Genomic DNA, 219,919 nt, shown 5'->3' with positions numbered 1-219,919 from the left:
AAGAAGACTTTCACCTCAAACACAGACAAGCTACGTCTTTGTCTAGCTCTGATAGCACGTTGGGACTTCAACGAAGAGCTATTTGTATGAGGAAGGTTAGTATTAGAATAGTATTATCATATTGGGGTGAACCAGGGCACCAGGAAATTGAACTCAGACCGCTTATATTTTTGTCTGCCCTACTTCCTACACAACAAAACTCTCACACTAACAATACTTGAAACTATGTAGAATAGAAAAAACATTGGCAGGAAGTGAATACATTGAGACTAAAAGAAACAAAACAAACATAAATAAATGAAATACAAAAAACGTGACATCAACAGAATCCCATGAGCCTTTGCGGGAGTGACACCAATCAGGGGCGACTACACCGCGGCTACGCGCTCCGGTGTTTAGCTACCGCATTGGTAAGCTTTTATGTTGAAGGCAGTGAATTGACTTCCGGTGGATGTTTTCGCCACTCAGCAGTGCTGTTGAATTTCTTTAACCTTCAGTTGAGCAACATACCAGCTACTCTGCTCGCGTTTAACACCATGTTTCCAACCCCGTCAGCTGCCCTGTTACTCCGCCGAGCGTGAACGACAACAGGCTTCACCTCGAGGCCGTAATGCCTCGAAGAAAGAAAAATAGTCAGAGCCCGGCAAGACTCCCCGCCGGACCGTCAGAGGGGGGAAACCTCGGAAGCCACAGCGAGACTTGCCGACTATCTCAGGGTTTTGCCGGCGCAATGGCGACCAACCGTCTGCCTAGCCAAACAATATCAACAACCGACAGAGAGAAAATCGTCCAAAACATGAAGGAGATGTTCTCACACCTGGAACCCGAAGTTATTGAGACCGTGCTGTCAGAGTGTGATTTTAAAGGTAGCGCTTTACCCGGAAGATCAGCTGTCCAACCTGCTGGTCCGCTGGGGAATTATATGAAGTTTCCCTTTGCTAACTAGTTAGCATGTCTGATAGTGTCGAAACATTATTACTTACGGGATTTCTGAATTACCAAGATAGTTGCACCCCAGCGACACTATTTACACCCAGTAACATTGATGAGCTGTCCATACACTTCCTTCATGTGCCGATTTAAGACATGACATATAAAATGTCAAGTGTCCCTATGTCATATTAATGTACCTGTATTTGTAAACACTAACACATATCCATGCTTTCCCCGCCATGGAAGCGTAACAGGAGACAGAAACAGCAACAAAGTTTAGTTTGCTAATTGAAACCGACGTTAATGTTGACTCTAATTCATTGACTTTTGCAGACAGCTCCTCAGGCTATAACCGTTACAAAACAAATTCCAGATCTAACTGAACTAGGGATTTTATACACTATCATTTACTTATCTTATTCTTTGTAGTTATAAATAATCATGTACTCTCTAGATAAATACATTTAATCATTGGCGTCTTGGAATAAGGTCACTCTGGAAGGAATGTTGTGCGAAACTTACCTTAAGTTTATATCTGAGGGGATAGAAGAAACTTAAATGTTTTAAGTTTTGAAAACTTTTTTTCTCCTGCTTTCTCCCTGCCATAGAGACAGGAATACACATTTAATAATGTCATTTATTCAAATTAGTTAATATATTTAATTTATGTAAAAATGAGCATTGTGGTGCTAAGATTAGGTGACAATGTGTTCTCTTAATTCAAATTACCATTTTGAATATATATATCTTTTTTTCTTTCAATAGTCACCCTTAGGACTATTAGAGTAACATATCCAGTTTTACATGTAAGAAATGGCATAGACAAAAGTCCATTCATTAACTGTCATACTGTTTTACTCCGTATTCGCATGTGGTTCAAATAATTACTATTAATATCATTGAAGGATGTAAAATGACAGCATTTTTTTCAATGTATTCTTCCTTTCAGGCTAAACCTGTGCTGTTTGCAATGCTATCCTAATTATGTTATTAGGTTTAAAATTGCATGTTGCAACGAAAACATAAGAATGCTCTGCCATAAATTAATTTCCAATATATGTGGAAACTATTTTAAACCAAGATGGTCCAAGACCACTGCTATCACTTAACTTGGTGAACCAAGTCATTCTTTTATCAAGCTGTTGACTGTTGCTTGGTTTGTGTAATGCTTCTGTTCAACAAGTTCCCTTGAATCTGATTTGAGGCCCTAGGTGGCCCACATTCTATCTCGTAAATTATATGTCACAATAGCACGATTACTTTTATTTATGTTTTAACAAAGACTTAATTTGGTTTGTATGTTTTGTTTGTGTACAATAAGTGCCTATACGGCATGAGTTCCCAACAAGATACAAATCAGTTCTCTAAATGTTAAAACAAAGTAATTACGGGTCCTTTAAAAAAACCTTTACTCACTGATTGTTTTGTATTCTTTTCCTCTGTGTGTGTGTGTGTGTGTGTGCGTGTGTGTGTGTGTGTATTTTACAGTTGAAAATGCAATGGATCCCCTTTTGGAACTATCTGAGGCTGCAGCAATTGCAGTGCCAATTTCATCTTCGGTGTCTGGCTTTGAGCACACAGCTGCTGCCTTGCTCAGTCCTCATCACTTTGGTGAATGCAGACCCCCTGTCTATTCTCAACCATTGCAGAGACTCCCCTCTCCTCCCACTATAATGTCAGAAGAGCTCGACTTGTTAATCGATCAGGAGCTAGAGACCCTAACTGCACTACAAGACATGGAAGAAGACCAGACCAATAGCCAGTTGATTTTTCCTGAGAATATCCTTTCATCTCTTCCACCCCCTCAGTTTCCACATCAGGCCTTCCCCGAGCTGCTTCAGGCCAGCGTCAGGCCTGAATTGAGTGGTCCTTCTGCTGTGCAGTCTTGTCATGAGAGAGCCTTGGTTCAGTATAAGTCTGGACCTCCTTCTCCTCTTGAACAGAGAAGCACATTGGCTGATGGGACCAGTGGTGATCAGCAATCAGTCATGGAAGTCAAACATTCGATAAACATAACGTCTGAAGACAACAGTAACCTCCCTTTGGACCTCGCAGCTTCAGGTCGCCCCTCCGCATTCCAGGTTTACAAAAGGAAAGAGACCCCAAACCCTGTTTCAGATCTTGCTAAAGTTTTGCCCTCTGAAGATGTAGTGGGGGGAGGAGTAAGGTCAAAGGTGAACACAACATCCTGGAACCTGGATTCACCTGTGTTTTGTCCTCGTAATCAAGGAAACCAGGGAGGATATTTTATTACTCCCGTAGCACCATCCCCTTGGTGTAACCAACCCAGACATACCTCCCACTGGCTAAGTAATAGACCTGCCAGTCAGGCACCTCTCAAACCGTATGCTACTATTCCCAAGTCTTGGGCTGTGCCTGCTGCTCCACATCAGTCCACCCGTTCCAGTGGGCTATATTTGGAAGGAAAGGTACTTGTGCTTCTCCGTGGTGCACCTGGATCAGGAAAATCAACTCTGGCAAGGTAAACTACAGTATATATACAGTTCAATAGTAATATATAATAGTAATATTCCTTTCTCTGATTAGATGCACTTGACAGTGGTACAGTTTTACAGTTGCTTAATGCATAAAGAAAAAAGTATTTGATTTAGAATATTAATTTAGCTAACAGGTATATTTCTGTATGTTTATTCTGAGTTATTGGCACATCCTATTTTCCTTTAAACTCAAGTCTCCACTTGTTTGTTGGGAATTTTTAGTCCTGAAATTATACAGTTCACATCTAGTGCCCATACTTCGTTATGTCACATCATTATTCAACATCATCTACTGAAAGATGTCAGTTCAGCCAGTCCCACTAAAGTCGAATTTGCTGTTTTCATTCCATGTCTTTATCCTCGCAGACAATGCTCACCTTAAATATGCTGCCAACCTATGATACAATAAAATATAACAGCTCTCCCCAATAGATTCGGATTATTGAAAAATTCATATCAGGGGGCAGAGCTGTTGTCTTTGAACTGAAGGTTCCTGGTTCGATTCCTGTGCTCCTCCTAGCCTGTAAAAGTCATCTTGAGCAAGACACTGAACCCCTAACTGCTCCCTGGCTGCTGCTCAGTAGCTGCCTACTGCACTTGGTTCATTCATGGTAGATTAAATGCAGAGGATTAACAATTTCCCTCAAAGGATTAATAATGTTTAAAAAATACTGAATTTAAAGAATCTAATCAATCCATGTTATTAATGTAGGAAACCATTAAAGACATTTTCCTTCAACGTATGGCAGTCCAAAGCGGTGTTAATACCTGTATGTGTATGGCTGTTAACATTTTGATTGTGTGTCTACAGAGCTTTGCAGGAGCATAACCCAGGGGGTGTTGTACTTAGCTCCGATGACTATTTCATTCACAATGGTCAATATCACTTTGACCCTTCAGCTCGGGGGGAGGCTCATGAGTGGAATCATAAACGAGGTAAACAACACAGATGCTCCATAGAATGGATAAGACATTCAGCTGTAGAAAATCAATGCAATATTCAACTGACAACCTCTGTTTCTCTTTAAGTGCTGTGATTTTATTATCTTAGGTGCCTTACATCTACTAATGCTTTCCCGTCTGATTTAATCTGGTCCCTAGCAAAGGAGGCATTTGAGAGGGGTGATAAGCCTATCATAATTGACAATACCAACATGCAAGGTTGGGAGATGAAACCATATGTGGCTCAGGTCAGTCAAATTAGCAGCAATATATGCATAATGTAATATTTCTTTCAACATTAAATTAGTTTCCTGTAATTTTATGAATCTAAATAATGACATTCCATTTCGTCAGACTAATTTTTTCCCTGATGGCTACTGCATATCATACCACTAAAGCAAAAGACCTTTAGTTTCCGGTTTGATCACTTTAACACTTCTTATGTAGAAAGTAAGATATTTTAGATATTGTAGTTAATTAGAAAAAGTCAGGTCACATTACTTTGCAATTCAAGTGAAATATGCTTAAGCTTCTTAAAAGAATGGTTATGTTTTGTTGTGAACTGCTACAGATAGTTGATTCTTATGTCCATTTTAGGCCTTGAAACATAAATATCAGGTACAATTTCGAGAGCCAGACACTTGGTGGAAGAACAAGCCTCGAGAACTGGAGAGGTGAGAGAGAAATAGATCTCTATTATTTGTCATCCACATTATTTTTTTTCCAAAGTGGAGGAAAAATATTTCCTAATATTAATAAATGCTTTGCATGTCCTTGCTTTTGTTTGTTTGTCAATCATCTTCAGACGCACCACTCATAATGTGCCGATGGAAAAGATAAGACGAATGCTCGCCGGGTACGATCGCTTTGTTACTGTCAGGTCCATTATGGGTTCATCTATGCCGGAATCCAAACTGCGAGAACATGAGAAAAAGAGCCAGAGGTAAATTATAGTTAGGTTGGAAATAACTGAAAAGGGTCTGTAATATCCTGTCAATGGTGCAACATATTGTTGTTGTACTTGATTGAAAAATATTTTACGTTGTTCAAGTCAAGTAAAGCCTTGTGAGCGAGAGCAGGTAATGGAAGGTTAACAAAATCAATGTGTGGAGCATTATGATTTTACCCATTTTAAGCATTGACAAACGTAAAAAATTGATTTGGGCATTATGTATCAATGCTGTGGTGGGTCCCCTGAAAATGGCAAGTTACTGCTTACTTTGTTCATGTTTTTAAAAAAAAAAAAGCTTATTTTCTTTTGTAATTCCTTTCTTCCTATGCTATCTCACACCCACAGAAGTTTTATCATTTCTAGTCCCAGTGATGTGACAAATAGTCTCACAGGAGTCCTACTAACTAAATTCTTATGTCTGCCGTCTTTAATTTTCCTTGTGCTAAATTTGATTAATTTAAAACACACTCAGTTACAACATTTCAGATATCTTCCTTCTCAAATATATTCCACGAAAACCTGGATGACGTATTGCCTGAAGGAAAAAAAGAACTTGTAAATTTAAGTATCTGTCTTAATCTATAGACATAATGATGACAGAAAACATCATATCATATTCATAAACTAAGGAAAATTGCATTGTCATGCCCATCACATGATGGTCAATAAAATGTGGAACTGTGGATGCTTAAAAGAAATTATATGTGAGAAATTGGTGTCCGGTATGGAGAAATACCTTGTGCTGCTATCATGTGATTGATGAATTGTTCTGCTGATACTGCTCCTCCTTTCCTCAGACCAGATACTTTCGATGCACCATGCCCTGATCTTATCAAGGAGCCCGGATTGACTGAGAGAGACGTGAAAAATCGCCCCCATTTATTTTCCTCCCTTCCTGATGTGTCTTCTATTGTTCAGTCCAGTGACAGACTATTGGAAGACTGCGGCCACAAATCCACAGATACTCTCAGTTGTCAAGTAACTGGCAAACTTACAAAACCCACGGAAATTCCCACAGATGAGATGGACTTGCGGTCACAAGATGCTGAGTTAGGTATCCACTTAGAGCAAAATAACCAAAGAGAAGATCAGAGAATCCCAGACTGTATTGTAGAATCAGTGGTAAATGAATATCCCCACCAGGATGAAATTCCTGAAGCTTTCTTTGAGTCTATCAGACAAAGAGTGCAGAGAGAAAGGAGAAGCAGGAGGACAGACTTTGACAACAAGGGTCCTGCAGACCTTGTGAAAGACACTAATATACTGGACAAAGAGGAAATGGAGGACGCAGAGATAACGGAAGATGCCGAGGTCTATAAGCAGGAAGGAGAAAAGGAAATTCCAAACATGCTAGATTTTGAAGGAGACTGGCCCCCAGAAAGGTCCCTTGAACAGCGACAGATGAGAACAACAGAAGGGCATAAAAATAGAAAAGCAAAAGACGATACCCTGTTGATGGAAGTTAATGAAAATGCAGGGAAATTTCAGTCTGGGAGTGATGTGACAGAGTTCCAGAAACTACTCGATCTTGTACAGGCTGGATTTCCTGGCCTCAATACTGGCTCCATATGTTCATCCCCCTCTTCTTCACCCACTTGTGTGGCATCGGTCAGTGGTGGAGAGCTTGTGGATTCTAGCACATCTGAAGAATCTGATGACCCTAGATCTGAAAATGAAGAGACTAGCACGAATACAGTTTGCATCAGCAGGGCTGATTTACTTGATTGTCTGCTAGACAGGAAGCCAGCTGACTCTTCGGCGAATGAGCTGGTGGGACTTGAAATTGAAAGTGGAAACATTGAAATTACAGGGGATCTTGTTTTTGGCAACGGTAGTGACATCGATACCAGGGGTTACAAGTCAGCCAGTACAAAGTTCTTTTCAGCTGCTAATACAGTCATTCCATGTGCAGCTACAGAATGCGAAGGAGGAGGAAGCTGTAGTAATGACAATGAGGATGGCACTGAGCTTGGTGCTGTTCCTCATGCTGAGAGGAAAACAAATAATTGCACAGACCAGGCAGACAGGGAGATGACATTACATCTTGATGTCCCTGTACATGACAGCTCAGTGGATGCAGGAAGCGGTCAGGAGAGGAAGCAACGGCGCAGATCTGGAAAGCAGTGCAAACTAGCACTCACTTTCACTCAAAACTCTCCTGCCTCATCACCCAAACCTCTGCAGTGTCCCAAAGCCCCAGCTCAAATTGAAAGTAGTTGTCAAAATAGCAACACAAATTGTGAACGAATCCTCGATCATAAATGTAATGTAAGCATTAATGTAAACCCTAATGCTGATCTGCAGATCATGTCAATATCTGAAGGCCACATGCAGCCCTCTTCTCCTTTTTCATTGTTAGATGTAGGTTGCTCCGTGCAGACAGAACCTCAAGACTTTGCCCTCCTTTGGCGTGTCAATTGTCAAGATGGCAGCGCAGATACAGTCATTATGAGCAGGCACTCCAATGACATCAAAATCTTGTCTGGCAATTCAACCCGATTCTTGCCAGAGAAATCCTCTGCTGTTTCTGCAGCAGTTGCTGTTCACCCGTTTCACCACAAAGAGGTCCCATATCGCGTGGTACATGAGAAAAGTACACAGGTGGATGAGAAAGAGTTTGGACCATCTCAAGACTGGCTTGAGTGCATGCGCATCTTAAGCCGTCACTTTAGGCTGGTCGGTTTCGATACATTAGAAGACTTGTTCAACAAATGCCAACATGATCTGGATTGGACAATCAACTTGCTGCTGGATTCTGGTGAGAGATTCTTTAAAGATGAGGATAGTGAAGTGGAAGACACTGAGGAAACTGACGACCAGACCACTGATCCAGCTTTAGCAGAACACACAAGGTCAGGCTATGATATATTAGAGGAAATTCCCCTCACGGGATTGAAAAATTCAGAGCCAACTGGAAGCGTAGAGGTAACCAAACAGCCTGCCAGCGATGTAGTGGGTAGCTCAGAAGAAAGCGCCAATAACACTGGCTTGCAAAATGTTGCAGATACAGCTTCTCCAGTCAGAAGCAAAAATCATTCAGATCAAGTTACCTCATCCCAAGCTGATAGCTGTCTGACAGCACCAGAAAAAATAGAGATTTGTGACAAAGTAGATGACGGAGTGACATTGGTAGACATAGGCAGTGGTGCTTGGGGTGTGAGTGCAATTGATTCAGTAATAACTGAAGATCCAGGAGTTGGAATTGAAAAAGAGATGGCCAGTCGTGCAGAGGTCCAACGGTTGGTGCTTGCTGAGCCAAAAAAAGTGGAGAGTCAGGGTCGAAAGAGGAGAGAGGAGAGAATTGATAGATCCATGGAACAGAGACGGAGTGAACACCTGGACATTCAAAGTTTGGAACTGATATTATCCACAGAACTGGCACTACAGTTAACTGAGCTATTTGGACCCGTGGGAGTTGATCCAGGTAGGACTTAAGTGCCAAACTGCAAAGACATTTCCTACATTTCAATGTTAGAAAAACAGCTTTAATTCAAGAATAACCGAAATAAAAAAAAATGGATAGCGTTTCCTACAAATCCACACAGATCTAAATAATGACAGCTTGATTTTTTTTTGGAATGCAATATGCAGGTACATGCACTGCTGATGACTGTGCAGTACAAATGGACATGAACCTGGCCAAATTGCTCCACGGGAAGTGGAAACAAACCATCCATGTGAGTTGTTTAATATTTTACAGTGCTGACTGTACAACATCTGCATTAGTAAGTGTAAATGGATCTTGAGACTCAAATTAACGTCTGTATTTTTTTGAGATTATGTGACTCTTGTTGTTTTACAGGAAAAAAAGAGCCAAGCAACCCTGCCCTATCATTTGCTGCAGGAAAGTAAGTTAAGTGCACACACAAACAAATCTGAAAGCTATGGAGGACCATGAAGTGAATGCAGCATATCTATTTAATTTTTGTTTGTCAACACTGTCTTACATATGTAGATAAACAGAAACTCAAGATTAATTGAATGCATTCATATGTATCCTTTGGCTTATTCTTATTGGGAATAACTTCCAATAGTGACTCATTCACCCGCTTACACACATGCAATGTGCATTCTTGATCAGGTTTATGGTATTTTCCATTTATAATTCCTGAAACCTTTGGACTGCCTGCCAAGCTAGCCACCTTAGCCACTGCTTCCATTATTTAATCATTCACACAATACATGTATTTGTGGAGAGAATTATCAATGAAACAGGTGAATAACTGTTCCTTTACAGTCACCCCATCACAACCTGATGGAACACCTATGTAAGAACTGGTCTTTCCAACATGTCATCACAACCTCTTAAGAGAATATTTTTTTTGGAAGAACGGTGTACATTCTTACTGCAAAGTCCCAGGATCTACATCTTGTCTGTTACTGATAGCCGACTATTGGATTTCTTGCCACCTATAGTGCCAATGTTCAGTGGACAAAAAAAACAACCAAAAACTAGTTAGAATTAACAAACATGCCTCTTGAGTTGTGGGCAAAGAATCCAAGTGGAACCATGCTTTCCAGCAGAAGCAGATTGGTGATATAGTGAATCACTGTGTAACATGGAAATAGCTTGTTTTAAATGCCTAACAATGTGTATCATTCAGAAGTTTGGTGAAATAAAGGATTTATAGTGACTTCATTGAATTTTTTTGTGTGGATATGTAGGAACATTCCAAGGATTCTGGTGTGAACTGCAATGGAGTTTTCAAAAACATACATTTAAAGTTTTCAGGGAAAAGGCTGGAGGAATTTCTTTATTGTATTCTGGCATGCCTTCTGGAATGAGCAACAAAACGCTTATTTGCCAAATCCAGCTTGACCCCGAATTCTATATGGCCCTACCAGAGCTAGAATTACATATGATCAGCACATAACATTTCAGTTCTGTGCCAAGGAATTGCCCATAAGCCACATGTCCATGAATGCTTTCCATTCTGTTATTTTCTGGAACATAATTAGTGTTATAGTTTTACATTGGATTGCTTATTTGCCATTATTGTTGCCATTAATTTATCACAATGGTATTGTGACTGGGATTTTGCCACCCCTGTTCTCGAGGCTGACTTGTGAGTCTATGTCAAGACACACAGAAGCTTTTTTTTTTAGCTATCAAGAAACTTGTGTTTATTATTTTCAATTATTCATCAGATGCAGTTGATGTCCCCCGACTAAAATATAAACAAACAACTCCTCTTTAGTTGAGGTTACATTTGATACATGCAAGTTCAAAACATTAGGCTATATAATTCAGCTTTTTTGAGCTAATAACGTGGATCAGGACTCACAGGTACAGGACTCATGGGTGCCTTTTTATTATTTACCTCAATGCCCACATTATGTTTTGAAACAGGTTGAAAATTATTTTAGTTTAGACAGGCCACATTTTAAATTAATACGCAATAAAATTCAAGTTACAAACAGGTGATGAGCACAAGATTGCTTTTCTTCAGCTTCTTTAAATTAAGATTTAGGTCTCTGAACTTTTCACTGACCACAACAATGTTCTGTATGGCCATCAACCTATTTGTATATCAACAAGCCATTTTTGATACTGGCCTCGGGTACCAAAGAACTGTATAGATCTTGAATGTGACTCCTAGCAGCACGGTAATTTTTTTTTTCTTACATGTCTCAATCTACAGGTAATATATATGAGATTCAGGACCATATAGAGAAGTGGCCCAAATCACAAATGAAATGCTCAGATTCCATATCGTTTGTGCAGTTTACTTTTGGAAAAACAAAAATTGGACAGGAGTGAGTGCGGTGTGAACAAATCCTTTCTTTGGGAAATTTTGTTTTTTCAAAGAGAATCTTAATTTTGTTTCACATATCTCAATGAAACATTCGCTGCTTAGGTTCATTACACAGGGGAATTTCAAATATGAGATGGTATGCAACGGTCACATTTGTTGATCAGCCCAGATCTTTTCACAGCATTGGAAAATCAGCCAGAGCCACTTGTTGAGATGCCATACATGGACCACTGGAATTTTTCAAACCCATATGTGTCTCTACGGGCAATTATCAAAGAGGAACAAGCATTACAGGAAAACATGGCAAAGGTAACATGGCTCACATACTGTGAAGCAACCCTCTATTTTTCTCTTTTTTTTTTTTAGCATTTTAATCACTTTGAACTTTGATTTTATTCCAACTACCAAATGTATTTGTTTTAGATCAGAAGACATGCAAATTTTGATAGACACAATGGAGCCACCCTGGTAAAGGAAGAAACTCTCTACTCCCTTTTCCCTACCATTGATAGGCATTTTCTCCAGGATATCTTCAGAGATCACAAGTGAGCTTCAACTGCGCTTTACACATAACTTTAAGCTTGCATTGTATACCTTAGGTTGTCAAAGTTGGCACATTTGTCAGGGTGCATTCATAAATCAATGAAGAATTAATGAATTAAAGAAACTCCAGTCATTCATTAATTGCAAAATGTTGTAGAGTAAGTATCTTTTTAATTACCCTGATGAAATATTTATGATTATACTTTTGTAGTTATTCCCTGACCCAGACCGAATTGTTTCTTCGCTCTTTGCTGGAAGAGGGGCCTGTGAAGACAGTTGTTGCTCCAGAAGTGCCCACCTATGACCGCCACAGAGCAGCGAGCAAAGAAAGGGATAAGGTGGTTATAAAGGGAGTGAAGAAAGAATGCAAAAAACACGCACATCATGCACTTCACAAATACAAAACCAGTCTCTGTTAAGAGCCAACTTGGATTTCTCAACTGATTGGTCTGCTGGCATGATTTTTATTTTGATTGTTCTTCACTGTGAGTGAATAAGGCAGACTGAACAAATAGAAAGCTTTGCACTTGTAAAATAAGCATCAGAGGATCAGCCGTGATAACTGTTCGAGAGACACCTAGCGTCACGCACCTGCAAATGACGAAGCCAGTGAGAGCAGCAACATGAAGCGCATGTCATCATCTCAGACACCACTCTGTGACACCAGTGCAAGTTATTGATTTATTTTCTTATTAGTTGTCTGAGTCATTCTGTTCCTTTATTTGTCAGAAGGTGAAGTCTTTAGACTTATCCGTGCTCCCCTACCAAGATATGGAGGACCCTGAGTATGAGGACTTCAGGGCTGAGGCCAATCTGCAAAGGAAACGAAAGCTGGAAAGTTTTTCCAAAGCGGCTGAGGCATACAAAGCAGGACACAAAGAAGTTGCTTCATTTTATGCCCAGCAGGTGTGGAGCAAAAATCTTTAAAAAATGTTTTAAAGAAATTCTTTTCCAACTGTGTGGCAAGTTAAAAATTTTTTTTCACTAACCGTGATCAGTAGCTCTGCATTCCCATTATCTTTCCTTAGGGACATATTCATGGCCTGCAGATGCGTGAGGCCAACCATCGTGCAGCAGTCCAAATCTTTCAGAGGGTCAACTCTTCTCTGCTGCCTGAAAATATCCTTGACCTCCATGGACTGCATGTTGATGAGGCCCTGAAGCATCTGGCCCAGGTCTTAAAGGACAAAACCACAGGTAATAGACAATTATTTCTGTCACAGAATATGAATTAGAGATATAATTTAGGTGCTAAGATAGCTTTTTATATGTTTCAAGTATTTTTTTAGTGCATGCCATTTAATATATATAGACACATTTATACATATATGTAAAGGTAAGATTTAATTTTAATTCAAAGATGAAAATTTAAGATAAACAAGAAGCAAGAAAACAGTAATTCATTTTAAGATCCAAAAACAACCTCTCCTTGACCAAAAAAGGTGTAGACTGAGGCTTTAGCTTATTTTGCCTACCTCTCTCATATCAAACCATTTTAGAAATAAAAAAAAATTGAAAGTGTATATTATAGCTACAGTTGGCAGTTTACAAGCACTCCCACTGGTGTTTATAGTTCAATTTTAATACAGAATATATAATGTATGCATTTGTGCGTGTGCGTGTCTACTTGACGTCATCAAACATGTTTTACTTAAGCGCTGTATGTTGCTTCCCCCTCTCCCTTCTTCACTGAGCAGGATGCTCCTGTTATCTGAATTTCGTTTTACTTCTGCTTCCTCCTGTGTAGAATGCAGGCAGGGGCTGTGTCAACCTCAGCTCCGTGTCATCACAGGAAGAGGGAACCACAGCCAAGGTGGTGTGGCCCGCATCCGCCCAGCCGTTATCAACTACCTCACCAACAAGCACCACAGGTATACACTTATATATGCATATATGGATATATTGATGTACTGTTTGTGTACACTGTGTGCACAATTATTTGGCAAGTTATTTTTGAGGATTAATGTCGTTATTGTGCAACTACAGTGCTATTGGTCAATCCAAAATGTTAACTAACCCTCAAACCTTAACATTTAAGTTGTAAAAGTGGAGTTTTGGCTTTCTTAAGAGAAAATCTATAAGTATACTGTACATTATAAGCCAACTATTAGTGTGCAGAATGATTAAGCAATTAAATGAAAACGAATTTCCCATTTTGCGTGTTTATTTTCACCTGTTAAAGTAAGAATAATAAACAAACTCAATTAAAAAAAAACCTCAGTGACCAATATAGCCACCCTTCTTTTCGATCACAGTCCCAAGCCTTCCATTCACGTAGTCAGTCAGTCTTTTGATCCGGTCAGAATCCGCTTTTTGTGCAGCCACAACCAAAGCCTCTCAGAGAGGTGTACAGTTTACCGTCACTGTAAATTTCCTGCATAAGAAGGGCTCTATAGGGTTTAAGTCAGGTGAAGAAGGGGGCCATGTCATTAGTTTTTCATCTTTAAGGCCTTTACTGTCCAGCCACGCAGTGGAGTACTTTGATGCATGTGATGGAATGTTGTCCTGCATAAAAATCAAAGTCTTCTTGAAAGATGCAGACTATTTACTGCTTGAAGAAAGTGTCTGCTAAAAATTGGCAGTAGGTCTTAGAGTTGATTTTGACTCAACTGTCAATCCAAAAAGGTCCAACTAGTTCATCTTTAATAATACCTGCCCATAGCAGTGTCCCACCTCCACCTTCCTGGCATCTGAATCAAAGTGGAGCTCTTTGTCCGTTACTATTCCAACCACAGGGCCATCCATCTAGTCCATAAAGAGTCATTCTCATCTAATCAGTCCACAAAACCTTTGAAAATTCTGCCTTCAGATATTTCTTGGCCCATACTTGACGTTTCAACTTGTGTGTCTTGTTCACAGACGGTTGGGTTTCAGCCTTTCTTACCTTGGTCATATCTCTGAGAACTGAACACCTTGTACTTCTTGACACTCCATGTAGGTTGCAGTTATGGAGTATGGCAACAGTGGAAGATAATGGGTTGCTGGTGGCTTCATGTTTGATTCTTCTCAAACTTTGGCGGTTAATTTGCGTCTTTTCTTATTGTCAAGTTTCTTATGACCCTGCTGACTATTTGCAACAAAACGTTTCATGATTCTGTGATCACACCTCAATATCTTAGATATTTCTAAGTGGAGCGCTGCATCCACTGAAAGACTTTTTACAATTTTTGAATTTTCAGAGTCAGTTAAATCTCTTTTTTGAACCATTTTTCCTGAGAAGAATCTGCATAATAATAATGCACACCTTGCTATAGGGTGTTGATCTCCTTAGGCCACACTCATTACACAAATCACCTCATATGCATTAAATCCAAAAAGCATTCAAATTCATACAGCCTGGAGTTGGAGATTCTGGATAAAATTATGATGTGTGTATGTATATATATCTATGTATGTATATATATATATATGATATAAATACACATATGTATTATATATTTATACATGTTTATATATATATATATATTTGTATGTGTATCTATGTTTGTATGTATGTATATATGTATGTATGTATGTGTATATACAGGACTGTCTCAAAAAATTAGAATATTGTGATAAAGTTCTTTAATTGTAATTAAAAAAACAAAAACTACTTTTTCATGATATTCTAATATTTTGAGATAAGATAATAAAAGGCTTGCAAAATTTCAGTTGATTTGTAATGACCGTCATACCCAGAACGTAAGACATTTTTGTTTTTGTAATTGCATCACAGAAGATAAAGCACTTCATCACAATACTCTAATTTTCTGTGACAGTCCTGTATGTATGTATGTACGTATGTGTTTATATGTACGTATATGTATGTATATCTATGTATATATATATGTGTGTGTGTGTGTGTGTGTGTGTATATTTATACACACACACACACACATATATATATATATATATATATATGTGCGTGCGTGTGTGTGTGTTAATATCCAATCTGTTTTTTATTTTCCACCTCTTCTCCCATTCTTAGGTTCAAGGAGCCAAAGCCAGGTATTATCTGGGTCTCTTTGACATGAAAAGAAGCTGCTACCCTCGTCTTACATATGTCTATGACCTCAGTCATGAAGAAACATTTTTACTTACCCCTGACAGTTCAGTTCTTTATGCTGTCCTTGGATGTCAAAATAATGAAATATCAGTCTTGTCAAAGTATCTGCATCACCAGTTTTTTTATTCAGGTTTCGATAACAGTCATTTGTCATTTCACTTAAAAATAAAACAAATGACATTTAATGCGACTCCAAAACCTGAATGTATATTTTATGCAAATGCTCTATTGTGCTTTACACTATATATGCCTCTGTGTGTTTTAAAACTATTGGAATAATATTCCAGTGTTGGAGGTGCCTTTTTGGAATATATGTAGTCTCTATTTTTCTATTACCAGTCATTTTAATAAATGCATTGTAAAAATGTAAATTATTTTTCTTTCTCTATTTCATGCTATCTCCCAATAGACCCAATTATGATTTCAATCAGTTGCTCATCAGGTTTTTTTCTTGTTCAGGTATGACTTCAAAGTTATGACTTAAAATATGAAAATAAAATGTAAGATAGGGTTAGCTGCTGAAAAACATGCCAACATTGTTTGCTGGCTGTTGAAATGGTATTTTTCAGCTCTGTCTCCATATTACTCTGTAGATTCAAAAATGTTTTTTTAACAGTTTTTAACTTGTGTTTTTTTTAAAAATGTCCTTTTCCAAAGCCAAATATTGATACAATTTTGTCATTGTACATTATGTGAAAATATGAATTTCCTGTATTAGGAGAAAATTGTATTTTTTTAATTCTTTTTTTTTTCATTAGATTGCCGAATAAAAATAATTTTCTAAGAGTTTACTAAGAATTTACTAAGTTTTTATTTTGTTCCTCTCTTGACACAATTAACAATTACAGACATATAATCTTCTAGTAATACACACATAGGCAAAAACCCTGTTTTTATAAATCGGTGAACCACCAAATGATTTTGAGACAAAAAATGTTTAACAGTCTTATTATGTTCCCTTACTGCTGTTTCGGGTGCAATCCATGTTATATTTTCAGCGTTAGTTTGCACTGTTGACTGAAGAGAGCGTAAAATCATACTGTATATCGACCATATTGATCGGAGGGCAGCTCACAATGAACATCATATAAAATTGTAAGTGGTATCAACTTACAAAGAACTTTCACGCTGAGCACTTTCAAAGCGCTTTACTCTAGATTGCGTTTACTCATTCACACACACATCACACACTGATGGTGGCAGAGCTACCATGCAAGGGGCTAAAAAGACCATTGGGAGTATCTAGGGATTCAGTGTCTTGCCCAAGGACACTTCAATGTGCTTCAACAGGAGGAGCTGGCAATGGACAGGTTTATGCCTTTTCAACATTAATTTCTTTCAACATCTTTTCTATTGTTTTTAATTGTAATGTATGGTGTTTTTTTTTTTCCCCTCTAGAAACGATGAATATGAAATGAATATTCATTAATTCCATCCATTGTCTACCACTTATCCTACAAAGGGTTGCGGGGGATGCTGGGGCCTATCCCAGGGGCGATTGGGCAAGAGACGGTCAATTGCAGCGCCACATACAATGACATTATAACCATTCATGCATCTGGGTTATTCAGAGCCTCCCATGGACCTACGGCGTGTTTTGGGACCGTGGGAGGAATTCGGAGAACCTGAAAGAAACCCATGCAGACAGGGAGAACATGCAAACTCCACACAGAAAAGCCACATGTTTGAGTCAAACCAGATACCTTCTTGCTGTGAGGCCGAAGCGCCAACCACTACTCTATCATGCCACCCCTCATGACAAATAGTGATAATAGTTTTTCCTGTATGTGTAGATGGAAAAATGGAATTTATGAAAATGTTCCAAGATACTACCTGAAAGTTGCAGGTTGGCAAATTTCTGGAAAATTTTAAATCTCCCCTTGAAAAATTATTTTTATTGTATATGCGCCAGCTGTTCTCTTTGGGGCTGAGCTGAAATTGCTTCAAATCCAAAAGAGCACGTCTGAAACAGCAGCTGTGGGGGAGTGAGACACTTGCTCTTCTGAGCCACACCTCCTCTGTTTGGCAAGCGGATATGTTTTACTTTTTTTTTTTCGCCCTCCTCTGTCTTCCCTGCCCGGCCAACCTGCCTCACCCTCGTACCGCAGTTAACATCAAAACTTCAGAAATGTCGCAGTTATGGATTTTGTTACCCGCTACAATCTAGAATGCTGTCTAAATGGTAATTTATCTACTTTGCTTTTGAGATATCTACATAGGCTGAGAACTTCAATGGTTTTAATAAGTATTGCTATAAGTAATTTTCTAGAAAGTGGGAAAATATTTCTTTTAGCATTGAAACTACATTAACAACGCTAAATTGTTACGATGTACTTATGTTAAAATAGAATTATTTAAATCTAAAAAGTTATACACTGATAACATAATATTGTGGGGTAAGATAGTGACTGTTGGTTTGGGCATCAAAAGTTCAACTACAATGTTTTCTTCAGGTGATGTAAGACATTTTGCTCTGCTAATCAGTTATATTCTATTTTGATAGGATACTTTGCTTAACAATATATTTGTCAGGCTTCATAGAAAAATGGTTACTCAGAACCAGGATGGGTTTTGTCGAAATTACAAAGGGCATCTCAAATATAGATACACATATATTTGATAACGTGCTACATATGCATAATGAGTCTTCACAATGTAAGATATCATCATTATAGATGTGTTATAAACAATTCATTTCTGTTAGTTCCATCAATATTAATTACGAATTGTGCTGTGTTTGTAGGACTAGTATAGTCACGTACAACGTTTCTTTGTTGATGCCACTTTTGCATTATATCTACTGAAAATGCTGGAACAATACGTTAATCAATGCACTGCATGCGCCAGGATTTGTTTTATAATGTTGCTTTGTGATATGTGAAAAAATATAAGGAAAATGTTAAAGCTCGCACTCCTCATCTCTCTCTGTAGATCTCCCATCGCGGCTCCGAGTCACAGGGTGATTATTCTACTGATCGGAACATGGTCACCTGCTGTGCGAGCCGGCGAAATGAAGTAAAAAGAGAGGCAAAAAAAAAACTACCCACGGGGAGTTCACTGCTTGTATGATGGTAAATCATGCCAGTTGGTTTATTACCATTATGTTTCAAAGGAATGGAATTTAAAGAAAGAGCCGAAAATGGACGTCCGTGACTCGTAGCTGGATACTCCGACCCTCCAAGCAAAGAATTCAGGAGACAAAGCAGAACATCCCATGGGCACCGTGCCCCTCCGGTCCAGGACCTTTTCAAAGAACCACGCAAATCCTGTCAAAAACAACCATGAATGGCCACGAAGAAATGTCGGTGAAGTGCGTTCTGGTCGGGGACTGTGCGGTTGGAAAGACATCCCTGCTGGTCCGCTTCACCTCAGAAACATTCCCAGAATCCTACAAGCCCACAGTGTTTGAGAATATGGGTGTAGAAGTTTACATGGATGGAGTCCAGATAAATCTGGGTCTGTGGGACACGGCGGGGCACAACAACTTCAGACAGATCCGACCCAGATCTTACCATCAGGCCGATGTAGTTCTCATCTGCTATTCGGTCGCCAATCCCAACTCTTTTGTTAACGTGCACAGGTGGATCGCCGAAGTTCGTCAAAACTTGCCCAAAGTGCCGGTCCTGGTTGTAGCCACTCAGACGGACCTGCGGGAGTCGGGGACACATCGGGGCACCTGCATCTCAGCGGTGGAGGGAAGGCATGTGGCACAAGAAGTGCAAGCGAAAGGCTATCTCGAGTGCTCAGCTCTTAGCAACCGTGGCGTGCAGCAAGTATTTGAGTATGCGGTGCGGACGGCGGTGAACCAGGCTAGAAAGCAGGCCAGGCGACGTATGTTCGGCATTAACCAGTGCAAAGTCTTTTGACCGTTGAACTTTATATGGTGGGAATTTAAGCTGTTGTGAGAGCATATGAGCTTTGCACCATTAATATATGTAATGATAACCTTGTAAAATAACGCGGCCTTGGAGAGGCTTTTTGCCTGTCGCTCAAACGTATTTCAAAATTAGGAATAATCACAATAAATCAACATATCCATGGAGGGTTACCACAACAATATGAGCCACAATGCATTTTTTTTTTCGTGGAATATGGAGTTTATGTATTGTCAGTTAACAACACTTGTCATCGATATTGTCAGCGATGTCAAGCTTTATGTTTCTTTCCTCAAAACCGAATCTTCCTTTTACAGATTGGAATAATTTTGAAGGTCTTGTGCTGTTATTTATATTATTTGATATAATTTGTCATTTGAATAAGAACCTATGAGAGGGTTGTACTATATGTTCATTCGCTATGTATTACTTTCAGTCAAATCTATTAAAAGCCTTTCTTACTTATCGTCACCAGCGAAAAACATGAAACTTTAATACACAAAGAATTGAATTAGATACCTTAAAATCAACATCAGATCTTTAATCTATGTCATAATAATTTTATTGACTACAAAGCTACAGCAGGAGAAACTTAGAATTAAAATCTGTGAAAATGTATTCCCCCCCACTCGATAAATTATATACACCTATTCTTGAATAATAAATTCAAAAAAGACACAGGTGCTCTGCTTCTCGACTTGTCAGCTACACGGTCCAAATTCTTAGATGTAGTTACATGAAAATTGAGTGCATTCACATTCATCCTGAAACAAAAAGCTGATGCGCATGGTTCAATTCTCCTAAGTTGTTGCCCTTATAAAATATCCATCCTCGTATCCACCTATTATATCCTTCAGAGACAAATCACTCGCTCGATCTCTTAATTGCGCTCATGATTGTATACAGGTTTGTAAATTTGAATGGTATGATTTAGAAATATGAATTTCTGGGTAAACAATCCCCAATGTGTCCCAATCTTCTAATCTGCAAGATGATTTCCTTTCTGTCCCCATGTTAAAGATACCTTACTGTACTAGTAAGTTGCGCGGCTTAAACTGTAAAAGTCCTCCTAGATTTGTTTAAAGAAAGCATATTTAAAATGTCTTCAAAAGGAACTTTAATGGTTGGACACCACTAGAGATCCTCTGCTGTTTTATTTTCCCCTTCTATGGTTGGTTGTCTCACTATAATTGCGACAACAGTGGAAATGAGAGGAACCTCAGCGATGCATTAAGAATGATGAAAAAGTCCCATTAAATAATTAATTCAAAGGTGCCTCACAACATTTGAGATGCTTTTAAATTACCCAACAATTAGCTTTAAACAGATTGTGTCTTTGTTTGAGCGTTGGAACGCAAAATCTTTCAAACGGTTCTGCAATTTAGGATGAAAAACCCGAGCATAAAGACAATCAGGAATGGTTTCTCTCTCTTTCTGTTTCTACGGTTCCTTTTTGTTCAGGTGTTCAGAACTCTCGGGGGAGAAAGACATCACTGTAACCACATCCGAGCACACACACACACACACACACACACACGCACACACACACACACGCGTGCACACACACACACACACACACACACAAGCTCTACCCTCAGACTTTTAGATATGACAAATTTTCTTTGTAATGTAATGTATGTATTCTTTGTAGCGCTGTGGTCAGATCTTTCATATGCCTTTATGCTCTTTAGTGCACAACTGTGCGTCGCTCTATATTTATTTCTCCCACACAAAGAGTTCGTCATTAAGCCTTACAGGGTGTAAGTCGTCTGCAGATGGTAGATGCAGTAACTCAGCCTGTGATTAAGAGCCTGGCACCATAGTGTGCAAGTGTGACTAAAATCCAATTTAGCAAGGTTTTATGTGGATCTTGTTTACTTGACCTCATTGACATAGTTTGTGTTGCGCCGGTTTGGCGGCTCTCGGTTGATTCGGCTGTCACACTTTTATTTTCTCTGGCGCCAACATATATGAGAGTAAGAGGAGGAGGAGGAGCAGATGGAGGAGCTGGTATTGCATTTCCAATAAAATCCCATTCTCCTTTTGGATTTTTTGTGTAAAGCTAACTTTTGAGCTTTGACCAACTTTTTAAAATTGCCGGAACTGTTAATTGTGATTAGTAATTTATCATTTTTCTTAACTTATGGTTGAAAATCCATGCGTCTTACAAAAATGAGGGGGACGTAAATAGTAGCGTGTTTATGAACAGAGCTACATTTGTAGTTTATAAAGATGTATTCCTTTTGAGCTTTGACCAACTTTTCAAAATTGCCGAAACTGTGAAATATGATTTGTAATTTATAATTTTTCTCTTAACTTATGGTTGAAAATCCATATGTCTTGCAAAAATGACGCTGAAGTAAATTGTAGCGTGTTTACAAACAGAGCTACATTTGTAGTTTATAAAGATGGATGCCTTAATAGTCCTTATGCAACAATCTGAACTCTGCATTGTCTTGTTGCAAGTTTGACACTTATTTTTTGCTGTTTGAATTATTCACTTTTTAAAGAAGCCCTTCGTGATGCGTGTTTGTGTGTGTGTGGTATTAGTTACCTAATTAATTGAATTGGTGTCCTGGAGTAAATAAAAAAAAGTATACATTATCAAAAATCATTGACTTCTATTAAGGAATGTCTGTATATATATATTTTTTGTTGTTGTTCACAAAACCTACAAACTTTAAATCTTCTCTTTATTTGACACACAGACACAGAACAGTCATGACATGATCCGTGGCGTTGTCACCAGTCACAACTGAGACTCACCATCCCACACACACACTGCTTCTTTTGTGTGCATTTGATTATTGAAAACCTCATCATTGCCTCACTTCTGAGCACACTTTATACACTCAGCCCATTTCTCTCTTGCTTTGTCTCTAGTTTTGCATCTCTCTGACACACACAGGAAGCACCTGTCATATATCAGTAAGCTCGGCACCACAGAAACTGAGTGACACATCAACATACAGCGCGGTGACTGAACTCTGCAGAGTGCAACAATGTCACTGGAGTTGATTTGAATTATGCTGACCTTTTCTGTTTTCTTTCATACGAGAAAGTCAAAGATGCGTTTTTTTTTTTGTTTTTTTTTTTACTTGAAGATATGTGATATAACTGATATGGTATGATTTCTGTACATGTATTTTAGTTTCTCATCACATTGTAGAAATAAAGACATTTATTTCCAAGCATTCATCTGCTTTTAAAGATCCTTGCTGGTTTTTTGCTCCTTTTCTCTAAGTAATTTGTCACATGTTTGGGATCAATTAATGTTATAGTTTTGGTGAAAGTAGTGTTGATATGATAATATGCCTTGTAAGTTTAATATTCCCTTTCTCCAGTAGTATGTGTAGTAGCAATAACAAAACACACAAGAAGTTATTCTTATTCAGATTCAGAATATGTTTACCCAAACATAGTGATTGGTTTAATCACAATTTTACAAATTGTTGTAACTTTTTTTTCGTGTTAATGTGAATCACAATGGCCTTTGAGATACAGAAAATCACACCAGATGTACAATACAAATTAACAGCAGAATGTGTATCCGGCAATGGTGAGAAATACTTTAGTTAAAAAAAAAAAATTGAGGAAAAAGGTTTTTGTTCCACAAATTAAAAATTTTCTGGGGGGAAGGGGGTAAATTCTGGGCAGGATTAAGGCGGGTAATTTGAATTGAATTCATTTAAAGAAAGAATTGGTCCGCATATTACCAAACCATTTTGTTAAAATCAAGACATAAGGAAGAATAACTCGTCTGGTGGCAGGATGTAAACATTAATTAGTAATAAAAAAAATACACAATACAGTGTCATAGTTTGATGATACTCTAAATAAATCAATGCATTACCCCATCCTTTGAAATAAATAGAATTTATAAAGTAATTATATAAAATATTAATCATATTGTTTTTTATTGTATTTTTAGATATTATAGTATTATTTTATAGCATATAAAATAAGAATATGTTAGATAATTGAGACATTTAAATAGGACAAACTAATTGTCCCATGTGATACAATCAAAGTATTAAACAAGAAACTGACATGATAAAAATGGACATTAAATATAGCTGTAATTCTTTTAATTTGATTTAAGTCTTTTGATCATAGTCATTTATTCCTTTCTACCTCAAAGTTGCTCAGTATACCTGGTGTGGACCGACTGGTCTCCGGTCGAGGTCACGTGTCTCCCAACGTGCAAGGAGGGTGAATCTCTTTTCATCCATCCACCTGCAGTTTAAGTTTTGTTGAGATTCCTGTTGACCAACTGGAATCTGACCCGGGTACGTCGCGAATCACACGCTGACGGATACGTGTGTGTTCATCTTGAGTGACTTGGCTGAAGCAGGAGAGTATTATATGTGTGACTGACACACGTCATTGTATGTGTAAGGCAGTATGGTTTGGAGCATATGTACAGCAGCTTGTGGTCATGTACACAAGTGGTCAGGACTGCAGGTCTCCTGTTTCACCCACTATCTTTGTGTTATGTGATACTCTAGTGCATTGTGTGTGTGTGTGTGTGTGTGTGTGCGTGCGTGCGTGCACATGTGCGATAGCCCCGGTCTTGTTCCAGAGCATCGATCACACACAGGGAGACACAATGACAAAGGCGAACTGCAACTAACAGCTAGTGAAGCATTTGGATCTTCAGACAGGATGTAAGGCTTCAAGAACCTTCTGTGGTCTCAACGCGCTCAGCCTCGGAACAAGAGAATGGAGATCGGAATGGGCTGAAGATATCGGTTCGGACCCTTGTTACCTTAACACCTATTTTACTGAATAATTGATCCGTCAGCTCGCTTCTTGTAGAAAATGAAGACGGCAGCCTTGATCGTCTGGATTTGCATTTTAATGCGAGGTGAATTCTGCGTAAAGGGTCTTTTGATGTTTACTGTGGTATGTGCGTCAGTTTTGAATTAAACTCCGACTTGGTCTCCTCACTTGGGTTTCGTCTCTTCCGGCCTTCAGTGTCTCATGGTGCTCGGGGTCACTTTGCTCGCAAGCTTCTAAATGACTTGATGCAGGATTACTCCAATGCACTGAGACCAGTGGAGGACACGGACGAAGCCCTGAACATCTCCCTTCAGATCACCTTGTCCCAAATCAAAGACATGGTAAGTAGACCCTTGGTGACCCCCTTTTTGCATCAGTTGAAACCGTACTGATGGCTGATTCACAAGAAAGGATGAAATGTTTGCAGGAAGAAGGAAAAAAAAGCGAGAATATAATTTTTACTGCACTTAAAATGCATGGCTGAGAATAAATATCAACCAGTTTTGGACAGGAACAGCATGGATTTTACGATATTCCAACTCACATAAGTACATTTTAGTTTTGAAATGACTGTTTTGACAAAGCAGAAGCGGCGCCGAACAGTATTTTGTCACACGTATCCTATTCTACTTCTGCGTTCACTACGAACCCACCATGACCACAGTATTGTGAGGAAGACAAACATGTATAACTGGATGTAATATAGTATTTTAGCAAATAGAAGCACACACACAAATATACACATACATGTATACATATATTAACCCTCATATTATGTTAAAGGTCAATTTGACCCATTTCACCCATTGACCCAATGGGTCAAATTGAACCTTAACATAATATGAGGGTTAAAGCATTTCAATTTGCATTACAGATTTTAATATTGCTTTTATGTAATGTTATAAACATTAATGGTAGAATCTAGCGACATTCAATGCTCAGTATCATAGTTCATCATTTCATCATTTACAGAAAGCTGGTGAATATTCTGTGGAAAATGTTAACTGAGGAAAAAAGAGAAAAATAATGGGATGAATAATAAGAAGCAGACCATTTTATTTTTATAGATTCTGTCTCATCAGCAACACATCAAAATTCAGGTTTTTTTTTTGGTGCTGCCTTAAATCCACTGTTTCCTTACAACACCACTAGAGGTCATAAATGAAAAGCCTTGCGTGAGATTGGACCAAACTACTTTTATAACATTAATTGAAAGAGCTCAGAGACCTTGTCGTTCCCCCGTTCCTTTAGGATGAGCGAAACCAGGTGCTTACCACGTACCTGTGGATCAGGCAGGTGTGGCACGATGCCTACCTGAAATGGAACAAGGAGGATTATGACGACCTGGAAATGATCAACATCCCCAGCGACTTGGTTTGGAAGCCTGATATTGTCCTCTACAACAAGTGGGTAACAAGGCAGAAAAGCTAAGAGAGAAAGCCAAAAAAAAAAGCTGAAATATAACTAAATCTTTCCTTTGCCATGGGATATTTTAAAAACAGCTTTACTAAGGTTTCCCTGCTCCGAATGAGCAACATTAATATTTGCACCCGACCGTTACCATGCATTTTACATGTTGACCCTCTCATACTTATTCAGAGCGGACGAGGAGTCCTCAGGCCCGTCCAGCACCAATGTGAAGTTGCGTTACAACGGGGAAATTGTCTGGGATTCTCCGGCCATCACAAAGAGCACATGTGTGGTGGATGTTTCTTACTTCCCCTTTGACTGGCAGCAATGTAATCTCACCTTTGGCTCCTGGACTTACAACGGAAACCAGGTTTGCGTTTGAGGTTGTCTTTATCTGCAATAGAGCCCTATATGTTTTTTTTTTCCCATATTTGAATTAATTATCACTGTGCACTGCCATTTAGTTCATTGGATTTTATAACATATTTTCAGGTTCAAGTTGCCAAAGTCGCCCATATACACTGCTCAAAAAAATAAAGGGAACACTTAAAAAAACACATCCTAGATCTAAATGAATGAAATATTCTTATGAAATACTTTGCTCTTTACGCAGTTGAATGTGCTGACAACAAAATCACACAAAAATGATCAATGGAAATCAATTGTATCAACCCATGGAGGTCTGGATAAGAATCACACTCAAAATTAAAGTTTATAAACAAACTCCAGGCTGATCCAACTTTGATGTAATGTCCTTAAAACAAGTCAAAATGAATCTGTGTTGCTTCCTGAGTGGACACTATGATTTCACAGAAGTGTGATTGACTTGGAGTTACATTGTGCTGTTCAAGTGTTCCCTTTATTTTTTTGAGCAGTATATTTTATCTACATTATACGGGCATTCAATATATTCTGTTTCCACAACTAGGTGGACATCAGCTTGGGGATGGACAGCGGCGATTTGTCTGACTTTGTGGAGAACGTGGAGTGGGAGTGTCATGGCATGCCGGCAGTGAGAAACGTTATGATGTACGGTTGCTGCCCTGACCCGTACACAGAAATCACCTACACCCTGCTGCTGAAGCGCCGCTCCTCTTTTTACATTTTCAACTTGCTCCTGCCTTGCTTCCTCATCTCGTTCCTGGCGCCGCTGGGCTTCTATTTGCCGGCTGACTCCGGGGAGAAAGTTTCCTTGGGTGTCACGGTGCTGCTGGCGCTCACCGTTTTCCAGTTGCTGGTGGCTGAGAGCATGCCTCCTGCAGAGAGCATGCCCTATATAGGTTAGGATTTTATTCTTAAAAAGTAACTTTGTGTTTAGATGGCTATAAAACTGTTGTCGCCAATCAGCAAAACTTTTCATTTGCTAGTTAATCTGATATATGTGCTTAATTTAGACAATACATGAGATTGTATTACTCTAGTTCAGGGCTGGGAAATTATTTTGGCCGGCGGGCCACATTTCTTATTTAACTTTTACGGGCGGGCCAACTAGGTATCATGTAAATGAAAACTGTAATTTAATATTGAAATTTTTTGGCATTTTATTTCAACTTTAAAATCATGAATAATCATATAACTGTACTAACATTACTCTGTATGTAATCATCCTTGCAAAATTAAACAAAAGGAAAAAAAAAAGGAGTTTCTAAATTCAATATTGATTGAATATACTAGTTAATATTCAAAGAAAATAGTTTGTACGGCCGGATAAAAGAGCGGATAAAAAAAAAAACCTCAGGTTTGCTTTAGTTTTGTGGCTTGTAGACCATGAAAAAGACCATCATATCCATCATGGCTTATAGCTTATAGCGTATAGTTTATAGCTTATAGCTTATAGTAAAATAACGATGAAGTATATGTATATATATCTCAACTGTCATTTGGCAACATACAGAGGCAGAAAACCATTCACTCACTCAAGTTTTTTCTGTACTGCATGGGTTTTCTCTGAGCGCTCCAGCGTCTCCTAAGAAACTAAAAATATAAAGTAATTTAACTCAAGTTGATATCTCATTATTTGCATGCAGTAAAAATGGGAAGATTAATGTATCCAGTGCTTTAATAGAGCACATATCCAAAATGCTGATGATAAACAGAAAAAGCTGATTGTATGTGCCACATTGTTATTTATCTTTGCTTTACAACTGTCTGAAGTGTGAGCTTTAATTCTTTATAACACCAGTCTTTCGTATTTCTCGTCCAGGGAAATACTACATTGCCACCATGACGATGATCACAGCCTCCACTTCTCTCACAATCTTCATCATGAATATTCATTTCTGCGGCGCTGAGGCAAAGCCGGTCCCTTACTGGGCGAAGGTGCTCATCATTGACTACATGTCAAAAATCTTTTTTGTGTATGAAGTTGGGGAGAACTGCACCAGCCCGGAGAAAGAAAAGCCACTTTTCTACCCAGAGGAATTGATGAGTGAAAGCAGCGGTTACTCTGATGACCCTTACCAGGATGGTATCTATCACCAGGACAGTGGCTTATACAAATACAACAATGGTCATGGCGCGCACCATCAGAAGAAACAAACCACTTCCAACAACAAGCATCACCACTATAACAACCATAACAACCACATGTGTCGGCTGGAGAAGGTTGGGGAGAAGCAGGAGCCCGTAAAGCGCTTCCAGCACATCAATCATGATGAACTTAACTACCAGGCTCCTCTTCCTCCCCAGAACCTTCAGCACTTGAATGGAGGGTTGAAGGAGCAAATCCTTTTTCCTTCAGATCAACATCATGTCACTGCCTGTCCCTGCAGCTGCCCCTGCCTCCAACATAGTCAGGTGAATTACCATTGTTTTTAATAACTTTATCTCATTATCTGAGCATGATTCACATTAATCCTCTTATTATGTTGAGGGTCAATTTGACCCATTTCACCCATTGACCCAATGGGTCAAATTGACCCATAACATAATATGAGGGTTAAATAAACAATATTCACTGATAGAATATCTTGAAATGATATGTATTGGTGTTAAAAGATGATTGTCTGTTACTCCTTTAGGTTGTGAAAAACATCCAGTACATTTCAAACTGCTTCCGGGAACAGCGAGCTACTTGCGTCAAGGCAGCCGAGTGGAAGAAGGTTGCCAAGGTGATGGATAGGTTTTTCATGTGGATCTTCTTCATCATGGTCTTCCTTATGAGCATCCTCATTATCGCCAAGGCGTCCTGACACCAGCTTCCCCTTTGTACCAAAATAACTGGACCTCCGTGCAATTTGTTATTAACCGAAACACAGCTGAGCACAAATAAGGAAGGTTACCTAACGACATTGCTGTACATGTCGGTATTGTGCTGCGTATGTGTGTGTGTGAGTGTGTGAGTGTGTATCTGAGTTTTACTCGGATAATTAGGTCATTTTGCAACAACATTAAGAAAGGGCCGTTGCGCACAAATTGTCCACTTTAGCACACAGTGTCATCAGGTGTGGTTGCACGTGTGACAGAGCAGTGGAGCAGTAAGACAATCTAGGCCGCCCATTGAACATGCATAGAACATCCATTATTTATATCCAGCCAGCTTTAGGCATTGCGTTACTTTACATTACATCTTGACCAACCAGATGGAGCTCTTTTCTACAGTCTCTGACAATTAGAGCACGGCCAGAAAAGACTCGAGTAACTGTGAAGAAACCAGAAAGAGGCCAAAGGTCACTGACACAGAGCTCAGACTGTCCAAGGTGATTTACACACCTTATTTATCGATAGTTCATGTGAAAGGAGTGTAAAGGAATGTGTAGAAATATTTTATTCCTGAACTCTGAGTACCAGTGAATCTCTAATGCTGCTTCACATGAGCTATGAGTGCTTGATTATTTGAAAGGGTGAACAATGAATCTAAAATAGACTAAACTATAATTCCTCATATATTTATGTACCGTTGTATTTAAGAAAATGTAAAATCTACTTCCTTAACGCTGTTAGTGGAAGTTCTGTACCATGTGACGAACCAATTATTTTTCATTTGTCATACAGAAATGAGCGTCTGACATCCTGTGATCAGATTTGCTTTGAAATGTCTGAATATATTTATTTTCTATCTTCCTGCTTCCTCTATTCTCTCCAGTAAACATTGGTTTTGTGACTCAAATCTGACAATGAACTTGGTTTTTCTCAGCATGCATTTACTGACCACAACAGGGAATTTGTGTAGGTGTATGTGTATATGTGTTTGTGTTTTTGCAAGACGTGCGCTCTTATTTTGTCGAACGACTGTCAGCATGTCTTCTAGCAGGCAGTTGTCCTCTATCAATGCAGGTGAGTCTGAATTAATATTTATTCAGTTCATTGAAACATTACTCTTGGGGTCAACAGTCCAGAGCCATAGAGAGTGTGGAAAAGAGGTGAAGAGACGCGTCCAAGCAAGTTGGAATGGGTGGAGAAAAGTGTCAGGGGTACAATGGGGTACAGGAGTACAATGACGAAGAGACAGCAGGCAGAGCTAGAGGTTGCAGAGATGAAGATGTTGAGGTTCTCTTTGGGAGTGACTGGGATGGTAGGATCAGGAATGAGTCTATCAGAGGAACATGTTCCATGTTTTGGAGAGAAGGTCAGAGAAGCCAGACTGAGATGGTTCGGTCATGTACAGAGAAGGGATAGAGAATATATTGGTAGAAGGATGCTTGAATTGGAACTGCCAGGCAGGAGGTCTCGAGGAAAACCAAAGAGAAGATTTATGGACGTAGTGAGAGAGGATATGAGGGTAGTTGGTGTGAGAGAGGAGGATACAGAAAATAGGGTTAGATGGAGAAAGTTGATTTGCTGTGGCGACCCCTTACGGGAAAAGCTGAAAGAAGAAGAAGAAGATTGAAACATTACTCTGTTTATATCCTTTTTTTTTTGTAATTCCAGGCAAGAAGGTGTCAGCATTCACCTCTGAGATTAGACTGGCTTTTGCTTGGGAAAACACAACAGTCCCGCGGGGCTCCCGGAGAATATTGTGGACGACACTTGATGGTCCTGGACACCCCTGGGCTGTTGGACACCAACCAGACACTGCAGGAGGTGCAAAGAGAGTTAAGGAAGATGGTCATCCTCCTGCATCCTGGGCCACACACCTTCCTCCTTGTTGTTCGGATAACAAGATTCTCCCAGATCACACAAGTGAGAGGCTCTGACGGCTTTTCTGCGGTGGTCTTCACCCGTGGCGAATGCCTGGAGGACACATCGTCTGTAAAGCACTGCATCATCAATGACTGTGGGGACCTTGACAATCTTGTGGCTGAAAGTTGGGGAAGGTATTCATTGCTCCAAGAGCAATGAGCAGATGCCCGAACTCTTGAAAGTGCGATGTGGGGTAACTAACGGCGGAGGCTTCTACAACAGCCGGATGATTCAGAAAGCAGAGGAGGATCTGATTCTTGAGCTCCAGGAGGAGAGGAGGCTTCTGAATGAGAAGGAGGAGCACTTTCTAAAAAGGCAAGGGCGTTAATTTAAGAGCGGTATGACAGAGAGCTGGATGTGGTGCAGAAAACGAACCGAAAGGAAGTGGTGGAAGAGAAAACTTGACTGAGAGAAGGAGAGGGAGGAAAGAGCAGCAAGACTTTTGACTGAGGATGGAGGAGAGTGACAAAATAGAGAAGGAAAAGAAGATTCAAGAGATAATCATGTTGATTCGCAAGGAGGAAGAGGAGAAGAGGTAAGCTCACAGAGCAATTGAGAAGAGCAATCGAGATAATGGTAGAGAAGGAGAGAGTGGAAAACTCGGAGAAATTGTCTTTGGAACCGAACATTCTTGGTTTGATTCCCGGCTCCTCCTGGCGTGTACAAGTTTTGTTGAACAAGACACTGAACGCCTAACTGCTCCCCTGGCGCTGATGGACGGCAGCCTACTGCTCATGGTTCATTCACGATGCGTTGATTTCAGAGAACGAATTTCCCCATGAGGGATTAATCAATTATTACATTATTTTATAAAAAAAACAATAAAAAGGAAAGACAGGGGGAACTTCAGCAAGTGTAGAAGAAGCAGGCCATCAGGCAGCAGGATGTATTTTGCAAGTGTTATTGCAGTGCTTGTGTCCTCTATTGTAAGTCGCTTTGGATAAAAGCGTCTACCAAATGTAATGTAATTTAATGGGAGGAGATGCAAAAAGAGCCCCACAAACTCAGTCCCGAAACTAGAGGAGCAGATCAGATTGGAGGAAGAGAGAGAAAAGAAAATAGCAGATCTCCTCAGACGTGAGTGGGAAGAGAATCAGATGGAGGGAGACATACAGGCAGAGAAACAAAGAACAGAGAAAGGAAACAAAGCACCGAGGCCGGAGCTGATGTTTGTAAGGTATCTGTGGAGGCTCTCAGTCATCCAGGTCACGGGGAATTCTTGTTGAAATCTTCTTGTCTTGGCAACTGGACTTGAATTTTTTCAGTTGAAGACGTGTCACCCCTCATCCGAGAGGCTTCTTCAATTCTTATGACTTCTGGGGAGTTTCCGAATATAACTGCCAAGTTTTTGGTTGGGTCTAGATCGGGGTCCCCAAACTTTTTCCTGCGAGCCGGGCCAGTTTGTAACAAAAAGTGTGACGATCGCAGAGATGTCTAAACCTTTATTGTTTTCCAGAAAGCCACACATAACCAAAAATTAACCCTTTCTGGGATCTTGACAGGAAAAAAAAAATCAGAAAATAAATAATAACATTATTCATGAAATAAATAACACTATTTATGAAATAAATAATCACCAAATAACCCTTTTCAAGTTTTTCACAGAAAAAAAGAACAAGGAACATGAACTTTATTGGAGACGAAACTATTTGCATCTCTCTCATAATTCATCGTGAAAACCAGAAAGCAAGCAGGCTATGAAACCGAACTGATACCAACACTTACCAAGACAATACATTTCACTACCGGTATGGTTGTAGAACAGATTTTATCCCAGTAGATTTCATTATGATTATACTTGTATTATTATTTGCGTTATGCTTATAAAATCATGATGCATCTCTGGTATTGTTTGGCGGCCGGGCAAAATGTGGAGGCGGGCCGTATCTGGCCCCTAGGCCGTAGTTTGGGGACCACTGTTCTAGATTATGGTGGCTTTTTATGTAAGTGGAAGAGTTGATCTGCAGAAACTAATGGGGGCGTCGTTTGTTGGAGCAAAAGAAAAATATAGTGGGAATATCTGGATTGGAATGTGACAAGGTAAAGGAATGAATCCTGTTGGATCACATGAACCGAGGCCCCGTCGTTGAGGGGGGCTGGTTCTGGTGGTGGGTCTTTCCTAGTTGTTTGGGGGTGCAGATGGGCCTGGTCCGTGTATTGATCTTGGTATCTTGGTATTGATCAATAGCAAGATGGATGAGCCACAGTTCATGTGATAGTTTATTGTGGTTGTGTCAGTCCCTCTAAGTCAGGGGTGCCCACACTTTTTCGTGAAAATGATCTACCTCCGTTAAAACGTTTTTATGAACAGTCTGAAAATGCCGCTCCACATTTCACTTTTTCGGTATAGCAGACTGGCATATGAGCCAAACGCATTTTGAAAATTGGCAGTTAAAAAAAGTCCACTTCCCATTCCATATGGAAGTGATACGTTTTAGTCTTTTCACTTGGTCCAGCTCCCCCACTCATTTTCATACCCATAAATTTAGAAGACATAAATTGGAGGCTAACCTCGCTAGTTTGCTACCTTTGCGATCGACCGGTAGATCGCGAGCGACGTATTGGGCACACCTGTTCTAAATTTTATTTAAGATTATACCCAAATGTGTGTGATTCAAAGAGACAGTGATAATCCAGTGAGTCCCAAATCAGTGAATGGAAAAATGGTGAAAACTCTCAAAAGGGATGATATAATCTGATTATCTACTCTAGAACTATTTGTGTCTCAGTCCATCATTTAAATCTGTATTTAAAACGGTTGCTGTTGCCATTAATAAAGGTCAAATACCGTTTCAGTGCGATTCTATTGTGCCCCACTGATATAGAAATGTCAGCTGTGCCATCTGCTGCCACCCTGAGCCAGAGTCTGCTTTTATCCAAAGTGGCAGGTGTGTGTGTGTGTGTATGTGTGTGTGTGTGTGTATGTGTGTGTGTGTGTGTGTGTGTGTGTGTGTGTGTGTGTGTGTGTGTGTGTGTGTGTGTGTGTGTGTGTGTGTGTGTGTGAGAGAGAGAGAGAGAGGGAGAGAGAGAGAGAGAGAGAGAGAGGTGACTGTTATCTGCATGTCTAATATCTAATAAAATAATCTGTCCAGTATCCTGGACTGGTTAAACCAAAATTGAATAAGAAAATAAATAATATAGGAAATATAAATATCTATTATTATCTGTTGGTACCCTACAGCTGGATAGCTTGGGAGAGGCCTACTTACATATATTTGTTTTGCCAAGCCAATATTCAAGTAAAGAAAATTAGTGACCAGACAAGAGATGCCTCATTACTGTGCTGATGTGTTGAAGGTAACAATATCATTCAGTTCTCACCATTTATACCACCATTATTACGCTAGAATAAAGTTTGGAATTAAACTGGAAAAATAAGAAAAAAAAAAAAAGTTTAAAATCGCTGGCTTACATGCAAATGTTTTTAAAGGGAGAAAAACAAAAACTGTATTTACAATTTCTTTAAACATGAAGCTGTGACATATGCCTGAAGTGATCACATGACATCTTTTTCTTTTCCTTTCGGCTTTTCCCTTCAGGGGTCGCCACAGTGAATCAACCTCTTCCATCAAACCTTATTCTCTCTATCCCAGCGGTGGGCAAACTACGGCCCGTGGGCCACATCTGGCTCGTTGGCCTTTTTAATCCGGCCCACCAAAGATTGGATCCATTGAACGATTGGATCAATGAATGTGGAAGCTCAAACAGGAGATTATTTCATTTTTGGAGCTGCTTGAGAACACTTGAGAATTTTCCTGAGCTGAATGACACAGATTGGCACACATGTATGAGCTGGATGTGAAGCTACAAGGGAATAACTGGTTTGTTCATGAAACGCAAGCAAACGTCAAGAGCATACAAAACCAAGCTTGTTTTATTTTCAAAACAAATGTTAAACAATGATCAGACAAATGTCAGACGAGTTTGATATGTACTGTTAACAAATACGTTTTTTTTTAATATGTATTGTATCTTGTGCTGAACTATAATTATAAAAATTATGAATTATTATAAAAATGCTCAATGAAATAAACCCAATTAGTTTCCAGTATTTCTGCAACATATTCCATGCAGATGTTGCAGAATGGTCAAAAGCATTTTTACCCTAATCAGTACACAGGTAGACAGTTATCTGAATATTGCCTTTTAAATGAAAGAATACTAATGGCTGGTCCTGAGATGCCGAAAAAGGCCGCTCCACTCCGGAGTATAGTTGTAATGGTGCGTCGATACTTTACAAACAAAGAAAACTTTACCAAACTTAAAATTAATACCATTTAATTTCAATTCTTCATGACAACAATACGAAGTGTTTTCTAATTTTTGTATAATGACTATGTTGTGCCCGGGATGCGTGAGCTGAGATAACATTTCGGAGGCCATTAATCCAGAATTGCTTTTGATGTTCTTCCAGGTTTGACTCACAAACACACTGATGGCATATAATTTAATCTTAAATACAATGTATAACTGTGAGGTATTTGTAGCGTATACCCGAATGGTGCAAAGATATTGTTTGGGCATAGTGCTTGCTAATATTATTGATATCCTGGATATTTAGATTTTAATTGCTCTTTTGGCCAGAGCAGCACCACAATTGAATGTTATAGAGATATTGAGTAACAGGATCACTGTGACGGACTCTAAATGGCATCTGGTGACACATAACTTGCATCTATTGGCACATACAGTTGAGGCGTTTAACCCTAGAACACTAACGTTGGGTGATTTTCACCCACACAATTCTTGTCATGTGACTTACATTGTGTTGCCATTGTATTAATTAATGCAATTAATAGAATAATTGTATGTTTGTTTCCCTCCTCCCATCAGCCCATCGAAAACTGTATTTTATCCAGGATATTGTATTGGGTAAAATATACCTAACATTAGTGATGGTGTTACTTATTTCAACGTTAGTGTTCTAGGGTTAAGTTACATGTGAGTAAACACTGCTTAAAGTAAATATGACATAACTTCCGGATGTTGATTTTGTAATACCTAACAGCACACCTAATTTTAGAATCAATCGTATAATTTCATTGCATTTTATTTGTATAACCTTATTATGCACACTTTCTTTATTTGCATTAAAATGACTTCTGAGAAAGAAATTCATACAAACATCAGACATATGGCATTTGACACGTCCCGCCAATATACACCAGATGTCACTATCTGCAAATGGGATGCTACTAAAATGCACCAGAGACAAGGAGCCACCAGGAGTGTTCAGTCTGCCACTGAACATCTGGTATGATACCAGTAAACATTTAGTTTAGATAGATGGATTAGTTTAGATAGCATTCACGGATGGTGGAGTGTAGTTTTTGTCATCCGAAGTCTACTGTGACGATGTACAGGTGAGTGTATTGACCATGTAAAGATGGATTTACGTGGGTCATCTCAACATCTAACTGCAAAAGAAACTACAACTCTTTAATGATGGATAAGCAGGTGGATTGAAACTTCCAATTCAAAGTCTGGCCTCCAACCAATCCTCCATTTTAATAACATTCCTAGTCGCCAACTGGCCTGGCTTCTTGCACCAATGACAGATGGGAGAAATAGCTTTATCTGGCCCACGAGTGCCTGAATGTGGCCAAAGATGTCACAATTTTCCAATCTTTTTGTCCGTTTTAGCCCCTCCAAGGTGCTGTTCTGCGCTTCAACGGCTGAGCTTCTGCCACTAAGGCACCTTATTTGTTTCATAAAAATTGTATTTTGGATTTTCCAAAATAATGGCTCTGCACTGGTTCATCTGTAGATCTCTTGCTGAAACCTGCAGGTTATAGTGTCTGGTAATTACTGCTGAAAAACATGTTTCTTCTCAAGCAAAAACTGCTTGCGCTGACAAAGAAAGAGAAGTATGATAATTATGATCAGTTCCATGGCTGGATGGAATGTCAGGTTGTTTCGCACTTATTTTCAGTGACCTTTGCTCAGGTTTTCTTAGATCGTTTAAATTGTTTGGCACTTTTTCAAGGAAGTTGACATTTTTTAATGATATCAGCAAATTAATATCTTTGCCTGTCGCTCCTCCTCCAGTGCCCACCATTCATCAATGTTTCACTCCTTTATTCCTGGAAAATCTCCTGATGGGGCGGCAGCGACAGGGACGCTTTGTTGGGGTTGGCTGTTATATACAGAAAATAATGCACTATCCAAGTTTCTTTAAAATAAAAGTTGATGTCATTCAAAGTTAATCCAAATTTGAAGGATTTTTTTTTCCAAGTCAGCTAGAAATCATCTCTTATGTAAATCCCATCTCATTGTTAACAACAGGGCGTCAACAACAACTCTGTTGTCAATGCAAATATAAATTATGTAAGTGAGTGCCCAGAAGGGGGGGTGGTAATTATGAATAATTTGAATGACTGTATCTCTTGTTTGCTTTGGAAAGTAAAATAAGTGTGAAAAAAAATCCACGTTATCCAAGCAAATGCAGTTTGAACTAAACATATCTCCTCAGGTGGGATCATTTAAGCAGTTGTTTAACCGGTCAGAAACTAAGTACCATAAATAGATGATTGAGATAACAGAGAACCTGTTATCTCATTATGCAGCATTTTAAATGTTGTTTCTTTGGAAATGACGTGCCAAAGTAAATATCTACGCCTACTAGAGTGAGCAGGCACAGGAAAAGTAACTCGTGGAGAAAGTTACCATGTCCGTTTCATCTGAAAGCATGGTTTTCAATAGGGAGGTCAGGAAACATTATATGTCTCTCGACCAGGATGGAGCATGTCAGGTGATGTATGTTTGGCTTGATAAAACTGGAAAAACTCTGCTTTGTAAATCCAGGACGCTCAGCAAAGACCCGGACAGAATCGAAGGTAACGTACTGTAAAAGACCTACCGCTTTAAAATCTACAATGAGGAAATCCCTGCAGCATTTCAGAAAGTAACATTTTACAAGCTGTTTTTTTCTGTTTCACATGACAACGCATTTGCACTGACAAAAAAATAATTTTACCCCTCCCCAACAGATATTCCAGTTTGGAATTCTGCCTGGACACTGGATAAAGTTGTTTATGAAACCTTCTTGATGCCGGTCAGAATGTTTCGTGATCCTTTCAATTTTGACCCCAATAAACTGGTGCTGTGTGAAGTGCTTGACTGCGATTACAAGCCTGCAGGTAGAAATTTAAACTGTGGACTGGGATGAAACATTTGAACACCAAAAAGGCCTCAAGGACTTAACTGAGTTGATATTTTCTGCTTTCCAAATAGTAAATAATCGTCGTTCCAAGTGTGATGAAGTCTTGAAAGAAATGATTGAATTTCAGCCCTGGTTTGGAATGGAACAGAGGTACGCACTCTTTGACCTGGACGGAAATACTTTAGCGTGGTCTCCTCAAACTTCAAAAGGTGCGCTAAATAGTCACTATAATACATTTTGAGTTAGCAGGTAGGATCAATTTGATATGTTATTTTTTTTTGCAGTTACAGTACAAGGATGTGAGCTGTTTGTGTCGCACTTTTGTTCACAGCGTCCTCTGCTCTTGAGACCGAGATGGTCTATGGAAGAGATATAAGCAAATACCATGTCAAAGCTTGTCAGTACGCAGGAGTCAAGATCTGTGTCATGGCTTCAGAATCATTGCTCTCACAGGTAATACATGAGCCAAACTGGTTGGGCCATTTGCCTCAAAACTATCCTGACATACCGGTATTTCAGTCTTAGGGTCTTGTGTCATGTATGTGGATGACATGCTAATATACTGCTCAAAAAAATAAAGGGAACACTTGAACAACACAATGTAACTCCAAGTCAATCACACTTCTGTGATATCATAGTGTCCACTCAGGAAGCAACACAGATTCATTTTTGTGTGATTTTGTTGTCAGCACATTCAACTGTGTAAAGAGCAAAGTATTTCATAAGAATATTTCATTCATTTAGATCTATGATGTGTTTTTTAAGTGTTCCCTTTATTTTTTTGAGCAGTGTAGTATGTCAAGCACACTGCATGTTTCTGGTCTGTCTTGAAATCAATATATAAATACATTATTGCTTGATAATCCTAATCCAGCATATTTTCTCATCAATAGGCTTGTTTCACAGTCCATTCTCAATTTTGTTGTTTTCCACATTAGTCACGGTTTCGCATTCACCCGGGTGAGAGGACAGAAATGGCGGATCATCTGTGGATGGCTCGGTTCATTTTGCACCGTGTTTGCGAGGAGTTTGGCGTTGTTGCCTCCTTCGGCGCCGGTCAATCTGACAAAAATAACAGTACAACTGGATGCACTGTGACCTTCAGCACTGAGAAGATGAGGAGTGAGGGAGGACTTCGGTAAGTATATGAAGCGTCATGTGTTTGCTAACGGTACGATATGTCATTCATGGAGTAATCGCAATCTTTGAAAATACAGGCATATTGAGGAGGGCGTCAGAAAGTTGGGAAATGCAAATAGTGTCGATGACAACGTGAACAACCTCATCGGACAGTTCAAGGCTTCTGGTCTCCATGACTCTTCACCTTTGACGGTCGGTTGTCACATTCCCGAACACGTTAGACAGCGAGGATGTGGGTACTTGCAGGACTGGTGTCCCGTTGCCAACTGTGACCCTTACGTTGTTATACGTCACCTGCTGGAGCGCTGTTTGTCTGAAACCAATGATTAAACAATTTAGTAAAGGGTATTAGAACACGGTGAGAGGGTGACAAAGCAAAATCAGTCGGAGACTTTGTAATTTGCTGGTGTAAACTATCAAATCCCCAATTCCTGTTCAACCCTGAGCACAAACGACAATTGGAAAGAAATCGATATTCGGGTTGATATCAGTCTTTAAAATTCCCAGACGGACAAAAAGCGCTTTGTCAGTTTCAATGTAGAATTCTATACATTTGTGTTTTGGCACAATTAAACATGTTCATGCTTGATTGAGTTGTTACTTTGTCTCAGAGTCCTTGTGTACAGGCTGCTAATTTTTATACAGTGTATTTAAAATTAAAGATTGAATGGTTGTTTGTCTGAATATATCAGGGGTTGTCAAACTCAAATACACAGAAGGGCCAAAATTCAAAACTGGGACAAAGTCGCGGGCCAACATTGATATTTATTGAAATAAATCTTCCTCCAGATATAACAATGAACCCTTTCATATGGACCCAATCAAGTTTTGCTCAAAAACTAAATATGGACCAGGTATAGCTTAATACTATACAATCTATAACTTAATATTGCACACATGCAAAATCCTGTTTTCTGCCTAAGTAGCAGGATGCCAGTATTAGCATAAGGTCGCTCTGGCTGCTATACACAGAGGAAAGGGCCTTTATGGGTCTTGTTATGACTTTCATGCCAAAACACCCGCAGAAAATCTGGGATTTGTAGAATTAGCGGTACATGCACTGTAGACGATACCAGCGGGCCAGCTCTTATAGTCATTTGGTATGGCTTTGCGGGCCAAATATAATTACAGTGCGCGCCAAATTTTTAACACATATGGTATATGTGGCCCTGCGATCGACGGGCGACCGGTCCGAGGCTGTACTCCGCTTCTCACCATAGATTCAAGATTTTTAATCGTCATTGTGCAGGCACAGTGAAATTTTACAGTTACCTCAGAACCAACAACAGCTGGCACAGCCTCCAGTATCCCCGCAACACTGATAGACTTTATTGATCCCACGACAAGCAAATGCAAGTGTCACAGCAGGACACAACAATAAAAACAATAAAACCAAAATATAAAATATAAGAGAAATAAGAGATGCCTTGTGATTGGAGGTAGTGCAAAATAGAACTGGAGGTAGTTGGGTTGTGCAAAGAAAACAGCATTTTGGGATGATAAGTGAAAGATAAAGGATGGATGGTTAGGCGGGCGCTAATAAATACTCAATAGACGCAATGACATTTGTGCGGTATTTCAGGAAGAGACGTTGTTTATTCCAACAGTTAAACTTTAATATGACACACACACACACACAAACACGCACGCGCACACACGCACACGCACCTGCCACTTTGGATAAAAGCTTTCATATGGAATCTTAGATTATTCCTGTGCAGGGCCGGGAGCTGTTTACTCGGCATTTTAGTGGCAGCTGGTGGGGCATGTGGTTCCCCCACTAAATATGCTGTGCGCTCAGAGCATCATCGCCGCTCGGCGCGACTGGAGCAAGAAACGCGCACTTCACTTCCAGTGCGCATTTTGCGCGCGCACTTCTATACAGATGGAGAACGTTCGCGGCGATTCGGAAAATGACATGGTCGCGCGTAAAACCAAGCGATGAGCAACATCACCGACTTGGCACCGGTTGGAGCTGGAGGTCGGGGGCATTTATCGGCGCACCGGGCCGTCACCGGGTGCGTCCTGGCTCTGCTCATCATCTGGACGCTTCTTGGCAACTTCACGGTGTGCGCAGCGGTTTACCGCTTTCGGCACCTGCGCACCAAAGTGACCAATATCTTCATCGTGTCGCTGGCTCTGTCGGATCTGTTAGTCGCCGTGCTGGTGATGCCTTGGAAAGCCGTGGCCGAGGTGGCCGGTTTCTGGCCGTTCGGAAGATTCTGCAAGACCTGGCTGGCCTGTGACATCATGTGCTCCACGGCCTCCATCCTCAACCTGTGCGTGATCAGCGTGGACCGGTACTGGGCCATCTCCAACCCGTTTCGCTACGAGAGGAGCATGACCAAGAAGGTGGCGTCGGTCATGATCGGGTTTACGTGGACGGTTTCCGTGATCATCTCCTTCCTCCCCGTGCAGCTGGACTGGCACCGCGCGGACATCGGCGAACCGGCCGTGGAGGATGTTGGATTTTCCAACGCCAGCGCGCACGGCAACTGCGACTCCAGCCTGAGCCGCACGTACGCCATCTCCTCCTCCCTCATCAGCTTCTACATCCCTGTGGCGATCATGTTCGTGACCTACACGCGTATTTACCGCATCGCGCAGATGCAGATCCGGATTATCTCCTCCCTGGAGCGGGCGGCCGAGCGCGCACGGAGCTGCCGCTCGGACGCGTTGATGCCCCGCTTGTGTTCCGAGATCCACACCGACTCGTACCCGAGGTCCCACGACGCATCCCAGCTCAACGTCTCCATCAGGAAAGAAACCAAAGTCCTGAAAACGCTCAGCATCATCATGGGGGTTTTCGTTTGCTGCTGGTTGCCGTTTTTCGTGCTCAACTGTGCATTGCCCTTTTGCCCCGGACGCGGCGCCCCGGGCGCACAGCGCGGCACTTACTGCGTCAGTGAGAAAACCTTCGACGTGTTCGTGTGGATCGGCTGGAGCAATTCGTCCATCAACCCGGTCATTTACGCCTTCAACGCGGACTTCCGGGACGCCTTCGTGCGCCTGATGCGCTGCGGGGGACGGGGCTGCTGCGCCGCGGCGCTGGAGGTGATGATAGCGAGCAACGAGACCGGACCGGTGAGGCGGGAGAGCAAGCCGGGAACGTCCTGCGCCACGAATCCCAGAGGGAGCGCGGATTGCGGGAACACCACCGTGACCGTGGTTTTCCACAGGGGGACCGCGTCAGAGCAGGCGGTGGACACGGAGGAGAGGCGTGACAGAGACAGATTGACGCATCTACCCTCATAGATGATATACTTGACCCCTGTGGCGCCATCAAGTCAGCTCAACATGGATAAACTCCAGATAATTTAATTAAAATTGATCTCTTAACAGAGAACATCATCAGCAAAGTGCACGCAAACACACCGCCTCATTTGTTTTACGGTTCATTGTTTATTCAAATATGAAATAAACCTCCAATAAATGAGGTGAGATGAGATGAGAGATGAGAACAACTTTATTAATCCCGAAGGAAATTGTTGTGCCAGAGTTTCAAGTAAAAAACATAACAGTAATAGATAATAGTAGAAAGGAGGAAGAATAAGAAATATAATGAAATATGAATTGTCTTAACTGTTAGCAGTAACTACAAAGATTGAAAAATGATATTTTGGACATTTTTTTTTTTTTGATTCAAGAGGTGAGGGTAATAAATGAAACAATTTCCGTCCCCCCCCCCCCCCCCCCCCGCAAAGTCACCGGGGTATAGATTTGCTTTCTGCAGAGTGGCCCTGCTCCATCCCTTCCTCGTGTCACGGATGGAGAGAGTTAACAAAGGTTAGACTTTTTTTTTTTCTGAATCTCTCCAAATGGTATTATGTAACTTGCTCACATTAGCACCAGTCAGCTGTGCAGCTTGTTGGACGGGCTGTGCCGTCTGTTTCACCTTCTCCTTGAACATGAAATGGGCCACAGGGTTTGGGCCATTGCCTTCAGTAAGTGTGTGTGCATGTATGCCACTATTAAATTCAGTGGTCAGTTTATACAATTTTACATCCATTCCAGTACAACAATGTTTGCAGGTTTGGAGACAGTGGGATTGAGGAAAAGACAGGAGACAGAGCTGTAGGTACCAGAGATGAAGATGTTGAGGTTCTGTGAGGAGGATGGATAGGGTCAAGAATGAGTCCATCAGAGGGTGTTACATGTTTTGGAGAAAATCAGAGAGGCCACACTATGATGGATTGGACATGTACAGAAGATTCCGGTAGAAGGAAGCCATAGGTCTTGAGGAAGAGTCAAGGGGAGATTTATGGATGGAGTGAAAGAGGACAAGAAGTTAGTTGGTTTGAGAGAAGAGGGTACAGAGAATAGGGTTAGGTGGAGGAAAATGATTCGGTGTGTTGACCCCCTAGAGGGACCAGTCCAGAGGAGAACAAGAAGAGACCCATGTTCGCCTGTAGCCGCAAGGCACACAGTGCAGTACTCTTGGTACTTGTTCACTTATCTCCTCTGCTAAATATTACTCTCAATGAAACACAACAATAACATTATAAAGATGTTGTATAAGCCACCACGCTTCACTAGCCTTTTCTCATTGGAAGGTGACAGTATGTAGCCCAGAGCACCTCTGGTGGTGTGTACTCAGTTTGAAAAACTGGCATAATCGAACCCTATTTTATTGAACGACAGATGAAACTGTAAAATGTTATTTGGTTTATTATGATATATATTATGGCTCACAGATAAATCGGTGCTTTGTATCATCTTTTGAAGTGATAACATATATCGCTAATAGCAAAAGTCCCGTTGGAAAGCAAGAAATTGATATTTTATTGCAATGCTGAGCTTGACTGATTCACAGTAACTTTTGCCTGATGTATGCTTTAGCAAAGGTTTGCAGAGTAAAGCACCAGCGATTCAAATGAGGGGAAAAGGGTGCGGAGGCCCATGGCTACCAGCTTTGTAGAAAAAGAAGGGAAGAGTTGCATAAGGGAAGAGGGGCAAGTCAATCTACAGGGTAACTGGGCAAAACTAAGGAGTATTTATCAAATTTTAAAAAAATTATATTACTGTCTGATTGACATATGTACATATGCACAGCTGTAAATCTTATTCATTTAATCATACCTTTCCAACATATACCTCAAAACTTATAATCTATGAAGTCATTATCTATGTTTTTATCTTTTATCTGAGACTTTTTGGAAAAATGACCCTGGAGGGAAAAGATGACAAATGGGTCTCTGGAGAGGCAGAATGAAGTTTCCCCAGTACCTGTTAATTTTCAAGATATCAAAATAAAGTGTTACCAATACTTCTAATATTATTCATTATATTTTGTACAATTTTTTCAATAATAAGTTACTAGCTAATAACAAAGTCACTGGCTCTTCCTCCACGCCTGCTCGGACCTCTTCCTGGATAAGGTGGTGCCTTTCCCTGCCGCGGATCTTCTGTGAGGGTCTTTGGGAAGTAACTCAAGCCTGCTCTGCCTGTTCTGCCTGCATCATGGAAAGAAAAAAAAACGTAGAATGAAAAAATAAATTGAATGGTTCTATTTATTCGGTGATTTGTACCATAAAGTTATTTTCCACCTGACAACACAATTTTTACTCGTTTTTTTTTCAAAATCACTGAAAAAAAATCACATTTGGCATTTAAATATGAAGAAGAGACGTGCGATGACAGGGCAGCAATGATTCTGCTAACTGCGCTGCCATGCTATGCGGCTAAGACCGTATAGCTGTCTCTGTGGATGTTACTATTAAAATTTTCAAACACCTTAATCACTAATATATGAACTAAATTTCCATACTGTAGCTGATCTGTATACTTTTTTTCGTCAACAACTGTAACGTATTTCCCGTGCCTAGCGATCGTAAAGCGACAGCGAAGACACACTAAGTGAGGCATGTAGTGATGGTGCCTCATGGTAGAGGGCACTGGTGATCCCAGGGAGCCACTTTACTACTCGACTAAAGAATAATAGAACTAGCAATAGCAAGCTACTGTAAACAGTTAGCGTGTCAAGTGCAGCCATCCAGTCATTTTTTCTCTTGCTCGGCTTTATTTCCAAAATGGAGGATTACATAGCTAAACTGAAAGAATTTTCTAAACTGGACTTTCAGTCGAAGCAGGAGATAATAAGTAAGGGAAGACCGACGCTGGTGCTAACGGATTTGCCTCAGACTGGAAGACGGAAGACTCGGTGTTTTCAAACGGAGCGGTACACACGAAAAGGCTGGCTGTGTGGATGTCCAGTAAGAAAGCGCCTTTTCTGCTTTTCCTGCATTCTTTTGTCAACTTCTGACAATGTCTGGAGTCAAATGGGATATAGAAAAATACGCAAAGAAGCCTAATCAAACATGAGCGGTCGGCCACTCACATTCAAAGTCAAATCGCGCTAAAAACATTCAGGATGTCCAGGATAGATTTGGCTTGGAATGAACAGCAAAGACTCAACATCAGCATCCACAATGCTAAGCTAAAGGAAAACTATGCATGGACGTCATTCATAAGTAAAGGTAAGAGATAATAACTTTTTTTTAATGTGCTTTTTCTATGCTTCAGTTTGTATATGTAAAGAATGCTGAGATGATATTTTAAACAAAACGCACTAACCGCTACCAATAAAATGGCGAATAAGCTACTCCGTAGGGTTCATATGTTTGTAAATCTGACTGATGACGTCAGTGCCTCGCCAGCCATGAACCTCACTGCACGTCACTGCTGGAGGGGAACAGTTTATTAGAAATAAGAGGGGAGAGCAAAGTGCTGCAAAATAGTAAAAGTAAATGCAAATTTGCATTCATCTAACATGAGTGGCTCAGTGAGGTGTTAAAAGTCTGCCTTTGTCAACAATGAACATCTTTGTGTCAGACAAATCCATATTTATGGTGCCTAAGACCTGGTAATCCAAGGTCTTTCCTTTAATATGGGTCTTTCCCATTATTTTCTGCATTATTTAAACTGAGAAAATGATTGGTTATATCCATTCAGAATGAGATGGATATAAAAAGAAAACCTAGCTCCATATGAGATGATTGATATAAACTATGTACAGAATGAGATGGAAATAAATAGAAAACATAGTTCAATTTGAGATGATTGATGTAAAAATATGTACAGAATGAGATGGAAATAAAAAGAATATATGGATATATTCAGAATGGGATGGATGAAAAAAAAAACATACTATATGAGATGAAAATAAAAAGAAAAATTTATATACACAATGGGATCGATGTAAGATATATATACAGAATGAAATAGATAATCAACTTACGGGCAGGGATTAAGTTTATATTCAGAATAAAATGGATAGGTTAGGTTGAGAGTATACTGACCAAGTATATGTATGAAGTATCCCTGTGACACTGATATTTGAAAATGTCGGCATTGAGTGCAGGGAGATGTCTTAGAGCACTTCTCTGCCGGCAGATTTGATGGGATGACATGTAAATAGGTGAGGTAGTGAATGGGGTGAGGGAGTGAGGTTGTGGTAGCAGCGCAGATGCATCTCAGGCCTGTCAGAGTTGTGTGCTGTCCAGACTGCTGTTATACAGTCTGATGGCCAAAATGTGCACCCAAAGCGCTCAGTTCTGCACCGGGGTGGGATGAATCATTGGCTGAAAGAGCTGCCAATCAGCCAAAGCTCGTGGCGCAGGGGGTGGGAAGGATTGTTCAGGATAGCTCCCAGTTTGTCCTTCTGGCTTTCCTCACTATCTTGTTGAGCCTATTGACATCACCAGTCTACTATAGTGAAGAAGAGTGTGCCGGCTACCATAGACTGGCAGAAGCATCGACATAAAATGGGTCTTGAGTTGCCCACCACAGACGCCAAACAACCTCAGACGCTCTGTAGAAGTCAAAGAAGGTGACTCTCACAGTGCTTCCTGTATCCTCCAGATGGGATAGGTCTCTATGAGTGAGGAAGATGATTGCATCCTCCGCACCCATGTGCTGCCTGTACGCAAACTGCAGAGGGTCCAGGTAAGCAGATAGCCGGTCTTTCAGCTGCTTGAACGACTTTATGACATGTGATGTTAGTGCCTGTAGTCATTGAGAGCGCTTGGATGTTCTTTCTTGGGTACTGGGACAATACAGGAGGTCTTCCAGAGGTCAGGCACCTTCAACAACCTCAGAGAGAGGTTGAAGAGATGCTGGCAGATCCCAGCAAGCTGCCCTGCACACTTGGCTGATGTTGTCCGGCCCACTGGGTTTGCTCTGCCTCAACATGGTGAACTCCCGCTTCACCTGGCTGGAGGTGAGGATGAGGCCGTGGGTGGGGAAGACGGTGGAGGGGATTGTCTGTGTCAGTATTTGGGGTGATGCGGGAGGGGAATATTGTCCGATCTTCCCTCTAACTACTGCACGAGACGCTTCACAGCAACCTGTGTTCAGAGACACAGACACACACCTTGATGTACAACTACCTCAGATACACAACTACTTCTTAAACGGAGCTACTTGTTCTGTCATTTTTTTTAAATAAAAACTGGAGAAAACATTAACAGGATAAAATCTACTTTTTATTTGTTCACTCAAGGAAACATGTCATGGAGTTTCATTGTCTGATTTAAATAGCTCAGCTTTTATTGATTCATTTCCCACATAAAGGAGGTGGTGGTTTTTCCAGCCTCTGTGATTGGATGTCTGGGCAAAAGTGACTGAGATGAGTATGTTTTTTTTCCAAGAACATTTACATCTCTCATCTAAGGGAAGAAGGGAAGAAAGTTCTCAGCACAGATTATTCCGATCACAAAGGAATGAAAAATTGTAAACTTGTTTTCAAAGATCATTGAGGTTTAATCGCATTCACTTTGTACTGATGCCTATAACCATCCACAGTATAACCCAAGCATCTGTGTGTAAGAAACATCACAATACCAGAGCATTATCAAAGAAAATATCAAATAATTTTTTTAAAACTGCACAAATATGACATTAGATAATTACTGCTCATGGCAAATACAGTCTGTTTGAAGATGCCATGCCAGATGGATATGTTTATTTTTTTAGTTGACATTATAACACACATCATTAATCTGGAATTTGTATTCACGGCCAATTTTGTTTTATTATTTACTATCTATTTTCTATCTGTACTTATATCTAAAATGTAATTTACATATATCAATTGTCATATTTTATATATTTCTACCATAGTTTTTTCTGTTTTTCTTGTGTGCCAGCAGTCTTAGATTATTTTTCATTCCTATTCCTGCTAGTTTGCATGTTCCTTCCTTGCACAGCATTACAGCTTTGTCCTGGAGACAAAAAATTTACCATTTGGTCAAATTCTGAATTGCACGTGTCTGTCCATCTGTCCTGTAAATCTGTGATTGGTTAGCTGCTGGTCCAGAACAACCGGACTTTCGTCCAATGTCAGCCAGGGTCGCCTTCAGCTCCCTGTGACACTGTGTACTGAAGAAGTCGAATAAGAAAAAGGATGGACAGACAATTTTACACACATGCAATAAAAGGAGGAAAAAGCAAAACATTTTAAACAAATAAAGAAATTGATGAAATAATACAGGAGAATTAGTCGATAGAATAAAGCTTTTGAAAGTAGCAGTCAAAAATCGTCTGTCTTCCCTAATTCCCTCCTCTCTCCATCTCCTCCCCAAGCCATTGAAAAAAAAGGCTGCAGTGCATTAGTGATGTGTTCTCCCTGGGAATCTTAAATGGGCCTCCCTGTCAGCATTGAGTTTACAGAAATAAAAGGGCTATTCGAGGTTGCCTTTATGAAGGGCAGAGTGAAAGTTCATGTGTGTTGAGAGTAAAAGAACAGGACCTCGCTGAAAGTAGTGGGATGTCACAAGGACTTGTGCAATGGAGAGTATTAGTACTGTGATATCATTACATCAGTGTAGTATAATAAATATTACTGCTAAAAAAAAAAAAGAATTAACAAACAGACAAAACGCAGGGCCTTAATTGACCAACACTTTGATTATTCATGTCTATTATCGTTGTGTGAATACTATCAAGATGACCCTCAAATAGTAAGATTACATAATAATGCTTCAGTTTATAATATTCATGTGCTTGTGCGTGTGTATTATCCTCACTGGATCTTCACATTCAATTAATTGATGTGTTTTTAGTTAGGAAGATGAGTAAACTTAATCTACTGTCAAATGATAGGAGAGGCAGAGTGAGTTATGACTATCAAAGAGTCATAATGTGAGGTTGTACTATTAGAGGAAGTAATCAATGATAAACGAAATAAAAATCTTTTTAAAGGCGGGAAGCCATCTGCCGGTTGTTTCTCCCGCTGCAGTGTGAATCACTTGAATTATTAGTGAGAAGCATCAGAAGGCTGGCCAGCCGGCTCCCACTGTGTCCCTCTAACCTCTAAAAACAGATTGCAGGGAGAAACGGAGAACGAAGGAGAAGTGGTTGGTGTGCTGGAGGTCAGAAAATTTACCAGATAAAATCAAGAAATAATGAAATCTAGAGGGAGGAATTGGATACTGCATGATATGGTCACATTGATTCTGCATCAGAAATATACTTACCATTGTTATAAAATATTCCTTTATTCTTGATCGTCTTATCCTGCACAAAGGAACTGGGGTTTCTGTTGGGGGGCTAGACACTATACCAGACCTGGGCATTTTACAGCCATTTTGCTTTTTTATCAAGCCCGCTAAACAATTTTCTTTGAATATTTTAATTAGTATTTTCAATCAATATTGAATTCAGAACCTCCTCATTTTTTCCCTTTTGTTTAATTTGTATGGATGATTACATACAAAGTAATGGTGGCACATTTCTATGATTATTATTATTTTTTTAAAAGTTGAAATAAAATGGGAAAACATTTCAATATTTAAATTACAATTTTTCATTTACACGATACCTAGTTGGCCTGCGTATAAAAATTAAATAAGAAATGTGGCCTGCCAGCCAAAATAATTGCCCAGCCCTGGACTATACCAGCTGTCATTAGGTGAGAGGCAAGGTTCACTCTGGGGCGGTTGCCAAAAATCACAAGGCCACATATTGAGACATAAATCCATTCACTTTCAACAATTTGGAATCTCAAATTGACCTGCTGCATGCTTTTGGATTGTGGGAGACAATTGGAGGAAAAACACACAGAAAACATTTGAACTTCACACAGAAAGGTCTGTTTGGAACTGAGCCGGGGAACTTCCCGCTGTGAGGTGGAAGGATTGACCACTGAAATGCCCATGCTACAAAACATCAAAAAAACAAAAAAAAAAAACAAAAACAAAAATATATACTTTAAGTGAATTATTTACAACAAATTTTTTGATGATAATGCTTGTTAGTAGAGAAGTTGATCTTTAGTACGCAATGATTATTGTTACCTGGCATGGCAGCTGTTTCGGGTAAAACGTCTTTGCAGTGTCAAACTTGAATTTAAAGTATATTTCTGGGTCCTGCTCACTTGGACTGAGCATCATAACTATTTTATTAAATAGCTGTGCGTAATGCTTAAAACAGGACTTTGACTTCAAATGCAATCTGAAATCAAAATCATTGCCTAGTTGACCTATACAAAAAAAAACACGGTCGTTTGTTTTTGTTTATGAAACGAGTAATGAAATTATACTAATGAGTATCAATTCCAAAATACAGTTAGGTCAAATTGTGAGGTCAAAGGAATAAGACATGACGTTTCAATGGGATCTGTCTCCCTTGTTTGGAATTTGGAAGTATATTGTTAATGATAAATCTATATGATAATGAGTATTTAAAAAACAACAACATAGAAATAACAGGGTAGGCTTTCACTGAACCCTGTGTGGTATCTAAAATACACAATTGTATGGCATAGGAAATCTTAAAAGATCTTACAGAAATTCCAAATCAAATCTCCCTATTGAAACATGTGCCTGTATGCAATTATACGTAACTTGTTTCCTGCATGTCATGTGAAGATTACTTTTCAGTGATGGCAACCTTTTTTGGAAATAGCTTACAATCGCCATTGTCTGTTGAGAAAGTCATTTGTTCCTCAGAACAACAACTAATAATCCTTTACATCTTACAATATTCACGTCCTGGCTCTGATACAAAAAGAACTATAGCATTGTAGAAGAAATTTAAATCACAATCAAGAACAATGAAATAGATTTATTGCCATTTGAGGCAAGTGAAAGTGACCCAACAGTCCAGTCGGTAGTGTGGGGCTACATCATCTGTCAGTCGTTGTGTATCGATAAAAGATAGCATGTTAAAAAACAAACGAAACAAGAAGAAACAAAGCAAAACAAACAATTTAAGCAATAATTAACTTTGCTTTTCCTATTAGATATTGCAAACTTACAATAACCGTAAAACATTGACTTGCCAGTAGGCCCCACATTGTGACGAGCGTATGTTGTTAATGTGTAAAATTCTCAAACTAAATATATTTTGTCTACTGACATTTCGTCAGTTACAAGAGGTTAAATGCCACTTTAAAGTATTGCGGTTCACCATTTGTAAAACCATGCGGAACCAAACTCCGAACACAACATTGCTATTTGTTTGTGCCCAAGACCATGTAAAAGATAGGGGTAGTGGTTGGTCTTCAAAAACATTTTTCTTGGTGAGAGAAAAAAAAAAAGGATCCCACTGTCCATGTCAGTCTGTTTCAGTGAGTCAGAATAACATAACAGCTGCTTTTACTCATAATGGTAAGATTTGTAAAGATTTGTAAAGAAGATTTGACTTAAGGAGGGAAGTATCTGCAATATATACTATACAAGTTCAATATCAGCCTTACTGACTTGAGCTATTGGCTGAATGGTTCGGGAATACTAATGTACTAAAGTGGTGCATATGTTGATGATACAGATGTGCATCAATTTGGGGTCTTGAAAAATATGATCAGGGACCTATAGTATTTTATGAGCTGAGAAAACGAATAGAAAAAAGATATACTGAGTCATACTAAAGATGATGAAACCTTACACATGGTCATATCTGCATTTTACCTCTGTGAACAGAAAAGGAAGACGAATATCTGTTATTCTGCCTGAAACAAACGTCTTTCACTTTATTATGGTTTGGGGAATGTTTTAGACGTGGATCCCCTAGTGTGAGAAGAAAGGCAAAGATGAGAAGTGTGAGGTAAATATGGTGTTTAATTAACAAACATCAGTCAGGGAACTGACATTAGCTGGGGATGGAGAAGGGGGACTATAAAGCACAATGCACATGTGTAGAGGTGGGGGAAAAGGGGGAGGGACATTTATATGTTACACAAGATGCCCCTGTACATTTGAGGGCAAGAAGTTCTATATAACATACAGATCAGGATCCAAGTCTATGGTACAAAAACTTAGCAGCAACATGTTAACATCGGAGACCAAGGGGCTAACAAAGTAGTTTTGTTTAGAAAAAGTCACAGTATTTTTAAGCATAAATTTGTTAAAAAGGTAAAAACAGTTCTAAGCATTCTCTAGGGTCAATGCTACTCACAAGATCTTGTGTGTTTTATACTCTAATATAAAGACCTCCTGGTAATGGCACAGTACAAACTCTCAGGAAACGCGACAAAAATATACACTGTCTTCACGTCACATTTGCAGATTAAAATGTACCTAAGGTCTCTGGCAAGCACAACAGTTTCAGTGATCAAAAAAAAAAAAAGACAACTTCTCTTCAACCAAAATAAAAGACACCATTTTGTTAGTTCTGCTATCTTGACAGATTATGTCTTTTTAATACAAAAATAAGGACAAATATAAATTAATATATATTAAATGAATCAGATTGATACATGGGAATCTACTGAATAAGTACAGGTATTTATGATACAATAAATACTTGTCATCCATGACAGGGGTAGATAAACAGAGTAGTGGATTTAACCCGGCAGGTAACATAAAACCTTTCTATAGGTGAGGGAGCACTGTACGTGTGTGAACGTGTGTTATTCAGTAGCTGTATAAAATACCACAAGTGATCACAGTTGTGTGCAGGATGGCGTGCAGTCTTGGAAGGTTCAGGAGGTCTGATGAGGGATAATGCAGACTACAGTGATGCTGTAGGAAAGGGGTTACAATGGGAGAGGGGGGGGTCACAGAAGGGGCTGGGGGTATCACTACCTGCTTCTCCCTTGTCAGCTCCTCTTAGTAGTGAGACTGTGGCACTATCAGTTAAGGTTATTCCTAAAACACACAACTCACAGACAGGAAGGCTATAGGAAGTGGTTGGCCGTCATTGACGGGTCAGTCCTCCGGGGAAAAGACAGTGGCACACCATGAAGTCATTGAGATCAACAAAAAGAAGTAGATGCGAGGAAAAAGTCAACTCTTGTGTTTTTTTTTTTTTTTTTGTCTTTTTTTTTTTTTTTTCTCCACTTCGTAATAAAAAATAAGTCTGTTTTTGTACTTTACAGTACAATTCCACATCCCCACGAGGAAGCATCAATTATCAGTCCAGCACTGGCAAGAAGAAGAAGAAACTTCATAGTAGTTTCTATTTTTGTTTGTTTGTTTGTTTTTATTACTTTTATCTGGGTTTAAAAAAAATACGGTTGAATAAACTATGGAGGGTTTTGTCAGGGAGAAAATGGGGGTCAGGGATCAAGTAAGCTGGGCGGGTACACAAAATTTAAGAGGAAACCAACTGTCAAGGGTGCTGTCTCTTATATGTTTTTTTTTTTTTCTTTTTTATGAGGAACACTTTATACAGCCACACTTGACAACTTTCTCCACTTCTTGGACAAAGGAGGAGCCATCAGTGCACTGGAAGGTGTATTTCCTGCGTTTACTGCGTAGGGGTGTGCAGCAGGTCCCTTGTCCCTCTGCCGCCCCTGGGCAGTTACCCCGACACTCTAGACGGGAGACCTTCTCCTGGGTTTGGCACGCCGTGTAGCCTTGCTGTCTCTGGTAGACATCTCTGACTCGTTCCCCTCGACAGGCCACCTCTTTGGGGATGAAAAGAAAACGCATTTGAGAGTTAAATCAATTATTTAAACCGTGTTCTGAAGCAACCAGAACGTGAGCTCAAACTTGAGTTTAATGATTCGAGCAGACCCAGAAACTCAACAGATCAGTGAAGAGGACAAGAGCAGAAATATGCCGTTTTACACTCAACATGCTGAACCAGTGAAAAAAATTAAAATTCTTAAACAGTCACTCCCACTGTGGTGTTTGACCAAGGGTCTCCGTTTAGATTCAACTTCATTCATTTCAACTGATTCGTTTTTGATGACAGATAGTTTGCAGATCTAACAGAGGAATAGACAATTGAAATGGAGGCTTGGTATCAAGTAATGTGGACTGGGGATTGAAGGAAAGAAAAAATGCAAAAAGCTCAACTCAACCTGTCAGTCTCACCTGAGTGAACCCCCTGGTGGGATTAAGTGGGAGCTCAGGAGATGCTGATTTGGAAAAGCAAGAGGATAGAAGCTTAGATCAAGAACTGAGGAAATGTTACTTACATACATGCAAGTGAACACACACACACACACACACACACACACACACACACACACACACACACACACACACACACACACACACACACACATACACACACAGACAAAACTGCAAGATTTTGATGAGCAACAGGTAGCTAAGCAGTAGTTAGAAAGAGAAATATACTGTAAGAGCTTCAAATGCATTCAGATGTTAGTTGTAGAAGATGCTGGAAAAAACGAAGTCTGCTCAAATGAAATTAATTTATTTATTACACTTTGTACACACACGTACCTCTGTCACATGCCTCTCCTGTATATCCGTTGTTACACTCGCAGTATGCTTTTCCAAGGCCTGACACTCGACATTTGCCGTGCTTGCAGTGAAACATACTGCAGGGGTTCACTGCCTCCTGGTCCTCCTCCTCACATAACACGCCAGCAAATCCGGGCTGGCAACGACAGGAGTAAGAGTACGAGTTGATCGGCACACAGGTGCCATGGATACACCTAAGAAGGGGAAGACATGAAAAACACAGAAATAATTAAAATAATATGCTGATCACTTCAGGGTTGGAATGAAAATTATTTAGAAAAATCCAAATGTTTCTATGATAGATAAAAAAGCAGCAATAGCACTAAAAGTGGTATTGGAAAACTCAATGGGGTGGCCGATTTGCGCCACAATAACTTTGGAGGTTCCTGAGGATAACAAACCATTGGAACCATTATTTTGGGACCAGGAGATTTGAGATCTCTGTGCACAAGAAGGCTGGGATGAAGATTTTGAAAATGCTGGTGGGGCTACAGATTTCTAACTTTTACTTCAGTCTCAGCAATATTTGATGTAAATTATATAGAAACTATAATTTTCTATTGTGTTTTTTTAATTTGACAAAACTGTGCAGTCACCTGACACGCAAGTGAATGTTGATTAAACATATACTCACTGCAGTAAACAGCCAGAAGCTATGATATTTTTTTCTCGTCTTGTCTTGGTTTTCATTTTAAACTGTAAAAATGCCAAAATAGTTGTTCCGCCCTGCAGGTTAATTGTTGATGCCAATTAATTCCTTAAAAAGTTAAATTCATTGGCTGTTTATGTGGTTAAAAAACTCATTGAAATGCCATTAGTTGCGGTGTGCTTTATTCTGAAAGGATTCTATGACAGTACCATGGGAAAAAAATCCCCACATTTCAGTTGGTTATAGGTTAATAGCACAGAGATAACCGCAATTCTCTCTATTAACTGTCTCCTAAGCCTTCACACTTTTCATAAAGCACTGAGTGTAAGTAAATACCTTGTTTAAAAGCTAAAGTAGAGGATCTGTTAATGTACTGATGTACTAGCATAGCAATGGTGCCCTCTAGTGCTGTATATGTGACTTGCTAATTGCTAGTCCTGCTAGCTCATTACATGACACTGCATTTGTTGAATGGATGTAGTGCCAGAGTTAAAACCCAAGATTTGAACTGTGACAAAATAGTGATTCAGCACGCTTAAGTTTCTTTGTTTATTTCACTTTCACTTGTGATTTTCTGGGTAATCATTGCCATAGGTCTTGAGTTTCATCTGTCAGGTATATGCGGTTGCATCTGACACTATTAAAAAAATGCCAATCCTAGCTAGTGAAGCTGAGCTTGGCTTGCTGTTTATCCACAACTTGTAGATCAGGGCTGTCAAACTCATTTTGGTCCGGGCGCCACATACAGCTTAATTTGATGTCAAGGGAGCCGGACTGGTAAAATCATTACCTAGGAGTAACACTAAGTCCAAATTTTTTCTTTGTTTTAGTGTAAAGGAGATAAATAGACAAATTATAAAAGTCTTTATATTTAACGAACTGTTCCTCAAACAAAAATACAATACAATGACGAATTAATATTAAAAATAAATATTAAAAAAAGAATTACACCCGAAAAATATTGTCGAGTCAAAAGAGAAAATCTTGCAATTGTGAGAAAATATGCCACTAGAATTTATTAGAAAATTGACTGGTAGCATGCCTAAGAGGAGGTATAATGTTTACAAGGCTAATGATGGCTATTCTGGTTATTAAATCAATCTTTTTGATTTTTTTTTTTTTTTGCTATAATTTTTGTGTTTTTTATAGAAATAAGAAAAGATCATTTTAACAATGTCACTGGATGTTTTTTCATCAATAAATCATTTTGTTTTCAAATTTTGAATCAAAAAATAAATAACAAAGCTACTTTTTCAATTTTTTCCTTGCTCGTTACCCACTGTATAAAACTCCCAGATGCATGTGAGAAAAAACACACGGGCAACATTAACACAAAGATTTGATTTCTATGATAGATTGTTCCGAGGGCTGCAATTGGCCCGCGGGCCGCGAGTCTGTGACCCGTGACGTAGAGGCTACTGTACAATAGTGGCACAAAAAGGGCATGACTAACTTGTTTCCATCACATGGGTTGTTGACTTGCTGGTCACACAGGGTTCCCGTCCAGCCTGGGTGGCAGGTGCAGGTGAAATCACGGTGCCCTGTTGGATGGCAATCTCCCTGTACGCATGCTCCTCTCTGGCAGGGCTGACAGCCTGCCTCCACCCCATTGCCCAGCCACTGTCTGGTGCTGCTCTGTGCCATCATCCCAGCATCTGGAGCCCCCAGCCCGGCTCCAAGGTCCTGGAGCTTCCCGTTTATATACAGGTTACGGAGGCAGCCGTGGAAACTGGTGCCGTTGTGCGCGCCTGAGTTGTGTTGCAGGGCAGAAAGACCCTCCGAGGCCGAAGCACGCTCTGGCATGCCTGGAAGACATCAAGAGCATCGATCATATCTAAGTATCGGATACCGTGTTTCCCATTGAGATGGTAAAAACGCATGCAAAAATGAATCAAAGAAATCATGGTAGAAATAGTCACCCTCAACTGATGACATACTGTAACATGTACAAATATTCCTGCCCTCTGGCAGATGATTGTTAGTTTATTCATTACTTCTATCAATCCAATGAAATCCAATTATATTCATGTGAAAGCTGTTACAGAGGGAAAAATAAATTGAACAGCTATACTGTTTCTAGCCCCTGGCTGTATATGCAGTTCAATATTTTGAAGAATATGCTTTACAAACCATTAAACCAAGATTCCTGCTAACATCAAGTAAGATTGTGAAAAAAAGTGCATTTTTGGGATATGAAATGCATCTAGACCCTATCATTTGGGGGATTATAAATGAACTGTATGCCAGTCTAGCCAAGTAAACATCCAAAGCATGTGAGAATATATTTACAGAAAATAGGATAATGCAATAAAAATACATTTACTCTGGGCCTGGCAGGTGATTAGTAGATTTTCTAGGCATAGATTAAAAATGCAGGTAACCCTTGTCTGTAACATTTTGGCCTATCTGCATTTTCTTATAGTCATTATCATTTCATTCTTTGTCCTTGGAAAATTGGTACGATTTTTCCCAGTATAATAATAACAATCTAAAAAATGTCATGTAAACAGTCAGAAACAACTGTGACATTTAAGTATGAATGAAAAAAGAAAGAAAATCAAAGATAAAGAAAATCAGTGAGAGATTATCTGGGAAAAGACAAGCAATTACCCCAAAGTGAGACAAAATCAGTTACAAGTTAGCAACAGTTAGTAAGCAGTTCCGCCTATTTTTAATCAGTTAAATCCTTCATGTTTGTCTGGAGGATATTGGAGTCTGAGGTCTCTGGAGCTTAAAGGCCCCCCTGTCACTAGTGATTAAAAAGAGCTGCAGTGGAAGACCAATATATTTGTCAATTTTAGCACAGACAGGACATGATGGATTCTTACCTCCAAGATAAAGTGGCAAGTCCATGTTAAGTATGGACGGTTTACTGATAGAGTTGATCGATTTGGGCGTTCCCCCATCAATGGACAAAGACAGAGTCTGTTCCGATGCCACCAACTCCACAGCATGGAAGTTGCCATCGTTCACTGTTTCCACACTGAGGGATAGAGCGGAGAATTCTTTTGTTTGGTTGTCCACACCAAGAAACGATAAAAAAAAAGACAACGGTAAAAAAGAAAACAATTATAAGTTTACGGGCCGCAGAAGCAAGGCCCCTCTTAAAACACACAAAATCGTGACACATCAAATGAAATCTTCTTACTTTCACATAAATAAAACATGATCCATGTGCTCTATAAACAATTCTATTGACATGTTATTCATTTTGTCCTCATTGTGACTCAGTGGTGAGTCTTAGCAATGTTCATTGTGATGCTTTCACTGAAGAAATGTTTTGAACATAACTTTCATTTATAGAAGATTTTGAATTGATATCAGTGTTTTAATTGTTCATTATATTCCTCCGTTATTAAGAGGTGATCTAAGCCGTCTCTTAATTCAAACAAACAGAAAAAGAACATAGTTTGGAGATATTGGTGAGATTCTGTGGTGTGAATAGCCCTTTGCTGTTGCTTGTGTGTTTGTACCTATATATAGCAGATGGAGGGAAGGACTCAGTGTCATAGCTGACCCGGAGGCGTCCCCTGTAAAGCTCCATAGCAATGTGGTCCTTATCCCCTTTATATAATAACAAGCCACTGTCCTCATCTGTTGCAATCTGAAATCAGAATGGAGTATCACTGAAACCATCTTTTTGGATATGGAAAACATGTTCTTTAAGTGGAAGCCACTCATTAAATGGATGTAAAATGAGTTGGAACCGAGACTTGTTTGCCGAAAGAGCACCAGAAAGAAACAAACAAGTTGCTTTTCAAAGTGGCTGATTTTATGATATTCTCCTAAAAATAACTTAACTGTATGTAGTCTTACAAACCATATAGTCCACAGTTTGTTTTTGGAAATAGACAGAAATTTCTTTAAGCTATGAAGTACTCACCTGTAGACTGATGTTGGTTTGTGGAGAAATCAGACTGGAGGGAAGTTCCAGGTATGACTCACGACTAACAAAGTTGACACTGACGAGTGTTTCGCAGCGCTCTCCCTCGTAGCCTTGGAGACACTGGCAGCGAGGGTCTGTTCCGATGATGACACACTGTGCCCCATTGAGGCAGTCATGATTGTCACAGGGGCTCGTGCGCGGCAGGACCATCGGGGGAGAAAACTCACAAAACAACCCACTTCAATACACAGACACAGACAAAGAAACACACACACACACACACTTTAATGTAAAGACATTCCTAGATATCCTTTTAAATCAAAATCATGTCTCAATAACAGTTGACTGAACTGTTTAAAGAAATATGACCACCTTTACAACTTGAAATGGCCGTTCTATTTTATTTTCAGTTAAACACCACTGGAACTTAATGAGGATTTGCTTACATTGTATATATTATTACCATTATTATCACTACTATTAAAATCATGACCACAGATGGGAATGGGAATAATCCAAAATGTGTGCAATAGAATGATCATCATTAATCATCATGAACACATTATTTTGATCACGAGAATTGTGCTGCGAGTGATGCTCACTCACCTGTAACCCCCCGGGCAGACGCAGGTGTATCCATTGACAGCATCAATGCACTGACCTCCATTCTGACACTTGTTTTCCTCACAGTCATCGTAGTCCAGCTCACAGTGCTCACCAATGTAACCTGGAGTGCATTCACATCTAAGACAGACAGACAGACAGACACACACACACACACACACACACACACACACACACACACACACACACAGACGCCTGTTATAAATGCACTTCACTGCCTTTGATGGCATTTCTGCTCTATTAATTTTATGCATTTGTAAGTGTGTGTGTGTGTATGTGTGTGTGCATTCATGTGCATTCGTTTGTGTTTTTGCATTTGTGACTTTTTCATGAGCATATATGCACTTGCTTTGTGTGTGTGTGTGTGTTTGTGTGTGTGTGTGTGTTTGTGTGTGTGTACTCGTTTATACCTGTGTGAGCTTGTTTATATGTGTGTGTATATGTGTGTGTCTCTCTCTATATATATACCCAGTTTACTCACTTATAACCTTGAAGGGTCAGAATGCACTTAGAGTCATGCTGACACTGGTTCAGTTCTGGAGCGCAGAAATCCAGTTTCTCCTCACATAACTCCCCTAGAAAGACACACACACACATATGTACACACACACACACATACACACACATACACACACACACACACACACAGAAGCACACATCTTAGCATGTTAGAGTCTCTGTGCTATATGTAGTAGCAGCGTCAGTACGTGTCTGATGATGGATCACTCTCTTGTGGCCTGGATCAACACGGTGGTCTGATAAATGATCTCATCTCTAGGAATGTTCTTATGCTGATGATATTCTCAGAGTGTCCTAATGTTTCTGAAATTCTGTACACTCAATCAATTAAAGATGAGTGAGCCAAAATTTCTGACATCACATTGTCCAACAGCTAGACGATTCTAAAATATTTCGGGGGGATCGATGCGTGTAAAACGATGTGTGACTTGTATTTGCATTTGTCTGGGTTACGCGCATGTCTGATCTAGAATAAATGAGTTCGGCAGGCGATGATATCCATCACACAAATACACCTTTGTTGTCAACATAGTATATATCATTTCATCCTGCACACACCTGGCTAGTATAGATACTAGTAATGCCTGTGTTTGTTTGTCTGCACTCTTTGAGTGATAAAAGCTATGAAATAGGCCTGAAATATCGTCAAAAAATTCATTAGAACCAAGTGCACTTCAGATTCATTGCAGGCCCTGTGATTCCAATGACATATATAGAAAGCGACAAGCAGAATCACAGTGTGAAAAGGATCAATTGAAAACTCAGTGGTCTATTCAAATAGCAAGGACATGCGCTGCTAACACGGAGCGTGAGCATACAGTATGCAGTGATGAAAATAAAACTCCTAGTTAGCGTCAGAAGTCTGCAGGGAATGAGGGGAGGAAGGAAAGGATGGAAGAAGTCAGGAGAGAGGGAGAGAGAGAAGACCAGACTAACCTCTCTCCACCTCATTGGTAGCAGCTGCAACCACAGAGAAGACCACAGATAATAGAAAGCAGAGCCAGAAAAGGAAAGGACAGTGAGACACAGAGAGACAGAGAACACCACCGCAAAGGTTAGCAGTCAGATATGATTTGCACAGTGCAAAAGCAGACAAACAAGCAGCAGATGTATGTTAGGTATGATTACTCCCCTCCGTTTGTGTTGGTGTTTCAGTCCGGCAAAATTACCTGTGTATTCTGGGGAGCACATGCATGTGTAGTTGTTGATCCCGTCGATACAAGTGGAGTTGTTTTCACAGTCATTATCCTCACAATCATCGATATTGATCTCACAGGCGTCACCCTCAAACCCCTCTGGACACACGCACCTGAAAGATGTGTGACATCACACAAACAGATATAGAAGCATTTATCAATAATTAAAAATAAATAGTATGTCTCACTCAAACTCCATACTTGCAATCAGTTAATACATTTTTGAAGATATGATGAAAGAATACTAAACACCTTCCCGAACCCTAATCAATGCTTGCTAAACAACTGGCCAGTCCAAAACACACATTTTTAGCCTTAACCTGGATTAGGCCATTACCTGGACAACCTGAATGAGTAAACACATTTATATCTTCACAACATAATAAATATCTGACACGCATGCACACATTGCACAAGGCACAAAAACATGCATACAAACAAGAACAGAGCTCAAAGCAGCAGCGTCAGCTTTATCCACTCATCCGCGGCACAGTCATTATTCTGTAAATGTGAGGGTGTCTCAATACTGTGAGTACTTCTCATAAACACACACACATGCACACATAGGCCGTGGTATATTATGGGTATAATAAAGACCTCTTATATGGTACAGGAGGACTAATATCTCATTATACAGTAGATGACAACTCTTCCCAATAAATTCTCCAGTCCCTTCACCACCAGAGAAGGAACAAACACAATAAAGAAGATGAAAATACTGATGTGAAGAGATTGAAATGAGAAGGTAGCTCGAGTGAAAGAGAGAAAGGCAGACACGTAGGCCGAAGAACCGAGGGTATCCGTGATCTGGGGTTAGTCTAATTGCATGTGTGGGTGATTCGGCAGGCGGTCATTAGCCCCATCGGTCCTACAAAACAGACTAATGAAGAGAATATGGTTTTCTCAGCAGGGCTGTACAGCTCAGAGACAGACAGAGAAGAGAAGCAGACCTATGAGACCTTTTTATTATGTAAACCAGAGGTGGAGTGTCATTGATCATAGGCTGACGGGCTTATTCATACATTTTATCCAAAATTAGTTACCGTGGCTGATGACACTGCAATCACACCACTAATTGGACATCTCCTCTGTAATCATGCAAGCTAAACTGATATTTAGTGTCAGAAAAGGCAGATGACATCCGAAGCCATTAGCATGTACATATAGTGCAGGGGACAAAAAAAAGGGAAAAAAAAAATATATATATATAAATTTATCAAAATATCAGATAAAGTCTCTTACCAAAAGTTACTCCCCTCTCCCTCCTTAAGGTGACATGTCCCTCCATTGTGACAGGGGTTGCTGATACAGGCGTGGATGGGCTCCTCGCAGTTTTGGCCCTACACAAACACATGTTTGGTGCTCTCTTGTCATAACTGCATATCACTTCACATCAGAACACACTGTCTTTAATATGAGAAATTGACTAATGTCATCCTATCGTTTTAAACTGACTTGTGCATGTGCATGTACCTTAAATCCATAAGGGCAGTTGCAGCGGTAATAGTGCACAGGGTCATTGGAGCACGTGCCATCATTTTGACAGGGGTTGGACAAACACGGGTCACATTTAGCTTGGATTCTCACGTCCACTGGTCCTGTATAGGTCAAACAAAACAACCCACACATACACACCAGACATACAACAAAAGACAGATGATTGAGTTTCTTTTTCCTTCTTTTGGTAACTAAGAGCAGTTCGAACACATGCGTTGCAGTTCAACTGGACACCTTTAGGTACTTGCATCAATTTTTTATGAAAAAAAAAAAAATAAAAGATTGACATGCACCATTTTTGTACATAAATACTAAATCGAACGAAAAGTGAAATTCGGGATTTTATTTGCAAGTGTATGACATTTTGTTAAGTAACGTTCACAACGAAACATCCTCTTTAGAGACTGGACAAACAGTTTTGGTCAGAACATGAGGGCTGAGTTGAAAAAAACAAGAGCAATGTTGCTTAGTTTGGGTTCTAAGGGCAGGGAAGGCTGGGCAGGGTTGGGTTGTCTTGTGGATTTGGGAGAGGCGAGACTGAGGAGGAATTACTGACATGTGATTTGCTACTTTACCTGGCACCAGAAAACCACAAGGCCCCGGGACTTCTACAGTGCGTCAGTCAGATTTGGTTAAAAATAGGTTTCAGTCACATGTGCACGATTAATGTGATTTAATAGGGTTAGGGTATACAGTCATTAGCATTGTGTAAAATGTAATACAGGAAAGTCATGCTCACAAGCAAAGTTGTGAATTATTGGCACAGAAACCTAAAAGCATTTTGTGAGGCGGATAAGGGAAATTCATGCAATTTCATAAAGTTCATAGGTCTGTGTTATAGGTTTTGTGGTCGTGCTGTAACTATCATGTAATTCAAAAACACCGCCTCCCGTCTGGAATAACTTGTTGCCACTAATAGCTATTATCTGTTTGTTTAACGAGAATTTTGATTTTGGTAAACTGACTTAGACAAGCATATTTAACATATTAGAGTGCATGTTTACTGCTGTGCAGAAAATTTGCGTGTACCTGTGCAGGTAAACTTCTTTGAAGGTGTGGTAAGCAGCAGCTTGTCAGTCATGTCACCAGGCCCAGCGCAGCGGGCGATGCCGGGTTCCTTGTAGCCGCTCTTTACCCATTCTGATAGCCAGTACATGTGACAGTCACAGTAAAGAGGGTTGGCACCCAGAGCTCTGCAGGCCGGCGAGACAGACAAGAAAGAGCAATGGTTAAGACACGCAGGAATATTACACTCACTATAAGACCTTATGTTCCCGGCAGAGAGCTGCGTTCCTCTAATACAAACCTACTAGCAGTACCTTTTGCTCGCTCTAAGCGATCTCAGGCGAAACTGTTCTCAGTTCTACTACCTCAGTGATGGAACAAACTTCCGGAAGCAACAAGACTAGCATCATCTCTCTCAACCTTCAAGAAACAGGTAAAAACTTTTCTCTTTCAGGACTTTTTACTGCGCTGATGCCCCAGATCAGGTTAGGCACCAAGTTAGGCTATGCAGTGTGTGTGTGTGTGTGTATGTGTACGTTTGTGTACGTCTTTGTCAAAAAAAAACAAACAAACAAAAAAAAAACATCACTAACCCAAGCTTACTGTTCTGTATATTCCCTGTGCTGCTTGTATTTGCAAGTGTTATTTGCAGTCCTTATGTCCTCTATTGTGAGTCGCTTTGGATAAAAGCGTCTGCCAAATGTAATGTAATGTAATGTAATGTAATGTAATGTAATGCAATGTAATATAACCACACACTTTTACAACACATCCCATCTATTTATCCAATTTGCCCTTACTGAAGTTCTTTAATGCTCAGAGCAGTACTAACTTTCCATCACTTATTATGGTAACACCTACTGTAGGATGCTATTTTAAAATTAGCCTTTATATCAAGAAAAAAAACAGATGTGACACTGGCATGCTTTTAAAGACTCTCCCTGGACTATATGCTTATTCAAGATGCAAAAAGTAGAAATTGCAACTGTCTCATCAGTAAAAAAAAAAAAAAAAAAAAAAAAAAAGGCTTTTTTTTTTGCTGCCATCTTGTCACTAAATGAATGAATGAATGAATGAATGTATTGACTATTATTGGTCATAACACTGATATATGATATATGAATTCTGACACTGTGATTCAAGCGTAAATGCAACGCTTAAAAAAATGAAAAGAGCACGAGCAAGGAACCTGCGAGTTGAGAATATCTTACCAAAAAAATATACATTGTGCTTTTATACCAGAGCAGGTATATTGACTTAAAATGATTCCATCACTGTATCAGAAATTCTATGACAATATTGGCATCATCGGTTGCTCATGTCATGACATGTGTGTATTCATGAAATGAGCAACTCAAGCCCTTTACGGAGACTGAGAGGAAATCTGAATGGTTGTAAGACGGCTGTATTTGTGAGTGTCTCTCACAGGTGAGAAAGCGATGAGAGGTCTTTGAAGGCTCCCTCCGGTATCAAAGATATGTCATTGCCATGGAGAGACCTGTGAGAAAGGAAGGAAAGTGGCTCAAACATTGAGACAAAATCTATCTCGATCTAAAAGCCTTCTCAAGTATCAATATGACTCATTTTAACTTTTTATTTCCTCTCTGTATACTCACAGCAAACGGAGAGACTTCAGTCCGTCAAAGGCCCTCACTGGAATGCACCGCAATCGATTGTAGCTCAGGATTCTTTATGTGCAAAGTAAAAATAGTGCAATTGAAAAAATTAAAAACAAAAGACTTTTTTTTTTTAGGTCTTTGCAGTGACCGGTAATGAGATCTGTTTACGGCCTCAATATGAGGAACAAAGCAGTTACGCACATGTTAGACAGGCAATTTATCACACTTGTCTGCACAAACATGGCATGAGTGTAAAATACGCGTGTTAACATACACAGTATGTGTATGTCTTACAAGCACAAATATGGAAGCGGTGCTTTGCTTTGTTGATCATGTTTTGAGGGAATTGTTGACATTTTGTTCTTCAATGCTTGCTAAGTTTGCAGAATGCAACAAAGAGAAACTCATGAATTCATAATTTTTTTGACAAAGACATTGGATAGATTATAAGGACTCGGTGACTGAATTGCACTTTTTGTGAGTCGCTTTGGATAAAAGCGTCTGTCAAATGACTGTAATGTAAAGATTATACACATACACAATCATACAAGCACGCGTGCACATACACACACTCACAAACACACTGTAAATAGACTAATGTGAAGCCAAAAAGCCAGACTCACAGGGTAAGCAGCTCAGACATGTTACTGAGGCTGTGGTTGGACAACGTGCTGATCTGGTTGTTACTCAAATCACTGAAAAGGAAACAGTTGCAAATATGTAATACATCCACGGGCAGTACTTTCAACACAGACACGAGCTAATGCACAAGCACGCGCAAATGCAGTGTGTAATGCTCCTTTGCCGCCACACAGTTATTCACACCTCATTACATTCAAATTTGATTCATAATAAATCAGCAGGCTTTGAGTTTTATTTCTTTTGTCTTTAAGAGTACAAAGGGTTGGAAACGCAGGCCAAGTCACTATCCTGTATTTCCATGTATCACTGTGTGTTTGTGAAAAAGCCTTTCCAAGGCCCTGATTGATGACATTAATGCATATCAGTATGTATGTGTCAAAGTAGGTCAAGTAGATGACACTTACATGAGTGTCAGGTGCTTGTAATTTGAAAGCTCCACCGGGACCTGAGTAAAGTGGTTGCCATCCAGATACCTGAAAAACAAAGCGGTCGGGGTGAGGAGGTTTAAAATCACACGCGAAGGGGAGAAAAGACAAATGTGGAAGGAGTGCTGGGAATGAGAGAAAGACAAAATGAGAAGGATGAAAATTAAGTTATTAAAGCATGTGGGATATTCCTCATCTCCAGCAGTGTGAGCAGTCATTACTGCACGAGCCATAATAAACACTGGAGTTTAATATTCCCACAGGCACCCTAATAGAGTGTAATTCTCAGTCTTACGCACACACACAGATATGCATGGCTGAAACCCTATTCCACTTGCTGTGTGACAACCTGCTATTAAAACAGTATATTAATTAAATCTCTGTTAATATTGGGAAAGAAATGATCCCCACAGGAGAAGCTGTGAAATAATAAAAAATACCACCAAGCCTGCTAGCTGGTATTTCATTAAGAGCTATAAATTTCAGATCACCAGTGACTGTGTGTGTGTGTATATGTGTATTTTCAGAATACAATAAATCCTCTGTGATCCGGTGCATGCTCTTATATAAGCCCCAGTGTGCCGATGTGTCATTTTCTTACATGTAATCTGTGGTTTTGCTCCACCAAACAAGGGAAGATTAATTAAAAAGTGCAAGGTCTCAAGCTGTTTATTTTATTAACAGCCTCTGATGATGCAGTGGCAGTAATTCAACGCAAAATAGGCTCAGACATGTTAGACAACAGAGGTCAAAGCTAAGGACTGAAGGAGAGCCAAACCCCTATGAAATCTCTTGTTTGGGGGTTAAAGAGGTTCTGACAGGACAGCAGGCGGAGTTATTGACTCCTTTATGCAGAGTAATGTCTCAAATCAGATGGCATATTGGCTTAGTGAATGTGCTAAATGAAAAAAAAGCAAAAAAAAAACGTATACACAGACCTGATTGGACTCTTTTGGTAATCATTTATTATTTAGTAATCCAACTGAACCCTTTCAGATAATGTATGTTCAAGGCAAATGGTCATTGTTGCAGGATGAGTGGGTTGATCAATGTGATATTATTTTACCGTTTTGTTTAAAGGAGAGATTAATAACCACAGAGCCAAAAAAAGAAATCAGACTACATGAGAATTTAACTTCTTCCTGGACGTGATACTTGAAAGCTCTCTCTTTCTCTCTCTTGTCTCTCTGATCCTCTCTCTCCCTCTTCAGTCGGCAATCCGTCGATTGAAAGTCATTGACTTGAATCAGAATTGCTCAATAAACAATTCACGATCACAGTGCGTATTAAAACAAGTAGTCTTCATGTGGATATAAAAGATGTCCTTGTATTGATTAAACTAGAGAAAATAATACTTAAAACGCATCTGGATATGTGACCGGCTATTGGTGCGAAATATAATAAGTCTTCATAAAACACCACTAAAATTGCTGTAAAAAATGATCAAAATATACTTGTGACAATTGTACTGGAACAGGATGAGGATGTTATTGGAAACTGTGATTAGTAAAGGGTTGTGGTGAAATATGGTGGAGGTTAATTTCAGTTGGTCCTATGTTATCATTTTACAGGTTTAGTTTATGGTAAAATTCCTTGGTGAGTATGAAGACTTTTCTTAAGACATGACCTGTAAATTAAATTCCAAATCTATTTATTCTTTACTTTTAAAAAAAAGGTAATTCATAAACTTTATAAAATAAGTGTTGGATAAAGATAAGTATATATTGATGACACATTAATGAGTAACTGCACTGAAAACAATGGTGAAAAAGTCGTCATTTATGATGCTCAGAAAGAGGTACACGTGAATAAAATAAACTAACGTGAACCCATTGTAATATACTATTACACACACACCCCCCTACATATATACACAATCACACACACACATATACTGTATATCTATCTATCTATCTATCTATCTATCTATCTATCTATCTATCTATCTATCTATCTATCTATCTATCTATCTATCTATCTATCTATCTATCTATCTATCTAAACACACAGAAGATATACTGTAAATTGATTTTGATGTAAAAAGCAACTAAATACAGAAATACTGCAAACCTAAAATGTATTACTGTTTAAAATACAGTACTAGCAATGTCATAACCTTTTTTCTTTCACATTTCTTCTCTCCAGATGCTTGAATGATGGAAAAAATATCCATAATCTTATTTTACAGTGTAAAATCTGCTCAAACTGCCATAAGATTAAATACAAAGGAAGCCAACGCAGAACATGAAGATGTCGCTCTAAATAACTCACAGTTCAGTCGTCTCTTTGGGCAGGCCTCTGGGCAGCGTAGTGAGACCCTTGTTGCTGCAACGCACCACCGTGTCCAGGCAGGAGCATTCTGCCGGGCACCTCAGGGCTGGAGAACAGCTGTTCTCATCATTACCTGACGGGAACAGATCAATACGTTGAAGGAGTCGAGGATAAAAAGACGGGGTTGGTGGAGAAGTGGTGCAATGAAAAAGCTGCAGATGTGGCACAGGAATCACGCAGAAAGCTGTTTTTACCATCTTCACAGGCAAAGTCCTGGACGGCCACATCCTGGATGGGGATCTCTTTTAGAAAATAAGGGCTCTGGCAGCGTGGGTTTCCTGTGACGATACGTTTTCGTCGAAGCCAATCCCCAAGCCAAGCCAGGTGACAGTTGCAGTTGAAGGGATTGGCTAGAAGATTGCTGGAGAAGTGGATTTGGAAAAGGGAAAGAAGACGTTCAGTATATTTCTATGTGTTTTTGAGAATATACATATATATACAATGGGGCAAAAAAGTATTTAGTCAGCCACTGATTAAGCAAGTTCTCACACTTAAAAAGATGAGAGGCCTGTAATTTTCATCATAGGTACACTTTAACTATGAGACAGAATGAGAAAAAAAAAATCCAGAAAATCACATTGTCTGATTTTTACATAATTAATTTGCAAATTATGGTTTAAAAAAAGTATTTAGTCAACAACAAAAGTGCATCTCAATACTTTAACCTCTGTCATTGCCAGCAAAGGACATGTAACAAACGTTAAGTCTTCACAAGGTTTTCACACACTGTTGAACTTGCACAATTGGTGGATGACTGAATACTTTTTCGTCCCTTTGGATATGTATACTCACAGCGTGGACAGGGAGTGCAGCGTGTCGAAGGCTCCGGGGTTCATGGAGGTGATCTGGTTGTCATACAGTGACAGGAGACGCACTGAGCTCAACCCCACGAAACTGCTGTTACTCACACAGCTGATGCGGTTACTCCTCAGCATACTGCTTACACACACACACACACACACATATATATATATATATATATACACATGAGAAAACAAAGGAAAAACTATTACCGTTTGTTTAGATCTGCCATACTGCATGCCTTCTCCAACTCAATGAAAAACATAAAAAAAGAAACACTTTGGAGACCCTTTTTGTTAAATATTTAATGCTAAGCAACATTCCTGGGCGATATATCTGTCTGAGATCTTTCATTTGTAAATAAAAATGATTCAGTCATGTTTTTTATGAATTAAGGGCCCGTTTCCCCCCACAGCCTTGCTCTAACTCATCCGTGTCTTTATTTAATCTCATTTGGATTTTTTTTCTTATAACTGCTTGTTTTCGTGAGCTGAGCCAAAAAGGAAATCTGGTGTTCAGCTCGTACATGACGGAGCTGGGAAGCGAAAATAAAGCCACCACCCAAGTTCTAACGTCTTTTCACCGATGATCTGTAAATGTTGATATGCTGAATTAGTTTTTACATTTAACTTTTTTTCCTGACCACTTTTAAAGCTCCGGTTCTTTGCTTTTCTGCCCTTAGTTCTATTGGTGAACTGTTCCTGCACTCCTCAGACACTATTCTTCATGCAAAGTAAACAAAGGTAAATTTATGATAATGTTACACCATAAATTATGCATTCTCAGTGTTTGTGTGGATAGTTAGTAGAACACGTTTATATGTGTTGGAGTGTGTGTGCACCCACAGTGTGCGGAGGCCTCCGAGCCCCTTCAGCATGCGGTAGTGTATATTTTCCAGCCTGTTGGATGTCAGAATCAGCTCATTGACTCCAGAAGCTCCTTCGAAAGTGCCCTCCTCTATGTCAGTTATACGGTTATTACTTAGGTTGCTGGTAAAGAAGAAAGGGAGTGTAACAACACAAAAGGAAATAAAAAAAAATGGAAAAAAAAAAGACAAGAGTTATTTAGAGGGTGCAAAGGGAGGACAAAAGCAGCAACTGGGAATTGAATGAACATAAAAGGAAGATAGGGTTATATAAAAATACACATGTTTCATTTTAGTAACTTCCAGTTTATTTATTTTTTTCACTTTTTGACTCTTATTACTGTTTTCTCTGTGACCCGAGCATGACTTCTTTATAATCACGTATGTTCCAGCTCAATTTACTTCATATCTGACTCACATCTTCCTCAGTTGTGGCAACTTTTTGAAGATCCCCGTCGCCTCGAGCACAGTGAATTCATTGTTGTTCAGACGCCTGAGAAGAGAGAAGAGGTGCTCTGAGACAATGGGACACACAAGGAGAGATGAAGGACAATGTGTATTTTTTTTCTCCAGCACATGCACACACACACCCACTCACTCACACACACACACACACATACACAGTGACTCACAGTTCAGCCGTGTACTGAGGGATGTGATCCGGTATTTTGGTGAGTTTCTGGTTCGAGCAGTCAACGGTCGTACCCTCACAGCGGCACTTCTCTGGGCAGGCCAAATCAGCGAAGCAGTCCCCACCGAGCTTGCTGCGGTAATCTTCCGTACCTGGCCATAACCGCAAACATAACGTCACCGAACGTCCCGATCAAGCAGGAGAGGAAGGCCAGGCATTTACCGGTATCACTTCCAACAGAAACACATCACATCGCCAAAGTAAGGGTCATGATATCATGGAAGAATTTCGAGAAAATTGCAGAGGGGCTTGCTGCTTTTGTTTTGAGTTGGAAATCATCAGAGTGAACAAAACATGTCCAAACAATATCTCTGATCATGATTGCATGTGGCAATTTTCACTGGTGTGGTTTCAAGAAGCTGCATTTGAACATCCTCGAAGAGCCAAGTTCACAGAACACACAAAGTGTCAAAGTCAGGACACACACACACACACACACACACACACACACACACAAAACCATGCATGTATATTTTGCTGAAGAACCATACGGGAGTTCTTCAGTCCTGTCAAACTAAAAAGCAGCTGTAGTGTAAAGAACGACCGTGCAAACATAACAAGGTCATATATTGGATCATAGCTGAAAAATTCTCCCGCATACCCCTGCCGTCATCTCTCACACTTCAGAGGCGTCTCGGCACTCTATCACACAATCATGTATACATGGGCGTGTGCACGCACACACACACACACACACACACACACACACACACACTCGCGTATGTGCACAGAGAGCACATTACAAACACACACACACACACACATACACATACACATACACACAGAGGTGCAGGGCGGCAGGAGATTGCGCTCTCTTGCGTCTTGGCCATGCTGCAGGAATTCGCAGGGCCGTTCCATGGTGCTTGACGGAACCATGTTCCTCTTTAGGAACCTGGCAGCCACATGGTTAGATCAAGCACAAAGGAACAACCTGCTGACTGACTGCTCCTCTGCTGGAACACAGGGATGGGAAGCGTAATGGGAGAGGACAGGGGGGGGTAGGAAGGGTAAGCAAGAGGGGAAGGAGTGGGGAGGACAGGAGGAGAGGAGAGAGGAGGACTAAGCAAGCAAGTGGGGAAGAGACTGAAGAAAAAATGTGGAATTCAAGGGAAAGTAAATTAAAAGTCAAGATTGACGGATGGGAAGATACTGGATGGAAAGCAGAAGGAAGAGTGATGATGGTGCCTTAAGGATGTATCACTTGGAATGAGGAGAGCCAGAAGGGAAATAGTATGGAGGAAGAAAAGGGAGGAATTGATCAGATGGGTGGAGCGGGGGATTAAGTCAATAAAAAACAGGGAGCGGAAAGAGAAACTTGGACAATTAAAGGCATTTGAATTCACTGACATAACAAACAGTAGCAGGATCAGAGCAGCAGCGTGGGGAGGAGAGTAACAGCAGCACTGAAACCAAGAGAAGCCCTGACTTCTAAGAATGCACACGCACACCTGCAAGCGCACACGCGCACACACCGACACACACACACCGACCCACAAACACACACACACACACACATCCACACTCAGACCTATGCATTGTATATCCTCCTCATTAAAAGACATGGGTTGCCATATATTAATTTTCAACAGGGTAACCCTGTCGCTCGACCTTTTTCCAACATGAATAAAAATAAAACACCCCTCCCACTAACACCGGTGAAACACAAACTAGAAAATTTCCCGAACACTTGACCATAAGGTGTGTGTCATCTTGTTGTTTGTAAACAGACAGAACGGAGGGACAGGGGAGGTTGAAAGACACCGTGAGGAGAGGTCAAAGGTCAGACGCCGGCTCATCGAAAAGAGCTTGGGGTTTGGAGTCGATGCGGGGATCATGTGTGCTTGTGTTTGTGTTACTTACAGCTGACATGGTGTACTCCTGAGTGTGTGAGAGAGGCAGTAGGAGAAAGAAGAAGGGATTTAATTTATTTGAAAAACTATGGGAAAAAAGCAGATGAAAATCTGAGAAGGGTGATGGCATTTCATGGCATTTGGTGAACACATTCATCTGACACACTTCAAAGTCTTGTTGGCTTATTGAACCGGCGTGAGGTGGGTTGTGATGGCGAGCGTGTCAAGTCGACTTTTTCAGGGTTATGTTATTGGGCTGTATTTCTAAAAAAAAAAAAAAAAAGAGTAAAATAAGGAAAACACGGAAATGAGTCCCAGGAGCTGTTGTTTCTGTCCAAAAAAGTGATTAATATGTAATATTATCCAGACAATAAACTCACAATATATGAGATTTGGTTTTAAAGAAACCGGAGGGCTTCAAATACATAGATCTAAGGTACAACACAAAGATTTAACCACAGAATAAAACATGTTTATTCAACTTATTCAACTTAAACTGCAAAACTGTTCTAGAATTATGCAGCATTGCCTCATATGTGGTATCTGGGCTTTGAAACCTCTGTCTCCCTGGTGAATTTCAGAGTTAATGACTGCATTGAGCGCACGCACGCACACACACACACACACACACACACACACACACACACACACACACACACCGAATCATCCAACACACACACACACCATGCCTCCTCTGTGTGCTGCTGCAGTAATGACTGCTCTTAGCCCTGCTACTGATCTCATATGCATGTCTGATTTACATATTTCCCAGCACCCCTCTGAGCATTGTAACTGTGTGACCTTTTGATGTTCTGTGGGGGGTGAAATACATACAGATGCTTGTGGGCACACACTTGTAGAGAAACTTTCACTAGACAGGCCAAGAAACAAAAATAACTAGTATTTAGATAGTTGCCATTCGCCTTACAAAGTGTTTTAATGTATACAAAGTCTTGCATGCAGTGCAACTACCAACATCCTGTGCTCATGAGTCCAGCATGAAGAACCCAGTGACAAAACAATGCGAGAGCATATTTGTGATGATCCCAAAACAGAATGGATGAAATTCAATATTTGCAAGACATCCATATCGATAGGAACTGCGTTGGCATTCGAAAGATGTCAAGGATTTCAAGGTACTCAAAGTGTCCAGAGATGTGTGCTTAATTATGCAGCATTTGCAAGGTTAGGGATCAAACAGTCTCTTAAAGTGTACACACACACACACACACATATACACACTCTCACATGCATGATTTACAATACCTGGGATGACATACTGTTCTCTAGCTAATGGAGAGATAAAATCAGAGAGATTGGAGTTGAAATTAAACAACTAAAACCATAGAAACCACAGTTTTTGTGAAAGTCTTCCTTAACTGATGTGTGCGTGCGTTATAGAGAAACCGATTAGGGTGAAAAAAACAGGGGTAAAAGCAGGTAAATCCCAACAGGATGACACAAAAGTGAGGGGGCGAGAGACTTTATGCGTGACTAACATGTTAACATGTTCCCGAATCCTTTGTGGTAATCGAGAACAACTAGGTGTGTGTTTGTACCTGAGCAGCGGAACTTCTTGCTCTTGATTTGTCCGATTCGCTTATTGGCAAGGCGCCGGGGGCTTGTGCAGCGAGCGCCGCTTGTCTCGATGGGATTGTCCTGCAGATAGTCTGCCAGCCACTTCAAGTGGCAGTCACAGATGAACGGGTTCTGCGCCAGGTGACTACATGCACGCATAGCATAGCGCACGAGGACACACAAAAAGGAAAGAAAAAAAAACAAATGCATGTAAAAATCTAAATGTGCAAATATCTTATGAGTATGAGAATCGTAGTAGTATATATTTAATCACATTAATTAAGTTGCCTGTTAACGTAAAGATTAAATAATTTTTTTTTTTTTTTTTTAAGCTTAAGAGATCAAATTTTAAGTCAGTGACTTTTAATATGTCGAATTGACATATTCAAGTAAAAAAAAAAATCCAGCATAGTGCACGAGGACACACAAGAAGGAAAGGAAAAAAATGCAAGTAAAAAAAAAAAGTGCAAATATCTTATGAGTATGAGAATCGTAGTAATATATTTAATTAAGTTGCCTGTTAACGTAAAGATTAAATTTTTTTTTTTTTTAAGTTTAAGAGATCAAATTTTAAGTCAGTGACTTTTAATATGTCAAATTGACATATTCAAGTAAAAAAAAAAATCCAGCACAATTGAAATTCTAAGATTTAATCATGAGATTCTATGAGGCTGTTTAAGTTTTTACACACTTAAATTGAGATCATCAAGTGTATTTATTCATTCATTTATTCTCTCGTGAAGTATATCGTTTATACTGCACTCTATCTGCAGTCAACCAATCACAGGGCCACATATAAAGAAAAACAACCATTCCCTCTCTATGCTAATTTTTTTGTCTCTTATGAACCCATTCCGTGTTTTTGGACCGTGGGGCTACAAAAGAACACGCAAACTCCACACAGAAATGCTATCTGTCCGAATTGAACAAATCGAACCCCGAATTGAACAGTCTGTGTCGTGCACTGTATAGTGCAAAGCTTTAATCGATAGAAAATAGTCACGTATTATTGCATCTACATTTATTGCTTTCATTCATGACTATTATGAGTGTACCAAGAGTTTTTCTTTTCTTATGGGCATAGTTTCAATCATTAAGCAATAATAATCCCCTCAATATGTCGAGGAAATGAGAAATATAAAACATCATGTTACGCTTTTGTGATCATTACATGGAGGCTTGGTGAAATCATTTAAAATTCATTAATTAATCCCAACTGGGAGCTACATAAGGCAAATATATTCCACAAAAGTACGGGATGAATACGAGATTACGATGGCTGTGCGCAATTGTACAACAAGATTAGTCTGACATTAAAAAAGCCTGTGTTTAATATGAATGAAAATTGTCTCTCAGTGGTGGGAATCAAAGCAAAATTAATTCAAGGCATAATTCATCGAGATGATTTTTTTTTTTTTTTTTTCAAATTATGGGGCAACTCCGAAATAGTAAGAGAGCTGAGTGCGCGCGTACATACAGTGTTTGAATTGCTCGCAGTGATGAGAAGGTTCCCTTGGCAATGGTTTGGAGCTTGTTGTCATATAGTGAGAGCAGATTGAGGTTATGGAGGTCCTGAAACGCATCCACACGCAGACAGGCTATCTTATTAGCATTCAGTAACCTGCAAAACATAGCAATAAAGTGAAGAACAAAAGGGAGAGAGAGAAAGAGAGAGAAAGAGAAAAGAGAGAGATAGAGTAAATGCTTATCCAGTTATCTGTCTTCAATGAGTGTTTCGAATGTTACAGGTCAGTGATGATGGTTTTCCATTATGATGTCTCCAATGTGATGAGAAGGGTTTTTAGTGAAGCTCTTCTCAGTTGAATATCAATGAGGGGTGGATGTAAAGCCCTGCTGCCACAAAATGTTGTGTATGTATGTGTCACTGTGTGTACACTCACAATAACTGCAGGGAAAAAAGTCCCTCAAACAGTCCTTTGGAAATTTCTGTGATTTTATTTCCATATAGAACCCTGTGGAAGAAAAAAAAAACATATAAAACATAGAAAATAAATAGTGATTAAAAACAGCATTCTGTAAAGTACTAAAAGGTGAAAATGAAAAAAAATGAGTTAAGCCAAAAGCATCTAGGTAGTGGCCAGATATAGTTCATATACCTGTAATCATTTAAAAATCATGATAAATCAAAAATCATGATAATAATAAGAAAAATATTTAAATAGATAGATAAATAAATAAATAAATGACAATACATCAAAATAGCATCTCTATGAATATGCAACTAATGCCATTGTTATATTAAAGATAATTTCTGACTTTACAACAATCTCCAGAAAACAGTGCTACATTTCAACTGCCATTATATTTGGGTGGTAAATATTCAAAATATTACACTATAATTCAGTCAAATCTACAGGTTTTTTTTTCTTGTTTTGTTATTTATTTATAAAATAAACATACATTCTTGGTGATGACTGGTGTTTCCCAATTCCGATTCAACTAAAAATTATTAAAATTACACAGTAAATGCAACATTTTAAATTGTTTGTATCTGCATACAGACAATGCATACATGCATTAACCTGCAAACTGCATACATGTATAAGTTCATGTTATCCTTTGAGTTTCTGCACTTGTAGTTGATGATTCTCAGCACAATCCAAAATGTGAAAGAAGTAAGCAAAACTTTGAATGATTGCGTGGGAGCAACACTTTTGTAATCAATTTAAATACCATTTGTAATACTTTCAAGTCTCACTGTTGCAGTGAGACTGTCGCAGAAACTCTTCAATTCCTACTTAAGGATTCCACTGACAGATATGATATTATCAAAGTCATGCAATTCAAACATTATGTGCAGGGCATAATAACTTAGGAAACTAACAAATCTTTGGTTAAATATGATATAAATGATGTATAACAAATGTTGGTCTCAATGGTAAACCCACTGCATGAAAAATCAAGATAAATAAATCTGGGGAAAGTACAATGTTATTAACAACTGAATGTCAATAAATAGTTCATAATGCATTCAAATACCCTTCAAGGATATGACAGCTGCCTTTAGCTAAACAAATATTTATTTACACTCAAACACACACACACACACACACACACACACACACACACACACACACACAAACACACAAGGTTATCAGTCAAGTCCATTATGAGTTGAGCTGTATATGTAAGCAGTCCAAAGACATGTGTTTTAGATTGACTTTGGCTGTCCTGAGAGATCCGAGGTTGAGAAACACGATATGGGAGAGGATGCATTTGTATCTCACATATGTGTACGTGTTGTTGTGCCACACAGGCACAGACACACGGAGACATCCACCCAAATGCCAGACAGAATTGATGGCTCATATACATCCTCTTTCCTCAAAAAAACTTGCAATGAACACAGTGTATGACTTAATGGAAGAGGAATGCTGTATTAGTGTGTGTGCATGGACGTGTGTCCCACCCCCTCGGTGGTGAACGTGCAATGAGGTGGCAGGAGGATCCATTAAGCAATTCAGCATTATAATTATCAATTATTGACTTTGGAGGGACAAGACCTTAATATAACTTTCATGAAAAAACTCAACATGGCTTTTTTTTTGCTTCCCCCTCCTTTCGCTCTATCTTCCTTCTCAACGCATCAAATGCAAAGCGGATCATCCATCCTGACATTATGGCTCAGTGGGAAGTCTGAAAAAATGCTCTTAAATACTTCTGTGCTACTTCAGCAAAAAAAAAAAAAAAGAAAAAAAAAAAGAAAACCTGAACCAAATGTTGCAAGGGAAATGTGCGATTATATTATTAATAGTGATAGTTAGATAGCTCAAATGTTTCCCACTGCCTTTAAATAGTGAGTCAGCTAGAATATGACTTGAGGAACTAATGTGATGACTTCAGATCTGACTAAGAAAAGACTTGATTCTTGATGATTCTTGATGATGTTTAAATGCAACATTTTATGTAATATCAGATATGTATGTGTATGTGTATGTGTACGTATATGTGTGTGTATATATGTGGCCCTGTGATTGATATATATATATAAATGTGTGTGTGTGTGTGTGTACACATACATACTTATATATAGATATATGTACAGGTGTGTGTGCGTGTGTGTGTGTGTGTGTGCATGTGTGCGTGTGTGTGGCCCTATGATCGACTGGTGACCAGTCCAGGATATGTCCTGCCTCTTTCCTAATGACAGGAAAGAGAGAGTGTGTATATATACCATATGTACGTGTCTGCGTGTTTGTGTGTTTTTGGTGTGTGTGTGTGTGTGTGTCTGTGTGTCTGTGTGTGTGTGTATTTAAATATAAATATACACACTTGTAGGACACAATATTGCTCACATGGGGCGAGAAAGGGATTTTTTTTAAACATATACTATAAACACACAAGCACAAAAACACACTCACATCATTTATGAATTGGTCACTATGATATAGAAAATTTACATCTTATTAAATATTGCATTGGCTCTCAAGGACTCTAAACTCAGATTTTCAGACTTGTGACTTGGCCTGAGACTTGTAAAACAATGACACAACCGTTTTATCACAGAATCAAAAAAAGAGTCCTTAAAATGAGCTTTAAGGGAATCCAGAGTTAAGAGTTTTGATATGCCTCATGAGACTCACAGGATTGGATTCTGATGTTTTCAAATAAATCTATTTCAAACACATGGCATAATGGAATATTTTGATATCTTCACACTCGCTCAGTGTTATTCCCCACATCGGGTGGTCCAAACAAACATTTGTTGCTCGCTCACCCTGCTATCATTTCAGACGTGTAACGTCTTGGCCGTTTCGCTAAATGCTGTCTGTCAAATTCTGTCCGTCTCAAGCTTTACATGTGGGTCGAATTAAGCTCGGGGGGCCATCTTTTGTCCTCGCTCCAGAGTATCACATTGGCGGTTGTTGTAATAAAAAGCAAAAAAAAAAAAAAAAAACCCTTGACATGAATGTCTAAAGTACTCACAGTGAGTTGAGGGAACGCAGGCCTTGGAAGGCATCTGAAGCCAACTCTGATATCTGGTTGTTGCTCAAATCTCTGCAAAGAGTCGGACGTCCAACCGAAAACGGCGGGAAGGGGGGAAAAAGAAAATAACAAAGAAATATGAAGGGCGAATGGAACAATGGAAAAGGCATTTCTGAATGGTTGACAGAAAGTACACTATAAATACCTCCTAATCTACTCACATTCTGCGTAGCTTCTTATAAGGTGAAAAGGCCCCAGCTGGGATGACCTTGATGGCGTTCTGCTCCAGTCGTCTGGAACCAAACACACACACAGACCATTGAGAAAGGACATTAAAATTCCCCTATCATAGAGCTATCTTTGCGGTATTGTTGATTATTTCTCATTCCCGGGGCAATCTCTCTCTCTCGGTCCCTCTTACACTTACAGACAGACAAGCAGACACACACACACTTGGACACAAAACAGAATATTAGCCTTATTCCCCCGTTAATCAACGGGCAAAGAATATGGAAAAGTGTCAAGACAAAAGAAAACCAGAACTAAGCAATTGTTCTCAAAACATTTTACATTCAGCTGCTCTGAGTAGAGAGGAGACGGAAGGCCAGTTTTCAAACCGACCGTTTCATTTTGAAAATGTATCCTTTATATGACTAAGCTTTCTATTGGTGGCACTGTTTATGGACCGGAATGAGTTTCTATTCAATTTAATTGAAATATACGGATATCTTGACTGAAGATCTTTGTCTCTTTTTGACTTCCACAATCAGGAAGTAAAAAACGAGACCTTTCGAACAAATGAATCAACAGAAGGAAGAATACTTATACTTATAACAAAGCAACAAAAGTGTATGACGGGATCTGTAGGTATTTGAGGTAAGCAAAAAAAAGGAGCATAACAAACCAGATATACTGAGCTGAATTGTAAAAATTGCTCACTGGTGTTGGTTGCAATTCACTAGAGTGGGAAAAAATACTGCACAGGACAAGAAACTGAAGTTTCTGTCATTGAGGGTAAGCGAAGATCTGTGAGGTCACGTGTGCCGTGGCTACAGTCGACGGGACCAATTTCAAGTCATGGCTTCATATTTCAACCCAATAAAACAGTTCTAAAGTAAAATCTAAAATCACTAAATATCCTAAGCTATACCTATGAAGTCTATAATTCAGATTAAAGCTTGCTACTCGGGAATCTTTCACGATTTCTCCAAGATACGATCTTGCCTTCCCTTCGGGTTAATCTCATTGTTCGGTCTCCCTCATCCCTTCATTATTGTCATAAGTAGGGAAGTGCTGCATGGCCAGGCTTTCTCATTTCACAGATGTACGATTTTTATCCCGCTCGCACGGAGAGGAAGAAAAATAGCGAAACAGAAAGGTGGAAAAAGAAGGCAGAGGAACATCCAGGGATGGAACACCACATCCCGCCCCTGGGTGCGCGAATTTGTAGCTGTAGTGAAAACCGCCGTGCATGTGTGATCCCATTCGAGTATCTCTTACATCTCGGTAATGGTTTCCGGCAGGTTGGTGGGTATTTCTGTCAGACCCTTCCCTCTGCAGTCCACGATATTATTGCTGCATGTGCAGGACTCTGGGCATTGCAACACACTGCAGGAGGAGGACGATGAATGGTGACCTACGTGGAGAGAGAGAGAGAGAGAGAAGGGGGCCAATATAATCCACGGATAACAAATCCTCACATTTAAACTGACAAGGTTCAGTGTAGAAAATTAAGGACACAGGGGGAAAAAAAAGGAATATCATATTTAATCATGTGTTTTTGATTTTAGACTGTGTCCAACTTGGACCTTATGCATGCACCGCATAAGAATATTTGCAGTGTGTGGTGTTCAAACCAAGCTGTACATGCAACATGAGTACTTGCCTTCATCCTCATCTTAAAAGGAGAGCGCAAGCAGGCAAGACAAAGCAAAAAAACAGGTTTGCCAATGTAGAACGGCCACCGGTTACATGTCATCTTAACAGTCGAGCTAGTAGACCCTGAAGTTACATCATATTTCGCCTCTTCCCCTCCACCTACCTGTGCAGACAAACTCTTTCTTCTGTACCTCGGCCACGTTGTGCCCCCGCAAATGCGGCGGCGCCATGCACTGTGTGTAAAGTCCGAGGCGTGGACGTTGCCGCAGCCACTCAGACAGCCAGGCCACGTGGCAGTCACACTGCAGGTTGTTGGAGTGGAGGCGGCTGAGGGAGAGAGGAGACGACAGGGAGGAGATTTGTCGTGAAAGTGTTTGTCGTGAAAGGCATGGGAGGCGGAGGGGGGGGGGGGGGCAGACATATAAAAAAGACAAAATGGTTGGAGGGGGAAGAGGTGCGAGCGAGGATGAATCAATCATTTTTGACAAACAGCACAGGGGACACTACAGGGAATTCAGGGGTAAACTTACAATGTCCTGAGCTTTGGCATGTGGTTGAAACTGGCCACGGACAGTCGGCTGATGTTGTTGTTATTAAGGGTGCTGAGGAGAGGGGGAAGCAGAAAACCCTTAATCAATGTTGTGTAAATTTATGTTATATCTGGTCTAAATCTCATGTTATCCTTAAAATTCTAAGCAGGACAACACATTTTCATACAAAACCCAGAAAAACATCATTGTGTTATTTAGAAAATGTGTATCATTTTTGTCAATGCGGCAGGTTGCTACCATCTCATAAATTAAAGTTATCTATGTTCCCCATTCATTGACAATCCCTCTGCATTGGAGAAGAGAGACAATGAATGAATAAATTATTTTAAATGCTGCACAGACAGCACTGAGTTTTTAAAGGTCACAATGATCCTCAGACATCGTCTTCATCGCGTTTCTGTCAGACGATTCAACAGGCACTCACAGAACCTCCAGGTCTCGTAAGGCTCGGAAGGCACCGTCTTCAATGCAGCTGATGTGGTTGTAGTCCAACTGGCTGCACACACACAGATACACACGCACATACATGCACACGCACACATAAGGAAAAGAAGACAAAGTTAGGGAGTTGGTGGTAACATGTAAATTCATCAAAAAGTCAAGAGTGGTACTGATGATGATAAATCAACTCATTCAGAATCGGCCTCATTTTCACTCATACTCACCAACTCCCTTGAATTCTCGCTAGTATATTTACTTATTAACATATCTAGCAGTGTTGCTGGTCTCCTTTAGCTGATCTTATTTGTATCCATAGCTCTTTTTTTTTTAATCCGCCCCCTCCCATCCAGTATTGCATGGTTAAACAAACGAATTAAAGGATAAAGACACTAAACCATGTTCTGTCACAAGCATGATAATTCTTAAACGCATACATAAACACAAACACGCACCCACACCCCCATGCCAGCCGCACCCACACAAAGACAAAAGGAGGAAAACAATATATCCCATCCATTAATAATTAGTGCAAAGCATTTCAAAATTTTATTTGATGTACAAAAGAACAGGATGCAGTGAAACTGTAGGGACATCTCTTCTCTATCTGTAAAATTACTGCCGGGTAATTACCTGATAATGACCAACAATTATCCTTTATCTTCAAAACTGGTACTGGGACAAAAATCGACACAAGAAGTCTGACTCACAGCTAGATGCATATGCACAAGTACACACACACACACACACACACACACACACACACACACACACACACACACACACACACACACACACACACACACACACACACACACACACACACAGGTGCTAATGAGCAAGCGAGTCAATAGAGCAAGCAGTAGGCACATGACATTTAAAACAATGAAATATTGATGCAGAGACACATGGGGTTTCTGCACATTTGCAAACATGGTGTAAACCAAGTAACAGATGTGCATGAATATACACATGCACACACACACACACATGCACTTACACGACACCCTCAAAAATAAATGCATGCATCCACTCTTGCTAACAGACGCACAAACACTCTTGATAATAGCAACTGTCAACTTACAGGTTCTTGATGTCCACTGCACCCCTGAAGGCTTTTCTTGGGACCCCCTGAATCTGGTTCTCGCTAAGATCTCTGGAAAATGACACAGAGAAATAAGTTAGCAGGGTGTTACAGAGCCTCTTGCTTTTGCAGCTCAAGCAGTGGATGTAATCAACAAATTGCAGAGAATCTTTGGAGTCAAGCAAATCGTCTGTAAAATGAACGTCCTTGTACAAAGTGCTCCAATAATTGAATAATCACTTGTCCCATGGAAGCACAGATAAAAAAAGGTTTCTGAGGCAATTGTATACAAAACCCAGGGCAAGACAAAAATCAGATTGCTTACAAAATCCTTCCAGTCAGGTTTAAAAGGTTTTTAATGCTCAAACAACCTTTAGAGGGCACTAGTGACCTCCACTTTCCTCATCCATAACTGTAATAGCTCCTACTTACCTCCCCTTATCCAATCACACCCTTTTTAGTCGATGGTATTTGTGTGTGTGTGTGTGTGTCTGCCAAAACAAGTGTTGTCTCATTTTTCTATTTTTTGTTTGTTTTGCCACTTTAAGCATTTCAGAACTCGAAATCAAAAAATAAAATCAAACAACCAGCTAATCAATCTATCAATCAATCCATCAATCAGATGCTCCAAAGAAAGACAACAAACAAACACATACATTACAGATGCAAAGACCCAATTACAAATACACCCACTCACACCAACATAATATATATATATATATATATATAAAATCATATATCATATATATATAAATCATCTGCTTGTAGCAAACCAAAATGTACAGAATCATTGGTTGGCATAGCAACTTGATTTAGGAAAGGACACATATCCTAAGCAAACGATTAGTTACATCAAATGAGAGTTACGTATGTACTCTAATGCACAGAGATGTACACCAATTATCGCCATCTTGTAAAGACGGCCTACAGATTCAGCGATTAAGAACGGATTCAGCTGCCTGAAATGTTAAGATGTCAAATATATGCATACTTTGACATAAACACGTGTTTTTTTTTTGCTTCAACAAGAACACCAACGGATGGAAATTATTCCAAAAATTTTCATTGTTCGCACTCTCATCCGCCGAGCTAATACGAGCCCTGTTCCAGACGGACTATTTGACCTTTCACCCTTGACCTTCCAGCTCGTGACCCCTACTGCTGTGCCAAAACCTCCAGCATGCTAATCTGCTAAAAGCTAATGCCCAGTGACATTCCTTGCATACTTGAGTCTGTGGTTGTAAAATTAACATGGCAGGGATCCCCCACCTGCTGTTTGATATCCACTTCTAAAGCAATCATTTTAAGAAGACCACGGGTGACCAGTGATTGTTGTCAAAGTTTAGAGGATAATCTTCAGAATTACACTGAGAATTACATCAAGGTCCACTTAACTATTTTTAATAAAAAGGAAGATGTCCCCTTATTATTCTACTCAGACCAGTTGATTGACAGCTAAGACGGCAGGGAGAAAAAAAAACTCAAGGAGAATATGAAAGGGCTTACGGTCAGTCAGAGATAGACCAGCCACTTTTATAGATAAAGGTCTACATGTTCACACTGTTAAACTTTTAAATATATATACACTTAATACTGACAATGACTGCACTTGATTTGAATCAAACCAGGTATCACTGCATTGTTGAAAAAAAAAGAAAGCTTTTAAGTTGTGGCTTAATGCAAATTCAGTTTCAAATAAAAGTGCATTTAAAAAAAACTTTTTTGGTCAAAAAACTATTTTGCATCAACAACCAAGTATCTTTAATATGAAAAGTTGTACTCAGCGGATGAACAATACTGCCTCCAGTGTGATGGTGATATATTTGAAATTTAATCACATTCATGGTTGAACATTACATTGATTGCAATACTTTAGGAATACTATTATGTTTGAAAGATAACTCACGATTCAGTTTAAGCAAGCCACAATGCATTTAAAATTTAATTAAAAAGATAATTTAAAGGTTTCAGATTGTAATTATTTTAATCTTTTGCAAATCTGGAAGCAGCATCACGGATTGTTTTCATCCATTCTCCTTAATCTGAAAATCAAAATAAAGTTATAAGCCAATGTATTCCTGTTCCACCAAGACATTTTCTACATTTCCAGCAGGTTGACTTTAAATGGTGAAACTTTTATGCAATTAGTTAAAGATCGAATGCTGCATGAACTATTCTTTACATTCACAAGGACTGGCTAAAAAAAACAACTATTTGTTTCATCCAGCTCTATTCTATAATTCTTGCAAAGTACGTTCCGTGGCCATCTGTTTACCAGGTTTATTTTATCAGGTGTCACGGTAACTCCACTTGCATCACTGATCTAGATACTTTTTTGGTTCTTGCTTAATAAAATCAGTATTAAAGTGCTGTAAATGGTAACTAAGCGAGGCTAATATTCCATGTGGATAATGCAAAGTGAAGAAATAGTTCAAATAACTCATAATTTACTCAATTGTTTGACAAAACAAAAATCCTGAAGTGTAACTGGCCGTGAATAAATTCTATGAAAATCACCTTGTGACGCCCCCATGAGATGTCTTCTGTTATGCATTCCTCTCACACATGAAAAGCGCTGAAATTTATCACACTAAATACTTACACAACATTTCGGCAATTTGACCACATCACCTGGAATGTAGGGACTGTTTTGATTGGCTGTTGCCTCCCTTTTTTTTTTTTAATACTAAGTCAAACATTTTCCACCTGCTTCGGCTCTATTTCAAAGTCGTGGGGGCTCAGACAATAAAACAAGAAGACGACCTTAGCAAATGTATTTTTGAGCTGTGCAAATTCCCACAGAGCTGTTGTTGAGATGAGATTTTTGAACATCACGGTTTTAGCTCCATGATAGTCATATTTTAATAAGTGCTGTGTGATGCAAGCGGTACCACCTCTAACACACTGCTTTCTTTGTTCACAAAAAAATTCCATTGGCTTCAAAAGTAAGATTTGAATTTCTTCAACAAAAGAAGCAAAGTTGAAATTAAGGTTAACTTCCTTTACACCTGCATGCTACCGGAATCAACTTATTTTTCTTGTCGACGGAGAAATCGATCAACTTGAATTTAGGAATGAAGCGCACAACCGCAAGTGAGTAAAAGAAAAAAAGGATCCACCTTTGCTGTTTTATACATATTTTACAAATATACAATGCATACATATTTCAGTGCAAGCACACTCACACACACAGACACACACACATGCACACACAGACACACGTACACACACACACACACACACTGCGGCTGGTATGAATCAAAGAGTGTATCCTGATACTGTTTTTACAGGACCAGGGGGGTTTGGAAAACAGCCATGCTCCTTTAACCGCTGAACTTCTAAAGTCAAATAAACACTCTGAAAGTGCTCTTTAACTGCGCCCCCCCCTACAAACTCTCACACACACGCAGATACACAAAGAGCAGAATGTCGTTTCAATTTGAAGTCTGCGTCCATGACATTCATCTCCCTGATACAGGAAACAGTCAAACATCTCGTGTTTTGTGTTCCCTTCTGAAAAACACACTAATTGTCAGTAGCCGCAAAAGGCCTCCTAACTCTGGCCGGAGGTTGTTTACAGACAAACAATTTACATATACATAACATATTTTTACAAAAGCATATTTTTGACCACGTGTAACTCCTGATATCGAATTGAAAAAAAATACAGCTGCGTTACATTAAAGAAGTAGTTTGGTTGAAGAGATAGAGATAAGGTCTTACTGAAGTATCTTTTATACACAGGTGTGTACATCAATGTATGTGTGTGTGTCTATATAGTGATCTCCTATAGTCATGAAATGGTTTGAAATTTATTTTTTCCTCGCGGCCCATCCCAATCAGCAAACAGCAGGAAAGGTCACACACACCGAGGCTCGTACTTAACGCAGACATGGCACAAGCAGACACATGTGATTGACATTTTGGGTTTGTTTGAGGCTCTTAAGGAAGTGCAGGAGGCCACTCTAAACCCTATTCAGCATTCAGACCACCAGAGTGAGCGAGAGAGAGAGAGAGAGAAAGAGAGAGGGAAGGAGAGAGAATAAAAGAATCAAACTATGTTTAACCCGAGTGAGGAAATTGACTTCTTAGAGACTTAAGGCTGGATTTTCTGCATCGGTTTGGCTCCGAGGCACCTGATACAGTTTCATCTTCGGTTTAATCATTTGCTTAATGTCCCAGCCAACAATTTCCTCTCTCTCTCCCCGGCTCTTTTTGGCTCTCATTCGTTCAACCTCACCCTTTCAAGCGTCTTTTCTCTCGCTCTTCCTCCTTCCTCCTTTATTGGTCTGATTTTTAGACTTTCCCGAGGTTTAACCCCTCACCTTTAGCCCTTGTGCCTAAACCATGAGGTGGTCTTCATTAAAAACAGCTCCCGCTGAGACCTGTGTGCGTGTGTGCGTGCACATCAATGCGCATGTGTGATATTAGATGTATGTTTTTTCTTTGATCAAGCAAGAGGTATTAAAACTACACAAGACACATAAGTTGCTGTTAAGTTAAGAACCCTTTAAAGGAGGATGTAACACAATTACACACACTCCAGCTGAAATGTGACAGCTAACAAAACACAGCTTTAACACACACACTGGCTTCGCCATTCAGTCAAACACACTTCTGATGGCACCGATTTAATGTCTCGTCTCTGACGCTCCAACATTAGTCGGCGCCTTCACAACCGGGGAAAGGTGAGGTTTTTATAAAAACAGCACATTAATTCCACCCTGGTTAGATGTTCTTGGGTGATAAAAATAAAGAACTCAATGCAAAAATAAACTACGAAAATTAAATAAAGCTCTAAACCCATTGCATGTGACCACAGAGAGAAGTATGGGTTCAGATAAGCTGTATCCCCTCAAATTAATGATGCTATTTCTATCACTATTGTAAAGTAAGACGCTCTATCCGAATAAAAGTGAACAATTAAATAATGAAAATAGCAACGTTCAAAAGTTGATGTCCAACATGACTGGCATACTTGTTTCATTTCTTTTGGATGTTCTGTTCTTCCTAAATGTAAACTTTTCGTAGCCAAAACATGTGTGTATGTGTGTGTGTGTATGTGTGTGTGTGTGTGTGCGCAGGACAGAGTCAGGTCGCGGTGTGAAGAGCTTAGTGCTGCTTTTCTGAAGAGTCTTTTTAGGGAGAGAGGGGCTTTTGACGCCTTGCGTGTCTAAGAAGACCTGACTATAAAAGAGAAGCTCTCAATTCTCACACTTGCACCCTTCATCCATCCCTCCCTGCATGCTTTTTTTTTTTTTTTTTGTCCGCACAGGACACACACACTCCCTTAACCGCTGTTACACAGTTTCTGAAAATCTTTTGTGTGCAACCTATCGCCACAAGATTCTTCCCAGGTTCAGCAAACTGGGAGTTCCACTGTGTTCCTGTGTGTGTGTGTGTGTGTGTGTGGTGGGCCTCAGGTCGGAGTTGGCAGAACCGTAAACTAATCATCTTGTTCAAATCCTTTCGGAGACCTTAATCCTATTAAGGAAAAAGAATGTGTGAATGGGCGAAGGAGCCAGAAAGAGTAAAATTGGGAAGCAGAAGGGAAAGCGAAGAGGAGGAGGAGAAATGCGGAACAAGATGGAGAAAAGGTGCGTCGGATTGAGCCGTCTGGAGGGGATACCGGGATGAGGCTCGATGGATCATTCAACTTATTCAGACGGCAACCAGATGAACCGGACCCCCAAAGATCACACTTGTGTGAGCAATTACGGGGGAGAGAGACTCCCGGATAAAAGAGAGGAGATGGAGGAGGTGAAGGAGAGCAGGCTTCCCGATAACAATGCGGAGGATTATTGAACACACTGGGGCATTGCTACTTGGGAAATGTGAAGGAAGACCGATGTGTGTGTCAATGTGTGTGATTCTCCGTGTTCGGTTTCTTAACCGTCATGACGCTCGGGGGGTGCCACCCCCCTCGAAAAGTAAGAGTCATCGTGACAATGGAAACGTAAATTCTGCCGTTTTCCCCGACCGAAAGATCGAGTTATTATGCAGAATCACACACACACTCCCACACAAAGAGCCTCCTCTCCTAAACTAATATTGACTTTATTTATCATTGACAGATCTGCTGTCTTCTTCTGCTCCTACTCTTCCCATCTCATTGTCTGTTCACCTTATGCATCGTCACGTCTCACACACACACGCTTTAAATGCCAGGTAAGAAGGTTGCTATGGCTACGGACAAAGAATGGACACATAGGGGACACTTTGACATGACAGAGAGGATGTCTCCTGTGTGTGAGCGACTGGGTTGACAGGCTGTCAGAAAACCTGTGCGTGTGTGTGTGTGTGTGTGTGTGTGTGTGTGTGTGTGTGTGTGCCTCCATTAGTTCACACCAGGAAAGTCAAGCTTCGTCTTGGTTTTCTACCTTTAAACACTTAAACCTGAAAATGCAATATTACTCCTACTACCATTCTTCACAACCTAGCTTTTTTTCAGTTGCTCTCAGAAAAGACGGCTGCGGCTTTGCAAAGTGTTTTGTTGCCGGGGTAACAAAAATCTTAAAAGACAGCTCTACTTGTGTCTATCTCAAAAGATTTAGTGGTAAAATAACAAAGAGCATGGCGTTCACACTACTCTGTATGTGTGAAATCAGACTCAATGTGTCTTTTTCCAGTCCAGGAACAGATTAGTCAGCAGTCTGAAACCATGAGATCATCAGAAATGTTTACACATGTAATTATAGTGAGGATAAAACACACACACACACCACATGCACGCACACACACACACACACACGCACACAAGGACAGTTGTTTGCAGAAATACAGTAATTGTGTAAGACAGGATGATCATCTTGACATGGAATGATGATATTTTAACTTGAGGTTACACTAAAAGGCCTGTCAGACACTGCACCTGTCCTTCTCCACACTCCTCTTTTGACACTCGTGTAACTCAATAACATATTTCCCTTTTTGCACCCCTCCAAAGACACACACACACACACACACGCGCGCGCGCACACACACACACATACGCTTGACTGCCGGAGATGACTTTACTAATTCAGACCCCCTTGGATTTAGCACACAGCCAACAGACACACACGGAAACACGGTCACTCACACATGTAAAGACAGATGTCCCGAAAAAAGTTTCAATACAATAAATACAAGTATTATGTGCGAAATACTGATAGAGCAAGCTGTTGTTTAATTTAAAAATGAATAATATAGGTGAAAGAAATCTTTAAAAAAATTAAATAACATTGACAATTTAGCACAATGGAGAAAGAACAAGAAGAATGATTGCACAAGGTCTACTTAAAATAATTTAATATTCTACACGTGCATTAACTTGGTTGTTACAGACTGGTATGATCTGTATTTCTTGTTGGGTACATAAATATGACTGCAAGAATTAACAGATTATGAACTATATGTTTATCTTTATTTTTGTATTTCTAATTCTATTGAATTTAGCATTTATTCAGTAAATCCTATATATTGTTCCTCTTTTTTTTTCACCTTAAAGCACCTTATATTCGTGTGCAATCTTGATATCGTCCTGTATTAGTTATCAAGTGGAAGTATCACTGCATAGAAGACCCTAAAAGATTTAATTCACTCAATGACTCGATGTGATCTTTGGATTCAAAGTCATTAAAACGCTGGTTCCCAGCCGGTGTGGATTGACCTAATGCAGTGGTCCTGGCTGGCATTATTTCTCTCATGAATGCAAAACTATTTTGGAATAATTTCATCAAAAACCACGTAACTGTGAGCGCTACAGTTATTATTAGTATAATTTCATTTGCGTCCGTCTCCCCAACCCCCTCTTTCTCACATCCCTCTCTTGCTTTCTCTCTCTACCCCAACCAGTTGTGTGTTTCCTTTTGGATAAAGTATAAATCATTTTAAAGAATGTAGTCCAGACCTGCTGAACTTGGAGAGTGTCATAAGACAACTTTTTTTTTTTTTTTGATTTGGTGCCATATAAGTAAAATCTGACTTGACTCGAGTTCAATAAAATTAACAATGGGCATTAAACCAATAGCTTTAGAATGGTGATTCAATTACATCTAATCAGCATTCTGACATTAAACTAAATTTTGTTAAAGGCAGTTCAAACTCTGACTTATGTAAAAATAAATATGGAAACAAAGGAACGAAGGAGGTGCTTATCTCAACAGTTTACCTGCTAATCTTGATATGACGTTAGTGAATGTAAATGCACATGCTGTTTTGCTGAAATGTAAAATGTTTGGGTTGAAAATTGCGATATAGACAGAACTCTTCCTGTGAAATAGCGTGGAGGGGATAAACTAAAACCCAGATATCCAACAGTCTGCCAAATACAATATTACACCACTATACAGATTGGAAAAATGTGAATCCGCAATTGGAAATAAAATATTCTACCTGATGAAATCAGTGCATCGCAATTTATGATTTAACTCTACCCTGAAACCTTTTGACCTTTACACTTTCAAGCCAAAAAGAGAAGAAGAAGACCCCTTTTTTTACAGTGCAGGAGGATGTTTTAAATATATGCCACTTTTTTTTAATGCAACAATAATTTATCCTTTATTAACGTCCTTGGGGATATTCGTTCTCTGCAATAAACCCATCATGGATGAACCACGAGCTGCTGTCGGCTGCTGTCCGCCAGCGCCAGGGGAGCGGTTTTGGGGTTCAGTGTCTTGCTCAACAACACTTCGACACGCTAGGAGGAGCCGGGAATCGAAACAGGAATGTTCGGATCCAAAAAAACGATTGCTCTTCCTCCCGTGCCACGCCGCCCCCAAGCATAAAGGAGCGGAATGCGGTCTTCCCTTCCCCTCGGTATATCCCCTTCCAGTTTCTTCCTCTTGTATTTCTCCTGACATCTCTCCCCGACTGCTTCTGTTTTCTATCTTTCTTTTCCTTCTTGTCTCTCCATCTCGCCTCTCTCCCTCCCTTTACCACATCCTCTCCACCCTCCGCTGCCCTCCTTTGCCCGGCTCCCTGTGTAATGAGTCTAATCCATCAGCCAGACAGTATTAATTGTATTCCGATAGCAATGTGTTCACTCGGTTCGCTCTCTGCTGTCTCTGTCTCTACGAGTCAATAACCCCGGCTCTAAAAAACCTACACGCTGTCCCTTTACCAGCTGCGAGTCAGTTCCAGTGTGTGTGTTTTTGCGTGTTTGGGGGTATGTGTGAATTTAAAAACCAGCTCAGCACTATGACCAAGTTTATTGCAGTTTTTGCCCGGACGCCTATCCAAAACACACAAAAGATTTAGAGACAGACACACATACCACAGCTAAAATGACCACTTGGTGGATGCCCTGCCAGACCACTTGGTGGCCACAAACTATCACAGAGTTACATCATATCCTTTTCCTGTTTGCCTCTGACAGCGCCGTACAATAATAAATAGAATAAATAAAACGGGTACTCGTCTGGGTCTGAGTGTTTGTGTATATCTATGTGAGAATGTGTGCGTGAGTGTGTCCACAGTGTCTACATATCTGCCAAGGCAGAAAGGGTTTTCACCCACGTCTTTGACCTGTTCTGCCACAAACTCCATGACCCAATAAGTTGCAGCAGCCTCCACCCTGCATGTCTCCTTCCTTTCCATTTTAAAACCTCAGTATCTTGAAAAAAAAAAAAAAAATCAAACTAGTGGATTATGTATCAATCTGATGCTCAACAATCCTTTGTCATATTTAGACTTGTTCTCCATGTTATATTTTCACTTCCATGATTTGCGTTATCAATCAAATACTACGCTATTGTTAATCTTCAGATTGTTCAGATTGCGCAACCCTTTAATCAATCTATCATTCTTTCTTTATTTCTGCCTGTCATCTAAATTTCATCTTGTTTAGACAGTAAGAGGTATTGGAGAAAAAGAATTGCATCAAAATGATATCAGATAAGCATAGCAAACAGCTTGGGTTCAACCCGTATCTTGATTATATTAGTGTTTTTTGTGCTGTTAAATCATATTTGTTTAGAAATTTAGAACACTTATCCGCCCTGAAATGCATAAAAATATGAAACATATGCTACAGTAAAATTTTCTGCATGATTGACAGATGAGCTTTTGAGTTTTGAAGGGACATTTAGCATGTGTACTGTATGTGTGTGTATGTGTGTGTGTGTGTGTGTGCGTGTGCGTGTGCGTGTGTGTGTGTGTGTGTATGTGTTCATAAGGCTGAGAAGATCTGATTCAGGAAAACTTATTTACAAATATACAGCCCGAGGTAGTAAGGGGAGTTTGGGTCAAAAAAGGAAATTATATCTTTTAGTTACACAAGTGCTGAAGATGTGTGTGTGTCTGGGTATGTGTGTGTTGGCGGTGGTGATGATTACATCATCACACTGCACACTGCTGTCACTATTTACAATTTATAAGCCAGGACAAGACAGACAGAAATGATTGTACACACACACACAAACATACACACACACACACACACACACACACACACATTGTGTACTACACACACTGTGTACTACTTCACAAAAAATGAGAATATTGTGATAAAGTTCTTTATCTTCTGTAATGCAATTACAAAAACAAAAATGTCATACATTCTGGATTAATTACAAATCAACTGAAATATTTCAAGCCTTTCATTATTTGAATATTGCTGATTATGGCTTACATCTTAAGAAAACTCAAAAATCCTATCTCAAAATATGAGAATATCATGAAAAAGTAATTTTTGTTTTTTTTGTAATTGCATTACAGAAGATAAAGAACTTTATCACAATATTCTAATTTTCTGAGACAGTCCTGTACATATTCATATACATATACATATACATATACATAACCATAAATCTATCTATCTATCTATCTATCTATCTATCTATCTATCTATCTATCTATCTATCTATCTATCTATCTATCTATCTATCTATCTATCTATCTATCTACCTCTTTTTGTATCTGTCAGTGCATCTGATGGTCTGAGTGCATACCATCCTCTGACTGGCCATCAGTCAAGTTAAAACTGTTTAACACACATGTATTTTGGCTCAAATTTAATCCTCCTTAGAAATCCATCCGCTACCCAATTTGTAACCATAGCGAACGCCGCTGTGAGTTGGGGGTGTGATGGGGAGTGATGGATTGCACCTACACTGAACAACATCAAGTGATCGCACATGTGTGGGAGATGTTGGGTGTGGTTTTCATTTTCCCAAAAGCAGAATAACGCCGCGCAACCGCTAGATGTGTGATTTCACTGCTACCTGTTTATTTCTGTTTACTATGCCGGCCACACAATTCCGCTTTCTGTTTACATCACAGGCTGTTTGGCGAGAATAGCTGTGACATGGTCTAACCAGGTTTTAAGACAGAACTTAAGTGGACACACACACATGCACACACACACACACACATGGTTTCTGCGGTCGGATAGTAATAACAGGTGAAAGCAGGTGAATGTTATCCAATTTTACAGAATTTAAGAATGAGCGAAAGAGCAAGGTGGGCATCATAGTTTCAATAAGGCGGGGGGGGGGGGGGGGATCATGTTTCTTCCATCAGGCATGAAATGCATGTGTTGAATGTGTGTGTGTGTCGGAGAAGGAAAGCGTTTCCTCCCTCGAGGCCTTTCACTTGAACTGTGTGAGAATGAACCTCTTGTCAATCGTCTACTTCGGGCTGTTTAGGGAAATGAAGGCTTCATCAGTCAGTGGCTCGGCACTAATCTTGAGAGTTTACTGTATCTGACCCGACACCTGCACACTGTGCTTTTAGACCGGCGGGAAATGGGGCGAGGGAGAGGACAAAACGATGGAAGAAAAACATTTGTGTGTGTAAAAAAGAACTCCAAGGGCCATTCAGATAAAAAAAAAAAAAAAGAACAAATTGGCAGAATGGCATCTAGTTTCTGCTTTTCTTTTATTGCAACTCCACCTCCTCCTCTCTCACTTGATTTAAAACTATTCAAGATGTCTCCTCACCCCCGACCCCCCTGTTTGCCAGCTCCTGGCAATTGCGGGCTCGCTGAAATATTCCTCTTCAAATAGTTTCCCTCGTCAATGTTGTCTTTCTTTCTTTCACCACCATAGAGCCTTGGGTCACACACACTTGTCACTCTGGACCAGCTGTCCTACACCATCTGTCCACTGTCCGCTATGTGCATGCGTGTGTCCGTGCGCACACACACACACACACACACACACACAGATGCACTTCCACCATGGCACTAAAATGCAGCCGTTACTGCCGAATAGACCATGCCTGTGAATAATTAGTTCATTGAACTGTGTCCGAATAAATGTAGTGTCCAGCGATAATGTTAGAAAGGCTGTGGGACAAAAGACAAGAGATCCATCGTCACCTGAGCATCAACGAACACGGAAGTCACACGCAATCTAAATGACTTTGAAACTACTTCACTACGGATCATATGTGTGTGGTTACAAGATTTCTATGAAGACATGGTGTGGAGGCAACCGCCCATGGACTCGAGCCAGACACACACACACACACACACACACACAGACATACACATCCGAAACATACATACATACAAATGAATGTACGTCAGAAAATGACTGCTCAGAAGGAAAACCTACTAAAATATTATGGCACATTCATCAATTCAGTAAAATTGCTTTTTCCACTCATATACGTTGTTCATTTCTTTAAACGCTTCCACAGGGACTTCCCCTAATATAGGACCTCTAAATTTCCCAAAAAATGAAAAACAATTCATAATAATTAATACAATTCCTGAATCCCTGCCCATCTAAAAAGTAATAATTAGTAGTAAGTTTACACTGTTTTATTCACTGTAATTTCACATCCTGAAGGAAAACATACCTCTTCACCAAGCACTACCCTACTAATTGCACTTAGCCCCCAAATAAAATAAATGATGAAATGAATGTATGTATTTATATGGTTCTGAGATGGCTATTTGGTTGAATGGTCACTTCTGACTTCCGACTACTAGTACTTCAAATCTTCGGTGACTGAATTGCACTTTTTGTAAGTCGCTTTGGATAAAAGCGTCTGCCAAATGACTGTAATCTAATGTAATATAATGTAATGTAATGTAATGAAGGACAATACTCTTTGTGCTCTGTCTGGCTTGATGTTGTGAAGTTAGAAGATTGACACGACATCCCTGCAAAATCTGAGGCCATTAGTAATCTCTATGTAATGCACACATGTGCGATGTCAAGTATTACATTAGTTGTAGATGATAATACAGATTTAACTTGAAAAAAACACAAAAATATGCCTTATTACTAGATGTAGCATATTAACAGTGGAACATAAACATGCAGCCAGGATCTAGTCTTTTTCTCCAAATCATTTCCGTTTAAACTTTGAAGAAGTCAATTTTACATTTAGTGTAGTTGGACACTAATTCAAGATTTCATTAAAAGGAAATTCCTAAACAAAATGAATAAAAATCAACCGCGTGGTTAACCTGACCATAAATCTTGTTTAAAACGCCTCTCACACACACACACACACACACAGACCAATCAGCACTAATTTATTGCTGTAGATCTCAGTTTCACTGGGTTTAACTGTGCGCTAATCTTGAGTTTAGTGATGCAACTGTTCCATTAGCAAACTGCACAATTCTCCAACTGTGTGGATTGAAGTGCGATCATTTCTTCTACGTCGTGGTTTGTGTCCTAAATCAAGAAACTCTCCTCAGGTCAGAGATCCATGAGGGACTTAAGACATGGCAGGACACGCTGGGGGCGCATTCTGGGCCACAACACCAACATAGCATGTTTCTTTTTGGAAGGTGTCACTGTTAAATTAGAAGGCTGAATGTATGCGTGTGTGTGTGTGTGTGTGTGTGTGTGTGTGTGTGTGTGTGTGTGTGTCGGGAGTGTCATATTAGTTGGTAATGCACTCAACAGCTGTGACACACATACTCGGGCAGCCACTCACCTACCCACACACGTGCACGCGAACACACACACACAAACCAATGCACGCATATGAACATGCACGCGCACAAACAGACACACACACACACACACACACACACAGACACACTCTTGCATACATTTAAACTGATAAACATTACCAGAATACCAAGCTGCAACCCTGACCTGAGGTTGACTGGCAACCTGACTGCTTTGAAATGTGTGTGTGTTTGTGTTTGTGTGTGTGTGTGTGTGTGTGTGTGTGTGTATGTGTGTGTGTGTGTGTGTGTGTGTGTGTGTGTGTGTGTGTGTGTGTGTGCATGCACACATGCACATTTGTGTGTGTAATGGCTGAAGTGGACTGATGTAATGAGGATGTAATAAGTCTAAAGCTTAATCCCGGTGAAGACAGACACAGACCTCTGACTCCTGACTATACACACACACACACACACACCCACTTTTTCCGTTTCGTTTCGAATGCCTCCCTCCCTTCTCACTTTTCCTTGTCCGTTCTTCTTCACTCACATCCAAACATACCTTGTTTCTGTCTCTCTCTTATTTCCCTTCATCTGTTCTATTATTCATTTCAATTCCTGTCCAAATCCTTTTGTTCTTCTTTCATCAGCCACCTCCTATTTTCCTTTCCTCATCGTCCCTTTCACCCATTGTAATCTCATTTTCCACCCTTTTCCCTTCTTCCTCATTTCCTGTCCTCCTTCCCAAAACCTTTCTCGTATGAGGGTCTCCCTTGAAAGAATCTCCTGTGACCAGCATTCTCTACTACCTCCTTCCAGTCTCTCTGTCCCTTCTCCTCTCACCTTTTATTTTTTCTCTCTCGATTAATATCAAGGGTGTGCATGCTTTCTTTATGTCCTCCACATTAAGCGTGGAAATGAAATACCAGCCTCACTGCCCCATAAATATAGAGTAAATGATTATATTTAGAAGGACAGGGCACCGTGCTTGCTTCTATTCCACCACAGACCCCAATCTGTCCTCAGCAGCCTTCAAGCATCTGCAGAATCATGCTGTCTACATCCTGAAGGAGCCCAACCTCTGTTGTTTTTATTTTTATATTTTATAAATTCTTATTCTTTATTAATTCTCTAAGAGAAAAGTCACTTAATCACAGCACGGTCTGTTACAGTGAACACCTCTGAAAGTCAAAAGCTTTCAAAACTACAAAATAGAAGAAAAAAAAATCTAAAATTAAATAATGCAAATGAATTCCTATAATTAAGTGCAAACATTAAACCATTAATTATGAAAGACTGTAAATGTGGCAGAGTTAGGCCCCTAATCATTTTCATTCTGCTAGATTGTTAGATTGCTAATAGCACAATATGCACAGAGAGAATATCAATGTCATGACTTTTAACCAGGAGGCTCTAAACTCAAAAGACAAATGTTAATTCTTTCCTTTCGAACAGACGGCTCCAACAGTGGATAAACAGATATCAGCCAATGCAGCAGGTGGCAACCAAAAAGAGTTCATTTCAATGCTTTTAGTCTTTCTTCATGCGTATCTTTTCTCATGATGTTTTGAAAGCAAACAATGACTCCTTTATTGCGTTTTCTTTTCTTGTTCCTGAGCATTTCAAGCCGAAAGTCACAAAAAAAAAAAAAAGAATCCCACAAAATTCTTCAAGGGTTTTGACAAGAGACGAAGCGACATCCATTTTTTTATTGTTTTTGTATTGTTGGTTAGCAACGGTGGTTAATGTGACTTTGACCACTTGAACACCAGTCATATTGCGTACCCAAATTCTCATGTCCACAAAACAACCTCATATGGGCTCTGCTCGAAAGTGACATACATTTTTCCAGGAAAAATCTGCTCCGGAGAGCAGGAAGTGACATGTTTAATGTTTCCAACAGCAGGAACGGTGGTTTTCCTTGGAAAACACAGAACAGCCATTATGGCAAACAACAGACAAAACTGTGCCACCTACAGAGGGTTGCCAGGTTCACCGTTTGTTATAACAACAATTTCTACCGTAAGTGGGACTGACGGCACAAAGAAAAAAAAGCACGGACACAGATTCACATGGCTTTTGAGGACTACAGAAAAATATACCAACGGGAGCATGACACGAAACTCCTGGGTTTTGGCTGGAGGAGCTGCTTGAATGACAGATGAAATGACAGAAATGACCACTTGTACAAAATTGTACAAGGAAACCACCTGTTATAATCGTCGCGCCGGTTGTAGTGGGACTATAAGAGAAGGAAGCTTTGTTTCTTTGTTTCTCCGGCCACAATGACATGCCGGAGAGGGTAGCCGAGCCGGGAGCAGGTTACACATCCCAAGTCGATTAAGGCAATCTAAATTTCTGATAATCTGCCCCATTTCTCACCTTTGCTTTGGTAAAAAGGCAGAAGAAAAGCTCATTTCGCAACATTTATGGCAACTGTCGCAGGAAGCATTTGGGAGTGAGTCATGAGCCCACAGCTGTGCCCGCAAACTTTTTAGCAATGCTTGCATAAATTCGATGGTGAGTTAGCGCCGGTAGTCGCCAGGTTGCGCTTTGCATCAACCATGATGTTGTATTTTATCCGCTCGGAAGATTTGATTTCCCTTGGTGTTAGCTTAGCATAAAACTGACTTACATGTATTTGTATTTCTGAAATGTAAGATGGTCATGTGTCTAATTTTGGAGAGCTGCATGCCACTCTTTTTAAGTCATTACAGCTTTAAGTTGTTTATGTTTTGAAAATAAGATTTATTTGAACCTCAGCTGGTACCATTCTGCATCTCCTGAAAAATCTTGCCAAGGAAATATACACACACCGCATTTTAATCCTGTTTTGAAACAATGCCTGATCGCTATATTTGAAGAGAAATGCAAATATTCTAAATATTCATGTTTTAAGAGTCTAAATAAGTGCATACTGAGTCAAATTCAAGTTGAATCTTTTAACCTTGTGTCGGAAAAAACAAAACTAACAAGGAAATGTATCAACCTCTGAGCAGGAAACATAATTTATCAAATAAACTACATGCTCATTTGTAAACTTTTATGCGTTTTTGTTGTTTTTCTTTCTTTTCCTCACTCTACTTTTTGTTACAACAAATAGGGGCCAGACGGCGAAGTGACAACGAAAACAAATCAGCTTGAACCGTGGGTTAGTCTGTCCCATTTAATTCTTTTCATCGCCCAATTTTATCACTCCGCTCCTCGCACATCCCTCCTACTTCCTACTTTCTTTGCATTGCTGTCTGAATTCCGCTCTGCTGTATAAAACCAGTTATATCTCTGGGTTATCATTTCAAAAGGCTTAGAGAGGAGACTGTAAAATAAAAGTCATCCTGGGGCATGTGTGTGTGTGTTCATGTGCACAAACACACACACACACACACACACAAACGTGCAAATGGACAGATTTAAAACCGACACAGGGGAACCACGCACATCAGCAAACTTAAAAGAACACACACTATCAAGCAAAGTGTTTATGGGACCAAAATACACACACACCCTGTTCTTCTTGGGAAAATATACAGATGCTAAGTGGTATCTAAGAAACACCAGTAATTGCATACGCACACACACTTACACAAGCACATACACAGAGGGAAATCCCTGCATATTATTCTCTGTTGACTCCATCGAAATAACACATTTTTTTTTTATATTCTCCCGTGTCCTTTCTTCTTCTCCCCTTTTCCATCTCTTTTTCGTCTGTCTGCTCTTCTGTTCCCTTGATTTTCCCGTCTGTCTGCGTCTGTCTGTCAGTCACGCCTGATTGCCATTCTGTCATCAGTCCCTGTTGCTCTTTCTCTAAAAGCTCTTATCTGCCCTCGGGGCTCAACTTATAATATTACAGTACACTTTAAATCTCCTTCTCTCCCGCTTCTGCTTTTTTCCCCCCTCACACACGGACACACACACACACACACACACATCCTAATATACTAATGGAAGAAAGGCGTACACAAGCAGCGCTAAGTGAGCAGCCAATGGACGAGGAAACAAGAAGCATCTTTAAGAACCTTTTGGGGCTCTCTGTCTATCACACACACACACACACACACACACACACACACACACAAACTGTCTGGAGAGCTTAACATTCTCGATCTCTAGGCAGATCAATAAGCCCCATATGTATGCATGCAGTAATGTGTCAAAATGACCTTGAATTAATCAGCATTTTTGAGCCAACAAGCAACTCCACTGGGACCCCTGACTTTTACAATCAGCATACGTGTTATGATTGTACCCAATTGGTCGTCTTTGTTGCTCATTTATTATCTTTCTGCACATGTTAAAGCTCTCAGGAGTATCTAGTTCGGTAGTAAATGTGAATCCCGGTAAAGCAGAAAGTACATACTGGTGATTAAAACAAACACACGAAAAAAACAACCCCTCATTACACAAACAAACAAAAGACAAAACAAGCAAACAAATGTTTTCTCTCAAAACCTTACAAATCAAACAATAAACTTGCAAGTGATGCTGTGAGTTATGTGTGTGTGTGTGTGTGTGTGTCTGGACCATGAAATAGTTAACTGTATCATACTTTAATCATGGGAAATACCCACTGTGCCTTCAACCTACTTATGCATCCATGTTTGTGAATCCTGTGTGTGTGTGTGTGTGTGTGTGTGTGTGTGTGCATGCATAAGCGTGGCGGGGCGTTAAAGAACTGTTCTATTGATGAGAGAATGAAGTCATTTTTCAATGTGGGGTTAAGCGTTGCATTATTGCCGCCTCATTTGGCTCCTGTGGGCCACCATAGCCCTCCCGTCTGGTTTCCATGGCACAGAGACAGAACAGAGAAGGGAATGTCCCTGCTTACCAGACTGCAAGTTCATCCATCAGCTCACACACAAACACACACACACAAAAACACGTACACACACACACACATATACACACATTGGGTCGGGCAATAAAAGCTTATCCTACTCATAGTAAGCTTTTCAGAGAAAATAGTTGAAACAAATCAAGAGCAGCAGCGCTAACCCTCCATAAGCCAGTCAGTATCACATTTTTAGGTAGTTTTGCTTGTGTGTATCGCGCGGCTCCGAACGGCGCTGTTGAAAGACTCATTCACCAGAAAGGATGGAGTTTCTGCTGCTGTAACAGTTCATACAAAGAGGCCCAATTGTAAACAAAGGAAACCATTTGGGCCGCATGAAAGTACTGGAGGAAACCAGTTAATTTCCCCAGTAGTCATATGTTGACCACTGGGTTTCTGTTTTATCACATATGTTTTCAAAGACTGGTCACTTTTTTTTTTTTTTTTTTAGAATTGAACAACAGTGTGAACAGCCTTCACACTGCGGGGATTGTCTGCCGTAATGGGATGGGACGACCAGGCTCAGCGTGCATAAACACTGCGTGTATGTTTGCTGTTTGAACAGGCTCAGAACGTGAGCCAACCGTGTCAGTAAGCATTGTCAGTTAGCATAATAACTACATTCCTCTGGTGATATCATACAGAGCAGGCGGAGGACAGCCTTGGCGATGACGGGGAGAAGGATGAACTGTCCCCATCTATTAAAGTGAACTGTAAACTTTGCCAACTTTCTTTAACTAAACAGTCTTCAGGAAAATAAAAGAAACAACAAAACTCTTTCCTGACACGCGGCCTTTCCTTTACTTCCCTTCGTTCTTTATTTCCCCCCTCTACCCTGATGATCAAGTCCCTTCTGTTTTCAGTTTACTGTAAACATCTCAATGTATCACTGTCATATTCGTACATTCATCTTCTATAGAGGACCAGCATCCCCACAGTGACCCATTCACCCCCATTCATAAATTTATACTAGGCACAGAGCGCGCTCACACTCACAAACATGCATGTATTCATACTTGTTTTCTGAGCATGTGTGCAAACACCACTACGTTACAGCGTATTGTATGCTTAGCGTTGGATTTTGTTTTATTTCTTCCTCATCCATGCAAACAAAAGAGCACACCCAGGCACCAAAACTGCTCAAAATGAAATGGTTATTCAGTAAACAGAAAATTAACATGTATTTAGGTTTATGTATATACCAAACAAATCGATTTCATTTACTATGTGTAAACACAAAATCAAAAACATGATTAAGTTGGGGACTATTTCAACATTAGTACAATTTTCTACTTTTAGTTTTTCTTGTTATCTGAGACTTTTGCTTATCATTACTGCAAGGAAATTAGTAAAACTGAATATTAAAACTATATTAATTGTCTTAAGAATTTTTTTCCCTCCTTACATTCATAAATTAGATGAGAAAGACTGACAGAGAATGTATGTGAAGAGACAAAAACATATATTATCAGGCAAGAAGGTCCACACAATAAATTATAACATCTTGAAACTGATACATTTTACTCTCCAACTTTATCCATCCTGATCTTAGATAAAATGGCTTTGAAAAAAACTAAACCGTGTTTAAGAAAGACTTTTGTTGAATTCTTTACTGTTTCAATGCGTAACATTGTCTGTGTACTTTCAATTGAGGCTATTCTGTTTAACAAGTCAAAGGGCAGTTTCTCAAAAATGTATATTTTCTTACATTTGAAAAAAAAAAAAAAAACCTTAAGCAAATTTCATAGGATGCAGCATTTCCCTTGGCAATCCAATAGTTTTCTCTTTTCTTTTCTTTGGTGGGTTGCTAGTTTTACAGTTTGTTTGACATTGTATTTCACAAGTTGTGATCAAGATGAATGATAGTGTTTATGCAGCTGGACTAACTCCGGGCTGTCAGGATATCAAATCACGTGTTTTCCCAGATATGAAAAAGAAGGCTACTGGCTTTTTGCCTCAGTTGGTACCTTTAGTGCAGTAGAAGAAACCTCACTCCTACATATGTGGTGACATTTACAAGACATGATTGCTGATTTTTTTCTTCTCTCTTCCGCAATCCACCTCCACACTTATGTCCTCTGCTGTAGTGCTTCACTGTAAAATGTAGATTATATTTGTATTGGGAAATGTGAGACACGCTTGATATAATCTGATCATTGCATATTCATTTCTGTTGGAAGAAAAATTTCCCCTGCCTCCTATTTGTAAAAGACGGATACAGGACTGTCTTAGAAAATTAGAATATTGTGATAAAGTACTTTATCTTCTGTAATGCAATTACAAAAACAAAAATGTCATACATTCTGGATTCATTACAAATCAACTGAAATATTGCAAGCCTTTTATTATTATAATATTGCTGATTATGGCTTACATCTTAAGAAAAAATATTAGAATATCATGAAAAAGTAATATTTGTTTTTTTAATTGCATTACAGAAGATTAAGAACTTTCTCACAATATTCTAATTTTCTGAGACAGTCCTGTATATGATAACAGTATTTTATTTTTCTATATTTTATTTTCTTGAAGACGTCCGTCCACAGAAAATGCTAGGCACTCATGACAACACCTGACAATTCCTTCATCCATTTTCCTCCTATCATGACAGTCACTGTAGGCGGGCAACCACATGAATCTGAGACAGGCAAGGTCCTGGAAAAGTCACTTTTGAGATCAGCTATTCAGAATTGGAATTACATTCTGGTTTTGTTTCTGGTTTGTTAGACTAGTACTAGGTGCATGTTTCAATTTTTTTTTTTTTTTTCGCATTATTTTCCATACAATGAACATGCAAGTTTTTTCTAATATTGTCAATAAATGATTGCATACAGAAAACCCACTATCATATAAATGATAAAAATCACACTCATTTTAATTTGTGTGATTTTAAGTCTTGTCCTGTATAGGGAAAGGCATTTCTTAAGTTTCTTCATCTAGATGGGACACACTGACTGAAAAAAAGGAAAGCGCAATTAAATAGACACTCATAAACTGGTTCAGGGGGGCCCAGTGAAGCAAAGTTGATCCATTGGGATTCATATCCGCTTCCCTCAAGTCTATACAAAGACTGGTGTTGCATGGAGAGTCTGATGAGGTGTTAACATTTCTCAGTTTCACCTGATACAGAAGCTGCATTCCTTGTGAAACGTCTACACTGCTGTCCGTGTGTGTGTGTGTGTGTGTGTTTGCAGAAGTGCATGTTGTCACATTCTAATTTTGAAAATGCTTTGAAATACAAAACATCACAAAGTGGGGGCCAAACTCTTTTCTCTCACTTCTCTTATTGTACACAAGGGTACTTGGTTCAAACCTGTCGCTATGACAGCCCAAATGCCTCATGTAAGATATCATCAAACAGCAGCATCCCAAACAACAGTACTACATTATTCAAAGAACACATAGCTTTATTAACTCCTGCACTGCATGACACAGCTCTAGAAAGCAGCAGGGTGCTTGTCATCCTAATAACATAACTTTATTAGCTCATCCACTGAGACGGTCACAGACAGCTGCATCACAAGCTCATAAAGGTCATTAAGGCAGTCATGTCTTGCATTCAGAACAACTCAACTTTATTGGGAGTGACAATGCCAGACAGTAATAGGCAGTAGTCATCCTAATTGAGCGCCAGGAAAAAAAAAAATGAGCAAGAAGACTGGAATCATAGCAGGAAATTAAAAAAAAAATGCAGAAAGAGACCTTGGTCCTTCCCCAAAATGTATAATATAGAAAATTTTGATTGATTTATTCTCAAAGGCCGATCATATCACCGAAGATAAATTATGTAAAGGTGCAAAGCGCATTAATTTGAGTGACCATTTTTCATTTCAACCAAATACGTGCCCATTTATACTGAAGATAATCTGACCCTGGAATTGCATCATTGATATTTTGTCATTACTGCAATTAATAATTATATTGCCCACATAAGCATCTTTATTTCTGACAGCTCTCGCCAATTTATTCATGATTTTTCTAGACAGTACATTACCTGTTTTGGAATAATGAAAATTACAGCATGTGTAAATTTTTTCCTTGGTCACTTTCAATATAGAAATAACCTTCTAAGTTCCATGAAATAACCTAAGTTACTTGATAATCTAATAATAGCAATAAGCACATTCAGAAAATCAACATAATGTCACAGGGTTTTTCTGTTGACATTTATAAAAAAATATTTTAATTATGGGCTTAATGATAAAAACATTTTTTTCTGCCACATTTAATTTATTTAAATACATTTGGAAACTTTTAAATTGTATTAATCTTAAAATAAAACTTACTAGTTACTAGTAATGTACCAACAATTCTGTTATTTTTATGCAAACATCGAGCATATTGATACAAAAAACAAAGACAAACAACGAACAAAAAAACAAACCAAACAACAAAATAAAAACATGGTCCTTAATAAAAGTGTATTTAAATTAACACATTTATTAAGGACACAGAAACATTCACACAAGCACACCCACCACACACACACACACACACACACACACACACACAAACACACACACAAACAAACGCACACACACACACACACACACACAGACAGTTGGATTCCTTGACTTAGTACCATGTGCCATTTGCTTATTGAATGCTTTCCTCCGGAACACATTCATAATTAATGGAGAGATTGGATTTGTCTTCACAACATACCCGCGGTGACTATCTCTCCCACCATTCCACTGGAATGTCTGTCAAACTCTCATTTTCTGTTATTAAACAATTCTCTTATTTTTGGAAAAATACACACGCCCACAAAAAAAAAAACAAAAACATCTATTTATATCTTTAACTGAATTCCATTAACACCGTGAAACTAAAATAAGCTCAATCATTCTTCTTACCCTCCTTTATTTCTTCAGGGATTTCATAGTAAGTGATGTTACTAATTGACCAATCAGGTTGCACTAACAAGGCTGTCAGACCAAGTTAGGATCAACTGCCAATCATGGCCCGCTGAGTGATCTCCCTGGGCAACGGTTAGCCAATGACCTGCAAGAATTTGACTCAGAGCGATTGCAATCAACCACCAGAAGCTCATACACAATGTGGAAAAACACGGATAACACAGTTTTAAAAACGTAAATGAACAGACATGTCTAGAGTTCTATGGTTAAAGGAGCATGACGGTTATTAGCATCTATGTAAGATATGTATGTACGTGTGTGTGTGTGTGAATGAGCGTGCATGAGTGTGCGTGACCCATTATTTAAAAGAAATGAAAATCTGTCTTTTCGGAACAAAGGCTTCGCCTCCCATTAGAGGCCGGAAGCTCGAGGGCACGAGTGCCGACACACACTCACACTCACACTTACACAAACATTCACTTAGCTTTGTTCACTTCTGCCTCTTTTTAGACCATCTCTGCCCCATAGCATGGAAAAAGTCAAAACAGCCTTTTCATGCCACGCACAGTATGCTTCTTTCATCTTGTCTTTTTCTTTTTACCTCTTTCTGTCTTTCTCCACCACCAGACCCCTGCTTAACCTCTTTTCCTCCTTTTTATTTGCCCACCTGACCGGCTCTCAGTTTCTTCCACATCCCTTTTATGCTTCATTTATAGTTTTTGTGCACCTTCTCTGGATATACTTCACAATGTCACATATCTCAATTACCTCTCCCTTGGATCTCATTCTATCAGTACCAAAATGGGCTTAAATATATGATTTCTTTTTTTAAAAGTAATCATGATCAGTGGAGCCGGGTTTATGATCGGCACACACACACCCAGCTGGACATGTATGTAGAATCAGCTTCTATTCCATGATAGCGATGGCTGTTCTGGATCAGGACACTCACGTACACATGCACAAGAACCTTTTATGTGTTAGCAATATTATTGAAATAAGTTATCATCCAAACACACAAACATACCTTCTCCATTGAAAAATGTGAACTTGAAAGTATGTATTTTCCCTGCATTATTACTTTTCCCCTTAAGTTTAACTCTGAATCATGGTGAAAAATACATTAATTTCTCTTTTACTAATGTTTTTATAAAGGCAAACATACACCAAGGGAGATCCCAGGCAGGAGTATGAAAACCAGAGCCCTGTGATCATTAGAAAAAAAAAAAGAAGAGAGAATGATAGTAGCTGACATTTCAGGAAATGCTGCAGTACTCATGGTGCGTGAATGCATTTGTGTACAAAAACATTTTTTTTTTTTTCTTGGAGGGAAAAAAAGGAAGGTAATTCAATTTTTCCATTTAGTTCCATTTTTAGTTTTAGTTTAGCTTACGTTTTTGAAAAGCGCAGCACTTTCTTGCAGGTATCCACTGAGCAATTTGAAGATTATGACTTATAAGGTTCAGGTAAGGGCAAAGACATGTGAAGTCCTTTACACTGCAGGGTTATATATCTGTTGCTGTCCTTATAAGGATAGTGATATAATACTAGCATATGCTCATGTGTGTCTGTTTGTGTGTGTCTGTGGTTGCACAAGTAAGTGTGTGCATGTGCAAATAAGTGAACAAATACATGTCTGCCCCAATATATCCTACATGATGAAAATGTGTGGAACCTGCTGTGGGGTCTGACCCCATAGGAAGACAACAGAGCATATATACACAACTATGTGTGTTAGGTTAGAGGGGTGCAGATGTATTTCTGATGCTTCATACCACATATGGGTCAATGCTTCTGCCTCCTGGGGGTGTAACGGGTCAGACATTAGGGTTTCGGCAAGGGAGAGGTGGTAGGCAACGTATAGTCTTAAATCAGTTTTTCAATAGACTAGACATTCACTTGTGCGGGCGGTGCAGCGGACAAGGCGAGCTCAGTCACTCGTGAGTGAATCATAGCTGTGATGAGCAAATGGAAGACTTAAATGACCTGATAAAAAAAAAAGAAAATAGGAAACAGACAGTTGCTGGGGCCTTTTCATTCCAGCTTACACTTTGAGTACAGTAACAGCGCTGGCGGTGCAGTAAGCTGTTAAGTTTATGGGCTATGTGAGAAGGGAGCAATGAGAGGTCTGACAGTTTGTTGTTATTTTTGGTCAAGGGTTCTTAGGTAACCAAAGGCCAAAAAACAGACATGGGGTGGACAGAAGCAACTGAAACACCATACCTCTCTGAGCTTATAGCAAATCATGCATGATTTTTATCACTCTCCAATGGACATGTGATTCGTGAAGAAAGGGATAAAGTTTCACAGGAATTGTGCACTAAAAGGGTTTGTCTTGATAGAATGATGACAGCTTAGTGTGAGTGTGTCATGTTGTGACATCAGATTTGGTTAACTAATTAGACAGGGTGTCAGAGGCAAGCTATTCCAGAGGGCTCCAAAATCCATCGCGTCGCTGACCTCAGGAAGAATGTATTTAATAACAAACGCTCTCCGCTTTCTCCCTTTTTACCCTTGTTTCCTCTCACACTGGCAGCCGCTTTAATAATGCCCATCATTGTCGCTCCTGAACTGTCTGACCCTTATTTACGCGATTCTGAGTAAACCTGTCTATCCGGAGAGATGAGAGATAAACATCAAACGTGGACCATGAATGGGCCGGATAGTTTGTTAATTGCTGCTTGGTTTCCCCACATGAGCAGGGAAGTAATTGCCTAAATGAGCTTTTGTGAAAAGGTGAGAAGAGTCTTATTTGAGTTAAGCTATAATGAGCCTTTCTGAACTACCTGTTTACACGCAATTAATCACTCATTTATTATTGTCTATATGACTTATCCTGTGAATAGGGTTGCCAGGGCGTGCTGGGCGCGATTCCCAACTGACATTGGTCAAGAGGTAGGAGACGACCTTGACCGGTTTCCTGCATCCATATGTGAGACACAAAACCGTACCCACTTATGGGTGAAAGACGCTACAAACTCCGGTCGGAATCGATCCGCCTCACGGAAAATCGGACGACACTCAATTTTTATGAAATAATATTTACGTGGATTGTTAAATCCAGTTTATCACAGAGGGAGCAATCCCTTATGAAATCGCTTCGGTCTTGTAAAAAGACGATCCGTCCCCAAAGTTTATAAGCGCCCTTGTAAACGCAAAGATGTGTGGTTATACTAGCAGAACAGCTGAGCTTTAGATTGCTCCGCGTTCCCTGTGGCCAAAAGCTTGGGCCAGGAGGGTGACTTACCACCTGCTACTATTAGTACTCGCTCTCCCTCTCTCTCTCTCTCTCTCTCTCTCTCTCTCTCTCTCTCTCTCTCTCTCGCCCTTTCACACACACAGACACACACACACACACTCATTTTTCTGACACTGCAAGCCCCATGTGTTTAGCCAACACCGGAAAGTTTCCAAATAATAGTCACAGCCCACGGCGGTGCACACAGTCTTCTCGCCTTTTAAAGACTGTTCACCATATATCATTAATGCATATCAATCACTGTAAATGCGCGCACATTAGGCAAATCCAGTGGGATTCGTGTCATTGATCTGTGAATGTCAAAGCTGAAAGGTTTTGGCTGAAACTCTAGAGCTATTAAAGTTACAAAGACAAAACAGAGGGGACGTAAGCAGATGGGAATGGGGTAGAAAAAAAAAATCTGTTTACTCTCGCTTTTTATCTAATGGGAGAAAAAAAAACGATATTATATTCTTTGATGTAACATTGACATTTCAATGAGCTATCCGGGGATTTGCTATTTGGAGAAAAGCACTTACTATTGTTTAATTCTGGGTATTGTCAGGTACCTCCCAACCTAAAGTGATTCCTTCATTTATTCATTGAATGGTGGGACCCAGATGCCTGTCTCCTGCTTTACGACTGCCGGGTCGAGCACCTCAAGCAGTTAAACCTGCTCGCCCTTTGCTTTCTTTTTAATCCTCTCTTTATGCAGGAAAGAATAACTTCAATGAGCCGCATAAATCCGAATAAGACACAAACCACGCCGTCCCCCGAGCATAAGAACACGTATGACAGATGACAGAACGCAAATTAACTTCTGAAACTGTATACACGCTGAAAGATTAGTCACCCTAAGTGACTCATTGTTCGGGAAATCTGAGGTTAAATGGCTCACATCAGTAAACAGTGACAAGTTGAGTAACACTGAGCTTAATAAAGATAAAAAGCTATATAAAGTGACTAATAGCAGATAAAGATTTGAAGATTTGATTGCACTTTTTTATCATTTGACAAAAAGGACCTGATGATTGTAAGTTATGGTGTTCTGCAGCTGTATGATATCTCTCTTTTCCCGACTGTGACATTAAAAAAAGAAAAGATAAGAAAGTTTCATTGACAGTTTGGATGTTTTTGCCTTGCGACCAATCTACTGATCTCAAAGTTTTTTTTTTTTTTCAGAATAATTTACCCCCGTCACATTAAGCTGGCCAGAAATTTCAGAGAAATTGAGGGTTATGAAAACCATGACATCAAATCTAGACGATTATAAAAAACAATCAACACTTAACGCTTTCGCCGGGAGGAAAGATGTTTGCCGCACTTTTGACAGGATTTGGCGTCTGGTACATTTTGCTCACTATCTGGATGCTATCAATTGTTGATGGTGTGTTAAAACCCTTCGGAAACTGAAACAAACCAAATGCAACCGCATCAATTTATTTTGGCAATTCGGTCTGGTGGTAAAGGCTCGTCAATATCTGGTGTGTAATTGAATGTTAAAATTAATACTGGATCTTTTTGCATATGGAACAATGGACGTTATCCTTTTTGAGGTCTCGTCTTGTCGTCCGCCGGCCGTAAGGATCTCGAAAACTATCCACAAAACCAATATTGCAGGTTCAATGTAAAACACCGCAATGTTATGTTTTTAAAGTTCACTTTGTTTCAGTGCAATTTAAAACCAATACATCTTGCTGATAATTGAATTATCTCTTGTATGTGGAACAACATTTGACAAGTTATATTCAGTCAAAAGGATATGCTATATTTATAAACACAGACAACTCTTTAACTCTCTGGTTAACTCGGAGGTCATGGAGTTGACAGTCCAATGCAGTTAATGCACAAGTCAATGCATGTCTGTGAATTGATATCACAACATAGAAGATACACTTGGGATGTGCTTGGAACATAACAGTGACCCTTCAGAAACTATGATATACCACTTTCATGTTTTGCAATATATTACAAATCTGCATTTCTGCACAGACACACACACACAAAAACCTACTACTGCTGAATGTTAGCCACAGAAACGGGTGAACAAATGTTCAACTAGAACCATCTATCGTGCTCAGACCAGCAACATTTATCGGCATCAATGCATTAATTATCCTACATCTGGTCAGGTCAAGAAATGAAGGGGGGGGGGTATAAAAATGCTGAAAAAAATCAGCAAAGCAGCAATAACATGCTGAAGTTTTAGGGGCAGAGGAGGCACAGAATAAATTGAGAGAACAAGAAAATGAAATGCATCGAAAATCAGCAGAGCCAAACTTATCGGCGATGCCTCTATACAGGGGAGGATTATGTGAAACGAAACAGGATACAGAGGCGCTCCTGCACATGTAGACGTGCAGTTTAAGCACTCTGTGAAACTACAGAAAAGTCACATACGCAGAAGCATGCAGATTCAGTTGGAATTAGGCTTGCTCGGTCTGCAAAACTGAATTTGTGAACGGCTGCAAGCCTGCACCCACACAAATCCAACACATTGTTACGATCTTGGTGCTTTGTTAGAACTTGCCTGTTGTCAGGCGACAATGTGTTGTGGTTAATAACCTTTTCCTTTCCCTCCTCCCTTCTTTCCTCCCATGCCAGTCAATCACCCACTCCCCCCCCCCAACTTTTCCCTTTATTATTCCCTCCCTTCAGGTACTGAAGACTAGCACAGTCTGGTTAATAATAATCACACACATCCACAACTGCAGGAGTGTAAGATGTTTACACAATATATTTAATGAATGCCATACCAAAGATCATGGCTTTTTGCAAAACAGCAAAGATGGTTGAAGTGTGGATTTTTTTTGAGCTCCCAGAGATGGAGGATGTGTGTGTGCAAGAGGGGGCAGAATGATATTCTTTCTTAAGTTAATTAATAATTGTATGGATATCAGTCTGCGTAATGATCACTGATTGATTTTGTAATTGCATTGTGAATTTTAGCTTGTAATAGATACTGTATCTATGTCAACTTAACTGCTTCATATATATTGTATTCCATTACAGTACAAATAGATAAGAACATTATCTGGAATGTAAACACTTTGATTTCAAAATCCCTTTTAATACACTAATAATCATTGCATAATGAGCTACTTTAAACAGTGCCTCTTAAATTGAGATTACACCATCTATCATCTACTGATAAACAGCTTAGTAAAAAAGGTTTAAATGTAGGTGGCCATGTGACTACAGCTGCTCATTTTGTCATTTGCTCACAATAAATACCATTTTAAGTGAAGATCAATTACCTTCCAATTCATTGCAAACAGGAAGTATCAGACGGTATCCATGGTAATTAATATTATGATCAAACGCAAACCAGCATTGTGAACGCTAATCTCTACATCATTCCTTTAGATTGGATATGTCTTTAAAACAATGAGTCAGAAGGTAAATAACATTATTACTATTACTATTACTATTACTATTACTATTACTATTACTATTACTATTACTATTACTATTACTATTACTATTACTATTACTATTACTATTACTATTATCATTATTATTATTATTATCATAAGTATTATTATTATTATTATTATCATTTTCATTATTTTGTGATTATTGTAATTATTATTATTACTATTATTATTATCATTATTATTATTATTATTATTATACCTCAAACATAATGTATCAGATGGTATTCTCAGATCTACAGATGTCTTGGAAACAACAGGTCACTAAGGCAACACTGACAAGAATCAAGACACACAGTCTGACAGTAACCCACCCGCCTTGAGTGCTGTGTTTAATTAAGAGAATCATAAAACAGGCTGACATCATTGCCTTGGGTTGTTAATTCCAATTCTACCTTTCTTGCAGTGTGTGTTATTTCACGCAGCTTCCTGGATTATGTGTGTGTGTGTGTGTGTATTCAGAGAAAATCTGTCCAGGTGTTGTGGCAGATGACTAATTTTCACTTGAGCCGTTTGTCTGTTACTACTAAGAGTATCTCACTTCCCTCTGAGGCTAGAATTTCTTGTCTAAATCATTACCTTACACAATACACACAAACACACACATATATCTAAAAATGAAAATTTGAATAGTTTATGAATCCCACATAGGAGATTATTCTCTGCATTTTTACTCATCATGGATTAAGCATGAGCAGAGGGCAGCCCCACGAGCATTGCTTGCGCAGCAGCACTGCAGAAGGCAAGGAGGAGGTCGGAAAATCGAACCAGGAACAACCACGCCTCCGTGTCCTCGCTAAAATTCTTGTGTCTGCACTCATATTTGTCCGTCAGTAAGTCGTCAGGATGTAGGCCTCGGTGACTGACCCATGCACAGGAAAGGACCAACACACACACACACTCGTCCTCTGCGTCTCCCTTTGTTTCTTCTTCACCTCTTCCTTCCTACACGTCTCCATCCTCTGTTTTATTTACAGGACTGCCAATAGTCCATAATTGAATTTCTCTGTACGGTGAGGATTTGCCCTTTATCCCTCAGAATGTCATTGGGTTTTCAAACACAGCAGAAGTTCAGACACTAAATCGAATAACGGGTGGGTTTTTTCATAAGACATGAAGCTGGGTATGGCATGTCAAATATTTATAAAGTGCTGTTAAAACTCTTCCTATAGCTTATTTTTTATCACATGAAATGACAAAGCACTAAAGCTCTTGCACAAAGCCTCATATTCAAGTAGTATAATTTAGGCTCATTTATACACAATGATACTGAAAGAAAAGAAAAGCTCAAACCTCTCCTGAACGGATTATTACTAACTAGACAAGATAAAGACGTCGAAATGAATGAGCGAAAAAGAGGATTTGTAAAAAAGAAATAACTGATTTGATATGATCAGAGCTCTTCGTTGTCTCCTCATACTTATACTGATCTTCCCTTTCAGATAGCATCTTTTTAATCCCGCAAGACTCAATCTTGCTGACATCCTTTAGGTGTGCATGTGCACGTGCGTGCGTGTGTGTCTCTCGAGACAATTGCTGAGAGGTCAGCATCCTTTATAGCTACCATCCCATTAGAAAGGGCATGGCGTTACCGTAGAGATGATAGAAACCTGTAATTAGATAATGACACATTGGCCGAAACGTATCATTAGACAGTAGTGAGCGCGCATGTGAATACACACATATATGCTTGAAAGTGTTTCTTGTCGAGTACCAGGGTGTGATTTAAAACCTGCTTATCGCCTGCCTACAGCTGTGGCACTGCAAGGTTACACTTTCTCTCTTTTCCTCTCTGTTTTTGCACCATTAACCATTGCATCCTTTATTTTCCAGCACTCAGCTGTTAAAAGATTGTTTAAGATGGAAGAAATCCACAATTAATCTTTAACTAGAAGCCAAGAATCAAGAAAGAAAGGTCATTTACGAGCCCAGTGCGCCTAGTTATTGACAAATAAAGGGAGAGAGCCAAAAAACTTTTGTCACTTCAGTCCTTGGAGTGGAGGTCTAAAATTGAAAAATAAATAAATGAATAGATTGTGTAATACAGTGATCCCTCGCTATATTTTTTGCTGCACAACGGATTTGCATCGTGCACTGTGTTCTGCATTCTGATTGGCTAAAAAGTCACTGGGCTTCTTCTCTACCTGTGCTTCAATAATGTTGCAGTTTAATATGTAAACGTACGTAAAACAGCTTGCCAAATTTACATTACGTACGTGCAAATTCTCTTGCAATTTCAAATTTCTCTAAAACCCATAATGTTGACAAAACGCTCTGGACCGACAAAAGCACCTGCGGCAGGGCCCGAAAGGCAGCGGAAGATGCTATCTAACGCAGATAAAGTTAAACTTCTGGACATGCTAAGGGAAAATGCGGCTGTAGGTCGGCATTACGGAATTAATTAATCTTCTGTTCGTTCCATAAAGAAGGAAGAAAAAAAGATATGGACGACAGCAGCAATGTATAATAGAGTATATAATTGAAAAAAAAAAAAAGGTTTCTACTTCACCGATTTTGCCTATCACGGGTTCTTTTTGGAACGTAATCCCTGCGAAAAACAAGGGTATACTGTACATATCACTTTCTTAAAATATTTATCTTAACTTTTTTTTTTTCTCGGAAAAAAATGGCCTAAATCGAGTCCTTATTCAACATATTGCTCAGTTTTTTTTGTGTTTCTGAAATACATGAAAAAAATTATATCGGTGGTTATTTTAAAAAGGCGACAAAGTGTGAAAGCAGGTAACAAGGTGGCGCAGTGGTTAACACTTCCCAGCTCACAGCAAGAAAGTCTCCAGTTCAATTCCAACATGTTTGCTCGTATTCCCCGTGTTTACGTGGGTTTTTTCCGGTTTCCTCCCACAGTCCATAAACATAGTTCATAGGTTTATTGGAAACCGTAAATGTGTGAATGAGAGCGTAAATCGTTGTTTTTCTTTATATGTAGCCCTGCGTTTGTCTTGCGACCGGTCCAGGGTGAACTCTGCCTCTCACCCAGTGACAACTAGGCTCGGCCCAATAAATGAATAGGTAAACAGCTGCTCATCCAGAAAATGTAAAAATGGTGACAAAAATAATTCAAGTTAATCCACAGCGTCCATCTCAAATCCAGTGGAGCTCAGCCACGGAAAGAACAAATAAAGGCTCATTCTATTACTTCTATTACTTCGTTTTTTTTTTTTTTTGTTTTTTTTTTCTAGAGCTCCATGGCGCTCTAAAAGTGATGGTTTAATGGCGAGAGGCCCGCAAACTTGCAAGCAACATCCCTGATCATCTTCCACTTTACTCTCCTGATATCTTCTTGTACCAAGAGTGAGGGTCTTGCGTAAGCCTCTCCAAACCAGTGTGTTAAGCTCGGGAGGTGGTGGGTGGGTGTTTGAGGGTGGAGGTGGTGGAGGTGGTGGGAGGGTATAGGCAGGATGGAGCATAAGAGAGCTGGTGGTGTGAGAAAAGGAAGACAATAGATGAGCATTGAGAAAGAGAGAGAGAGAGAGAGAGAGTGAGAGAGAGACGGAGGGAAAGAAAATGGGGACGTAAAAAAAGACCAAGTGGGCAGAAAAACAAGAGGGGGGGGGTTGTGGTGAAGTTTTCTTTTGTCGTGTTTGGAGAGTGACAGGAGTGCCAATAGTGTGGCCAGTGATGACGGTCCCACTGGAGAATGCTGGCTATGCCAGTGGAGTGGCACTAATGGAGCTAGAGAGGGGATGCAGTTGCCTGCCCTGGAGGGGGGATATTGTGCAACTGGACAAGACGGCTTGACACAGAGCCAAGATGGAGGATTAGAGAAGTGGGGGTGGAGGGGGGGGCGGCACCCCAGGCTGAGAAAGACAGCCATGTTAGGTCTGCTGACTGATTGACATAAACCGAACCCTTTTTTTTTTTGCTCTCCATTTGACTGGTGAGACTCAGGTTAGATTTCAATCTGAAAATGACATCCCAGGGGATTAGTAATTCTGACCGTAAATATAAGCGTCCTGTCTTTTTCCCCACTTAGCGTTTTTTTTTTTTCAGCCTGCCAGTGTATGATGACACTTAAAGTGTAAGTTGAATTCTTTATTGAAAATACACAATGAAAAACCTACACTCGAGACAGAATAAACAGTCGGTGTCATTAACTACACAGACATTTTGACATGTATTTGGAATCTTGGCATCAAACACACACACACTCAAACAACACACACACACACACACACACACACACACACAAATACATTGAAGCAATGTTTGGCTGAGCAACCTAAGTTTGGGGTGCTCAGCCAAACTGCAAGCTGTTTCTTGTTGGACGAAATATTTTCTGAATTATGTCTGCCGATTTCTGTTTCACATTTCACATTGGCTGTTAATGTTGGATAGTTTTTTTTAACCAAGCCAAAAATTGCATGATGTACTTTTGGTGAGTTGTACATTTAAGACAAAAGCACCTGTTGATATAATGTGATGCAATCCAATGTCCCCTCCTGTTCACTCCCTGACCCGACAAAAGCTGTGCCCTCACCAAGTGTGCACACTTCAAATCAAGCACTGGATTTTTTAAACAGAAGTATCATGGATTTGGAAAGTACTTATGAACTAAGTCTTCCTGCTGAAAACGCCAACGGATTTTTTTTTTCCTCCTAAAGATGATTACTAATGTAAGATTCAGTGCAAAAAAAGTGACTTAGCCAGTGTGAGTGCATGTGTTTTACATTCATCATATGTTAATGGTCCGAAACCTGCTGCTTATCATCAGTCTTGTCACCGCCCTACAGCAAATAAAGTCATTAATTCCGAGGTGTAATTAAAGAAGATCAGGAAAACCCCTGGCCAACATTAAAAGAGCACAAATATGCAGTTGGCAGAAAAATCTATCATTTTAATCAAATGTAAACAGGCCGAGGAATAGTAAACAGCTCACAATAGTGACTGTATTAGGGAGTAATGCTTGTAATGGGGAAATATCCCATAAATCCAGTTCATCATCCCACATCTGCATTCAGGGGGTGTTGAAACTTCATCCCAAAACAGATGGGAATTTTGCCTTGCAGTTTGCATGGATAAAACTAAATACAACTTCCCGGCTCCTCCCTAAACTCAGCTATTTCACAGGCAGTGTTCATGTCCAGGCAGGTGCACCAACATTTAGAATTTAATTAAATGCAGGGATCATCTTTGTTAATGATTGTTTGAATTCTCAGAAGAAGCTAAAGCTCTACGCTGGTCATGAGTGCATGTGTTTTAGTACTGAAGACGCTGTAATCAAGATAGAACTGCATTAGGAGTCAGCCAAAATTTAATCCATTTACAGATAAACACGCCTGGTGGGAAAAAGCGAGGCAAAGGTTGTTTTCCTAATTAGGAGATGCTGCTTGTAATTTTATTGCCAGTAGCAAAGGACCCAAAATAAAGCCTTAAGTACAGTTAAGTTCATCACTGGGGTGAATGACAAGGAAAGAAGAAGAAGACATCAAACTGAAGGATGAATGGAGCACATCTAAGATGATTTATACGCTTAAAGGGAGGAACCGTTGCTCGCGGCGACCCCTAACCCAAGACAGCGAGGTAATGATCTGATGATGTGGAATACCTCACACGTATACATATAGACCGACACACTCTGTGTAAACTCTTTTTTTTTGTTTTGGATCGGTGTGTGCTGCAACTCAACCATACAATTCGCCACCCACGCACACACACATACACACACACATGCGCACACACACACGCGCACCTGGGTATTTCATTCTGACAGACGTGCCGGCTCCAGGCTTCAGGCTACCTGCCATCTACACTAAGAACTAACATACCACACTCTTCTCTTTTCCAAACCAATCCCTGCAGCTGTGTTTTGTTTTTTTACTTTAACTGTCCCTCACTTTCTATCTTTTATTCTTTATTCTCACAGCTCGGTTTTCACCTAAATATAACAACCGATTTCCTACATTCATATTGTCTTGGTTTAGCCGTCCTTCTAATCTTATATCAGGCATGAATCCCACCAATTTACAAATCTAATCTAATCTAATCAGCAAGGAGGAGGTGTCACTGCTGGCATGTCCATTATCCTGGATATCCTGGATATCTCATTGGTCCAGACCGTTGACCTTTAACCCGTGAACCCTGACACCTCGAGCCCCAAAGTAACAGTTGATTAAATGAATCGCAGTTAGCGGTCCAATATTGCTGACTAGTAATTTTAGAGGGAGATATATAAGAAATACACACAAACACCTACATTCAGCGACAAGTTTGTTCTAGCCTCAATTAAAGTAAAGCAGGGTGTTTTCATATCTCCGCATTCTGTCTGTATAAGTTGATCTTTTGTGCGAGCGCCCTGTTAATAATGCCAGTTTTGGCGTGGGCCAGCCCTCCGCGGATCACTTGAGAATGAATTACGGCATTGTGCTGCGATCTGAATAGCCAAATCACTTCTTAGGAATGAGGGGCCTTGAGCAATTCAGATTACAGTCATGTGATGAAGGCGAGCGAGTGAGTCACTGACACTCAACACCTTGATGCTATAAAAACAGTTGGTTTTTTGAACTCAAGGTGCTTCCTACTGTGTACACAGACGGCATGGAAATGCCTGGGAAAACAAAAAACAACTAGAACGAGTAGAAAAAAATTCAAACTCCGTTCACATTTTCCCGCTTTGTCGGAATGTGATCTGCGTGATCTTGTAACCCGGCGTGGAAACAGGCCAAAAAATGTTTCGGATATGGTTAAAGATCTTTACGGGTTTATGCCAGGTTTAAGTGTGCATGAAAGATTTTGATATCTGTTTGAGTCAGAAAGGGGGTTAGAAATATGAATGAATATTAAAGTTGTAGCACAGCTTTGGTGTTTGTAGTATATATTTGTTAAAGAGCAACGAGTAAACAGAGATGGGAAGAGAGAGGAAGTCCGTTGACACCTCAGATTTCAAACTTAACTTTATTTACTCAGACTGGGATAGTGGCAGATATTTGCATAGCCTGTGTCCTCAGAGTCAACGGCTAAACATCATCTAATTGTAGATGCAAAGGCAATCCTTCCAAAGAGTTTTTAATTGTCTTCTAAGGGCAGCGTCCCAAACCTCAGAGATTTTCCCTCAACATATCCTAAAATGACCTAGAGGAACTATTTCCAAAATAAACAAACGGTCAGCCTGCCCTTGATGTCTAAACCTGCAGACTGAGATTTTGTTAAACCATATCAATTTGGAACACATGGTTTGATTTTGATTTTTTTTTTTAAATTGTTCTGCATGCAATATTTGGTTTTAAATCCCCTGGACAGTATTACACTTTCCTCAGTCTTATTGAGTCTTTTAAAGGGGTTAATTAAAAATGACATTTCCATTTTATATTGAATGTCATGAGAAAGGAAGTAATGAAGGATGGGGAAAAAAGACATGTAATCCACATTAATTACTCTTGCTGACTATTTCCATCACCAGTTTAATCAAATCTCAAGATGAAAAGTATTGATCCACTTTATAGTGAGTTGTATTTGAAATAATATTCAAAATATATATTATATTATATTATATTATATTATATTATATTATATTATATTATATTATATTATATTATATTATATTATATTATATTATATTATATTCAAATAAATATTTGAATATCTATCTGTAATCTATGTTAATATATTGACAATCAAAGCTAAATTGTAACGAATGAGTTTGCTTAAATGTTTTGAGTTAAATTCATATTTATAGCATTTCTAAAGTGTTTACAAATGTATTCCTTCATATAATTCGGTCAAAACCTGTAAACCAAGCAAATTAATACCTCTTGTAATATACATATGAGCTTCAATAGATAAAATCTTAAAGGATTCATCTGAAATTACAAATTACATTGAAATTCATCTTCAGTTTAAAACTGCCTAACCCTCTCATGCCGGGTTATTAATATGCTTGCATTTAGTTGTTGTATTTTCAAAACTTTTCCAACTGTTCTCATTGTTTTACATCAAACATAATAAATATCTCTTGAAGATAAACAGCTGTTCATTTCATTTAAGGAGGAGATTCCCCATCCATGATTCTAAAAGTCATCTCATGCTTAGATCTTCTGAGTGCAACATTCTTAACCTTTGACCTCTCCAGGAACCAGAGATGACCATCACTGTGGTAACTGACACACTTAATGCTCTCTGTTTAATTTCTTTGAAATTATTTACTCAGAGAAAATGTTTTTTCTTTCCTAAACTCTGACCTCTGTCTACCTTTTTCCTTTCTTCTCCTCACTGACCCCCTCCTTGTGACTTAACAAATCCTGCATCTTCTGAATGATATTTGCATTTATGTGACTATTGTAATGACCCTGTTGTCACGACAGAGGAGATATGCTTGCAGGTGTGTGTTTGTGAGTGTGTGTGTGTGTGTGCGTGTGTGTGTTGAGGGTACAGGGGGTTAAGCTTTCTCAGGCTTTCTGAAGACAAAGGGGCAATCTACTCAGCTGCTAAGCAACAATGCTGCCTCATCAGAGCATCATTTAGCAGAGGATTAGGCTCTATCACACACAAACACACACCCTTAATGTAGCCTCATCAACATATTCTTTCAAATCTAAACCAACTTCAGTGCATGTGTGAGCAGAGGTTTTTGTCATTTCGATGTCATTCAGAAACCAAGATCAAATAGAGATTTAAAGTCACCTACCATTCATCTACGAGAGCAAGACTGCTCCGTTTTCCTTGTTTCTTTATTTACAGAGACGCTGGCAAATATCTAAATAGAGCGATCGTCCTCGAAACCGAACATTCCTGGTTCGATTCCTGGCTCCTCTTAGTGTGTCGAGGTGTTTTTGAGCAAGACATCGAACCCCTAACTGGTACTGATAGATGGCAACCAACTGCTCATGGTTCATCCATGGCTTAAATACAGAGAAGGAATTTATAAAGTATAAATTAAATTAAAATACTAAGTTCGTCTAAATACACAATGTCTCAACATTCTGGATTCCTCTTCCACCCTGAAGTGACCAATTATCTTTTAATCCCCTATATTCAATGTGATCGTCTTCTTTCAGATTGTCTTCTTAAATTTCTACTAAATACCGAACAGGAAAATTAAACTGAATTAATAAAGATTAATTGTATACAATGACACAAAGGGAAAAAAAAAACTAAATCTAACATGATTAAATTTCTGTTTGAATAACTTGTAATTACTTGCACATATGCCTCATCCGAGAAGCATCTTCAGTTCAGCTGCCAAGGCAAAAACATTTTGATAAGAATTCACTGTGACCTGAAGACTGAGAACCTCCACACACACTACCATATAAAATACAAGTCTTCTATAATGAAGATTTTAATAACAGTCGGTAATACTCTAGTAACACATCTTTTTAACTACCAGGAAAAAACTAAAACTAACTGATAAGACACATAAACAAACCAAAGTCTTATCTGCGTTGCAATTATAAATAATCTGCTGGCTCTCTCTCTCTCTCTTGAGCAGGAGTGCCATATTGACTCTAGGTTATACTGGGTTGAATAAAATCACTGCAATTTAAAACTTCTAGAATGAAAAAGTTATTAAAACTAGTACATGATGAATCAGAAACAATATACATCGGTGATGTCCCAGAGTCCTCAGTCCATTGGCTAATCTAATACTTAATCAGCAGAAACGATTATCTTACAGTCAAAGTGAAATTATAAAAGCAGCATATTTGAATGAATATCTTCGATTTCTTATAATCACTAACAAAAAATATGAAGTGTTATCATTTTGTCACATGGATAGATGGATGGATGGATGAATACAGGGATATTTGGAGGGAAAGACATCCTCCATAATGAGTGTTTTTCTTCTTCCGCCTCATGTCTTTGTTTCAAAGAAGTGAATTCCTTGGAAAATTGCTCAGTGCCGATGCAAGTGATCACCAATAAGCAATAAGACAAAGGGAAATAGGAGACTTTAGTGTGTGTGTGTGTGTGTGTGTGTGTGTGTGTGTGTGTGTGTGTGTGTGTGTGTGTGTGTGTGTGTGTGTGTGTGTTTGTCTGTGTCTAAAAGAATTACATAGAGAGATGACTTTTAAAATACCCACCACACAATGTCTCAAAATGTGTCTATGTAACTTTTTTCTGCAACACATGCTTGCACTTAATATATAAATCATATGATCTTGGGAAAATTGAAAAGAAACTGTGTGCTATGTAACGTGTCCTCCATATAACAACGTCAACAAACCGCTTATCTTTGTACAAATGTGGCCTTGCTGGAGCGTATAAATATATGAAAACACTGTCCCTATATAAATCAGCGAGGGTAACCTGTGCAGAATGAGCAAGTGAGGAAAGGTCTTGTTTAGAAAAGCACTCAGATATAAATTTCCAACAGGGTTTGCATTCCTCGCGCTGAATGAAAACAAAAAAAAAAAAAAAAGATTTTTCTCAATTGAAAACAGTTGCAGAAAAACACTATTTCCACACGAATGTAGATTTTTTTGAAAAAAATATTCTGGCCACATAAGAGCGAGGAGATACAGTCTGTACCTTATCAGAGGTTGGTATCATTTAGCCCTTGAAACCATCAACCTCTAGCTTTGAAAAGGTTAAATTTATGCGTGTGTGTGTGTGTATGTGTGTGTGTGTGTGTGTGTGTGTACGATAGAAAGAAAAAATTTGATGCACACATATACACACACGGTTACACACAAGTATACACACACATTTTACAAACACCCCAAAACAACAACCCTTTCAGAATAGCAGGTTGAGTAACTTTTCATATATAGCAGGTATTTCACAAGAAGCGATTGGGCCCAGTTCACTCAAACCGTCTGTCGTCAGTGTTTCAGGACTGACTCGACTGAACAGTAATCCACTCACACGCAGAGATTCTCAGGGACTTGTTATGTTTTCCAAAAATAGCAATACATTGTGGGGGGGGGGGGGGATGAAGAAGTATGACTTAATATTGACCAACCATCCCTAAATATGCCTGGATTCATCTTTGTGGTTGCAATTTAGTCTCAATGACTTCCATACATCTGATAAATCAGCTCTGCGGTCACCATGGCGCCGGGTAGGGAATATCTCCTTTCACCGTCACACATTGATTCGCATACTTGGTTCACATAGAAATGAAATAAAGTCGTTCACCGAACGCATAACAACGAGTCGGGCACATCCGGCGCAATCGCCGCGCGCTAGGTGAGCGAGAACTCGTGCACGTATGCACCGTCAAGCACAGGGATACAGAGACACGCACGCTAAAGGGGACTCTTGTCCGGACAGCTGGTGAGAATTCTGTATAGCCGAGTCGTATTTTTACTTTGGCCCACACATTGAGCCATATGCCAACTCATAGCCTTGAGTAACACAGTTGCACATGGAGACACACACCCTCAGACACGACAGGTCAAGACCATCCAACCACCGACAGCCACAGAACATAAACAACTTTCACACACTGTGAATCATCTGAACATGTCAATATTGTTTTAGATAAATATACACAGCCACACGTATAAATATATGCAACCATAATTATTCCCCGAGACCACAAATGACCATGACGGGAAATAAGTTCCCACAGTTTCGGCAGCCTCGCAGCCCTTCCCCTCAGTTCTGAAATCCACAGCTCGGTTTACAGCGCTGGCTAAGAACGGAGCGGAGGGTTCTCGATGACGACAAGCAGCAGACGGCCGGTGCGAACGTAAAAACCGAAAAGTAAATTTTCTGTGAATAAGTTTGTTTTCTACCCCGTGAAACACCTGGTGAAACCCAAGATGAGATATCTTATTCTACATTTTGATGTTTGGATTTCCCGTGGTCTCCCTTCATCCTGCTCATTTTTCCCTCTTTTGTCACTCCCCCTCTCTTTCTATTTGTCTCGCACACACACACACACACACACACATACATAGTCACACACACACATAGTCACACTCCCAGTGGGCAACAGCTGTTGGAGTGCTAATCTCCATTAGCTACTGAACTGGCCTCTATGGAGAGAGCCGTGTAAAATCTCTTCTCTTATGCCTCTTACTTGTTCATCCAACCAAAATACCACCACTGTGTCACACAGAATTCCAGACATTTTTCATGCATCCGCACCAGTGACAACCAGTCACCAAATCATTATATTTTGTTTTTTGTTTCTGTTTGCCAGTCTGTCTCATGTCTCGCGACAAAAATAATCCAGTCAAGGATTCATTTTCCGGACCTCGGAGGTCGTAAGTGGAGGTCAGTGAGCTCTTGAAAAAAAAAAGCTTTCTGACCTCGAGTCAATCATCCACATGTTCGTGGATCCGTGATGAAACTTTACACAAAAGATGGGATAAAATGATAAAGTAATGGTATTTTATATCAAACAGGTCAAAGGTTATTTCATGGCGATATCGTAATGTTCTGCAACATGTCTTTGCTGACCAAATCTGCCCTTACTCAGTTCCTCTCTAGATCTCACTACAAATTACCCCAGTTTTTAAAAAATATTATATTAAGGACTTGAGACAGACAGACAGACAGAAATGAAATCTTCAACTTCCAACCACAGAAAGGTAACTCCGGTTTCTTCATTTTATCTTTTGTCAGTATCACATTTCACCATCTATGAGCACTTTCAAGGATCCGTGAGTTTTGTGATGTGATTCGTCGATGTCACTTGAAACTGGTATTGCGGCGTTGACATTGAGCGAACGACACAAACAAACCGATCCGAGTTCGGAGGCGGTGGAGGGAGAGCCGAGACGGGGAAATGAAACGGGGGACTTACAGTCTGTACAGCTTTGTCGTTCCCAGGAAAAGCAACTCGGGGAAGACGGCCAGATTATTCCGATTCAGGCGCCTGCAAAAACATAGTATGCATTAGGGAATTAAAGTGTTCCTCTTCCAGAGACTGAGGGTGAAAAGATTTGTGTATAATTAGCCCTTTTGACTCAGATGTGTGCTTCCTGATCACTGTATCAACTTATGATATATTATGTTTGAAATGCAATTCTATGTGACTACAGGAACTGGGAGATTGATGTAGACACTTTTTTACACAAACACACACGCACAAGTATTCATGGATAGAAAGGCATAAAAAAATCCCACTGTATTTTACCCCTGATTTAAGGGGTTCAGCATTGATGCCAGACAAACAGAGAACAAGAGAAGGACGAAGGGAAGGCAGGGGGGGAGAAAGGCAAGAGAAGGGGTTCGAATGAAGGGGAGGGAACAACTTTTTTTTTGCCACAAAGGCAGAGAAGAGGAGACGATGTGGGAAAAACAAACAGGCAGTCTGGCTGGACTACCAAATGTGTGAAAAGGACCCCACTGAGTAAACATGGCCCTCACAGGGGAAGAACTCACAACAACCCGTCATCAAGCACACAAACACAAACCCATGGGCGTGCGCGCACACAAACACACACATACACACACACACACACACACAAACAAAGAGAAGTGGTGAGAGAACTCGGGTAAGTTTAATAATCTGGTTGTGATCATTTAACCCTGGCTGAGTAGAGTAAAGAGGTTTTTGTGAGTGTGTATGTGTGTATGTGTGTGTGTATGTCTCTGGCAATGAGTGTATGTGAGTGTGTTTGTGTGTCAGGGTTAAACTGTTTCAGCAACCTGTCTCTCATTATGTCAATCAGTCAATTCACTCTCCCCTGACTCACATCCTGATGCATCCACACACACAAACCCACACACACACACACACACATTGACAGGCCCAATGACAGATGCTGGTACTCAAGGAGAATGAAAGATAAGGGAAAAGGGATTAAAGGTCGAGGAAAGAGTGACTTTAATGCGAAAAGTCCTAACAATGCATGAACACACACACACACACACACACACACACACGTACAGTTTTCTGCAACCTTCTGTCCGAACAGTGCGGTCTACTCAACCTGTTTCTTTCACTACCAACCGGTAAGGGCTCCCTGGATAACGTCATCCCCTTTGCGCCCATTTTCCACCCACATGTACACAAATTCATACGTGTGTATGTGTGCACGCACATGCACGCAAACACATTCACATTCCACGGTTACATCAGAGGCCACTTATAAATATTTCACTTCCAGCTGAAATTATGTTTCTAAATTATTCACTCTTCCTCTGTTAACGCCTGCACTGGCAGCTAAGAGCCCCACGTGGTCCTGCAGAGAGGCCCACTACCCCTGTAGGTCCTGCCCAGCCATGAGCACCCGTTAGTGGGCTAGACCTCCCCTGGGATGAGAATGGGCTGGTGCTGGAGGTGTGGAAGAGAAATGGGGACAGAGAGAGAGCGTGAGCTCATCTTCTTAAAATAAATGCAATGCTGCTGGGCTCGGACACTGAGATCAAAAGGGGGCCGCTTTGTACCAATATCATTCAAATGCATTCTATTCGTTCTCCTTGTTTTTTTTTTCTAAATTGCGTTAACAACTAAATAATGGTCTGCACAAAAGAGCTGAATTACAATGTTCCTTCTGGAGATGAAAACCGAATAGGTTGTCATGCGATGTGGCTCATGATAAGAAAGCCACAAGTCCAATTACTTCCCTCCTTCAGCCGGTTATCAACCCATCTCGTTTGTCGAAAATGCCTTTTTAAACAAAACAGCATATTTTAGATGAAAGTGAAGTCATCATGTTGATATCAGCATCTGAACACTTCTGCCACACCTAAGATAAACTTAGATGCTGACTGACCATTCAGAAAGGTCTATATCGTGTGCTATTCCTTGACTTGTCTGCCATTACACAGGAAAATAAAACAGATGGCTCTGATTACTGTTTGAATCTACAAACACATATTGTTTAATTTGGATTTTTTCCATAAAATTTTGCTCAATACAAATCTCACTGCTTTCATAACATGGTCCGATGGGTCAATGTTTTGTAGACAGTTACAGCGACATTGTTTTTTTTAACTGCTGTCATTGTTGTACCGCTATTATAATTATTATTATTATCATTATTATCATCATTATTATTATTATTATTATTATTATTATTATCATAGCAGCAATGGCCAATTTGGGTGACACCTAAAAAGGAGGTGTCACTTAAGAAGTGTATTTTGAATAGAATTATAATGACACTATATTATGGACAATGTTACCATATCTCTCCCACTCTGCACTCTTTGCACATTGTCGCCCCCCCACCCCCCAGAAGAAAATACTGTGTGTGTTTGTGTGTGTGTGTGTGTGTGTGTGTGTGTGTGTGTGTGTGTGTTCGGTGTGCTTGAAAAGCAACTCAGAAAATTCAAAAGGGTTGCAGATGCATTTTTACGAGTTAATTGCTTCAGCTACAGCTATCACATACTTGGAAGAAGCCAAGTATTTCTTTGAAAATAAACACCGTATAACGTCCGTTAATGGTCTTGCTCAGTTTAACTGCAACAAAACAGCCAGATAGAAATTCAGTCTATTACCCAATGCCATGAATAATCCCCCAGTTACCAATATATTATTCAATGTTTTATTGTATGGAAGTAAAATACATATCTATTACTTAAGGTGGCTACATACGTATCTACGCATAAACACTTGTGACTTGAGTCGTGCCTCAATAGTCATTGTCTGGCCAGTAGTGACTGACAGTTGAGAAACCAGTAGTGTGAGGTGTGAGAAACACTCCAAGTAGCTAATGCCACGCTGTAGCATGGTGATAATCCCTGCAGTCATAAACAGATTCTAGAGGGCCACAAGCCACACTGTAAATACATACACACGGGAAAACACACTCGTGGCCACGCACACACACACACACACACACACACACACACGCACACACAGATACACATACACGTACACACAGATTTCCACTGACACAAACTGTCTATGCATACGTACATAAACGCAAATGCAAATTACAGGAAAAATATGTGGCCACTACCGTTTAGCCTCATTTATTTAACGTCCTACAGGCTGTATTCCGTGGCTGATGAGGAAAAGGTCGACCACAAAAAATTACACCTGCATTGCCACTGCTGCTTTAAGACACCTCTCTCCCTGACCATCTGTCCTAGACAGACACACACACACACACACACACACACACGCCATAGTCTAACACACAACACTGACTGTGTGTGACAGATGACATCTTCACTCCAACAGGTTTAAACTAGGATGACTTAGCATTACAACGAAACAGAACTGTAACCATGTTTTAACTTCATATTCTTTAATTGTTCAATTAATTTATTATCAATACTGCTAATAGTCGATTGCAGGGGCGCATATAGAGACATACAACCATGCACAAAAAGGCCTCCTGTCGGGAATTTAACTAGAAACCTTCTTGCTGTAAGGCGGAACCAATGCCACCCATTCTTTACTTTAATTTATTTTTTTTTATTTTCACATATTTTTTTATGTTTTCCATGCTGTATTCTATTCTTTGCTAATTCATTATTCATCATTGTGTCTGTCGTCTGACGAGACTATTCGCTTTTAGCCGCTGTCTCTTTGTTGTGGGACTAAAACAGGATTATCTTTTCTTATCAACCTTATCTGCAGAGCCATAAGTGTCTCTTCAAAAAGCGGCAAGAAGCCTTTTGCAGATATCAATACTGACAAAGGGTCTTCATCCGCAAAGGGTCTGCACACTTGTTACTTCAGCATCACCAACAACTGGCATGTTTACATTTACATTTTTTTAAACCTAACCTTTGAGTTTCTCAGAGAACACCAAAAACCATTTGATTAATAAGTGCACTGGAGGTTTCTTTCTTTCCCCCAACTGTGAGAAAAGTGGTGTTTACCTTCACATATAGTAATGGATTTCCCACTGAACCAGTGTGGTGCAGATGGACAATGCACAGAGAAAATCTGCCAGAAATCAAAATTGTAGAGCATTGGAGGGAAAATTGATTGGTGTGTGTGTGTGTGTGGACACCACAGGTAATTTCAGGCTCTGCTGCCCAATAAAAATGAAAAAAAAAAAAGAAAAAAACAAGGTTTCGCCCTGAAAACACAGTGTCATCAGTTGTTACCACTATAAGATGCTGTAACTAATCATTTAATCACTAATCCAGGGTTTTTCTCGAAAATCTATATCCCGCTCACTGGGATTATATACTTTTATCTCTGTCTCTGCACAAATGCTGGGCATTATAGCACGGTCACTTGCCTTTAAGTTCAAATGATGTAGCCTGTAATCACCAACGAAAGACCCGTCTCGCAACCTTTAATAAATATTTTATCAAAAGCTGTTACGACTACCCTTTTCTCATCATCACTCTATTACCGGTCAATTATCCCTCGCTTATCTCACCGATGCGCTCTGAAACAGCTCTTTCAAATACTTGTAATTTGTGATTCCCTCTGTCGCCGTTATCAGCTCCCGTCTCGTGGGCTTTGAATCGGACACGGGTTGTAAACTAGTCGAACGTAAGATAGGAAAAGAGGATCGGGAACTTCCTCACCCATGAGGACAGTGTGGAATGCATGACATTCCTATATGCAGAGAACAATAGGGAAGGGAGAATGAGATGGATGGGAATGGGAGAAAAATGTTAAATGGGGATGAGAAATCAGTGAATGAAAGACAGTGGGGTTGTGTGTGTGTGTGTGTGTGTGCGTGGGGTGGGGGGTGGGGTTCAAATCAAAACCAGAAATGACAACGCAGCCTTTGCAAATAAGAGCGCTATCGCACGAGGGTACTCGTGCATTCATCTCTGCGAGTGTTTGTGTGACGAATCCATCTTCTCCACACCTCCTCTGACCAGATACCCCTCCCCCCGTTACAACACACCCCCAGCAACTGCCCCACACCTGACCCCACCCCGCTTAGCCCTGCGGGGCCTATCGCAAAAAAAAAAAAAAAAAAAAGGATGAGAAGGGGGAACCGTTTTCCACCTCCGTGGGGGGCAGTCAATGTGGATCCGTCAGCCCGGCTTAGGGCCCTCTCCTCTAGGCAGCGGTGCCCAGCAGGCTCCTTCCAGCCCCCATAGGACGGGATGCCTTTGAAATGAGCCCCCAGACTCCAGACTCCGGAGACGTGCCTTTGTCCGACATCCACGGGGGGGCATTGATGACTGACTCCATCTTTGTATTTGTGAACATGGTATGCCAGAGATGGTGAATTACAGTTGAAAACCCTCGAGAGGACGACAGCAAATAGGCATGTTGTGTCAGAAAGTTAGCCGCTGTCAAAGGGGTTTGCCGTGATCAGAAATAAGACGGAGGGGTGGGTGTGCTTTATCAGGTGGTGGAGCTAAGAAAAATGTTTTTCTAACATATATATATATATATATATATATTCACGGATTGTTTTCCGGACGGGAAGTATTTCTTTGCAGGAGGAGCAAACGGTCAGAGTTCAAGGATGCGACTGTAACCCGTTCTGTTAAATATTGCCCTCTTTGTCCGCGGTTCAAGGCAAAGAATTCCCAGACATGTTTAGCAGAACAGAACTGCACATTGGTTGTGTGACATAGTGGAGCAGATTCCCTATATCAGGGGTGTCAAACTCAAATACACAGTGGGCAAAAAAATTCAAAACTGGGACTAAGTCACGGGCCAACATTGATATTTATTGAAAAAAAATCTTCCTCCAGATATAACAATGAACCCAAACAAGTTTTGCTTAAAAACGGAACAAGCATAGCTTAATACAAGGCCCCCAGATGACCAAAGTAATAATATCACAACAATAGCACTTTCAACTTGCAAAATACATATTTGATTGCCTGTTTATATATTGTACAGTTATTTTATTGCCTATCTGTATATTTTACTTATATTGTCTATTTTGTACAGTTTTATATTTGTATTGTCCAGGACTACAGATGGAAATTAGCTATGAGCTACAATCTGGTACAAACATCTCTGCCTCTGTGCTTAATGTACACTGTCCTAATAAGCTTCTAAACAAACAAACAAACAATACTATACAATATAGAACTTGATATTGCACACGTGCAATAGCCTGTTTTCTACCTAAGTAGCAGGGTGCCAGTATTAGCATAAGGTTGCTATGACTACTGTACACAGAGGAGAGGGCGTTTATGGGTCCTGTTGTGATTTTTGTGCCAAAACACCAGCAGAAAATTCTGGGATTTGTAGAATTAGCAATACGTGCACTGTACACTATACCGGCGGGCCAGCTCTATTAGTCATTTTGGATGGCTTTGCGGGACAAATATAATTACAGTGGGCGCCAAATTTGGCCCGCGAGCCAGAGTTTGACACCTATGCCCTATTGTGATGCACAAAACTTATCTCTTTGTCAGCAAAGAGCAACTCCAGATTAGCAAACAACAGAGGGGGAAAAAAAACAGCAGCAACACAGCCTTGTTAAGAACAACCAGGAAATCTGTAAATCGTCTCATTCTTTTCACAACTGCTGATGAATTAAATCAAAACAACTAGAGATTAACAACCTTTATATACCTTAAAAACAACAGGGGATTCAAGCGTCTCACTATTCAGAGTTGCCGAACTCCGCCGCCTGACCTACAGGCAGTTTTTTTTTTCCTTTTTTTTTCTAAACCACCATCAACAACACCGTTAAGTTTGGTTGGTGCAAACAGACGTTTCAGGAGTTGAGGCTCCATACAAACACACACACACACACACACACACACACCTTCTTTCTCATACACAACCGGGTTTTAATTATGCCATAACTGCCTCGGGGGTTGGATATAGAATACCAGTGATTCCACATTCATACTGTAACAGCCTCCAGTTGCTTTTAATTTGCTGGCTAGTGACTCAGTCTCACAACTTTACACTTGAATGGAGGAATCTATACAATTTCTTCACGGTGCACTATAATAATAACAGCATATAAAGTAATGTTTGTTAATTATATTCCTTGTGGAGTCCATGAGTAAATGCTCAAGATTGCAGGGGGACCTCGATGAGGCATTTGTTTATAGGTGCATTTTGTTCACACAGGAAAAAGGGAGTGTGTGTGTTTCTGCATCACCCCCAACATCTTGGATTGTGTATTGCTTTATAGGAAATGTGTCAAGAGTGGAAAGAGCAGCTGCCTCGGCTCGACGGTGTTACTCACAGTCTCTCCAGCTCCTTCAGGTCCTGGAACGCCCCTCTCTCGATCGTCGTGATTTTGTTCTCCATTAGCTGCCTGGAAGAAAATCGCCCAAAAGAGAGTTAAGTCGTTGACGAAAAAGCGAGGAGGTAGAAAATGATTTTGATAGAGAGACGTATGAGGACTTTCGGCGGGATTTGCAATGGAAGGGGTAAAAAAAAGCAATAAAAAGGAGCACAAGAGCAGGGCGAAGAAGAAAAGAGGGTGATGCATATTGAGATAGGACGGCCAGATTGGCATCGGGGATGAAGGCGAAGGCAAAGATGGAGATAATGGGTGACAGCGGGTGTGAGAAAAAAAAAAAAAAAAAGCTAAACCGACCGCTGAAGATGGAGAGCGATAGAAAGTTAAATGATGAAAATGCAAGAGAGCAGGAGCGGGGAGGGAGAGAGAAGACAATCAGCGGCGGGTCGATGGCGTCCCCAAAAAATTGACTTTAAAAGTGGCCAATCAGCTGAACCCAAACTCATCCATCATTCAATTTACCCTCCATCTAACCATAGAGCTGTGACTACTCATTCATTTACACCAGCACAGCTCCATCAGGAGCACAGTGCTGACCAAGCCAAGTACCAACACGCACGCACAAGTGTGCGTGTGCGCCCCCCCCCCCCCCCCCCCCCCCCTACACACACACACACACACACTTTTAAGGATATAATCTCTGGAGGAATTCCAGCAATGTGTATTTCCCGCCATTCACTTTTTAGCTGTTGAATTGTGCCCCCCCCCCTCCACAACTACACACACAAACTGTTTCTCTTTCTCTGCACACTACACACACACACACACACACACAAACACACACACAATAAGAGCAGGTTACCTCGGGCCCAGCCATGTTAGTGCAGGATAGTGCAGGAGAGCTCTTAACCTGGATTCATCCCAGGTAAGAAACCTGTTCTCACTTGACTCCCTTCTTCCATTCCCCCCCCATCCCATCCCATCCCATCCCCTCCAACTCCACCCCAACCTCCCTTCTCCCCCCCCCCTCCTCCCCTCCTCTCCAGCAGCATTCCTCCTTCCATGGTTTCACGTAATGACCGCTATCTCTCCCCCCCCTTTCGCCCTCCATCACTTCCTAGCCAGTGCGTTAATCACTCCAGCACATGGGGGGAGGGGGGTGTTGGGGGGGGGGGGGGGGGGGTCCCGGGTCCCGGTGGTTAAAATAAGACCCTCCTGACACTTCCACTGGCAGATTAACAGGAAAGCATTAACAGGTGCCAGCGCTACTTTGTTTGGACGCGGACGGATTCAACGCCGAAGCCTCTTCCCACGGACAGACGCAGTGCTGCATGCGGCAGCTCCAGTGGGGGCGCTTGTTGCGCGTTTTGCGGTATATTGGAGGTTGCGGGGGTGGGCGGGGGGGGGGGGGTGAAAGTGCCACCGGAGCTGCGTGACAGATAACGGAATAAAAGGCAGGAAAAGATACTTACAGGACGCGAAGGTGTCTCAGACCTGCGAAATCGGTCTTGGTGATTTTGGTGAGGTTGTTTGCGTTCAGATCCCTGAGGAGAGAACAAGGCAGGGGGGAAGAAGGGGATCATGAAATCATGGGTGAACACATCCGACGGAAAAAAAAGAGATTATTTATCATTTTTTCAAAGTGGAAAATAAGCGTGGTGAATACAGAGATGTCACATGTGAGATAGAAATGGGCGCACATTTTGAGATTTCATCCAGGGGTTGTGGAAGAAGGTGGGTGGGTTTGGGGGGGGATTACCCAATAAAACACGACTTGTTTTAGTCAAACAGGCACTTGTCAAAAATCCGTTTTTGATTAACTTCTTGAGCTCCGCGCAAACCGATGCGGTCTCCGGAGGCAGGGCTCCGGCAGTAGCGCGAAACCGCCGGCGGAACCGCAGCGGTGCCATCGCTCGCTCCGGAGCCGCGTAAACGCGGTGAATTAAAGACGAGGATTACCGGGATTTATTTTCATTTTTATACTTCCAGAAAACTTTCCAACAGGTGGATTTGTGAACTTCTCTATAATCCATCGTCCCTGTCACGTAGTTTAAAAAAAAAGTGTGAAGTAATTACGAACTCGGGAGTGTAATAAAGCCGTTATAAACTCTTAATAGATCGCCTATGTTTATTTGATGCATCTTTAAATGAGGGGGAGAAAGTGCGACAAAGCTACTTCGGCATCAAGTTAGGTTTTTGTTGATTAAAACATCACATCTGAGGTATGTTCACAGTAGAGTGCATTCAATTTATTTAGGGAGGTGGAAACTGCGCTTCCGGCGATACTTACAGTCTCTCCACGTTGCGGGGTATGTTCCTGGGGACGCCACGGAGCCCTTGGCCGTGACAGTCCACGGTGGTCCCGGTGCACGAGCACTGCGCCGGGCAGGGTTGTCCGGTTGCGCGTCCGGACAGGATGAGGAGCAGCACAGCCGTCAGCAGCCCCGGCGCGACGGCCGACGAGCGGCCAAGGCCAAAGGGGCTCGGGGCTCCCACCATCACCGCAGCAAGTGGGGGGCCAACGCGAGACCCACACACACACACACACACACACACACACTCTCTCTCTCTCTCTCTCTCTCTCTCACACACACACACAATAAAAAATATATATATAAATAAAATGGGCTTCAAAAATTGCCCAGAGATCCCTGAAGCGGGTCACCAAACTCTGCACGCCGCGTGATGCTATCCTCCTCCTCGGTGTGTGTGTGTCCCCCACCCACCCCACACACACACACACACACACACCCTTCTCTGAGACGTGCCTTTTTCTCACAAGGTGTCCTGAAAGTTACATTTGGGTTCTGGTTAGTGGGGATGCAGGCGTTTGGTCCCCAAAAGCTTGGAGAACCCGACGAGGCGGCGGAGGACCGACACTTCGGCTGCGCTACAGCAGCCAGAACTTCCACATGTCCCCGGCATGCAGTGGCCAAATCCCCCCCCCCCGCACACACACAGCTCCCGACACACACGCGCGCGCGTGTGCGCGCACACGCACGCGTTACACCCGTGTGTGTATCTTTGCGCGTGGAAACAAGCCGATCCCTGTCCCGGTCCAAAAGAACCACACTCACTCACTCTCTCACACACACACACACACACACACACACACACGCACACACGCGCGCACACACACGCACACACACACTTCAGGTACGGCTGGTTATAAATTCACCACACGCGTCCGGCGTGGACGCAGCGGCAGCGCAAGGATCCACCTCCCCCCACGCCACGACAAAAAAAAAAAAAAAAAGAAAAAAAAAAGCCCAGCCGTGTTGTTGGAGAGGTATTGATTCCGATCGGATATCGATTGCGATCAATGAGAAGGGGTGGAGGCGGCGTGCGGGTGGAGAAGCCCCGTGGAAGAGAACCACGCAATACTATAATCCAAGTGTGCGCGGTGCGTCAAAGCGCTGCTCCCGGGAGTGTGTGTGAGAGAAAGAGAGAGAGGGAGAGAGAGAGACTGGCACGTTTGCTACTGCGTCTATCCGGACATCTCTCTCTCTCTCTCCCTCCAATCACACACACACACACTCACACACACACACACACACACACACACACACGCACACACACACTGCGTCCCCCCTCCCCTATCCACCCACGACGTAGCAGCAGGTTGTCTCTTCAACCAGACAGAAGCGACTGTTTGACCTCCGAAGGAGACTTTTTTTTATTTTTTTATTTTGTTTTATTTTATTTTTTATTTTTCACCCCTTCTCACCGCAATGTCTCGCTCAAACTGATGCCATATTCAACCGGCCTCAGGAAGGCGACAGAGATTCCTTTTTTTCCCCGAAAATGGATCCGGAAGACTGGGTTCTGACAGTTGCGTTTCCTCCTCCATTTGTAATCAAAAGTAGGGGGGAAACGCCAATGAGGTGGTGATGTATCACACACCCCCACCACACACACACACACACACACACACACACACGCACACACACACACACACTCAGTGTGTTGCAGGAGTCATTGTCACAGAGGACACACACCTCAGATCATAGAATGCGGCGTTTTACAATAAGTGGCATACTGTCAAAAAAGTTAAACATGGTCAAACAGATATACACAGTTTGGACATTGTGAGACTTTTAAGATTATTTTGAGAATATGTTACACAGAAATAAACCCATAATGAAAGTCCCTTTTGCAACCAGGTTGTGCAGTCAAGCGATGAAGGCGGTTGCCAGGTCATGATTTAACTTGTGGTTAACAACCACACTCAACCAATTGCTCGGGGGCTAATTCTTTTTGTGAGTTTTCTGCACTAAAACAACCAAGTTGCACAAATGGAACATTGTACCTCCCTAAGGTCTCATAACATCAATTGTCACGTCATCAGTTTCATTTTACAGAATGTTTTGCAACATTCCTCACATCTTGTCCCACTATTTGTTCTTTTTATTATTATTATTATTATTATTATTATTATTATTATTATTATTATTATTATTATTATTATTATTTTTATTATTTTTATTATTATCATCAGTATATCAGTATTATCAGTATTATTATTATTACTATTATCACTATTATTATTGTTGTTATTGTTACTATTATGACTATTATTATTATTATTATTATTATCATCACCATCATCATCATTTACTTAAGCTTGCAAGCTTGTTTTTTAAAATGTACCTTTTATGTGATTTTTTTTATGACGCTCAATGCAGGAATATAATAAAAATATTCAATGTTAATGGGAATGAATGCCCCTCCCCTCCCCGGAGAAAAAATATAAACAGCTGCGTGTGTGATTTAACTACTAATGTGTACTCTGTGTGTTCCCACTTACATCATTCTCACGGTTGGGCATTATTCTTGAAAAAAAAAAACTTACAACACATTTATTTTTATTTCCTTTAAGGTAAAAGGAAAGATACATTATATGAATGAAGGAGAAAAGACAAATGTACAAAAAACAAACAGATATGGGCTGGGGGGGGGAGATGCCAATCATAGATGGTGCTGATGTGTTGTGAGAGAAAAGAAGAAGAAGAAACAAAGAAGAGGGTAGTAGATGTTGCTCCCACCCCCACCCCTACCCGATATATGCTTGAGGGGATAAGGCCTGTTGAGACACAGCTTTGCCTGATCCCCCCCCCCCCCCCCCCCCCCCCCAACACACACACAAAAAGACGATCGCCTCCGATAACACCTAAAACCCAAGTCAAGCTGAATTTTTTAAAAATTATTTTTAAATCTCACTGGAGGCAGACTGGTCGGGCTGGAAGGCAGCCGCTCAGCACCGCTGCTAAGCTTTAGTTTATTTTGAACATCCTCGAATTGATCAAGTGTGTGTAGCAACCATTGATGAATCTACTGACATTGAATTTAAAAAAAAAAAAAAAAAAAAGAAAGCGAAACATTCACAGCGCCTTTGGGAAGTTTTTACTCATGTTGTGTCTTCTGAATTTCGCTGTGGTGCCGTGATGGAAGGGTTACAACGAAGGGCCAAAATCCAGGCTCTCTCGGGATGCAAACTACCTTTCATCTTGAGACTGCATCAGATCTATTCATAATCTGATTTTTTATATTCTTTTCACTTCAGAAAAGGATGCAATAATGGTCTGATTGTTTTATTAAAGCAAACAAAAAGGCAATTTTTTTCAGAATCACATAATAAGGTAGAAGAACACAGCAATGCCAGTATTGCCATATTAGTTTTATATGCTAAATTATTTATCCCAAATGTTACCAATGAATTACTTGGTTGTTAATATCCGTTATGAACTTAGTTTGTTACAAAAAAATTAGTTAATAACGATAAAACAAAATATTAAAAATATCTTTAATTGATTAGAATTTGGGACCAGCAAAAATGTTTGTAAATACAGTTGAGTCATTGTATTTGTATTTTCGTGTATTTTCACGAAAGTTGCTTTACATCTAGATTTGCACGTGTCTTCACAATCAGTGTGCAAACGATTAGACTTGTGAGTGTGCAAAAACAAAAAATATGTACTTTATTTTAATTTTCACATGTCTTTAGATGCACTTGAAAGTTAATATGTACATACTTACAGGATGAGATGAAACTAATAGCTTATTCTTCAGAGGCTAAAGCAGTGATTTGAAATACATATATAGATTTAAACAATCCCAAATCAATTTAAATACTTGAATAATGGATAAAAAAAATATTTACTCTTAGGAAAGGCAAATCCCCTGCAGTTTATATTACTGTCACTTCCTGATGGCAGTACAGGCACTGATGATGATGACATTAGTAATGACAATAATAACTATTTCCTCCCGTGTTGGTTTCCATTGGTCAAAAAAGTTATTAAAAGGGACTCTCTAAATTACAAAGACATGTTTGTTTTAAACACCCTGTTTCCATTTCACATTCAGATATTTAAAAAACTCTCACAAGGGTTGAAAGATCATTCAGAATTGTCAAAAAATTGACAGGGGAGGAATTAATCCTCCGACCAACGCGAACAACGACGTACTGTTTTTTTTCATGAACTGACATAGTCAGTTGATGTTGGCATTGTCAGTGATGGTGGGTGTGAACTGACAAACTTGGATAACAGTTGTCAGGACACACCTTGAGACGTGATATTCGCTTTATTAATTGAGTGGCATTTCAAGTGTAACGCCAGACGGTGGATTGTTAATTCAACAGTTAATGAACTGCCGTTTTGTTGTTTTAAATATCTTCAGTCATCACTGTAATGTACCGGGTTATTAAACCTCTCACTTTGCCAATATATCAAACCTATGAAATGATAATTTATGAGGATTCCTCTCAGATTCGGATGAGTTCAATGTACAGATTGTAAAAAATGGGTTTGTGAATTAAAATCTAGGTCATTTATTCATGCAATTGATTACATGCTAGAAGACAGAAATAAATAAATCGATCGCATTCCCATTGAAAAGACAAATACTTACCCTGAGATGATCCACTTTGCTGAGCATAAGAACAGTTGTGAGCCTTCCTCCTTCATTTTTTTTTTTTTTTTTGTCATTTATAAATGCATTAACTTTGTTCTTAAAATACAGTTTCAGGAAGAGTGTGAAATATACACCGACGAGGAAGTGAACGGGTTCGGAAAAGCTGCAGAACCGCTCATGAGAGAAGGTTCTGTCCGTGACTGAGATGTTAATACTCCTCAATCAAGCCTGTTGATTTAGGACCTGCTTGTGTTGCTTTGGTTTATGACCCTAAAGTAAAGTTGAAGGCGTGAGGTTCAGTATGTGTGTGTGTGTGTGTGTGTGTGTGTGTGTGTGTGTGTGTACAGAAGTCAGCTTAGCCACCTGGCCTCCTGACAGCTGCTACTGAGACACATGCTGCACATTATACTGTACAGATACACACTCACAGAACCACACACATACACACACAAACACACAAACACACTCACAGAAGAGGGAATATTGGTGCGTTCACGGAGACGAGTTTTCGAAACACACACGGGCGCGTGCAAGTAGTTGATTACATCATATTTAGCAACTGATCACATTCACCAAATCTGCAGTCGATCCATTTTCATCACGTGTGTGTGTGCGTGTGTGTGTGTTCTGTCATCCGATAATCAGATCATTAAAAACCAATGATGTTTGTGTTTGGACTGGCATGGTAAACCCAGTGGTCGGTTACACAGCTGCAAGTAGACAATTCATGCACACACACACACACACACACACGTGCACAGATCCATGCTAAAACGTTCAAACACTAATATTGAAAATATAATAATCTCCTCCCCGCGCATGAGATTTCTGCCACTTTCGGGTCGATCTTAACTTATCCGTGAAGCTCGGCGAAACCGATGCAGCCTGGAGGTGTGTGAGTTGTTAGTAACCTTTGTTGTGATGAGACTGTTGCCTGTCTAACACACCCAGTTGCCACAGCCCGGGGAGATGCTGAGAGGCTGAATAGGATCAGATGAGGGGAAGTGTCCTGTCAGTGGTATGTCGGAAAATCTCTGTCCTCGGAGGAAGGTGTGTCTGGGTTCACATGTCAGCTGTGTGCTCTCTTGCCACTGAGAGTGTTGGGAAAATAATTCCAAACGACAGTTGTAAAAGAAAACGAGCCAGGTCATTTATTTTTTTTATTTTTTTTATTTTCATTTCCCCCCCACCAAAATAAAAGGATTCATTGATAATTGTCTCAACATTCATAAATTATTACTGTTTTAGTAATGCAGTAATAATTTCCCCCGATGATTTTTTTTTTTTTTTTTTTTTTGCAGCATCGCTTTCGGATGTTCTCCAATAAATCATCACATTAGAGTTATTTAGCAGATGTTTTTTTTTCGCTAAATGGTGTCTTGCCTCGGGATACTTTACCAGAGAAAACCAAAAAAGAAAAGAAACTGATTGATTCTTGCTATCTCTTCCTCTCGGCTTCCAAATCGTCTCAGTAGTCCAAAGGATTGCTTTTAGATGTGGCACTAGAAATGTACTTGTCATGTACAACTGCTATAAAACATGAGACAAACTGGAACCCAAGCTGTTAGTCACAGTTTATGGAAGGCTCTCCCCTTAAACTCTAGTGACACCATTATGAAGCAGTGGAAAAGATTTTTTTTTCTCCAACAGCCCCATCAACCTCCTCTCAGCTTTAGTTTTTTTTTTTTTTACTTTTACCAGCCAGTCTCTCTCTTATTTTGCCTGTACTCAGTGTTATTTACACCTTTCCCCTCCTGGGTTTGCTATTTAATATAACCTATCGAAAAGCACAGAGTTAGACCCTTTTTTTTTCTTTTTTTCAAGCGCAATGAGAGGAAAATAGTTCCAACCAGCCTCGGTAGACCGCATATTTGCCCTCGTGGTGCAACAATAGAGTCTCAGCCATCCTAATCCTTTTTACACAATTATCCCTCGGCGTGTGTATTCAAGAACATCTACTCTGACTCTGGCTTTTCCATGGATGTGAATCAAAACAACTCAACTGCCATTATCTTAAAATAGCCTGTAAGTACAAGATAAACATGTATGTGTAACAAATTGTGCGTTGTGCGGAACAGGCATCTCTAAGATCATTGCTGTGACAACAGATGAAACTTATGAAATCATCACAGAACGCCAATTGAGATTATGAAAATAGAATATAACCCGTTTATCCCTTGTCTCACTTAAAATGTGGGGGAGATGTTGTCCTGGTGACAAAGAGCAAGACAAAACAGATTAAAGAATACTGAAGTCTTTATTTTTCTTTTGTGTCTGCGTGTGATTTCCATCACGTGAAAACCTGAAAAAAAAAAATCCAATAAAGAACAATGAAATGTATCCTTTGTACTTCCCTTCCTCTTCTTGCTACATTATTTTCCAGCTCCACTGAATCTGAGGAAAAGCCACATGGAGTTAATAACTAGCACCATAAAACACGAGATTCTTGCGCACTCTCATATTTACACACATGTTCACTTATCTCAATGGTGCTCATGCTGAAGATATTTAATCTATTTATCACGCTGTGCACAATCACTGACAAGTTCATGCAAACGATTATCATTTTGCTGACTGTTGAAGGACAAACAAGGCCCAGAGAGACAGAAACGATGCAGTTGAGAAATAAATCCACAGTTTTATCATTCCTTCCATATTGAATCTTCCGTCCTAACAGACCGTTGTATTTTAGAAGGTGTCAGAGAAGAAAGTATTTGGGCATGTATGCAATTAGATGTAAAGTACCTCCATCCTCCAAACTGAGCAACTACAGTCAATATTTCTGCGGAAAACCTGGTTTGAATTATGTTTTTTTTTTTTTTTCATTCACGTCACACGTTGGGTTGCTTTATGTTTTCTTTCGTTCATTGTATTGGTACTGAAAATAGTCACCGGCTGGGTTCAAATGTTTACAAAGAACCTGCCATACTACACTATCCAGGGCTACTATGGTGGCGCAACATCTCGCACTTCCCTCTCGCACGGTTCCACAACGGTTCGAAATCACAAGGTTGCGTTTCTGTGCGAGGTTTGAATGTTCTTCCAGTCTCCACATGGGTTTCCCTCGGTTCCTTCCCGCAGTCCAAAAATATAAAGTTGGTTTATTCAGGACGAAGACGTGTGAATGAGACAGTGACTGGTTGCGTGTCTGTAAATTACATTACATTACATTGCGCTTTTATCCAAAGTGACTTACAAAAAGTGCGATTCAGTCACCAAAGATCCGAAGTACCAGCAGTCGGAAGTCAAAAGTGACCACTCTACCGAATAGCCATCCTCTTTATCCTATGTGGCCCTGAGATCGACCGGTCCGGTCCCTGCATCTTGTCCAACGACAGCTAGAATATCCCCCCAACCCAATTGGTGCAGGGTAAGCGGTAATGAATAAATACTCAATCATTTTCTTTATGAACCTTTTGGAAAGACACTGAATCAAAAGGCAAAGGTAGAAGATTGTTCACAGGAAATAAAAAGACAAAAAAACATGTTACCACAGTACCATTCCTAGAAATGGGTGAAAATTGTTCTTTAATCTTTTTCTTGTTCTAATGTTAAATAAACTGCTTTCCAAAGATGGGACCCTGCTGGTGGCCAGGTGATCACAGGGGAGCAAATGGAGACACATACAATCATTCTCTCTTCTGGGTAATGTAGTCTTCTAATAATGTACTGCGCATTTTTGGAGTCATTCATTCATTATCTGTACCGCATGTCCTGCAATCGTGGTAGCGATTGGTTGGTGGGCGGAGCCTATCCCAACTGTCATTGGGTCCCAGGCATGGTACAACTTTGACCGATGGCCAGTCACTTACAGGGGCCGCATGAAGAAACAAAAGAACATTAAATCATCTGGACAATATAGAGCAGTGGTCCCCAAACTACGGCACGGGGGCCGGATGGGGCCCGCCACCAAATTTTGCCCGGCCCCCGAACAATACCAGAGATGCATTATGATTTTATAATCATAATGCAAATAACAACACAAACATAATCATAATGGAATCTACTGGGATAAAATCCATTCTATAACCATACTGGTACTGAAATGTCTTGTGTTGTTCGGTGTTGGTATCGGTTCGGTTTCATAGCCTGCTTGCTTTCTGGTTTTTATAGCGAATTTGATATGAGAGAACTGGAAACATTTGTGTCTGCAAGAAAGTTAATGTTCCTTGGTCTTTTTTTCTGACCCTTTTTCTAAACCTTTTTTTCTGAAAAGGGTTATTTGGTTATCATTTATTTCATAAATGGTGTTATTTATTTAATTAATAATGTTATTATTTATTTTCTGATTTTTTTTTCCCTGTCAAGATCCCAGAAAGGGTGCATTTTTGGTTATGTGTGGCTTTCTGGAAAACAATAAATGTTTACGTTTAGACGCCTCTGCGATTGCCACACTTTTTGTTACAAATTGCCCAGCCCCTCGTCAGAGAAGGGAAAAGTTATTTAGCACTCGCAGGAAAAAGTTTGGGGACCTCTGATATAGTCTTCAGTTAACCAACTGCACATTTTTGGAATCATTCATTCATTTATCTATATCATAGGTGTCAAACTCTGGCCCACGGGCCACATTTGGCGCACACTGTAGTTATATTTCGCCCGCAGAGCCATGACTAAAAGAGCTGGCCAGCCAGTATCGTCTACAGTGCATGTATTGCTAATTCTACAAATCCCAAAATTTTCTGATGTTTTTTTAGCACGAAAATCACAGCACCCATAAACACCCTCTCCTCTGTTTACAGTAGTCATAGCGACCTAATGCTAATACTGGCACCCTGTTACTTAGGCAGAAAACAGGATTTTGCACGTGCGAAATATTAAGTTCTATATTGTATAGTATTAAGCTGTGCTTGTTCCATATTTCGTTTTTAAGTAAAACTTGTTTGGGTCCATATGAAAAGGTTCACTGTTATATCTGGAGGAAGATTTTTTTCAATAAATATCAATGTTGGCCGGTGACTTAGTCCCAGTTTTGAATTTTGGACGACTGTGTATTTGAGTTTGACACCCCTGATCTACATCATGTAACCTGTCTATAAGAGGCGCAGTGAACCCCGGAGTCGCTAATCGTGCGACATATGGAGACATACAACCAGTCATTCACACATCTCGGCAATTTGGGGTCTCCAATTGACCTACTGCATGTTTTTGGACTTTGAAAGGAAACTGGAAAATTTACACAGAACATGGGAAAACATGTCATGAAGATATAATAAAGTCTCACAGTCTAGTAGCTTGTAGAACGTCTGCGTCTGATAACCATTGAGATATGGCCTGTTATGAAAATCCCCACAGAGAATAGTTGTAGGAATTTTTACTTCCAGATCCAGATTAGGCGCTCGATATTGAGCTCAATAAATAAGATACAATGTATTTTCATTTTGCAGATTAAGCATTTTTTCAGAGCAGATGTACAAGAATACCCGGCTGCAGAACAGCGGAGGTCAGAGCGTAAATCGGAATGAACTGTAGGACTACATGGAAAGAAACAAGTCTTAAATTCTGTCTTCCCATTTGATTCCGTCACAAAGGTATGACTCATGTTGGAGATGGGATTTTCCTATAAGAAAGCTGCAGTCTGTCTGACGTGTAGGATACGTGGACTCCCACATCCCTCGAGAGTGGAATATAAGGAATTCAAGGAGCAAACTGTCATTTAAAGCTCTGAAACAGAAAATCTCCTCACTGCGTGGAGCTTGTGTGCAACTTGGCAATGTATTTCATTGTTAGAGCTCTGCACTAAAATCAGTTTCATAGTTTCCTGAAGTGGGAAGGTCAGTCCTTTATATCTTTTTTTTTTTTTTTTTTTTGTTAAATGCCGTGGAAAATCTGCAGCAAAAAAAAAAAAAAAAACAGAAACTGCGCAAAAAAAAAAAAAAAAAGCTGGAGGCAGGATACTGTAAACGGACAGGGGGAGAAAGTAAAAAAAGGAGTTATGAAGAGGGTTTGGGGAGAACAAGACTTTTGAGAAAAAGGCAACATGAGGGGAGAGAGAGGGGAAGAAAAATATGAAGGGTCCTTTGGAGAGAATAAAGGAAATTCAGGAGGCAAGAGAGCGAGAGGGAGGTGTGCGGAAACAGGAGTGTGGGAAAAATCAATATGCTTTCTGGAGCGACAGGAAAAGACAATCAGTCCTGTCTGACCCTTATCTCCCCTTTGTGTTAATGTGTGTGTGTCGAACAGTGTGTGTTTGTATATCCGTGCATACATTCAGTCAATAAATGCCTCTGTGCGTTTGTAAATAATATGTCCATACATTGATTTGGAGTTTTAGTAAATTCACCTGCCAATATGTGTGTGTGTGTGTGTGCGGAACGACTTGCAGATGTGTTCGTCTGTGTCTGGTGTTTTGTGTTTGCTGTTTTCAGCTAACTTATTTATTGGAACAACTGCTGAATAATGAATAATGCCACACAGAAACCAATAGGAGGAAAGTTTATTACTTTTTATTAGCTTTATGAGCAAAGGCAGATTGAACAAAAGGCTCTCTGCAAACTGAAAGAGAAGAAGGCCATCAAATGGACAGTCTGGTGGAGCTCAGACTGGCACTAAGTCTCCGTAACTCGCAGTTGCTTCCCTTAATAACGTCATCTTTGCCACAGCCGCCTGGGAGGTTACATTAAAACATATGCCGAAGGATATGGGCCAGTTTTTTCTCATAATCATCTCCATCCACTTTTTCCGAAAACGCCGGCCGCTCTTCGTTATTATTATTATTGATATCAAAAAAAAAAAAGAAAGAACCCCCCCCGTCCTCTCTATTGCGCTATCTGAATGCGAGTGAATGGTTATTTTAGCGAGCCCCGAGGCTGCCGGCTTTCACAAGCCGTTCGCTGCGTGTACCGAGCTTGTAAAGCTGCTTCAACTATTGTCAGAATCCCTCTCTTCTCAATTCCTCCATCTGCCCCCCCGGGCGCCTCTCCAACTAACAAGGGGATAGATGGAAAAGATGAAAAAGAGCACGAACTCCGGAAAGAGAAGAATTTACCTATCGTGAAATTCGCTTATCAATCTCTCTGTCTCTCCTTCGCCATCCAATCCAATTGCTTCTTTTATCCTCCCCTCCTTTTGCCCTTTTCCCTTGTTTTGTGTCTCCGCTGGTGATTGCAGGGGGTTAATTAAGGTCTTAGCAGCAGGGAGTCATGATGGCATCTCTGGTAAGAGGACACCCACACACAGTGCACGATCACGGGCACGCTTCATAACGCAAGAAGCAAAATTTCAATAGCATGGCTTGCAAAGGCCTCCGCGCTCTCAGAGTCATGCCATGCAACAGCTGCATTGTTAGAGGGTGTGGTATAGAGAGCGACAAGTGTGTGTGTGTGTGTGTGTGTGTGTGTGTGTGTGTTTATGGGGGTTGTTGGGGGTGATGTCAGAATTAATGATTGTTTCCACTCTTCTACCATTGGAAAAGGCTGCTTCACTCCTAATCAGTAACCATCTGAATAAATTACACAATTAATCCAACAAGTCAGTGTGATGTATCAAAGCGCAGCACACGCATGACAGAAGGTGAGTGTGTGTGTGTGTGTGTGTGTGTGTGTGTGTGTGTGTGTGTGTGCTTTGTTTTAGCAGATGGTAATCCAGTCGGCAGTTGCCAAGTTTCCTGTATGATCATGTAAATGATCACATGCACACCCACAGTCAAAACACAAATGCCCCTGCAACCACACCAAGACATAAACAAATATCTCATTCTTAAACAGTGACACACACACACACACACACACACACACACACACACACACACACACACACACACAAACAACAAATCAGATGCAGAGGCCAATAGAAAGTAAACAGGTGACCAACATCACTCTCCCTTATTCAAGTCGTTTTTTTGTCTCTGACTTTCTTTACTCAACTACTCAACATTCTTTTCAGTCTTAATGTGAAGTCTTAAATGTGAAACTGTGTCCACGTGTGTGTGTGTGTGTGTGTGTTTGTTACCATCAAGATGATTGAAGCTGAAGTTTAACAGTGGGAAGCTTTACATCAAAGACTGACATTCACCTTTCATATCCTCTTCTTTTGAAGCGGGGGAAACACACACACACACACACACACACACACACACACACACACATACACACACATACACTGTGTCTGTGTTTATATGATAATTTCATATGTAGGCACATATCGATCAAACTCAGTGGATCCACACATATCAATTTCCTCTCACACAGTGAAAAAAAACAAAAATAAGGACGCAACTCTCTCTTGGTTTTCTTCTCGCTGCCGCTCTTTCACTTTCTTTCAGGAACACACACATACATGCACACACAAACACACACAAACACACACAAACTTGGCAGCGATGGCGTTGGGCAACAGATGCTTCTGAATGGGCTTTTTTTGCCGGGGACAAGTCATAATGTGGCTATTGAAAATCACTTTTAACACATTCATAAGCACTTATAGCTGCTTATGAATATTCACAGCCCAGGGTTTCCCTCACACATAAGCTGTTAATGGGATTCACACACGGGTACATACAAACACAAATTAGAAACGTGCGAGGCTTTTCACGGTTGATGTACGTGAAACCTTTCAAAATTTTTAATCGGGTATTGTGTAACATGATGGATCACTAGCAATTTAGGTTATCCAAGAGAAATTTCAAACCAAACGTCCCAATTAAATGAACCCCAGTCTGAGGAGGAAATTATTTTCCAGGGTGAGACTTGTCTCTGATATGATATCTAATAACTTTTGACGATATGTTTTTAAAGGCCGTGTCCTCAAAAGCTTCATTGTTCCTTTCTCTGCAAAAATTGTTCATTTCTTCACAAAGTGTCAGTTGTTGAAATATACAACATTTCATCAGCTGGATTTATGCAACTGTGAACACTTGACTGATTCTTACATCATGTAGATTTGATCCCATCTCAGGAATTTCATTTTTTTGGGGGGAAATTTGGAGGAAATTTTGCAGGTCAAGATTTAAGCCTATAGTTACCATCTCAGAAACAAAAAGAATGGTGGCCTTTATATGTGGAAGTATATATACTGCTCAAAAAAATAAAGGGAACACTTGAACAACACAATGTAACTCCAAGTCAATCACACTTCTGTGAAATCATAGTGTCCACTCAGGAAGCAACACAGATTCATTTTGACTTGTTTTAAGGACATTACATCAAAGTTGGATCAGCCTGGAGTTTGTTTTTACACTTTAATTTTGAGTGTGATTCCTAATCCAGACCTCCATGGGTTGATACAATTGATTTCCATTGATCATTTTTGTGTGATTTTGTTGTCAGCACATTCAACTGTGTAAAGAGCAAAGTATTTCAGAAGAATATTTCATTCATTTAGATCTAGGATGTGTTTTTTAAGTGTTAACTTTATTTTTTTGAGCAGTGTATATACAACCTTTGTCCTCATATTTCTAATCCCCAGATTACTTGTCGCATTATTTGTAACCCATTCATTGTCTATTCCACTTCTCCTGCACCCAGAGTGGAAATCGTGTGCGAACAAATCGCATCTGTCATTATGTTAGAGCAGGGTTAGCAGGGTTCTACCCCACATATTGAAATATACAAGCGTTCACCCTCTCATTCACATATCTGGTTGCTTTGGATTGTGAGAGGAAACTGGAGGAGACCGAGATCCCCCATGAGGAGCCGCAGAGAAAATGCAAATTCTTGTTATAATATTATTAGGAGACCAAAACCTTAATGAAAATATTAGCAATGTGTGGAACTAGAAATTTGTTAAAATGATCCAAAACATCTATCTGCACAGCGATGGAATTGGATTTCCATTTTTATGCATATCACGACTTTACTTTCTGACTCATTAATCATGTTTTCGCGATAAAATGGAGGATGCAATCGACTGTTTATGTTCAAATACTGATGTTTCAGCGACCTTAAGTGTTTCTCACCTGTAGGGAGAACAGTGGAAAGAAAAAGAAAAACTGCATTTTAACAGAAAAGAAAGCTCATGTGGATCTCTGCTCACTATGGAGCGGCTTTCTTCCTCGACCAGTTTGGGTTAAAAGAGAGAGAACGAGAGAAAAGGACAGAGAGAAAGAATCAAGAGTGTGATAAAGATGGGGGTTGAGGGCGTGGGAGAGACAAATGATATATTGCTACTAAGAACAGTTGTGCTGACAGTTACAATTGTTGGCGGCAGATGAGCGCCTCTGAATTTCTCAGTTCTGGGTGGTAGTTTATCTGCATTTTCTTTTTAGGTGAGCTGAGAAGAGAGGCTGATCTGACTGTTAGTGTCCGTCCAGAAGCACAGCCTCAGTCCACAGGGTGTAATCATGTAATATTATAGCAGAGTAAGTGAGTGTGTAACTCACTTTTTTGGTTTCATTGTCCTTTTTTTTCCTACATTTTCTAAAGAAAAATCTGAAAGTTGAGGGATCATATAGCAAGAGGAAAGAAAATAGCACCATTTTCCCATTTGACTGGTCAGTGTGCTGCCATATGATGAAGAAACTAGTCCATGGTTTGAGTTGTATTGTCTTGCTTCAGGTCAGACGATCAGTTTGTTAAAAGTTGCATTTAAGGAAATGTATTTCTAATCTTTCTTGGGATAAGGCAATTTGAATACACAGAGAATACAATGATTAAATTATAACATTATAATCATAACAGACTTGTTTAATTATAGAGATTCAGAGCAATTTATCATAGATGTGTTGTCTCACAATACAGGCCAAAGCAAAGATGTCATCCTTGCTTGGCTTCAAAAATTACAATATTACATACACTCTTCGACTGGTGGAATTATGATGCTGCGTGAATATGTAATTTAACGAGATTTGTTATTGAAATGAACTGTTGATGTTTTAGCTTTTTATTATTTTCCTGATGTTTGCGGTGTGATAGTTATTTGGTGTCACTGCGGTTTTAAAAAGTGAGCTCACATGTACAAATAAAGTAGAAATAAGCTTGAAAGGTCTTTGGGCGGAAACAATGAAAATTCATTTCACAATCTGCAGGGATTAAGGGGTTTGTTGGCAGCACTCAGAACTCTGATATCTCTTTTTATGTAATAAACATATCGTAATAACTGTTCAATGTTCCGATCATGAACTTCTGTTTTCGAGCTGGCCGGCAGCGAGTGGAAACGGAGACAGAAGCTAGAGACAGTAAAAGCAAGAGAGGAAAGGAGAAGAGACGAGACGTGGAGGCAGCGGTTGATTTCATCATTGAAACCAGATGAGGAATGAGGGGTGATGAAAGGTTTGGGTAAAGCACCATTAACCACTTCAATTTCCCAAACAACCATGTATTAACCTATCAGAGGCTTCCACCTGACTAATCTAATTTGGGGGTTTTCAGAAATATCCGGTTATGATTCTGAGGGTGTTTTTTTTGTGCTCAATTGTCACATAATATACATATCCTTAAACAAAAAAGGCCTAGTTAGCGCACATAGATGGACACGATTCAGATAAACAGTTACATATCTGCGTTCAAAAACTACTGTGTGATCTTGTCCTGCAATCGACCTAAAAAAAAAAAAAAAATTCCCGACCACATGTGTTTGAAACAATGACTTCAAGCCTAGAATTGGGAAAGCACCTTACAGTCCTTCCATTGCTCTCTATCTCCACCCCCCCTACACACTCACTCCACTTCACCACTCCAGCTCTCCACCCTGCACGCTCTTCAAACCTCTCACAATACCCGCACGTCTCAGATGGACAGCATCTCGTCATGTTCTTTTCTTATCTGTCAGATGTTATCTCGAGTCATGGAGCTTTTTATCCTGCTGCAACAGGAGCAAAGGCTCGGCTCAGCGTGAAGAGGACGATGGGAAATTGAGTTTCTGCTGTGAGAGTCTGATACGATTTGACCTATCGCCACGGTAAAACGCGATGAGAGTGAGCGAGACGGTGCACAGTTGGCGAGGAAGGGGAAATGAAAAGGGTGATCTATGAAGGTGATCTTTGGAGAAAGCGATAAAAAAAAAAAAAAACCCAACCGGAAAAAAGTCAAGAGTAGGGGTGGGACATGAAGAAAAAAAAAAAAGAAGTATAAATGCAGGGGTGGTTCTCACCTTTCCCACTTCTGTTGTGGGGACACAAAGAACAAGTGACATTGCCATGACAACACAAACACAAACACCAGGGTATGGAGCGAGTATGTGAGTGTTCATGAGGCTTCAAAAAACCCTGTCCTGAGGACATTTCTGAGAAGTGGAATACATAAAAAAATAAAATAGAACCTTAGTGCATTAACTCAATAATACACCAAAGTTCTATTTCAGGAATTATCAACAAAAAAAATCATGTCGCAAAAATATTTTGATTATGTAGACATTTATATATATATATATTTATATACACACATATATATCATATATATGATATATATATTAAGTGGTTTTATATATATATAATATATATACGTGTAATAATATATAATACATATATCATATATATATCATATATCATATATATGTATCATATAATATATATATATATATGAAGTGGTTATATATATATTTGTGTGTGTGTATATACGTATATATATATATATATATATATATTGGTTCCCACCCGCATCAAGTTAAATGTATGTACATATAAATAATAATATAAATAAGGTATATCTAAATAAATAAATAATTTATATTTAAATATAAATATTCACACACAAATGCCCTCATGCACTCACACACAAACTTGCCACACCTCACACATACTGTGCAGAGAAAATGAAGACATTTCGCAGGGGTGGAACTGAAGGATTTAGCATGGTACATATTTTGTATGTTTAAGTGTATCAATGTCTGTGTGTGCCGTTGTGTGAGCGAGTGTGTGCGTGCATGCGCTCACGTAGGGGAATGCCTTGGACATGATCCTGGCAGTGTGTGATGGAGATCTCGAGAATTTTCCAAACAAACACTCTGGAAACAATTAAGAGGGAGAAAAACTGAGAGAAAGCTAAGTAAAACAGAACAGACAAAAGGAGAAGGATGTAAAGACGAGCAAATTAAATCCCGTAGGTGTTGATCAGCAGACCGTAGAAGCAATACCGTTCGAAATAAAGAGAAAGCACGCACAAACATGCTTCGTGATGTTGACGATGAATTAACAGAGACAGGGTTTTAATGATGACGCAGGGCCTCCAAATCACTGAACTTTATTTCGCAGAGCGGGAAAAGTGAGTGGAGATGTCACCTCTTAGCTCAGACTCTTGTTCTCTGACTGACATACACCTGTTGCTGCTGACAAAACTGGCATCTATAATACAAAGGCACGGAAGAAGAGAATACTATAAAATACCAACTTCCACTTCAAATTTGAAGAAATCGCTTTTTTTTTTTTTATTTTTCAAAACAAAGGAGTGGCAATGAAAGCTAAGATGATAAGGGTAAAGATGAATAATCTCTTGACTTATGAGTACATGTGTTTTTTTTTTGCAGATGTACTGTACGTCACAAGGATAATCCACACTGCGCCAAGAAAAGCCGCTGAGAGTTATATTAGAGACTGAACGCCACCTTACCGCTGAAATATCACCTGGCCACATTTAAACCTCATCAAAAGAATATAGCTGTGTATACATGAGAGCTATGTAAAGTTCGTATTACTTCCTCTATTACCAAAGTATTCACATTTATCACAACGCTGTAATGTGTTAAGCTAATTTTTGTCAATATGTACATATTACTCATAGTGGTCACATGGCTCTCCATTGTAGTCGTCGATGCCCCAACACTTTACTTTGTGTCACGTTCACCGAGCGTGCTTGTCATCATCTGCTAACTATTCATTTTATATGCAGTGGCCTGAAGATTAAAAAGCGGTTTGTTTATTCATATGCTGAGCTCTCTGAAAAAGAAACAAACAACATGCTGGTGCGTGACATTGGGGTTACACTGAGCACAGAATGCCACAGAAGGCTTTTATAATTTTAAAAGGGTGCCCGTTTTGAGTCAGTGCTTGCTCTTAGCAACTGTTTTGATCCGCGATCCAGCTGTATCTATGATACCTGAAAGGGTCTGTCCTATCTCCAGATGTGAGATATGACTAAAAAGGATAGTGTAAGTGTCATCACTGTGAAGCAACACAAACCTCAAGTTACTTAGCAACAAGTTGGGAACAAATTCCTGCATGCATCTGCAGCCACCTTATCTCGATTTTTTTTTCTTTCTAAATGTGCACAAACATACATCTCTGCGTTGTTATTGCCGCAAGACAACAGAACATTCGTTCAACCATGTCAGCCGTCTATTCCTCCACTCTGTCAGACAATAGGCAGTTGTTGTGTTTATAGTCTCTATGGGTCTCTCTCCCAGGCCCAACATGATGTGGACTCTGGAAGCCTGTTCACTCCAATAAAATTTAACAGGCCGGATTCAGTCCCACAGCACCATGAACACGTGGGACGACAGCAGACCAATGCTGACTTTCATTATTTCAAAGTATTATGACCTAATTATATCATGTCTAATCAGCACTCTGTCCACCACTGTGTACTTTTGAACAGAAATGTGGTAAGATGACTGACGGCGATGATTTAACTGAGCCTGACTCAGACGGATTACTTGATTGCAAACTTTTTGTTTCATTCGCAGCAAACATAGGATAACATCGCAGATGGAAAGAATTTAACTTTTAAGACGGTAAATTATTCATAAAAACTAAAGGGGTGCGCAGAGAACAGATCCCCTCCGCCACAGCCAAATTTTGAGAATGTACTTTTTATAGAACTGCCATAAGATTTTATGGATTCTTCCCCGGCTCATGCCATTCTTCATTGTGTACCATCCATGAACATTTTCCTGAAAAAAATAATATGAAGAAATATCTTATCTTATCTTATCTTATCTTATCTTATCTTATCTTATCTTATCTTATCTTATCTTATCTTATCTTATCTTATCTTATCTTATCTTGTCTTGTCTTGTCTTGTCTTGTCTTGTCTTGTCTTGTCTTGTCTTATCTTATCTTATCTTATCTTATCTTATCTTATCTTATCTTATCTTATCTTATCTTATCTTATCTCAAAATTGGAGGAGTTGGTTTATTTCCCCTGAAGGATAACAAACAACTGCAAGTATATCCTTTCTGGCAATGCTAATTAGCACGTGTGCTCACAAACATGCATCGCCCTGGTAACAGATTTCTTACTGACCCCCAACATGACAGAACCTGTCCCATTTCATATAAAGCAATTAAACTTTATGGTTGCTATGGGGATATCACATCGGCAGCATACCAAGGGAGGAAAGATCAGCTGGTTCAAGTAATCAGTCCACAGCACGTAATGAAAATGCTCCATTATGAGCATACAAACACTTTCCCAGTATAGCTCTTTGACAATTTTCTTTGTCATGCGCTCCATTGGCTCATTGTCAACAATGTTTTCATTCCATCATCCGTTTTATATCTCGTTTTCCCACGATGCATTTTTAAACCTCCCATGGCTACATGAGACATGGAGCACCCAGCAGAGTTGAACTGAATTAAAAAAAAAAAGGTGTTAGTGGAAGACAAATTATTGAGTGACTAGAATTACTCTGTTGGGGAGAGGGTTTCTCTTGCATGCAACTCTCCGGGGTTTGCTCAAACTTGCTCAACTCTGACTTATAAATTCAAGCCATTTTGACAGTGATGATTTTCATCAATCATGTCACTGAATCATACAGTTTTAAAGAGGAAAACCCCCTGAAACAACAAAAGGCGGTGTCAATACAGATCTTGTATATCATAGGTGTCAAACTCTGGCCCGCGGGCCAAATTTGGCCCGCACTGTAATCATATTTGGCCCGCAAAGCGACGACACCAGATGACTATAAGAGCTGGCCTGCCGGTGTCGTCTACAGTCCATGTATCGCTAATTTTACAAATCCCATAATTGTCTGCTGGTGTTTTGGCACAAAAATCACAACAAGACCCATAAACGCCCTCTCCTCTGTCTACAGTAGTCATAGCAACCTTATGCTAGTACTGGCACCCTGCTACTTGGGCAGAAAACAGATTTTGCATGTGTGCAACATTAAGTTCTATATTGTATAGTATTAAGCTATGCTTGTTCAATATTTCGTTTTAAAGCAAAACTTGTTTGGGTTCATTGTTATATCTGGAGGAAGATTTTTTTTCAATGAATGTCAAAGTTAGTCCGTTACTTTGTCCCAGTTTTGAATTTTGGCTCACTTCGTATTTGAGTTTGACACCCCTGCTGTACATTGTTATTCTAATGCTATAATCAGAGCCAGTGTTTTTTAACATCAAAAACAACACGTCGTCATGATATTATAAACGATCAGTGTCACAAACAGCTTATCCATGGAACAGCAATAATAATAATTTACGATTTATTAATCACTCGTGGGGAAATTCCTCGTCTGCATTTAACCCATCATGGATAAACCATGAGCAGTTCGGGTGCCGTCTGTAAGTGCCAGGAATGTTCGCTTCCAAGAACTATGTTTCTACCTCCTACGCCACGCCGGCCCTGATACAAAGCATTAATGCTCCATAAAACTGAAGAAAAATGAAAGCTGACTTGAAACATATATACACAGGATATACATATAAAACAAATAAGTTAAGGGGAATATGAGTGCAAAGGGAGTTCTAAAGTGCAAATATATGTGTGCAGCATTTCATGTTTATGATGTCCAAATCAGTTGTAATGAGAGTAATGTATTGAAGTTACAAACCGCTGACATTATTTTTTTAGCATAAAGATAGTTAAGATAAGGTATCGCATTTTACGACCAGCAGCACAGTTCATTGAAACTTTTCAATGTTTTATGAAGTGTCATTATGTAGTTTTAGGTCTGGTTAGGTTTCAGCAGAAAAGACTTTACATAGTTGGTATGTAAAGAAAAAACATTAAGGCTCAAGATCATAGTTGGAAATAGTTTGTTCAATGCAGTCCATCCCCTCAATTTACTTTATAGCTATATATATGTATGCCCATATATGTAGACCCATTAGTGTTTTTTAGAAATGTTAAAACTAAATGTATTTTTGGTTCAGAAACATTGAGATTATTCATATCCGCGGTTAGCAGGAATTTACAATGCCAACTTTTTTTTTCCGGCAACTGGGCGGAGGCAGCTGGAAGGAATTATATTTTAAACATATTTGTCCAACGCCACTTACTTCACAAAAACACTCAAGGAATTCATTTTCTTTGTTGCCGTGGCAGCCGGTACGCCTCCAAGGACCAACACTACAGACAACAGTTTTAGGTATCCGTAGTATCGTGGGTATCACATTCTCTTGCAGATTCATGCAAACATTTGATCGAGATGGGGATCAAACCATGTGTTTGAAGCATTTATTAAAACATAAACCATTAGTCAGCTGACGTAGAATTTGTTTTCGCTCATAAAGGAATGGCACGCGGTATGTTGCGGTTTATCTTACGCATGTCTGATCTCGGAACAAATGGAATCGGGACCTGCAACGACGAACGGCAAGGGAGAGGGTGAGAGAATGAGAGAGAAAGTGACAAAGAGAAACGAGAAGAAATGAAAAGTGTCTTTGAAAGTAAACAAAGGCGCAGTGATCAGTACCAGATTGGCGCAGATCAAACGGTAGTGCTGAAGTAGGAGGAGAGTGGCCTCTGATGGAGACATCAAACACAACTAATGTAAACCATATATCACCCTGACATCACACACATAGCCAGTTGTGCACTTCAGATACGTGCAAAAACATGAAAGTGGACACACATGTAAAATGGTTATTGAATCATGCAGAAATAAGCCGTATCGAATACTGTAGCATTTTTGGAACAACTGACCATGAGTACGGGCATGAGAATAGATTCCCACAAGATTTCTCACATGAACCCGGTGCCATTGCATAACGGTCGCCGCAATAATCGTCAAACTTGTCAAAGAGCCCTGAACTACCTCTAAATATTCACGGTCTTCTCACATTTTGCCATACTACTCTCTATTTGCAGTTTTACTGATTAATACATTCATTCATTCATTATCTATACTGCTTATCCTTATGCTATCCCAACTATCATTGGGCAAAAGGCAGGTTTCACCCCTGGACCGGTCGGCAGTCGATCACGGGGCTGCATATAGAAACGAACAAGCATTCCAGCGTCTGGGCAATTTAGGGTTTGCATTGAACCTATTTCATGTTTTGGACTCTGGGGGGGGGGGAACTGGAGAACCTAAAGTAAAAAAAGCTACACAGAGAACATGGGGCATTGTCTTGAAGTCCACTTTTCTGTTAATAATGCATAAACCAATAGTACCTGTTATGCTACCACATACCTCTTTATATGTTAAAGAGGGTTAACTTTACTTCACTTGCATATGTATATTTACGGGCTAGATTTACATTGTTTAGCAGATGTCATTTAGCTGTATAGTTAGCCTAAAAAAAGGACGTGTTCAAGTTTATCCCATCCTTCGATCATTGCATTATAAAAGTTGACAAGGTCTCCTTTTTCCACTTGCATATAAAAATCAAAAGCAGATCACTTCTGTGCCAGAATGATTCTGAAACTTTAAGTTATTTCTTTGTTCTGGGCTAAGCTTCAAATTACTCAAGGTCTTGCTGTCCAGAGGTTGTTGAATGCCGCAGGAAGAATAGGAACAAAATCTAGATTAAACCATTTTTTCCCCCTCATATTTTAATTTCACCCTAACATCTTCCCATAACTGATGGATCAGATTTTAACCCTCCTTTCTTGACTTGTGAACTATTAATGCACTGAGCATGCCTACATATATCTTGCTCAATCAAACATTTCACCATCTTTAGATGCGTGGTTGCTATTTGGTTCACCGTGAGCTGAAAACATACCTGTTCACTAAGCACTACCCTACTAATACAACTTAACCCTCAACCCCCCGCCAAACAAAAAAAAAAAAAAAAAGGAGGAAATTAATATATGTATGGATATGGTTCTGAGATGGCTATTTGATTGAGTGGTCACTTCTGATTTCTGACTACTGGTACTTCTGATCTTCAGTGACCGAATTGCACTTCTTGTAAGTCGCTTTGGATAAAACGTCCCAGCAGTCGCCCATTCCCGCAGATTCCTTCTCTACAACATCAGGAAGATTCGCAGATTCCTCACAGAGGATACAGCGCAAATACTCATCCAGGCAACTGCCTGCATGCAGGAGCCCCAGCGGTGACCGTCAGGCTTCTGGAACTTATTCAGAAATCAGCAGCCCGCCTGGTGTTCAACCATCCCAAATTCTCCCACACAACTCCCCTTCTTATGTCCCTTCACTGGCTCCAGATGCTGCCCGCATCAAGTTCAAGTCCCTGGTGCTCGCCTACCGGGCAATGAATGGGACAGCGCCATCTTATCTCCAGGTTATGGTCAAGCCACATGTCCCCACCCGTCCCCTCCGATCTGCCACCTCTGGGCGACCGTCCACCCCATCACTCAGAGCCCCCGGCTGCCGATCGAACCGGTCTCGGCTCTTCTCGGCTCCTCAGTGGTGGAACGAACTCCCAAAAAAAGGTCAGAACAGCGGGGTCGCTGCCCATTTTTTCGCCGTGAGCTGAAAACATACCTGTTCACCAAGCACTACCCTACTAATCGCACTTAGCCCTCAACACCCCTGCCAAAAAATAAAAAAATAAAAAATATATGGTTCTGAGATGGCTATTTGAGTGAGTGGTCACTTCTGATTTCCGACTACTGGTACTTCGGATCTTCGGTGACTGAATTGCACTTCTTGTTAGTCGCTTTGGATAAAAGCTCCTGCCAAATGACTGGAATGCAATTTAATGTACTGTATTTGTTTTCATAGGTAATATGATGTCAGTAAGCTGCAACATCTTTTCCTATCATTCTTAATTCCTCTTGAATATCTGCCCTGCCAGCACAGATCAATGTTGCTCTTTAAAGGCAAACTAGAAAATTATAAATTCACACTAACATCCCATTAGTAATCTCAAATCACTGATTTGTGTATTTAGAATTTGACACGTGCAACTGCAGTATGATGGCTGGCTGGTCAGCCTTTTGATTTTTTACATTAACCCAAGGTAAATTAGGAGCTGACGACTAACATCCATGACCACATATCTTCAAGACGTTGACTAATTTCAACTCCTCCTTTCCTCTCTTGTCCGCAAAGACACCATCTATCGCACATGTGGCTGTTCCATGAAAGAGATCTCTAAGGGTTATTTTTTTTCAAGTAGTTATACATTACTCAAGTTGACAGGCTTAATGCAGAGCTTGTCATACCTTCTACAGATTGTAAATGTCTTCTAGGATTTGTCTCGACTGCATTTGATTAGACGTAGACAAAATACAGTTTTTCTTCATAGAGTGACATAAACCATACATAGATCCAAACGTTTCAATCTGGCCTGCATTTTCTCCTATATTCAGGTCAAAATAATGAATAGGGGCTTAAAATGAGAAATGGGACTATTTATCCGGGCTCTGGAAAAAAAAAAAAGTGTCATAAATAAAAAAGCCCAAAGATTAAATTCTTATCAACTTTGTAGCAAATAAAATAGATTAGATATTCAAAGACTGTTCTCACTGATATTTTCAGACATAAATTAACAGCTCATCTCACACAATGAATCACTGCTGTGCAGGGTGAATGCACGTCTGCAAGTTTTAAATTTCAGATGGAAGAAGTCTTCGGAGCTGATACATGGGATGTCTCCAGGTTCCTCAAATTCTTCCCTTGGACTAAAAACATGCAATAGATAAAGTGAGCAATCTAAACCCTCCATAGCTATGAATGACAAAGTGATTGGACGTATGTCTGTGCATGCAGTTCTCTGATCACCCTGCAACTGGGTTAGGTTACGCCGCAAATCTACAGCTGGAGTTGGCTGCAGCTCTGAGGTTTTGTAAATTGGGAATATCGTTCACTCAGAAAAACATAAAGGTTTACCAGTGGAATGAAACATGGACCTGCACAGACTCTGTCACACAAGGAACATTTTGACATTATGAACCAAAGGTTAACGTCATAAAAACCTGACTGGCGGTAGAGGGGTTGTGATCCCTGCACAATGCACGTGGATCAAGAAAAGGAGGAGTCAGACCGAGCAGATGCCTGCTGGAGGACCACAAATTTCTGCTCCAAACTGATTCTCCTTGATGGTCGGGGTACTACTCTTGCTAGAGTCTGTGTTTGGGTGTTCATGTGTGTGTGTGTGTGTGTGTGTTTGCATTCACCAGTTTATTAAAGTACTGTGTTGCTGAGGTTGTTTTTTTTTTTTTTTTCCGTTGGCATTAAGCCACATTGGAAAGGGGAGAGGAGAACCAGGAGAAGCGTTTCATGTGTTGATTTGCGATGTGCTTTTAAATCTCGTGAGACGACCCTCAACATCACTGTTTAGATTAACATCATCCTCAGGTTTTGGCATACTTTGGGCTAATGAAGTTATGACTGGAATTGAACGCAACAGTACAAAAACAGATGGGAAGATAGCGCAGACCTCTAATAATCTGTAAAAACAGAATGGAGCCTTTACTGTATATTTAAAAGGAGGTTAAACCAGATAAGGGTTGCAAGTTTGTTTTCATCGGAACATCGTGCTAATTAACCGAAAATCTTTATCAAATATTTTTTACACTCACTGAGAGATAAATGTAAGTGAATATGTTACTAAAAGCATTATAAATGTAACGTGGATTGTATAATTAGACTTGCACGACAAAAAGCACACCCCACCTAGGGAGGGTTATTTTACAAGGATTATGCTGGTAATTACACGGGGTGTTTTTATTGGTTGTTCCCACATTCCAGCCCCTGTCTAATTTCTTTATTGTCATGCTTTTTTTTTTTACAATCTCTCTCTCCCTCTCTCTCATTCTTTCTTTTTGCATACAGAGAAACGTATCTGAGTGGAGAGTGTGGGACTGCAGCTCTCCCATTAACATTTCAATCGGCCCTTTGACTCAGGGAAAGAAAATAAACTCAAGTGGGTTTGTGCCTTTTGCTCTGCTAAACTGTATGCAACTTCAGTTCCCTCTCTCTCTCTCTCTCTCTCATTCAACTGTTACAAGAGCTGGTTCAATAAGTGAATGATAATCCCTCGAAGTAGGGAACAGTCTGAAAAAGTACCTTTGTAGTTCGAGGCAGATTAGCATGGCAGCCATCGCCAGAGCGACATCCATTGTTACACTTAAATCTTGGGATTCGATATGGAGACTGACCAATGATGAAATTGGATTTCTGTGTTGGAAGTATAAGTATGTGGGCTTCGTTGAAAGGTGTCATTTGCAATGTAAATGCGATAGTGCTTAGGAAAGACAATCTGATAGTATTTGATAAAAATGTTTTAGTAGTGACGGCAGCCAATCATGGTGACTCACAGCTATTGTTTCTGTAAGACACTCGATATTTAAGTGCGGTATAGTATATCTAATGCATTATATCAGCATCACCAAGTGTATATATTGAAAGCTTTGAATAGAAATTTAATACAAACACTGGCAAAGGAAAATCATTCCAAAGATGTTGGTGGAGGTAAGTACTTTTCTGCATGTAGTTTGTTTGAATAATTTACAGACAGAGCTATGCATTTATCTAATTCCTGCCAAACCAAGGAAAACAGAGCAGTAATTTGTGTAAATACAAAACCAATTGGCAGAAGCTGGTGATTTTTCTTGTTTTCTCTTCCGTGTTTCCTTCACAATCATGGTTTACCTGTTCGGGCTCTGAAGCACCACAACAAGCCGGTTAATGTTCCAAGTCTGGTTTGATAAAAAGTTCTTGGTGCAGGATGATCAGGGGATGATTTATGTAAATTTATGGTAAGTGTATCATTAAGATAATGATGATTTTATACTAAAATGTTTTATGATGTTGGTTCAAACCACACACTGGGTTGTATCTGTTGCTGAGTGTGAAGCGAGAGGAGGGAGTCACAGACAAATCAAGGATATAAAATTTTCCTAAAAAAGTTCCAACTAATCAAAGCATTGGCATGTTCAAATAAATACAGACAGTATGTTTGGAGATGACTAGAGACTGCCCAAAATCAGTCGCATTCATCATATACACACACACACGTTTACACACATTCCATCCATTGCATCAACAAACATGGACCTTGCTTTAGAACCACAGAAAAATGGAAGCAATGAAAAAGTCTTATGAGAAAAAAACACCATTGCCAAGTACTGGACGCAGCCTTTCTGTGTTTGCATGCATTTGTGTGTATGTCCGTGTGTGTGTGTGTGTGTGTGAGTACTGTGTGCACGCACAAACACACACATAAAAACACCTCAAGTGCAAAGTCACTGTTAAGTTTCCAAACTGCGCAATAAGTCAATGGCAAATAGTATCATGTGTACATTTCCTCTTTGCTAACATTTGATGACCACTAAATAATATGAAAACACTCTTAGGAGTGACCCCTTAAAGATGTAGTGACCATGTAAGGTTCAAGTGCAAATTCATTTTAACTGCCTATTTGTCTGGTAAGTTGAGATGCAATTTTAGGTGCAGTTATACGGTGGAAAAAGTCATTATCTTTACATTTAGTTTGGTTTTGCCGTCATTGGGAAAAGTGTGCACTCTCTGCTTCCAGTCTGCTGTTATTCATATTACGATTGGATTTATGAATCTGAAATGCAATTTTCCTGTGGTTTTAAAGCTATTGGCACCTTCTACCACTTGGACAGTTGTGCACGGTGGAAAAAATATGCATGGGAGTGTGTGTGTGTGAGAAAGACGGTGTGTATGTGTGTGTGCACATCATTTGAGATACACGAGGGTATCGTTATACAAAACTATCATCTGCTGCCACTGTAAAACACATAGAACAGAACAGCTGCCTTTATAATAAAGGCAGGAAACAACTAAGGAGTTTCAAAGAAACCAAAAAAATATTATGTTCATTGAGGTAAAGACACAAGCTGTGATACAATTAGATTTTATGGTTGAGACAACTTCATCATTACTTCAGATTAAGAACGTAGGCAAAGTCGCATTCTGAATTCATATGGTACTATAATTGACAACATTTCTTCATTTTATTCTCGCTTGGCCACCGATGCTTTACTTTATCAGCATTATTCAGTTTACTTTTTCATTTCAGAAGCAAATAATTAGTTTGACGAATTGATGTACAAAAGCCACACTACAAACACTGCAAATCATATCCTGCACGAATCAAAACAATCAGACCAAGTTTCGTTTTTTTTCCACAGCATGTGTATTTGCTAATCCTGGTGGCAGAAGATCTATTGGGTCCATTTAATAATTAGTGTAACACCTGGTTTGGCCACCTAGCGGCAGTGAGGACACAAAAATGACAAGTCTAGTTGTTTACGATAATATTTTTGAATGCACGCTGAGAGCTAGAAAGAGACATCACAGTGAATTTGGCCCCAAAATAATCACAGGAACCACACTGCATATCTGTATATCCACCAGTGGATCCATTTATGTAATTATTTCAGCTCACAGTGACATATCAATGGAAATCCACAGTCATCCAGTTCACGGTTAATCCTCTTCAAAATTCTTTTATGGCAACTGGACGTTGATGTTTTACCTCTCATCTGTGAGTCTTTCTCAGTTCCAACTGAAGGACTAACCGTGACTTGTTTTTTCTTTTTTCAAAGATAAATTATAGTTCTGATTTAAATTCATTTCATTTCATTTTGTTTCATTTATCTTTTATTTTTCCATTGAGCCCATTCAGTACTTTCAGATCAGGTGATTCCACAACAGTGGAAAATAGAAACCCTTTATGTACAGTATTTCTTTGAGCCCATCAGGGTTACCTTGGGCAAGGTTAACATTAGGATATAGCTAGTGTGTCATCCCAAATAAGCGTTGGGTGTTGTGTTTTTCCCAAGCGTTTAGGTTTCTTGTCCATTGCTGGCTTGAACGTACTGGATGCTTCACACAGTAAGCAGGGCTTTGCAAGTGGAGCATTCAGAAAGAAGTTGCTATGGAGAATACCGCCAAAAGTACCCAACTAATGGGATGCATGTACCCGGAGTCTTCTTCTTCTTCTTCTTCTTCTTTCGGCTTTTCCCGTCAGGGGTGGCCACAGCGAATCAACTTTCTCCATCTAACCCTATTCTCGGTATCCTCCTCTTTCACACCAACTACCCTCATATCCTCCCTCACTACGTCCATAAATCTTCTCTTTGGTCTTCCTCGAGACCTCTTGCCTGGCAGCTCCAATTCCAGCATCCGTCTACCAATATATTCTCTATCCCTCCTCTGTACATGACCGAACCATCTCAGTCTGGCTTCTCTGACCTTCTCTCCAAAACATCCAACATGTGCTGTTCCTCTGATGGACTCATTCCTGATCCTATCCATCCTGGTCACTCCCAATGAGAACCTCAACATCTTCATCTCTGCAACCTCTAGTTCTGCCTGCTGTCTTTTGGTCATTGTAGCAGTTTCTAGTCCATACATCATCGCTGGTCTCACCACTGTCTTGTACACCTTTCCTTTCCTTCTGGCCGAGTGTATTTCTTTAATATGATAAATGTAGCCAGTGCAGCCCAGATCAGTTCCTCCATCAGCCACATGGATCCTCATGGCTCCATTAGTGGCTGCTGTACTCAGTCTGACAAAAAAAAATGTTTTTCAACAATACTATCTATTTATATTGTTGGATCTCACAAGTTATATTTTTTGAATAATCAAAAAACTTTTGAATAGTACATAATCTTTACTTTGATATTAATATATATATATATAATAAAGCGTCTTTGTGTACCGTGAAAAGCGCTATACAAATCGTATGTATTATTATTATTATTATTAATATGGTGCTATATTGCAAGTATAAGAGAATAAAACAATGCTCTAAATAAGCAAGATAAAAAAGGGGATTAAAAGACAACTTTGAAAGCAAATTTTCAAATGCTACATCAATGGCGATATGAACTTCTCCTTTGTTTGGCCTTTCCACTTAAATGATTCATTAATCTACCACATTTAGCTTAATGACGAATTATGGCTACTCGATCGAATCTATCTCCAGTTGGATCGAATCTATATGGCAAAGCAAAAACTTTCGGGAAAAGAAAACCTGATCTGCATCTAAACTGATCCATCGGAATGAGGAGTTGACCTTAGATGGGCAAAAAGGATGTGACTCCTGGTATTTTGTACAGATTTCATGGGACTGATGTCACAGAGGAATGTTACTGCTCCATAACAAAGCACCTCAGCTGTGCATGCACTGATCCTGCTGCTAAATCACCAATAATATCATTAGTCACATCTCCAAGAGCTCCCAATAAAAGATCCTTTTTCCTGGTCCAACAAAAACAAAAAACAGAAGAGAAAATATCTAGTAGAAAAAGGGGGAAAATAAACCACAATCCTTTAAAATATCATTACTGGGTCCATTGACTTTGTGTAATCCCAAAGTAAACTGATTTTACATCCAGACCATTAAGGTGTGCCTCACAGCATGGCCGTCATACAAAAGCACAGCTATTGTAAATAGATGGCCCGAAAACGTATTCATCTTAAAAAAATGTAGATTTGCTTTGTTTCTGTATTCTTGCCTCTATTAGTGTGTAGGGTGTCACCAGGTTGGTTTCCTCTCATGTGTGTTTGCCTGCAGGTACCGTCCACATTGTGGAAATCAATAATCCATGAATTTCTTTGCAATGAACACTTGTGGGCTGTGCAATTCCTGCACACGGTGCAAGCCAGAGATGTTAATCAGGGAACAAGACAGGGATCTGCATAATATCTGATCCGGACCACTCTGCTGTGTTTACACAGTTTTTTTTATTAACGGTCAGAGCTGGGGGAAGAGAAAATCTTTACCACATTAATAATATCCTCGTCAGGTTCCTACAGGAAAAGAGGAGATGGTGAAAACAGATTGAGAGAAGACAGAGAGAGACAAGCACAAAAAATACTTTTGTCAGGTAAAAACAGGCTGTTAAAACCCCCGGCTTGTACTCTTTATTTTTTTTTAAAACTACTTTCTTTCAAAATATGTTTTCTCTTGGTTTTTTTTTTTGCCAGTGACAGTTTCACAGTTAATACACTGGACTTCTGTATGAGACAAAATATTCAAGCATCCTTTATCCCCTGGGATGTTCAACCCAGTTTGGAGCACGCACTGTCATGCACTTACATGTGGATGGGCCAGTGATAAGTTATAAGTGTGGATGGAGAATTTCTGACTCAGTGCCTCATGAACAGAGAAAATTCCCCTCTTAAAACCTTGGTTTCAGTAAAAAAATATATCTTTGTGGATGTTGCCAAAGACTGGGTAAAAGGCCAGAGGAATGGAGTTCCAAGACTTCTTCGAACGTGAGCCAGTTTTATGTTCAAAATGATGATACTCGAGGGCGGGTTCAAGAACACCCCGAAAACAGCACTCAAGAACTTTATCCCCTCCAAACACCTGAGCCACACTTCCTTCTACCCTCTTTTAAAGGGGCTGGACTTCACAAAAATAACAAAAAACTGTATAGATTTCCATAATGTACAGACAGGGATGAGAATCATGGCCTTTTCAATGCATGATCCCATCTAAATTGTTTTACAATAATAGAAAGTGATGCCATTGTGAGAGATAGTGGGTCTTAAGGGTTCACATGATTAAACTTTAAATGGACTGCTGGTGTTACCAGCCAGGAAAATAATTATATCAGAGAGATCAACAGCTTATTTTTTATATGCAGAAATGGCACATTTTTATTTCATCTGCATTCCAAGCAGACTTGCCAACCACACGAACATGATCCCTGTCATAAATGCAGAACATCTTTGTCCCTCACTGAAGTGCATATCTGTTCCAAGTACAACGTTTTACATCAGGCCATCTTTCCTTCTCTACTGCTTCTGCCTACTTTTTGTAAATCTCAACCCCTTGCAAAACTTCCTCTGTTCCGACCTACGCCCCAGTTTCTGAACAGCCAACAAGCAAACAGCTGATTCCAAGATACTCGGAGCTGTGCAAGTGTGTGGGCATGAGACCTCACGGCAGGCAGCCACAACCCCCACAATCATTTCCTCCCAAAGCAAGGTGAGGCAGAACACATGCGCGCTCACACACACACACACACACACATATGTAAACAAACACATTTCAGTGATCTGTCACTCCTGACTCAGACATGTTAACACACAGTAGCCGCCCGGTGACCATTCAAAGCAGGCTGCCAATACCAGTAGACTTCAACGCACATCCTGAGGCAAAGCATTCCATCTGGTTCTACTGGAGGAACTACAACTGAACAACATAGAGAACAACAATTTGCTTTACGACAGCATATATTTTGGTCTTTGTGACATTTTTGTGGCTAGTAAATGTAGAATAACAGTTTTCCCTATATGGCCACCTGTATATTGGCAGCAGTTTTCACAATTGTGCTTTGAGATTTTATTGTTGTTGTTGTTGTTGAGTTGAGTTTGTTGCTGTTTGAAATGTCATGAAAGCCTTGAAATCCAACGGAAGGAAAAGAGCTGTGTCTTTTTTGGACAGAAGGGTCCGAAAACAAGATTCAGGAAAGCTTGAAGACATGATAGATGAAGAAAACCTGGGGACAAATGAGATCCACCTCAAAACATTGGGGTGTTTTTTGCTTGACATCATTTCATTAAATTGTATGCTGAATTGTATTGTAAGCTGTCAACATTTCATGCCCTCTTGTCTTTTAACCTCCATCTCTTATGTCACTTCAATTTTGCCTCAGACTTCAAAGTTATGAATGGTCCCAAACCTCTATTGTGGGTGATGGTCATAAAATTTAAAATAAGGATATCTCAAATGATAGGGAAAATAAACCACTGCTGGCAATTACAATTAATTAGAGCAATGTTACATGGTGCTTCACGTACACCATGACAAAACATACAAACATAAATAATGCAAAACTTGATTCAAAACTTGTTGAATATGATTTAAGTGCTACAAAATGGAAATTACTACACCATTCATTCAATATTGATGACCAGAACAGCCATCTTGAATTGCTGAATAGGGTCAGGTTTAGTTCACAAACAGTCCAAATTACAGTTCTGACTTCAGGGGTGTTACAGACAAAACTTTCAACTCCAAAGTAGGGTTTCAAGCATTTTAACACCTTAGGAAGCCACGTTAGTATGTGTTGTAAGTACATGTTGTTACAATCAGATTGTCATTTGAGTTTTGCATGGTGTGCTACAGATATTGGAGGTGGGACACACATGCAGACACGGGACTTCGAACCAAGACAGATTGGGTTCGAAACAAGTTTACTTAGACCAATGAACAGGTAAACGCAGACCAGGTAGGGGGATGCAGGGCAGGAATGGACAACTAGGAGAAAGGTGCTAGCATACACCAGTGAGGGAGAGAGGCCTGGTTGGGGACTGGTGGCCCAGCAAGGTGCTCAGGTTTACACCATCAGAGCGAATGGGGAAGACTGAGGGAAATTGGCGACCTGTGAAGCTCAAAGCTCTAGCTTTAAGTCCTCACTGATTGCCTGGAACCAGGACCAGCCATGTGCTCCCAATCACCCGGGCCTGTCATGGTGTTCTCTAAAGTAGTGTCATTAGATTACAAAAAACACAATCCATCTTGAAGCTGAAAAGCAGATTGAATAAAATTCAAAACTGAAGCGATAACAGCAAATGACAAGTCCACAAAATAAGCATTCTTCTTATGTACATTGCACTTCTTCATGATAAATGTTGTGTAAATCTTCCATTTGAGTGTTCACTCTCCTGTGGAGTGCAAAGCTTGAAAATAATCTAACTGCCCCTTTCTCTTGAGGTCCAAGTAAGTTTGTTGTTTGTGTTAGTAAGTTTTATGTTTGTTTCTTGAGGGTCACAGGTATAGAGGTGCCAAAATAAATAAGTATTCCAGGAAATATTTTCACGCTACATCAACGTAATATTACATAATTATACAACTGCCAAAAAAGTTCCTCAAGCCCACTAGCAGCAGCTTCTGAGGACAGCCCCCAAGACTCCACCTCCCTATCTCCTCAAACCCTGATGCAACAACTACCTGCCACCCTCCCCCTGCACACCGGCAGTTCTCCAGATTGAGTCAGAGCAAAGCTCTGTGGGCCGGACAACATCAGCCCCATGGTCCTTGAGCTGTTTCCTGGGCAGCTTGCTGGAGTCTTCTACCACCTCTTTAACCTCTTATCAAAGTTGCTGAAGGTGCCTGACCTCTGAAAGACCTCCTGCATTGTCCCAGTACCTAAGAAAGGATGTTCGAGTGCTCTCAAGGACGAGGCCGGTGGCACTAACGCCACATGTCATGAAGTCATTTACAGGCAGCACATGGGTGTGGAGGATGCAATCATCTTCCTCACTCATAGGGTCCTATCCCATCTGGAGGGTACAGGAAGCACTGTGAGTCGCTTTCTTTGACTACTCCAGTGCCTTCAACAGCGTCCAACCCATCCTCCTCAAGGACAAGTTGCTGAGTGCAAAACTTCACCCCGACATCCTGGACTACGTCACAGGATGGCTGCAGTATGGATGGCTGTGTTTCCAAGGCCCTGGCGTGCAGCACAAGAGTGCCCCAAGGTACTGTCCTATCTGCATTCCTTCTTACCATTCTCACCTTCAACTTCCGTTACAACTCCGGTACCTGCCGCCTCCAGAAGTTCCCTGATGACTCTTCCATCATTGGATGCATCAACGATGATCTTCTACCAGTCTATGGTTGCAAGCACACTCTTCTTCGGTATGGTGTGCTGGTTGGTCATACTTATTAATACCATAACTGTTATGCTGCTGTGACAAAAGAATTTCCCTTATGGGCATCAATAATGTGCATCTTATCTTATCTTATCTTATCTTATCTTATCTTATCTTATCTTATCTTATCTTATCTTATCTTATCTTATCTTATCTTATCTTATCTTATCTTATCTTATGTCTTACTGGTGCAGGACATGTATGCTAGCTGTGAGACAGTGATGAGGTGTGCTGTGAGGGTAACAGAGAAGTTCGAGGTGGAGGTGGGACTTCATCAGGGATCAGCTCTGAGCCCCTTCTTGTTTGCAAGAACTCCCAGGCAAGAGGCTGAAGGTAGATGGAAGAGGAGATTAATGTATGGATTGAAAGACAACATGAAGTCAGTTGCTGTGAAAAAAGGAATGCAGAAGATAGGGATTGAAGGAGACAGATGTTTCACTATGGCAACCCCTGAGGGAAACAGCCGAAAGCAAATGAAGACGATACAAACTGACATATACCCAAGCACTACCCTACCCTGGTTCTGAGATGGCTATTTGGTTGAGTGGGCACTTCTGACATCTGACTACTGGTACTTCAGCTCTTCGGTGACTGAATTGCACTTCTTGTAAGTAGCTTTGGTTAAAAGCATCTGCCAAATGACTGTAATGTGATGTAATGTAATATATTAAATTGAGAAACAACACACATCATGTATGTGCACACAGCAACCTCTTATACGTTTTCTTTAATGCATAGTTTGACTGGACATGTGACCCATTGATTTATAAGTGAATTTAAAAATATCACATTTTTGTTTTGGATAAAAGCGTCTGCCAAATGACTGTAATGTAAAATGACTGTAATGTAATGTTTTTTTGCCTTCTACTTGGGAAAAAAAGCAAATCTGCTCAGAACCAAGCTCAAAAATCAGTGTTACTTCATCATCTTTGTTTTCTTTTACATGTATGCGATATACAGACAGTGCAGCTCATTCATGATGTAACAGGAGATCGCGTGACATAGGTCACTTCTCAATTTTTGTAGTTTGAATTCAATATGATTTTGTGGCTCATATTGCCTTTATAAGCTCATTATTGTCTCTGGACTCTCACGGGTCTTTCACCAAACAGCATGGGGTTCTTTTAAAAGTGTCTGCTTGCTCAACACTTAAGGAGTGAGATGGCCGGTGTTGGTACAAACCACATTCATATTTTGTGTGCAGACAATGAAAAATAATTGATGTTTGTGAAGATTTTTACATTTAGAAAATGCTTTTAGACCAGGCCAGTGTTTTCTTCTGGTTGCCGCTGTGCTTAACAACAGTGTGTTACACAACCAGGAAATCAACGTCATCACCTCCTCTATAATGGCTCTGCATTTCTTCCTTGTCTACCTTTGCTTCTGCAGACTTTTGTTTATTTCACCAAGTAAAGCAGCCTCTGCTAGACAAATCAGTTTGGTGAAATGTGATTTTTTTGTATATTTGCACATTAAGTCACTTACCAATGCATCTCCTCACTATCCCTCTGCTACATATGCTATTTTCAAGAAATTGGAGGAATCAGAAATAACTTATTTTTACATGAAACAAGCCAAAAATTACTAAAGGAGGTGTATGAGGAAAGGAAAGTTGACTACACATAGATCAGATGTGGATAGTTAATTCTGATAACTTGATGTGAGGACACGCTGACCACATGACGTAAGCAGACAGTTTTAGTTTTACCAGGTAAATGACAATTAACTTAAACTCAGCTTGTTTATCAGGGCTGTGAATGATGCTTCAGGGCTTTTGCAGGTCATTGCATTCTATAATCTGAACAGCTATGACACAGATCAATTATAGCTCTCTCGCCCGCTCTCTCTCTCGCTTTCTCTGCAACCAAGGCAACATGTGGCTGTGGAAACCTGTTCTCTCAATCAACAAAATTGATTGGGTCACCAACTGTATCTTACTGGATCCACACACACACACTCACATAAACACCCAACCACAGATAAGCACAAACACTCGTGCATGTCTCAGCTGTGGGTTTTTGGTCCCATTTAAATCAGACCAAAATCTGACCATCAAACCACTGAATCAGATATCAATTTAAATTGACCTTGACATTTACCCAAATAAAACTCAAAGACATAGATGCATTTTTTGTCAGTTCTCCTCTCCATTTACGTTCAGATGAAATCTGCTTACATCTTTGAGTCCACCTTCCATTCTTTTACGCAACATAATACCAATCAAAGCGCACACAAACACGTGAGCATGCTGGCCTTTTCGCACATTATATCACTTTATTAAACTCAGTAGCTCCACATAGATCCTCAGATTCACACTGTTAAGAGTGATGTTTTCGAATCTTTGAAAACAAAAGGACGTTAAAGCGGTCACGGCTGATGACCTGTGGCACGAGCAGCTAAGGGTGAACAACTGTCTCAAAGTGACATGGAAAAGTAACACTGGAAGGCATCCTTCAACACATATGCTGTCAAATAAGCTCAGAGATGGACTGAAAAAATCCTGTTTGAAAGAGAGAAAGTTTGAGATTGGGTCAACTCTATGTACCCTTGTCATGTTTTATTAGTGTAACCTTTTCCATACTGTTGCCTTGTCACCGCAAACAGCTTGTGTGACACTTTGAACAATGAACAATGAACACAAATCCAGCGGGTACCGAGGCTTGTTCAACCTTGGATAGCAGGCAACACATGTCAAATGCAGAATTGTCACACTGTGAACAAATGTGTATTATGGGTAACAAAAGTGAAAAACACCTTTTCAGTGCTTATTTTCATAACAGAGTCCAATATAATAAACACAATGTATAGGAGTGATAAACAGAAGCTGGGTAATTGATGGAAATCTCCTGGAGTATCAATATAAGTACAAAATAATCTGATATTTTGAGTTATAATTGTCAGATTGTCAGACAATTCAACTTTTGGATGAGTAGGACAAAACTGAGAACTGTACTACAGTTTTAGTAGTGTGATCTTTGGGCCTCCTTTTGTCTCCCGATCATGTTAGATTCTCCTCTGAGTGAGTTAACATTTACTTGGCCAAAGCAACCTTGACACTCCTTATTTCCCCGTAATCTGTCACATAGTGACAAACAAGCCTTACTATGTCATCTGTCAGAATACATCATATTGTCTTCTGCAACACTGAGCTGAAAATACATACTTGTCATTACGTATGGCTGGTGGCATGCTTGTGCCATGTTTTATAGGATTGTTTGTGTGTGCGCACGTGTGTTTGTGAATGTCATCGTTTGGTTTGGTAATTTAAAGGCGATATGTAGTATTTTGAATCCATTCGTGGATCATTGCAAGTGACCTTTTCAGCAAGTGACTTCTTTCTGATTTTTATTTTATTTTGCTAAATATCATCATTTGATTTACAAGTATAATAGTCCCTCTTGGGCAGTCTGATAATAGAGAGTGTAAATTGTTTAAAAGACCGTACTGACTATATTCACTTAATTACACAGTTGGTTTGACACGCAGTAAATTAATTGGAAGACCCTAAATTGTCCAGACGTATGAATGAGAGTTAATGTTTTTATATTCGGCCTCTGTATGTGGCCCTGTGATCGACTGGCGTCCAGTCCAATGTACCGCACCTCTTGCCAATAACAGTCTGGCTAGGTAACAGCACCCCTGTGACCTTGGATGCAGGTTAAGCAGCATAGATAATGAATAATTACACAGTATTAATGATGATCAGAAGCAATGTCTGGAAAAGTCTCAGACTTTTTTAACTATGGAACACTAATTTGGCAGACAGGCTATTTTCTACCTGTTTAGGAATTTTGAATACTTAAAGCATAGGGTAGAGTTTCCTTCCCAATGGGTTCCCACCACGCTGAGCACTGGTCCACATTATGAGTTCCACATCTCTTGGAAAAATTGATGCTGACATTTGGGGTTAACAGCACTCGCCACAATGATTTCTGCTAACATGTCTTTACCAATAAGTGTTCAAGCAGCTGTTTGTCTCAATGAGTGTTTGCAAGTGTATGTATGATTAGCTAAGCAAACAGCCTGAACAATATATGTATGTCACACTGTTGAACACAGTCATAGAGTCCACACCTAACAAAAGCCTTTCGGAGGTTGAGAAACACACACACACACACACACGCGCACACACACACACTAATCCATGTGCAGTTATCCAGAATGTAAGAGGAAACGCCCCATACCCAGCCACTGGTTCCCACTGACCCCATCACCACACCCATCACCCTACCTCTTCAGTCCAACCCTGCAGCTCAGATCCATGGGTGTGAGTCTTGGCATACCGGAATGAGTGGGTGCAGACACTGGAGATAAAGTTAAAACAACACATGCACAAACATACTTGGACACACAAATACAAAGACACACAGGGCTTCAGCTATTGTGGACTGCATGAGAAATTATAACCTGGCGCAAACAAGCGTGGGTAAATTCAGTGTTCAGCATACTGATGGCAGACATCTGGGACTGGGGCTGGTCGCATGACGACACCAAAGGAGTTACTTCATGTAGCGTCTGCCAGCGGTGTGTTTGCGTGCATGTGTGTGTGTGTGTGTGTGAGTGAAATTATTCTTTTCCTTTATTGAACATAAGACCCACAATAATACTGTACATGCCAAACACTGCTGCCAGAATGAAAATTGCAGGAGGTGAATATTCCTGTATGTTTTAGTGCTAACTATAAACTTGAAAGGGATGAGAGCAGTTTTCTTCCTTTCTTTCTCCCTTGTTCTGAGAAATAACAGCTAGTGTAAGAGGTTATGATTGCCAAATAAGTAATTACATTGTCGATAAAGATCCAAATACTTTGTATTTCAGAGGTCCCTGAATGCAGACAAAATTTTCCACAAGACTACTTCATTATAATATGTACGAACAGAGTCAGAGTCGAACACTTGTTAAAGAGTATGCAGGAAGGATAAACATTATTTTGGGTTTTATTCATTTTTATTTTGAACTGCATTGACCCATTCATACCAGTTAGGGGCCAGGTTGTCACCACAGCGAACTGATAGCACCTGATATTTCATCCTTTTAGTGGTACGTGTTACAAGGGACCTCCTGCTAGCAATGGCCTCACTGCAAGCCCCTCTGAAAGCCTCCTCCATTTACCGGATCTCTATCTTTAAGTCCAGCCACCCTCTGGAAGAAACTCATTTCAGGTACATGCATCTTAGACTGTGTTCATTCAGTCACAGTCAAAAGCTGGTGACTGTGAGCGAGAGCTGGAACAGAAATGAACTGATAAATTGAGAGTTTCACTTTCCAGCTCAGTTCACTGCCACCAGACCAATACAGTATCAGCATTACTGCTAGCGCCACATCGTACGACATTTTCTCCTGTCATCACAGGATGACTGAACTCCTTAACTCCCTTCTCACCTAGAGGGGTCAATATACCAGTTAAAAAGCCTGAGCCATGTCCCTTCACCTGGATGTGCCAATTCTCATCCCAACCACAAACAAACACAGAGGTTACTGGAGGTCATATAACGATGAAGCCAACAGGACTCGGTAAAAAGCAGAGAAGCGATCTCATCTCTGTGCCCAGGTACTTTAACCCTCATATTATGTTAAAGGTCAATTTGACCCATTGGGTCAATGGGTGAAATGGGTCAAATTGACCCTTAACATAATATGAGGGTTAATCCACGTGATTATATCTAGAAATTCTGTGAATGACGACCAGAAACAAGATCAGTGACAAGGGTAAGTCAGGCAGAGCCCGATAGCAATTGGAAAAGTTTTTGACAACTCATATGACATTTCAACATACTGTACATCCCAATACAACCCTCCACAAAACACCCCATGGGAGTAACACTCAAATGGTATCTTCAAACTCCTCATTTTACTTTTTGCCTCCACAGTAATGAAGGTAAACCCTTTTACAGTCTTATGGTACTTGTCAGCAGTTTTGGGGGACCCCTGGGCCAATGACCGCTGAAAGGCTTCCTTTTTCTGCTTGACAGCCTCCTTACTCACCGGTGTCCATTAACGGTTTCTCGGGTTGCCGCCACAACAAGCCCCGGTAACCTTTTGACCACAGTTTCAAGAAATTGTTTCTGCAATGTGGGTCCTGAAAATCGTCCATTAAGATTCCACCTCCCTTCCCGTGGAATGCAGGTTAAATTCTTCTTGAGGAGTGAACTATAGATTTTGTGGATAGAGTCCCCTACCAAATGTTACTGTTTCATTTGCATGAATTATTTGGGTTTGCCATGTTTGTCCAGTACGCTTGCAAGCCAACTCAATACCAAGTGGTCATCAATCGACAGTTCTCTTTCACTACAAGGCTGAACATTGTTCTGAAGCAGACCTGAGCATTTTACGGCCCGCATCCGTCCCGTTTTGCTTTTTCATCCGGTCCACCAAACTATTTTCTTTGAATATTTTAATAAATATTTTCAATCAATATTGTTTAATTTTGGATGGATGATTACATACAAATTAATGTCGGTACATCTACATGAGCATGAATGATTTCAAAGTTGATATAAAATGCCAAAAAAAAATCTCAATATTTCAATTTTTATTTTGGTCAATTTACATGATACCTAGTTGGCCCGCGCGTACAAATTAAATAAGAAATGTGGCTCGTCAGTCAAAATAATTGCCCACCCCTGTTATAAAGCCCAAGGGTCCCCAGTACCACTTATATTAAAACATGGTATTTGTTCTGGCCAATCCATGCCTTGCAAATAAGCTCAATAGTAGAATGCCCCATGTGTTTAAATTGAAAAGGCTGTTCATCTTAATCACCGACCTCCCCCTAAAAATTTGCTTTGCTATGCATGTGGGTTTTGAATTCTCCCAGTACAACTATGGAGCCGCCGGGCATTGCCCTAGCAAGGACCCACCAAAGGCTCGATACTCCGACTGCTCAGTGTATAAATGCAAACACCTTGGACACACCATCACACAGGTGGAGAATTGAGCATTTTATTACTACTTCTCACTCAAGCAATAGAAGAACTCGACTATTTCAAACTTGTTAAACTTCACCTTTCACTATGAAGTAACTTCACTCCTTTCTTCTCAGACAGTTTACGCTCCAAATCCCACCAACCAGTTTGCCGTAACAGGCAACAGCTCGCTCACATCTCCATGACTGGGAACCACAAAGAATTAAATGTCTTATTTTTCCAATTATCCAATAGAACAGCACAGAAATACAAAACTCAAAAAATATTGGCACAGACAGCCACTGCAATGATCTGGTTTAATATGTTGAAATTCTTTGTGTTCTGAATAAGGTGGAGACAATTAAAAAGAAATTGATTGCCAAACTGTATGCCACTTTTTTTTCCAGAAAGAAGGGGATTAAAGAGATGCAAATCTTATATGTGAAACAGGAAATTAATTTGGATGCCAATAAATAATTGTTATAATTAATTTACTGGCATCATTAGTAGCTTATCTAATACCACTGATGACTCACTAAATAGGAGCTACTTATTAGAAATCTGTTTGCCAGGGTCTTTTTTTTTTAATCTTGGTTTCACCACTATGTGATCAGTATTAGACATGGGCTTCATAAAAAAAATTACATTTACCAAGGCACATCGGGGTTGTTAGAATTAATGTCGATGGCTATCATTACCGGGAGGTTGAGGGTGTTGGGGTGCAGCTTTTTTCTCCTTATTTCAGCTTTCATGCGCAACCAGTTTTCTTCCTCTGCCAACAAGAGACTCTTTCAAAAATGGGCCTTTGATCAAGGTGGCATTTGAAAAGCAATGTGAAGCAGTTGTGGCTAAACTAGGGGACTTGTGGATTGCTTGTGGTCACTGCCTTTGTTTGTCTTGAGATGGATGTTCTTTTCTTTGCTCTATAGTTGACTAACTAGATGCAGATCCATCGGCAAGAACAAAAAGTTAACCTTGAATTTCTAGCGGGGAAACGGATCTGGACAAATGGCTGAGGACATACTTAATGTATATATGCGCACCCGTCAATCTGCTACGATGCAGCATTTTCATATATGGACACAAAATGTGTGCACAAGCAAATACGCATACACATTTTGATTTCTTTATTGTGGTTCTCATGTGTTGCAAAATGATTCTTGTTATTATAAACCAATCATATCAGTGGTATTTATAGATGTGATAGCTTTTCACATCCCATACAAATACAGAGACACACATATCAGACTGGCACTTGACATTTTGGGATTGAGATAAAACAGACAAGGTAATCTTTTAATGGTTTTAAGGCTGAATTCTTTATCTAATGGCACACATACTGACTCTGTTAGAGCATAACTTTTGGCAGTGTATGTGTTTGGGAATCTGGATATTGTAACAACTTAACAGTTGGCTCGCTGTCTGAGGGTCTAAATCTACATATGAAACTCCTCTCTGGCTGAACCACATCAATTGATTATAGTAAAGTAATTCCATGATTAGTTTGTTTAATTTGTGCATCGTTTGTATGCATGGGAAGTATTCTCTTCATTGCTGCACGTACTCTGCTTACTTACACTACTGAACTCTGCAGGGCTACCTACAAAGAATACGAAAAGAGCAAAAATAGAAAAGCTATGTAAAATTGATGTCAAAAATAACAATCAGGGCAGTCATTTTCAGGTTTAAATATTAATTTGATTAATATAGCTGATCATAGTTGATATTAAGAATTCTATTACCTCTGTCATTAGAATGTATGGACAATTTACAGTCTTCAGTTAATCTGCTGCAGGTTTGTTGACTGTGTGAGGAACTGCAGATCCAGAACAATACTCATACATATAGAACCACTGCATCATATTACCTCCAGTTTAATATTGTTCAAAATCAATGGCTTGACATGATGTATGTACCTCTGGAATCTTTCACACGTGATATTTATACCTGCATAAAGCATCACAGGCCCAAAAGATGACCTCTTAGCAATTCAGGTTCTGGCAAATTAACACAAACAAAAGTTTCACTAAAAATACAGAAGTATAACTATTGCAGATAGATATAGGACAAGCTCACTTTTGTACATCTAAGAAATGGGTAGTTTAAAATGACTATTTTTGACCTTTGTTTTTGTAATCCATTATTTCATCAATAAGCCAGAATTGATTTTATTTAGTTGCAATGGTGAAAAAAAACATTATGGATGATAAGCAAGATGATGTTTGTATCCTGTAACCTTTATGGGTAGCTGAAATCCTTAGATTTTTGATGCTTAAACATCTATTTCAACCTACTTGTATGGTATTTGTTGGTAGGAAAAATGCCCCCCGCCCCAAAAAAAAAAAAAAAAAAATACAACAATGTATGACAGGCTTACAATTGCCTGACTGAGAACATCTTAATGTTTAGTGATTATTGTCTCCAAATTTTCCTGCCAGTGCTACAATTAGCACATGAATTACACTTAGTGAAATGCCACAGGCAACAGCTTTTGACAAAGCTATTGGTGCAACAAGCCATAAAGGAGCAAACTAAATAGTCATTAGCGAAGAAGGGAGAGTCAGTCTTTTGCAGGTTCAAGTGTGTTATCGGCTATCACAGTTCCTGATAGGCATGAAAAAAAATAGAAGACTAAATTATTTCTGGGGTGTTTGTTACAAGTAAAACAAACCTAGCGATGAAACGATGTCGCCTGAGGTAGTCCATAAGCCAATGATGAATGCATGTGTGTGCGTGTGTGAGTTTGCGCGCTCGGTCCATCTGCACAGGCAATTTTGTCACCAAGCATGTGAAGCGTCACTTTATGATGACACATCTGGGCGACAGCACCGAGTGTAAACACCACAGCTGGACAGCTGACATTGATCATTTGTGACAAGGAAAGAGAAAGGAGAAAGGAAGGAAAGGGTAGGACCTTCATAGAGATTTGCTGTAGGCCTGACTTCACAGCTTCTTAAAGCAATTTGAAGCAGGATGCTGTGACAATGCATTTAAAGAGAAGGGGGAAGTCCATAAATCTGCTCCTTTCCAATGGCAGAGGATTTAGTTTAAGCCATCTTTTAAGCAAATGGTGCCATTCAAAGGCAGAAAATATGGTTTCATTTAACCTTTGCTCCGACTTTATGTGCATGTGCTTCATTTAAAGTTGTGTTTATGTGTCCGAGAGCACCTGCGACCCTTTTCTCCGATGTTACACACACAGTCAAAATCATCTGTTTCTCACATCTTCTCATAATCCCAATAAAACACTCATCCTTTTACTGTCCTAATAAAGGGCTCTGGACTGCGTTCACATCTAAAGGGCTCTGGGCTGTATTCACATCGAAGGCCAGCCAGAGTTGAAGACTCTAGGAAAGGTTACGAATTGGGATGGTCTCATTATTCATCTTTACAGCTGTCAGTTAGCATAAGAGCACCAACATACGCGTCAGCCTTTATTTTAATAGGTAACACAGCCGCTTTCCCCGCTATTGATTTATGTCCCCTGCATTAACTGTGTCTACCAGACGTTTTTTGAAGTTGCACAAACTGCAGGAGTGAATGAAACACAAAGGACGGAAGGGAATTACAAAATACAGGCAAATACGACGACGGCGGGTGTGCACGTTCGCTTCACCTTGGTGGGTTTGTGCATTTGAGATCCGTTCACAGTGCTGCAGCAAATGGAGCAGCTGTACTGGATCCTGTGAACAAAAGAGGCCCATTTGTGTAAATTTGGCTTGTAGATGGTTTGGCTCTAGAGAGCCGTCTCAGCGTAGCAGATTTGATTACACGGGTATCTGTTGCCTGCCTCGCTGGATAAAACAGGCCCCCATCAAAAGGGGAAGTCAGTGTGCCCCGGGATGCTTCAATACTTGAAGAGTTAAAGGCAAATAAAAGAGCATCCCAACAAAGTCGTGTCCCGGTACTATTACAATTCTATGTATCTTCAGTAAGTTTGTTTCTTCATTCAAATTTCATTTTCAAGTTGTTTTTACTAATTGAGACTTCAAAGACCACACAAGTTTTTTCCGGTGTGTGTGAAAAATGTTTTAGTCTGTGTAGAATGTCTGAAGATAAGGATCTTATATGTATGTACAAACTTAATCTCCCTCTCCATACATACAGTATATATGTATACAGTATATGTATATATGTATACATACATATGTATATATGTATATATATGTATATATATATATATGTATTATATATATATACATACAGTGTGTATATATGTGTGTGTGTGTGTGTGTGTGTGTGTGTATATATAGACACACATATATATAGAGATAGATAGATAGATAGATAGATAGATAGATAGATAGATAGATAGATAGATAGATAGATAGATAGATAGATAGATAGATAGATAGATAGATAGATGGATAGATAGATTTTATTGCTTCCATGTCTATCTATCGATCTATATTATAGATGTATACACACACGCTCACATGCACGCACGCACACACACACGCACACACACTTTACAGTCATTTATCAGTACACAGTGACCAACAATGGTTGATATTTTTAAGTCTGTTTTTTAAGTCTGAGCTTTATGTTACGGGGTCTTTATTGTTTTTTTTCAGCAACGACAGACATCACAATTCGAGGGTAATGACATACATTGTTCTAACGAACGTCCACAGATTTAGTACATTCATTGTAAACGAAACAGACACAGAGTGCACTCTCTGTGAAATGGCTATACCACCATTTGTAATCAATCTCCAGTGCGCAAATATACTGTATGCCCTAAGTGCATGCATCCAACTGAGTACATTATTTCTTAGCTCACAATCTGGCCACCAGTCAATCCCCCCCTGAAGTTTCTTTCTTTTTCTGTCTCACATGCTTTTCTTTTCATAAATAAGAAACATTTAGGTCCAGTGGACTGTTCATGCTATTAATGTGAGCCATATGATCTTTCCCTTTCCACTTCCCTCTTGTTTCCCATACTCCCATTTACCATAATGAATATTGTTTTGATTGTTTAAGTTTTCTCCTCAACAACTCATCCCCAGACATCAATCAGTCCAACGCTCCCATAGTCACATATAGTTGTGCCAGACCCAGTTTTCCCGTTGTGGTTGAAATGTAATGCCTGTCAGGAGAGTAAACTCACTGGCCAAACCCTAGGCCCCTGAACACACACACACACACACACACACACACACACACACACACACACACACAGTGCATAAGCAAGTCAATGCACTCACAAGGGCTGCCAAGCCCACCTGCAGCCCCTTTAATGTAACCCTCTCACTGTTCTCCTTCCCTCAAACCATGTGGGCCTCCAAGACCTGAAACCTCAACAACCTATTGTTCTGTATGCTTCAACCACCATCTTCTCTCTTACCATGTCTTGATGTTAAAAGCAAGTGGCTTCTGTCTGAATATATATTTATCAATAAAACAGTGATTCTGTACTTTGTCATTGGCAGTATATGTGTGCAATATTTCTCTCTGTTCAAAAGAATATGTCTTTTGGATTTAAATCATTATTGTTCCTGGATTTCTTGCCTTGAATGACATGTTCTTCTTAACATCATGCGGCAGGTCTATCTTCCCAAATTTCCTTTTGTCCTTACATCAAGAGGAACTCCCATGACTTGAAATCAGTCACCTCTTGTTCCTCCTTTGTCCAACACACTAGCTCACTATACAGCAGAGTATGTGATGACTGGCAGAGTGTACGTGTTGATCTACTATGTGTTGGGCCATGTTCTTGCCATTTCCCAACTTCTCAAAACCCGCCTCACTCTATATGGGGATTTAACTGTGGCTGTGGCTGACTCAGCTGTGGCTGTGGATGTGGCTGTGAGAGTCTTCCATTCAACCTCCTTGTAATTTTCATTAGTTTGGGGGATCCCACGGCATTTCAGCTGTACCCAACATCTGGCTCCTGGTAGTGAAAGTTACTTGAATCCATCAGAACATACTTATTCAGTCCAAATAGCAATCCCATGTTACTACCATCATTTTTGGTTGTGGATTAGTATGCTGCTGATGCAGCTCGATGTCATCCATGTACAGGAGGTGACTGAGGCTTCTTATGCTTTAGAACTGGTTTCCCTAGCCACTTGTTTTGATGATCTTGCTTAAGCTGTTCTGGGCTATGTAGACAAGCAGTGGGCATAATGGATTACCCTGGTACCTGCACTTGTCGGTGCCCCTACTCTTCTCGGCTGTATTCCAGTGTCCCATTAAGTGGATAACTGATTTATTGATCAGTAGCTGATCCACTCAGAGTTCTAGCAATTCGATTCTAGGCCCTGTTCAGGAATTGAGCCCCTTGACTATCAATATTAGCTACTAGGATGACAAAAATGTGTCTATGTCGTATGGTGCCAGGTAATTGGCCAGTAGTTGAACCGTACCATTTGAGCATCCCTATTAGGACTATCAGGACTATCAGCCCTTAGGTTAACAAATTTGGGTCAGTCTCTCCTATAGAAGTTGCACTAGCATCATTGGTTGTGCTTCCAGGTTCTCATGAAGTGCTGCTAGAGCTGTGGATCATGTCAAGACCCTGCGCTGTCCAGTTTCTCATTACTTGTCACACTTTCTTGGCTGTCTGATGTTGTGTCGGTTACATGATCTTGCTCTGGATGACTGCTGTCATTGCCGTTAGACCCACCAGCATCGGTGTCATACAACACTGACTTCTTGCAAATGGGGCCTCCCCACCCCTGAACACCCAGATGGGACTCCCAAAAACAAACTAGTCGCTCATGGGAGGCTTGAGCAGCCTGCCATAACAACTGCATCATCCCCCGGTCGAAACAGCAGGAAGCACCGGGCGTTGGGTCTGTGGAGGCGCTGCTGGGGTCCTGGAAGGAGGGCGACCTCAGCAGGGAACCTGGAAAGGAAATAAAGTTTTGTCAGCCGCACTGTGTGTTGGTTTCAGCCAATCAAGTATCACCCACTCCCTACACTGGCCAATATCCAGCACAAAACTTTGAATGCCTGTCTCAAGAACCTGGAACGGCCCACAATAGAAGGGTTGAAGACGGTCACACAGCACTGAGTCCATGACCCTCTGAAAGGTTTGAGTGGCTCCCTTCAAGCCGAAAGTTATGTACAGGAACTCAAAAAGCCCAGATGGGGTGATCACTGCGGTCTTGGGCACGTCCTCCGAGCACCTGCTAATAACCGGGCACCAGGACCACCTTAGAAAAGATGGTGGTGCCTGACGGCCGTATGGAGAAATCCTGAATGCGGAGAATGAGGTAGCAGTGCCGCTGTCGCGGTGCCGTCCTTCAAACGGCAAAAGTCACCGCAAGGACGTCATGACCCGTCAGCCTTGGGCACCATGTAGAGCGGGGAGGCCTACAGGCTGTTGGACTACCTCACGATCCCCACACTTCATGATGGTTAGCCGTGGCCAGTTTAACTGCGTCAAGGCGCCGCGCCCGCGCAAAAACAGGCAGTCCCGCCATGGGGATGAAGTGCTCAACACCGTGTTTAGTAACCACAGTGGAAAATGTGGGTGTAGTTAGCATCGGAAAATCCGGCAGCAAATGTTAATAAACATCCCCTGATGCTAAAAAGTTAGGGTGCGTCTGCGGCCCAGCTCCCCTTTTCTCACGCGAAAAAGTGGCAAAAGACACATCATCAATCAATTGGCAGTTTGCAACATCCATGAGCAGACCGTTGGCACACAGAAAGTCCACTCCAATGATGGGGACAGTGATCCCGAAGTCCAACGCAAAATAGCTGCAACAGAAACAAACAGGCACCAACCTTTAGCTGAGAATCGCAAATGAGGACTCGTTAGCTGACTCAATAGCAGGCCGCTGCCTCTGGCCTGTATGTCCACTCGCGCCAGACCTCGGCAGTCACCAGCGGCCAAGACACCGGGAGTTGGCCGAGGCCACATGCACAGGAGGAGGGAGTTGGCCGAGAAAAACATGCAGGAAAAGGAACCAGTCACTGTCGAATCCCAGCAGTGACAGCATGTGGTCCATCAGCTCTACGGCCAACCTGTTGCCCAAACTGGGCAGGGAAAGTAGCATCTCTGTCTGCTTCGCGGCTAACAGGCTGTGCCTTTGGAGCAGAAGTCATTTGAGGGTGGCGTATCTACCGTGCTGCGCTGATCTGTCACCACAATGACCAAAAAGTACCTAGCTTCGTCTGTAAAACTTCCACGCAGGTGGAACAGCGCTTCAATATGTTGAAACCAGGAGGCCAGGTTGCTTTGCCAGAACTCCAGCAGCCTGACAGCTATGGTGAAAAAGGATGTTTGAGCGAGTTGGGGCAACATGGGCAAAGTGGAGTCGCACACTTCTTCCGAGTCGGACATGTCAGGGTCATCAATGTGGTGCAACAAGGAAAGATGGCAGAGCAACAAAACAACAAACAAAACTGACAAACTTCTGTGGACTACAATGCCTGGCACCAGAGAGCACAACCCAGCTTCTAGACCCATGGGGTCAGAGGGCACTTCCCTTAGTGACCACCACAATACGACCATATATAAGGATATAGATCTATGAATTAATGGATTGATGAAGATGTGGATTGATGGATTAAGGTGATAGATAGATAGATAGATAGATAGATAGATAGATAGATAGATAGATAGATAGATAGATAGATAGATAGATAGATAGATAGATAGATAGATAGATAGATAGATAGATAGATAGATAGATAGATAGATAGATAGATAGATAGATATGGAACAATGAGGCATGTCAATTTCTGGGTACTTGTATGTTTACATGAATATATGTCTCCAGTGTTTTGTTTTGTTTTTTAAAGCTGATCCTGCTGATGAGGAAGAGATTAAGGAAGGTTTTAAATTCCCGGTTTAACATATGATTTGCTACCATATAATTATGACATGGTTAGAATGCAGCAGAATACTTGCATTCTTGTGTGTGAGAGTGTGTGTGTGTGTGTGTCCGTGATTGCTTTTGGTAGCATTATTAACCCCTGTGGTTAGGAGCAGTAATTGAAATGTCAAACATCATATCAGTTAAAGGAAGAGAGTCTCTTTCGGTCTCACACACACACACTCTCTGTCCCCATTTGCCAGCAAATATTAACATTCTTCATGTAGAGGATATATAAGCAGCTATATATACACACACACAACACTGAATCGCAATGAAATGACAATTCCAAAATAATTCCAGTCTCCGGCCCAACAGACAGACATGTAAATTACTGTAAATGAATCCCATCCCCGGAATCTCACCCCGCCAGTCTGGTTAACACTGGGCTGTCAATCAGCAGTTTCATCAGTATCAGCACAGTGGAGATAGCAGCAAAGGATGACTTAATAGTCCTATCAAACCAATCATGTTGTCCAAATGCATCCCTGTGGGATTAGACTCAACACCTGCAATTCTCATTACTGTCTTATGATCCTGCCATTATAGTATATTCTTCCCTTTGCAGTTTCTCCTTGTGCCAGAGAGCCAAATGTGAAATGCATTTGCATTCTAAACACAAAAGAAAAAGGTGTGGGCGGGTGAAAGATGTGCTTCTATTAATCAGTACCAAGTGCGCTGTTCTGGGGATATTCTTGTTCCATGAGTGAGGCAAATCAATTTAAAGTTATCCATTCCATTGCGACAGACTTTTAAAATTGGCTCATTTCATAAAAAGTGAATATAGATCATTGCAGACAATAGTAGTAGCAGGAAAAATCAAGTGTGAACGCAGGAATAAGCACTGTATCAAAAATATGCTCTCCACCTGTTGGGGGATGCTTTCTTTAGACTGGTTGCCGAAAAAGGTACCTGACTAAGAATCTTTTTGCAGCCATCTCATTGCTTCCTGTACTTGTCCGAGAAAGATAAGATAAAACTTTATCGATCCCATAGGGAAAATACTTTGGCTTGTTGGCTTGGTATTATCAGAGCAGAACTACAAATTGTTTTGGTTGGTCTTATTATGTCAAAAGGTGAATTCTGCTGAGTGATAGTAAGTCAAAAGTACAGCAAAAACTTATTTTGGGCAGTTGAATGTGTCTGCCATGAAATGATTACTATTAGTATGTAACTGCAAACCAAGTGGTCCAGTAATTAAAGTGGAAAGGAATAGAAATTCAGCTGTTAAAGTAGTTTGATGTCATGCAGAGATGACCCCAGTGACAACAATGATACCAGGTACTTGCAGGAGTGTTCTTATTTCATAAATAACATAACATTTCATCTTGTTGTCAACAGTGATTATGATTAAGATCATCCACATAAGTTACTTCCTGGAAAAATAACGTTTTCATTAGCAAAATGGAGAATGCAGAGGTTGTTATTCATGTGTTATACAACAATTGCAGGATGAGAGATGTGGTAATGTGTTATATTTCAAAATTATGGGTATTCTACTCAAATGGAAACTAATAAACAGAATACACTATAGTATTATAATGTTCAAATCATTTGCCACACTTCATTTTCAAAAAGTTGTATTGATAATGACAGAGATTTATGGAGAGATCTGGAAAGTTTAAAAGCACAAAACAGTCAACAAATAGTCAATAACTGTGTGACCTGCTGATACACCTTCATAATAATTTAAACCAGCAAATATCAGTTTTGCCTTTAAGACAGAGTGTTGGATGGAATGACCGACATTCTAATAAAAATTGCAAAATTAAATGAGATTGGTGCGGCGAACAAAACTGCACTGAAAATTAAATAAAAAAATCAAACCAGACTACTCAAAAACTGTGAAGAAAACAAAAATAAATATAATAAGGTGGAATGTACGAGTGGCCGAGATTACAATAGACCCTCAACCTGGCCCCCTTCATCCATGATTCTTTCGATGGTTTGAAATCAGGCCATGGAGAGCATGAAACAGGCTTTTATCATAATCATGGACTCTGGTCTTTTGTAGTCGGCAGAGCAGAAAATCCCCTCTCTACATCCTGAGCAATACTGCACACCGCATGAATACTCCACCCAAGTTCCTTTGAGGGTCAGATATCAGAAGTGAAGAAGTGTAGCAGTTTTGCAACAATGACACGGAACGATGAATGATAGCATCCGGAATCACAACTCTGACAGGCACCTCAACTACGATTTAGAACGCAATCATTGTATTGAGGATAAATTTTTACAATTCTTCTCCGTGGTGATAGTTTTTTTTCATATCTTAAATCAATTTTCAATAAATTTACTTCAATGTATTCAAACGAAAATATTCACCCATTTAATCATAAATCAACTTTACGTTCTTCATAGTTTCATTGAAATCTTTCTTTATGAATGACATTATGTTTTTTTTTTCTTTCTAAAATTACAGTTCAGCATTTGGCTGTTGGGCCTGGAGAGCATGTTCCTTATAGATGTTGAAAATTGTTTCATCGCACTTTTTCATATTGCCAGCTACACTGAAAATACAACATAAATTAACTTTAATTAATTACAAACACACTGAGATGTGAATCAGACTAAGGCAGATCGTAAATGCAGGTCTTCCCACAACTGGCTTCAGCCCAATTGTTAGATTAATGGCAGGTGTTTGTGCGAGGCTTTTACAGAGACTTTGCGTGTGCATTTTCCCTCCTCTGTATGTGTATGTGTTGTGTTTACGTGGCACGCGTGTTACCGTATTTCTGAATGTGAAATTAGATTAAACTCAAGGAGTGAGGGTAAGGGGTATTTTGATACGCCTACTTTAGTCCCAGGTATCTCAGCGTGAGAGGGTATGTGCATGTGTGTGCGTTTGTGGGAGAAGGGGAGAAAGAGGGAGGGAACAAATAATTGTGTTAATCGTCTGCGATTAACTTAATCATGTGTTGGACAGAGAATGGAATTAGTGTCCTTGACCTTTTGGGATGTGACCTTAAGCAGAGGTTTCACAATGAACTGGTGCGCATTTTGGAGGAACATATGTTATCGTCTATGTCCATAATTGTTAAAGTAAAGGACCACCTGCTTATGGTCTGGATGAGAAAGCCTCAGGGGGCAGCATCTCCTATTACATCTGTGACAGACAAGTGTTTACCAATGAACAGCCAACACATGATCAGAACACGCAACTGAACGTGCATATGATGCAGTGATTTATCTCCAATATTTCCTTGTGCTCCCCACTATCTAGTCAAATCTCTGTCAGATACCAAGTATAGAAGTCCTGCATCTACTATTCAAATAATAGGACAACATTCTAGTTTAACACTAAGTAAATTAAAAGGAGGACAAATACCAGCTCCCCCGCAGCCGAACTACATCAGCTTCTAAGGACAGCCCCCCCTCACCCCACCTCCCCATCTCCTTAAACCCAGACACAAACACAACCTGCCCCCCCTCCCCCTGCCCACCGGCAGCTGCCATGGACAACCCCCCCACCCCACCCCCACCACCACCACCACACCATCCCTTCCCCCGAAGCACAGAGCCGGTCACCCCCCTGAACCCCCACTGCCCACCGGAAGCCTCCACAGACAGCCTCCCCAGCTCCCCTACTACATCCATGGAACATTAACAAACACACAACCGCTCCCCCCGCCCATTAGCAGTTCCCTCAGTCTGTATCCCCCAAAATCACCCCCTCATTCCCCCCGAATACTGATACAGACACTCCCCTCTACCCTCTCTCCAACCACGGCCTCACCCTCACCTCTAGCCAGGTGCAGAGGGAGTTCTCCGGACAACATCAGCCCCATGGTCCTTAAGGTGTTTCCTGGGTAGCTTGCTGGGATCCTCCAGCACCTCTTCAACCTCTCTCTGAGGTTGTTGAAGGTGCCTGACCTCTGGAAGACCTCCTGCATTGTCACAGTATTCAAGAAGGGACGTCCAAGTGCTCTCAATTACTACAGGCCGGTAGCACTAACGTCACGTCATGAAGTCATTTTCAGGCAGCACATGGGTGTGGAGGATGCAATCATCTTCCTCACTCATAGGGCCCTATCCCATCTGCACTGTGAGTCACTTTCTTTGACTTCTCCAGTGCCTGCAACAGCGTCCAACCCACCCTCCTCAAGGACAAGTTGCTGAATACACAACTTCACCCTGACATCATTGCCTGGATCCTGGACTACCTCACAGGATGGCTGCAGTGTGTCAGGGTGGATGGCTGTGTTTCCAAGGCGGTTGCATGCAGCCCCAAGATACTGTCCTGTCTGCATTCCTCTTCACCCTTCTCACCTCCAACTTCTGTTACAACTCCGGTTCCTGACGTCTCCAGGAGTTCTCCGATGACTCTTCCATCATTGGACGCATCAACTATGACGATGAAGAGGAGTACAGAGGTCCGATCGCGAGTTTTGTTGAGTAGAGCAACTAGAACCACGTCCTACTCAATATCTCCAAGACTAAGGAGGTGGTTGTGGACTTCCAGAAGAATCGGAGGTGACAATTCCCAATCATCATCCAGGGTGAAGAGGTGGAGATAATGGACTCCTATAAGTACCTCGGGGTCCACATAAACAAAAAATTGGACTGGTCACACAACACGGATGCACTCTACAGGAAGGGTCAGAACAGGATGTTCTTCCTGAGGAGACTGAGGTGGTTTTGGCGTCTTCAGCAAGCTCCTGAAGATCTTCTACAAGTCTATGGTAGCCAGCGCACTCTTCTTCGGTATAGTGTGCTGGTTGGGCGGTGCCAGGACTGGAGAGGTCAACAGGCTCACCAAGATAGTGAGGGAAGCCCGCTCGGTGGTGGGACTGAACCTAGACCATCTTCAATCGGTGGCAGCGAGGAGAGTGAAGGACAAATTGGGAGCTACCCTGGACAATCCTGCCCAGCCCCTGCACGACGAACTGTAGCTTTGGGCAGCTCCTTCAGCCAACAACTCATCGCACCCTAGTGCAGAACCGAACACTTCAGATGCTCCTTCGTGCCCACAGCCATCAGACTGTATAACAGCAGTTGGGATGGCACACAACTCTGACTGGCCTGAGGTGCATCTGTGCTGCTTCCACAACCTCACTACCTCAACCCACTCACTACCTCACCAATTTACATGTCATGCCCTAACTCTGCTGTCTTTTTATCCTTGCTGGTCCCAACCCGCATGCATCGTGCCTATTTTTGTTTATTTATTTTACTTCTTGTCATTGCTATTGTCATTCTATTTATAATGTCGTTTGGTTCTGGTTGTGTATTTTTCACCCATTATGTTTTCCATTAATATCCCTGATGTTGTTGCTGTTGTTGTTCTCCCAGCTGTCTATTTATTCGTGGTTGTCTTGCTATCTTCTATCTTCTTATCTTTAAATTTATACTCATTTAATTTTTATTTTTTTTGATGATATAACTGCTAGACTGTTGTGACAAAGGAATTTCCCCCATGAGGATCAATAAAGTTTGTCTTATCTTATCTTAAATGAGATAAAAGTGCCAGTTCACCTAATTTTCTCATCAGAGTTTAAAAAGAACTGTATTTTGAGGGGATCATTTTGAATCAAGCAAATGTGGAGGAATTAGTTATATTAAACATTGTAAAATAAATTATTGCTGTTAGAGTAGGCTAGAAGAAAATTCAAATAAAAGGAGGAATGGGAAAAAAACCCTTTTTTCTGCATTTTTTTGATATAGCAGGGCAAACAATGATGCACTTGGGCAAATTAATTATTTTCAATTTCTGTTCTGTGTGTTGTAACAATCAAGTGTAGCAGCATGTAATAAACCACAGGCTCTGTCCAACCTGTATCGAACATCTACACAATTAGCCTCAGTTTACCCTGCAATGGCATCAATCATTTAACCAAAAAGATTAATCTGGACAGGGCCTAACATTAATATTTTCTGTCTTATCACTTTGATCATTTGACATTAGTATTTTCAGATGTTGAATTCAAGTCTCTGAAAAGCTGAAAAGGTGACATTTTTGGAGCCTTTCCCAGGTATAAAGTCTCTATTCCAGGATAGGATAATATTTCATGAATTTTTCCCCTCATTACTCACAAAGACAGTGATGTTATGGCACACGAAAAGGCCAATTTGGTACCATAAAGTGAACAAACGCCCGTCATAACTGTGAAAAACTGAACGATATTTAATTGAGCTGGAAAAATAAAACAACAAAATGTATAAATAAAATGTCATCTTTACGCATTGAGTAAATGAAACACAATGTTGGTTTTATATTACATATTCAAGATATTTCATTGAAAAACCACTGCCAAAATCTCAGTCTGTGTCAGTCTAAGATCTCAGACTAAGATGACCTTTTGAAATACAAATGATGACAAATTTTATACAATGAAAGACAAAGATTTCATGGATTATATTTTATATTTCATATCTTCATATCTTTATGAAATAGTTTGAGTTGCTCTTATGATTTTAAATGTATTGGTTGTATTAAGATTATGTGCAGGTCAACAATGACATGAGAGAAAAAATCTTTTGCACATGGAATATTGTTGATTTCCAGACTGAGCTGTAGAATTTAAGTATTGTATCATAACCAGCCATAAAAAGGTTGCCAGGATTAATATGAACACATAATGCAGGTCCATTACCATTGAAATGTTTTAATCAGTTCTTGACTTATTTCATTCACATCTGTTTTTATCAAATCGTTTTTTCTGCTGTGTTGGATAGCATATTTTAAATGGTAATGCATTTTCACATCTGTAATTTCATTTAGACTTCCTTACAGCTGTTCCATGTGATGTCATACACCCTTTCTGTCTCTCTAAACAAGGAGTCCTTTCTGAAAGGAACAATTTCTAAGTAAACACAATTACAAACACAATTAAAATGATATGATTAAAACTTATACCAATGACTAATACGACATGTCCTCATTATGGTAGATTGTTACTTTTCTGTCTGACAGTTAAACCACACGACTCTCTCATCACAATAAAGAACTTTTCCTCTGCAGGGTGTTTGTTGTGCAAAAGGTTAGTAATTTGAAATGTTTGATCATGTTTAATGTGGAAAAGTTGGCGCAGGAGATTGTATGGTGATGGATAGTTTTGAGGATGAAACTAGGGAAGGATCAAACATGGAGTTCTCATCATTTACTCATCATGATGCATAATAGAAGCTTGATATAGCATGCCTACTGTGTTTAGCTAATATGTAAATCCATTCAGAACTAATTTTCCTCTTTGGGCTGACAAAGGCACAAAAGTCTTTTAACATGTTAACTTGTGTGCTCTTTCTTGCTTGAATCTGAGGGTAATGGGGGTAAACTCAAGTTAAATTTAAAAAAGATTTTATTTCAATCTAGCTGGGCCTGTTGGTTCACATTGTACATATATCCCCAAATGCACCAGGGATTTACTTCCTTCTCTATGAACAAAGTAGACTTTAAGCGGGTGATATGTAGCATTTTGGGTAAATATTCACATATATTGCAAAGTATTGATGACATAAAAACTGAAAAGTACCTAGTTGTTACCGTAGGCTTGATCAAAGTGATGGAGCTACACCCAGTGATTTCAAAGCTAACAATTTATCATCATAAGGCTAATGTTAGCACGCTAATGCGCAAGTGTATGTGTGAATGGGTGAATGCAATCCAGTGCAAAGACCTTAGAAATCACATTGATGAAAGGGGTGAAAGTACTATATAAATGATGAAAGCACTATATAAGAAGATAATATGAATTCATTCAGTCATTATCTGTGCCTCTCATCCTGCGTTAAGGGTCACGGGCTGTTGGAGCCTATCATGGCTCCCATTCGGCCACTGGCAGTGTACTGGACTGGTCGCAAGATGACCAGAGGGCAACATACTGTATATAAACAAGGGGTATTTAGGGTCTCGAATTAAATTACTGGGTATTTTTGGACCGTGAGAGGAAAACGAAGAACCCGGAAGACACCCATGCAGACACGGGATGAACATGCAATCTCGGGACAGAGAGTCGTCCTGTCAGAACCAAACGGGGCACCTTCTTGTTGTGAGACAGAAGTGCCACTGTGCTGCAAGAGGCTATTTACCATTAATGCATATTCATATGCAAGAACTGAAGACACTGCAAAATAAACCAGGTTAAATGACGAGACCAGGTTCTCTGAGGTCAAATGTTCATACATTAAAATTCCCTGAGAACGCAAGATCGAAGTGTTAAGTGGGAATAGAGGTCCAGATGGCAGGTCTGTGGAAGACTTTACCGAGTAAAGAGTTTTAAGATCCAGACAGGAGACAAGAGAAGTAAAACGAGACGTCATACTATCTCTGTGTTGGACAGCGTTATTCTATTTGTGCTGGAAGTTTAAGAGTGAATCACTTAACTTAATTTATTTCAGATTGGGATTCATTTAAAAAGTCTTGATGGCCAAGAGAAAGGGAAGAGATATCCTACACTTTTTTTTTATGCTAAATAAAGCATATTAAAATTTGGGGGGCTAGAATTAGGGCCCAGGGAAGAAACTGATTCAGTACATTTCCCATGAGATTGTTTAATTTGATATAATACTATCAATTTGCTATTGGCCTCAGTTAAATGGAGCACACACAGTCACTGTGCATTGAAGTTTGAAGCTGGAGCCCAGGACTTTCATGGTTTAATTCTCTGGAACAGAAACTGCATAAAAAATGTATTTTGTGCACGGCTGTATTGACATTGAAACCCATAAGACAACTTATTCTTTCCTTTCGATGAACACACGCAGTTTCAGACAAAAGAGTTTTTAGCAGGCTAAAAGAAATTAAATGTGAAATCAATCATTCTTTTTAATTTTTAGGGGGGGTTATTCGAAAGTGTGGCTTGATCGACAGATAATTATTAATTGATTAAATAATTAATTATAAAGTTTTTTTTTTTTTTCGCATACTGTGTTTTTGACTCAGTATTTTTCTGGTATTATGTCTAACCCAGGGGTGGGAAAACTACGGCCCGCGGGCCACATCCAGCCCGCCAGAGATTGGTACAGACTTCTTACTTGATGTGAATGATTGAATGATTGGATCAATGAATGTGGGAGCTCAAAAAGGAGATTATCTCATTTTTAGAGTTACTTGAGACCACTGGAGAATTTTCATGAGCTGAATGACACAGATTTTAGCCTTTACTGTGGACGTAAAGACACTCATGAATGAGCTGAACATGAGGCTAAAAGGTTTGTGCATGAAATGCAAGCAAACGTCAGAGCCTTCAAAACCGAGCTGGTTTAATTTTCAAAGCAAATGTCAGACAATGTTCAGACAAATGTCTGACAAATATGTATCGTATCTTGTGCTGACATGGCCCATCCGTCAAATTTTAAAAGTCAATACCGCCCCTGAGCCAAAAAGTTTGCCCATTCCTGGTCCAAACAACTACATTTCTGCCATCATGCCATCCCTAAACCTATATAATGTACAGTTTGAGTTTCTCTCAAGCGCCAGAAAAATCTTTCACCAACAAAAAGAAGAGCTCTGGGTAGCAAAAAGAGATTCCTACTGTTTTCCCCTCATTTCACCACATTTACATATTTCTCTGGGAGAAAAAAAAACACATGATTAAGGCTTGTTTACACAACTTGTGAACATCAACCAGAAAATAAATATGTCTTCAGATTAAGCTAGAAACAACTTTTCACTACACACACATACATGCTTACATGCTATGCATTTTAAATATCAAGCACATACAGCAATACCGGTCCCATAAAGTCTAGAGCATTTGATTAGCTCAAGAGATGGTGTACATCAGGCCTCTGATTTGCCCATGGAAATCATAAATAGAACCGCTCTTGTGTTTGCGAGCAGGGAAGGTAGCAAACTTTAACTTTGGACTCTGAAACAGAGAGCATTTTGATTGGTCTTTGCCTTTCAGACTGTACTTATTATCAAAAGTTTTACTGTGAGGTCTGGATGGTGGATTTACAAAATAAAATATCCTCACAAATAGAGAATTGTGTGTGTGTGTGTGTGTGTGTGTGTGTGTGTGTGTGTGTGTGTGTGTGTGTGTGTGTGTGTGTCTGCGCGTGCATCCTTTCTTTGACTAGAGTCTAGCTCAAATCTAGCTCAAAAATCTAGATCTAGATCAAAGTGAATTTCCAAGATAACTGGACTGTCCACTGTTCCGGGCGCCGCCTGGAAAATCTCTATCGCCAAGGGAACCATCATCAATTGTGTGTGGGTGTGTATGTGAATGTGTGTGTCTTGGAGAAAGTGTGAAAGAGAGAGTAGTCATCAGATACTATATGTTTTGTATAAAGACACTATATAGGTTGAGACCTTTTATTGGGGAAACACAAAAAGGAACCTCATTTGATAAATTAACATGCATACACATCCTCTCTCATCTGTCACACACACACTCACACACACACACACTAAACATCCAGCTTGTTGGTCTGTGGTTTACCAGATGGGATATGTGGATGACAGGCTTGCCATGTTGCTGTGGTGATACTTGAACCTGGACGGAGGTTGGCATTCAAAGGACAGCCTGAATTCCATGGTCCACTAGAGAGGGTGAGCTTTACCAGGATAATAAAACAAAGCTCAACTTTGATTAACCTATGATTTTTCCATTAAAATCTGTGCTTATAAGACTAGTGGCCTAAATAGGCTGCCACTTACTATTATCCTCTTAAAATTCAGATGCAGGAGCAGACCATTAGTACTGATATATTCGCTTAAATTGCGAGTGGTTGTGATTATCGGCTAAAGAAAATATCCCCTCGCTTCATTTTTAAAATTAATTTTAAAATCATGGCTCAAAAAATATTAAAGGTCACGTGACATCCGCACCTGATTGGACCGCTTTGTCCAATAAGCAAGATATTTGCAATGGAATTGGCAACAGTCAGTCATGAATCATGCCAGTTCAAGAATGCTCTCATATCCTTGAGTCCCAGTGAAGTAAAAAAAAACAAACAAAAAAAGCATACAAAATAAAAGTATACTTGCTTACATTGTGGGGGTTCCTGATCATCCAAATCATAATTCTCATTGTCAAATCTTCTTGTCGAACAACAGGATTTGTTCGATTTTTTGAAGCTAATTCACCTTTCGTCCAAGAAGCGTCTCTAGCTGCTGCCTAAATAGCCTTTAGCCCCTGAACCCCTTTCTCTTTCACTCCACACAAACACAGGAAGACACACTGCATTGAGGCGTACTAAATTATTTACAAAAGACAAGACCGTCCAATTTCTGAATACATTCGCGTACGCTTGCATTCTTTCGACATATTTTGGCATAACACAAAAGCTATGGCTGCCATTAAAGACTGAATAATGATTCAGGCTGACATTTCAGAGAGGTTGCAGAGCTTGATATGTTGATGCTGGTGCATATTTCTATTTTTTTGGAGCTGAGAAGTTCTTAGACACTTTTTTGAAGGCACAAAAAGTTCATGGTAGGTTTGTAAGTGATCAGTGCATTTGGTTTTACCATCAGATAATTTTGGTACTCATACAGGATTACTTGTACAACTTGGTCCAATTCCCCTAAATGATCTGTGATGTTATTATTGTGAGGGGAAAAAATTATCATCTTTGGATGATACTTAACAAGCTTCACAGTGTTTTACCACAAGAAATGTATCACTATTGGGATCATTTATATCCATAATCTTATCACACCCTCTCTCACTGAAGCACACATCTAACTTAGTGAAATGTAACATCCCACAATGATAAGATGTCAAGATACTTTGTGGGTTCTCTGGCACTTTATTAAGCAACATTCAGACAAATTGCTGTTGGCTGTACTTGCTGGAAAAACAAAATTCTACGCTTTATGGTGTTCTCAGCTTGAACTTGTTGGTCTGCTTGCACTAATAGTCCAGTTCCTTTTTTCTCTGCTAATAAAATTATGTTATCTTAACAAAATCATGTTTATAGGGAGACCGGGATACTGGAATACTGGAAAACTTAGCGCCTGCAATCAATCCTGTCTGAAACTCAGCTGAATTTCTTTTATCCCAGCTTGATAATAACTTTTTTTTTTTCGTTGTTCTTGTTTGTTGTCCTTTCAACAGAAATTGCAGTTTTATTTAGTTGTATCAAAGTAAATCAGTTCATAATTTTCCTTTTTTTTCTTTTCGGACCAAAGTTTGGAAGAGGTTAACGCACCTGGAGTCATTGCAAATAGTAGTTTACTGTTCAACTTTCTACATCTGTATTGCATTTGGTATGCTGCAATGTGCATTTCCTTACCAAAGGTGAATTGCAGACTTGCTTGAGCAGCTACTTTCATGCCAGATAATAGTATTTGATAGATATGTGACAGTGAAACTACTGAATTAGCGAACAAAGGTTGTTTAGAGTGCATACAGATCTACAGGGAGCTTTGTCAGGTGGAAGATGGAGACAGAAAGCCCACCTTGAATTTAAACACTCATTCAACCTTGGAAATCAATAACTGCCAACATGCACTAAACTTCACAAAGAGATACACATACAGAGATACACACGAAAGAATGCATATACAATAAGATCAAGACATAAACAACTAAAGTTCTCAACAGCCAGTCGATGAGAAACTGTTCCAATGTTCAAGTTTATACTGTATCCGTGCTCAGTATCAACAACAGAATATTTGGAATTACTTTGATATTTCAGTTAAAACTCTTTTATTTAGGTTTCTCCGTCTTGCTTTTACAAGACGAAAGGAGATAAGCGTTCTAGCTGACAGAATTTAAAGCATGTGGTTAACTTGTGACTCAAACATTTAATGATTTCAGAATTTCAGTCTGTTGGTGTTTTTTTTTTAGCAGAAAGAAGCCCTCTAATGCTAAAGGGCATTCAATCTTAGGTAGATTTATTCATGCCAAAATAAAATTGAACTTTCAATAAACTGGACCGAAAGTAAATAATAAAATTCTGGAGGTTTTTTGGTTACATAATATTTTACATACTGCATGTAAATGTAACTTTTAATCAAAAAAATGTAATGATACTTTTCATTAAGGCAATAGATGAGAGATGAGTTTTATTTAAAAAGAAGAAAACGACATGGCAATATCGGAAATTATGTTGTTTTTTTTTTCTTACCTGACTCAGCAGTTGCATCAGTATGGTTGATTTGTATGATTTTTCTGTACATATTTAAAAAAAATTAAAAAAAATACACTCCACATAGGTAATCTAAAAGGATATGATGCTTATGTCCAGTGCCAGTGCAAAACTCTTTGAGTCTAACCTGTATTAGTAAAGACACGGCAGAAGCCCATCGTTTAGTAAAGATAGGCTTCTGAAGTCTTAATGAATATGAAATTTAGCATGGATTTTTGAAAGGGCAAGATAATAGCAGCAGCTGATAGCACAGCTGTCAGGTTAATGTGCTGCACGCAGAGCATCTAACTGACAGTGTACCTGTCTTTACCTGTCTTCAGAGCCCAGCTGTATCTTGAAAGAGGAAAGGCACAGGACAAAACTTTGGTTCAGATTTATATGCAAAACACAGAAAGAATCATTGTTTGATGTGCTTGAAATGAGGTTATTTATCCAGGCATTTAATGGACAAAGCAATTCGTTGGCCTGCATTGTGAAAAGCTGTGTCCTGCAGAGCTTACCTCCCAGACGCTTCAACAAACTGCAAGTGCTCACACTGTCTCAGTCATTGGGTCGAGGGCCACAGCAGCTGAGGTGAAGACAGCAGTAATAGCTTGCACAGGTATAATAGGGAACATGATAATGGCAATAAAGATAAAATGGGAATTATTTCATCCCTCTACTATGCACTCAACAAATTTGCTGCTTGAAAATGAACAGATGGCTTTCTTTGACAAAATGGCTAGTTCTCAGCTTGATAGAAATTCACTCACAACTTGGGCTTTTTTTATTTCTCCATGACTATCAGTTCAAGTTTCAAATATGTAATTATGTATCACAAAAACTACAGTTGAAACACATTCAATTGACAGACTTTCATACACAGGGGGTCATTAAAAATGTTCGCAGCTGTGCTCTCATTTCCTAAAAATTCACACATTCACTCTCCTCAGTCGTCATCATAGAATAAAGTCAATGACTTCTCGGTTTTGGCACAATTTTTCGAGTGTTTTATTACTAAGTACACAAGATGGAAAAAATTGTCAATCTAAAAGTATTTCCCTGTTCTGATTTAATTTATCAAAGATAATTTTGATGCTAGTTTAATCAAAATTATTCATTTCGCTCATTCATTGTCTATATCGCTTATGCTGTATTCAGGGTGTTTGGGTTGCTGGTGCCTATCAGAGCTCTCATTGGGCGAGAGGTGGAGTACAACTTAGATCAGTCGCCAGTCAATCACAGGGCCACGTGTATTAAAATTAGAATAAATACCTTGTTTCTAGAATATAACTGAAGTGGATAGGAATCATTTTGGGGTTTGTGACAAGCCAAAGGTAGATTTTCATAAAGACAATGTCCCCACCATCACCACCTTCCATTCTTAGCTCAATTGTTCACAGAAATCCACAAATATCACTGTGGTAATTTCATACAGATGACTGGTATTGTAGTTTTCTCAGGGGAAGATTTGTTGTGATTTTGTTGAGTAATAAGTGTTATTTCTGTTATCTTCTTGTGGATATTACAGTACACCAAAACAAACAGCAAGTTAATGTAAAACAATACGAATTGTGACATACTCACACACACACACACACACACACACACACACACACACACACACACACACACACACACACACACACACACACACACATATTGCTTTATTGCAAAAGTATAACATTTTATGAAAAAAAAAAACATAATTAATCCTAGTCCCCACAACATTTGAATGACTCCTGAGTCAGTTGATAAGTTTTCACTAAGTTCTTCGTTGTATTACAACGTTCTGGAGCATAGCATACTAGCTTGTGCTTAAACTGTATGGAAACTGTACTTTCTGGGTTAGGCACTATTTGGTTGGTTTGCATATTTATGTCATTCATGTCTGGAAGATCGCAATTTGCATGAACGCACCATTCGCAGCTGACAGCATTGTTTGTTAAAGGGTCAGAAGTGTTAAGACATCATCATTTGGCCAGTCTGGATGGCTTTTTGTTCCAGTAATGTTTTGTTCCCACTGCAGAATGCCAAGCAATCAGAGTATTTTCTGAAAAGAACATCAATAATTACTCTATGGGGACACCAGAGTCTGACCTGTGTCAAGGAGAGAGAGACTGCAATAAAGCAGAGGGTTCAAATCCGATGCAAATCTATTATGTAAGTATGTAATAGACACGTGAACATTTAAAAGCATACGGTTTACAATGCAGGACCTTTATAAAGAACAGCTGACTTTTGCCACTTGACAACAGAGACTTGGCCAACAAAGATTGAAACCCTCAATGATCCTTGTGTAATATATTCAGAAGGCGACACTAAGAGGAATCAAAGGCAGTTTTGGCAAAAATGACCACAAAACACAACATCAACCCCCAAGGGAAACAGCTAATCAAAACCCCCTAATGGATCTGGTTCACATGTTGCTCAAGCTGTATCTAGATCAGTGTGTCTGACAAAATTGACTACACCCGATTCTCCTCTCCCATCCTGTTATTGTCTGCTGCTTTCTATAAAATCACTGCAAGGATTGAAAAAAGAACCATTTTTGTTCCGCTCATTCTTTCTTGGGTCTCAATCGGTCTTTAACTGCAGAATTGAAAATTCCATCGATTCAGTGTATTACTTGCTGTCTTGTCCTCAGCAACCTGCTGACCTCCAACCCCTGGGGGTCACCAGTCACCTGCGTATTTATTGCCTGCACCTGTCACAGTCAGTGGTTTGCTTCCATCTCCCATCTTTCAACAATTATCCCCCCCTTGAACTTCAGGGTCCCTTTTGCAAACAATGACCATCTTGCATGCTTTAGACAAGCTTTCATTGTTTGTTTCAAGGTGAATATTTGATGGATGTGGTTCAAGTTTCACAGACCCATCTCATTTAGCCTCTTTTCCCCTATGAAGTAGAGGGGCTGGGAATTGCTGCCATTTAGTGATTAAAAAGACTATTGGCTTTCTTACTGCAATTTATCAGTTTGGTCTAAAAATGTGGTTTTCCACAAATAGGCTTCTCTTATCACAGATCTGTGCGCAGTCATGTAACATCTTCAACTGAGATCCAATTGACTTCAGAGGTGACCTGAGCTTGTTCTTGATTTTCCTTCCTTGAAATGCCAACCAAAACTGCAAAGCTAAACCGATCCATCCATCCATCTTATTCCGCTTATTCTGCGCTCAGGGTCGCGGGGGATGCTGGAGCCTATCCCATCTGTCATCGCGCGAGAGGCGGGGTACACCCTGGACTGATCGCCAGTCAACAACAGGGCCAAAAAGCTAAACCATAATTTATTTTTTCTATCGTGATATCAATATGAAACAAAATAACCAGTTGAGCGATCAAAACAACATGTGTTTTCTTATATAATAATTTTCACTTTTATGTGAATGTATACGTGGACAACAGTCCTCAGCAAAAACAAGATTTGGATTCACAGCTAATAATTTTGTGTGCTCCTTTTAATGAATTAAAATTAGTTTAGGGTACATAAACAAGCTGAAAACAAAACTGTCAGACCTGAAAACCAGAGATAGTACATATCTTAAGTTGCTTAAATGCGGGAAAGTGACATCTGATTGAATGAAACAAATATGGCATTATGACATTTTAAAAGCATGTCTGACCAGGGCCCTTTGCCTTTGTGTTTTCAATTAATCTGTTTACTAAGAGGTTTGGGTCAGGACAAGAGGGAGTGGCAAACAATATATTCTTTTTGGAACATACAGATATACATATAATGCTCACACATGTTGCACAGTCATACAATATACCGCCCTTTACTGTACTGCCAAATTCACAAGGAACACCACTGATGGCAGTTTACTAACAGGCCCACACACACAGACATTCTCTATTTACATTCATGCAACACACACTGACATAGTCACAACTCAGTCACACACAGATAAACTCTTTTTGAATAAAAACGTCATGTTACTCATTATTTGCCCATACAAAGCAGCAAATCATTCTCGCATTGTATTTAATACTCACGGCTATGTGGGTGGGGATAAAGGGCAAGTGGATGTGTGGTCTATTAGTGTCAATCTGAAACACAGCACACACTTAGAGCCAGTCACATGCAATTATTTATCGCGCTACAAACTGCCAGTTGTATGAAACATCATTTTGGATGAACTTGTGTTTATTTGTGTACATGTGGGTGTGCCAATCAAACTGATCTTTAAATGACAAAATCTATTTTGATAATTTTCCTTCCTGTTGTGTCTCATTAGTGACTGCGTCTAATGAGGAGTTTAATTTGTCAATTTTGTACATACACACCCATACACACGCGCACACACAAGGAGTTTTGAATCTGTATTTGGTTTCTTAGAACAGATGAGAGATTGGGCACAGCGCTGTTACCATGTGGGTTAAATTAGCACAGCCTGCTGAGCCTTGTAACCCTTTTTCTATCGCAGAGAATGACAGAGGGAAAGTTTAGGGAGGAGAGTCTTCTGCATTGCATTTACCAGAGGGTTAAAAATGATCGAAAGACAGGTGGAAAAGCAGAAAAGGACAATGGGAAGGGAGCCTCCGACAAAGACATTGCAAATTTACCAGCCATCAAATACTGACCTTTGGAAAGTAAACTTTTGTGAAATATCTGTCTTAGAATAAATTGTGAAATGCACAATTGTTGAGAAGCAGATTAACAAATGTGAAGATTGTCACTTTACTTATGCTGTCAAAGTAACAGGGCAATATCTTTTTATGTTTGTAACCACTAGATGTCACCCCAGGAGATGTTCATGCAGCTTCCCCTCGACCCCCACTAGTGTCAAATCCAAGAATACTAAACAACACATAAGTCATTAGTGTCATCTACAAGTATAAGTAAACATGGGTATGTAAGGTACATGTCAATGTGTGTGTGTGTGTGTGTGTGTGTGTGTGTGTGTGTGTGTGTGTGTGTGTGTGTGATAAAGGGGGGGGAACAGATATAATATTATGAGATTTATTGGTCATGTTCAGTCAAACCCTCATCCTCATCCTCATGTGCCATCCTTGTGAATCTGCTCTATTGCCAACAAAGAACCTATATATTTTTCTATTAACTATTTTTTTTTCTATTCATTCATTCATTATCTAACACTCAGGGTCACAGGGGGGCTGAAGCCGTTCCCAGCTGTAAATTGGGTGAGAGACAGGGTTCACCCTACACTGTTTGGCAGTCCATCACAGGGCCATATAGAGACATACAACAATTCTCTCTCATTAAGGGTTTTTAATGACCTACTGTATGTTTTTGGACTGTGGGAAGAAACTGGAGAACCTAGAGGAGACCCCACACAGAAAGGCCCCCCGCCTGAATTGAACCAGGGACCGTCTTGCTGTGAAGTGGAACCCCTAACCGCTGCTACACAATGCTGCCCTATTTATACACACATATACATGTATACAAAGATATATATCTGCATATATATATATATATATATATATATATATATATGTGTGTGTGTGTGTGTGTGTATATATATATATATATACACATATATATATATATATATATATGTGTGTGTGCATGTGCGTGTGTCTGTGTGTGTGTGTACTTAATATATCACTGGTGACACAAAAATAGTAAGGTGTGAGTGTATGTGCAACTCTGAATGACAAATACCTTGTAGATTAATTGTCACCGTGTGTCAAACACTGGGCAGGAACTTTCATTGAGGAACTTTTTCATCACCCTGCTGAAAGTAGATACATGCAAATGAAATTGATCAGCTCACATACATAAAGGGTATATTAACACCCTTGGACATATTTAGTCACCACCAGCAAAAACAGTCTAGTTTCATCTACTTTCAGTTACACCAAGGGAGAGGCCATTTCTACTTTTTTTTTAATTACATTTTCATATGTGAAAACAGACCTACTGATGCTGGTTGAGACTAAATAATAATTGTTAAAGGGTGTAAAATTATTATAACAACAGAATATTAACAAATGCTTTTGTCCAAAGAAAATTACAATACATTCTTTCAACAGCACTTAATCAAATGCGCATCAGCTAAGACCTTCAAGGCAGGATATTTTCAAATTCAATTTATCCTCATAAATTCAGTTTTGATCACTGATCTATAGTCTTGTATGAGGAAGTCTGGAGTAGCAGCAAAGTATGTTAGACTGGTGCAGAACATGTATGCTAGCTGTGAGACAATGATGAGGTGTGCTTTAGGGCGAACAGAGAACTTAAAAGTGGAGGTGGGACTCCATCAGGGATCAGCTCTGAGTCCCTTCTTGTTCGCTGGGGTGATGTACATGCTGACAGATGAGGTTAGACAGGAATCTCCATGGATCATAATGTTTGCAGATGACATTGTGATCTGTAGTGAGAGCAGAGAACAGGTCGAGGAAAATGTAGAGGTTTGGTATGCTCTGGAAAAGAGAGGAAGGAAAGTTAGTCGCAGCAAGACAGAATATGTGTGTGTGTGTGAATGAGAGAAACCCTGGTGGAACGGTGAGGCTATAGGGAGTAGAGATCAAGAAGTTAGAGGATTTCAGGTAATTGGGCTCAACAGTCCAGAGCAGCAGAAAATGTGGAAAAGAGATGAAGAGATAGGTTCAATCAGGTTGGAATGGGTGGAGAAAAGTGTCAGGGGTCTTATGCAATAGAAGACTATCAGCCAGAATGAAAGAAAAGGTGTACAAGACAGTGGGGAGACCACCAATGCTGTATGGTCTAGAAAAAGTAACAATGACGAAAAGACAGGAGGCAGAGCTAGAGGTTGCAGAGATGAGGAAGCGATGGTTCTCTTTGGGAGTGACGAGGATGGATAGGATCGGGAAGGAATCTATCAGAGGAACAGCACATTTTCGATGTTTTGGAGAGAAGGTCAGAGAAGCCAGACTAAGATGGTTCAGTCATGTACAGAGGAGGGAAAGAGAATATATTGGTAGACGGATGCTGGAATTGGAGCTGCCAGGCAGGAGGTCTACGGGACGACCAAAGAGAAGATTTATGGACGTAGCGAAAGAGGATATGAAGGTAGCTGGTGTGAGAGAGGAGGATACAGAGAATAGGGTTAGATGGAGAAGGTTGATTTGCTGTGGCGACCCCTAAAAGGAAAAGCCGAAGAAGAGGAAATTCAGTTTTGATCATTACTCTAAAGCACAAGAATGATAGATAGGTTATAGAGATCAAATGGATTTATTTAAGAAGGGCCTATATGTGTCCTATATGTGACGTGTATTGAGGTTTGGCCAAAAGATGGTGAGTGATGAAACTGTTCTGATTGAAGGGGGAGAGCCTGTTTTTAAAAAGGTGGAAGTCTAGACTTGCAAATTCAACTTGGCAAAGAAAGTTGCCAGGGGTGGCAAGAGGAAGAATTGAGGGTATTCTTGAACATTTACCACAGACTTCAAGTAGCGGGTCAGTTGTCTGTTCTGCAGCCAAGCAGCGATGTCCAAAATCTGATAGGTGCAGAAATTTGAAAATAGCAGTGTTGTAGCTGAAGTTGTTCATTTGAGAACCAAGTGGCAGAAACACTGGATACACTGTAATTGTATAATGGCAGATTCAGGGAATTCTAGTCTGAAAAATATGGCAGGCAAGAAATGACGAGAGCCTGAACCAAATGCTGTGTTGCTTCTTTCCCTTGGAAAGGTCCCATTTCTTGGCTGCTGAAGAGGAAAGCTCAAGTTGCTGCACTTTGGACAGACCACTAATTCTGGTTGTCCAGGATTATTTCAAAGTTGGCAGTCTGAGTGGGCAGCATATACATGATGTTAATGGAATCGGGGATGTGTGTGAGTGGGTACTTCTTTCCAGTACAAAAAGTGGCTTGGTCCAAAGCATAGAGATTGAGGGGGTGTGCGAACATCCAAATGCAGAGATGCAATCTGCAAATGGTGTGGTGAAGGGGAGGTACATAACATACTCTGTGTGGCGTGTTTTTGCACCACAATGATTTCTCCTCCACAAAGACTGCAACTTTTATTTGCAATTTGTGCAGATCGCAGCCAGCTATCAATTACTTGGGGTACCTTGCTTCTCAGCACACATTGTAGGTGACTTGGTCCCATAGATCAGCTAATAAATCTTTAATTCCTTACTTCACAGTTGCCATGGACATCCCACTCTAATCCTGCTGCAGTTATCCAACTTCTAGCATACTTCCTCATTTATTAGAATATTACAGTTTGGGTGATTTGAAAGATATGTCATTTGCCCAATTGTCAGACTTCCCAAATGCTGGATTTCAACCACACTCATCTTTGAAGTGAGTTACATGTGTGGTGTAAGACACCATGATTTGATGAAGGATCTTTACTTTGAAGCAAGGTATGAGGTTTGTTTTCAGCTCACGGTGGAAGATGGGCAGCCACCCCGCTGTTCTGACCTTTTTTGGGAGTTCGTTCCACTGAGGAGCCAAGAGCGAGAAGAGCCGAGACCAGTTCGATCGGCAGCCAGGGGCTCTGAGTGATGGGGTGAACAGTCGCCGAGAGGTGGCAGATCGGAGGGGACGGGTAGGGACATGTGGCTTGTCCATATCCTGGAGATAAGACTGGGCTGTCCCATTCACTGCCCGGTAGGCGAGCACCAGGGTCTTGAATTTGATGCGGGCGGCTACCGGGAGCCAGTGAAGGGACATAAGAAGGGGGTCAATGACGAGCAAAGAAGTCCAGCAACAAAACACCACTCGGGCACAGCTCAGGGGGGCTGTTTCTTTCGATCACACCTTTCCCGGTCCCCCTGTCCCTGCCATTTGAGCTCTAAAGTTCCTCAGTAAGACGGGGGAGTCCAAAAATGGTGGGTGTCAGGTACATAGGCTCACACAACAGTCAGAACCTGTTCCCCAACCCAAAGGTGGAGGGAGGCTACTCTCCACCAGGTTGAACCCCAATATACAGGTCCCAAGTCAGAGGAGAAGAACTCCAGAGTTGAAAAGATACCAAATCAAGTATGTTTCAGTCAATTTTTGAGGCAATAAAAAAAAAATTAAATTCCCTTAATTTCTATTGAGATGTTCCTCAAATACTTTCACAGTTTCCTCCTACAACGAGCATACTGATTGATAATCAGAGATAACTGCACTGCTTTTTTGCACTGCAAAAATTTTTCTCACATTTTCATCTACATTGCAAAATCATTGAGACAATCCTATGTTCATTTTAAAGTGAATGTTAGTGTATATCTTACTCCAGGCTACTATTTCGATGAATGTATTGTGTGCGTGTGTATGTGTCATATGGCTTCTTTCTTCTTTTTGAGGTATCACATGCTGAGATTGTTGACAGAAGCATGAGAATGTGGCACCTGTTTATATTTATAAACCAGTCAGAAAGCAGAAAAGAAATATATAACTGACAGAAAAAGTACAAAAGGTACCTCATAGCAACATGGCTATAGCTCAAGGAGAACAGCGGAGTTTGCATGTGTTTATAGTTTGGCTATTTCCTCTCATCCCTTGCTTACCTCCCTCCCCCATCATGCCTTGAGTGAGGTCTGATCCCATGAAGCGCCACTTCAAATGACCCTCCACCTTCCATCCCCTTCTAGAGTTCCTTAGTGCACCTTCTCCCCTCTCCACCCCATTGTAAGTTTGAATGCGAATTTGTGAGGGTATGTGTGCACATTATTGTGTGTAGAATTAATTTTAATCCTCCATAGCCATAAGCGCATAAGCTTGTTTTACCAGAACACACATTGCACTGAGCTCCCATCTTACCTTAAGCCTACCCAGCTACAAAAAGACAAACAGCTTAGTCAGCAAGGAGAGTTAGCAGAAACTAGCCTAATACATCAGAAGTTATGAAAGACTTCTTCAAATCTGCAGCTGCTTGCTGTCTTCCAGCAGAGCAGTATGGCTCCCTAGGTTGAGTGTGTGTGCATGTTTACACACATTCCTGAACTGATTAAAGTCTCTCTTGTTGTATTTACTATCCTTCCTTTCGCTTTTCCTATCATTGCAATCGATTTTTAGGTGACGCACCGCAGAATCATGACCTATCATGGAGTTTCTACAATTTAGTGACCTGTTGACAGAGCTTTACAGAGAAATATTCCAAATTTACAAATATAGATTATTAAGTCATGTAAGCAAGACGTCTGAAGACGTGTCACTTACACTGCACAAAGCTGATGAGAGTTGCATAATAGCGGGTAAACAATACTGCAACCTTGTGAGCTGAACAATGACACAATATTAATGTTGAGGACTTTAAATGACACATTCTCTCAATTTAAAACACACACCACAGAGGGAAAGAGATCAGAGATCACATGGGTAATGATTTCCATATTTGTTTCTTTTTAATTATGAATATTCCTTCCTCCATCATATGTTTTCATAAAAACAATGCCAAGTTCTCAAAGCAGGTTAAAAAAGTGTTTTTGGAAAACCTATCTAAGGGTCCTATTTCAAAGCGTGGAAGGCGTTTGTAGTATGTCAGCACTATATGAGACACTTTTGCCAAAAACAATGGAGTTTTGGACTCTGCAGTTACTGTGGTTTCACTCCCATAAAAGGCTCATTTTAATTTTATTGGATGCGCAAATGATTAAACACATTAGAACCAAGAATTAGCACAAATTTTTACCACTTAATCCATCAACTGTCACAAATCACCACCTCAGAAAGATCAAGGCCCTTGACACACAACGGAACTTTTACTTTGTGGGTGTTCCAATTCATCTTGCCTCATCAAATTAGGCATGATCCTGCTTGTTTTTTTTCCCCGCACCATATATAGTAAAATTGCATCTGAAAACATCTGGGGAATGTAATGCATTGTACACTACATCCATCCATTTTCTGCCACTAATCTGAAATCGGGTCGTGGCGGCCGCAGCCGGAGCTGGTAGGCCCAGACTTCCTTATCCGCAGCCACATGGTCTATCTCCAAAGCCGTTACGAGGCCAGCCCAGCAGGTTTGAGCGTTGACACCCCAACAGGCGCTGACCGCCTTGCGGCCATGGCTCCGGTCGGCCACTTTGACAATGGAATCACAGAAAATGGCCCATTCGGACACAATGTCCCCGGACTCCCTTGGTACGTGCTTGTAGCTCTGCCAGAGCTGGGAGATGAAACTCCTTCTGACAGGGGACTCTGCCAGACGTTCCAAGCATACCCTCACGTTACGCTTGGGTCTACGAAGTCTGACCGCCATCCTCCCCCCCGCCAGCTCACCACCAGCTGGTGATTAGTTGACAGCTCCACCCCTCTCTTCACCCGAGTGTCCAGGACATGCGGCCGTAAGTCCAACGACATGACCAAAAAGTCAATCAAAGAACTGTGGCCTAGGGTGCGTTGGTGGCAGAAGTCGAGCACAGAAGTCCAATAACAAAACACCACGCGGGTTCAGATCTGGGGGCGCCATTCTTCCAATCACGCCCCTCCAAGTCGCACTGTCGTTGCCCATGTGAGCACCGAAGTCTCCCAGTAGAACTAGACTCACCAGTAGGCGTGCTCTCTAGGAGCTCCTCTAGGGAACCCGAGAAGGTTGGGTAAACTGAAATGCTGTTGGGTGCATAGTCGCAAACAGTCATAACCCTTCCCTGAAGGCGGAGGGAGGCTACCCTCTCGTCCACCAGGTTGAACCCCAACATGTAGGAGTTGGGGGGCAATCAAATGGCCTCACCTGCCCAGCACCTCTCACCAGGGGCAACTCCAAATTTAAGAAAAATAAGAGTCCAGCCCCTATCAAGAGGCCTGGTTCCAGACCCCACGCTGTCCGTCACGGTGAGTCCAACTATATCTAGTCAGAATTAATCAGCCTCGCACACCAGCTCGGGCTCCTTCCCCGCCAGAGAGGTGACATTCCATGTCCCATTGCCTTTGAGCTTCTATTCCCAAAGTACTAAGGGCTGACTGCTGGACAGTAAATACTGTGTTTTTGAAATTAATCTGTGATTTTATCTTAAAAAAAGGAAAAAAAAACATTTTTAAGAAAGAACACATCTATGAAATTATGACTACCATTTGCAGTACCAGCTGTTTTTGTATTATATGTTTGTTTAACAGTGTACAAACTGATCTTTTCTTTTTGCTAAATACTATAGTGTAGATTTATGTCTGATCCATCACTTACAGCAGATAGAACTTTAATAGGCTGTTTAATGGAAGTGCAAAATGACAATAATGACAGCATGGCTTCTATTCCTCTAAATATTTTACTTAATCCAAGTATCAAGCTGAGAACTATCTGAATTGATAGTAGACCTCAAGATAAATGTACAAGTTAAGTCATGAGGAGAGGCATAGAAAATGCTCCAAAGATGTAGGGATCTAGATACTTTTATGTGATCCATGTGAAAAAGTTTTATATCCTAAAAGTTATTCTATAAGTAAACATTGTGTTTTTCTTCAAAATGGATAAAGGAGATAACTCTAGCTACTAACAATGTGAAGGTATGTCCCACTTTACATTGAGACATACTCATTGAGACATACTAAAACATTGCTGCTATATCGTAGGGATTGCTAGATATTTGCAGCCCTTAATTGGAAGCTTTTTCACAAAAAAAACGAATGCTGTCGTCCCATTTTCTCCTTGAAGAATGGCGTAGATATGATACCTATTCAACAGCATGCCACAGTCCAGACAGAAGTCAAGAAGACATCCTGAAGCTAATGTTTCCAAGTCACAAAATATCATCACATACGGAGCCATTCCAAACATTTAACCACAAATGTACAAGATAAAGACTAATATCAACCTACCATTCTCTTTAAGTTTGCACCAATTACTGTTATTATAGTAACAAAACTTTAGTTAATTTTTCTACTTTATCTTATCTTATCAGTGTCAATAGGATTAATCATGGCCCTGTTCTGGTGATGTTGCTGTGAAGGTGGCAGGATTTTATCTTACAGAAGATAGGAATGATGATGGTGATAATGGAGATAATTACGGTGGATCGAAATGCCATCGAGTCGTTAAAGGAAACAACAAGGATGACACAGGTGTGCCTTGTTTCCACATAGTTCTAGGTACATCAGTGAGTCAAAGGGAGGTCCATTCACCCATAGGTAGTTTAAATACAAGGGTGAATAAAAAGGGATTAAAGTGATGAAGTATAAGCAAAAAGTAGACACTACGAATTTCTTAATTTATTAGTTCTTGTAATTATTTCATCAAGTGTCAACCTTGAATGCCTAGGGGTTTGTCAAGGCACTTGATTTCTAGATATTAGGTTTGGACTTGCTACTGAAGAAGAGGGAAACTGAAATGTATTGTTACTGTGTCCCAGATCTGAGCCCCGTAACAAGATACATGTGTGTATTCAGTCAAGCCACACAGTCTCACACACACACACACACACACAAACATACCTCTGTGTGTTCCTATACTCTGTTGTTCTGCAGACATGAATTACTGCAGTGACTGACGGTGTTAAAAATTTCTCCTCATGCAAGTGGAGCAGAGGGATCATCACCATGGTGCTAAGCTGACTTTTTTTCCCCAACCACTCCATAAATATGATGTCAAACTAGTTGTAAGCACACATTCACATGCACATACTTCCATGGCGGTGACCCTCATCAACCATGTCCTCAGGGCACATTGAACTGTGTGCTATTGGTCACGCTACCAACACGGCCATTTTTCATCATCTCTACAATAACTGTGCTCAGTAACTATTAAAACAGATTCCGCCCAGGCCCAAGACAGATGCTGAATATTCACTCACAGCCCCCCCCATCTGCTCAGTGGCCATAACTCTATCTTATATGCTCTATAATCAGCCTCTTTTCCTCTGTGCCTTCCCCTATTGGCCCCTCAGGGCCCCACTTTTACTTGTTTCCTTACTGTTGTGCTGGTGTGACTTAAGCTAACAAACTTTGGGTTCCTTAAAAAAACTTGCTTTTACCAATTCTCTTAGAAATGATATGTATACGTGTCCTCCTTATAGGTTAACTTCTGTCATTTGACAACAAATGTAAGGAATACCAACCTTCCAAAGATTGACTGAACAATACTTAAATAACTATGATTTCAATAACTAATTGGTAACTTGAAAAATAAATTAAAACTGAAATAAGGATACTGGAAAGTAATCCATATCTTTTTAAACAAGAAGGTGATAAAAGTCATAAAATATATAATATATAAAAAGAGGATATAGTTATGCTGTAATATAGCTTAAAGAGAATAAAATAAATTACCTTGCATTCAACAAGCTCTCATTATTTAATGATAATGAGAACAACAGAACATCAGGAAATGAGAAGATCCTCCAAAAGCGTGCATGTGGATTGGAGAAAGATACCATGTTTAGAGGCTTACGATTCCACCAGGGGAAAGCAAAGTGTGGTTAGAAAGGCCAACAGCAACCTTGTACTGCAATAGCAGGTGAGACAAGAGGGACCAAAAGCCAGGCTAAAAACCACAGAGCCAATGGACCCAATGTCACTGAAGGCATGAGAGTCACATTGGAAGAAGGTGGAGGCAAAACCCCTATGAGAGCATGAAGACCCAGTCCTCACCACCTCAGACGGAACGTAGCCAAACGCAGAGACCAAGAAACCAGTAATATCAAGTGCCCAAAGTCAAACGATGCAGAGGCATGGCACACCTGCACACACAAGACCCTAGAGGAATCACTGCGTGGAGGCGGCTGAGTCTTGACTTAACTTGATTGGGGACATCATATACTAGACCTGTAAGGACAGGTTTGGCAAAATCATACCCCAAGAGAGGACCACCCTGAGAGAGTAGGGAAGGAGAGAAAAGGAAATCCTTCAGTAGGTGCAAAGGTGTCGGCAACTCCGTAAGAACTGGGAGAAAGCGACCCACGTAGAAAGAGAGGATCTGAAAGCCCCGTGGGAGGAGGTCAGGAAAAGACAGGAAAAGGAAGCGGAAGCAAAAAGAGCAAATCAACATCTTCAAGGATCCCTTCAAGCATGCCAGACAGCTGCTGGAGGAAAAGAAGAGTAGCAAGCTCGAAACCACCAGGGAGGAATTGGAACAGCATGTCAAAGAGCAGTACAGCGATCCGCTAAGGAGCATCCCCTTGGGAGCATCAGGGTGAATATCTCGGCACAGCTGAGTTCAATATACCGCCTCCCCCAAGCTCAGTGAAGTCAGGCAAGTCGTGGAGAAGGCAAGGTCCTCTTCTGCGCCAGGCAAAGTGGCAAAGTGCGGCAAAGAGCAGTAGCAGTTTTCATTCCCAAGGAAACAAACTCCAAAGACGCTGGCCAATTCCGTAACATCGGCCTATTGAACAAAGAACGAAAGATGTTCTCTAGCCAGAGGAATGACTAACTACCTGCTTGAGAAAGGCTATATCAACACCAACTGCCAAAAGGCAAGAGTCCCAGGGTTTCTTGGATATGTAGAGCACTCCAAGATGATCTAGGACCAGATCCAGAAGGCTGAGCGGGAAACCACTTCATCTGGTTTGACCTTGCCAACACATATGGATCGGTCCCACACCAGCTGATCCGCTATGCCATGGACGTCTTCCACATGTCCACCTGTGTCAGGAAAATGGAAGGACAGTACTTCAACAACCCGAAGATGTGCTTTTCCCTCCGAGATTTCACCACTGGATGGCATTGGCTTGTAGTAGGAATCGCCATAACTCCGATATTGTTTGTTGCAGGGTTTGATGGTTGGAGAGATCGAACTGCCAGCTGGTCAGAGGCTTCCCCCACTGAGGAGCTACATGGACGATGTCACCATACAGACAGCAGCATGCCCATCAAGACTGCTGAAGAGGATGGATGAGCTGATGTCATCAGCAAGAATGAAGATGCGAGAGGAGACCAGGCTGGTTCTCGAGCTAAGGGAGTACACAGACGGGTCAGTAAGGAACACAAACGGCAAGGTTCTTTCTGGCCGCAAGTAAAATGCCCGGACCGAGGTCAACCAAGCTGTCAGCCGGCAGCAACACCGGGAGATCATGGGCAGAGTCCAGGCAGGAAGAGCAGGCCTAGGACGGCGAGCAGCACGATGCTTCTGGTCCAAAACCAACCGCAAGGAAAGGATGAAGATGGTGGTGGCAGAGGTGACAAGGATGGGGGAAGACAAGATCGAGGCAAGACTCAGCTTCCTCATCAGTTCAACCAACGACATGCTTACCTGCCTTTGGAACCTCCACCAGTGGTTTGAGAGTGAGGGATGCTGCCCGCTCTGCAGTGCTCTCAACGCAAGCCTCCAGCACATCTTGTCATGCTGCAAGATCGCGCTCTCACAGGGGCGCTAAAGATGGTGTCAAGACCAGGTCCTGAGAAAGCTAGCCAGAGTAGTGGAGCATTGACAAGGGGAACAAAGTACCACCACTAGCAGAGGACCCCACCATGTTTGTCTCAGAAAGAGGAGTAAGGAGAAGCAACAGACAAACAGCGAGGCCCTTCTCTCCCAATCAGGAGTGGAGTACAAGAGTTGACCTTGACAGGCAGCTCCAGTTCCCCATGGGGATCACCACCACATCTCTCCGGACAGACATAGTTGTGTGGTCAGCCAAGGCAACAGCTGTGCACCTCATCAAGCTCATCTGGAGGAGGGGATAGAGGCAAGAAGGCCAAGTACTCAGAGCTGGCTGCTGAGTGCTGGGAGACAGTCAGGAAGACTACCATCTACCCAGTGGAGGTCGGCTGCAGAGGCTTCTTGGGGCTGGCAACCACATGCCTCTTGAGGGATGCAGGAGTGACCGAAGGAAGGTAAAGAAATGCAACAAAGGACCTAGCAGAGGAGACTGAAAAGGGGAGCTTTTGGCTCTGGCTGAGGAGGAAGGATAGGAATTGGGGGACGAACACCTAACCCCCAACAACAGCCACAGAGGAGAACACCTATCAACTGCAGGGGGCGACAGGGAGACCTCCATGTCACTGCTCCACCACCAGGAGACATACCAGAATTAAAGGAGCGAAACGTTGGTGAATGGTGGTTTTTGGCTGATGACCCTGCAGCTGACCCAAGGACACTGGAGGAGGTGTGACAGGCAGCAGGTGGTAACTTCTTCCTGTACAATCCTGATATATGTCATCACTGAAAATGACATTGGAGTTGCTTGCATGTCTATGTACAAAACACAAACATGCAGCATAACAGAGCTTTTGACAGACAGATTGAGATTGGTCAGCACCACATGCTGCCATTGGCATATTTTTACCCCGGGGAATGTGGCCTATTTGATAACAGGTGTGAATTATAGATGCGCCTCACGTAGACCTCAATGCCTATTAATCACAATGACGCATTAGAATTGGTCTATCCAATAATAATTAGCTTGCTATATTCCAGAAGAGGGGAGACAATAAAAATGATGAAAAGAGGAAAGTCATATTTACAAATACAGATGAGTCAGTGAAATGTCTAGGCTTTATCCAAAGTATTTCTAGAAAAGAAAATGCAGTCTTGGGAAGAATGGCTCTGTGTTGATCATCAGCACTGACATCAGGGAGCGCGATTATCGTACTGCATCTCAGATGCTCTGCTGCCTCCATGTGGTTACATTTAGGAGGAGCTTCAAACTGGGTTCAGGCAATCATAAATGCAAACAGATAAAATCTTGAAATGTGTGTGTTGGATATCCAGACTTTTATTTTGGCATTCTTCTTTAGTTATTCAATCGTAAAAAACGAATCAATTACCTCATAACCAACCAAAAACAGTTTGAACAGAAGCAAAAGAACAATAATGATATGAGAGATGAGATAATGAGAACAACTTAATTTATCCCGAAGGAAATTGTTGTGCCAGAGTTTCAAGTAAAAACATAACAGTAATAGATAATAGTAGAAAGGAGGAAGAATAAGAAATACAATGAAATATAAATTGTCTTAACTGTTAACTGTTAACTACAAAGATTTGAAGATTCCCTGCGAGAAGTAAATAGAAAAATAGAAGTAGAGAATTTAATATAATATATGATGCAAATAAGATAAGTGAAGACAAAGACCAGAGTCATAATTACACAATATTTATTTATCTATTTAATATCCTGAACTGTTTAAAATTGTGAAAAATTAATGGTCAACTTTAATAGGATATCATCACCGGGGATATTGCAATTTTCCTTCTGCTCATCTGGCAAACAACACAATCCATCAGAGGTGCTAGATAATGTGATGCTAAAGATAAATGTTATATAAGGACGAACAATTGTAAAGGTGAGCTGGATATGATGTGATGTCAGCCTTATCAAATACTTTGTATTTACAGCAATTGGAACAGCTAATTCAATTTGTTCCATTAAAATGCGCTGAATGGGAGAAACATAAAAGTACTGATTAAGGTTAGGGGTTTGATGACACTTACTTTCTTTATCTTACTTTATCTCAGGGGTCTTTTTGATTTCAACTTTTTCGTTGTTGTTGTTGTTGTTGTTGTTACAAAATCCTTCCTGAGTCCTTGTCTGTTGGGGGAAACATTTGATGCCCAACAAATCTGTTGGGACTGAAAACAGAGTGGTAAGCTAGAAACAGGCTGATTGCTATAAATACAAATAATCAACAGTTTTGATTGTAAGAAAAAAAAATAGAAATTATATATTTATACTTTAAACTGCAATCCCTGCAATTTTTCTGAAACTGCAATGTATGTTTGTCAAATATACAAAGTTAATTCTCTCAAGTATTGAACAATGATGGGAAGAAAAAAAATCATACCATAAAACACAAAAAGCCATTTAGGTATTAAAGTAATAGCAGAAATTTGGGGGGGGGGGGATAAAGTAAAAAAATTAGTGCTCCAACACAACTTTTAGGGGAGAAAGTTCAGAATCATAACCTTATGATCATAAAGTTCTCTTACATGAACAAATTGAAAATTGGACAGAGGATGATTTTTTTCCCCGAACATAATATATGACAAAATGGAAAATGGTCTCCAGAGTTTTCACACCATGGCAGTTTCAAAGCATTCACACAAACACACACCGATGGTGGCAGAGCTGCCTTGCAAAGCATTACCCAGGCAATTAGGAGCAACTTGGGGTTTAGTGTTGTGCCGAGGGACATTTGGTATATAGACAGGAGAATCAGGGAATGAAACCAGCGACATTCTGATTGGAGGGAAGTGTCAGTTCTATCAACTGAACCAGTCAACCAAGAGGAAGAGAAAATAAAAAAAATTTGATGTAGTTAATACCAAAAATTATATAACTGAGTTTCAATGACAGTACAGAGCATCAATCGAGATTGCACATTTAAAGTGATAAATTGTGCCATTCTGCAGTATTGCTGATATATTGCGGTGGTGCATATGTCTCCTCACCATTATTGATTTTGTTTGGCAATGAGGAACTAACTTCAAAATAAAGCCAAAGAAGAATTTGCCTTTGGACATTACTATTTTTTGATAATTTATCCTGATACTACCTTGACTGTGGCTGTTTTCTGAAACATATCTAATTTAGATTGGTAATTGAAATGTAAAGGTGCTGTAATACATTGGATAAATATCTCAATATATCCTATAATACATCTGGGGATGAAGTATTCATGTTAGAATGCCGTTCATAAACTCAGCATTCAACACATTCATCAATAGCTCTTCATAAACTGGACCAGCCGGGGCTCAAGAACTCGCTTTGCAACTGGTTGCTGGATTTCTAGAGGGGAAGACCACAGCGATACGGGGTCAGCAACACACATCCAGCACCATCACTCGGAACACAGGGGCCCCCTGTAGACATGTGCCTAGCCCCTGTCTTTTCACT

General features: G+C 40.2%; 6 protein-coding genes across 17 annotated transcripts; 5 read left to right on the top strand and 1 right to left on the bottom strand.

Annotated features, from left to right (window-relative positions):
* The first annotated feature begins 460 nt into the window (after positions 1-460).
* On the top strand, positions 461-16,460 carry n4bp2 (NEDD4 binding protein 2). 4 transcript variants are annotated; one of them, XM_086156858.1, is made up of 16 exons: positions 465-866; positions 2,422-3,415; positions 4,243-4,367; positions 4,533-4,621; positions 4,971-5,047; positions 5,179-5,316; positions 6,123-8,749; positions 8,917-9,002; positions 9,128-9,173; positions 11,263-11,390; positions 11,505-11,626; positions 11,836-11,962; positions 12,354-12,530; positions 12,653-12,821; positions 13,372-13,495; positions 15,592-16,460. In XM_086156858.1, exons 1-16 carry the CDS (start codon positions 611-613, stop codon positions 15,635-15,637), a joined length of 5,331 nt encoding a protein of 1,776 aa, XP_086012984.1. In that variant the 5' UTR covers positions 465-610; the 3' UTR covers positions 15,638-16,460. The 4 variants fall into 4 exon arrangements, with proteins under 4 accessions (XP_086012986.1, XP_086012985.1, XP_086012984.1 ...); XM_086156859.1 differs by lacking the exons at positions 13,372-13,495; positions 15,592-16,460 and having other exon boundaries at positions 463-866; positions 12,626-12,759; XM_086156861.1 differs by lacking the exons at positions 465-866; positions 2,422-3,415 and having other exon boundaries at positions 4,301-4,367; positions 4,483-4,621.
* Positions 16,461-17,744: 1,284 nt separating this feature from the next.
* Positions 17,745-20,707, top strand: rhoh (ras homolog family member H). The gene is made up of 2 exons (XM_086156225.1): positions 17,745-17,851; positions 18,601-20,707. Exon 2 carries the CDS (start codon positions 18,951-18,953, stop codon positions 19,533-19,535), a length of 585 nt encoding a protein of 194 aa, XP_086012351.1. The 5' UTR covers positions 17,745-17,851; positions 18,601-18,950; the 3' UTR covers positions 19,536-20,707.
* Positions 20,708-24,556: 3,849 nt separating this feature from the next.
* Positions 24,557-28,927, top strand: chrna9a (cholinergic receptor, nicotinic, alpha 9a). Of its 2 annotated transcripts, XM_086156252.1 has the most exons (7): positions 24,557-24,667; positions 25,578-25,732; positions 25,926-26,106; positions 26,665-27,016; positions 27,940-28,301; positions 28,377-28,532; positions 28,757-28,927. In XM_086156252.1, exons 1-7 carry the CDS (start codon positions 24,572-24,574, stop codon positions 28,925-28,927), a joined length of 1,473 nt encoding a protein of 490 aa, XP_086012378.1. In that variant the 5' UTR covers positions 24,557-24,571. The 2 variants fall into 2 exon arrangements, with proteins under 2 accessions (XP_086012378.1, XP_086012377.1); XM_086156251.1 differs by having other exon boundaries at positions 27,940-28,532.
* Positions 28,928-37,937: 9,010 nt separating this feature from the next.
* Positions 37,938-39,489, top strand: LOC147228698 (glutamine synthetase-like). The gene is made up of 5 exons (XM_086156164.1): positions 37,938-37,996; positions 38,091-38,228; positions 38,351-38,472; positions 38,958-39,157; positions 39,237-39,489. Exons 2-5 carry the CDS (start codon positions 38,132-38,134, stop codon positions 39,487-39,489), a joined length of 672 nt encoding a protein of 223 aa, XP_086012290.1. The 5' UTR covers positions 37,938-37,996; positions 38,091-38,131.
* Positions 39,490-41,052: 1,563 nt separating this feature from the next.
* LOC147228697 (D(1) dopamine receptor-like) lies at positions 41,053-42,697 on the top strand. Its single transcript, XM_086156202.1, has one exon. The coding sequence runs from the start codon at positions 41,101-41,103 to the stop codon at positions 42,412-42,414; it is 1,314 nt and encodes a 437-aa protein (XP_086012328.1). The 5' UTR covers positions 41,053-41,100; the 3' UTR covers positions 42,415-42,697.
* A 9,502-nt stretch (positions 42,698-52,199) lies between these two features.
* On the bottom strand, positions 52,200-137,324 carry slit2 (slit homolog 2 (Drosophila)). 8 transcript variants are annotated; one of them, XM_086156856.1, is made up of 39 exons: positions 136,333-137,324; positions 135,515-135,586; positions 134,043-134,114; positions 126,803-126,874; positions 83,892-83,963; positions 82,794-82,865; positions 82,349-82,420; positions 81,982-82,145; positions 81,441-81,576; positions 80,162-80,233; positions 79,941-80,012; positions 76,895-76,966; positions 76,471-76,614; positions 74,975-75,138; positions 74,682-74,705; positions 71,507-71,657; positions 71,293-71,367; positions 70,855-70,998; positions 70,001-70,144; positions 69,403-69,569; positions 69,149-69,281; positions 66,857-66,925; positions 66,434-66,505; positions 65,808-65,879; positions 65,618-65,689; positions 64,216-64,379; positions 63,163-63,287; positions 62,932-63,029; positions 61,663-61,802; positions 61,430-61,453; positions 60,456-60,549; positions 59,957-60,094; positions 59,348-59,588; positions 58,938-59,068; positions 58,293-58,447; positions 56,918-57,269; positions 54,795-55,009; positions 54,420-54,463; positions 52,200-54,007 (listed from the first exon to the last, which is right to left on the bottom strand). In XM_086156856.1, the coding sequence occupies exons 1-39, from the start codon at positions 136,539-136,541 to the stop codon at positions 53,915-53,917; spliced, it is 4,602 nt and encodes a 1,533-aa protein (XP_086012982.1). In that variant the 5' UTR covers positions 136,542-137,324; the 3' UTR covers positions 52,200-53,914. The 8 variants fall into 8 exon arrangements, with proteins under 8 accessions (XP_086012982.1, XP_086012975.1, XP_086012983.1 ...); XM_086156849.1 differs by lacking the exon at positions 54,420-54,463; XM_086156857.1 differs by lacking the exon at positions 61,430-61,453.
* Positions 137,325-219,919: the final 82,595 nt, after the last annotated feature.

The sequence above is a fragment of the Fistularia commersonii genome, chromosome 12 (assembly GCF_037954325.1).
Source record: "Fistularia commersonii isolate RoL2024-O1a breed Wild chromosome 12, RoL_Fcom_v1.0, whole genome shotgun sequence".
Taxonomy (NCBI): domain Eukaryota; kingdom Metazoa; phylum Chordata; class Actinopteri; order Syngnathiformes; family Fistulariidae; genus Fistularia; species Fistularia commersonii.
This window is presented reverse-complemented; position numbering and strand designations above follow the sequence as displayed.

Bases quoted from the DNA above. Each gene is read 5' to 3' on its own strand.
- n4bp2 (XM_086156858.1), top strand. From the start codon at position 611: ATGCCTCGAAGAAAGAAAAATAGTCAGAGCCCGGCAAGACTCCCCGCC. The intron at 3,416-4,242 runs GTAAACTACAGT...GTGTGTCTACAG, and splicing joins GGAAAATCAACTCTGGCAAG to AGCTTTGCAGGAGCATAACC. The intron at 5,317-6,122 runs GTAAATTATAGT...TCCTTTCCTCAG, and splicing joins CATGAGAAAAAGAGCCAGAG to ACCAGATACTTTCGATGCAC.
- rhoh (XM_086156225.1), top strand. From the start codon at position 18,951: ATGAATGGCCACGAAGAAATGTCGGTGAAGTGCGTTCTGGTCGGGGAC.
- chrna9a (XM_086156251.1), top strand. From the start codon at position 24,572: ATGCAGGATTACTCCAATGCACTGAGACCAGTGGAGGACACGGACGAA. The intron at 24,668-25,577 runs GTAAGTAGACCC...CCGTTCCTTTAG, and splicing joins TGTCCCAAATCAAAGACATG to GATGAGCGAAACCAGGTGCT. The intron at 26,107-26,664 runs GTTTGCGTTTGA...TTCCACAACTAG, and splicing joins GGACTTACAACGGAAACCAG to GTGGACATCAGCTTGGGGAT.
- LOC147228698 (XM_086156164.1), top strand. From the start codon at position 38,132: ATGATTGAATTTCAGCCCTGGTTTGGAATGGAACAGAGGTACGCACTC. The intron at 38,229-38,350 runs GTGCGCTAAATA...TTTTGTTCACAG, and splicing joins GTCTCCTCAAACTTCAAAAG to CGTCCTCTGCTCTTGAGACC. The intron at 39,158-39,236 runs GTAAGTATATGA...TTGAAAATACAG, and splicing joins AGGAGTGAGGGAGGACTTCG to GCATATTGAGGAGGGCGTCA.
- LOC147228697 (XM_086156202.1), top strand. From the start codon at position 41,101: ATGAGCAACATCACCGACTTGGCACCGGTTGGAGCTGGAGGTCGGGGG.
- slit2 (XM_086156849.1), bottom strand. From the start codon at position 136,541: ATGGTGGGAGCCCCGAGCCCCTTTGGCCTTGGCCGCTCGTCGGCCGTC. The intron at 76,615-76,894 runs GTGAGTGTACAC...TATGTTTTGCAG, and splicing joins CTTTTTTCCCTGCAGTTATT to GTTACTGAATGCTAATAAGA. The intron at 65,690-65,807 runs GTGAGTATACAG...CCTTTCTCACAG, and splicing joins CTGAAGTCTCTCCGTTTGCT to GTCTCTCCATGGCAATGACA.